This window comes from Leptodactylus fuscus, chromosome 6, assembly GCF_031893055.1.
Source record: "Leptodactylus fuscus isolate aLepFus1 chromosome 6, aLepFus1.hap2, whole genome shotgun sequence".
NCBI classification, from domain to species: domain Eukaryota; kingdom Metazoa; phylum Chordata; class Amphibia; order Anura; family Leptodactylidae; genus Leptodactylus; species Leptodactylus fuscus.
This window is the reverse complement of record NC_134270.1, coordinates 22905122-23193479: the sequence shown is the minus strand read 5'-3', so window position 1 is coordinate 23193479 and position 288358 is coordinate 22905122. Positions and strand designations below refer to the sequence as shown.

The following is a 288358-nucleotide window of genomic DNA, read 5'->3' as shown; positions in this document are numbered from 1 at the left end:
GGTACTAGCGCTGAGGTGAGGCCTAGTCGTGTGGCGGGGAGAGGGTACGGGGAAGATGTAAGGAGAGCTGGGGGGCAGCACTGGCAGGAGGAGAAGGATGGGGGAGGGGGGTCATCGATGTACTGGTTACTGGGCACAAGCATCGGGCCAGCAGTCCTCGGATGTCATTGTAATTCCCGCTGCTGAACTGCTGTCCCGAAAGCTGCTGCTGAACTGCGCTGCTGCTGGCCCGATAACGGAATAGTACCCCAAGCTGTTTTCCAGATGTCCCAAACAATCGAAAAGGGGATTCATTAGAGAAAATGACTTTACCCCAGTCCTCAGCAGTCCACTCCCTGTACCTTTTGCAGAATATCAGTCTGTCCCTGATGTTTTTTTCTAGAGAGAAGTGGCTTCTTTGCCGCCCTCCTTGAGACCAGGCCTTGCTCCAAGAGTCTCCGCCTCACAGTGTGTGCAGATGTATTCACACCTGCCTGCTGCCATTTCTGAGCAAGCTCTGCACTGCTGGTAGCCCGATCCCACAGCTGAAACACTTTTAAGAGACGGTCCTGGCGCTTGCTGGTCTTTCTTGGGCGCCCTGGAGCCTTTTTGCCAACAATGGAACCTCTCTCCTTGAAGTTCTTGATGATGCGATAGATTGTTGACTGAGGTGCAATCTTTCTAGCCGCGATACTCTTCCCTGTTAGACCATTTTTGTGCAGTGCAATGATGACTGCACGTGTTTCTTTAGAGATAACCATGGTTAACAGAAGAGAAACAATGATGCTAAGCACAAGCCTCCTTTTAAAGTGTCCAGTGGTGTCATTCTTACTTAATCATAACAGATTGATCTCCAGCCCTGTCCTCATCAACACCCACACCTGTGTTAATGGAGCAATCACTGAAACAATGTTAGCTGGTCCTTTTAATGCAGGGCTGCAATGATGTTGAAATGTGTTTGGGGGGATAAAGTTCATTTTCTAGGCAAATATTGACTTTGTAAGTAATTGCTGTTAAGCTGATCACTCTTTATAACATTTTGGAGTATATGCAAATTGCCATTAGAACAACTGAAGCAGTAGACTTTGTAAAAATTATTATTTGTATCATTCTCAAAACTTTTGGCCATGACTGTACAGGGCCCCCTGGGGTGGCATTACAATAGCATCCAGTAGATTTGCTGGTCAGGGCAGGTTCTTGTCTGGAATAGGCAGGGTCGTACTGGACCTTTACCACCATTCACCCCCGCTGAGCGCGTCGCCATCTCCGGTCTTGTTGTATCGCAGCCACTTGTCACTTTGAGAGCGTCTCCTTGTTAAAGTAGGTGACATCTTAGGGGCTTCTGCAGCAGTGGCGGCTTTTATCAGCGCTTGCAGCTTTTATCACATTAGCTTTCCGGCAGCGGCTGTAATGGAATACATTACGTGTGGCTGGGAGGAAGATTCTCATTTCTATGTGTTATACAATGCAGCGAGACGCAGCAGCGGCGTAATAAGTGGATGGCGCTCCGTCCTCACTTCTCATCCCACAAAGCCTTGATCTTTACCACAAACTTATTGAAAATACAATGTCTGGAACATCAGCGGGGGAGGGCAAACGCTGAATACATTACCCTGTATAATCCAGAGCACCCAGACGTACCGTAATAACCTCCACAGGGGGCAATTTCAAGCTAAAACCGGGAGGGGGAACCAGAACCTAGTGCGGGCGAAAAGGAGTGATCCCAGAGCCGCAGGACATGGAAGGGTAAAGAGAAGGTATCAGCTCACTAAGGGTTAATGCCTCATGATAGACTTGGAGGACAAGGGGGATCAGGAGGCAAAAGGCTGAAAATACCATCATCCCTGACCCCAGGAGCTGACAATCTAATCTCCCTATTTCACACAATATATCACTCCCATCATCCTGACCCCAGGAGCTGACAATCTAATCTCCCTATTTCACACAATATATCACTCCCATCATCCTGATCCCAGGAGCTGACAATCCTTATGCAACACTCACCTATTGATGAAAATATAGTCCAATTTTTTCCACTCCTGTTGGTTTGTTACAATGTATCAACCTGAGTGACCAGATGGAAATTAGAGTATTATCTAGATTGGATACATTGTAGCAAACTCTCAGCTGTGGCCAGTGTCCTTGAGCACCAAAGTTTATTAGAAGCTGCAGAACTTCTAAGGGGTCACAGGATCAGTAGCAGTGAGCGCGGGGGGCGGAGCTGTGGATGGCTCTGGAATTGCGCTGGTTAATAATTCATGCTGCCGTAATATCATCTGCTCCAGGAGCTGCACAAAGACTTTTAGCATTGATTGAGATCAAAGTCCCAGAGAACGGCGTCCCGCTGCTGTGCTGAATGAATCCTCCGGAGCGCCGTTCCCGCTGTAATAATATCATCTTTATGTCATTAATAAACTGTTCAGTACAGTCCGGATGTATTATTACCAGAGACACCGCAACAGCATCAATTACTGCACACTGCGCTCCGTCACAAGAAAGGGCCAACACCTGGACTAGACCCCAACCTAGTATGACTGATAACAGAGAGCAATAGATTGTATTCCCCTGTCCTACAGTCAGCCTCTCCCCTCCTGACATGGCTGATAACAGATAGTAATAGATTGTATTCACCTGTCCTACAATCAGCCTCTCCTCTCCTGACATGGCTGATAACAGATAGTAATAGATTGTATTCACCTGTCCTACAGTCAGCCTCTCCCCTCCTGACATGGCTGATAACAGATAGTAATAGATTGTATTCACCTGTCCTACAATCAGCCTCTCCTCTCCTGACATGGCTGATAACAGATAGTAATAGATTGTATTCACCTGTCCTACAGTCAGCCTCTCCTCTCCTGACATGGCTGATAACAGATAGTAATAGATTGTATTCCCCTGTCCTACAGTCAGCCTCTCCCCTCCTGACATGGCTGATAACAGATAGTAATAGATTGTATTCACCTGTCCTACAGTCGGCCTCTCCTCTCCTGACATGGCTGATAACAGATAGTAATAGATTGTATTCACCTGTCCTACAGTCAGCCTCTCCTCTCCTGACATGGCTGATAACAGATAGTAATAGATTGTATTCCCCTGTCCTACAGTCAGCCTCTCCCCTCCTGACATGGCTGATAACAGATAGTAATAGATTGTATTCACCTGTCCTACAGTCGGCCTCTCCTCTCCTGACATGGCTGATAACAGATAGTAATAGATTGTATTCACCTGTCCTACAATCAGCCTCTCCTCTCCTGACATGGCTGATAACAGATAGTAATAGACTGTATTCACCTGTCCTACAGTCGGCCTCTCCCCTCCTGACATGGCTGATAACAGAGAGCAATAGATTGTATTCACCTGTCCTACAGTCGGCCTCTCCCCTCCTGACATGGCTGATAACAGATAGTAATAGATTGTATTCCCCTGTCCTACAGTCGGCCTCTCCTCTCCTGACATGGCTGATAACAGATAGTAATAGATTGTATTCCCCTGTCCTACAGTCGGCCTCTCCCCTCCTGACATGGCTGATAACAGATAGTAATAGATTGTATTCCCCTGTCCTACAGTCGGCCTCTCCTCTCCTGACATGGCTGATAACAGATAGTAATAGATTGTATTCCCCTGTCCTACAGTCAGCCTCTCCCCTCCTGACATGGCTGATAACAGAGAGCAATAGACTGTAAATCAATGCCAGAACTACAGTGAACACTGACACAGACACATAATAGCAATTGTAAATTCAGTATAGTTTTGCTCATCCTGAGTTTCCAGGTGCATGAGCAGAATGCTACAACTACAGAGATGTAATAGACAGAGTGAGTTAAACAGGAATGAATTATTACAATGCCGTTCAGGGTGTGTAGAAAGTTGGGTGACAACCCTGGTTGGCACAGTAATGGTGAGTGTTGTCGGCATGTAGGCAAGTGGGACAATGTGCAGGGCAGTTTCCTTTAATGCTCTGCGTGTAATTGCCTCTATGATCAGACAATCGGATGACGCGGCGGTTCCGCTCCTCTTCCATGTAAATGAGGCCTGCGTCTTCCCGTCGGCTTCGCTTCTTTTATTCGCCATTAAAGCTCCTGGATCCTTTAACTTCCCCCACTTGTCCGGTCATACATTCGGCGCCTTCGCTCGCCCTGATCTTCTGTGCCGACGCTTGTTAATGGCCGCCTTCAAAGCACTGATATGCAGGCGCTGATTTAAAGGCTCCTTTCATTTGCGCAGTCGGAGCTCGCTATTCACTACGCCTGGATGAAACGATTTTCATGTTCTCCCCGATTTTCATCCTGATTAGTTAACGAGATGGAGCAGTCGATGTCAGCGCTGAGGATGGGGGCGCAGAGACAAAGAGACAGGGAGGGGAATCTGCAAGACCCACTCTGTACAGCCGGTGTGCAAATACAAGTGCGAGGTGGCGGTGTCCCAAATGTAACTGTCTAGTGGAAACGGGAAGTCCAGGATACAATGAAATCCCAACATCAATCTAAACACCCCCCCCCCTCCCCCCGCTACTTTCTAAATAACATAATTTAATAAAAATGTATATTTACCCAAAAAACCTGGGACAGTCATGTGACCGCCTCGGGGACATTTTCTGGTCATCCAGTGACAATCCGTTTCCCCATTTCTGGAAATTGAACGTTACTACTGCCCCACATTCTACTCCATCATACTCACCTCTCTTCCTTCCAGGCTTCTTCCTGTGGGACAGCTCGTCTCTGTTTTCTGACTGCTGGTGCGCTATAGACCCAGCGCTGCTCTGTAGCTGGTCATCCACCTGTACTGCGCAGGTGACCGACCGACACCGACGACCTCGACCGACCCCCTCCTACGCATTCCTGCGCACTCTATTATGCCCCATAGTGGCCCCTTCACACAGTATTATCCCCCATAGTGGCCCCTGCACACAGTATTATCCCCCATAGTGGCCCCTGCACACAGTATTATGTCCCATAGTGGCCCCTGCACACAGTATTATGTCCCACTGTGGACACCAATAAACAATTATCATACTCTGGGGTCTTTTCAGACTCCAGAGTATAATAATCGGAGACCAGGGGGAATAAAAACATAAAAAACTACTGTTACTTATCTGTCCCCCGACTCCTACGATGTAGGCCTCCGCTGCCGTCCTTCTTCAATGACGTCGGACGTCTCATGACCCGGAACGCAGGTTGGGTTCATGTGACGTCAGACAACTAGGAAGGAGGCCTGCCAGGATCGTGGAGAGGTAAGTAACAGTGTTTTTTATGTTCCCTTACCTCTCCCGGATCGCCAATCATTATACTCGGGGGTCCGAAAAGACCCCCGAGTATAATGATAGCAGCGGTAGCGGCTATCACCAGGCCCCTAATGTCCCGGGCCCTGTGGCATCTGCCTCTGCTGCTATGGCGGTAGTTACGACACTGGCTGAGAATCCCCAATTTACATGCTACAGGACCAAGAGTCAGCTTGCAATAAACTAAATTTTAGGTCCGTGTTTACATATGGAGGTAACAGACTCTCTGTCTCAGCCCTTATCAGCAAAATTCAATTAGCAGACTGATAACTGGATGAGGGAGATAAACAGCTCAGAAGTACAAGCTGCTCCCAAGTCTTGAGCACTCAGCTCCCCCTCCCTCCTGAGAGCACAGAGCTACGTCACTTGTCCTGGGCGGAGAGATAAGATCATCCCCAGGTCCGTGGTTATGGCGACGCAGTGTAAACAATGAAGTGAATAATCTCAGATAGGAGCCAAAAAAAGCAGTTTTGCTGAAGCAATGTATTTAGGAAACGTCTTAAATGGATTCTACCATTGAAATGAATTTTTTTGGTGATCAGATGTCCGGAATAGCCTTTAGAAAGGCTATTCGTCTCTTACCTTTAGACGTGGTCTCTGCTGCGCCGTTCCTTAGAAATACCGGTTTTTACCGGTATGCAAATTAGTTCTCTGGCAACGATGGGGGCGGGCCCCAGCACTGAAAATGCGATGGGGGCGTCCCCACTGCTGCTCGAAAACACGCTCCAGCGACGCTTCTATCTTCGGCTGGATCCTCCCCTTCTTTCATCGTCTTCCTTTGTGTCACCTCTGACACCTGCGCAGTTGGCTCTGCCAGTGAGACACTAGTAGAGCCGAGTGCGCATGCCGACCGGCTGTATTGCTCTTGTAGTTCAATACAGAAGTGGCCTCCCTCCTTGGAGATTAATAAACCTCTACACTGTTTTCATAACAAGCGGACTCTTCCTATCATGTTAAGGCCTCTCAACACGTGATCACAAGTTTCACCGAATACTGGATATTTTACATACTGAGTGTGCTTTGTGCCAAATCTCCAATGTACCCTATGTAATGTGGATTCATTTCCTCTCCTCTGATTCCACTGACCAATCTATGTCATCTATGTGTATTGTGTGCAGCATATCCTGTGTATCTGATAAGATTCAGCTTCACACTATTTACCCTGACTCACATTGCGTATACCATCTTTGTGTGTTGGGTGCAGAATCACCAGGGAAGTAGTTTCACACTGTTCTCCCCTAACCCACACTGTCTTTCTGTACTATCAGTGTGTGCTGTGTGCAGAATCTCCTGTGTATCCTATGAGATGCAGCTTCACACTTCTCCTTTTCCCTCCTGCTTCTAAGAGTTGATAGGGAACAGCTTTGCATACTCAAGAGGCAGGGGAGACAGGCCTCTGTGCAGTGGCGTAACTAGGAATGGGGGGGCCCCGTGGCCAACTTTTGACATGGGCCCTCTCCTCCCTCCAAAGGCCCTGACCGGCCCCCTCCCCTCTGCATTCCTGCACACAGTATTATTTCCCATAGTGGCCCCTGCACACAGTATTATGTCCCATAGTGGCCCCTGCACACAGTATTATTTCCCATAGTGGCCCCTGCACACAGTATTATGTCCCATAGTGGCCCCTGCACACAGTATTATTTCCCATAGTGGCCCCTGCACACAGTATTATGTCCCATAGTGTCCCCTGCACACAATATTATGTCCCATAGTGGCCCCTGCACACAGTATAATATCCCATAGTGACCCCTGCACACAGTATTATGTCCCATAGTGGCCCCTGCACACAGTATTATTTCCCATAGTGGCCTCTGCACACAGTATTATGTCCCATAGTGTCCCCTGCACACAGTATTATACCCCATAGTGGCCCCTGCACACAGTATTATACCCCATAGTGGCCCCTGCACACAGTATTATGCCCCATTGTGGACACCCCTGAACATATATTATTATTATACTCTGGGGTCTTTTCACGCGTCCGTGAGCAGGAGCCAGGATTGGTAAGTAAATAGTGCCCGTTATCTACTGGAGTTACTCCAAAAGGTAACGGACTATTAGAAGAAAAAATAAAATCTGCAGTGGTAATGGTTGCCGCCGGGCCCCCTTATGTCCCGGGCCCTGTAGCAGCTACCCCGGTGCTTACTCCCCTGCCTCTGGAATTTGCCCCCTCCCTGTGACCTCCAGTATTCGTATAATGCTATTATGTTAAAATGGCTGCCTGACCCTAAACAAGAAAACGCCACCATACTGGTATAGCCCAAACATGATGAGACTTTCTGCTCCAATTTGCCAGACAAATTCCCCCCTTAGTAATAAGTAATAGCTCCCCCCCCCTCCGATATAATGGATCCTTCTCCTTTTCGTGTCGCCTCTGTGAAGTGTTTCGTATTGAATTGTTCTTTTCTTCAGAATTTGCATGGAAAAAAAAGTGTCTCCATCTGCAGTTTCTGTGTAGACCAAAGAAGCGCCGGGTGTCTGAGCAGCGTCGGATCTGACCTCCAGGTGTTCTTTGTACCACGCTCCAACATCCGATTTATCTTATCTACTATTAATAATGCTTTACTGACAAGAGAAGGCAAAGGCAGCGGTGACTGAAGAGTTAATGAGAATTTCAGAAGGAGGATGGACCTAATGGGAACATCCAGGTCAATAAGGGGCAATGGTCAGGGTGAAGTGCCCCTATGATAACACTGATCTGTCCATCTACAGGTGGCTGACCTCTAGTCGTACAGTAGTAGTACACTGGCCAACAACACTAGCAGCACAAAGTATTTCAGGAAATGCGATTTTATAGTTAGTTAGACACCAAAAGAAAAACATAGCACACATGAAGGGATAGCAAGGAGAATCCGAATGCAAATTTACCAGTGTATTCCCTTACAACACATGAAACGGCCTTATCATAGTAATGGAGGATCATGTAGTTGTTTCCCATAGTCCAAACAGCAGCACAACGGATGGGGTATTCCTGCCCACCACCCGTGTTAGTTATAAAGTACTGGTTTCCGAAAATAATATTCAGAAAAAGGGAGGGAGCCTTGTGCTGCTGTTTGGACTATGGGAAAACAGATTATATACATAGTCCTCCATTCCCCATACGTCAAACAGCAGCACAACCAGTGGCGTAAATACCACCATAGCAGCAAAGGCAGCTGCCACAGGGCCCGGGACATTAGGGGGCCCGGTGAAAGCCGCTACCGCTGCAGTTTTGTTTTTTTTAAATAGGCCGTTACGGGCCCTATTTACTTGCCGATCCTGGCTGGGCCGGGATGGGTAAGTGACACCGCGGGGCCCACAAACACTATCATTATACTCGGGGACCACCAAGTATAATCAGGGTCGGACTGGGGTGCCTAGGGCCCACCAGTGGGATTATTTCCAGGGGCCCACCCTACTGCCATATTAAATATCGCCCGTCCAGTTTTTGCCATTATGCACGTTTAAAGTGCATTTTCACACACAATACAGTGTGCAAAACAGAACTGTATTGTCATTTGTACTAAATTAATCACTTTTAGCTGCGCCTTGGTTTACTGTCTTTCAATAGAAAAAAATATTTTATTTTATATATGGGTATGCATGGTGAATATCATGGTGAATATTGACAGGAGTAACAATCACACAGGGACTCATCTATAGCTTATGCGTCCCTTCAAAGCTCATTCAGATGTGACAGAATTCTGCACCAGAATAGAAGCCAATTTCTACTTGCCTCAACTCCCCTAGGCAGTAGGGGAGCAAACCGAGCAAACCTCAGCAAACCGAGGTCAAACCAGAGAGGCAAAACAGTATCAAATCACAATCCAAAAGAGTAGTCAATAAGCCAAGAAGCAGAGATCAGTAAATACAAAACAAGAGCAAGGACAAAGCAAAGTCAGAGACAATATCCAGCAAACATTTAAGGAAGCCCAGAACCCGTCTCAGGCTTGATTGGCAGATAAGCTTTCAAACACAATGCAAACACCCCTTAGGGTGCATTCACACGGTGGAAAATGGCTGAATTTGGTGTGGAATCCATGACAGATTCAGCGCTGAAAAAAAAGCCTCCCATTGACTTCAATGGGTTCCTTTTTCTGCAAAGCAACCCATTGAAGTCAATGGGAGGCTTTTTTTTAGCGCTGAATCTAATGCAGATTCCACACCAAATTCAACGGTATTTTCCTCTGTGTGAATGCACCCTAACAATAACAACACAATAACAAGAGACCAGGAGCAGGAATCATAAGCAGACAGGCCTCCTGCACTGTACAATGCAGCAAGAGAATGGTGCAGGAGTTCGAACGGGTGAGCACGTAACATGAGTATAATTTTTCTTTATAAGGGGTCATTCACATGGAGTAACGCCTCACGTGTATCAGAGGCGTACACGCCGGCGTTACGGCAGGGCTGCCGAACACTTCCCATTCACTTCAATGGGAGCGCTCGTAGCACCGCCGTTACGGCGGCGTTATGAGTGCTCCCATTGAAGTGAATGGGAAGTGCTCAGCAGCCCTGCCGTAACGCCGGCGTGTACGCCTCTGATACACGCGAGGCGTTACTCCATGTGAATGGCCCCTTATGCTGTGTTTTTTTCTCTTTCAGGTTATGATGATCCATTGGATTATGTTGGATTCCATCGATGATCATCATTTTTGTTTTATTTTTTTAAAATTCTTTAATAAAATGGTCAACGATTTGTCTATTTCAATAAAAACACATTTCTTTCACGTCTTGAGTTTTTATAAATACTTTCTTACCCCTTAGTAATGGTGACTGATAGACGGCATCCATTACTAAGGTGTGGCTTAGCATTAGTGGTGAATATTCTAGCACTAACCCTACAATTATTACCCCGCTACCTAACGCTGAGAAGAATTGGTTATCATCCAATACCCGGCTATTTAATAGAGACTGATGAGGATTGGGGCAGTCGCAGGCTGGAATTATTAGGGTCAGTGCACACTGAATTTTTTTGGTGCTTATTTTGACGCTAAATCCGCCTCAAAATCAGCCTCCAAAAAAAGCCTCCCAATAGAACTCAAAATGAGCACCAAAAAACTCAGTGTGCACTGACCCTTAGGCTGGAAAAGGCCGAAAACAACAGGCTGGTATTATGGCTGAGAAGGGCCAAAAACCATGCCATTTCCACCCTTGTAATGTCAGGATACTGCTTGTTATATCTGTCTGGCTCAGAAATATTGGGGGGATCCTATGTTGCTTCATAATTAGAAAAAAAAATGACATAGGGTCCCCCCAATTTTTCATAACCAGCCAGATATAACAAGCAGCAGCAGCCTGACATTACAAGGGTGGCAAGAGCCATGGTTTTTGGCCCTTCCCAGCCTTATAATACCAGCCTGCGACCACCCCAATCCCCAGCAGTCTCTTTAGACAGCTGGGTATTGGACGATACCCAGCTCTTCCCGGCACCCCTGATGGTGTTGGGTACCGGGGTAATAATTGGAGGGTTAGTGCTAGAATATTCACCAGCTAACACTAAGCCACACCTTAGTAATGGATGCTGTCTATCAGACAGTCGCCATTACTAAGGGGGTAAGAAAGTATTTAAAAAAAAAAAAAAAAATCAAGAGACATGAGAGATTTTTTTTACTGAAATAAAAACGCCCTCAGACAACCCTCGTTGACCATTTTATTAAAAAAAAAAAAAAGATGATCATCGATGGAGTCCAACGAATCCGATGTAATCCAAGCGATCCATCATAACCTGAAAGATAAAAAAAAACCTGTATGACGGAGAGATTGCCGCTGTTGTGAACATAGCATAAGGCTATGGCTACACTACTACTTCCATCATGCAACCAGTGTCGCTTTGGGACTCTTTCACATTAGTGAATGGAGTCGCATTGGGTCCCTCAGGTTGCAATGTGACTCCATTCACTAACATGAGTGAAAGAATCACAGGGCGACACATCTTTGGTTGCATGATGGAAGTTATAGTGTAGCCATAGCCTAATGCTAGGTTCACAACAGCGGCAAGCTCTCTGTCATACAGGTCCGCCATGGGACCAGAATGACGGAGAGGTGGGCTGCCAAAATGGCGGTTACACCCAGACAGTGGCAGACCTCATTAACATAATGAGGTCTGCCAGGTGTCAGCCATTTTCAAAGTGAAAGGCAGATACCCAAGTCCTCAGTAATTTCTGAAACTTGGGTATTGTTATGCTGGAGCCCTAGAAAAGGACACCAGCATAACAATAGTGTGGGACATTATCTATGGGGTGGGTGGACTACAACTCTCAGCAGCTCCAGGGCATCTGAAGCTGCTGGGAGTTGTAGTGCACCCACTCCATAGGTAATGTCTCACTGTATTGTTATGCTGGAGCCCTAGAAAAGGGCACCAGCATAACAATAGAGTGGGACATTATCGATAGGGTGGGTGCACTACAACTCCCAGCAGCTCCAGATGTCCTGGAGCTGCTGAGAGTTGTAGTCCACCCACCCCATAATGTCCCACTCTATTGTTATGCTGGTGCCCTTTTCTAGGGCTCCAGCATAACAATACAGTGAGACATTACCTATGGGGTGGGTGCACTACAACTCCCAGCAGCTCCAGGACATCTGGAGCTGCTGGGAGTTGTAGTAATTGAAAGATTGGGGGGGCAAAATAGGGGACAATAAAAGCAGGGAATTTGTAAAATTCCCACTTACCTTGTCACTGTCTGCAGGTATGGCCTCCGCTTCTTCAATCCAGCCGCCGCGCTCTGCTCTGACGCATCAGGAAAAGCGCTGCGGCTGGATTGGCCAATTTGTTTCCAGGATACATGGGGCGGGCCCAACTACGGACATTCTCCCGCCCGCCACTGCGCTACACCGGCAGCCGTAGCTCTGCTTTAGGTAGGCGACACGGCTAAACCTCCTCTTGGGCAGCAGGGCAGGGGCCCGATTTGCAAAATGTCAGGGCCCCGATCGGTCCCCTAAGCTTCCCGATCGGCCCTTAATCATGCAGATCGGGCCCCTGCCTATACTTTTTCTTAAATAAAACGCTCAAAAATATAGTCGGGGCCTGGGGCCCACCGGGGGATCCCCCGGTGCTCCGGCAGGCCAGTCCGACCCTGAGTATAATGATCGCAGGCCCGAGAGAGGTAAGAAACATAAAAAACCACTGTTACTTACCTCTCCATGATCCTGCCAGGCCTCCTTGCTAGTTGTCTGATGTCTCTGATGTCACATGAACGCGGCCTGCGTCCCAGGTCATGTGACATTCGACGTCATTGAAGAAGGACGGCAGCGGAGGCCGACAGCGTAGGAGCCTGGGACAGGTAAGAAACAGTAGATTTTTAGGTTTTTATTCCCCCGGGTCTCCGATTATTATACTCTGGGGTCTGAAAAGACTCCAGAGTATAATAATTGTTTATGGGTGTCCACTATGGGCTATAATACTGTGTGCAGGGGCCACTATTTGGGATAATACTGTGTGCAGGGGCGACTATGGGGGATAATACTATGTGCAGGGGTCACTATGGGGCATAATACTGTGTGCAGGGGCCACTATGGGGGATAATACTGTGTGCAGGGGCTACTATGGGGCATAATACTGTGTGCAGGGGCCACTATGGGGGATAATACTGTGTGCAGGGGCCACTATGGGGGATAATACTGTGTGCAGGGGCCACTATGGGGGATAATAGTGTGCGCAGGGGTCACTATGGGGGATAATACTGTGTGCAGGGGACACTATGGGGATAATACTGTGTGCAGGGGACACTATGGGGGATAATACTGTGTGCAGGGGCCACTATGGGGGGATAATACTGTGTGCAGGGGCCACTATGGGGGATAATAGTCTGTGCAGGAGCCACTAAGGGATATAATAGAGCGTGCAGGAATGTGGAGGATCGGTCGAGGTCGTCGGTGTCAGTTGGGGGGTGGGGGGGCCCCCATGTCAAAAGTTTGCCACGGGGCCCCGCCCTTCCTAGTTACGCCACTGAGCACAACGGATGGGGAGATAGCAAGAAACCCCCTTAGGGCGGGACTTCCTGGCATACAGATGACAACACTAAGCGCCCAAAGGCAACCGCCTCTGAATTGCGCCAATCTAGCCTGTAATGCCTAACAAATGTAAGATGTGAGCTCCAAGTTTGCAGCTGAGCAAATTGGGTCCGGGGCAACTGCTCTGGTGGAATGAGCACATACAAACTCAGGAGGAGATAACCCGTGAGAGTGAAAGGAAAGAAAAATGGCTGCTTTGATCCATCTGCATAGAGTTATCTTGGATGCTTTAGTACCCTTGTACCTACCAGATATGTGTACTTTTAAAGTTGCAGGTGTAAGGCCCTTATCCAGGCCACTCTGCAAAAAACTCCAGTATAGACTGTATGGAAGAGCTGGTACTTTGTTTCTCAGTACACCACTGCTGGTAGATCTCACTGATCCATAGGTAGCTCCTGTTAGTGGAGTCTGCTCTGCCTCGTCCAGACGGCCCGGGATAATCTCTATGTCCGTATAGGGTGCGGTCAACCTCCAGGCTGTCAGGTTGAACCTCTTCAGGTCCTGGCAGAGCCGCTTGTTTTGGGTTACCAGGTTGTGAAGAAGTGGACGCCTCCAGTATGTCCCTCTACTCATCTGCATGAGGTGAGTAAACCATGCCCCTTTCGGCCAGAACGGTATAATGGCAATCACCGATACCTGGTCCTGTTTGATTTTTGTCAATACCTTTGATACCATAGGAAGTAGAGGGAAGATGTACGCCAGCCTGAACCTCCAGCTAATGACAGGGCATCTACTGCCAAGGGGTTGTCCTCCTGGTAGAAGGAGCTGAACCTCTACATCTTGGCATTGTATTGGGCGGCCATCAGATCCACCTCGGGGAGACCCCACATCCGAGTTATTTGGAGAAATATGTCCTGGTTGAGAGACCACTCGCCTGATACTGTCAGGCCTCTGCTGAGCTGATCCATTTATTATATGGCTGTTGTTCATTTTTGTACATTGTTCTTGGTGTTTTTATTTATATTTTGGATATAAATAACTATCTTGCTAATTATTCAGTTGATCTTGGGTATATACTTACCTGACCCTCTGTGGGTCCAAGTTTTTCTTTATAGTTAGCTAATAGAAGACGTAGGGTCTCCAGCAGCACAGAGTATTTCAGGAGAGGACTATGCTGATCTTATAGGGGAGATCACAGGCTGCCAGTATCTCCAGCAGCACAGAGTATTTCAGTAAAGGAATGTGCTGTGACACCTGGGACTCATTCCCTCCATGCACTGATGAGTGGCGCCCCCTCCATATTGGTGTGCTGTGTCTTCTCATCCTGCTCTTATACACATGTGATGATAAGTCTCAGTTATTCTCTTCTTCTCCATTATCTGATGATCGGACATCACTCTGGCTTTGTACTTGGGGAATGCAGCGGAGGGCGGACAGTGGCGTAGTGTGCACACCTGGCCTCCATTACTGCCCCACATTCCTGCCTCTCAGGCTTTGTGCATTGTTTGATGACACCCCCCCCAAATATCAATATCAACATGAACAACTCCATGATAGTGTAACCACCTCCACCCCTATGATACTGTCTGCTGACCTATGTATCTAATCCTATCATGTGTGATACTGACTGCTGAGCTGTGTATCTAATCCTATCATGTGTGATACTGTCTGCTGACCTATGTATCTAATCCTATCATGTGTGATACTGTCTGCTGAGCTGTGTATCTAATCCTATCATGTGTGATACTGCCTGCTGAGCTGTGTATCTAATCCTATCATGTATGATACTGTCTGCTGAGCTGTGTATCTAATCCTACCATGTGTGATACTGCCTGCTGAGCTGTGTATCTAATCCTACCATGTGTGATACTGTCTGCTGAGCTGTGTATCTAATTCTATCATGTGTGATACTGTCTGCTGAGCTGTGTATCTAATCCCATAATGTGTGATACTGTCTGCTGAGCTGTGTATCTAATCCTATCCTGTGTGATACTGTCTGCTGAGCTGTGTATCTAATCCTACCATGTGTGATACTGCCTGCTGAGCTGTGTATCTAATCCTACCATGTGTGATACTGTCTGCTGAGCTGTGTATCTAATCCTATCATGTGTGATACTGTCTGCTGAACTATGTATCTAATCCCGTCATGTGTGATACTGTCTGCTGAGCTGTGTATCTAATCCCGTCATGTGTGATACTGTCTGCTGAGCTGTGTATCTAATCCCGTCATGTGTGATACTGTCTGCTGAGCTGTGTATCTAATCCCGTCATGTGTGATACTGTCTGCTGAGCTGTGTATCTAATCCCGTCATGTGTGATACTGTCTGCTGAGCTGTGTATCTAATCCCGTCATGTGTGATACTGTCTGCTGAGCTGTGTATCTAATCCTGTCATGTGTGATACTGTCTGCTGAGCTGTGTATCTAATCCTGTCATGTGTGATACTGTCTGCTGAGCTGTGTATCTAATCCTGTCATGTGTGATACTGTCTGCTGAGCTGTGTATCTAATCCTGTCATGTGTGATACTGTCTGCTGAGCTGTGTATCTAATCCCGTCATGTGTGATACTGTCTTCTGAGCTGTGTATCTAATCCCGTCATGTGTGATACTGTCTGCTGAGCTGTGTATCTAATCCTATCATGTGTGATACTGTCTGCTGAGCTGTGTATCTAATCCTATCATGTGTGATACTGTCTGCTGAGCTGTGTATCTAATCCTATCATGTGTGATACTGTCTGCTGAGCTGTGTATCTAATCCTATCATGTGTGATACTGTCTGCTGAGCTGTGTATCTAATCCTATCATGTGTGATACTGTCTGCTGTGCTGTGTATCTAATCCTATCCTGTGTGATACTGTCTGCTGAGCTGTGTATCTAATCCTATCCTGTGTGATACTGTCTGCTGAGCTGTGTATCTAATCCCATCATGTGTGATACTGTCTGCTGAGCTGTGTATCTAATCCTATCATGTGTGATACTGTCTGCTGAGCTGTGTATCTAATCCTATCATGTGTGATACTGTCTGCTGAGCTGTGTATCTAATCCTATCATGTGTGATACTGTCTGCTGTGCTGTGTATCTAATCCTATCCTGTGTGATACTGTCTGCTGAGCTGTGTATCTAATCCCATCCTGTGTGATACTGTCTGCTGAGCTGTGTATCTAATCCCATCATGTGTGATACTGTCTGCTGAGCTGTGTATCTAATCCCATCATGTGTGATACTGTCTGCTGAGCTGTGTATCTAATCCCGTCATGTGTGATACTGTCTGCTGAGCTGTGTATCTAATCCTATCATGTGTGATACCGTCTGCTGAGCTGTGTATCTAATCCTATCATGTGTGATACTGTCTGCTGAGCTGTGTATCTAATCCTATCATGTGTGATACTGTCTGCTGAGCGGATGTATCTAATCCTACCATGTGTGATACTGTCTGCTGAGCTGTGTATCTAATCCTATCATGTGTGATACTGTCTGCTGAGCTGTGTATCTAATCCTATCATGTGTGATACTGTCTGCTGAGCTGTGTATCTAATCCTATCATGTGTGATACTGCCTGCTGAGCTGTGTATCTAATCCTATCATGTATGATACTGTCTGCTGAGCGGGTGTATCTAATCCTACCATGTGTGATACTGTCTGCTGAGCTGTGTATCTAATCCTATCATGTGTGATACTGTCTGCTGAGCTGTGTATCTAATCCTATCATGTGTGATACTGTCTGCTGAGCTGTGTATCTAATCCTATCATGTGTGATACTGTCTGCTGAGCGGGTGTATCTAATCCTACCATGTGTGATACTGTCTGCTGAGCTGTGTATCTAATCCTATCATGTGTGATACTGTCTGCTGAGCTGTGTATCTAATCCTGTCATGTGTGATACTGTCTGCTGAGCTGTGTATCTAATCCTATCATGTGTGATACTGTCTGCTGAGCTGTGTATCTAATCCTGTCATGTGTGATACTGTCTGCTGAGCTGTGTATCTAATCCTGTCATGTGTGATACTGTCTGCTGAGCTGTGTATCTAATCCTATCATGTGTGATACTGCCTGCTCACTTATGGATCATAGGCCCAGTTCACATCTGTGTTCAGGTATTCTGTTCCCCTCTGCCCATGAAAAATGTGGAGAAAAGCACTGCAAGCAGCACTTTTCTCTGCCTATTTTTTGTGTGGAAACCACGCAGACCCCATTATAGTCTATTAGTCCCATAGTGGCCCCTGCACACAATATTGTGCCCCATAGTGATCCCTGAACACAGTATTATCCCCCATAGTGGCTCCTGCACACAGTATTATGTCCCATAGTGCCCCCTGCACACAGTATTATGCCCCATAGTGGCCCCTGCACACAGTATTATGCCCCATAGTGGCCCCTGCACACAGTATGATACTCGGTGGTCTTTACAGACCCATGAGTCTAATGATCGGAGGAAGGTGACAAACATAAAAAACAATGTTACTCACCTCTCCTTCACACTCCCTGTTGCTTTCGTGCCTCTCCAATTTTGGCCCAGACATCACTTGGGCCATTCCAGCCTTGCCTATGTGACGCCTGTGATGTCATTATAGATTACAAGGAGTTGCACTGGAGAGGCATCACTGGTCTTTATGTTCGGTTATCTCCCCTGGGCCTCTGATCATTATACTCCTGGGTCTGGAAGGACCCCAGAGGATGATAATAATAATAGAATTTGTTGAGGTCCATCCAACAAGTACTCTTGCTGCGTGTCCACGGCCTCACTTACCGATCTCCGCTCCTGCTCACAGCTGCCTCTCCTTTCCAAATGTCCTGGATTCTGCAGGACAGTCCTGGATTGTGGGTCCAGCTCCTGCCTCACCAAGGTGATCGCCGCGTGTTCGGGCGCTGGGAGCTGTAGGTGCGTCTTGATGATGTAACTCCCACTCCGTTATTAAGACTGGAGACAGAGCGGCAGGGAAGCGAGGAGAGGTGAGTATCAGTGTTTTTTATGATAAACTCTGAAGGCTAATTGAGGGGCACATGAAACTAGGGGCAGATGGGGGAGGACATTAAACTGGTGACAGATGAAGGGGGGACATGAAACTGTGGTCAGAGATGGAACGGGGAAATTAAACTGTGTTGACTGGATTCATTGTAACAAACCTTCAGCTGTGACAAGTAAAATCATGCCTGTGTCCATTCACTAACATCAAGCTGAGACCTTGACTAATTCCCCTTATATAATAGCTGGTCCTAGAATGGGATCATGTGACCAAGGTGGAGCCCTTGGGTCACGTATGGCTGTGATTTAGTCAGATTAATCCCCCCATTTCCTGCAGCACATGTGATAAGTGGCCGCCGTATTGTTGTGTATACAGGCCTTGTGCAGAGGGATAGATGCCAGTAATTCGCAGCCTCCGAGTCGACAGAACGAAGTTTTTGCAATCCAACCTCCCCTGCAGTTATCCTGCAGCATCAAAAGGCCTGGCGCTTCCTGGTGGAGCGGCATTCAGAAGTGGCGAGCGCCTCGCGTCTGATCGCTGCTCATTAGGAGACTTTAAAGATTCCTTTATTGTTTCAAAGGCAGCATGTAAATTTTTAATCACTTGTCAGTGCAAAGCGGACACGGCGCAGCCTCAGTCACTGACAGCAACCACTGGATTCTTTCCGAACGGAGATGTTAGCGCCGTAAACTGACACCACAAGAAGTTCTGTCTGTGTTTCCTTGGTGGGAAGAGACTGTATACTACATGGATATATCTACATCAGTGTCAGGAGGGACTGTCCAACTGCTGGCCCCAAGTGGAGAGAAATTACCTATATTGAATGTGTGTTTCCTAGTATTGCTGCTTTTACTGTGAAGAATTTTCTCTTATACATGAGGACATTCAGTGCTATTCTTGGAAACGTATCCTGCTGCCCTTACTATGAAGAATTCATTATAACCTCCACTATTGCTGGTTATTGTGGATGTTTATTTCCCAATATTACTTCTCTTACTGTGAAGAATACTTTCTTATATACTATATGAGGGCAGACAATGTTGGTCTTCTAAACGTGTCCTGCTGCCATTACTATGAAGAATATATTATAACATCCACCAATGTTGGTTAGTGTGGATATGTATTTCCTAATATTACTGCTTTTACTGTAAAGAATACTTTCTTATATTTGAGGACAGACAGTCCTGGCATTGTAAACATGCCCTGCTGTCTGTATTCTAGTAATTCACTACAACATTCACCATTGCTGATTCTTATGAATATGTGCTAACCAGTATTACTGCCTTTTCTGTGAAGAATCCTTTATATATATAATGGCCTACAGTGCTGGTCTTATATCCAGGACTGTTGTCCTTAGTATGAATATTTTTTTTTACAATATCTATCATTGCTGGGTCTTGTGTATAAGTATTTCACAGTATTGCTGCTTTAACTGTAAAGAATCCTTCTTGAATCATTGCTGTTTTTATCGTATGTTTCCTACCCTAGTGTTACTACTCCTAATATTAAAAATTCTTTCTTATTTTTCTATATTAGTCACTGATAGTTCTCCTGGGAATTTATTCTACTTTATTACTACTCTTACTGTAGAGAACTCTTACTGAATATCATAAGATCTGTTTCTCTGGCCACTACTGACATCACAATGTCTTATGTAGGAGGTGATTAAACATATTACTCTATATTATGTGTGAACTGGATAATTTTGTATTTATAACATAAAACAAGATTCTCTGTAGTGAGAGCAGTACATGGGTACATGGGTACATAGTACTGGCAAAAATAATTGCTTAAAAGATGACAGAATATCCTTTGGAGCAAATAGATTTCTATTTCACAGTGACATTGCTTTAACTAAGAAGAATCCTTTCTTTGTACTTGTACACTTTCTACTATTTCTTGCATTTCTCTGCATTCCTACTTTTATTATGAATAATCTTTTCTTTGTTTCTCCACAGTTTCTACAATTTTTAGCATTTCTTCAGGTTCCTGCTTTTACTGTGAAGAATCATTTCTTTTCTCTACAGTTTCTACAATTACTTACATATTCCGTTGTCCTGGTCTTACTATGAAGAATCCTTACTTTGTTTCTACAATTTCTTGTATTCCTTACTGTGAAGAATCATTCACTGTATGCACTTTCTTGCATATTTCTGCACTCGTGCTGTTACTGTGAAGAATCCTTTCTTATTTTCAGATGATAACTGTTATTGCTAGTCCTTGTGGACATGTAAGGAATCCTTTCATTGTTTGTGCTAGTTTTTTTGCAATTTTTCGCACTTCTGCTCTTACCGTGAAGAATCCTTACTTATTTTCAGGTGATAACTGGTTCTTGTGGGCACAATGTTGCGCTGTATTACTGCTCTTACTGTAAAGAAGTCTTACCAGTATCAGAAAGCCTCTGTTATTCTGGCTACAGTTGTCAGTGTGTTTCCTTTGGTAGGGGTAGTGACATATTCCACAGTATCCACCTGCGTTGTTTGCGTAGGTCACGTGGGACGGTCACGGTGGATACGGACCTAATGAGTTAAGTAAGTTAATAATGGTGGCCGTGTTTTCTCCCCCACACAGACGGAATGCAGCGGCGTCTCCTGACGGCTGATACATCTGTGAGAACGCAGCTCGACAGCAGACTAACAAGCGGCGCGGCGCTCTCATCCCGCGGCCTTTCATCCTGCTCCGGGATGTAATGATGTTAGGATATAATCAGCCTTCAATGTCGGCCCCTCCCTGTGCGCGCAGCGGCCGCCGGACCGCGGGGAACCTTTCACGTTTACTTATAAACAAACTCTGCAAAGGTCTGAAGCAGCCGAATAATAAGATCCCGGCCCAGGAATCCGTGAATGACGGCGGCCGCGTCCATCAGCAGCACAAACAGACTCCGTTATCACTGCTATTAACCCTTCTGCTGCTGTCTGTAAAAACCAAAAAAAATCATCATAAAAAGAATTGACTGCGGTTTTCCCGGAACTCGCGCTGCGTTCTGACCCACTATGCGAGGATTGTTGATTTTTATTTTTGATGGGTCAGCCGATCACCCCCCAATAAAGCAAGGATGCAGTTCATGCCCCGGAGGCTGGACATGCTGCGCCACTTTTAATCGGATTTAGGCAGGACCTGGGCTCCGGCTTAATTGGATCTGGGAGATTAAACTTCAAAACAAAGATAACCTTCACCGCCATGAGATGGGGGGGTGACGGCAGGGACGGCGGAGTAGGGGTTAAGAGCTAAGCTATCGCCGCGGTGAAAATCTTTTAAAGATGAAAATTGTCCCCAAGCAAAAAAATCTTAGCACAGAAGGGGGAGCGGCCCCCAGGAAAACTGCAGCTTTGATGTGGGACCCCCAGTCGTGGCAGTTCTTTTGAAGGGATCTGCTGTCTCCTTAACGCTGGCTCTTTGATGTGCACGAGACGAGCGGACTGTAATTACCAACAGTGCGGAAACACAGATATATACTTATAATGGGGGGAGCATCAGTCTCATCATCTATCATCATGTATCATCACTCCCATCATCTATCATCATGTATCATCACTCCCATCATCTATCATCATGTATCATCACTCCCATCATCTATCATCATGTATCATCACGCCCATCATCTATCATCATGTATCATCACGCCCATCATCTATCACCATGTATCATCACTCCCATCATCTATCACCATGTATCATCACTCCCATCATCTATCACCATGTATCATCACTCCCATCATCTAATATCATGTATCATCACTCCCATCATCTATCACCATGTATTATCACTCCCATCATCTATCACCATGTATCATCACTCCCATCATCTAATATCATGTATCATCACTCCCATCATCTAATATCATGTATCATCACTCCCATCATCTATCACCATGTATTATCACTCCCATCATCTATCACCATGTATCATCACTCCCATCATCTAATATCATGTATCATCACTCCCATCATCTAATATCATGTATCATCACTCCCATCATCTATCACCATGTATTATCACTCCCATCATCTATCACCATGTATCATCACTCCCATCATCTATCACCATGTATCATCACTCCCATCATCTATCACCATGTATCATCACTCCCATCATCTAATATCATGTATCATCACTCCCATCATCTATCATCAAGTATCATCACTCCCATCATCTATCATCATGTATCATCACTCCCATCATCTATCATCAAGTATCATCACTCCCATCATCTAATATCATGTATCATCACTCCCATCATCTAATATCATGTATCATCACTCCCATCATCTATCACCATGTATCATCACTCCCATCATCTATCACCATGTATCATCACTCCCATCATCTATCACCATGTATCATCACTCCCATCATCTATCACCATGTATCATCACTCCCATCATCTATCACCATGTATCATCACTCCCATCATCTATCACCATGTATCATCACTCCCATCATCTATCACCATGTATCATCACTCCCATCATCTAATATCATGTATCATCACTCCCATCATCTAATATCATGTATCATCACTCCCATCATCTATCACCATGTATCATCACTCCCATCATCTAATATCATGTATCATCACTCCCATCATCTATCACCATGTATCATCACTCCCATCATCTATCACCATGTATCATCACTCCCATCATCTATCACCATGTATCATCACTCCCATCATCTATCACCATGTATTATCACTCCCACATCTCTCCTACACCAACCACTTATAGGTTAATGATCATGCTAAACCCCATAATAATACACAGCCCCCCAGAGAGATGAAGATCTTCATATAGAGATTGATAGTCTACACGATTTTACTATAGGAGCTTTATTGTTGACTATGTATGGCAGTATGCGGGCACTGTATGGTGATAGATGGACACTATATGGTGGTATTATTGGGACACTCTATGGCACGGATACTGATTGATGTTTTATTCTGTATGGCTCAGTATTACTCTCCATCTTCTCACTATACACCTAATGACCTCACTACCTTATTATCTATATACAGTAGATGTTGATTATCACAGGATCCTATGGTGGCAGCATTATATGACCCTTATGGATTAGATATGGCTTATGTGTTGTGGGGTCCTGGGCAGTAGTGGAGTTATATATCTATACACATACCCCTGAAGTATCATACTCCTTGCCCAGGGCAGTGACACCTTCCACCCTCTTATGAGCCCCCATCCCTCGGATTGTTCTACTCTGCCCCTTTAAGGCTCTGCCTCTGGATTCCTATCTGGGTGAAGTTGCAGAAGAACGTTATCCTGTAAAATACGAGAAAAATTTTCTGTAATGTAATGTCAGCGCCCGGCAGGAGCCTGTAAAGTCTACGGAGCGAAGAGCGATGATTGATGCGCTACTGACACATGAGCTGCTGGGGGTGCTGAGCCAGTGACAAACAAAAACCGGTGCCCCTCCCATGAGGACATGAAAGCAAGACGTCCTATTAACATACTGAATGAGGCGCTGCTCAGACCACATCCCCTGCAGACTGCACCACTGCGTCCAGGACCAGGGAGGAGAGTCTGGGACCCCAATGTGTTTTCTACTGTCCCATAATCCACCTGAGAAAGGACAAAAAATGACTCTTTCTGTAGAGGTTGGAGGTATCTCCTATGAATCTCCTGACAAGTCTCATGTCTGACAACAGTAACAGCTCACAAGTATTCAGAAATCTGCGTACGGATCAGTCATGTGAAAAGAATGGAACCAACTGTCAAAGGAAGTGTAAAAGTTACTTATACAACCCCCCAAAATCACCTAATAAATGAATTAATAATAGAAATCGCCATATGTGACCAACATTATTATATACTCATATATCAGCAGTCACTGTGTACATACATTACATTACTTATCCTGTACTGATCCTGAGTTACATCCTGTATTATACTCCAGAGCTGCGCTCACTATTCTGCTGGTGGAGTCACTGTGTACATACATTACATTACTTATCCTGTACTGATCCTGAGTTACATCCTGTATTATACTCCAGAGCTGCGCTCACTATTCTGCTGGTGCAGTCACTGTGTACATACATTACATTACTTATCCTGTACTGATCCTGAGTTACATCCTGTATTATACTCCAGAGCTGCGCTCACTATTCTGCTGGTGCAGTCACTGTGTACATACATTACATTACTTATCCTGTATTATACTCCAGAGCTGCACTCACTATTCTGCTGGTGCAGTCACTGTGTATATACATTACATTACTTATCCTGTACTGATCCTGAGTTACATCCTGTATTATACTCCAGAGCTGCACTCACTATTCTGCGGGTGCAGTCACTGTGTACATACATTACATTACTTATCCTGTACTGATCCTGAGTTACATCCTGTATTATACTCCAGAGCTGCGCTCACTATTCTGCTGGTGGAGTCACTGTGTACATACATTACATTACTTACCCTGTACTGATCCTGAGTTACATCCTGTATTATACTCCAGAGCTGCGCTCACTATTCTGCTGGTGCAGTCACTGTGTACATACATTACATTACTTATCCTGTACTGATCCTGAGTTACATCCTGTATTATACTCCAGAGCTGCGCTCACTATTCTGCTGGTGGAGTAACTGTGTACATACATTACATTACTTATCCTGTACTGATCCTGAGTTACATCCTGTATTATACTCCAGAGCTGCGCTCACTATTCTGCTGGTACAGTCACTGTGTACATACATTACATTACTTATCCTGTACTGATCCTGAGTTACATCCTGTATTATACTCCAGAGCTGCACTCACTATTCTGCTGGTACAGTCACTGTGTACATACATTACTTGTCCTGTATTATACTCCAGAGCTGCGCTCACTATTCTGCTGGTACAGTCACTGTGTACATACATTACATTACTTATCCTGTACTGATCCTGAGTTACATCCTGTATTATACTCCAGAGCTGCACTCACTATTCTGCTGCTACAGTCACTGTGTACATACATTACATTACTTATCCTGTACTGATCCTGAGTTACATCCTGTATTATACTCCAGAGCTGCGCTCACTATTCTGCTGGTACAGTCACTGTGTACATACCTTACATTACTTATCCTGTACTGATCCTGAGTTACATCCTGTATTATACTCCAGAGCTGCACTCACTATTCTGCTGGTACAGTCACTGTGTACATACATTACTTATCCTATACTGATCCTGAGTTACATCCTGTATTATACTGCAGAGCTGCACTCACTATTCTGCTGGTACAGTCACTGTGTACATACATTACTTATCCTGTACTGATCCTGAGTTACATCCTGTATTATACTCCAGAGCTGCGCTCACTATTCTGCTGGTACAGTCACTGTGTACATACATTACATTACTTACCCTGTACTGACCCCGAGTTACATCCTGTATTATACTCCAGAGCTGCGCTCACTATTCTGCTGGTGCAGTCACTGTGTACATACATTACATTACTTATCCTGTACTGATCCTGAGTTACATCCTGTATTATACTCGAGAGCTGCGCTCACTATTCTGCTGGTACAGTCACTGTGTACATACATTACATTACTTATCCTGTACTGATCCTGAGTTACATCCTGTATTATACTCCAGAGCTGCGCTCACTATTCTGCTGGTACAGTCACTGTGTACATACATTACATTACTTATCCTGTACTGATCCTGAGTTACATCCTGTATTATACTCGAGAGCTGCGCTCACTATTCTGCTGGTACAGTCACTGTGTACATACATTACATTACTTATCCTGTACTGATCCTGAGTTACATCCTGTATTATACTCCAGAGCTGCGCTCACTATTCTGCTGGTACAGTCACTGTGTACATACATTACATTACTTACCCTGTACTGACCCTGAGTTACATAGTTACACCCTGTATTATGCTCCAGAGCTGCGCTCACTTATCTCTTCTTTAACCCTTTGCACCCCCTCTCTGTCTCCCTGGTGGTATGGGGTATTGTTCTGCAGGATGATTTTGCTGCGGTAATTCAGCTTTGCATATATGAGGTGATTAGGATGTATCGCTGGCGTCCCGCGGAGTTGTGACCCGTCTTATCCGCTATATGGAAACGTATACATTAGAATATTTGAGCGGCGGATCACACAGACATCTGAGGTTCCTGGCCGCCTTTCTTCCCTCCGCTTGTGGCCCTCAGATCCCTCGCACATATGTTCCTCATTTCTCAGTGTCATTTCAAAGAAGAGAATATATTCCATTCATCACCAGACCCCGCTGAGGGACGAGGCACAATGGAAGTTCAGCCTCAAACCTGAAGATTTACATTTCTGCCTCTTCCATCTTCTCATTTTCCAATTGTAAATTTGTCAACTTTTTCTTTCTCTCTGAAGTTGATACTGAAAATGAAACAAGACAAGGACTCAGGGTACAGGACAACTCTGACACTCAGGGTACAGGACAATAAAACTCTGACACTCAGGGTACAGGACAATAAAACTCTGACACTCAGGGTACAGGACAATGAAACTCTGACACTCAGGGTACAGGACAACTCTGACACTCGGGGTACAGGACAACTCTGACACTCGGGGTACAGGACAACTCTGACACTCGGGGTACAGGACAACTCTGACACTCGGTACAGGACAAAGACAGGCTGACACTCAGGGTGCAGGACAATGACACTTTGAAACTCAGGTTACAGGACAATGACAGGCTGACACTCAGGGTACAGGACAACTCTGATCTGACACTTGGGGTACAGGACAATGACACTCTGGGTACAGGACAATGTCAGGCTGACACTCAAGGTACAGGACAACTCTGACACTTGGAATACAAGATAATGACTCACTGAAACTTGGGGTACAGAACAACGAGACACTGACACTTAAGGGTACAGGACAATGACAGGCTGATTCTTGGGGTATATGTTAATGACACACTGACAATTTGGGTACAGGATAATGACACACTGATACTTGGGGTATAGGACAACAACACACTGACACTTGGTGGTACAGGACAATGACAGGCTGATACTCAGGGTACAGGTTAATGATTCACTGACACTTGGGGTACAAGATAAGGACACACTGACACTTGGGGTACAAGATAAGGACACTGACACTTGGGGTTCAGGATATGGACACACTGACATTTGGGGTTCAGGATAAGTACACACTGACACTTGGGGTACAGGGCAATTACACACTGACACTTGGGGTACAGGATAAGGACACACTGACATTTGGGGTACAGAACAGTAACATGTGGACACTTAGACTACAGGACATTAAGACAAGGACAAGGCAGCAAAATTACATTCTTAATATAGACTTTATAATCCATAACAGTATAATGTCCCTTTTAATATGGCCAGTATACAGTATATATACTACATAGTGGCCCCCACAAAAAATAATATGCTCCATGGTGACCCCCACACAGTATAATATGATCCACAGTGGCCCTAAACAGTATAATATGCTCCACAGAGGCCCCCCACAAAAATAATATGCTCCACACAGTATAATATGCCCCACAATGACCATAATACAGTATAATATGCTCCACAGTGGCTCTCGCACAGTATAATATGCTTCACAATGATCCCCATATAGTATAATATGCTCCATGGTAGCCTCACACAGTATAATAAGCACCACAGTGATCACTACACAGTATAGTATGCTCCACAGTGGCTGCACACAGTATAATATGCTTCACAGTAGCCCCCACATAGTATAATTAACTCCACAATGGCCCCACATATAAAAAGCTCAACAGTGGCCCACACACAGTATAATATGCTCCACAATGGGCCCCCATACAGTATAATATGCTCCATGGTGGCCTCACACGGTATAATAAGCTCCACAGTGGCCCCACACAATATAATATGCTCCACAATGCCCCCCCCCAAAGTAAAGTAAAATATGCTCCACAGTGGCCACTACATAGTACAATATGCTCCACAGTGAACCCATACAGTGTAATAAGCTCTACCGTCGCCCCACCTAGTATATAATCCTCAATACAGTGACTTCAAACAGAATAAAATGCCCTCCCTTGAGCCACTTCAGCACGAAATTCGATGAATATTTGAGAGGTTCGGCACTCTGGTTAGTGTAATTGCTATTATTATACTCTGGGGTCGCCACTTACCTCATCTCTCATGGACATCCTCGCTCCATCTGGTTCTCTGCAGCCATCCTCCTTGGAACTCTTCTGCCTGAGATTGTGGTCATGTGACCAAGAGGCCACTGCTGGGGCCTGTGATTGGGCCTCAGGAGTCATGTGGGGCGCACTGACATCACTGCATCAGTGCACCTCACGTGACTGCTGGGGCCCAATCACAGGTCCCAGCAGTGACCCCTGGGGCGCATGACCACAGTCACAATTCAGAAGACCTCCGCTTTGCAGGCTACTAATGGGATGGGGCCCGTGGTATAGCGGTCAGGAACTAGGCTTTCCCTGTACGCTATCATGTTGCTGCGGGTCGTTACACCTCAACTAGAAGAGTGCTTTCCAAACTGTGGGTTATGACCCCCTGGGATGTCATGTGATGACTGACGGGGAGGGGGTCACGAGGCCTCACTGGTAATTATTCTGTGCTACAGGCCCAATATGGCTGCCGTATCAGCAGCAGAGCATTGCACAGCCTTTAGGGGTTGGACCCCGGGGGGTGAGAAAATACCACAAACATTTCTACTCACCTCCTTAGGTGTCCTATTCGGGCTCTGACTGACATCACTCGCCCTGAGACCTGTGATTTAGAGGAACCTAAACCGGGCTCCTCAACCCACCTGCCAGGCCGGACACCACTCGCAGGCGGCCCGTGTGGTACCTGATGGTGGTGATAGTGTTCCTCACATGACTCTTGACATGGCTACTTACTCAGCTCCTCTGCCCCCGTCAGGGCTGTAGCTGAACTGCTGGCCAAGTTGCTGGTTTATTTCCCTCAGGGGCTTTAATGGGCTCACTCGTGTTCGCTGCTTGGACGCTGGCACATAACCCAGATGACAACTGTTTGCAGGAAGATTTTGAGGTGGAATCTGCCGCATAACCAGTGCCATAAGTACCGCGGTAGCAGCTGCCACAGGGCACGGGACCTTAGGAAGTCTCCTTCTCATGTCGCAGGAGCCCCCTGGAGGGCAGAAAGGAAAGCGTGTGTGAGCGGATCAGGGATCGGTAAGTGAGGCCACGGGCCTATGGCAACAGTATTAGTTGGACAAACCCCAACAAATATTATTATTATACTCTGAGGTCTTTTCAGTCAATGATCGGAGGCCCAGGGGAGATGATAAACATAAAAAATAGAGATGAGCGAACAGTGTTCTATCGAACTCATGTTCGATCGGATATTAGGCTGTTCGGCATGTTCGAATCGAATCGAACACCGCGTGGTAAAGTGCGCCATTACTCGATTCCCCTCCCACCTTCCCTGGCGCCTTTTTTGCTCCAATAACAGCGCAGGGTAGGTGGGACAGGAACTACGACACCGGTGACGTTGAAAAAAGTAGGCAAAACCCATTGGCTGCCGAATACATGTGACCTCTAATTTAAAAGAACAGCGCCGCCCAGGTTCGCGTCATTCTGAGCTTGCAATTCACCGAGGACGGAGGTTTCCGTCCAGCTAGCTAGGGCTTAGATTCTGGGTAGGCAGGGACAGGCTAGGATAGGAAGGAGAAGACAACCAACAGCTCTTGTAAGAGCTAAATTCCAGGGAGAAGCTTGTCAGTGTAACGTGGCACTGACGGGCTCAATCGCCGCAACCCAGCTTTCCCAGGATCCTGAATGGAATACACTGTCAGTGTATTCCCGTATACCCGATATATACCCCGATACCCGTTCCAACGGTGTGCCCCCCCCACCTTCACCCCAGAAATACCCTGCAAGTCCCCTAGCAATAGAATTGGGGCTATATACACCCACAATTTTTACTACTGGTATACAGTGCCATTGTCTGACTGGGAATTCAAAGAATATATTGGGAATACAAATACCCTCATTTCTTGCTACTGCCATATAGTGCCAGTGTCTGACTGGGAATTCAAAGAATATATTGGGGTTACGTGCACCCACAATTTTTACTACTGGTATACAGTGCCATTGTCTGACTGGGAATTCAAAGAATATATTGGGGTTATAAATACCCTCATTTCTTGCTACTGCCATATAGTGCCAGTGTCTGACTGGGAATTCAAAGAATATATTGGGGTTACGTGCACCCACAATTTTTACTACTGGTATACAGTGCCATTGTCTGACTGGGAATTCAAAGAATATATTGGGAATACAAATACCCTCATTTCTTGCTACTGCCATATAGTGCCAGTTTCTGACTGGTAATTCAAAGAATATATTGGGGTTACGTGCACCCACAATTTTTACTACTGGTATACAGTGCCATTGTCTGACTGGGAATTCAAAGAATATATTGGGGTTATAAATACCCTCATTTCTTGCTACTGCCATATAGTGCCAGTTTCTGACTGGTAATTCAAAGAATATATTGGGGTTACGTGCACCCACAATTTTTACTACTGGTATACAGTGCCATTGTCTGACTGGGAATTCAAAGAATATATTGGGGTTATAAATACCCTCATTTCTTGCTACTGCCATATAGTGCCAGTTTCTGACTGGTAATTCAAAGAATATATTGGGGTTACGTGCACCCACAATTTTTACTACTGGTATACAGTGCCATTGTCTGACTGGGAATTCAAAGAGTATATTGGGAATACAAATACCCTCATTTCTTGCTACTGCCATATAGTGCCAGTTTCTGACTGGGAATTCAAAGAATATATTGGGGTTACGTGCACCCACAATTTTTACTACTGGTATACAGTGCCATTGTCTGACTGGGAATTCAAAGAATATATTGGGGTTATAAATACCCTCATTTCTTGCTACTGCCATATAGTGCCAGTTTCTGACTGGGAATTCAAAGAATATATTGGGGTTACGTGCACCCACAATTTTTACTACTGGTATACAGTGCCATTGTCTGACTGGGAATTCAAAGAATATATTGGGAATACAAATACCCTCATTTCTTGCTACTGCCATATAGTGCCAGTGTCTGACTGGGAATTCAAAGAATATATTGGGGTTACGTGCACCCACAATTTTTACTACTGGTATACAGTGCCATTGTCTGACTGGGAATTCAAAGAGTATATTGGGAATACAAATACCCTCATTTCTTGCTACTGCCATATAGTGCCAGTTTCTGACTGGGAATTCAAAGAATATATTGGGGTTACGTGCACCCACAATTTTTACTACTGGTATACAGTGCCATTGTCTGACTGGGAATTCAAAGAATATATTGGGGTTATAAATACCCTCATTTCTTGCTACTGCCATATAGTGCCAGTTTCTGACTGGTAATTCAAAGAATATATTGGGGTTACGTGCACCCACAATTTTTACTACTGGTATACAGTGCCATTGTCTGACTGGGAATTCAAAGAGTATATTGGGAATACAAATACCCTCATTTCTTGCTACTGCCATATAGTGCCAGTTTCTGACTGGTAATTCAAAGAATATATTGGGGTTACGTGCACCCACAATTTTTACTACTGGTATACAGTGCCATTGTCTGACTGGGAATTCAAAGAATATATTGGGGTTATAAATACCCTCATTTCTTGCTACTGCCATATAGTGCCAGTTTCTGACTGGTAATTCAAAGAATATATTGGGGTTACGTGCACCCACAATTTTTACTACTGGTATACAGTGCCATTGTCTGACTGGGAATTCAAAGAATATATTGGGGTTATAAATACCCTCATTTCTTGCTACTGCCATATAGTGCCAGTTTCTGACTGGTAATTCAAAGAATATATTGGGGTTACGTGCACCCACAATTTTTACTACTGGTATACAGTGCCATTGTCTGACTGGGAATTCAAAGAGTATATTGGGAATACAAATACCCTCATTTCTTGCTACTGCCATATAGTGCCAGTTTCTGACTGGGAATTCAAAGAATATATTGGGGTTACGTGCACCCACAATTTTTACTACTGGTATACAGTGCCATTGTCTGACTGGGAATTTAAAGAGTATATTGGGAATACAAATACCCTCATTTCTTGCTACTGCCATATAGTGCCAGTGTCTGACTGGGAATTCAAAGAATATATTGGGGTTACGTGCACCCACAATTTTTACTACTGGTATACAGTGCCAATTTCTAACTAGGAATTCAAAATGCGCAAGGCTCCCGGAAAGGGACGTGGACGAGGCCGTGGGCGAGGTCGGGGGAATGGTTCTGGGGAGCAAGGTAGCAGTGAAGCCACAGGGCGTCCCGTGCCTACTCCTGTGGGGCAGCAAGCATTGCGCCACTCCACAGTGCCAGGGTTGCTTGCCACATTAACTAAACTGCAGGGTACAAACCTTAGTAGGCCCGAGAACCAGGAACAGGTCTTGCAATGGCTGTCAGAGAACGCTTACAGCACATTGTCCAGCAGCCAGTCAGACTCTGCCTCCTCTCCTCCTATTACCCAACAGTCTTGTCTTCCTTCCTCCCAAAATTCCGAAGCTTTACAGAACAATAACCCAAACTGTCCCTGCTCCCCAGAGCTGTTCTCCGCTCCTTTCATTGTCCCTCAACCTGCCTCTCCACGTCACGATTCCACGAACCTAACAGAGGAGCATCTGTGTCCAGATGCTCAAACACTAGAGTCTCCTCCATCTCCGTTCGATTTGGTGGTGGATGACCAGCAACCCACCCTCATCGACGATGATGTGACGCAGTTGCCGTCAGGGCATCCAGTTGACCGGCGCATTGTGCGGGAGGAGGAGATGAGACAGGAGTTGGAAGAGGAAGTGGTGGATGATGAGGACACTGACCCGACCTGGACAGGGGGGATGTCAAGCGGGGAAAGTAGTGTGGATGTTGAGGCAGGTGCAGCACCAAAAAGGGTAGCTAGAGGCAGAGGCAGAGGTCAGCAGCTTAGGCGAAGCCAGGCCACACCCGGAATCTCCCAAGATGTTCCAGTTCGTACCCAGCCCCGAAAAACTCCCACCTCGAGGGCACGTTTCTCGAAGGTGTGGAGTTTTTTCAAGGAATGCGCCGAGGACAGATATAGTGTTGTCTGCACAATTTGCCTCTCGAAATTGATTAGGGGCTCTGAGAAGAGCAACCTGTCCACCACTTCAATGCGCCGTCATTTGGAATCCAAGCACTGGAATCAGTGGCAGGCAGCAACGGCAGGACAAAGGCCGCCTGCCGTTCACGCCACTGCCACTGCCTCTGCCACTGCCTCTGCCACTGCCACTGCTGACTGTGCTGGCGATGCACTCCAGAGGACGAGCCAGGACACCACTTCATCTGCCTCCGCCACTTTGTTGACTTCTACCTCATCCTCCCCTGGTCCTGTCTTATCTCCTTCTCCTGCACCATCAAAGGCACCATCAGGCGTTTCTTTACAACAACCCACCATCTCTCAGACATTGGAGCGGCGGCAGAAATACACTGCTAACCACCCACACGCGCAAGCCTTGAACGCCAACATCGCTAAACTGCTGGCCCAGGAGATGTTGGCGTTCCGGCTTGTTGAAACTCCCGCCTTCCTGGACCTGATGGCAACTGCGGCACCTCGCTATGCCGTCCCTAGCCGTCACTACTTCTCCCGGTGTGCCGTCCCCGCCTTGCACCAGCACGTGTCACTCAACATCAGGCGGGCCCTTAGTTCCGCGCTTTGCACAAAGGTCCACTTGACCACCGACGCGTGGACAAGTGCATGCGGACAGGGACGCTACATTTCACTGACGGCACACTGGGTGAATGTAGTTGAGGCTGGGACTGCTTCCCAAACTGGCCCGGTGTACCTCGTCTCCCCGCCTAACATTCCTGGCAGGGACACGAGAAGAACACCCCCCTCCTCCTCCTCCTCTACCGCCTCCTCCTCCGCCACCGCCTCCTCCTCCGCCACCGCCTCCTCCTCCGCTGTTAGATTGACCCCAGCTACGAGTTGGAAACGTTGCAGCACTGGCGTTGGTAGACGTCAGCAGGCTGTGCTGAAGCTGATCAGCTTGGGGGACAGACAGCACACTGCCTCCGAGGTGAGGGATGCCCTCCTCGATGAGACGGCAATATGGTTTGAGCCGCTGCACCTGGGCCCAGGCATGGTCGTTTGTGATAACGGCCGGAACCTGGTAGCAGCTCTGGAGCTTGCCGGACTCCAACATGTTCCATGCCTGGCCCACGTCTTCAACCTAGTGGTGCAACGTTTCCTAAAGAGCTACCCCAATGTTCCAGAGCTACTGGTGAAAGTGCGGCGCATGTGCGCCCACTTTCGCAAGTCGACAGTAGCCGCTGCTAGCTTAAAATCTCTCCAGCAACGCCTGCATGTGCCACAACACCGGCTTTTGTGCGACGTCCCCACACGCTGGAACTCAACGTTTCAGATGTTGAATAGAGTGGTTGAGCAGCAGAGACCTTTGATGGAATACCAGCTACAAAACCCTAGGGTGCCACAAAGTCAGCTGCCTCAGTTTCACATCCATGAGTGGCCATGGATGAGAGACCTTTGTGACATCCTACGGGTCTTTGAGGAGTCCACAAGGAGGGTGAGCTCTGAGGATGCGATGGTGAGCCTTACAATCCCGCTCTTGTGTGTTCTGAGAGAATCCCTGATTGACATCAGGGATAACTCAGATCACACAGAGGAGTTAGGGATAGCATCCGATCCGTCACAGCTGGAGAGTAGGTCCACACATCTGTCCGCTTCACTGCGTTTAATGGAGGAGGAGGAGGAGGAGGAGGAGGAAGAAGAGTTGTCCGATGATGTGATGGTGATACAGGAGGCTTCCGGGCAACTTCGAATCGTCCCATTGTTGCAGCGCGGATGGGTAGACATGGAGGATGAGGAGGAAATGGAGATTGAACTTTCCGGTGGGGCCAGAGGAGTCATGCCAACTAACACTGTGGCAGACATGGCTGAGTTCATGTTGGGGTGCTTTACAACCGACAAGCGTATTGTCAAAATCATGGAGGACAACCAGTACTGGATCTTTGCTATCCTTGACCCCCGGTATAAAAACAACATCTCGTCTTTTATTCCGGTAGAGGGGAGGGCCAATCGCATCAATGCTTGCCACAGGCAATTGGTGCAGAATATGATGGAGATGTTTCCAGCATGTGACGTTGGCGGCAGGGAGGGCAGTTCCTCCAGTAGGCAACCAAGTTCTCACCGGTCCACACAAACGAGGGGCACACTGTCTAAGGTCTGGGACACCTTGATGGCACCCCCTCGCCAAAGTGCCGCCACGGAGGGTCCTAGTGTCACCAGGCGTGAGAAGTATAGGCGCATGTTGCGGGAATACCTTTCCGACCACAGCCCTGTCCTCTCCGACCCCTCTGCGCCCTACACGTATTGGGTGTCGAAGTTGGACCTGTGGCTTGAACTTGCCCTATATGCCTTGGAGGTGCTGTCCTGTCCTGCCGCCAGCGTCCTATCTGAGAGGGTGTTCAGTGCAGCCGGTGGCATCATCACTGACAAGCGCACCCGTCTGTCAGCTGAGAGTGCCGACCGGCTCACTTTGATAAAAATGAACCACCACTGGATAGAGCCTTCATTTTTGTGCCCACCTGTGTAAAGCACCCCAACATGAAACTCCATGTCTGTACTCAACCTCTCCAATTCCTCCGCATCCTCATACTCATCCACCATAAGCGTTGCACAATTCTGCTAATACTAGGCTCCCTCCAACATGATTTCCCCCAACTCTGCTGGTTAGAGGCTCCCTCCACCCTGATTTCCACCAACTCTGCTGGTTAGAGGCTCCCTCCACCCTGCTTTCCCACAACTCTGCTGGTTAGAGGCTCCTTCCACCATGAATTTGCCAAAACTGGGCTGTTTAGAGGCTCCCTCCACCATGAATTGGTCCAAACTGGGCTGGTTAGAGGCTCCCTCCACCATGAATTTGCCCAAACTGGGCTGTTTAGAGGCTCCCTCCACCATGAATTTGCCCAAACTGGGCTGTTTAGAGGCTCCCTCCACCATTAATTGGTCCAAACTGGGCTGGTTAGAGGCTCCCTCCACCATGAATTTGCCCAAACTGGGCTGTTTAGAGGCTCCCTCCACCATGAATTTGCCCAAACTGGGCTGTTTAGAGGCTCCCTCCACCATGAATTGGTCCAAACTGGGTTTTTTAGAGGCTCCCTCCACCATGAATTGGTCCAAACTGGGCTGGTTAGAGGCTCCCTCCACCATGAATTGATCCAAACTGGGGTGGTTAGAGGCTCCCTCCACCATTAATTGGTCCAAACTGGGCTGGTTAGAGGCTCCCTCCACCATTAATTGGTCCAAACTGGGCTGGTTAGAGGCTCCCTCCACCATTAATTGGTCCAAACTGGGCTGGTTAGAGGCTCCCTCCACCATGAATTTGCCCAAACTGGGCTGTTTAGAGGCTCCCTCCACCATGAATTTGCCCAAACTGGGCTGGTTAGAGGCTCCCTCCACCATGAATTGGTCCAAACTGGGGTTTTTAGAGGCTCCCTCCACCATGAATTGGTCCAAACTTGGCTGTTTAGAGGCTCCCTCCACCATTAATTGGTCCAAACTGGGCTGGTTAGAGGCTCCCTCCACCATGAATTGGTCCAAACTGGGTTTTTTAGAGGCTCCCTCCACCATGAATTTGCCCAAACTGGGCTGTTTAGAGGCTCCCTCCACCATGAATTGGTCCAAACTGGGCTGGTTAGAGGCTCCCTCCACCATGAATTTCCCAAAACTTGGCTGTTTAGAGGCTCCCTCCACCATTAATTGGTCCAAACTGGGCTGGTTAGAGGCTCCCTCCACCATGAATTGGTCCAAACTGGGGTTTTTAGAGGCTCCCTCCACCATGAATTGGTCCAAACTTGGCTGTTTAGAGGCTCCCTCCACCATGAATTGGTCCAAACTGGGGTGGTTAGAGGCTCCCTCCACCATTAATTGGTCCAAACTGGGCTGGTTAGAGGCTCCCTCCACCATTAATTGGTCCAAACTGGGCTGGTTAGAGGCTCCCTCCACCATGAATTTGCCCAAACTGGGCTGTTTAGAGGCTCCCTCCACCATGAATTTGCCCAAACTGGGCTGGTTAGAGGCTCCCTCCACCATGAATTGGTCCAAACGGGTTTTTAGAGGCTCCCTTCACCATGAATTGGTCCAAACTTGGCTGTTTAGAGGCTCCCTCCACCATGAATTGGTCCAAACTGGGGTGGTTAGAGGCTCCCTCCACCATTAATTGGTCCAAACTGGGCTGGTTAGAGGCTCCCTCCACCATTAATTGGTCCAAACTGGGCTGGTTAGAGGCTCCCTCCACCATGAATTGGTCCAAACTGGGGTTTTTAGAGGCTCCCTCCACCATGAATTGGTCCAAACTTGGCTGTTTAGAGGCTCCCTCCACCATTAATTGGTCCAAACTGGGCTGGTTAGAGGCTCCCTCCACCATGAATTGGTCCAAACTGGGTTTTTTAGAGGCTCCCTCCACCATGAATTTGCCCAAACTGGGCTGTTTAGAGGCTCCCTCCACCATGAATTGGTCCAAACTGGGTTTTTTAGAGGCTCCCTCCACCATGAATTGGTCCAAACTGGGCTGGTTAGAGGCTCCCTCCACCATGAATTGGTCCAAACTGGGGTGGTTAGAGGCTCCCTCCACCATTAATTGGTCCAAACTGGGCTGGTTAGAGGCTCCCTCCACCATGAATTGGTCCAAACTGGGCTGGTTAGAGGCTCCCTCCACCATTAATTGGTCCAAACTGGGCTGGTTAGAGGCTCCCTCCACCATGAATTTGCCCAAACTGGGCTGTTTAGAGGCTCCCTCCACCATGAATTTGCCCAAACTGGGCTGGTTAGAGGCTCCCTCCACCATGAATTGGTCCAAACTGGGGTTTTTAGAGTCTCCCTCCACCATGAATTGGTCCAAACTTGGCTGTTTAGAGGCTCCCTCCACCATTAATTGGTCCAAACTGGGCTGGTTAGAGGCTCCCTCCACCATGAATTGGTCCAAACTGGGTTTTTTAGAGGCTCCATCCACCATGAATTTGCCCAAACTGGGCTGTTTAGAGGCTCCCTCCACCATGAATTGGTCCAAACTGGGGTGGTTAGAGGCTCCCTCCACCATTAATTGGTCCAAACTGGGCTGGTTAGAGGCTCCCTCCACCATTAATTGGTCCAAACTGGGCTGGTTAGAGGCTCCCTCCACCATGAATTGGTCCAAACTGGGGTTTTTAGAGGCTCCCTCCACCATGAATTGGTCCAAACTTGGCTGTTTAGAGGCTCCCTCCACCATTAATTGGTCCAAACTGGGCTGGTTAGAGGCTCCCTCCACCATGAATTGGTCCAAACTGGGTTTTTTAGAGGCTCCCTCCACCATGAATTTGCCCAAACTGGGCTGTTTAGAGGCTCCCTCCACCATGAATTGGTCCAAACTGGGGTGGTTAGAGGCTCCCTCCACCATTAATTGGTCCAAACTGGGCTGGTTAGAGGCTCCCTCCACCATTAATTGGTCCAAACTGGGCTGGTTAGAGGCTCCCTCCACCATGAATTGGTCCAAACTGGGGTTTTTAGAGGCTCCCTCCACCATGAATTGGTCCAAACTTGGCTGTTTAGAGGCTCCCTCCACCATTAATTGGTCCAAACTGGGCTGGTTAGAGGCTCCCTCCACCATGAATTGGTCCAAACTGGGTTTTTTAGAGGCTCCCTCCACCATGAATTTGCCCAAACTGGGCTGTTTAGAGGCTCCCTCCACCATGAATTGGTCCAAACTGGGTTTTTTAGAGGCTCCCTCCACCATGAATTGGTCCAAACTGGGCTGGTTAGAGGCTCCCTCCACCATGAATTGGTCCAAACTGGGGTGGTTAGAGGCTCCCTCCACCATTAATTGGTCCAAACTGGGCTGGTTAGAGGCTCCCTCCACCATGAATTGGTCCAAACTTGGCTGTTTAGAGGCTCCCTCCACCATTAATTGGTCCAAACTGGGCTGGTTAGAGGCTCCCTCCACCATGAATTGGTCCAAACTGGGTTTTTTAGAGGCTCCCTCCACCATGAATTTGCCCAAACTGGGCTGGTTAGAGGCTCCCTCCACCATGAATTGGTCCAAACTGGGGTTTTTAGAGGCTCCCTCCACCATGAATTTGCCCAAACTGGGCTGTTTAGAGGCTCCCTCCACCATGAATTGGTCCAAACTGGGTTTTTTAGAGGCTCCCTCCACCATGAATTGGTCCAAACTGGGCTGGTTAGAGGCTCCCTCCACCATGAATTGGTCCAAACTGGGGTGGTTAGAGGCTCCCTCCACCATTAATTGGTCCAAACTGGGCTGGTTAGAGGCTCCCTCCACCATTAATTGGTCCAAACTGGGCTGGTTAGAGGCTCCCTCCACCATGAATTTGCCCAAACTGGGCTGTTTAGAGGCTCCCTCCACCATGAATTTGCCCAAACTGGGCTGGTTAGAGGCTCCCTCCACCATGAATTGGTCCAAACTGGGGTTTTTAGAGGCTCCCTCCACCATGAATTGGTCCAAACTTGGCTGTTTAGAGGCTCCCTCCACCATTAATTGGTCCAAACTGGGCTGGTTAGAGGCTCCCTCCACCATGAATTTGCCCAAACTGGGCTGTTTAGAGGCTCCCTCCACCATGAATTTGCCCAAACTGGGCTGGTTAGAGGCTCCCTCCACCATGAATTGGTCCAAACTGGGGTTTTTAGAGTCTCCCTCCACCATGAATTGGTCCAAACTTGGCTGTTTAGAGGCTCCCTCCACCATTAATTGGTCCAAACTGGGCTGGTTAGAGGCTCCCTCCACCATGAATTGGTCCAAACTGGGTTTTTTAGAGGCTCCATCCACCATGAATTTGCCCAAACTGGGCTGTTTAGAGGCTCCCTCCACCATGAATTGGTCCAAACTGGGGTGGTTAGAGGCTCCCTCCACCATTAATTGGTCCAAACTGGGCTGGTTAGAGGCTCCCTCCACCATTAATTGGTCCAAACTGGGCTGGTTAGAGGCTCCCTCCACCATGAATTGGTCCAAACTGGGGTTTTTAGAGGCTCCCTCCACCATGAATTGGTCCAAACTTGGCTGTTTAGAGGCTCCCTCCACCATTAATTGGTCCAAACTGGGCTGGTTAGAGGCTCCCTCCACCATGAATTGGTCCAAACTGGGTTTTTTAGAGGCTCCCTCCACCATGAATTTGCCCAAACTGGGCTGTTTAGAGGCTCCCTCCACCATGAATTGGTCCAAACTGGGCTGGTTAGAGGCTCCCTCCACCATGAATTGGTCCAAACTGGGGTTTTTAGAGGCTCCCTCCACCATGAATTGGTCCAAACTTGGCTGTTTAGAGGCTCCCTCCACCATGAATTGGTCCAAACTGGGCTGGTTAGAGGCTCCCTCCACCATGAATTGGTCCAAACTGGGGTTTTTAGAGGCTCCCTCCACCATGAATTTGCCCAAACTCTGCTGGTTAGAGGCTCAATCCACCCTGATTTTCAAAACAAATGTTGGTGCCAACCTCAACTTACTACAAGGGCCAAATTCACTGCTGGTGACAAGCTCTCCTCACTGCAAGTGCCAAATACACATGTTTCAAGGTGTTTTCCTACTGTCAGAGAGGTGGTATTGAGTGTGTAAAGTGTGTAGTTGTTAGGCTGTGATGTTGGGGTAATAGAGGGTCTTTGGTGTGTTAGATGCCCCCAGACATGCTTCCCCTGCTGTCCCAGTGTCATTCCAGAGGTGTTGGCATCATTTCCTGGGGTGTCATAGTGGACTTGGTGACCCTCCAGACACGGATTTGGGTTTCCCCCTTAACGAGTATCTGTTCCCCATAGACTATAATGGGGTTCGAAACCCGTTCGAACACACGAACATTGAGCGGCTGTTCGAATCGAATTTCGAACCTCGAACATTTTAGTGTTCGCTCATCTCTAATAAAAAACAATGTTACTCACCTCTTCTTGAATCCGACGTCACTCCCTGCAATTATCGGGTCTCTCTAGTGATGTCCTAGATGTCATGTGGGCCAGGTCCAAGTCATGTCTGCGCCGACATTGAAAAGGGCCAAAAGAAGCAGGGAGTGTGCTGGAGCCCAGGAGAGGTGAGTAACATTGGTTTTTATGTTTGTCACCTCCCCTGGGCCTCTGGTCATTATACTCTGGGGTCTGAAAAGATAATAATAGTTTGTTGGTTGTTCACTATGGGATATTATACTGTGTGCAGGGGTCACTATGGGATATAATACAGTGTGGAGGAGCCACTATGGGATATAATACTGTGTGCAGCAGCAACTATGGGATATAATACTGTGTGCAGGGGCCACTGTGTAGTAGTATACCATGTGTAAATGGGGCGTTATATTGTGTGGGGGCCAGGAAAGGAGATGCTATGCTGTGGAAGGAGGCCAAGACAAAAGTTTGCTGGTGGGGCCCAGTCTTTGCTAGTTATATCTCCGCTCATAACACAACTAACAACTATTTGCAGGTAGATTTTGAGGTGGAATCTGCCTCATAAAACGTCTCCCATTTATTTCTATAGGAGTTAGAAGCAGGTTTATTTTGCCTTCCACTGTTTTCAGCTTCAGGCTACAGTGGAGGGGGGCCCCCTGTGGAGTATTACGTTATGTGAGGCCACTGTGGAGCATATTATACTGTGGGCGGCCACTGCGGAACATTATACTGTGTGGGGGGGGGGCCTCTGTGGAGCATATAATACTGTGGGGGCCACTGCGGAACATTATACTGTGGGGGGCCACTGTGGAGCATATTGTACCGTAGGGGGCCACTGTAGAGCATATTATACCGTGGGGGGCCACTGTGGATCATATAATACTGTGGGGGCCACTGTGGAACATTATACTGCGAGAAGACGCTGTGGGGAGCATTATGCTGTGTGAGGCCACTTTGGAGCATTATACTATGTGGAGACACCGGAGCATTATACTGTGCGAGGGTCACTATGGAGCATATTATACTGTGTAAGGAGCTCTTGGGAACATTTTATATACTGTGTGGGTGCCACTTAACAGGAAACTGTAAGATACATTAGGGAGAAGGGGGGGCACTCAAATTTTGTCGAGGGGAGCCTCAAAATTCCTAATGGTAGAATAGAATAAAAGGCAGAGTACAGTATTACAAGAATACAGGTAGGGACATTTATTCTTCACAAGCACCTAAGTACGGTAATGGTGGGTCCCCGGCAAAATTCTGATCCAAAAGTGGGTCTCATTTTTAGAAAGTTTGGGAACCACCGCTTTAGAGGATTATTTGTAATGTAATGTACGTAACAAAGGTTAAGCAGGCGCACACTGCTTGACCAGCAGCTGATCATTTATTGAGCGGTCGCATTGTGTGGCCGACGGTCTTCATGTGACCATGGATTTTGTCCACTATTTGGCTTTGTTGCTGATTCCAGATATCCACATCTGATCCGCTCAGTATGTGAGCACAGATGTCCACCATGTCATCTCACTTAAAGGAGAACTCCACAATATTGCTGCTCGCTGCCAGAAATAATGTAGAACTGTATGGAATAAATGGCGAATACGAGAATCGGAGGGAAGGCCGTGGTGAATACACAACTGTACGGCTTACCATCTCTTCACATAGGAGTCACTGACCGACTCATTAGTCCATCAGCATACAGTGAGATTGTGTCAGTACGCAGATCTCCCCTCTGCTCTACTGACAACTTGTCCCGTATTTGTGGCGGTTTGTGGGCGTTGTTTAATGATGGCGCTGCGGAGCTTGTTATAAGTGGAGAGGAAATATTTGCTTTTTATTTTTCCCGTTCACTTTTAAGAGAAGATCCAAAAGCGGCTTTCATGTGGCGTTAAAGAAGCGTCTGTCACACTCTCCAAGATACAACAGACGGCGGGACGGAGGTGGGAGGGATCTAGCGACTGATAACGATGCAAAGAAGCGCCGAGCAGGCGACGGCCTCAAGCTGCCTGGGAAACCTTCATCTTTGCAGGAGGAGATCCTGCGCTCAGTGTGATTCATTTTAATAGCTGGAATATAATATGCAATATCACGTCAGGGCCCGAGCCTTTGATGGCGCAACTTCAAAACCGCCTTTTATACCGCCGCGCCGTTCATGTCCGTTTACTGACCCATTACAATCCGACCTCATCAAACTCAATTAAAAAAACCCTCCGCATCAGACGAGGACGATCGCCGCTAAAACTCTAAATGAATCTATCGATTTTAACTCTTCCTTTGAGCAGTGCCGACGCCTGCGGCTTCCTGGGCTCTGGGACGCGGCGCAGGGGTTTATGAACTCTGCGTGACGTCGATGCCTTCAGTGGAAAGTGAAAGTTTTACTGATCGACTTATGAAACCGGCGGAGAAAGTCTCCACAATACTGCAAATCAATTGAGGTGCAGAGGTGGAAAGCAGCCAGGTTGGAAAGTCCAGTGATCACATGACACTTCCTGTATTTGCTCGGTCATACTCATTATAGCATCAAAGTGACCCGGCCTCAGTGGTGGCCATTACTACGTTACTGTCCATGTCCAGTGCTCCTAAACCTCCAATGTATGGCTGATGTCATAGTCGTAGGCAGCGGTTTATTGCAGGAGGTGAAGCTTAAATTCTAAAACAGTCTCCAGTGGATGAGGACGCTATATACAGAGGTCGCTATATGGACACTGCACAGTACCACTTCCATAGCTCCCAACCATCCCGCATTCAGCGGGACTTTCCCGATTTTAAGCTCTTGTCTTGCGGTCCCACACGGCTTCCCCCATGTCCCGCTCTGTGCCTGAGGTGTTTTACTTACTAACAAACTTTCCCCCGATCACCCCCCACTCTTATAACAGATAAAATGTTGTAACTGGGATAAGAGCAGGGGGTGATTGGGGGAAAGCTTGTACTACTCAGGAGGACCTGTGTGATGTCAGATGTCACATGACTAGGGAGGCGTGTCTTACTATGCCAGCAGGAAGATGGAGAGATGTGTAGTCTAAGGTACTGAGAGGGGAGGGGGTATGTGAGATGCAGGGTGGACTGTGTGTGTATCTGGTGTACTGTGTGTGTGTGGTGCATACATCCCAACCGTCCCGAATTCTGCGGGACATTCCCGGATTCAGGGTCAAGTCCCACAGTCCCGCTCGGCAGGATGTATGTCCCAGTCTCAACTCATCTGCGTCCACAGTACACAGATGAGTTGAATACAGCGTCGGAGGAAACAGGACCTGTCTGCATAGCCCCTACTTCACTTCTGTTCTGCGGCTCCAGACGTGATGTGATGACGTCACTCACATTGCGCCCACAGCTTTCCAGAACAGACTGAGACTGCAGACAGAGGTTCGAGGAAAGGTGAGTATCAGTGTTTTTATGTTAAATTTTGACGACAAATTGAGGAGGAACAGTAACCTGGGGCAGAGATAGAAAGGGAACGTTATACTGGGGGCAGAGATGGAGGGGGACATGAAACTGGGGGAGAGATGGAGGGGTAAATGAAACTGGGGGCAGAGATGGAGGGAGGCATTAAACTGGGGGTAGATGAATGGGGAACAATAAACTGGGGACAACTGGAGGAGGCATTAAACCGTGGCGGTAGCTGGAGGGGGACCTGTCTGCTTCTAGTTGCCCCCAGTTTAATGTCTGCTTCTAGCTTCTTGAGTTTAATGTCCCCCTCTAGTTGCCCCCAGTTTAATGTCCCACTTCAGCTGCTATTAATTTATTGCCCCCCTCCAACTACCCCCACTGTTATTGTCCCCCTCCAGCTGCTCCAGTTTCATGTCCCCTCTAGTTTCCCTCAGTTTAAACTGGGGCACCAGGAGAGGGACCTAATACTGTGGGGCAGTTGGAAGGGAATATTATGTGGGGGCATATATTGTACGGGTGACTGTAGGAGGATTATACTCAGGGGTGAACCTACCTTTTTTTGCCGCCCGAGGCGGATGACAGAAAACCCCCCGGGAGGAGGGAGCAGGCAGAGAAGAGGGGGCGGGGCGAAGGGGCGGGGCAGAGCGGCGTTAGCAGGCAGGGAGAGGACCTGCTCTCTGCCTGAGTGTGAGGGGAGGCCGCTGGAGCAGCGCTGCATCCACAGGTCCTCCCCAATCCAGTCCAGGACGGCTTGTCCTGGACTGGCTTAGGTAAGCAAAAATGCCGCCCGGGAGCGGTCACTTCAGGTCGCCTCATGGGAGGTGCGGCGCTGATTATACTGTGTGGGGGCACATGAAAAATGAATGAGAATGGGCGGCGTCAACATAAAAGTGGGCGGAGCTAAATTTGCCGCAACGAGCTATGCACGCCGCACATTTTGTCCCTCTTTCTGTTCTTCAAAAGTTGGGAGGTATGCACTTCTCATGTCCTGTGTACTGGGTGTAATGCTCAGTAACTGCTGTTATTCTGTATATAAGGACACTGCACAGTACCACTTCTCTTGTTATATATATATATATATATATATATATATATATATATATATATATATATAACATTACATACACACACACACATGTATACTGCTCTTGTCCTGTATATATGGATATATATGGATGCAATATACTATCTCTTCTTCTGGTCTCTATATATAAGCAATGCACAGTACCCCGTCCTGGGTGTAGTTTGAACGTATGGACTCTGCACAGTACAACTTCCCACCCCTCATTTACACACAGACACATATAAATTTGAAAAATATAAAACTTTTAATAAATGCGCCATTTCTTTATTACAATCCTTCTGGTCGTTATTTTGCTCTACTCTTTATATAATTTACAGGGGGAGGAGCTCCGAGGGACGGGGAGGGCGGGGACATGATACGTAGGTGACCCTACACATGAGGGTGATATCTGCTGATGGGTCGGTCACACTAGAATTAGTGCAATCACTTCCGGTATGTACACACTATACAGCTGCTATCTAGACTGGGTCACGTAACATGGACTGGCCGCCTCCTACTGGCGGAGAGCGTCACAGCTTCTGGTCCGCCATCTTACATCTATCAGAGCAGGGTATGGAAGACGTAATTCAACCCAATCCCGCTGGGCAGGGACGGGGTGTTACACAATAGAATATGAATGAGGGCGGCTGAGGCTTATTTGCATATTTGCATGGCGCCGGTCAGATGACGTTGATTTCTTTATGATACGATCACCTGACGCTTCCTAGAAGCAGGGCCGCCATTAATCGTAACCTCCAGCCCAGATCTATTATGATAGATGAGTAGGAATGGTGGAAGGCTGTGAACGCGTCTACAGCAGCGGTCAGGCATCTGAATGAATAAATTAGAATATTTCATGTTAAATCTGATGCAGGTGATAGGGATGGGAGGGGGGGGCAGAAACTTTATTAAAATAAATAGAAGGGGGGTCTGTACAAAGGGCGAACAACATAAAGGCACCAAACGACACCATGGCAAATGCGCAAAACATTTTGCCAAAGTTGTACAAGCAGCATCAAAATGGCCGCGGAGCGCGCATGAACGGCCGGAGCGCTCCTCGAGTCCTGGGAAAGTCCATTCGGTCTGCAGAAGCGAGGGGGCACGGTTCTAGCTTGATTCCAGACTTGTCGTTGTCCTCCTGGTCATGTGACAGTCTATAGTGGTGACGCTCCCCTCAGTAATAAATAATCCAACTCACAGACTGGTAGAGTGGCGGCTCCTCCCACTGCGACAACTCCATGTCCCATCTCCTAGGTTTTGGAGTGACAGACTTGGCTCCTCAGGCCGGGACACACATGGAGTGCTATTTGGGGCGGAGACGTGACCTGTTGTGCGGCAGGTAACTACGCCATACGGTGAGAAGAGGCCTTGGGCCTTTAATAGAGTGATCTATGCCAGTCAGCGCTGTTCAGTCAATGCGCTCCACTTTACCAAGGACCCGTCCCTCGTACAGCGGGAGAATGGCGTTGTCGTCGCAGATCTCCTCAAACACCGCGCCGCAGTCAAACTCCTGGCTGGCTTTCTTAAAATAATACCTGAAATGTGGAGATCAGACAGTGAGAGAAAAATATGGACAAAACATCTCCAAAATAATAGGAAAGTGACTGACACGTGTGATACCTGCCTTAAAGGGGCTCTCCAGAAGCAAACAGAGCTAAGCTTTACAATCATGGGTGGGGCCTGGATAGGTTTATATTGGCAACTTTAAGGATTGATTGGTCATATCTGCTCTGTATGGATGGGATCAACAAATAGATTGATTGGTCCTTTCTAGTCTGCATGAGTAGGACTGAGGAATGTGAGTGAATGGATTGGTCATGTCTGGTCTGTATGGGTGGGATCAGAGAATGGATGGGTCATGTCTGGTCTGTATGAGTGGGATCAGAGAATGGATTGGTTAAGTCTTCTCAGTATGGGTGGGATCAGAGAATGGATGGGTCATGTCTTCTCACTATGGGTGAGATCAATGAATGGATTGGTGAAGTCTTCTCAGTATAGGTGGGATCAGTGAATGGATGGGTCATGTTTACTCAGTAAGGGTGGGATCAGTGAATGGATGGGTCATATCTTGTCACTATGGGTGAGATCAATGAATGGATGCGTCATGTCTTCTCACTATGGGTGAGATCATGCCTGTGTATGGGTAAAATCGATGAATGAGTTGGTCATGTCTGCACAGTATACGTGGAATTAGTGAGTGGATTCATTGGTTATGATTGGTCATGACTGTGAGATCAGTGAATAGATTGATTGGTCATGTCTACACTGCATTCATGAGATAGGTAAATGGTTTGATTGGTCATGTCGGCTCTGTACTTGTGGGACTGGTAAATGGATTATGACTGATCATGTCTGTACTGACATTGTGCTGCCGGAAGCCATCTCCATACAGAGTAGACATAACTACATGGTCTCTGCTCCTGTTCATACAGATCAGACATGCCTAGTCAATGTCGCAGGGAGGTCGTACATATGAGCGGCCCTGAACAAACCCGACATCTCTGTCAGGTTCTGTACATTATGAGATTATATCGCTTAATGTCGAGGTATCTTTTAGTTAATGTAGGTCCTAACAAATGGGGCTGATGGTGACTTGTATCACGCAGAGTCATGTGACTAGAACAGTGCTGTGTGATTTTTGCGTTACTGCTCCACTTCTGTCAAAAGACAATGTACAAATCCTGCTTAAGGTCACCATAGACGCTAAGGAGATCAACAGACAGTGAACCCAAAAACACCCCCCAACCTCAGCAGATGATGGACATGGAGGGTGGAGTCAGTGATAGCGGGTGACGTACAGCCCCAGGTGAAGGTTGGACTCACGCGGTCAGGGCGGTAGCGTCCTTACACGGGGATAGTTCGGGCTTCGTACCTATAATTGCCTTTTTTGCTGAGTTGATCTTTGAAGTGCCCCAAGGTCAGGCTGTGCGCCCGCAACATGCGCCGGTACGGGATCTCCTCCCCACAGAAGAAGTACGTAACCGTCAGCTCACCGGCGGCCGCTAGAGGGGGGGCGCTCTGCAGTCTCTTTGGTTCTTTGTGTCTGCAACAGAAATAAACATTACTATGAAATATCCATGACTGACAACAGAGAACAGCAGCATTGCATGAAATGTCCATCTACGTGGCTGATAACAGAGAGCAAGCGCATGATATGAATTGGAGCTGCCTCGTATAGGCAGTAAGAAAACATCCGCTCTGGAGGGGCATTTCATATAAACAACATGTCTGCCCTTTATAAGGACAAGGAGTGGTTGGGGGCTACAGGGTGACGGAGCTGCGGCTTTATTGCTTTCCCTGCCGCCTACACCAACGCTGCGCACAAAGCAGAACATTTACTGACAGCAAGCAGAGATCCTGGAAACCTGAAAGTCTATACAGTCTACAGGGGACGGCACTGGCCCTTAAAGGGGTGTAGATCAGGTGACATCAGTTCTTTATCAGTATGGCTGTCGGTACATCTGCCCATAATATCTGGTACGATTGCAGAATCCGGTATGGTCCGGACACAGCATAACATGGCAGAAAGCGGTGGTGGTGGCGGCCATTATGAGTGGCTGCTTCAATGGGATATTATTTGCGCCATTCATGCTGATGCTACTTACTCCTGTGATGCGGCGCCCCCGCCTGGACATGGCACTGAGTGACTGCGCTGGTGACTGGATGCTGGACACCTGGAAAAGACAATGATCAGAAAATTACAAAAACGCGCAGCTCCGAAGTGTTATGGGTGGCGGTGCCTAGTTATATATACACCGCTGCCGCCATCTTCATGTTGCTAAAACTCAGAGTAAAAACAGAAATGAATAAAACAAAGAAAAAGTTGCTGAGCAGATGGGAAAAAACCGACAAGTCGGAGGCGCTTGCTCCAGCTGCGCGTTTCATGTCTAGAATTTCTGGAGCAGCAGGTAGTGCAGACAGCGGGAGAGCGAGCAAGCGGCGGCCTGATGAAGAGGAAGAAGACATGGGGGGTCCGGCACGATGCTGGGTAAACAGGCGGGGGAGGGGCAGCTTTGAAGTGGCCTCCAGTGTTACCTACACTCTCCGCCCCGCCCACGGAAGTGACATCCAACTGAGTGAGCCTCTGGCTGCGTCCGATAACTTGACAGCAACCATGATCTACTAAGATCGGACGTGACAGATGTTGGAACCACCGATCCGCACCCATGGGGCTCATTCACATGCATCGTGTCAACACTTGTGGTTATGACAGCCACAGGTAGCATGTTGGCACTGGAGCGAGCTTGCCCATAATGCATCAGACTGGCAGGTCTGGTAGGAATGAGGCATCAGCACCTTGCACCTCTTTTTCAAAGTTATTGGATTCACGACTAACATTTACAATAGAGTTTTGGGGGGGAAGTCAGCATTGTATAATGGGCCACACAGTATCCAAGAGGGCAGAGGGTCATCTGATTATAAAGGGGGTCCTCACCTTTGTTTTGCTTTGGACACCTCTGCCAGCCTCCTGCATGCCTCCTCCAGCTGAGCAAGTGTGTTGACTGACACTACTGTTGTGTCCTGGACCTGTGGGGACTGCTGGCTTCTAGGGTGGCCACTAGGGGTGCTCCACTGGTGATGGCGCGGCGGGCGCTCTGCTGATGAGGCTCGGGTGGTCTCACAGGGTGCGCTCCTCTTAATGTTCTGTGCACTGCAAATATGATGAACAGGTCAGTGTCATATAGAGGACGGACAGAAGGTGGCATGGAGACCGGGCATAAACTCGCCCCGTCCAAACATTACCATACACCAGCCAATCTAAGCCGTTACCCCTTGGACACTGTGCATAAACCTTCCCCAGCCAGCTATAAGTATACATCCGATCTAAGCCATTACCCCATGGAGACTGCACACAAATCTGCCCCCAACAGCCACAAATATACACCGGAACTACACTGTTACCCCATGGAGATTGTACATAAACCTGTCCCAGCTCGCCACCCACAGTCCACGTCCCAGTCCGGTACCTGTGAGATCTGTGCTTGCTCGGACGCTCGTTCTCGCACTCCACCACCCTTTGCCACGGTAAGTGCTCTTCCACAGGAAGCTGGTATATAATGGTGGTGCCATCTACTCCACCCTCCCCCGAGTGGTCAGATATAACCTTCCTCTTGGACAAGGCGCCAGAGCGACACCTGCAGACAAAAGGGAAATGTCAGGATCTAATTCAGCGGTAGTCAGAGATGGCAGCACATGCTATGGAACCAGTTCTTACCCTGCGGTGTCCATGTGCAGGAGTGGCGGGTCCAAACCTCTGCAGTGCGTCCTGCTCTTCAAGTAGCAGCAGTAGTCGGCAGGACTGGAGCAGAGACACTGCACCCTGCGTGCCGCCTCCGCCTCGATCTCCTCTTTCGTCTTGGGCACAGTGTGGTGATGGATGTAGTGGTGGTGGACATGTTTGGTTGTCTGTTTGGTGATAAAGCTCTTGGTGAGCATAGGGCAGGGCACTGACTGTACCACAGCTGTAGGCCTCAGGATTCGAGAACGGTCAGGGGAGCGGGATCGCCCCGCACCAGGTGGAGACTGACAGCCAGGCGTCTTTAAGACTCGCGATAAGTGGTCGTCTAGGATGGCCTGTGGGTCGTCATCACAGGATATCAGGGTGAGGGGCTGGTGGCTAGAGGTGGCAGGATCATGGGGTGTCTGGAAGCAGATTGGGGTCTCACACTCCTCTCGTTCTTCTTCCTGGAACCAAAAATGTGAAACGATGAGTGGCAACGTTCTACCGAACAACGAATGGTTAATATATATTGGTGCTTGACAGGAGCTGTTTCGGGGCCACATAACCTTATCACTATTCCGTATAGAAAACCTTGATGACGGGTCTGGAGGATCAAGACTGTCCGCTAACAAAACACGGTACTGACTATTCTGCAGAGAAGATGAAACACGAGACCCTGCAGCACAAGAAAAGACCCGCCGAGCCGGCAGATCGGCAGCGGCGCCTCGTACCTCTTTGATCTGCTGTAGCCTTTCCTCTAGCGTGTGCATCGTCTCCTGCTCCTGTTTAACCTTCTCCAGCCGGGCGATGAGCTCAGCCGCAAACACTGCCGGTTCTACCGGGGTCATCTCTCTGGGCAGCCGGTGCGTCCTCTATGGAGAGCGGAAAGAAGAAGAGACAGGCATGGTTTAGAGGGAGCTGCTGCCGCCGCCGTTCCGTTGCATCTCTGACAGAGGTAGAGAGAAGCGAAGCGGCTGTGTGACTGCTCTGGATATTTATCAGCCGGAGCGATGGCTTCACGGAGAGGCATCCTGCCCAGCAGCCCTCGCCTACGGCACTAGCAGTTGGTTACACTCTGTGGAACCCCGCTTGTTCCTTCTGTACTACAACCAGCCTATCAGGAGCCGCGCCGCAGCGGCAAATCTTCAAAGACACTTGTCAGACATCAAAAAAAGCTGCAAGAGGGGAGGGGACCACGCAGAAGAGAGAGAGAGGGGCTGCCGAGACAGGCAAGAGACAGAGAGAGAGCAGGCTGAAGAGGCCAGAGGAAGAGACAGACGGGAGAGAGAGAGTAATAGGCTGAGAGAGCCACAGGAAGAGATCGGTGGGAGCGAGAGAGGAGACTGAGGAAGAGACAGTGTCAGGAAAGAAGAGAGGGAGATAGAGAGAGAGATGGGGGCAGCGGAGACATCCAGAAGAAGAGACATACAGGAGTCACATAGAGAAAGAGGTGGCAGAGACAGTCAGAGGAAGAGATCGGTTAGAGACAGAAAGAGAGAGAGTGGTGAATGAGACAGCCAGAGGAAGACACAGACAGGAGATATAGAGACAGATGGCTGAGACAAGTCAGAAGAAGAGACAGGTGAGAGACAAAGAGAGGATGGTGAGACAGTCAGAGGAAGAGACAGACAGGAGACAGAAAGAGAGACAGTCAAGAGAGAAGAGACGGGTGGGAGATAGAGTGAAGCAAGCAGAGAGAAAGACAAGTGGCTGAGACATCAAGAGAAGGGACAGGAGAGAGGAGACTGAGACAGCTAGAGGAAGTGACAGGCACGAGACATATACATATAGAGAAAAGGTTGTGACAGGCAGAAGAAGAAACAGGTGGAAGACAGAAGCGGTCCAGGAAGAGAGAGAGAGGGATGGCATGGAAAGCCTAAGGAAGAGACAAGCACAAGGCAGGCAGAAAGAGAGAGGTGGTTGAGACAGCCAGAGGAAGAGGACGGTGAGAAAGAGACAGACAGTAGAGTCAGGAAGAGAGAGAAAACCGGCTGAGACAGTCAGACGAAGAGACAGACGAGATACAGGCAGGAAGAGTCAAAGAAATAGAGAGTCACATACAGTAGATATAAGAAAAAGCCAGAGAGACAGTCAAGAGAGAATATGAGACAGGATTAGAGGGTTACAAAGAAGACAAAAGAGAGAGGCAGAGACATGGAGAGAGACAGCCAAAGGCATAGAGTTTAGAGGATCACACAGATGATCAAAGAGACAGAGGATTAGAGAGTAACCATAAAGATGAAAGAGAGAGTGTATCAGATATGAGATAGAAAGAGACAGCGGCTTCGACTTAGTTCACATTTATGATAAGAGCCTCAGTCCGATAAACCATAAAAAATCCTGGACAAGCAAAATGATAGACAAGAAATCTGACAGAGCCCAAAACAGTCATTGGAGGTGTGAACCTAGCCTTAGAGAGTGAAAGGTGACACAATGGCATAGAGAGACAACCCAAAGACAAGGAAGAGACTGAGGATTAGAAGGCCATATGGAAAACAGGAGAAACAGTCATTGAGACAGCCAAGAGAAAGGAAGAGACAGAGCCGGTCACATTGAGGACGAGAAAGACAGAGTCATGGAGAGAGACAAACGAGGAAGAGACAGAGGATTAGAGAGTGACATGATAGATGAGAAAGAGATCCATGGAGAATGAGAATTAGAGGGACACATGGAAGACATGAGAGGAAAGGCATGGGAAGAAACAGCCAAGAAGCAGGAAGAATCAGAGAGTTACAGGGTCACATTGCAGAGGAGAGTCTAGAAGAGAGAGAGACAGCAAGAAGGGAGGAAAAGACAAAGGATGAGTGGTTCACATGGAAGAAAAAAGAGACATAGAGAGAGACTGTCAAGAGAGAAGAAGAGAAAAAGGATTAGAGGGTCACCTGGAAGAAAAGATAGAGAGTCATACCAAGAGACAGCCAAGAGAGAGGAAGAGACAGAGGAGTAGAGCGTTATAAGGAGGGTAAGAGAGTCATAGAGAGAGAGATAGTCAAGAAGCAGGAAGAGACAGGACAGTAATGGTCTGCAGCAGTGGAAGAAAAGAGACAGATAAAGCAGGAAAGAGACAACCAAACAGGCATCAGCAGATTCCATCACAGCTCTGGCTCTTATTACAGACTGTTCCCCACTACACTGTGGCCCCTAGCAGCCATCTCTGGGGTCCCTGCTTTCATCTCATACATGACCCAATGATACAAGGAAACCATTGAAACCAACTGACGACCGCCCATCGCACAGCCTCGGGTCATATACACCACCTTATAGCCATGCAGGTACAGTGTCAAGGTAAACCAAGGAGCCCACCATAAAGACAACAGCCACCCACTGAGCAGCCGCCATATTGCCTGCATACTGATCACTGCTCATCAATTCTTCACAGCTCACACGGCCTCCTAAGGGTCAGATAAGAGGAAATAACAAGAACTGTCCCGCAGCCGCACTTACTGGGAAATGAGGTAGAACCACCTGCCCATTGGCTTTGACGCTGCGATGCATCTCTCTCTGCAGCTGCTTCTTGTTGCTGGAACGGTATGGAGGAATGCCATCCCTGCCAGAGAGAAACCAGAGGGAAGGGTCAGAGCAGCAGCAGGATGTAGTCCCACCAAAGCACCAGAGGGATGTGGTACTGCTGGGGCAATGGGGTAGTGGTCCTGTTGGGACAGCAAAGGGATGTGGTACTGCCGGGGCCATAGGGGTAGTGGTACTGCCGGGGCAACAGAGGGAAGTAGCCCTGCGTGGTGTGGCAGAAGGATGTGTTCCTGCTAGGCCGGCCATGGAAGGAAGTGGTCCAGAGCAGCAGCAGAGGGATGTAGTCCTGTCGGGTCAGTAGAGGGATGTGGTTTTGCTGAGGATGGCAGAGGTATGTGGCCCTGCCAGGTCGTCAGAGGGATGGGCTCCTGTTAGGGCGGCCATGGAGGGAAGTGGTCCTGCCAGGGTGGTAGAAGGATGTGCTCCTGCCAGAGCAGCAATAGAGGGATGTGGTCCTGCCGGGTCAGTAGAGGGAAGTGGTCCTGCCGGGTCAGTAGAGGTATAACTATGTGGTTCTGCTGGGTTGGTAGAAGGATGTGATCCAGTCTGAGTGGTAAAGGGATGTAGTCCCGCCAGGACAGCCCTGTAGAATGTAGTACAATCCCAGGGATCAGAACCAGGAGATGGTGAAGGTTGTCAGCCTGCAATCTTTGCTGCTGCCACAAGAGGGCACCACGGTACCACTTTTCTACATACACTGGAGGATGATGGGTAGACTGCTTTTTTGCTATGTGATTTTTGCAGCCCTGGCCACAGATTGTGTGTGTATATATTTGTATACAGCTGAAGGCAGGTTGGCAGGACGTTTAACCCTTGGCGTTGGGTGGCAGGCACACAGCTGGGTAGTCGTGCTTTGGCAGGACACTCTGACTGCAGACGCTCTCCAGTCCGTGACCCAAACCAAAAATAGTTTAGCAGCACCTCTGAAATCAGATTGAATTGCGGGTGTATCAGGCGGCTCTGGCCACTACCTCTCATCCCGCTAACATCAAAGCCTGGAAGATAAGGGTCAGTGCGCCTCGCCCCCCGTGGTCCTGTGGCCCCCAGATATAAAGGTTGTAGAGCAGTGTATACAGGGAGAAGGTGATCTTTACATTTAGGGTGTTGTGATGTCACAGCCCTCATGACCTGTGCTCTATACAAGATAAGAGCGCTACTTACATGCTGCTGTCTGTCATCGACATGGAGTCATCCGTCATAGCGTCACTGGAGATCTCGCTTTCGTTGGCGCTGGTGGCTGGAGCAAACACATATCCTGAATTGACATGGTAAGGATTAATGGGGTCGTTCCTCTTGTATGACCTTAAAGAGACAGAACAATTTTAACACTAAATAACCAAGAAATCCAGAATAGTATACATATCTATATGTATTATATATGTGCCGTATCAAGGGAACAAGGCTCTTCCTGGTGTGATATCAGAATTGGGCTGTGTGCTTTGAGCAAATAGATGTCCCTCCAGAGCGCCCCCTCTCCTCTCACAGCATGAAGCCTCACAGACAGATAAATAAAACTGCAGCTCCATACCCTCCTCCATCCTTGTTATACCCATCTGAATCTTCTTATCTCCATTTAGTACATACGGTCTGTAGATACATTGGGCTGTATCCTCTGATCGCCATATATTACATACAGTCTGTAGATATACCAGTCTGTATCCTCTGATTTTTCTATATTGCAAACAGTCTGGAGATACACTGGTCTGTAGGGATGTAGCAATAGTAGGTGCAGAGGAAGCATTCAGGGGGCCAGGAATGTGATGGGGCCCCACTATTCTAAATGATGCATAGTGTTTAGGGACTCCTTTAGAGATTTTGCCCTAGGGCCCATGAGCTTCAAGTTATGCCTATGTCAGTCAGTATCCTGTGATCACCATATATTGCATACAGTCTGCAGATACATCGGTCTGTATCCTCTGATCGCCATATTTTATGTATAGTCTGTAGTTATACCGGTCTGTATCCTCTGATCTCCACATATTACATAACATTCTGCAGATACACCGGTCTATATCCTCTGATGGCAATATATTCCATAGAGTCTGTAGTTATAGCAGTCTGTATCCTCTGATCTCCATGTATTCCATACAGTCTGCAGATACACCAGTCTGTATACCCTGATGGTCAGATAGTACATAAAGTCTGTAGTTATACTGGTCTGTATCCTCTGATTGCCATATATTACATACAGTCTGCAGATACACCAGTCTGTATCCTCTGATGACAATATATTCTATAAAGTCTGTAGTTATATTGGTCTGTATCCTCTGATCGCCATATATTACATATAGTCTGCAGTTATACCGGTCTGTATCCTCTGATCTGGATATATTACATACAGTCTGCAGATATACCAGTCTGTATCATCTGATCGCCATATATTACATATAGTCTGCAGTTATACCAGTCTGTATCCTCTGATCGCCACCCTATATAACATGCTGTCTGCAGTTATACTGATCTGTATACTCTGCTCCCCATATATTACATACAATCTGTAGTTATACCAGTTTGTATCCTCTGATCTGGATATATTACATACAGTCTGCAGATATAGCAGTCGGTATCCTCTGATCTCCATATATTACATACAATCTGTAGTTATACTACAGATCAGAGGAGGCAGACTTCCCGTCATCCCACTTCAAAGACAAGACATTCCTTTGAGTCTTCTTGCACTTTGAAGCATTAACCCCTTCACGTGTAGACAAGTCATTTTCTCTGGCCATGGAGTTAGATGCTGCTCTTATGATGAGTCACCCGGGTAAATAAGGGGGAGAGGGGCAAATATGAAATGAGGTGGAGAAGGGTTTATATGGATTATATGGAGGACTATAAGTATCACTGCATATCTCTATAATGTTGTCCATGAATGATGCCATCACATCTAGGAATAACAGGATCCCAAGGGCCTGCCTCTACATAACTCCCATCATTGCAGGGGGCAGGGCGGCTGCTGGGACTCCTTGTACATCACACTAATTTAGATATGTATTTAGTATGTATTTTATCAGCATGTATGTCTGATCCACTGCCTAAATAGCGACAGCATATTGCACAGCGCAGTAAACAGATGCGCACTTCTCAGACCAGGGGCCCCATAACAAAGTATAAAATGGGCCCACAGTGTATGTGTAGGCCACCTAGTCACAGGAGACTCTGTAATGTTAGACACTACTGCAGGACTAACATCCCTGTCTCCGAAGGGTCCCTCAGTCTCTGGGCCCCATACCAGCTGTCAGGAGTATGTATACGATAGTGAAGGATTCGCTGCTGGTGTAGGTTTGGTTTTTCCCAGCAGAGGGCGCCCTGCTACATTCAGTCTGCATGTCCAGCTGAGTTCATGTGGGGTCATGAGGGTAACAGCTGTGCGCACCTTCAGTTTTGAGGTTACCCAACTCTCATGGTGGTCATCCTTGGCCTCACTACTTACAATGCAAAAGATCAACCAAAACCAATCACCTGGAGCCTAAAACAACAGTTCTGGAGATACTGGGGAGAATATATGTACACAGAGCCAAGTACATGACCTACTGGATCCAATCGATGATGAGGCCTCAGCATGACAACTACTAAAATGTCCCCCACCTGTCCTGCTGACGCTAAGGAGACCCCAACATATTAGATGAAACAATCAAAAAAATGGGGTAACATGGACCCTAAAGACTGTATTGGTCGGCACATTGTAACCAATGGACGGTTGCAGGCCATACATTGACATGATGTCCTACCTGTAGCAACTGTCTATGGTTTCCTTGGCTCGCGAACTTGCAGTTGCCCTCAATGATTTGCTGGACAGCCCCACCACAGATGGCGAGCCTTTGGGTTTGAGGTCTACACAGTTGAGTTCCTCCTCCTCGTTCAGGGTGGGCAGATAGCCACTGACCAGCTTTAAGCTCCCGGGGCCCATGGCATTGACATAAGCAGCATTCTCCCCCCCAGTTCTGACATATTCAAGGTAAATATCAGAGGTCAGGAACATCTGGTAAGCATTGTCCTCCATCAAGCCTTGGATCTCAGCCTGAGCTTGGTCAAACATGGTGGAGTCAATCTGCTGTTTCTTAATACAATCCCTTATGAAGACTTTGGTTGCAGGCTTGAGCTGTTTGGCCACCACGCTATAGTTCTCGATGTACCTCTTGTGGATAGCTTTGGCCACCCTAACAGTTTTGGCATCCTTGAGGTCCATCTGCCTGAATCCATTGCAGGCAAACCAGAAGTCTAACGTATCCACACATTTCTCCCTCTCCAAGAAGGTCCGGAAGAGATGGGCACCATCCTGGTCCCCCAGTAAGGAATGCAGGGACTTGGTCCATCTGACCAGAGGAGAATCCGGGGATGCACTCCCTTCCGGCTCCCCCAAACCATCCTCATTCCTCCTGGGGTTGGCGGAAAGTGACACAGACTTTGATCTTTGGCTTTTGGTGGGAAGTGGGCACGGCGTCTGGCCTTCCTCCCCTGGCACAGGCGGCCGTGGGGCGTCTTCCCTGAAGCTGCTGCTCTGGTCGGTGAGATGAGTCACCAGCGCGGCTCCGGCGCTCATGGCTCTTTAATTTGTATTGTATGTTCTGAATTCCTGTGTAATCTGCTCTCCCTCTCTCAAGTCAGCAGGGGATCCTGCGAGTCGTCTTCTCTCTGGAAATGAAAGAAAGTATTGATCTAATCAAAACCAGATCCGCCCAACATCAAAAGGCAAAGTAAACAGGCTTTTCAAGTCCTCGCAGCAGCCGCAGAGAGCAAAGAAGAGACAATGCAAATCACAGGGCGCCTTCAAAAGAGGCCACCGAATGGGAGGCAGCCCCCCACTGTCCATGGAGCCCCCTGCCACCTCCTCACCATAGATCTCCCAGCTCTTCTCTGTCCATATTGCTCCCTGCTCCCCAGAGTTCCCAGTCCCCCACCACCTGCTGTCCATACAGCCCCTGCCCCCCACTATCCACATAGCCTTCAGTACCCCAGTATTCATAGACGCCCCCTATTGTCCATGCCCCTGTCCCCCTGCACCTAGACCTGGTCACATACTGAAAATAGATACCTCATGGGTAGGGTGCCCTGAACATGGTGCCATGGCTACTGGAAATATTGCCAGAAAAAGGGAACACGTGTACCCCATCATTAGCCCCTGTGCTCACTTACTGGGAGGCTTGTGCCCATCTTGTTCTCATAGAACATGTGTCAGTAGTGGCATGAAAGGAACCAGGATCTGAGGAGGATTTTGGATGCACTGGAGACGTCCGCAGGTGAAACTCATTTTGGAGAGTTCTCCTCCCCGCAGCGGCAGCGCCCCCTCCCCGGCATCTGGTTCTGATTCTTAGATTAATATCAGAGGCGGTCTCCCCCTCCAGCATAAAACACTGTGCTCACCAGCAAATTGTCAAATATTCAGTGAGGGAGCACATGAAAATCGGAGTAAACCTGCAGCCCCTGCACCCGCTGCACCCCAACATACCTAATCCATATAAACTACTCCATAAAAGCAGCAGAATCATGGCTTTTCCTGTCATACACCCCCATACATCATAAAAAATGCCCTGCTTGCCAACCATACAACCCAACACGTCATATAGGATGTCTGGTTCACCTGCCTTACAACCCAGCACATGATATGGGATGCCTAGCTCACCTGCCATCCACCCCAGTACATCATATAGGATGCCCGGCATGCAAACATACACCCCAGCATGTCATATAAGATAACCAGTTTGCCTGCCGTACAACCCAGCCTGTCATATAGGATGTCTGTCTTGCCTGCCATATGCCCCAGTACATCATATAGGATTCCCTGGGTCATCTGTAATACATTCCAGCATGTCATATATAAAGCCCGGCTCACTTGCCATACAACTCATCATGCCATATAGGATGCTCAGCTTGCCAAGCATATGCCTCAGCACATCATATAGGATGCCACGCTCGTCAACCATATACTCCAGCACATCATGTAGGATACCTGGCTTACCTGCCATACACCCTAGTATATTGTATACAATAGCCAGCTCTTCTGCCATACACTTCCAGCACATTAGATTCGGTGCCAGGCTCACCAGCCATATATCCCATCACATCATGTAGGATGCCGGCTCTCTAGCTATACACCTCAGCACATCATATAGCATTGCTTGGTTATCCTGCCATACAATATACCACAGCACATCATATAGGATGCCTGGTTCTCTTGCCATACAGTATACACCAGCACATTGTATAGGATGGCAGGAGGCAGCACAGACAAGTCACAAAATACTCATAATAAATAGATCCATTAATGGTAACAGCACAGCAGATACATTGTATCAGGCCACTCAGCAGATACATTGTATGAGGTCCACACAGCAAATACAATGTATCAGGTTGACACCTGCAACATCCGGATCAGAAGCAGCAAAACAACACAATGCACCGACATCCCAATAATCCTGGCTTGGGGGTTGTAGGCTTCTATACATCATCTGGGATTGGAGAAGTTCCAGCCTTGGAAGCCATAAATCCAATGAGAGGCGGCGGAAGCTCTGGCACCATTACCTTAGTGCAGCCATCCTGGCATCGGGCAGCTCCTCACCAGTCCCCATGTAGCAGTGAAACCATCCTGGCACAGATCCGTCCCAGCCCTGTGCAACAACTGACCCCTGGTGCAGCATGCAGAGCTCCTTACACATCACAGGGGCTGGGGAGGGAGGGAGAGGAGGAGGCTGCGGGAGGAGGAGGAGGCTGCAGGATGGGAGGAGGGAGCAGCAGTGATATACAGCTGTCACACTGTGCCACCTTGCACTAGGACACACACACTGCTGCTGACATCAAAGGCCCAGCAACATCAAAGAGGCCTGCTGCTGGGGGGCTCGCTAGGCCTGGAGGAGGGTATTGGGGGGCCCTAAGAGTAGAATACAGCACAACCCACCATTAGAGAATAGACACTGCAGCTAGAAGAGAAGGCTGGCACCGAGCTGTGTGATAAGACTGGCACTATGAGATCTAGCAGGGACTGTGTGTGTATTGAGACTGGTGCTGTGCTGTAAGATGAGGCTGGCACTATGTTGTGTGGTGCTATATGTGTGCTGTATGATGAGGCTGGCACTGTGTTTTGTGGTACTATATGTGTGATGAGGCTGGCACAGTGTTGTGTGGTGCTATATATGTGCTATGTGATGAGGCTGGCACTATGTTATGTGGTACTGTGTGTGTGTGTGCTATGTGATGAGGCTGGCACTATGTTATGTGGTACTGTGTGTGTGTGCTATGTGATGAGGCTGGCACTATGTTATGTGGTACTGTGTGTGTGTGCTATGTGATGAGGCTGGCACTATGTTGTGCAGTACTATAGTGTGCTGTGTGATGAGGCTGGCTGGCACTATGTTGTGTGGTGCTATATGTATGGTATGTTATGAGGCTGGCACAGTGTTGTGTGTGTGTGTGCTATGTGATGAGGTTGGCACTATGTTGCGTGGTACTATGTGTGTGTGCTATGTTATGAGGCTGGCACTATGTTGTGTGGTACTATGTGTGTGCTATGTGTTGAGGCTGGCAGTGTTGTGTGTGTGTGCTATGTGATGAGGCTGGCACTATGTTGTGTGGTACTATGTGTGTGTGCTATGTGATGAGGCTGGCACAGTGTTGTGTGGTGCTATATGTGTGCTGTGTCTTGAGGTTTGCACAGTGTTGTGTGGTGCTATGTGTGTGTGCTGTGAGATGAAACTGATCCTAAAACTGACAATCTGCAGGTCGATTAATCTGACCCCAAATAATTAATAAGTAATTTAACAAAACTCTTCCTTCTTGACTGCAGTTTCACTTACTGATCCATGTTGTTGTACCTACATTTAAGTTTGTGCCCCTCTCCACATCTCTAGAAGTTTCACAACCTGTAAAAAATCTGTCCTGCTTATCTTTAAAACATAAACCAACAGCCAGGTCCTGAATGTGCGCAACTCTTCAAAGCAGAGGCCACATGTCTGTGATTATGTCTCCTCACAGCAGGACTTGATTTAGGGGCCTGGAGGAAATGCTGTGAGAGTATATAGCGATGAGATCATAGATCTATATATACATCCTACTGGTCTCCCTGTGACTTGTATTATACTCCAGAGCTGCGCTCACTATTCTGCTGGTACAGTCACTGTGTACATACATTACATTACTTATCCTGTACTGATCCTGAGTTACATCCTGTATTATATTCCAGAGCTGCGCTCACTATTCTGCTGGTACAGTCACTGTGTACATACATTACATTACTTATCCTGTACTGATCCTGAGTTACATCCTGTATTATACTCCAGAGCTGCACTCACTATTCTGCTGGTGCAGTCACTGTGTACATACATTACATTACTTATCCTGTATTATACTCCAGAGCTGCGCTCACTATTCTGCTGGTGCAGTCACTGTGTACATACATTACATTACTTATCCTGTATTATACTCCAGAGCTGCGCTCACTATTCTGCTGGTACTATCACTGTGTACATACATTACTTATCCTGTACTGATCCTGAGTTACATCCTGTATTATACTCCAGAGCTGCACTAACTATTCTGCTGGTGCAGTCACTGTGTACATACATTACATTACTTATCCTGTACTGATCCTGAGTTACATCCTGTATTATACTCCAGAGCTGCACTAACTATTCTGCTGGTGCAGTCACTGTGTACATACATTACATTACTTATCCTGTACTGATCCTGAGTTACATCCTGTATTATACTCCAGAGCTGCGCTCACTATTCTGCTGGTACTATCACTGTGTACATACATTACATTACTTATCCTGTACTGATCCTGAGTTACATCCTGTATTATACTCCAGAGCTGCACTCACTATTCTGCTGGTACAGTCACTGTGTACATACATTACATTACTTATCCTGTACTGATCCTGAGTTACATCCTGTATTATACTCCAGAGCTGCGCTCACTATTCTGCTGGTGCAGTCACTGTGTACATACATTACATTACTTATCCTGTACTGATCCTGAGTTACATCCTTTATTATACTCCAGAGCTGCGCTCACTATTCTGCTGGTACAGTCATTGTGTACATACATTACATTACTTATCCTGTACTGATCCTGAGTTATATCCTGTATTATACTCCAGAGCTGCGCTCACTATTCTGCTGGTACAGTCACTGTGTACATACATTACTTAATCTGTACTGATCCTGAGTTACATCCTGTATTATACTCCAAAGCTGCACTCACTATTCTGCTGGTACAGTCACTGTGTACATACATTACTTAATCTGTACTGATCCTGAGTTACATCCTGTATTATACTCCAGAGCTGCACTCACTATTCTGCTGGTACAGTTGTGTATATACATTACATTACTTATCCTGTATTATACTCCAGAGCTGCGCTCACTATTCTGCTGGTGCAGTCACTGTGTACATACATTACATTACTTATCCTGTACTGATCCTGAGTTACATCCTGTATTATACTCCAGAGCTGCACTCACAATTCTGCTGGTACAGTTGTGTATATACATTACATTACTTATCCTGTACTGATCCTGAGTTACATCCTGTATTATACTCCAGAGCTGCGCTCACTATTCTGCTGGTGCAGTCACTGTGTACATACATTACATTACTTATCCTGTACTGATCCTGAGTTACATCCTGTATTATACTCCAGAGCTGCACTCACTATTCTGCTGGTACAGTCACTGTGTACATACATTACTTAATCTGTACTGATCCTGAGTTACATCCTGTATTATACTCCAGAGCTGCGCTCACTATTCTGCTGGTGCAATCACTGTGTACATACATTACATTACTTATCCTGTATTATACTCCAGAGCTGCGCTCACTATTCTGCTGGTGCAGTCACTGTGTACATACATTACATTACTTATCCTGTACTGATCCTGAGTTACATCCTGTGTTATACTCCAGAGCTGCGCTCACTATTCTGCTGGTGCAGTCACTGTGTACATACATTACATTACTTATCCTGTATTATACTCCAGAGCTGCACTCACTATTCTGCTGGTACAGTCACTGTGTACATACATTACATTACTTATCCTGTACTGATCCTGAGTTACATCCTGTATTATACTCCAGAGCTGCGCTCACTATTCTGCTGGTACAGTCACTGTGTACATACATTACATTACTTATCCTGTACTGATCCTGAGTTACATCCTGTATTATACTCCAGAGCTGCGCTCACTATTCTGCTGGTGCAGTCACTGTGTACATACATTACATTACTTATCCTGTATTATACTCCAGAGCTGCACTCACTATTCTGCTGGTACAGTCACTGTGTACATACATTACATTACTTATCCTGTACTGATCCTGAGTTACATCCTGTATTATACTCCAGAGCTGCGCTCACTATTCTGCTGGTACAGTCACTGTGTACATACATTACATTACTTATCCTGTACTGATCCTGAGTTACATCCTGTATTATACTCCAGAGCTGCGCTCACTATTCTGCTGGTGCAGTCACTGTGTACATACATTACATTACTTATCCTGTATTATACTCCAGAGCTGCACTCACTATTCTGCTGGTACAGTCACTGTGTACATACATTACATTACTTATCCTGTACTGATACTGAGTTAAATCCTGTACTATACTTCAGAGCTGCACTCTGGTGCAGTTACTATGTACATACATTACTTACCCTGTACTGATACTGAGTTACATCCTGTATAGGGGCGTAAATATCGGGATAGCAGCGGTAGCCACGGTCACAGGGCCCAGGATATTAGGGGGCCTGGCGGGCCCTTGATCTTTTTTTTTTTAATAGGCCGTTACCTGCTGGAGTAACACCAGCAGGTAATGGGCCCTATTTACTCTCTCCTGCTCACGGCCACCTGCACTTCACCTTCTGCGGAAGTAGCTCTGATCAGAAGCGGAGATCGGTACATAAGGCTGCAGGCCCGCAAACCCAGCTATTATTATATTTTGTGACCTTTTCAGACCCTAGAGTATAACGATTGGAGGCCCAGGGGAGGTGAGGGAATATAAAAAACATTGTTACTTACCTCTCCTGCGCTCCGGCAGGCTTTGGGCCTATTTGGTGACGTTCCAGACGTCACGCAGGCCTAGCTTGCGTCTTTATGTGTCGTGATGCCGACCTGACTCAGGTGACGTCTGGTTCAACGTTGAAGAGATCTGCGAGGAGTGCATTGGAGCCAGCGAGAGGTAAGTAACTTTTTTTTTTTGTTTGTATCCTCCCCTGGGTCTCCCATCATTATACTCTGAGGTCTGAAAAGGCCCCAGAGTATAATAATTGTTCATGAGTGATCCACAATGGGGCATAATAGTGTGTGCAGGAGCCACTTTGGGGCATAATAGTGTGTGCAGGGGCCACTATGGGGCATAATACTGTGTGCAGGGGCCACTATGGGGCATAATACTGTGTGCAGGGGCCACTATGGGGCATAATACTGGGTGCAGGGGCCACTATGGGGCATAATACTGTGTGCAGGGGCCACTATGGGGCATAATACTGGGTGAAGGGGCCACTATGGGGCATAATACTGGGTGAAGGGGCCACTATGGGGCATAATACTGGGTGAAGGGGCCACTATGGGGCATAATACTGGGTGAAGGGGCCACTATGGGGCATAATACTGGGTGAAGGGGCCACTATGGGGCATAATACTGTGTGCAGGGGCCACTATGGGGCATAATGCTGGGTGAAGGGGCCACTATGGGGCATAATGCTGTGTGCAGGGGCCACTATGGGGCATAAAGCTGTGTGCAGGGGCCACTATGGGGCATAATAGTGTGTGCAGGGGCCACTATGGGGCATAATACTGTGTGTAGGGGCCACTATGGGGCATAATATTGTGTGCAGGGGCCACTATGGGGCATAATACTGTGTGCAGGGGCCACTATGGGGCATAATAGTGTGTGCAGGGGCCACTATGGGGCATAATAGTGTGTGCAGGGGCCACTATGGGGCATAATATTGTGTGCAGGGGCCACTATGGGGCATAATAGTGTGTGCAGGGGCCACTATGGGGGATAGTACTGTGTGCAGGGGCCACTATGGGGACATAATACTGTGTGCAGGGGCCACTATGGGGCATAATAGTGTGTGCAGGAATGCAGTTTGTGCAGGGGGAATCAGGAGGCTGTGGGAGCCCCATGTCAAATGTTCGCCTTGGAGCCCCGCCATTCCTAGTTATGCCACTGATCCTGTATTATACTCCAGAGCTGCGCTCATTATTCTGCTGGTGCAGTCACTGTGTACATACATTACATTACTTGTCCTGTATTATACTCCAGAGCTGCACTCACTGTTCTGCTGGTACAGTTACTGTGTACATACATTACATTACTGATCCTATGCTGCTAGTTGTTAGTGGAAACAGTCAGCAAGCTTGTGGACAGACATCCCCTACTAGTTTAGCTTCTATAATGCAGGGGAGGAATGCTGGGAGATTTCAGCTCTGAAGGTTTGGTGCTGTTGTTGTGCTTTGCCTTCCTTTCGTGCACACTGGATGCTACACAAGTGGTTACAGTCACATTGTCCTGATAGATCGGGTGTTTGGACTTCTCGCTTGTTATCAGTCGGATTTTGCTATTTCTGCGGTTACAGTACAATATGGAGATGTCCAGTACACAGAGATGATGATGAGAACCTGTCACCTGCGTTTCCGCCTTTTCTTCGTTTTTTGTTTTTCTTGTGTTCCCTTTCTCTTTTCTCCTGTGACGTAATATCATCCCTTAGGGGACAAGTAGATTATAATCATGGGCGTGGCCACCAGACGCAGAGTCAGCCTGGGGCAAGGCGGAAATGGCGCATCAGAGCAATGCTGTATCCAGGAGTGCGGCCTGGATCACACGTCACCTGTCAGTGTTGCAGAATGATCTGTGTGCATTGTGTAATCGACGCCTCCGGCCGCGGGCGTAGTCAGGTCACCGGGGGCCACCGGTTAATGAGATGAAACTACTTTCATGAAGCCTTTCATTTCGCCATAAGGTGGTGACCTCAGTAAGACGTGAGGTAATGTGCGTCTCGTCATACACAAGTTATGGCTCCACAGTCCCGGAAAATTTTGGAAGTTTCCAACAGACTATTTCAAAATCTCTGCTTGCTGTCAGTGGACGAGAGCTTTCCTCTGGACAGCCCGACCTATCTCTGTTCTCACAGATGAAAGTTTCGTAGCAGTTGCATCAAGTCTCGACAATCCTCAATGGGCTCAGACGAGCAGGACAAGAACCCTAAGAACATTCCTGACCGTCCACTACGTCCATCCACCAAACGCAGGTGACCGCCTGTTCAGGGCTATCTGTCCGAGCTTTCATACAATTTTCTCTGACTCTCCTTTCCAATATGGCGGCGGTGTATTGGTTTCTGTGGAGATGGCTGCTCGGTTCCTCAGTGTCCACGTCGGGATTTTCTCTCCCGCTGGCGGCTGAACTCGTCACGCGGCTCTTTGAAGTGTTTAATCCTTTTATCCGTCACTGGACGAGGAATTTCTAGACAATGAGATGTGGAGAGCAGCGGCCAGAGATGAAAAGGAAGGATGATGGGGGGGATAGTGCTAACATCAAATACTCCGGGGGGGGGGGGGGGGGGGGGGGGGGGTCATAAAAAACCTCCTCCCAAAAGAACAAGGGGGGCAGTGAGGACAAGGTCCAATAATCAGAACAGAGATTTACAATTCTTTCAAGTCCTCGCTAGGCATGCTGGGAGTTGTAGTTGCACAAGCACCAGGACGCAGTCCCGGCCTCTGGATATGAAGCGCCATCTGTCTGAACTTCCAAATAGTTTTTATTTTTCTCCTCCATCATTTATAAAATCTCTGCTTGCTTTAAGCAAATGGAACAATTGAGCTGCTGAGATCCTGTCCTGACCTAACACTTCTCACAGCTGGGTGTTTGTTACTGTTATGTCTTGTCTCCGTAATCCATTCTGGACTCCAGAGAGATGGTTTGCTACAATGTAGCAGTGAAGATAAAATGTTGTTGTTCACTTACAGCAAGCAGAGGTTACATCCGGTAATGGCTCCGCAGCTTTTCTATTTGACATTAGTCTTTCACCCAGATGACACATACTGGTCATAGAGCACAGGTATCCCGACTGAGACATCTCCACCGCCATCCCCTGGCCCAGTCCTTGTCCATACATGGTTCACCCCACCCCCGCCTCTTCTCATTTACATGGCTGAAAAGCTCAGCAGGGAGAATCCTGAAGGGATGAGATCGGCCTCCATGGAGATCACAGACTTGAAGGAGCCGCAGCCAAAGATGAGAAAAACCACTTAGAGCTCATATTCTCTGTTGTATATAACATTCCCTATTGTATATATTCGACACCATAGCTGATATTCCCCACTATATTTCAAATTTCCCTTGGTATATGATATTCCTCTCCATATCTGAAATTCTTGACATATCTGATATCCCTACAGTTTCTCATATTCTCGACATATTTGATATCCTTATTGTATCTCATAATCTCCACCATATCTGAGGATCCCTACAGTATCTAATATTCTCCAAATTTTTGGATATCCTTATTGCATCTCATATTATCCACAAATCTGATATCCATATGGTATCTCATATTCTCCACATATCTCATATTTCTACTGTATATTATATTTTCCACCATATAAGATATCCCTACCGTATCTCAGTCTCCACGTATCTGATATTCCTACAGTATCTCATATTCTTCAGGTATCTGATATCCCTATAGTATCTAATATTTTCCACCATATCAGATATCCCTACAGTATTTCATATTCTCCACCATATCTGACACCCCTACTGTATCTTATTCTCTACCATATCTGATATCCCTACTATATCTCATATTCTCCACCATATATGATATCCCTACTGTATCTCACTCTCCACCATAACTGATATCCTTACTGTAACTCATATTCTCCACCATATCTGATATCCCTGCTGTAACTCATATTCTCCACCATATCTGATATCCCTACTATATCTCATATTCTCCACGTATCTGATATTCCTACTACATCTCATTCTCTACCATATCAAATGTCCCTACTCTACTGTATCTCAAATTCTCCACCATATCTGATATCCCTACTGTATCTCATATTTTCTATATATTGGATATCTCTACTGTCTCATATTTACCACATATCTGATATTCCTACTGTATCTCATATTCTCCACCATATCTGAAATCCCTACTGTATCTCATTTTCTGCACCTTATCTAATATCCCTACGGTATTTAATACTAGCTGTTACCCGCGACTTCGTCTGCGGTGATTGTAGCAGTGGGTATATACAGGCGCGGGTAAGGTTTTCGTACTGTGTATAAGGTATGGGATATGAAATGTAACTTTGTATCTTGTTGTTGCTATAATTCAGAGAATACGTGAGACTTTTTTGTTGAAGTTTTTTTGTATTTGAGCTGCTATATATACGGTGTTGTGAGAAACTTTACATAGTGACTTTGGGACAGAAGTATTTGAAGTTAACCCTTTCCCGCCGAGGGCATTTTTTGATTTTCGTTTTTGACTCCCCTCCTTCTAAACCCCATAACTTTTTTATTTCTCCGCTCCCAGAGCCATATGAAGTCTTAATTTTTCCTGGGACAAATTTTTCTTCATGATGCCACCATTATTTATTCTATATAATGTACTGGGAAGCAGGGAAAAAATTCTGAATGGGGTGGATTTGAAGAAAAAATGCAGTTCTGCTACTTTCTTACGGGCTTTGGTTTTACGGCGTTCACTGTGCAACCAAAATGACATGTCCCCTGTATTCTGTGTTTCGTTACGACTCCGGGGATACCAAATTTATATGGTTTTATTTACATTTTGACCCCTTAAAAAAATCCAAAACTGTGTTAAAAAATTATTTTTTAAAAAGTCGCCATATTCTGACAGCCGTAACTTTTTTATACGTCTGTGTACGGTGATGTATAGGGCGTCTTTTTTTGCAGGACCGGGTGTACTTTGTAATTCTACCATTTTTGGGAAATGTTATTGCTTTGATCACTTTTTATTCAATTTTTTATCAGAATCAAAACAGTGAAAAAATGGCGGTTTGGCACTTTTGACCATTTTTCCCGCTACGGCGTTTACCGAACAGGAAAAATATTTGTATAGCTTTGTAGAGCGGGCAATTTCGGACGTGGGGATACCTAACATGTATGTGTTTCACAGTATTTAACTACTTTTATATGTGTTCTAGGGAAACGGGGGTGATTTGAATTTTTAATCCTTTTTATTTATTTATTTTATATTTTTTTTACTTTTTGTAAACTTTTTTTTTTGCATTTATTAGACCGCCTAGGGGTATTGACATGGGTGGGCGGTGTCGCGGATTGTCAGAGCGGTGGGGGTTGGCAAACATGGCTGCTCCGGAGCGTTAAAGAGAGCCTCCTGGAGTATCGTTAAGGTGAGGGGCAAAGTGGTAAAGTATATGTATATGAGATTGTGCGGGGTTAGAGGCGAGGCTGTAGAGGGCAATATGAATTTTGTGGCTTGCTATGGTCCAAAGTGTGTGAGATTGCAGAGATGGTGGTGTGAGTTTGGGTTTTGTGGGGGTCCTGGCACAAACGTATGTGTGCTATTGTGACAAAAAGTAGCCTATTGCGCAATCGGGTGTATTAACTATGTTTGTGGAAAATTTCAGCCAAATCGGTGGAGCGGGTTTTCCGTGATTGAGGAACAAACATCCGAACATCCAAACTCACAAACCCACAAACTTTCACATTTATAATATTAATAGGCTTTTCCACCTTATTGGAAATCCCTATTGTATCTAATATTCTCCACGTACCTGATATTTCTACTGTATCTCATATTCTCCACCATAACTGACATCCTTACTGCATCTCATATTCTCCGAAATATCTGATCTCTACTGTATCTCATATTCTCTTACATATCTGATATTCCTACTGAATCTCGTATCTTCCGTGTAGATGATACCACCACTGAACTAATATTCTCTACCATATCTGACATCCCTATGGTATCTAATATTCTCCACCTTATTGGATATCCCTATTGTATCCAATATTCTCCACATACCTGATATTTCTACTGCATCTCATATTATCCAAAATATCTGATCTCTACTGTATCTCATATACTCTTACTTATCTGATATTCCAACTGTATCTCATATTCTCCACCATATCTGATATTCCTTAGCCACCCCAGATCCAGTAGGAAAGTCTCGCCTTTCGGGTGCAATCCCACTGTTCTGGAGGGCAGACATTGATTTTAACTGATTGTTTGTTCCTAGGACACAGATAGAGGTTGAATACAATAGTAGAACATGGGGCTATCAGCTCTGTGCTCCATTCAGTGGCGTAACTAGGAATGGCGGGGCCCCGTGGTGAACCTTTGACATGGCCCCGACCCCGACCAACCGTATTATGCCCCATAGTGGCCCCATCACCCAGTATTATGCCCCATAGTGGCCCCATCACCCAGTATTATGCCCCGTAGTGGCCCCATCACCCAGTATTATGTCCCATAGTGGCCCCTGCAGACAGTATTATGCCCCATAGTGGCCCCATCACCCAGTATTATGCCCCATAGTGGCCCCATCACCCAGTATTATGTCCCATAGTGGCCCCTGCAGACAGTATTATGTCCCATAGTGGCCCCTGCACACAGTATTATGCCCCATAGTGGCCCCATCACCCAGTATTATGTCCCATAGTGGCCCCTGCAGACAGTATTATGCCCCATAGTGGCCCCATCACCCAGTATTATGCCCCATAGTGGCCCCATCACCCAGTATTATGTCCCATAGTGGCTACTGCACACAGCATTATACCCCATAGTGGCCCCATCACTCAGTATTATGCCCCATAGTGGCCCCATCACCCAGTATTATGCCCCATAGTGGCCCCATCACCCAGTATTATGCCCCATAGTGGCCCCATCACCCAGTATTATGTCCCATAGTGGCCCCTGCACACAGTATTATACCCCATAGTGGCCCCTTCACTCAGTATTATGCCCCATAGTGGCCCCATCACCAAGTATTATGCTCCATTGTGGACACCCATTAACAATTATTATACTCTGAGGTCTTTTCAGACCCCAGAGTATAATAATCGGAGACCGAGAGGGGGATACAAACATAAACACTACTGTATTTGGCATTTATGCTTACCTAAGCCAGTCCAGGACAAGCTGTCCTGGACTGGCTTAGCGCCACCGTCACCGAGTGGTGGATTGGGGAGGCCCTGTGGACGCAGCGCAGCTCCACTGGCCTCCCCTGACGCTCAGGCAGAGAGCAGGTCCTCTCCCTGTCTACTCTCTGCCTGCTAACGCCGCTCCGCCACACCCCCTTAGCTCCGCTCCACCCCCTCTTTCTGTTGTCCGCCTCAGGCGGCAAAAAAGGTAGGTTCACCCCTGACTGTATGTGATATTCTCTCATATTTTTCACTGTAATTGATATTTTCCAAGTTATTTGATATTCACTGTTTTATCCAATATTTCTTTCTTAAGTTGATATTCTCCATTATATATAATATACCCTTCGAATCCACAGTAATAACGTAATAACAAAGTTGATAAAGTTGGATAAAGACATGTCAATCCAGTGCAACCTAAAAACCTACCAAGTTAATATGGCCCCCCCAAAAAAAACAACGAAAAAACCCCCATGTGGATGATGCTCATTGCCCCATCAGAATAAAAAATTCCTTCCCTACTCCAAATATGGCAACTGGATTGGATCCCTGGATACACATCCAGGCCTTCTTGGACTTGTAGAAGTTCAGCCATCATCACCAGGCTTGGACAGGGCCACAGGTAACCATGGGAATTTACCGAGGCCCCCTGCTCAGCCTGGCGCTGTCCACTCAATGCCCCTCATACAGATACTCATTGTAAACATCTCAGGCATGGTGTGGGTTGGTATAATATATGGGGTAGATTATTTTATACCCTTTAGACACACTGGGCAGCTGAGATGACATCTAGGTGCAGAGTCAGGCCAACCAGTATTCTAACCCCATGGGCCCATCTTCTCAATCACAATGCAGGAGCCACAATCACCAATTATTCTGCAGCATCTTGAGGCGGCCTGAGTCCTGCTGCTGTGCGGGCCCACAGAGATAAGAAGGCCCTAGCTCAAGGTAAGAGCCAAGCAGCAGCCTACTGATATGGCCGTTGGGGTAGAAACAATCAGAGGCAAGGGCTGGGGGGAAGCTACTACTGGAAATACATTTATGTTAGCGACATTTTATAACCTTTGCATGTAGCTGTAGAATGGGAGCTAGACAACCTAGTCCGACAGTGATAACCACATGCTGTGGCAATGGGTGATGTCAGTGCAGTGTGAGGGTTAATTCGCAGGTAGGAGATGGTAGGGGTTTATGTAACAAGAGCAGCGCTCCCAGCCTGCAGGCCCGCCCCCAGTGCACCAACTACTTCATTTGCATAATACATCAAAATTGTTTTTCTTTAAATCTACAAAAGCGACATACATAACAGAGGGATATTGTAAATCTGTAAAGTGATGTTAGTCTACCACCAATATCCCCGTATTTTCAGCTGTCTTACCCAGTGTTTTATTATTTAATACATAATTATATAACTTGTTTCTTTGGCCCAGGTGCAGAACTTAGCATTTCTCTGCCCAAGCTTCCACCTTCCCTAAATCCTTGGGTAATATTACACTATATCCCCCTCTATGATATTACACTTATATCCTCCTCTGCGGTATTACACTATATCCCCCTCTATGATATTACACTTATATACTCATCTGTGATAATACACTATATCCCCCTCTATGATATTACACTTATACTCATCTGTGATATTACACTATATCCCCTCTATGATATTACACTTATATCCTCTTCTGCGGTATTACACTATATCACCCTCTATGATATTACACTTATATACTCATCTGTGATATTACACTATATCCCCCTCTATATTACACTTATATACTCATCTGTGATATTACACTATATCCCCTCTATGATATTACACTTATATCCTCCTCTGCGGTATTACACTAGATCACCCTCTATGATATTACACTTATATACTCATCTGTGATATTACACTATATCCCCTCTATGATATTACACTTATATTCTCCTCTACAGTATTACACTATATCCCCCTCTATGATATTACACTTATATCCTGCTCTGCGATATTACACTAACCACCTCTGCGGTGACTACTTTACAGAGTTTAGAATCATGTGCAAACATTGACATTATAGTCTCTATAGCCTTTACAAGGTCAATAAGAATAATATTAAATATAATTTCCATATTATTCAGTAAATTCTTTGCTGTATTCAATATTATTGCTATATCTTAATATTCTCTCTGTATTTTCTTCATTGTATCTCTAATTTATTGCTATGTTGTGTTTATCTGATATTCTTCATGGTGTATTTTCCTTGCTGTCTGCCATATTCTCTGGTTTAACTTGATATTTTCAATTGTATCTGATATTCCTCACTGTGTCTGAAAATCATAACTCAGTCTCTGCTGTATCTAATATTTCCAGCTCCCATTCTCTAATCTCATTTTCTGCTGTAACTGATATTGATCACCGTAGGGTATAATCTCTGTCATATGTAATAATTTCTGCCACAACTGATAATTCATCACCGTATGTTATAAAGTCTACCATATCTGATGTTCCGCAACATATTTAATATTCTTTCTTGTATTACATATTCCTTGCTGTCTGCTGATATTCTACATTGTATTTATTCCTCATTGTACATGATATTTGAAATTATATACGGTATCGGATACTCCCTGATATATCTGATACGTTTCTTTACATCTGATATTCTCTTATAATGATATTATCTGCTGTATCTGCTATTTTATTCCCTGTCATATCTTATATTTTTTTCATTTCTTGCCATATATTATAATTCTTTTGATATTCTTTATTATATTTGATATTCCCTGTTGTATCATCTATTCTTGGGTACATTATCTAATATTCCTTGCCATATTTTTATATTTTCTTCTGTATCTCATGTTCTCAACAATATCTCATATTCCTCAACATATCTGATATTCCTAATTTTTTTTTCTGAAATTCCCTATGGAATCGTATATTCTTCTCTCTCTTGGTTATTTCTCACTGTATCCGAAAATCTCTTCAGTATTTCATATTATCTGTTGTATATGATATTGCCTTCCATATCTTATATCCCTCACCTTATCTCATATTCCTTACTGCACTCTGTTGAATTTCATACTGTCTGCTGTATTTGATATTTTCCTCCATATTTGATATTGCTCGCCATATACAATCTCTGCAGTATGTAATATTCCCTGTTGTATATTATATTCTCTATAGTATTTGATAACGTCTTATGTATTGGTATTCTCTGCTATATATGATGTTCTTTATTGTGGTGTATATTCTTAGCTCTGATTGTATTTGATAATCTCTACAGTTTCCAATTTTCTTTCAGAGCTATCAGACTTTACCCTTTGTACCTGATATTCACTGAAGAATTTCATATTCTCAGTTATATCTGATATTACAATGTGTCTGATATTCTCTACAGTATTTGATATTGTCTGCTGTATCTAATATTCTCCATTGTATTTTATACTTCATATTATATCTGATATGCTCTTCATCGTATCTGACATTCTATTTTTTATCATATATTCTGTGCTGTCTTATTTTTCATTATATCTATTTTTTTCAATATCTGACACTTTTGTTGTTTTGGATTTTACTCTTTGTATTGTAAACTCACTGTTGTAGCTCATATCTCTCTTGTATCCAATATTTTCTGCGCCATCTGATATTCTCTGGTGTATTTTGTAATATCTGCACTCGTATTTAATATTCTTTGGTATATCAAATATTTCTGGCTGTATCTGACATTCCCTGGAATACAGCATATATTCTCCACTGTATCTTTCATTGTACCAGTTATTCTTCACCCCATCTGATTTATTCCTTATGGTTTCTGATATTCCTTGCCATATTTTATAACCCCTATTGTGATACAATGGATAATATATATAATAATTTTTGTATCCCCATACGATATTCTCCTTCGTATCTGATATGCTCTTTTTATATCCACTATGACATCATCTTTTCACCTATGTATTTGAATTCCTGCCATATCTCACATCCCCCACTGTATCAGATATTATCAGTGGTATGATATATTTTCAAATTTATGGAATATTTTTTATGTATAATATTGCCCCTGGTGTCTGATACTGTCTCTGCTGCATTTGATACTATCCACTTTATCACTTACCATCCTTTGGATCTAATATTCCATATTGTACCTGAAATTCATTGCATCTGACGTTCTCTGCTCGCTCTTATATTCTTCACTGTATTTCATATCCTTTGCTATATCTGACATTCCTCGCTACATCTGGTTTTCCCTGTTGTATCAAATGTTTACCACCATATCAGACATTCCTTACTGCATATACAATTCTGCAGCTCATCCGCTGTTTTTCACCATATCTGATAACCTTTGCAGTATCTAATATTCCCTGCTATGTCTGATATTCACCTTCTCTATATGATACCCCCTGCTTCATCTCATTATAACTGTAATATCTGAGATTTTCATTTTTATCTGATATTCTCCACTGTATTTCATATTCTCTGCTACATCTGGTACTCCCTGCTGTATCAGATGTTAACCATTGTATCAAATAATTCTTACTGCACATGAAATTCAACAGTTTATCTGATATTCACCTTCTCTATATGATATTCCCTGCTTTATCTAATTTTATCTGTAGTATCTGACATTCCCTACTATATTTCATACACCCCACAGTATCTCATTGCTGCATTTGATAATCTCCACAGCATCTGATGTTCCCCAATGAATCGATATTCTCTGCTGTATCTGACATGTTTAAATATAATATATTACCAGTTGCGTATGATATTCTCCTCGGCTTCTATAGTCTTCATTCTATCAGATTTCTCCCACTGTCTTGGATATTCTCCACTGTTATGATATCACTGCTTGGATATTCTCTACCGTAGCTGATATTCTTTGCTATGGCTTATGTTGTCTGCCATATCCGACATTCTCTTCTCCGTCACCGTATCTAATATTCTCTTTGCTATGAGATTTTCCCACTGTATATGATATCTTGTGCTATACTTATATTGTATCATATACTATATTATCTACTTTTGGTGTCTTCCATTCCTGACAATCTCTTCTCAGTCCCATATTACAAGCTGTATCTGATAGTCTCTATCAGATTTTCTCTACTGTAGATATCTCTGCACAGATGTTCTGTTATGGTTATATCGCTTGCCATATCTTCTCTTTATGACCCTTGTATTTAATAGTCTGTTCTGTATCTGATATTCTCCATTCTATTGGATTTTCCCACTATGTTGGATATTCTCCCTTTTACATAGCTTTGCTTGGATATGCTTTGGTATGGCTTATATTGTCTGATTTATCCGACACTGTTCTCTCCCATATTATCCACGGTATCTGATATCCTTCATTCTATTATGTATTGATAACCTCTGCTATTGCTTATAATGTATGCCGTATCTGACATTCTCTTCTCTCTCATAATACTCGCTGTGTTTAGTATTCTCTGCTCTATGTGATATTTCTTGCTATATCTCGTATCTGCCATTATAGGTCTGGGTTGGGAGAAGTATGAGTGCAGGACAGCAGATGTATGAGAGGGAGGGGGTGATATTCTTGGTGTCACTGCCTTTAATTTACCATCTTAAACTCTTCTTAAGCAGCAATTGCCCCAAGAATTTCTCTTTTCTGAACTTCAAAAGAAATGTGTGCCGCTAAGTGCTGCTGCTTCCAGGGCTCGGGGCTACAGATAAAATCCACTTTAATTGTCCACAGTTGCGGTAAGATGAGTGCATGATGGCTGAGAGGTCACTGATCTCCCCCTTCCTCCCCCATTATGTTTATCATGCCTCTGGCCTCCATATTGTCTGGTTGAAGAATCAAGACCAATGTGAGGCTCAGATCCTGGTACCATTAGGTTACTACTAGAGCAATAAGGTTGAGAAAGGACAGATGTTGGGTACCATGCATCTAGATGACAGCCTGCAGCAGGAGGCAGGTGAATCTGAGCACCATGTACCTAGAGGATGAACCTCCCCCTTCATATTGTCTGATTGTAGAATCAACAGCAATGAGAGACTCAGGCCTTTTGACCATCAAGTTACTCCTAGATAATTGGTAAAGGATGCGAAAGGAAGAATGATGGTCACCAAGTCCCTAGGTCACAGCCTGGAAAAAGAAGCAAAATATGGGCACCATGTCCTTAGGTCACAGCCTAGAGAAGGAAACAGATTATGGGCAGCATGCAGACAGATTACAGTCTGGAGGAGGAAGCAAGAGGAGATGGGCACCGTGTACTTGGGCCACCATCTGGAGGATGAAACAGAAGTTGATAGGCATCATGCACCCAGGTCACAGTCTGGAAGTAGAAGCAGAAGATGATGGGTAACATGGTCACAATCTGAAAGAAGGGATTAGGCAGGAGATGATGGGCACCATGTACTTAGGTAACCTTCTGAAGGAGGATACGATGGAAGTCATGGACTTGGCTGAGAGCCTGGAGAAAGAGGCAGGATATGAGTGGCACCATCCACCTAGGTCACAGCCTGAAGATAGTTTCAGGAGACGATGGGCACCGTGTACCTAAAGCATAGACCAGAGAAGGAGGCAGCATGCACCTAGGACACAGTCTGAAGGAGGAGGAGAAAGGAGATGATTGGCACTATGCATTGGATTACATCCAGGGGGAGGATACAATGGGTACCATGTACTTGGCTTACATCCTGGAGAAGGAGGCAGGATATGATGAGCACCATTCACTGAGGTCACAGCCTGGAGGAAGCTGCAGGAGTTGATGGACATCATGCACTGAGGTCACAGCCTGGAGGAGCAGAAGCTGCAGTGACAATCATGGTGTATAATGTAAACACAACATCAAGGCTTGCACGGGGCAGTGATGGAGAAGGCAATCAGCTACACCTAGTCCATGCCTTTCATGTGATGAGTAGGGGTTGAGCCCAAGGTCACCCATTGTGACCCCAGAGAGCCCTGGCCGCTCAGCACTGACATGTGGACGGCTGCAATTATCAGCAACCTAACACTTAAATTGCCAGCTTGGCCTCTTGTGTTACTTCTTTCAAGGGGCTTTTCCTTTACCCCCCTGGGGGACCAGACACTATGTAACATTTAGCTTAAAACTAACTGTGTCTCTATTCTAGTCTCCACTAGTAATAAAGGTGTGGGGAAGTGCACCTGCTGCAAAGCTCCAAAATATCCACTGCTCCCAGCTATTCCTATACTCATCTTTTATCCTAAAGGCCCCAACATGGTCGTCACAAGCCCCTTAAATATTACAAAGGGATCCTCAATCAAAGTGGCTCAAGGCAATGGTTCTACCAGCAGAATAGTGAGCGCAGCTCTGGAGTATAATACAGGATGTAACTCAGGATCAGTACAGGATAAGTAATGTAATGTATGTACACAGTGACTGTACCAGCAGAATAGTGAGCGCAGCTCTGGAGTATAATACAGGATGTAACTCAGGATCAGTACAGGATAAGTAATGTAATGTATGTACACAGTGACTGCACCAGCAGAATAGTGAGCGCAGCTCTGGAGTATAATACAGGATGTAACTCAGGATCAGTACAGGATAAGTAATGTAATGTATGTGCACAGTGACTGTACCAGTAGAATAGTGAGTGCAGCTCTGGGGTATAATACAGGATGTAACTCAGGATCAGTACAGGATAAGTAATGTAATGTATGTACACAGTGACTGCACCAGCAGAATAGTGAGCGCAGCTCTGGAGTATAATACAGGATGTAACTCAGGATCAGTACAGGATAAGTAATGTAATGTATGTACACAGTGACTGCACCAGCAGAATAGTGAGTGCAGCTCTGGAGTATAATACAGGATAAGTAATGTAATGTATGTACCCAGTGACTGTACCGGCAGAATAGTGAGTGCAGCTCTGGAGTATAATACAGGATGTAACTCAGGATCAGTACAGGATAAGTAATGTATGTACACAGTGACTGCACCAACAGAATAGTGAGTGCAGCTCTGGGGTATAATACAGGATGTAACTCAGGATCAGTACAGGATAAGTAATGTAATGTATGTACACAGTGACTGCACCAGCAGAATAGTGAGCGCAGCTCTGGAGTATAATATAGGAAAAGTAATGTAATGTATGTACACGGTGACAGAATGTAATTGCCTAATTTGAAGGTGTAGACATTGGGGGAGTGGGGTCCATATGTGTTGGGTGCCTTATCTATACAGTACTCCCCTATAGATCTTCACCTATGTGACAATACCTATGATCAGCAGAGGGAGATAGCACTGGGGAATGTTACACCCATTCTCAAGTTTTGGCATATAGCCCACTATTTTATACACATTTATGACCCTCTTCTCATAGGACCCCCGGGGTGTATATATGGCTGCTAGGCCCAGCTTAGGTTAAACACTTATTAACCAGTGAGATCCTGGAGCTGGAAGCCATTGTCTGAGGGATTATAGGGAATAGAAGACACCGCTGAGGGATTTATTCACAGGACATAAGCACTGAGGTCGGCAGCCGCACAAAGCCTGAGAACGCTGCGACACGACGCTCCATGAAAACTTCACGTATACATTCCAGGGCTTAGAAAGACACCAGTGAAGGGGATTTCTCGTACCCCGCTGGTGCTGGATCTGACGGAAACCACTGAATCCCACGCTCTGAGCAGCAGGCTACATCCCCCCTCGCTTTTCATGAGATGATGGCGGAGACTTCACCGAGACAATCATTTATTGGATCAGGCTGCTGGGGAGATTTCATCCACATTCGCCTCCAGCTGTATAACAGGTTTAGTAACTGCAGATGCATTGCATAGTGGAGGAAGTAGGGCTAACAGAGCATGCTTGGTGTAACAACATCTCCTCCCACAGCGCACTGACTCAGGATCAGTGATGTGCATACACCAGCTTACTGTAGAATTGTGGCTGCAGCTTTGGATGGTAGTGGAGTATAACACACAAAGATAAAGTATAGGATTTACAAACGTAGTGTTATATGGGGTGTAAGTAAGTGGCTGGAGCTAAATTTTAAGGATATTTTGTAGTATGAAGAGCTAAGCATCATCTGACCACCAGGGGTGCACTTCCATTTCTACGGATTTGGCACAGGGGATGAGCTTTTACTAAAGTATAGAAGGGTCTCATGTTATTCTATGGAACAGAGCAAAGAAGCAATATCACCAGCAGCCAGCAGAGGGCTGTGTGTCTATTGGGACTATTCTAGGGCAGGACTGGAATATACAGATGTTGAGATATATAGAGATTGTGATTGGGGTCCTTAATACTGATAACTATGGCATGATGTACATGATTCTTGTCTACAGCATCCTTAAAATAAATGATGTTCTGACCCCCCCAATTCAATAGACATCGGGACATGCACATCTTTGCACTTCCTTGCAGTAACTCCAGTACAACAGCGCCTCCCTCTAGTAGCTGAGTGACACCATATTATATATATATGGCGGACAGCTATCTCAGGCAGAAAATATTCCGTGCCTAATTGATGAGCCCAACATTCGCCGACCCCGCCCACTTCGCCGGAGGCGTCTGTATTGTTCTAGGCTTTTAATTCCACATGTAAGAAGGTTATCTCATTAGATCTTGCTCCACCGAGCTCTGAATGGCGCGATCTGTCTTCAGCTGATATTATCAAAGAACCCGCTGCCACAAAAGCGTCTGATTCGCGGGAACTTCTTGCGGGCGACGTACAATTCAACCCACTTTCTGCAACTTGCAATTTTGTTTAAAAAAAAAAAAAGTGTAGAAATCCCTTTGATCGGAAGCTTTAAAGCACCGGCGCTCCCTAATGGCGAGATTTAAAAGAAGTGACCTTTCTGCGGGAAATATCAAAGTGTAGAGAAGAGTCGTCTTTAGAGCTGGTGACCTTGCGGCTCCCCCCCTCCCCCCCTGTAAGATCTAATGGTTTCTTCCTGTCTGATTAGTGCCGGATCTGCTGCCGTCTGCACAATTGGAGCCGTTACCTGCGCTTCATCAGTAATGGGCAAAATCCATCAGTGCAAAGAATTTCTACTTGAGACAGTTTATAGAAGGATGAAGAGAACTACAAGTGCCAGCATGCAAGATAGCTGTCTGGTGTCAGCAGAGTGTATAACATCCAGTATCTGTCACACTATGTAAGGCAACAAAGTGGGTAAGTGTACAGTGTCAGCTATATACTACAACCCCCAACATGAACAGCTCGTATCATAACACCCCAAAACCTGACACCTCTCTGTGAAGCTGCTGGAGGAAGTGACAAAGCTATAAGGAAACTGGAGAAATTGTCATACACAGAAGACAGGGTATATACACGTGCACAATATACTCAGGAGACAGGGTATATACACGCGCAAAGTATACTCAGGAGACAGGGTATATACATGCGCACAATATACTCAGGAGACAGGGTATATACACGCGCAAAGTATAGTCAGGAGACAGGGTATATACATGTGCACAATATAGTCAGGAGACACCGTATATACACGTGCAAAGAGTAGTCAGGAGACAGGGTATATACACGCGCAAAGTATAGTCAGGAGACAGGTTATATACATGCGCACAATATACTCAGGAGACGGTATATACATGCGCACAGTATACTCAGGAGACGGTATATACATGCGCAAAGTATAGTCAGGAGACAGGGTATATACATGCGCACAGTATAGTCAGGAGACAGGGTATATACACGCGCAAAGTATACTCAGGAGACAGGGTATATACACGCGCAAAGTATAGTCAGGAGACAGGGTATATACACGCGCAAAGTATACTCAGGAGACAGGGTATATACATGCGCACAATATACTCAGGAGACAGGGTATATACACGCGCAAAGTATAGTCAGGAGACAGGGTATATACATGCGCACAATATACTCAGGAGACAGGGTATATACACGCGCAAAGTATAGTCAGGAGACAGGGTATATACACGCGCAAAGTATACTCAGGAGACAGGGTATATACATGCGCACAATATACTCAGGAGACGGTATATACACGCGCAAAGTATAGTCAGGAGACAAGGTATATACACGCACAAAGTATAGTCAGGAGACAGGGTATATACACGCGCAAAGTATAGTCAGGAGACAGGGTATATACACACGCAAAGTATAGTCAGGAGACAGGGTATATACATGAGCAAAGTATACTCAGGAGACAGGGTATATACATGCGCACAATATACCGAGGAGACAGGGTATATACACGAGCACAATATACTCAGGAGACAGGGTATATACACGCACAAAGTATAGTCAGGAGACAGAGTATATACACACGCACAGTATACTCAGGAAACAGGGTGTATACAAGTGCTCAATAAACCCAGGAGACATGGTATATACAGGTGTATATATCCAGGAGATACTGTATATACAGGTGTACAGTATATCCAGGAAACACAGTATTTGCAGGTGTGCAGTATACCCAAGAGACAAAGTATATACAAGTGCACAATATACCCAGGAGATGTGGTATATACAAATGCCCACTGTACACAGGAGAAGAAGTATACACAGGTTTCCGCAGTATACCCAGGAGATGCGGTATATACAGGTGCATAATATACATAGGAGATTTATTATATACAGTTGTGCAATTTACACAGGAGCCACAGTATATACAGGTGCTCAGTGTATACAGGAGCCACGGCAGGAGCCTTGACGGTAAGTGTTGATTCCCTTGAAAAATTTCCAGAAAATGCAATAATTTTCTGTAAGAAATACTTCATTACACATGTTTTGTCATACACGTTTAATTCCTTTGAGTGTTTTGGAACAACACAGAGGAAAAAAATGGCAAATTGGACATAATTTCACACCAAACTCAAAAAATAAGCTGCACAAAATTGTTGGCACCTTTTCAAAATTGTGGGTAAATAACTTGCTTTCAAGCACGTGATATTTTGTTCAAACTCACTTGTGGCAAGTAACAGGTGTGGGCAATATAAAAATCACACCTGAAACCAGATAAAAAGGAGAGAAGTTAACTCAATGTTTCCATTGTGTGTGCCACACTAAGCATGGAGACAGAAAGGGAAGAGAAATGTTTGAGGGCTTAAGAACCAAAATTGTGGAAAAATATCAACAATCTCAAGGTTACTTGAGATTGTTGATATTCATGAAGTCCATCTCCAGAGATCTTGATGTTCCTTTGGCCATGGTGCGCAATATAATCAAGAAGTTTCCAACCACCCATGGCACTGGCTAATCTCCCTGGATGTGGACGGAAGAGAAAAATTGGTGAAAGGTTGTAATACAGGATAGTCCGGATGGTGGATAAACAGCCCCAGTCAAGGGCCCAGGAAATTCAAGAAATGCCCTGCAGGCTCAGGGGGCATCAATGTCAGCGCCAACTATCCGTCAGGAGACCCCAGAGGACCCCACTGCTGACACAGATACAGAGAAAAACTAGACTGCAGCCAAAACGTATGTGAGAAAGTCAAATGCCTTCCGGGAAAGCGTCTTGTGGACAGAGACCAAGAGAGAGCTTATTGGTAAAAACACATCATTCTACTATTTACCGAAAATGAAATGAGGCCTACAAAGGAAATAACACAACAACAACAGTCACAAATGGTGGAGGGTCAAAGATGTTTTGGGGCTCTTTTGCTGCCTCTGCCACTGGGTGCCTTGACTGTGTGCCAGATATCATGAAATCTTAAGATTACCAAAGGATTTTGGGTCTCAATGTAGGGCTCAGTGTCAGAAAGCTGGGTTTGTGTCCTGGGTCATGGGTCTTCCAGCAGGACAAAGATCCCAAACATAATTTAAAGAGCACCTAGAAATGGATGGAAACAAAGCGCTGGAGAGCTCTGAAGTGGCCGGCAACGAGTCGAATGTAAATCCCACTGAGCACGTGTGGAGAGGACCAGTTTGCAAAGAAAGAGGGGTCTAAAATTCCAGTTGAGAGGTGTTAGAAGCTTGGTGATGGTTATAGGATGTACAAATAAATATTAAGATGAGGGTTATTTTATCCAGTTATTTTGTCCGGCCCATTTTTAGATTTTTACATGAAATTATAGAATTATTGTCTTTTTGTGATGTTCCAATACACACAAAGGAAGTAAAGATGTGGGGTGGGCATAAGTATGGATACACCCAGATAAAATGGAACTGGTGACTCAGCTGATATCACCTTACTTTTTGTGGAATATTAGTACATGGGAGGGGGGAAACATTTGAGGCTGGGTGACGCCCACGGCGGCCATCTGCACGGCGGCTTTGGAGATGGGCATCACCTGGCCTCAAATGTTTCCCCCCTCCCATGTACTAAAATACCACAAACGGTAAGTTGATATCAGCAACCACTTCCATTTTATCTGGGTGTATCCATACTTATGACCCACCCTGTACAATAAAACACATGATATTGCAATAATTTTAAAATTTTATTTTTTGGAAAAATTTCAGGGGTCACCAAATGGAATAGAAATATTAATAATAAAACATAACCTTTAATAGATATATTATTATTCCTATAGGGTGGCCATATACTTAGGGAAAGGTTCCAGTCAGGCCATTTACCAATAGGTGAATGGATCTGAGTTAGGTTTAAAGGGTTAAATAGCAATCCCTACCCCTTCCTAGTGTGCGTCTGTCACTTTATCTGTTACCTATATACCCTGGGTCACTCTTATCTTGGAATTATCTGATTATGTACCAGTGTATTACTATTAGCAACCTCCCACTTAGAATGGCACTACACGCAACATCATCTGATTGGTGAGTGTTACTGGTTTCATTTTCTGGAGCCGGCCGTGCCTGTGTGATTTCTATTTGATTGTTTGCACAGCATACATTGGTACAATTTTCCTTCCCCTGCCTTTTAGGATTGTTATTAAAGTATATCTATTAAAGGTTATGTTTTATTATTAATATTTCTATTCCATTTGGTGGCTTGTGATAAATTGAATAGATTAATAACATATTATTGGGAATTTTTGAAAAATTTCAGGGGTGCCAACACTTACGGCCATAACGTTATACAGGTGCATAGTATACGAAGGGGATTTATTAAATACAGATATGCAGTATATAGAGGAGTCACTGTATATACACGTGTGTAGTATTAAAAGGCGCCTCAGTACATACAGGTGCACAGTATACCATAGAAACATGGTATATACAGGAGGTGCGGTATACACAGAGGATGCAGTATACACAGGAGAAGTAGTATATACAGGAGGCATGGTATACACAGGAGTAGTATATACAGGATAGGCAGTATACACAGGATAGGCTGTATATACAGATGTGTAGCATTAAAAGGCGCCTCAGTACTTACAGGTGCACAGTATACCATAGAAACATAGTATATACAGGAGGTGCGGTATATACAGGGGGCGTGTTATACACAGGAGACGCAGGATCTATAGACAGGATAGTCTGTATATACAGATGTGCAATATACATAGGAGACGCGTTTTTCATTGTTACAGTCCTCAGCCATTGTATGATAAATCCACATTACATATCAACATCATGTAATATGCCCAGAGGTCACAAGTAGGGGCAGAAAGGTGGAGTCTGTGTAATGAGGGAGGAGCTTGAATATGGTCAGGAATGGGAGATGTCTGGCCAGGGAGGAGAATGAACAAATGGACGGATATGTATGATCGCGGCAAATTCGTAGTCAGGCTTATGTGATGGGGAGGGGTCTGTTCGGTGTGATGAGCCATGATGGGGCAGGGACTTGTACTGAGAGTTGGGTGAAAGGCATGTGCTGAGTAATAGGGGAGAGGCATAAGGTGAGTAATGGGCGAGGGGCATGTGCTGAGTAATGGGGAGGAGCATGTGCTGAGTAATGGGGAGGAGCATGTGCTGAGTAATGGGCGAGGGGCATGTGCTGAGTAATGGGCGAGGGGCATGTGCTGAGTAATGGGCGAGGGGCATGTGCTGAGTAATGGGGAGGAGCATGTGCTGAGTAATGGGCGAGGGGCATGTGCTGAGTAATGGGCGAGGGGCATGTGCTGAGTAATGGGCGAGGGGCATGTGCTGAGTAATGGGGAGGAGCATGTGCTGAGTAATGGGCGAGGGGCATGTGCTGAGTAATGGGCGAGGGGCATGTGCTGAGTAATGGGCGAGGGGTATGTGCTGAGTAATGGGCGAGGGGCATGTGCTGAGTAATGGGCGAGGGGCATGTGCTGAGTAATGGGCGAGGGGCATGTGCTGAGTAATGGGCGAGGGGCATGTGCTGAGTAATGGGCGAGGAGCATGTGCTGAGTAATGGGCGAGGGGCATGTGCTGAGTAATGGGCGAGGGGCATGTGCTGAGTAATGGGGAGGAGCATGTGCTGAGTAATGGGCGAGGGGCATGTGCTGAGTAATGGGCGAGGGGCATGTGCTGAGTAATGGGCGAGGGGCATGTACTGAGTAATGGGCGAGGGGCATGTGCTGAGTAATGGGCGAGGAGCATGTGCTGAGTAATGGGCGAGGGGCATGTGCTGAGTAATGGGCGAGGGGCATGTGCTGAGTAATGGGCGAGGGGCATGTGCTGAGTAATGGGCGAGGGGCATGTGCTGAGTAATGGGCGAGGGGCATGTGCTGAGTAATGGGCGAGGGGCATGTACTGAGTAATGGGCAAGGGGCATGTGCTGAGTAATGGGCGAGGGGCATGTACTGAGTAATGGGCGAGGGGCCTATGAATGAAGAAATGAGAAACACAACAATTATAAAATAAAAGTTTAATATACGATAAATATAAAATATCTGACATGATGTGGTAGGAGGTGGTGATGGGGGTGGGCACAGCCCGTTACCAATAATGTAACTCATCATTGCACATACATTTTATTGATACATCTGTATAGCGCTCACTGTGTTCCGGGAGGAGTCCGCATCCTGCACCGTCGCCTCCAGTACAATTCATAACCTGCAAAAGGCACAACCACTGTGGCCATTACTACGCCGCCATCATGTGACTAAACTGCGGTGGGCGGGGCTTACAATGGGCATGCTTACCGTTTACTCTGATAGAAGGAGAGGTCGTCCTGCAGCACCTGCGCTCTCTTCTGGAGGAAGTTCACCTGTAGTAGGTCAGGATCGCATTAATAAGGGCAAAACATCTGACCAAAAGGGGGGTCCACAAAGTAGAGATGCCCCCCAACTACCTCCTGAAGGGTCCATCTGGTTAAAGGAGGGGGGGCTCCAATAGACAACTGGGTGGAGTCTGGACACACAAGACATGTCACAGGTTATTTTCCCCTGCTTATTCAGTATCTGCTCTGGGCAGTGTCTCAACAACTGACCCAGCTAGTAGAGGGGAACTGTCCATGCACAAGCTTGCTGACTGTTTCTAATAACAACCAGCAGAGTAGTCAGTGTGGTGACCGCAGCTACTTCATAGGCAGGCACTTATGACTTATGTCACATGGAGTGAGGGGTGTAACCTTCCTGGCCAAATGATCTATTACCTGGGATTTCAGAGACGTTATGGTGTCCTCCAACTCATGGCGCAGGGCGGCTGGCATTAGTCCGCGAATCTTCAGCTCGTATTCCTGCCGGATGTGAGTGATCTGTGTGGGAAGATGGTGGAGAGATGAATCCAGGTACTGGGTGGCAAATAACATAGTCATCATTGCAGCCCCAAATACAAGGGCAATCCACGGAATAGTGAATTGAGCGCAGATGACCCCTAGAAAAGGGGAAGAAGATTCTCAGGATGATGGCAGCGGTTTGCGGTTGAGACAATGGAGCCTCAGTACAAAGATCACGGTGACATCTGCAGAGGTGACAGGTGTCCTGACATACAGACCATGAGCATGGCTCCTGGAATCTGTGCTGTGGTGTCTGGGAGTCTGGGGCAATGCAACGGCAGGACTATTGGTACAGCTTTGGATGTGACTGAAGTACAAGATGTGATATAATAGCAGGACTGTGGGTGCAGCTCTAGATGTGACTAATAGGTGTGTATAATTCCTCAGCACTCTGGTACATGCCTAGCACACAGTCCTGATCCAGTCGCAGAGGTCTGAGCATCTTCTCTCTCCAGTAATTACAAGTAAAATCCGATATTTGCGGTTATTGTCACCGTCTATCTCAGGGCAGCAGGACCTAATCTGAAGACTTAGTGAAATTGCTCTCCTGCCGGAGCGTTCATGTGTCAGACGCCTGCGGGCAAATCATTACAAATAGACAGAATTGAGGCATCCTGTTACCGGAGCTATGGATGAGGCGGCAGGGTTGATAAAGGAGGGTGCATTTATCAAAAATGGCAAAAATATGATAGAAAATGATGGCTGTATTTATGTTCTGCACTATTTTATATGTGATGATCCACTGTCCATACCAGACCTAGCCACAAGCTTAGCCCCTCCACTCATTTGTTACAGTATGTAGTGTAGATACAGGGGTCCTCAAGCTACGGCCCACGGGCCACATGCGCCCAGCCGAGGACATTTTTCCTGCCTGCCATATGTCGCCTGCGCGCCGTCACCCGGATCGCTCACTAACGGGGAATCCGGTACAGGATTCCCCGTTAGAGAGCGATCGCTACTTTCAGTTGTATGTGCAAATACAGAGTGTGACCTCTGCCCTGACACAGGCGCAATGACGTAAGTCATCAGCGCCTGTAGTCAGAAGAAGGAGGGGACGCGGCGGCTGTGCATGGGTAAGTATAATACTGTGTGTGTGTGGAGAGCGGGTGTACTGAGGAGCGTATAATACAGTGTATGAGGGGCGTATTGAGGAGCATATAATACGGTGGGGGGGTGTACTGAGGAGCATATATTACAGTGGGGGGGCGTGCTGAGGAGCATATAATACTGTGTGTGTGGGGGGGGGTATACTGAGGAGCATACAATACAGTGTGTGAGGGGTGTATTGAAGAGCATATAATACGGTGGGGGTGTACTGAGGAGCATATATTACAGTGGGGGGCGTAGTGATGACTCTGAGGTACTCTGTGTGTGTGTGTGTGGGGCATACTGAGGAGCATATAATACTGTGTGGGGGAGGAGTACTGAGGAGCATATAATACTGTGTGTATAAGAAACCCTCAGCTTCATGAGTAACAGATCAGGTCCGGTTGTAAACAAGAACAACATTCCCTGAAAGCAAACAGAGCTAGGAAATACAGAGGAATACTCTGGGATGGTATATATGACCTCAGGGTTGTCATATTGGCCGTTGTTCACACTGCAAGGGAAGTGCGGCATAGGAAACAATATGGCATCAGTCAGGGGTGTAGTGGGAGCAGTAGCTACTGGACCCTGACGGTGCCCCAAAAGTCCTCCTGCCACATAAAATACATCAATACTCTAAATAGCAAAATTGGGGCCAAAAAGCTTTAAGTTACACCTCTTGGCAACAGCCACAGCTCTCCCCATTGTCTTATCAGCGAGGAGATGGCGCCATGACCGGTTGCACGTATAATAATGAGGCTCAGACGTTGTGTCTCCGGCTCCCTGACCTTCACTCCCATCTTATCTGTTGCGCAAGGGGAAGCGGCTCTTTTATCTGGGGACTATAAAAGTGCGTCCAGGTAGTTGGAGTTTGGGCGGTGCATGACGTTGATCCACCGCAGACCCAATGGTCAAGCAGATCATGTGACAATTAAAGGGACAAGTACATTTTCCATGCTGGTGACCCCCGAAGACTGGGGTGGGGGAGAACAGTGCTCCACAGTCAGGCTGACTTGTTGGGGTCGGGGCTTACAGTCCAGACACCTGATCTTCTGGATTGGACAAATATGTGGCGGTGACATGAAGGGATGGAGTCACACACGAATTTTAATTTCACTAACAAAAAAAATTCATCCGACTGAGAAGATGAAGCAACTGATGTAACAGACAACAATTGAGAGAAGGGCCAGCAGGTCACTAGGTGAGAATACGAATTGGCAGAGGCCCAATATTGGCAAAGCCCCTGCCCTTGTGAAGGCTTTGGAGGGGAGGGGCTATGACAACCAAAACAAACACTGGAGACTGACCCCTGATGTGTGCTCCTCTGTAGGCAGCATACATAGTCATACCCCCAACCTTCCCGAATTCATCGGGACAGTCCGTATTCCCAGAAATAGCAGAGAACAACAAAAGGGGAAGAGGGCGAGGTGAGTATTAGGTTTTTATGTTTGTTTGGTACCAGAAGAGGGACATAGAGACATTGCTGGGGCAGCTGGAGGGGGACATTATACAAGGGGGAGGAGCTGGAGGGGGACTTTATACTCAGGGGAGTAGCTGGAGAGGAACATTATACTGTGGGAAAAGCTGGAGGGGGTCATTACACTGTGGGGGAAGTTGAAAGGGGACATTATACTGTGGGTGCACCAGGAGAGAGACTTTATACTGTGCCTGTATATTATGTTAGGGTAGCTGTAGGGGGCGTTATACTGTGAGGGGTAAAACGAGAAATGGAGAGGAATGGGCAGAGCTAAAGTGGAGGTGGGTGAGGCTTTCTGTACTATGAAAGTTGGAAGGTATGTACATATTGATTGTATTGGTAGAAGGTGGTGCCCTGGAACAAGCAGACCTCTGGTTATCTGCCATCATCTGACATAGTGTCAGATTATATGATGCCATGTCAAAGTGTAGTATGTGTGAATGAGCTCTTAGAGGAGTCCAGCCGCTGCAGCCATAATTACCTGCTCCTGCATCTCCAGCTCCTTGTCCTTAAGCCTCCTCTCTGATAAGCGCAACTGAGAACAATATCCGCTCGCCTCGTCCTTCAGGAGCTGCAAAATCACAAAGCAAAACTGGTCACATGACTGGGGATAAGCCCCTATATACAAAACACTGGTCACATGACATATGATAACCAGGAGCTGCCCAGGGGCTCTGCTGACTGGTGTAGGACCTACAATCCCTTGCAGCACTGCCATCCGATATAAACATGACATGCAGAACTCCTCATCATATTCAGCATGGGCCCAAGTCTGAAGAGCTGACACTCTGCCCTCCCCCGGCCCACTGTGACTAATATGTCAGGGCATCCGTCTTGCAGTTGTCGTGTAAACAAGGCAGCTTGGGTTTACAGCCGGCAGAACACCTGACCTTGGCAGCGGCGCGGCTGGCAGCAGAACAAAGTGCTGGAAATAGTTTGCAGATATGACGGACTCCGAAAACCTCTTAAAGATGTAAATGAGCTCAGCGCCAGCGATGCAGGAAATGATTCAACTCATCGTAAGCACATTATATATATATATATATATATATATATATATATATATACACACACACGTGGTACACTGCCGCCATTAACAGTTCACTGACACTAAGCCCACGCTGAGCAGCGGCATCTTCAAGATTATTAAATCGTTAATTAGAATCTCAAGAGACAACATGGCGTCATTAAGATATTGGCATAGTAGATTAAAACTTATGACTTCTTGGACTGGCCCCCCTGTGTACCCTCCATCTGGGTATATAAGACAATCAGGATGAGGCAGTCAGAACTGGAGACCTGGGGTGTGAACGCTACAGTATAGCACAAGTCAAAGAAATCAAAGGCATTGTATAGCTCCATCTGACTGTGGCATTAAGTACCACCAGGGAGTAGTAACAGTATACAAGGACTATGCCCGGGTAGACACAGCTACGTGGGGACTCTGATTGGGGAGGCAAAGTGACCATGACCAGGCAGCCACAGCGTCGTGGAGAGCATGACGGCACAGCATCGTGGGCACCGTGACCGGGCAGCCATAGTGACATGGGGACTGTGACCAGCTAAACTAACAAGAGACCCAGGGATCGTGTCCAGATAGACAAGAGAGACACAGGGACCGCCACCAGGTTAACACAAGAGACTCAGGGACCGTGAACAGGCGGACTCAAGAAATGCAGACACCACGACCAGGTAGACTCAAGAGATGTAGGAACCGCAAACAGGTAGACACAAGAGACTCAGAGACTATGACCAGGCAGGTAGAAGAGACACAGGGACCTCGACCAGGTGGTAGACATAAAAGACCTATAGAAGCCGCAATCAGGTAGACCTCACAGCGCTCATGGAGGCTGACTCCTCTGACTACTGTCCTTTAGTCATGACATCTGACAACCAGTTACCACTGAGTGGGGACACCTGGGGTGAGGGGGTACACAAGGATTCTACCTGCATGACTTCAAACCTGACACCCACTACTCAGTCACAGTAAAGATAGAACGTATACCCCCTGGCTGTGATGCCACAATATACGAGCCATATATAACTGGTCCCTGGGGCCCCTCCTGGGGAAGGCTGAGCAGTGGATTCACTGGGGGGGCAGGGTGCAGTGTGAGCGCATCCTCCGCCTCCGGGTTTTAACCTGATCCATATGTCGCCCCCGTCACATATGGCGCATTCCTTTCTGGTGGGAATTTTCTGTTTCCTCTAAATTTGTTGTTGCAGCCCTGTATATATCCCAGCAGTGAGGCTTTGATGTCAGCGCAGAGGGAGGGGGCCAGATATCTGTGATTTGTGTATGTGGGGGAGACAACAAATGTGTCAGGGGTCTCATTGCCAGGAATTAGGGTAACATTCTCAGAATGAGAAACGTATCAGAAACAATGTATGTGAGACCCATGTGAGATCCCTCTCTAGACCACACTACCAGCCCTAGACACAGATCTGACAATCCCAGAACCTGAGGAAGAACCGCTCATGAGGTCCACTCATTTCAGACCTTCACTAACAATTCTGAGTACAATCTTAGTTCCCTCATGGAGTTCCTCTATGCGGCATGGGTATCGGTCCCATTTCAATTCCCTCATGGAAGGAGGGAGAATACAACGTCTGTATGAGCTAAGGGTATTCCCTCCGTCGTGGAAAAAGAGTGAGTGTGTCTTCCCTATAGTGTAAGCGTATTGGCTCCCTCATGGAAAGAGGGTGAATGGGACTCCTCTATAAGGTATGGGTACCAGCTTCCTCATGGAAGGAAGGTGAATGTGGTTCCTGTATGAGGTATGGGTTCTTATGGAAGCAGGGTGAATGTGGCTTCTCTATAGGGTTATAGGTATTGGCTCCCTCAAGGAAGGAGGATGCATGGTTCCTTTATGAATGACTTATCAGCTCTCTTACTGATTTATGTTTATCTGGATGCTATAAATAAAGTTGATTGCACAGGAAGCGGGACATGACTCAGGTTAGTAATGCACATCGGCACCAATATTAGATGGATCATGAACTTAACTCCTTCACATCACTAAGGTGTAACTGCATCTGAAGTGCTCTAAAGCCAGAGAGGCACAGGTAGCCGACCGTTATAATCCAGAGACAGTATGGAGTCTAGTCAGGATGAAGAACTGGGGTTTCCACCCAGCTTTTCACAGTTCCTGAGATGCAAGAAAATAGAAATTGTTAGAACAGGTTGCATCTCCTGCTCTTTCCTCTATAGCTGTGAGCATGAACCAGGAGCCTTGGAATGAGCTGTGGGCCCCTCCGAGTCCAGGGATTGTGGAAGGACACTGTGACTATGCAGCCTGTAGTTAGCGTCAGTATGTGTGCGACCCGATGTAGACACAACATTCAGAGTCACCAGCTCCCACCACAGACACTGACACCCTCTAATCTCCACTTCCACAACTTCTGCTAGAATAAGATGAGCAGCTGGGATACAGCAGGCAGCGCCTCCTACCCTGGACATTTGTGAATGGAGGCTCGGTGCCCCGGCTGTGGTCACTAAGGCAGCCTGAAGGTGGGATGACAATTATAACCTACGGGGAAAATGTCTCCGTAATTGTAGAGCGCCACCGGCCAGTTGTGTCTCCGGGACTCCTGAAAACACAAACAGGGGAAACCTCAGTGGCGGGTCAGGCGAGGACGAGTGTCCTCCGATGTCCAGTGCGGCCTCTACGATCTGCTCCTATAGTTCTGGAGGGATGGGAGTCTAGTAGATAAGAGATGGCTAAGGGGGCACAAACTTATCCTGATGGTGCCCCCTTGATGTTATTGTCGTTACAATATCTGCACTGCACCGCCAGACTGTGGTAACATCATAAGACCCTCCTCAAATATAAGGAGTAGAAGGCTCCTGAACACAGGATTGTACAGATTTTAGTCTGCACAATCTGTGTCTCCAGGCTCCCTCGGAGGTGCTGGACAGTGGACATGGCTCAGGAATGTCAGAAGACGCCTCCTCTACAGTGCCCGTGAGAGTGAGGGAAGGGTCGGCTGCACTGGACAAGGGGGCATGTAATCCCTGCCATCAGATGGGGGCGCTGCAGTCTGCCCCAGGAGCTTACAATCTAACTGAGCTAATCCAGAAACAGTATTAATGTGACAATTAACACCTAGAAGGCGCCGGATGTCTCACACCTCATTCTGCTTTATCCCTATCATGCTCTCAGGAAGTCACACTCTGTTGCTCACTGTTATCAGCCATTTCTGGCTGTGGAGATCCTGCTCCACTAGTCCAGGAGTCCTGCAGACTATTACCAAGGACTGAGGAGGAGTACTGCAGACTATTACCTAAGACTGAGCAGGTGCCTTGCAAATTATTACCTACGACTGAGGAAGCGTCCTTAAGACTATTTTCTAGGACTGAGAAGGGGTCCTGCAGACTATTACCAAGGACTGAGGAGGGGTCCTGCAGACTATTACCAAGGACTGAGGAGGGGTCCTGCAGACTATTACCAAGGACTGAGGAGGGGTCCTGCAGACTATTACCAAGGACTGAGGAGGGGTCCTGCAGACTATTACCAAGGACTGAGGAGAAGTCCTGCACTATTACCAAGGACTGAGAAGGGGTCCTGCAGACTATTACCAAGGACTGAGGAGGGGTCCTGCAGACTATTACCAAGGACTGAGGAGAAGTCCTGCACTATTACCAAGGACTGAGAAGGGGTCCTGCAGACTATTACCAAGGACTGAGGAGGGGTCCTGCAGACTATTACCAAGGACTGAGGAGGGGTCTTGCAGACTATTACCAAGGACTGAGGAGGGGTCCTGCAGACTATTACCAAGGACTGAGGAGGAGTCCTGCAAACTATTACCAAGGACTGAGGAGAAGTCCTGCAAACTATTGCCAAGGACTGAGGAGGGGTCCTGCAGACTATTACCTAGCACTGAGGTGGCATCCTGAAGACCATTACCAAGCACTAAGGAGATGTCCTGCTGACTATTACCCAGCACTGAAGGGGCGTCTTGCATTCTATTAACAGCGATGAGTAGATGTTGTGCAGACTATTACCAAACACTGAGGAGGCATCATGCAGACTATTACCCATCACTAACAAGGTGTCCTGCAGAATATTACCCCTAGCTCTGAGACTACATCCTGCAGACTATTACACCCATGGCATCCATTTTACCTTTATCGCCTTCTCATGTTCTCTCAACAGATGCCTCTTGTCGTCTTCGTATTTTTGTGCAGCGTCTTGGAGTCTTCTTTCTGCGGTGAGCTGATGACGTCCACTTTCTTCTCGCATGGAACTGATGGTCGCTTGGAGGTCACAAATCACCTGTAAGAAGAGGAGAAAGTTATGAGTGATACAGAATCAGGTGATAGATGCCGGGACGGTAGTAAGAGAGCCACCAGTATAGGCCACCACTAGAGTCACCATAAGGGTTACTAGATCTACAGATCCCGAGAAACAGATCTATATATACTGCAATGTAGTTACCTCACACATGCTCCCCCTATGTGTCAGTCTTCACTGTAGGTTTAGCATGCTATTCATGAACTTGGAAGCAAATCATATAAGATAAGATAATCCTTTAATAGTCCCACAGTGGGGCAGTTTCAGTATGTTACAGCAGCTTAGTAATACAGATACAGGATAATACACAGTAATATAATACAGACGTAGACACATATGCTGAGAAGAGAAGATATACTAGGAGTCCATAGCAGATAAGGAACAGAGGAAGAAAGAAGGAAGACGTCATAGTCATAATCATTAGTTCTCTGTGCAGAGTGTCTTTGCTTGGTCTGATGTAGATTATACAGCCTGGTCGCGGTTGGAAGGAAGGACTTGCGATAGCTCCTTCTCACACTTGGGGTGAAGCAGACGGTCACTTACAGTGCTGCCAAGTCCCATCAAGGTCTCATACATGGGGTGGGATTTGTTCTCCCGCATGGAGGTCACCACGGACAGTCTCCTTCTGTCACCCACCACCTGTACTGGGTCCAAGGGGCTCCCCAGGACAGAGCTGGCCCTCCTGATCAGCCTGTCAAGTCTATTTCTGTCCCTGGTTGATATACTGCTCCCCAGCAGGCCACACCGAAAAAGATGGCTGAAGCAACTAGAGTTGAAGAAGGCCCTAAGAAGTGGCCCCTGGACTCCGAAGGCCCTCAGCCTCCTGAGCAGGTAGAGTCTGCTGTGGCCCTTTCTGTGCAGCGCCTCCAGGTGATCGGCCCAGTCTAGTTTATTATTGAGGAGCACGCCCAGGTACTTATAGGTCCTGACTATCTCAATACATGTCCCCTGGATCTCCACCAGGGTCGGAGCACTTCTCCGTTTACTAAAGTCCACCACCATCTCCTTGGTCTTCCCAGCATTAATCCTGAGGTGGTCCCGTTGCCCCATTCCACAAAATCCTGTTTAAGTCTCTGTATTCCCTATTGTCACCATCAGTGATAAGGCCGACTATAGCAGAGTCATCGGAGTACTTCTGTAAGTAACAGCTGGATGAGTTGTGCCTAAAGTCAGCAGTGTACAGTGTGAAAAGGAATGAGGCGAGAACTGGACCTTGTGGTGCCCCCGTACTACAGATCACAGTGTCAGACACACAGTCCCGGGCTCTCACATACTGAGGGCGGTTTGTCAGGTAGTCTAGGACCCAGTTGGACTGGTGATGGTCCACTCCACCAAGGTTCAGCTTCTCCCTCAGTAGTCCTGGCTGAATGGTGTTGAACGCACTGGAGAAATCAAAGAACATTATTCTCACAGTGTTTCTCCAGGTGAGAGAGAGCTCTGTGAAGAAGGTGGATGATGGCATCATCTACCCCAATGCCTGGCCGATAGGCAAACTGGAGGGGGTCCAGAGCGGGGCTCACTAGGGGGCGTAGGTGTGTTACATATAAGAGATACCCAGATTATACCAGCATGGTCTATATGCAGAGCGCAGAATTGTGGGAAGAAAGGGTGTTGGGCATCAATATTTCCCAGGACCTCACAATGTCGGCTCCCATTTAGTCTCCTCTATGTGGTAGAAGGGTCTGAAGGGTCCACAGTGGCCAGAACATTGTGACTGCAGCTCTGGGTGTAACAGGAGTGGTAGATGTGATGTAACAGTAGAATTGTGACTGCAGCTCTGGAGTGGCTGGAGTATAAGCATCAGTAGAACAGATATAAATCACCGGAGCTCATGTTGTGAGGTCTGAGGTTCTGCGTGTCTCCCTTATAAAGGGCTGAGAACATTTCTAGTGTGCGGCAGCGTGCCTGCACTCGGATACATCATGTATTACACAGGAAAGGGTTAATGGGGCACAGCAGGAGCCGGAGCCCATATGGGCCTGTTTAGGGGCCGTCACTAATGTGTGCAGCTGGAGGCAGCAAGGGATGATGGGAGGCGCTGGAGACAGGAATGTGCCCCTTTTATGTGGAAAACAAAAATGTGTAAACCCTCGTACAACACGGCTCGCCGTTACCAGGGAAACAGAATGGCGTGGGGGAGGGGCTGCACCCACAAACTGGTCTCTCGATACAGGATGATGTCATAATGTGCCAAGGACCCCAAAACCTTCAGCCATGCAGTATAGCCCTCCTCTGCCTCCACTATGGTCCTCCATCATCCCTCACTCCTATCCCCATCAGGGTGGCCCTTTTCTGCTCTGTGACCCCAGTATCTCAAAGAAAATCCTCCTAGTCGCATCCAAACTGTATTTTCAATTTCAATGTTATAAGTGTGATACTCCAGTCACATCCAGAGCTGCAGTCACAATTCTCCTGGCTGCTTTATTCCTCCATGCTATTCTCTCCAGTGTCTGGACCTGTAGAGCACTGCGGGGACACAGCATGGGAGGTGCGCAGTGTAGACGCTGCAGATCTGAATGTGATTACAGTCCTGACAATGGTGCAGATAGTCTGGATTTCACTGGAGCTGCATGATGCAACAACAATACTGTGACTGCAGCTTTGGTTGTAGACACTGCCTTCCTTGGCAGGCCTGTATCAGACTGGAACGTCACATTTTGTTTGGATTGCATTACAATAAAAATCTCTAAATGGCAAACTACCTCCACTTTAAGTGCCAGAATCTTTGCTGTATCTATGCAGCTTTGGATGTGACTAGAGCACGAGACACAATATATAAGGAGAATTGTGATGGCAGCTCTGGATATCACTAGAGTATGAGAAATGATGTACCGACAGAATTGTGGCTAACAGCTGGACTACCACAGCGGCTTTGGATGTGACAGAAATAAAAAACGTAATGTAACAGAAGACCTGTGGCTGCAGCTCTGGGTGTAACTAGACACAATATAGTTGTCACCTAACTGTTTACACACCCTGAATGGCATGAACATCTGAACTGTTCTATTCATTATTTTACTCTTCTCAGCTTGTGTGTCAGTGTTAACTGCTGTTCTGGAATTCTATTCAAGAACCAGGAAATCAAGATCATCTGAACTATTGTGTGAAGCAAAGTAGAGGGCAGAAGCAGACTTTGCGCTTCAATGTTCCTCACAAAGTCTCTGCTTGCTGTCAGTGAATGAAAACAATCTGTATACTTAGAGGCCAGAGCCTTCCTCTATTTCTCCACTCAAAGCTGAAATTTTGTTACAGTGTATCACGCCACACAATCCTCTGTGGAATGTTATGTTAACTGAGTTGGTACACTGTAACAAACCCTCAGCTGTGTATCAGGACTATAAACACAGAGAAGCTTTATTGACATATGTCTGCCGCGTGGGTGGAGCCACCTTGATGTCACTGGAGTTGTATGTTTGCCACCAATGGCGCAGTACCTGTGCCGATTTCGCCAGCTTCTCGCCGTATTCCTTCTCGATTTGCAAGAATCTGCTCCCGGCCTATGAGAGAAAGAAAAAAAACCTGAGATTAGTGAAGCTGAGGAGCAGCGAGAGACGCCGTGTAACTGACCTCTGTGCTTGGCACCTCATCTGAACACCGAAGTCACCGGGCACCGCGCCAAATCCAACGCCCTTTTATGGCAGGCAGAATAGCAGAACGCGTCTCCTTTGATCTGCTTACAACTATTCATTACTTGTGAGCAGGGGGGAGGGGAGGGAAGATCTGCTCCTGCTGCCAATTATTACACAGGGCCCAGGGAGGGGGGAGCAGACTGATCATCTGCTGCAACAGCACCCTCTAGTGTCTAGGGCATCACTCCTCCACAATGAGAGAACTGCACAGGAGCTCAATGTCACCAATTCTGATATATCCCGGGCATCGTCTAGATTATAATTATACACAAAGACACCATATGTAACTATATATAGTATATACCCAGGTTATACCAGCATGGTCCATATCACTATATACAAGGAGATGCATAACTTATACCAGCTGTACATATATAAGTATATACAGTATATACCCAGGTTATACCAGCATGGTCCATATCACTATATACAAGATGTATAACTTATACCGGCTGTACATGTATAATTATATACAGGAGATACCCAGGTTATGCCAGCTGTACGTATATAATTATATACCCAGGTTATACCAGTGTGGTCCATATCACTATATACAAGATGATGTATAACATAGCAGCTGTACATATATAATTATATACAGGAGATACCCAGGTTATACCAGCATTGTCCATATCACTATATACAAGATGTATAACATATACCAGCTGTACATATAGAATTATGTACAGTATATACCCAGGTTATACCAGCTACACGTATATAATTATATACAGTATATACCCAGGTTATACCAGTGTGGTCCATATCATTATATACAAGATGATGTATAACTTATACCAGCTGTACATATATAATTATATACAGGAGACACCCAGGTTATACCAGCATGGTCCATATCACTATATACAAGATGTATAACTTATACCGGCTGTACATGTATAATTATATACAGGAGATACCCAGGTTATGCCAGCTGTACGTATATAATTATATACCCAGCTTATACCAGTGTGGTCCATATCACTATATACAAGATGTATAACATATACCAGCTGTACATATATAATTATATACAGTATATACCCAGGTTATACCAGTGTGGTCCATATCATTATATACAAGATGATGTATAACTTATACCAGCTGTACATATATAATTATATACAGGAGATACCCAGGTTATACCAGCATGCCAGCATATCTATATATCTATGCACAGGTTACACCAGCTATATATTCCAGCTCATATACATAAGCTCAGGTTATACCGGATGTATATTTATAGATACCCAGGTTATACCAGCTGCATTTAAGCCCAGGTTATACCAGCTCTATATTTATATATACCCAGGTTATACCAGCTCTATTATGTACAAGTACCCTGGTTTTACCAGTATGGTCTGGTGTAGGGACAGGAGGGATCAGACAGTTTCCATCACATTTTGGGAATTACTCTGATGCTCACTTTGTTTTCAGGCCCTTTGTTGTGTCAGATGTATATACAGGAGCCAGAAGGTAGGACAGATATCAGGGGTGTTGTTAGTAACTGGGTTCAGCAAGGACACCCCACTACTCTACACAGAGGGAGGAATCCTCTATAGTGTGGTACAACTACAAGTCCCAGTATGAAGTCAATAAAATGAAGTGCTTTAGGGACTTCCTGATAATAAAGAGCAGATGCTGAGCATCCTCTACAGGGAGTACAAAACTGTATCCCCATGGTTGTAACTGTGTCAGTTACAACTGAAATTCTGGAATTGTATTCATGAATCATGAAACACATGAGTTACAGACCCATAGGCCCCTCCCAGAGGAAGGAGGAGTTAAAGAGTACTGGGTTGGGGGTGGAGCTACAGGAAAGAATATGGAAATGATAAGTGAACCAGTAAGATCACTGCGTTGTGATTGACTGAGATCAGGGGCTGCCCCCCCCACCTCCTCTCATAGAAAGTATTCGCTCCTGGATGGCGTCTGCGTGCGGTAAATCTGGACTCGTTTAGAACACGGAGATTTGGATGGAGAACAAGGCAGCGAAAAAATACAAGTAATCCATTAAAATCGCAACCTATTAAAAAAACATCTGCGGTAAGGAGAGGACGTGAGTGCGCCGCCCCATGTGCCGACCGCTGCGAGCTCCACAGCTGGAGCAAAGATGTTTACTGCTTGTATAATGGGCCATACGTCACCGTCAGCAGCCAGTATACAGGCTTAAAGTGCTACCCGCCATTCTCTAGTTACTGCCAGAGCTGCAGTCAATATTCTGATGTCACCTCATGGCTAACACTTCAGTCACATCCAGAGCTGTAATAACAATTCTGCTCTTGCATCATGGTTAGCTTTCCAGTCACAATTATCTTATAGTACAGGTACACTCAGTCATCAGATTACGTTTTCTACTCCAGTCAGATCCAGAGCTGCAGTAGCATCAACTCTCATACTCTATTCACACTGAGAGCTGCGCATAGAGCTCTCACAGGGATCTGCTAGACACCTCTGTAAGGTGGTTTGAATGGTAGATCCATTCACCTGTGAACGACGTAAAACATCAGATCCAACATGGCCGCAGCCTGGGAAAACTGCAAGTCTCAGTAACAATAGTGGAGGACTGGTGTGTGCCAGGCAGGGCAGCTGTGTACGGATAACGGATCGCACGGTGTCAGGCTGGAATGTGCGGCGTTCTGAGTCGGATTCCTGGGACGATTGCTTTTCTGTGCTCTGATCGCTGTGGCTTATATATCCGAATACCAGAGAGGAGAGCGAGCCAGCCACCACATCTGCAGCCACTTACCCCGCACACTACACCTGGCGCAGCCTGACGCCCACATCTGGCCCCAATCACTGGAGGGAACAAGATGGCCACCGCCCAGAGAAGATGCAGCCTGGAGGGTGAGAATGGCACAGCCCATACATGATCCTCACATCACCAGAGGGAACAAGATGGCGGCCACCTAGATATAATATATACTGGAGGATGAGAATGGGGCAGCGGACGGGTACATTACTACATCACATCACATCACTACAAGGAACAAGATGGTGACTGCCTAGCTATAGTACATACTGGAGGATGAAAATGGGGCAACTGGTGGGATAAATACATGGCCCTCCCATCACCAGAGGGAACAAGATGGCGGCCGCAGACCTATAATACAAACTACAGAATGATAATTGCATAGCAGGCAGATACATCACACGTCCCTCATATCACATCCTTTATAAATTTGACACAGTTTGTGGAACCTCTTAATACCGCTCCTTTTCTAGAAACAAACGGTGCAGACTTCAAGATATGTCGCCCATAGAGAAATGAAAGCCGCAATGTCATTGGCTGCCATGGGCAACAGTTCCAGGCGCCTCCCTAATAGTACAAGGCCCCACAATGTCAATGCTGAGTGTAGTAGTGCAAAGCCTAGCAGTGTCAATACCAGGTGTAGTAGCCATAGGCCCAGCAGTGTCAATACTACAGTAGATGTATTAATGCTAGGCCTGGCAGTGTAGATACTGGGTGTAGTAGTGTGAGGCCCGGCAGTGTAGATACTGGGTGTAGTAGTGTGAGGCCTGGCAGTGTAGATACTGGGTGTAGTAGTGTGAGGCCCAGCAGTGTAGGTACTGGGTGTAGTAGTGTGAGGCCCGGCAGTGTAGATACTGGGTGTAATAGTATGAGGCCTGGCAGTGTAGATACTGGGTGTAGTAGTGTGAGGCCCAGCAGTGCAGATACTGGGTGTAGTAGTGTGAGGCCCAGCAGTGTAGATACTGGGTGTAATAGTATGAGGCCCAGCAGTGTAGATACTGGGTGTAGTAGTGTGAGGCCCGGCAGTACAGATAATAGGGGTAGTAGTGTGAGGCCCGGCAGTGTAGATACTGGGTGTAGTAGTGTGAGGCCCAGCAGTGTAGATACTGGGTGTAATAGTATGAGGCCCAGCAGTGTAGATACTGGGTGTAGTAGTGTGAGGCCCAGCAGTGTAGATACTGGGTGTAATAGTATGAGGCCTGGCAGTGTAGATACTGGGTGTAATAGTATGAGGCCCAGCAGTGTAGATAATGGGTGTAGTAGTGTGAGGCCCGGCAGTGTAGATACTGGGTGTAGTAGTGTGAGGCCCAGCAGTGTAGATACTGGGTGTAATAGTATGAGGCCTGGCAGTGTAGATACTGGGTGTAGTAGTGTGAGGCCCAGCAGTGTAGATACTGGGTGTAATAGTATGAGGCCTGGCAGTGTAGATACTGGGTGTAGTAGTGTGAGGCCCAGCAGTGTAGATACTGGGTGTAGTAGTGTGAGGCCCAGCAGTGCAGATACTGGGTGTAGTAGTGTGAGGCCCAGCAGTGTAGATACTGGGTGTAGTAGTGTGAGGCCCAGCAGTGTAGATACTGGGTGTAATAGTATGAGGCCTGGCAGTGTAGATACTGGGTGTAATAGTATGAGGCCCAGCAGTGTAGATAATGGGTGTAGTAGTGTGAGGCCCGGCAGTGTAGATACTGGGTGTAGTAGTGTGAGGCCCAGCAGTGTAGATACTGGGTGTAATAGTATGAGGCCTGGCAGTGTAGATACTGGGTGTAGTAGTGTGAGGCCCAGCAGTGTAGATACTGGGTGTAATAGTATGAGGCCTGGCAGTGTAGATAATGGGTGTAGTAGTGTGAGGCCCGGCAGTGTAGATACTGGGTGTAGTAGTGTGAGGCCCAGCAGTGTAGATACTGGGTGTAGTAGTGTGAGGCCCAGCAGTGTAGATAATGGGTGTAGTAGTGTGAGGCCCAGCAGTGTAGATACTGGGTGTAGTAGTGTGAGGCCCGGCAGTGTAGATACTGGGTGTAGTAGTGTGAGGCCCAGCAGTGTAGATACTGGGTGTAGTAGTGTGAGGCCCAGCAGTGTAGATACTGGGTGTAGTAGTGTGAGGCCTGGCAGTGTAGATACTGGGTGTAGTAGTGTGAGGCCCAGCAGTGTAGATACTGGGTGTAATAGTATGAGGCCTGGCAGTGTAGATAATGGGTGTAGTAGTGTGAGGCCCGGCAGTGTAGATACTGGGTGTAGTAGTGTGAGGCCCGGCAGTGTAGATAATGGGTGTAGTAGTGTGAGGCCCGGCAGTGTAGATACTGGGTGTAGTAGTGTGAGGCCCGGCAGTGTAGATACTGGGTGTAGTAGTGTGAGGCCCGGCAGTACAGATAATAGGGGTAGTAGTGTGAGGCCCGGCAGTGTAGATACTGGGTGTAGTAGTATGAGGCCCAGCAGTGTAGATAATGGGTGTAGTAGTGTGAGGCACAGCAGTGTAGATAATGGGTGTAGTAGTGTGAGGCCCAGCAGTGTAGATACTGGGTGTAGTAGTGTGAGGCCCGGCAGTGTAGATAATGGGTGTAGTAGTGTGAGGCCCAGCAGTGTAGATAATGGGTGTAGTAGTGTGAGGCCCAGCAGTGTAGATACTGGGTGTAGTATAGTACGAGGTCCAGCAGTGTAGATACTGGGTGTAGTAGTGTGAGGCCCAGCAGTGTAGATAATGGGTGTAGTAGTGTGAAGCCCGTCAGTGTAGATACTGGGTGTAGTAGTGTGAGGCCCAGCAGTGTAGATACTGGGTGTAGTAGTGTGAGGCCCAGCAGTGTAGATACTGGGTGTAATAGTATGAGGCCTGGCAGTGTAGATAATGGGTGTAGTAGTGTGAGGCCCGGCAGTGTAGATACTGGGTGTAGTAGTGTGAGGCCCAGCAGTGTAGATAATGGGTGTAGTAGTGTGAGGCCCGGCAGTGTAGATACTGGGTGTAGTAGTGTGAGGCCCAGCAGTGTAGATACTGGGTGTAGTAGTGTGAGGCCCAGCAGTGTAGATACTGGGTGTAATAGTATGAGGCCCAGCAGTGTAGATACTGGGTGTAATAGTATGAGGCCCGGCAGTGTAGATAATGGGTGTAGTAGCGTGAGGCCCGGCAGTGTAGATACTGGGTGTAGTAGTGTGAGGCCCGGCAGTGTAGATAATGGGTGTAGTAGTGTGAGGCCCGGCAGTGTAGATACTGGGTGTAGTAGTGTGAGGCCCAGCAGTGTAGATACTGGGTGTAGTAGTGTGAGGCCCAGCAGTGTAGATACTGGGTGTAATAGTATGAGGCCTGGCAGTGTAGATACTGGGTGTAGTAGTGTGAGGCCCAGTAGTGTAGATACTGGGTGTAATAGTATGAGGCCTGGCAGTGTAGATAATGGGTGTAGTAGTGTGAGGCCCGGCAGTGTAGATACTGGGTGTAGTAGTGTGAGGCCCGGCAGTGTAGATACTGGGTGTAGTAGTGTGAGGCCCGGCAGTACAGATAATAGGGGTAGTAGTGTGAGGCCCGGCAGTGTAGATAATGGGGGTAGTAGTGTGAGGCCCGGCAGTGTAGATAATGGGTGTAGTAGTGTGAGGCCCGGCAGTGTAGATACTGGGTGTAGTAGTGTGAGGCCCGGCAGTACAGATAATAGGGGTAGTAGTGTGAGGCCCGGCAGTGTAGATAATGGGTGTAGTAGTGTGAGGCCCGGCAGTGTAGATAATGGGTGCAGTAGTGTGAGGCCTGGCAGTGTAGATAATGGGTGTAGTAGTGTGAGGCCCGGCAGTGTAGGTACTGGGTGTAGTAGTGTGAGGCCCGGCAGTGTAGATAATGGGTGTAGTAGTGTGAGGCCCGGCAGTACAGATAATGGGTGTAGTAGTGTGAGGCCCGGCAGTGTAGGTACTGGGTGTAGTAGTGTGAGGCCCGGCAGTGTAGATAATGGGTGTAGTAGTGTGAGGCCCGGCAGTGTAGATAATGGGTGTAGTAGTGTGAGGCTCAGCAGTGTAGGTACAGGGTGTAGTAGTGTGAGGCCCGGCAGTGTAGATAATGGGTGTAGTAGTGTGAGGCTCAGCAGTGTAGATAATGGGTGTAGTAGTGTGAGGCCCGGCAGTGTAGATAATGGGTGTAGTAGTGTGAGGCTCAGCAGTGTAGGTACAGGGTGTAGTAGTGTGAGGCCCGGCAGTGTAGATAATGGGTGTAGTAGTGTGAGGCTCAGCAGTGTAGATACTGGGTGTAGTAGTGTGAGGCCCAGCAGTGCAGATAATGGGTGTAGTAGTGTGAGGCCCGGCAGTGTAGATACTGGGTGTAGTAGTGTGAGGCCCGGCAGTGTAGATAATGGGTATAGTAGTGTGAGGTCCAGCAGTGTAGATAATGGGTGTAGTAGTGTGAGGTCCAGCAGTGTAGGTACTGGGTGTAGTAGTGTGAGGCCCGGCAGTGTAGATAATGGGTGTAGTAGTGTGAGGCTCAGCAGTACAGATACTGTGTGTTATACTTCAAGGCCCAGCAGTGTACTTCATGGCCCCATTCATTCTTTCATATACACGGATCAGTTGTCCTGGTCCCTTTGCAGAGAAACAGCCCCAAAGCATGATGTTTCCACCCCCATGCTTTACAGTAGGTATGGTGTTTGATGGATGCAACTCAGTATTCTTTTTCCTCCAAAAACGAAAAGTTGTGTTTCTACCAAACAGTTCCCGTTTGGTTTCATCAGACCATAGGACATTCTCCCAATACTCTTCTGGATCATCCAAATGCTCTCTAGCAAACTTCAGACGGGCCCGGACATGTACTGGCTTAAGCAGTGGGACACGTCTGGCACTGCAGGATCTGAGTCCCTGGCGGCGTAGTGTGTTACTGATGGTAGGCTTTGTTACATTGGTCCCAGCTCTCTGCAGTTCATTCACTAGGTCCCCCCCGCGTTGTTCTTGGATTTTTGCTCACCGTTCTTGTGATCATTTTGACCCCACGGGGTGAGATCTTGCGTGGAGCCCCAGAGCGAGGGAGATTATCAGTGGTCTTGTATGTCTTCCATTTTCTAATTATTGCTCCCACAGTTGATTCCATCACACCAAGCTGCTTGCCTATTGCAGATTCAGTCTTCCCAGCCTGGTGCAGGGCTACAATTTTGTTTCTGGTGTCCTCCTGCTCTTTGGTCTTCATCATAGTAGAGTTTGGACTGTGACTGTTTGAGGTTGTGGACAGGTGTCTTTTATACTGATAACAAGTTCAAACAGGTGCCATTACTACAGGTAATGAGAGGAGGACAGAGGAGGCTCTAAGGATCCATTCACACGGAGGAAGTTGGTGCTGATTCTGGCACGGACCCCGCGTCAGAATCAGTGCTGAAAAAAAAAAAAGACTCCCATTGACTTCAATGGGTTCCATTTTCCGCATGGAACCCACTGAAATCAATGGGAGTCTTTTTTTCATCGCTGATTCTGACACGGGGTCCGAGCCAGAATCAGCGCCAACTTCCTCCGTGTGAATGGACCCTTAAAGAAGATGTTACAGGTCTGTGAGAGCCAGGAATCTTGCATGTTTGTAGATGACCAACTACTTATTTTCCACCAAAATTTCCAAATAAATTCTTTCCAAATCAGACAATGTGATTTTCTGAATTTGTTTTCTCATTTTGTCTCTCATTGTTGAGGTCTACATATGATGTCAATTACAGGCCGACCTCATCTTTTTAAGTGGGAGAACGTGCACAATTGGTGGCTGACTAAATTTTTTTTTTTTTTTCACCACTGTACTAGGTGTAGAGTAAGTACGAGGCCCAGCAGCGTAGATAAGTCATGGCCAAAAGTTTTGAGAATGACACAAATCTTATATTGTCACATGATCTCCTGCCCTCTGGTTTTTGTGTGTTTGTCAGATGTTTTTATCACATACAGAAATAGAATTGCAATCATATTATGAGTAACAAAAGCTTATATTGACAGTTAGAATGAGTTAATGCAGCGTTGCAATATTTGCAGTGTTGACCCTTCTTCTTCAGGACCTCTGCAATTCTCCCTGGCATGCTCTCAATCCACTTCTGGACCAAATCCTGACTGATAGCAGTCCATTCTTGCACAATCAATGTTTGCATTTTGTCAGAATTTGTAGGTTTTTGTTTGTCCACCCGTCTCTTGATGACTGACCACAAGTTCTCAATAGGATTAAGATCTGGGGAGTTTCCAGGCCATGGACCCAAAATCTCTATGTTTTGTTCCCTGAGCCATTTAGTTCTCACCTTTGCTTTATGGCAAGGTGCTCCATCATGCTGGAAAAGGCATTGTTGATCGCCAAACTGCTCTTGGATGGTTGGGAGAAGTTGATCTTGGAGGACATTCTGGTACCATTCTTTATTCATGGCTGTGTTTTTAGGCAAGACTGTGAGAGAGCCGATTCCCTTGGCTAAGAAGCAACCCCACACAAGAATGGTTTCAGAATGCTTTACAGTTGGCATGAGACAAGACTGGTGGTAGCGCTCACCTCGTCTTCTCCGAATAAGCTGTTTTCCAGATGTCCCAAACAATCGAAAAGGGGATTCATCAGAGAAAATGACTTTACCCCAGTCCTCAGCAGTCCACTCCCTGTACCTTTTGCAGAATATCAGTCTGTCCCTGATATTGATTCTGGAGAGAAGTGGCTTCTTTGCTGCCCTCCTTGAGACCAGGCCTTGCTCCAAGAGTCTCTGCCTCACAGTGCGTGCAGATGCACTCACACCTGCCTGCTGCCATTCCTGAGCAAGCTCTGCACTGCTGGTAGCCCGATCCCACAGCTGAAACACTTTTAAGAGACGGTCCTGGCACTTGCTGGTCTTTCTTGGGCGCCCTGGAGCCTTTTTGCCAACAATGGAACCTCTCTCCTTGAAGTTCTTGATGATGCGATAGATTGTTGACTGAGGTGCAATCTTTCTAGCTGCAAAACTCTTCCCTGTTAGGCCATTTTTGTGCAGTGCAATGATGACTGCATGTGTTTCTTTAGAGATAACCATGGTTAACAGAAGAGGCCCAGCAGTGTAGATACTGGGTGTAGTAGTACAGGGTACAGCAGTGTAGATACTCGGTGTAGTAATACAGGGTACAGCAGTGTAGATACTGGATGTAGTATAGTACGAGGCCCAGCAGTGTAGATACTGGGTGTAGTGTAGTACAGGGTACAGCAGTGTAGATACTGGGTGTAGAGTAGTACGAGGCCCATCAGTGTAGATACTGGGTGTAGTAGTACAGGGTACAGCAGTGTAGATACTGGGTGTAGTAATACAGGGTACAGCAGTGTAGATACTCGGTGTAGTAATACAGGGTACAGCAGTGCTCCTGGCTACTGCTTACCGTAGTTTATGGTGGCAGCATCTGGCTAGTGTTTGATAATGTGGAGAAAGCACAAGACACCTCTTTTATATGGAAATCTGATATAACAATAAAAGCAATGACAGGTGCTGGGTACATAATATGCGGGTCACTGGCACCATGACCAGTCCCACAGGAGAGGAGAATGACATCTACAGGTAACAGAGCAGGCTAACCCCTAACATTCCCTAATATCAAACTGCAGGTACCGTTCTCTGACACCCCATACACACAAGAGTATTCCCCGACACAACATCGCAAGCGGCAGGACAATAGAGGGAATTGAGTTTATGGCAACCTGACCAGGGGCAGAGGATAGTCGGGTGTGTCCAAGAAGAGAAGACATGGAGAACATGACCAAGGTTAGCAGACAGTCAGGGTTATCCAATAGAACAGGAAATACAGATCTTGAACAGGGACATTGGCTAGCCACAGGGTGTCCAAGAGGTAAAGACCAAGAGCACCTGACCAGGGACGGAGGATAGTCAGGTGTCCAAGAGGAGAAGACACAGGGAACCTGATCAAGGATGGAGGAAAGTCAGGTGTTTCCATGAGGAGAGGACATGGAGAACCTGACCAGGGACAGGATAATCAGGGGGTGTCCAGGAAGAACCTGACCAGGGATAGAGGATAGTACGAAAGAGGTGGATACCAGTCTTAGAGAACCAGGTAGCAAGCCAAACTAAGAATATAAGCAGTAAGAGAACCAATGGAGGCAACAAGGAAGAAGCAGGAATGTAAACTGTCAGAAAGGTGGCGCAGGAAGAGAGTAGTAACAAAATGCCATAAATATAGATAATCCTGAAATCTCCAGAGGAGTACGGAGCCCTGACCTTCTCTAGAGCCTCCTGAGTCTGTGCAGCGTGTGTCCTCTGCAGTTCCAGCCTCATGGCCTCCATCTCTGCCCGCAGTTTGCTCATGGCCTTCTGATGCTCCTGCACCGTCTTGTGCTTCTCGTCGTCCCTCAGATGGCCGAGTTCCAGCAGCTGCTGCTTGTGCTGAGCGTTGACCTGGATGAGTTCCTCCTTCATCTTGTACACCTGGTTCTCCAGGTTTGAGATGGTCTGTGGAGAAGGAGACAGGTCTGGTTATGAGCAGTGGCACATATGCCCCCTGCAGGCGACGATTATGTGAGGACTGGGTAAGCATCCTGCCACCAGGCCCATAGGACTCTCCAGGGAGCAAGAGATTATGGGAGGGCAAGTGACGTGATTAGGCTGCACCTCTGAGATATGGCACTACATGATGCCTGGAGTCTCCTACAGATGAGGGCGGTATACATATATCCAGTCTGTACATACATGTCCCACATATGACCTCACAGGACTGTGCATCTGCTGGCTCCTCCCTACTAATCAAAGAGGATCCCGGGATCACAAAGTCTCCACTACTCCGCACCGCCCAGCTCACCTGCATTCATAGCTATCCCAGAGGAGGCGCCACATAAAACACACAACTGTCCAGCCATATATACACCAACACATAACGGTCTAGTCATGATACACAACACCAATACACAACTGTACAGCTATGATACACACCAGCAATACACAACTGTACAAAGTACCAAAATTGTATAACTATGATACACTCCACCAACAACTGTACACCTATAATATACAACGCAAAAAACACCAAAATTGTATAACTATAATACACGTCACCAATACACAGCTGTACAGTCATGGCCAAAAGTTTTGAGAATGATACAAATATTAATTTTTACAAAGTCTACTGCTTCAGTTGTTCTAATGGCAATTTGCATAAACTCCAGAATGTTATAAAGAGTGATCAGCTTAACAGCAATTACTTGCAAAGTCAATATTTGCCTAGAAAATGAACTTTAACCCCAAAACACATTTCAACATCATTGCAGCCCTGCCTTAAAAGGACCAGCTAACATCGTTTCAGTGATTTCTCCATTAACACAGGTGTGGGTGTTGATGAGGACAGGGCTGCAGATCAATCTGTCATGATTAAGTAAGAATGACACCACTGGACACTTTAAAAGGAGGCTGGTGCTTGGCATCATTGTTTCTCTTCTGTTAACCATGATTATCTCTAAAGAAACACATGCAGTCATCATTGCACTGCACAAAAATGGCCTAACATGGAAGAGTATCTCAGCTAGAAAGATTGCACCTCAGTCAACAATCTATCGCATCATCAAGAACTTCAAGGAGAGAGGTTTCATTGTTGGCAAAAAGGCTCCAGGGTGCCCAAGAAAGACCAGCAAGCGCCAGGACCGTCTCTTAAAAGTGTTTCAGCTGTGGGATCGGGCTACCAGCAGTGCAGAGCTTGCTCAGGAATGGCAGCAGGCAGGTGTGAGTGCATCTGCACGCACTGTGAGGCGGAGACTCTTGGAGCAAGGCCTGGTCTCAAGGAGGGCAGCAAAGAAGCCACTTCTCTCCAGAAAAAACATCAGGGACAGACTGATATTCTGCAAAAGGTACAGGGAGTGGACTGCAGAGGACTGGGGTAAAGTCATTTTCTCTGATGAATCCCCTTTTCGATTGTTTGGGACATCTGGAAAACAGCTTATTCGGAGAAGACGAGGTGAGCGCTACCACCAGTCTTGTCTCATGCCAACTGTAAAGCATCCTGAAACCATTCATGTATGTGGTTGCTTCTCAGCCAAGGGAATCGGCTCTCTCACAGTCTTGCCTAAAAACACAGCCATGAATAAAGAATGGTACCAGAATGTCCTCCAAGATCAACTTCTCCCAACTGTCCAAGAGCAGTTTGGCCATCAACAATGCCTTTTCCAGCATGATGGAGCACCTTGCCATAAAGCAAAGGTGAGAACTAAATGGCTCAGGGAACAAAACATAGAGATTTTGGGTCCATGGCCTGGAAACTCCCCAGATCTTAATCCCATTGAGAACTTGTGGTCAATCATCAAGAGACGGGTGGACAAACAAAAACCTACAAATTCTGACAAAATGCAAGCATTGATTGTGCAAGAATGGACTGCTATCAGTCAGGATTTGGTCCAGAAGTGGATTGAGAGCATGCAAATATTGCAACGCTGCATTAACTCATTCTGTCAATATAAGCTTTTATTACTCATAATATGATTGCAATTCTATTTCTGCATGTGATAAAAACATCTGACAAACACACATAAAAACCAGAGGGCAGCAGATCATGTGAAAATATAAGATTTGTGTCATTCTCAAAACTTTTGGCCATGACTGTACAGCTATGATATATAACACACACAATTGTACAACAATGATACACGCCACCAATACACAACTGTATTGGATTTTGCATTGGGCTCCAGAAGTCTGCAGAAAACAACACTGCTACACAGGACTAAGGGGCCACAACAGCACTAACTACACAACTTATTCAGCCAATGAGTGTAGGAGGGAGAGGTCACATGACATTGCCCTGCCTGTCAAACAGTATATACTTGTGTGTGTCTTGTGTATACAGCGCCTATGTAGAGATTTCTGGAGGGAATGTACAGAAGAGAGGAACAGATGACGGCATGACTGGGCTACCTGAAGGGTCTGCACTCCACCCAAGGTGCCAATGTAACAAACCCTCAGCTGAGATTTCAGGACAAGAATACAGCCACTCAAGGACTATAAGCAGAGATCCTGACAAGTTTAATTTACATAAAACTCCAAAATGGCTACAGCATGTGAAGAGCCGTCCCTAGAAAGTGAGGATGAAAGTATGTGCACCCATAACGATTTTGTTAGTTCAGGTCACATGACCACAGACTGGCCAGAGATAGAGCTGCCATTTTTATGTGGGCCATAAAATTTTCAGAGAAAGCAAATATTCCCCAGTGTGCAGGATGGCAAGCAGCGGCGCACTATTCTCAGACCAAGTCTTAGTATTTTAAGTCACAAAAGTCTCCTTAAGAAAGCAAAAGATCAAAGAGGATTCATAAAGGCGGGAACAGTGTCCCGGGAATGTGGGCCAGCAGGCCAAGCAAAAAGCTAGATCACCAGCGCACCAACATTACCACTTCATACCAGGACTACTACACACATCATTCATATAACCAGCACCAAACAGGCGGGCAGGACATGCAGGCTATTCTCAGGAACTGTTATCCTCCAGTCACACATAAAGCAGCAGTCGCAACTCCTTCCCTTGGAAACATATAGAAGGTCATCTCCAACCAATATCACTAGCGTGACAATGTAGCTCAGTCTGCCACCTCTCCTCCCAAAATGAACTCCTCTCCGGTAATAGGAGATAAGAAGAGTCTTGTGTACAGCTCTATATGTGACTAGAGCGTATGTATATATACACCTTTTAGTGCTACACACCATGGCATAGAGAAGTGATGTCATTGTATATACATCACTGGTGATAGGACAACTAAAGTATAGTGATTAATACTACACGAGGTCATAGAGCAGTAACATCACAGTACACATATCACTATCGAGAGGACACCTAGAGTACAGTGATCAGTACTACACCTAGATCACCAGGTCATAGAGAATTGATATCACTGTATATACATCACTGGTGGTAGGACAACTAAAGTATAGTGATTAATACTACAGACCAGATCACGAGGTCATAGAGCAGTGACATCACAGTATACATAACACAATCGAGAGAACACCTTGAATACAGTGATCAGTACTACACCTAGATCACCAGGACATAGAGAACTGATATCACTGTATATACATCACTGGTGAGAGGACACCGAAAGTACAGCGATTAGTACTACACACCAGATCGCCAGGACATAGAGCAGTGACATCACAGTATACATATCACTATCGAGAGGACACCTAGAGTAAAGTAATCAGTACTACACCTAGATCACCAGGACATAGAGAATTGATATCACTGTATATACATCACTGGTGAGAGGACAGCGATTAGTACTACATACCAGATAATCAGGACATAGAACTGTGATATCACTGTATACATATAATCACTGGTGCGAGGACACCTAGAGAACAGAGATCTATGCTACACACCCTATCACCAGCATACAGAGCAGAGATATCACCATATACATATATTACTGGTGACAGGACACCCAGAGTACAGTGATTTGTGCTACAAACCAGATCACCATCATATAGAGCAGAGATATCACCGTATACATATCACTATTGAGAGGTCATCTACAGTATATTGATCAGTACTACACCTAGATCACTAGGACAATGAGCAGTGATAGCACTGTATATACAGCACCAGTGAAAGGTGAGATCACCAGTACAAAGAGGACAGTAATATTCTGTATTGTTGATAATGAGAGTTGCCCTTCCTACGATGCTCTGGATAATATAGTATATTCGGTGTGCACACTTTGACTGCGGTGTTGTATGGGCATGTTAGGTGAGATGCTTGCACAGGCTATTTTATAGCAGTGGGTACCTGCATATAGGATTAACCCCTTTGAGGAGAGGCGTCTAGTGTCTGTGCACATTAGTCTCGGTTTTCATCTGTTTTGCGTCGGCTCCATCAAACCTTTTTTCCCTCTCTTTATAGTTTGCTCTTTGATTTTGGCTCGGGTCTGTGCGAAGCGCAGCTGGGTGGCAGAGGACGACGCGCGCGTTTAGAGCAAACATGTTTCCGACTTGAAAGGAATGCTATAATTAAAAAAATGGGCAGAGGAAAACGGCAAAGGGATAAGATGTATTAATGGTTCTTCAAAGGGCCCAGATGTCAGCCGCTTTGAAGAAATTAGAAGTCTGGGTAAGACTGTACCATGAAAGCGTCCGCTCCAGAGGTGCTGCCGCCACTAATGACCACCACAAGGCAAACGCTGATCTCCTCCTATCGTGCACATGGTTCTACAAGGTTAATGGGGTGGGGGATGTATTGCTTTTGGGACTTTCTAACCTCTTTGAGAGTGGGAGACGTTCATCTTCTTGCCATTACCTGACCAATATAGGCCACAGCCAAAATGCTCCAGAAATGGTGATATTCCCTATATAATTATACTGCGTAACCCGCCGCCTTTCAACTTTTGCACTGAGGAGCAGCAGGGCAGGTCATTTTGCTTTGTGGGTTTGCAGTATCGGCATGAGATTTTGTCATGGTGCTGTACATTATAGAGGGGTTGGTGCCAGTGAGGTGGTGGTACCTGACCCAACGCAAATACATCCGCACCAGCCCTTAGATACAGTGAACGGTACAGGCCGCCATCTATCTATGATCTGACAGTATGATCTGACACCACAACCACTGGGCAGACCAAAACCATAGAGATGACAATCTCCTAACCAGGCTCAGATCAGGGAGCTGACAATCTATTGGTCACAATGAGACCACAGAGTTGACAATCCACCGGCCAGGCCAAGCTCGCGGAGCTGACAATCCACCGGCCAGGCCAAGCTCGCGGAGCTGACAATCCACCGGCCAGGCCAAGCTCGCGGAGCTGACAATCCACCGGCCAGGCCAAGCTCGCGGAGCTGACAATCCACCGGCCAGGCCAAGCTCGCGGAGCTGACAATCCACCGGCCAGGCCAAGCTCGCGGAGCTGACAATCTACTGACCAGACCAATACAAGTAAGATGACCCGAGACACCGACCTTCTAGACCAACACAAGTCTGTGCGTCTTACCCTGTGGCTCCCCACCTAACACATAATTCACACACAGCTCTTATGGGGTGAAAACCCACAGGAATTCTGGTTACCAAGAACAAAGTGGCACATTGATGCAGAGGTGGTGAAAGGAAAGCTCAGGGGAAAAAAAAAAAAAAAAATTCACCATTAAAACGAGCGTGAAACGCTCCAGCGGAGATGCAGATCTGGGTGACAGGTCACATGACAGGCAGCGAGGCTCAGACGCTTTGAAAAAGACAAGTTTTGATCTTAAAAGTTACGGGCTCGGCTGTGATGTTGCAGTTTCCATGGTAACCAGAGATTCGGGCAGCGCGGTGACAGCATCCTGGCTTTACACATGAGAAACGGCTTGTTTGGTTTGGTAAACACATTTCAGCCCAGATTTCCAAGCTCTGAACAGGAGGCGATCGCAAGAGCTGACCCCCAAACCTGCACTAGTCACATCAAAAGCTGCAAGAAAGACACCTCTAGTACAAATGTGGTCCCTGTACTACCCAGCATCACACCCATCACTGCCCGTCCTGCTCGGTATCACTGCCCATCTTACCCGGTACCCACACCCATCACTACCCAGCATCACACCCATCACTGCCCGGCATCACTGCCTATCTTACCCGGTACCCACACCCATCACTGCCCAGTATCACGCCCATCTCATTGTCCCCTCAGCACAGGGTATCACTGCATGAACAGAAGCCCAGGCCTATTTATATTCTGTGCCGCACGCTGACAGCACCGCAACTCCCAGCGACATCAAAGCCTTCTGTGTTCTGTAATAAGGCCAAGAGGTGGAAAGTGAAGGATTGATGTTAAACTACAGAATTCACAGCCATTTACAGCTCATGTGCGGGAAATGCCTGCAAGGGGAGCCAAGACAGGGGGTCACACACCTCATAGCAGAGGATGGTGCAGAGACAATAAAAGGGGTGTCACATCAAACACATGGTGGGGCGATCATAACCCCCCCACACACACACACACATAATATAACTAATATCTGGAGACAAGTGAGGTCTCCTCCTCTATAATATCACTGATATCTGGAGAGCGGTGATGTCACTGCTCCTGTATAATATCCCTGATATCTAGAGATGCCACTACTATATATTATCACTAATATTGGGAGAGTGGTGATGTCATCTCCTGTACAATATCTGGCGATGCCACTGCTCCTGTATAAGATCAGTGATATTGGGAGATCAGTGATGTCACCTCCTGTATAATATAACTAATAGCTGGAGACCAGTGATGTCACCTCCTGTATAATATAACTAATAGCTGCAGATCAGTGATGTCACTTCCTGTATAATATAACTAATAGCTGTAGATCAGTGATGTCACTTCCTGTATAATATCACCACTTCTAGCTGAAGATCAGTGATGTCACCTCCTGTATAATATCACCACTTATAGCTGGAGATCAGTGATGTCACCTCCTGTATAATATAACTAATAGCTGTAGATCAGTGATGTCACTTCCTGTATAATACCACCACTTATAGCTGAATATCAGTGATGTCACCTCCTGTATAATATAACTAATAGCTGGAGATCAGTGATGTCACTTCCTGTATAATATAACTAATAGCTGTAGATCACCGATGTCACTTCCTGTATAATACCACCACTTATAGCTGAAGATCAGTGATGTCACTTCCTGCATAATATAACTAATAGCTGTAGATCACCGATGTCACTTCCTGTATAATACCACCACTTATAGCTGAAGATCAGTGATGTCACCTCCTATATAATATAACTAATAGCTGCAGATCAGTGATGTCACTTCCTGTATAATATAACTAATAGCTGTAGATCACCGATGTCACTTCCTGTATAATACCACCACTTCTAGCTGAAGATCAGTGATGTCACCTCCTGTATAATATCACCACTTATAGCTGAAGATCAGTGATGTCATTTCCTGTATAATATAACTTATAGCTGTAGATCAGTGATGTCACCTCCTGTATAATACCACCACTTATAGCTGTAGATCAATTATGTCACTTCTTGTATAATATAACTAATAGCTGTAGATCAGTGATGTCACTTCCTGTATAATACCACCACTTATAGCTGAAGATCAGTGATGTCACCTCCTGTATAATATCACCACTTATAGCTGTAGATCAATGATGTCACTTCTTGTATAATATAACTAATAGCTGTAGATCAATGATGTCACTTCCTGTAAAATATAACTAATAGCTGTAGATCAGTGATGTCACTTCCTGTATAATATAACTAATATCTCCAGATCAGTGATGTCACTTCCTTTATAATACCACCACTTATAGCTGGAGTACAATGTCACTTCCTGTGTGTATAAGTCTTTATATGGAGTTGAACATTGGAAATAATGTTACAGTACAGAACCTTGACTCAATAAATAAATCTTTTCATAAAGTGAAAGCAGTTCCTGTATCATCTTGTGTCATGTGATTATCAGAAGATGACAGAGACCTTTAGGATTCTGCAATGCTACCTGGATTGCAACCACTAGGATAGACTGGGCTCTGTGGTTAAATGGCTATTGAGGATCTAGAGATGGACTGTCAGTCAGTTATAATGACCACATCATCACATGAGACATGGCATCTACTAGACATGTGCTCAGTGCTATGGTCTACGTCAGCTGTGCTGTAAACCTGCTGTAGACCTGCAGGTGGAGCAATCTGTACCGTATCCATTATTTATAGTAAGTGCTGCTGACTCCTCAGATTAATGTGCATCACCCTGACAGGACGATAGGAGATTATTACAACCATTTACTCAGTTATCAACTGGAGGATGGAACAATAATGAAATGTCTCTCACCTTCTCGGGAGCTGAACTGTCTGATGCTTCCATATGAGCAGTGGCCAAAACATAGGCTACAAGTGCACTGGAGAAATCGACAACCTAGAGACCGCAAAACAAGAACCCTACCAGTCAAGAGAAACCAACACAAGGCCAGCAGCAGCCTACTGATATGCCAGTCAAGAGATGCCAAGACACGGCCAACCACCAGCCTAGAAACACCAAGACAAGACCACAACCAGCCTTGAGGCACCAAGACAAGACCACCACCATCCGAGGGACATCAACACAATGCCATCACCATCGGTCTAGTGGTATCAAGATAAGACCACCACCAGCCTAGAGACACCAAATAAGTTATCACTAGCCAAGTGGCAAGACAAGACCACAACCAGCCTTGAGGCACCAAGACAAGGCCTGGAAACACCAAGGTCACCACCATACAGTTTTATATTGAGAACTTTCATAGGCCAAGGGTGAATGCCGATGTCTTTGGCAGAGTAACCACATGGATAACAACCCCCTCCCCATCAGCACTGTGACACCGGTCAATCCTTCACTAATTATTATTATTTTTTTTTTTTAACTTCACTCATTCATAAACTTTTCTCAACTTCCAGACGCACCTCTTCTCTCTGCAGTCAGGATGGAAGGACCTTCCAATTACCGCACAGCCTAATTTACTCCACTCTTCAGCAATTTTACAACCGTAAAAGATTTTTAAATCTCTATTTGATATTGCTCAGTTAAGGCAAATTAGAAGCTGGTTGTGGAGAGGAGGAGGGTAGAGAAGAGCGCTGTCTATCAGTTTAATAGGTAAAACCAGAAATGATGAAACACATTCTGCAAAGTCTTCACGACCAAAAGGATGATGAAAGACGGAAGCTCATTAGTGAGGAAGCGGCACTTACAAGTAACACCCCCCGAGGAGGCGGCACAGACCCCAACAATGCACTTCTGAGAGATTCTCTCACCAGCCTGTCATCTACCAATGGCCTTCATGTGTGGATTGAAGACTGCAAAGTGTGCAACAACCAATAATCTTACCAAGATGTATGGCCACTGGATCCAGCGTACCAAAGCTCCACGACCAACATTCAATGACAGGAAACTTCAGTATTTTGGGGCTTATCCTCCATTTATTATGTCTGGTTTGGAGAGATGGCCATCTTTCTGGCACTTGAGCCTCAAACTATACGGACCTGCTTCTGAATGTCGCTGATCTAAGATGCAGGCAAATTATGGAGAGAGTCTCAGTCCAATGCAAGTGAAGTATAGAGAGGGCTATAGATTCCTATTGAGGTGATGGTCAAGTATGACCAGGTCCCTGTTGGAGTGTGACGTGGTGAGTTTCTAGCTGGATATGGGCAGGCTGCTAGTGTGAGATATGGTGAGGCCCTTGCTGGAGAAGACATCCAGTGTGGACAGGTTCATGGTTGATTGTGTTGTACGGTGAGGTTCATGTTGAAGAGCACATCCAGTATGGGCACGTGGGTTACTGGTGAATTGTGGCAAGAAGACACCCAGTATGGACAGGCTCCTGGTGGATTAACCTTCCCGCATAGATCACCTACTCATATATTGGACGTGTAGTGAACAGAAAAAAAAAACAGAGCTGGCCGTAGAGAAGCTGAAATAATAGGAGGTTCTCTGACGTAGTACAGGACCTAATGAGGCCATCAATCAGAAACAGCACCATTCCAGTTCACAGGCCGTGATCATCTCAGTTTCACTTATTTTAATGGCGCTAGGCCGTAATATCAGGCACAAGCCATTGGCAGAGGTTGTGCTGTTTCCAGATGCTCTAGAGCAGTTATGATTTTCTAGAATCATGCTAGGACAGTATCCTCCTTGGATGCCTTTTGATGCCCCCATGGACATCTTTATCCGCAATGGTGATAGAAAAAGGGTCTAATGGGGAATAGGGAGGGTCATACAGATATCTGTGCTGTAGTGTGAAGACCGACTGGTATCTGGGAGCGAATTAAAAGGCAAGTCCAGGGTGGGTGGTCCAGGGAAATACACCGCCAGCAGGAAGAGGCCCCATGTATTAGGGAAACCAGTAAACTATACTGATATCACAGGATGACTTTCCGCTTAATGCTGCCATCTTATCCTGCAGCAGAACCATCTCCTTCTACTACAACTTGAGACCCAGACTCAAAACCAGAGCCACACCCGGATCACATGTACACGATAGCACAGACCCACTCAATCAATGGAGATCAATGCACCCTCACACCAGGACAAAAGAAAAAAAAGAGTCAGCAGTGACAAGTATCAGGCCTCGCAGCAGAACACATAGGGCGATATCATAGAGGGGATCATTGTCCTTGCTGACAGCATGCTGAAGCATCAAATAAGCCCACAGCCGGGGGTATGCGTGAAGAGCGGCTTCCAACAGGGCGGGCACAGATGGATATTTTGGGGAAGGGGGGTCTGACTGGTACAATCCATATAATATTCTCATAATACAAGGACAATGATCCCTGCGCAGATGGTGTACTGCACTCCTATACCTGCAGGTAGAGAACCGTAGAGGGAAGCAGCGCCGCGGCATAACACCGAGGCCGAGCTGCTGGCTCTTCATGTGGATACCTGTGGTGCGACAGAAGATAACACAGGGGCTTTGCAGCAGATGAAGGGGGTTGCCTAAACTTCACAGGCCAATTAATATCAACATAATGGAGTACTGAGCCGCACCCCAGGAAGCCAGACATGGCGTTGGAGCGGCACTCCCGCAGTGTGATTACCTGCGAGTCTCGCTCCCTCCATGCTTGCGTTTTCTTTTCGTGCTCCGCCATGGTGTTCTGCAGCTGTCGCTCCAGCCGCTCGATCTCCTGCTCGTGCTCCTTCATCAGGCTGTCCCTCTCGGCGCTATGCTGCTGGTATAGGTGCGCTTTCTCCTGCTCGTGCTCCAGCTTCACTTCCACCATCTGATTGGACAATAGAGCGTACAGTTCATCACTGGCACATCCTTGTCACCATGACAACTTATCTCTGCCAACCCCCACCCCCCCACGCTGCCCCCCTCCAGACACCACCACTTCCCACATGCCCCTCAAAAAATAAGTCCATGTCTGACACGGGTGCACGAGGAACAGCACAGGACCCCACAATATCGCTCTACGGAAAAAGCTATGACAGCCGAGAGGGAAGATGGAGGCTCGGCGCTGGGACCAGGCACAATATAAGAACTTTTTACAGTTGTCATTTTTGTAGGGGCAGATAATGACTTGATATAAAGGGTCTTTGTCATTGCCCCCCCCAACACATAATGGGATGATGAGGTTGTGGGGGACAGCTGCCGTGTTGCTGCGTCTTCTCAGAATTGCTGTGACCTCAGCCGGTGGCAGCCTCTCCCCAGCTGGGTGTGAATGGCAGCGCTGAGCTGGTGGCCCGGACGGCTCACTTCTTTGATACTAATCCTCCCAGACGGGGTATAAAGGCACCCTACCTGGCCAGTGCCTCACTAACATGCAGGCTGCCTTTGAAGCAGAGTCTTCAGGAAGCCGCGCTCCCTTCCAGTCTCCGGGCCGCACAGCTGCCGCCACCAGTCACATGTACTTCTCTTCAGATTTGGTGGATTTTGGGACAGACAAATATAGAAAGAGAAATGGGGGGTGTTGGGACGGGGGCGTGGAGGATGTTGGGACAGGGGAATATGTTGTCAGCTCTGCATCTTCCCTCAATCTCCGGCATCAGAATCAGACCAGACGCCGGTGGAAAAGACCCCGAACCTGAAAGAGGACGCAGCTGCCTGCTCTGGAGGCCACTATGATGGAAGAGTCTGAAGCAGATAGTGCGCCATTTCATCAACAGCAGCAACACTGGAACGGAAACGCGACAAAGATATGGAAATGATGTGGGCTGCTCTGAGCTACTATTCCCATGGCTCCATATGAAAGAAGGATGTACTAGAAGGATTTACATGGGACTGCACAGATAACACACAACATGAGGGAGGGGCTTCTACTGGAACCGGAACAGCTGCACTAATGGATCTGGAAGTTGAATGTATGAGACAGATAGATGACACGACGCGGATACATCTGGGTGTCTGATATCAGCTGTAGAGCAGCCTCATGGCAGCCGGCAATATAAATCTGTAGGAAACGCTCCTGTGCAGTTTGATAACTCAGCAGATTATTAAAATGGTGGAAAACTCGGAATGTTCCAGAATGTGATAAAAATGCCAAAAAGTCGCTAGAAAGCGCAAAAGATTAATGGACAGTGACTAATAATAATCCTGCAATGACGTCACAGGAAAGCGTAAAGTCAATGACCATGACATCATAAATAAACAACTCAAATCCTATGAACAATGTGAAAAAGCCAAGTGTAACAACCCCCTCCCCCAACAGTGTGACCCCTTCTCTGAAACACAACTATGAACAATTAGATATAAGCAATAAAGACATGATCAAGTGCTTAAGAAATATTCTGCAGACCTGTTAGTGTCTATTATAATAGACACTAACAGGTGTAATAATCTGCAGGTAATATCACTATGTATCTGTCAGGAGGTGGACAGAGCAATGTTCTGCAGATCTGTACAAAGGCCCCCAATATATTACATTGTATTATATTATACAGCGCCCCCCATATATTATATTATATTATACAGCGCCCCCAATATATTATATTGTATTATATTATACAGTGCCCCCATATATTACATTGTATTATATTATACAGCATCCCCATATATTACATTGTATTATATTATACAGCGCCCCCATATATTATATTGTATTATATTATACAGTCACCCCATATATTATATTGTATTATATTATACAGCCCCCCATATATTACATTGTATTATATTATACAGCGCCCCCATTTATTACATTGTATTATATTATACAGCGCCCCCATTTATTACATTGTATTATATTATACAGTGCCCCCATATATTATATTGTATTATATTATACAGTACCCCCCCCCCATATATTATATTGTATTATATTATACAGCGCCCTCCCATATATTATATTGTATTATATTATACAGCGCCCCCCATATATTATATTGTATTATATTGTACAGTACTCCCACAATATATTATATAGCGCGCCCCATATATATTGTATTATATTATATAGCGCCCCCATATATTATATTGTATTATATTATACAGTGCTCCCTAATATATTGTATAGTCCCCCCATATATTATATTGTATTATATAGCGCCCCCGTATATTATATTGTATTATATTATATAGTGCTCCCCCATATATATTATATAGCGCCCCCATATATTATATTATACAGTGCTTCCCTATATATTATATTGTATTATATTATACAGCGCCCCCCATATATTAATTGTATTATATTAGACAGTGCCCCCCATATATTAATTGTATTATATTATACAGCCTCCCATATATTATATTGTATTTATTATATAGCGCCCCCATATATTATATTGTATTATTGTATTATATTATACAGTGCTCCCCCATATATTATAATGTATTATATTATACAGCGCCCCCCATATATTACATTGTATTATATTATACAGCCCCCCCATATATTATATTGTATTATATTAAATAGCGCCCCCATATATTATATTGTATTATATTATACAGTGCCACCCCATATATTATATTGTATTATATTATACAGCGCCCCCATATATTATATTATACAGCGCCCCCATATATTGTATAGTCCCCCCATATATTATATTGTATTATATTATATAGCGCCCCCGTATATTATATTGTATTATATTATATAGTGCTCCCCCATATATTATATTATATAGCGCCCCCATATATTATATTATACAGTGCTTCCCTATATATTATATTGTATTATATTATACAGCGCCCCCATATATTAATTGTATTATATTATACAGCGCCCCCCATAGATTAATTGTATTATATTATACAGCCTCCCATATATTATATTGTATTTATTATATAGCGCCCCCATATATTATATTGTATTATTGTATTATATTATACAGTGCTCCCCCATATATTATAATGTATTATATTATACAGCGCCCCCCATATATTACATTGTATTATATTATACAGCGCCCCCCATATATTATATAGTGCCCCCCCATATATTATATTGTATTATATTAAATAGCGCCCCCATATATTATATTGTATTATATTATACAGTGCCCCCCCATATATTATATTTTATTATATTATACAGCGCCCCCATATATTATATTATACAGCGCCCCCATATATTATATTGTATTATATTATACAGCGCCCCCATATATTATATTATACAGCGCCCCCCATATATTATATTGTATTATATTATACAGCGCCCTCATATATTATATTATACAGCGCCCCCATATATTATTTTGAGTCATTACATACAGAGGAAACCCAAGTGTTTCTTTCTGTTAATGTTGATGATTACGTTTTACAGCCAAAGAAAACCCAAAAGTCATTATCTCAGAAAATTAGAATAATAGACCCAAAACAGCTGCAAAGGCTTCCTAAGCGTTTACAAAGGTCCCTTAGTCTGGTTCAGTAGGTGGCACAATCATGGGGAAGACTGCTGACAGATTTCTAGAAAGCAGCCACTGACACTCCACAAGGAGGATAAGCCACAAAAGGTCATTGCTAAAGAAGCGGCTGTTCACACAGCACTGTATCAAAGCATATTAATGGAAAGCTGAGTGGAAGGAAAAAGTGTGGTAGAAAAAGCAACCGAGATAAGGCCATTCCAAAATTTGGGGGAGATTCACAAGGAGTGGGCTGCTGCTGGAGTCAGTGCTACAAGAGCCACCACACACAGACGTATCCGGGACATGAGCTACAAGTGTCACCTCCATGTGTCCACCCACTCATGACTAATAGACAACGCCAGAAGCATCTTACCTAGGCCAAGGAGAGAAAGAACTGGACTGTTACTCAGTGGTCATTAGTTTGGTCCCAGAGTCTGGAGGGAGAGCGGAGAGGCCGCTGTACACAATCCAAGCTGCTTGAGGTCTAGTGTGAGGTTTCCACTATCACTGATGGTTTGGGGAGCCATGTCATCTGCTGGTGTCGGCCCACTGTGCTTTATCAAGACCAAAGTCAGCGCAGCCTCTACCAGGAGATTCTAGAGCACTTCAGGCTTCCCTCTGCCCACAAGCTTTTTGGAGATGGAATTTTTATTTTCCAACAGGACTTGGCCCCTGTCCACACTGCCAAAAGTACCAAGTACCACAGTATCACTGTGTGAGATTGTCCAGCAAACTGGCCCGACCTTAACCCCATAGAGAATCTATGAGAGACCCCAGACCCAACAATGCAGACGAGCTGAAGGCTGCTATCATACAAGCTGGGCTTCCATAACACGAGCTCTGCAGGGCCACAGGCCGATCCCTCCAGGCCACATTGATGCCGTCATTCATGTACTAGGAGCCCCCACCAAGGACTGAGGGGAGTTACTGGACAGACGTTTCATTTGACCGTTTTCTATGTTAAAACATTATTTTACAGTTGGTCTTATATAATATTCTAATTTTTTGAGATAATGACTTTTGGGTTTTCCTTGGCTGTAATCCATAAGCATCAACATTACCAGAAAGAAACACTTGGAAAAGTTCCCTCTGTTTGTAATGACTCAATACAATATATAGGGGGCGCTCTATAATATAATATATGGGGGGGGCAATGTATAATATAATATATAGGGGGCGCTGTATAATATAATATATGGGGGACACTGTATAATATAATCCTATCCTACTAATCCTACTAATATGTGAAAGTTTGTGTGTTTAGATGTTTGAGTTTGGATGTTTGTTCCTCAATCATGCAAAAACGGCTGAATGGGTTTGCATGAAATTTGCCACATACATAGATAGGAACCCCCACTAAAACATAGGCTACTTTTTATCCCAGTAAATGACGTCACTACATGACCGAAGTGAAGGAATTTAGGTTCACACTACACTAAAGGACCTGAAGTGGGCGGAGCTACACACTATTTTGTGGGCAGAGCTATATAGGATGAAGCTGGATGGTGAGAAAGCTGAAGAAAATGGAGTCTCATAGAAGATCAGGAGACTACAGAACATGCAGGCTGTGTGAGGGCAAGAGGAGTATATCGGAAGTAGAGTTTCAGTGAGTACTACAGGAAATGTGTTGTTATGCTTCTGATGGGGGAGGAGGGAGAACTTTGGCACATTTCAGCGACATCCGTTCATCCCTTTGTAACACAGAAGCTGCTCAGACAGTCACATAACAAAACCCCTGTAATCACAATTGCCCGATGTAGCAGAGTTTAGGCAGCGCTGTAGCACACCTCTATAGGCTCTCCATATGCAAACATGTACATACAGCTGGGTATCCTATGCACATGCAGCAATGTAACAGAACCGATACGTGGGAGCAGGCTGATCAAACTGTGGCAAATTTCTGCAACATCCGTTCAGCCGTTTCCAACACAGAAGCTGCTCAAACACTGACATAAGAACACCCCTCTAATCCAAATGGCCAGATGTAGCAGAGCTTAGCACAGCTCAGTACGCTCTCCATATGCAGAGATGTACATACAACTGAGTATGCTGCGCATATGCAGCAATGTAGCAGAGCCAAGACGCGGGAGCAGGCGGATCATCCACAACAGCAATTGGCTAAATATAAGCGGCTCAGTGCCAACACCAACCCGCAGACGAAGTCGCGGGCGGATGCTAGTTCAATATAATATATGGGGGGTGCTGTATAATATAATACAATATAGTATATGGGGGGCACTGTATAAAATAATACAATATAATATATGGGGGGCACTGTATAACATAATACAATATAATATATGGGGGGCGCTGTATAACATAATATAATATATGGGGGGTACTGTATAATATAATACAATTTAATATATGGGGGGCACTTTTTCATTTGAATTACTAAAAAAACCTAACTTTTTGATGTTCTTGATGTTTTTGATATTCTAATTTATTTTGATGCACTATTATATCAGTCATGAGGCAGAGGGAGAAATGTTCTGCAGAGCGATAGAGTGTGGTGTAACCATCTGCAGGATGATGCTCAGGATATAATGAGTAACTGTATAGAGGGGGGGATTGAAGTCTTGTGTCTGGAGCAGATATATGAGAGTGTATACAGGGGGTGGTCTGGCGCTGTTGTGGGGTTGCCTGGGTGTTGGATGAGTACATGTACAGGGGTTCAAAGGTAACCGAGCTCTGGAGGTTCTCATGACCTGATTGCTTATATGGCAGCCATATTCCGTGTACAACTTTCAGAAAATGAGAAATAACTCTACTTTTCTGTACTTGTTATACCAGATATTCTTCAGTTGCACCCAGAGCTGCGCTCTCTACTCTGATCACTTGGCAGATGTTCAGGTGACCTAACCAATATAACTGAGCACCTGTTGTTATCTACCACTAATAACAGAAAGCTCTGGATGTGATCGGAGTAGAATCCTCTACACACTACATAGTGCTGCCACTCCTGCTACACCCCCTTAAACTATCAGTGTCCCAGGTAGTCACTGACCTGCTGCTCGTACCGCTCAGTAACTTCCCGCAGCTGGCGGCTGAACTCCTGACTCTGCTTCTCTCGGAGGCTCTTGGAGCAGTTCAGGTCGGCTTCCACTTTCTCCATCTTTGAGGGTGGGAACAGAAAGAACATGGCGGTTCATTAATAACAGGAAAGATCTGAGAGGCAGTTATGGCCAGTACAGAGGTTGTCAACCCGGTAAGTGAAGGTCACACTCACCCTGGGATAGAAGATGGTCCACTCCATGCTACTGCTGATCTCTCCTGCAGGCGCTCCTTATCACCTTGATGATGGAACCTATCCCTGGTGATGTCAGCAGTATTCCATCATAGCCCCTCCCCCACTGGGTCACATGACTACCAAGTAATACATCTTTGACAAATCAACCCCAACTGTACTAAACCTAAAAAATGGTGCAATCATCCCCATCATCCGAACCACCACAGCTCACAATGTAAGCGCCGCCCTAAGGTCTCTGTGATCCTACTATTTTACCTGTTCTTTCATCTCACTGTACACCTTCTCCGTATTCCGCTCCACCTGGCGCTTAAACTCCTCTGTGGCCTCCGCCTGAAGTCTCTGCATTTCTGTCAGCCGATCCAGCGTCTCCTCTCGCTCCCTGCAAAACACAATGATAGCGGACGCATCCTGGGTGTTATAATAGGTCAAGGGTCAGAGAAACACAGAGTATATAAGATATTCCTTTAATAGTCCCACAATGGGGAAGGAGTGTGCTGATCTTATAGAGGAGGTCACAAACAGTTAAATAGTGGAAGGAGCAGGGTCTCCAGCAGCACAGAGTATTTTAACAGGGGAGGTCACCGACTAAGAATTGCATAGTGGATGGACCCGGGCCCCAGAAGCACAGAGTATTTTCCATCATAAAGGGTTAATGCTGCAGGTTTTCTGACTGTCACTGACATTTTCCCTGCCGAGGAGACGTCTATACTTGGGATTCTCTTTGATCAGTCACAGGGGGTGATGGAGGCCGTTCTGCTCGGGTCTCCCACTTTGCCATGTATTGAGGGATGGTGTGAACACGGGGTTAGTGTGGATTGTCATGTGTCAGTGCTTGTCTTCAATTGGGAGAGGCCTGTAATGTCGTAAGAAACACGCTGCCCCCCATGGGCCAGGAGGATGGACTGATGGTAATAAATATTTCAGTCGCTCCTTCCAGGATTTCTTCGCTCTTTGATCTTCTCCATTCTTTATTCTTCAGCTCCAGTTGAAAAGACAAGAGCCTTCTATGAGCCGAACCTAGGCAGAAGTCTTCTAAGAGCAGCCTGCCGATGGCGACCACGCTGAGATCCAGGTGAAGAGGCTCGGATTTTCAATTTTTAACTTTATTTTGCAGAACTTGAATATATCTAGGTGACTGATAACAGGGGGAAATAGATTGTATTCACCTCTCCTACAGTCAGCCTCTCCTCTCCTGACATGGCTGATAACAGATAGTAATAGATTGTATTCACCTGTCCTACAGTCAGCCTCTCCCCTCCTGACATGGCTGATAACAGATAGTAGTGGATTGTATTCACCTGTCCTACAGTCGGCCTCTCCCCCCCTGACATGGCTGATAACAGATAGTAATAGATTGTATTCACCTCTCCTACAGTCAGCCTCTCCCCTCCTGACATGGCTGATAACAGATAGTAATAGATTGTATTCACCTGTCCTACAGTCAGCCTCTTCCCTCCTGACATGGCTGATAACAGATAGTAGTGGATTGTATTCACCTCTCCTACAGTCGGCCTCTCCCCTCCTGACATGGCTGATAACAGATAGTAATAGATTGTATTCACCTCTCCTACAGTCGGCCTCTCCTCTCCGGACATGGCTGATAACAGATAGTAATAGATTGTATTCACCTGTCCTACAGTCGGCCTCTCCTCTCCTGACATGGCTGATAACAGATAGTAATAGATTGTATTCACCTCTCCTACAGTCGGCCTCTCCTCTCCGGACATGGCTGATAACAGATAGTAATAGATTGTATTCACCTGTCCTACAGTCGGCCTCTCCTCTCCTGACATGGCTGATAACAGATAGTAATAGATTGTATTCACCTGTCCTACAGTCAGCCTCTCCTCTCCTGACATGGCTGATAACAGATAGTAATAGATTGTATTCACCTGTCCTACAGTCGGCCTCTCCTCTCCGGACATGGCTGATAACAGATAGTAATAGATTGTATTCACCTGTCCTACAGTCGGCCTCTCCTCTCCGGACATGGCTGATAACAGATAGTAATAGATTGTATTCACCTGTCCTACAGTCAGCCTCTCCCCTCCTGACATGGCTGATAACAGATAGTAATAGATTGTATTCACCTGTCCTACAGTCAGCCTCTCCCCTCCTGACATGGCTGATAACAGATAGTAATAGATTGTATTCCCCTGTCCTACAGTCGGCCTCTCCTCTCCTGACATGGCTGATAACAGATAGTAATAGATTGTATTCACCTGTCCTACAGTCAGCCTCTCCCCTCCTGACATGGCTGATAACAGATAGTAATAGATTGTATTCACCTGTCCTACAGTCGGCCTCTCCTCTCCTGACATGGCAGATAACAGATAGTAATAGATTGTATTCCCCTGTCCTACAGTCGGCCTCTCCTCTCCGGACATGGCTGATAACAGATAGTAATAGATTGTATTCACCTGTCCTACAGTCAGCCTCTCCCCTCCTGACATGGCTGATAACAGATAGTAATAGATTGTATTCCCCTGTCCTACAGTCGGTCTCTCCTCTCCTGACATGGCTGATAACAGATAGTAATAGATTGTATTCACCTCTCTTACAGTCAGCCTCTCCCTGGTCTGAAATGACTGATAACAGATAGTAATAGATTGTATTCACCTGTCCTACAGTCGGCCTCTCCTGACATGGCTGATAACAGATAGTAATAGATTGTATTCACCTCTCTTACAGTCAGCCTCTCCCTGGTCTGAAATGACTGATAACAGAGACCGTATTCATGCTCATGTATGAACTTGATGCCTGAGAACATAGCTGCAGACCTGGAAATGTGACAGAAAGGGGGCAGCAGCGAGCCTCACAGTGGACACTCTGTGCTCTGATTGGTGGAGGACTCTTGTGGTCCATCAGAAAAGAGTAAAGGGAGAGAATATAAACTTACTTTAACAGATCGGCCATTTTGGCAACTTTCTTGGCACCACTGTCCCTTTCATCTTCCAGTTTCTTTTGAAGATCGTGAACCTGCAGGATAAAGAAAGACAAGTCAATAGACGGAGAGGCAACCCTTCAACCACTGAACACAGCTCTGGCTGTAACTAGAGCAGAAGAAAAAATGAACACGGCACTGGATAGAATTGTAATGTAAGACCTGAATTATCGATACTGCTCTGGATGTTACTGGAGCAGAAGACATGACACTGCAGTAGAAAACAGCTCTGGATGTGAATGGAGTAAACTGGATGGCAGTCAATAAATCCTTATACACAGGTGATGGATCGTTGACCATGGAGTTAAAGGGTCCCTGAGTTTTCATGAAAAGTTGAAATATTGCCAGGGTCTTTCTCCTCTTCTTGACATCTGACGAGCCGACATTTTGGCTTTACTACATAGGCAGACGTAAAGAGGAGGAGGATTCGGCCTCGCAGAAGGACGTGATCTCCCGTACCCAGAAGATCCGGACCGGAAGACAGGTAAGTATGATGGGGTGGGGGTGGGTTAGTTAATTAGGAAGGGCTAGTAATGGTGAGCTAGCTAGGGAAACGAGGAGGGGGTGTGAGGGAGGGATTGAGAGAGGGAGGGAGTGAGACGCAGATGTAGTCTCAGAGAAGAGCAATGCATTACGGTAGTTGTAGGATAAAAGAACAGGAAGCTACACCTTGTAAACAAATGCAGAGGATGCCAAGAGCTCCCAGAGACACCCAGAAATCACTCAATACACTGCTAAAGGTATTTAGGTGCACTTATTAACCCATTAATAGCACTAATAGACCTTATTTAAAATAAATAAATAAATAAAATGTCCCGCAAAACCCCTTTAAGACACCAGGCCACGTGACTAGAGCATAAGCTAATCCATCTGTGGATGTGACTAGTGCATTAGACACAATACAGCTCCAGATGTGACTAGAGCAGTAGGCACCATACAGCTCTGGATGTGATTAGAGTACTAGACATACTGCAGCTTTGGCTGGGATCACACGCTGTCAACTATAATGCACGTTCTTCTCTTTTCTGGGGCTGGGGATGATTACATGGCAATAACAACATAAAAAGAAGGAAATATGGCGGTTTACGAGCGCGCCGCCCTCCATCAGGTGTCCGATATGAGGCAGTAAATACAGGGCAGTAACAGTTGGTGAGAAACACATGGTGAACACCTGCGAAGGATATGTCCCACACAGGAAGGGGTGTCACCAATGTATAACTGGAAGCAGGAGACCCCTCTGCCCACACCTAAGGCTTCATGCATACAACCGGCTTTGCAATCTGATTGTCTTCTGTACTGTGTCCATTCCGAATATTTTACAGCATGTTTTCACGGATCTGAGCTGTCAATTGAAATCAATGGAACAGAGAAAAAAAAAACAGAGGACACTTGGAAAACTTGCAAAAACGGTTGTGTGCATGAAGCCTATACGCAGGGACTGCGCACAGACCGCCATCTTTATATCTCAGGGCTATACATAATTAGGGTGACAGAGGAGGAAGGAAGAGACAGATCAGGAAGGTGAAGAGTTAACGAAGAGCCTCTGTCCTCGCCCTCTGATCTGAAGCACAGGCACAGGGAGGGTGAGACTGCTCAGGCCGCTTATGGCACTACATTCTACTCCAGTCACTCTCCAAGATGGTAATAGTCTCTGCTCTGCTGTGCCCTGGGAGAGACAGAGCATCCAACATCTACTAGTATACATGACAACAGAGAACATCATGGAACAGCAGCTAAACAACTAAGTGTAACGGAAAACGGATGCAGCTTTGTACATGACTGGAGGATAAGACACCATGCAGCCCTGGAAGTGACTAGAGTATAAGGCATGATGCATCCTAATTGGAAATGGAGAAGGAAAATGATTCAACTCCGGATGCGACTGAAATGCAAGAAAGCGTACAACTTTGAAATTGAATGAAGTGTAGGAAAAGATGCAGCTCTGGAAGTGACTGGAGTACAAGACATCAGAGAAAGTTACAAGGTATACACAAGCACACAGACCACAAGGGTCAGAGATGAAGATGAAGAACTTGAAGCCTGCTGCCATGCCAGATAAATTTACTGTTCCTACAGGGCGAGAGGTGTCACAACGTTGGGGCTGGGAACTGTTCCATGATGTAATCACACAGTCCCATGTAACAGCAGATATAACACATATAGATAATGAGCAGATGCTCCTTCTGGTCACTGGTGGTACTGCCCCAGGTTACTACCCCCATTCTCTCACCTTCCTCTCCCACTGATGCTCCATTTGGAGTTTTTCCTTTTGAAATCTGCTTTCGAGTTCCTATAAAAGATCAAATTTCACATATTGAGGCAATGCTGGGAGTTGTAGTCCATGTTGCGCTATATACAGTGAAGGAGGAGTTACCCGCATGTCCTGCTGCAGCTGATGCTCGCGCTCTTGTCCATGCTGTTTGGTCCGGGACAAGGACTGCTCCAGCTCATCTATCAGCGCCGAGGCCTGGAGTGATGCGACAAGTCAGATGGTCAGTGGCTACATATACATAAAGCACTATGACTCCTCCCCCATCTACATGTGGCCCCAACCACTTTCACACCGCTATAGCCCTGCCCTGCAAGCACCTTAGCCGCAGACAGTGCATTCTGCTGGGTGATGTAGTTCACGTCGGCCTCATACTTGCTGTGCAACTGCTGGAGCTGTTTGTCGCGATCTTGGTTCAGTCGGTCTCCATCCTTCTGAAGAGAGGTCAGCCTGAAAATACAAAAGCCAGTCAGCTACAGGTGGAACAGAGCGGAGTGATACCACAAGCAGAGACTTTACATAGGACTGCTGGAAAAAAATTCACACAATGCAGCTCAAAAAGAAGACACATCCAGCTCTGCTACATCAGTAGGGGCCAGTAACAGATGAGAAATGCCAGATACACACCGGGAGCTCAGCTGCTGGATCTCGCTGCGGGCCGTCTGGTAGGAGGCCTCCACCTCAGCCTTCTCCTGTATTAACTTCTGGCGCTGCAGACTATTACTCTCAGCCTCCACAGTCAGCTGTTGCACCCGAGCCTCCAGTTCCTTTACCGTAAGTGCCTGGAATAGGAGACATCACAATCTAAGGGGCTAAAAGAACGGCCTGGTGGAGGGTGAGCCAGCCAATGATCATCACCATCTTCTATATCCTTGTATATAGGTATCACTTGCCCCCACCAAAGCCCTCAAAGATCACAAGCAGAGCTGAAGTGTAAAGAACTGCTCATCCTAAGTCTCCTGGTTGACACACAGAACTACGGTGAAGACCCAGGGCCAGGGCTGATCACAATAGCTCATCCGCAGACTCCTGCATATTGAGGATATCAGGGTCAGATTTCTTCCAATATTTTGTGCCCCCGGTCCTTATCTTTGGTGGCCGGGCTTTGCTGCAATCAAATGCCCCATACACCCAATGGCATAAGTCTGTGTTTAATTATATATCTGCTTCTATCAGTGTCAGTCTTCACTGCAGTTCAGGCATTCTGTTCATAATCCATGAATTTTAGAATAAACAGAGTTCCAGGCCCTCAACCAGTATTAATGCTGATTTATGATCCATAGGAACTCGCAATAAGTGCAACATGGAGAACAACCCTGAGCATCCAGACCAACCACAACAAGTAATGTGTAATGAGTAATGGTGATGATGCAGAGCAAATATTATTTCTACAGAGAGGTCGCCCCGCAGGACACCAAGGGTCACATCTTACACCGCAGGCACATGACCCTTGCATTGCTAAGTTGTGTGGCCGGGAAACTACACTAGTCTTAAATGTGTTGCCCTGCATCCCTACTATCAAGGGGGGTCACCTCAATTACAGGACCCTGACAACTCTGGCTGTGTAAGTGTCAGTCTTCAGTGTCATTCCTGGCATTTTATTCAATGTGTAAGCAGTTATCTAGTCCCAAAATCATGGGGGGCGCTGAAGAATGCGATGAAAACTTACAGTCGCCTTGGTCTGTGACACGTAGTCGGCCTCCATCTTCAGGAGTCGGGCGTTTGTGTCGTTCAGCAGCTCTTGGATGTTCTCAGTGTGCTTCTTCTGGAGCTCAAACTTCTCCTGCTCCATGTCTGCCACCGCACTGTGGAGCTGTATGGGGATAATTTGTGACAATTCCTCAGCTGCTGCGCAACCTCCTCATACAGACCTCAGCTGCTGCAGAAACTCCTAATACAGACCTCAAGACCTCAGCTGCTGTGAAAGCTGATGCACAATCTAATATACAATTAAGATGCTGCATAAGATTTTAATATAGACCACAACTGCTGCAGAATCTCATATGCCCCTAACAGAACCAGTACATATATACTGCACCTTCTTCTCCCATTGGTTCCTCAGCGTCTCGGCGCTCTCCTCGCACAGCTTCTTCAGCTCCTGGATCTGGGCATCTTTGGTCTCTCGGATGAGCTGAGACTCCCGCAGCAAGGTCTGCACTGTGGGCAGGTGGTCACACAGAGGACAGATCAGCTCTGTGCAATGTCTGATGGGAGGTAATAGTCACAGAGCAGCTCAGAACTGCACTTACCTTTCTTCTCCAGCTTCCTGACTGTTTCCTCAGAATCGTTCTGCTTTGTACGATACAAACTCTTCATCTCTTCTAGCTCATTGTTCTTTCTCTCCAGGATCTGTGGAACAAAATACAAACTCATAAGCAAAAGAAGGGAACACTGGGTGAACCCCACCATGAAAAGCCCTGATCCCTCAAGTCCCTCTGATCGGTACTATAGAAATTATATACACAAGGGATCTAAACAAGCAAGCTGCAGAGCTGAAAACTCCCTGCATGGCCAGAATCTACACAGACTTAAAAGGGTTGTCCCATCTCAAGGATCCCATCTATACTGCTAGCTTATGAAAATTCAAGACTTTTCCTAAATACATTGCTTTACAAATGCTGCTTTGTTTGCCTGCTATGTGATATTATTCCTTCCGTTGTTTACACATCAATTCCTTGGTCCTGTCCTGTGATATCTGCTCTGAGGATAAATCACTGCTCTCTGAAGGGTATGGGGGCTAAGTTCTCTGTATTACTTTCAGAGCTGTTATCTCCTGCTCTTCCATCCATCTATTTGCAATTTGCTGATAAAGGCTCAGACAGTGTTGTCAGTCTCTCTATGTAAACATAAAGGGTGCATTCACATTCATTACTCCGTGTGAATGCACCCAAAGATAACACAAAGTCTGTTCTCTATCAAAGCATAGTAAGGTGTCCTGTACAAACCTGTGTAATGTAATATACGTTTACTGCGAACATTATTTTATCTGTATTTATATTAGATTTCTAGTAACGATAAGAAATTATCTTTCATGGTAAAGGCAATGTCTATTTCTAGTGAGGTACTTCATAGTGTGCTGTCCATCAAATAGTCAAAACCGCCCACCAGCTTGTGGAAGGATACAGGAAGTGAGAAGAACAGACAGCAGACAAACTGGTGAGAAGGGAAAACCCCTTTAAGTAATGTAATGAATATGTAATGTAATGTATGTACACAGTGACTGTACCAGCAGAATAATGAGCACAGCTCTGGAGTATAATACAGGATGTAACTCAGGATCAGTACAGGATAAGTAATGTAATGTATGTACACAGTGACTGTACCAGCAGAATAGTGAGCGCAGCTCTGGAGTATAATACAGGATGTAACTCAGGATCAGTACAGGAGAAGTAATGTAATGTATGTACACAGTGACTGTACCAGCAGAATAGTGAGCGCAGCTCTGGAGTATAATACAGGATGTAACTCAGGATAAGTACAGGATAAGTAATGTACTGTATGTACACAGTGACTGCACCAGCAGAATAGTGAGCGCAGCTCTGGAGTATAATACAGGATAAGTAATGTAATGTATGTACACAGTGACTGTACCAGCAGAATAGTGAGCGCAGCTCTGGAGTATAATACAGGATAAGATAAGATAATCCTTTAATAGTCCCACATTGGGGAAATTTCAGCGTGTTACAGCAGCATAGTAATACAGATACAGGATAATACAGAGTAATATATTACAGACGTAGACACAGATAAGCTGAGAAGAGAAGATATACTAGGAGTCCATGGCAGCTAAGGAAAAACAGAAGAGAAAGAGGAAGACCTCATGGTCATCGTCATAATCATTAGTTCTCTGTGCGGAGTGATCTTCGTTTGGTCTGATGTAGATTGTACAGCCTGGTCGCGGCTGGAAGGAAGGACCTGCGATAGCGCTCCTTCTCACACTTGGGGTGAAGCAGACGGTCGCTTACAGTGCTGCCAAGTCCCATCAGGGTCCCATACATGGGGTGGGATTTGTTCTCCCGCATGGAGGTCACCACAGACAGTATCCTTCTGTCACCCACCACCTGTACATAAGTAATGTAATGTATGTACACAGTGACAGCATCAGCAGAATAGTGAGTGCAGCTCTGGAGTATAATACAGGATGTAACTCAGGATCAGTACAGGATAAGTAATGTAATGTATGTACACAGTGACTGTACCAGCAGAATAGTGAGTGCAGCTCTGGAGTATAATACAGGACAAGTAATGTATGTACACAGTGACTGTACCAGCAGAATAGTGAGCGCAGCTCTGGAGTATAATACAGGATGTAACTCAGGATCAGTACAGGAGAAGTAATGTAATGTATGTACACAGTGACTGTACCAGCAGAATAGTGAGCGCAGCTCTGGAGTATAATACAGGATGTAACTCAGGATCAGTACAGGATAAGTAATGTAATGTATGTACACAGTGACTGTACCAGCAGAATAGTGAGCGCAGCTCTGGAGTATAATACAGGATAAGTAATGTAATGTATGTACACAGTGACTGCACCAGCAGAATAGTGAGTGCAGCTCTGGAGTATAATACAGGATGTAACTCAGGATCAGTACAGGATAAGTAATGTACTGTATGTACACAGTGACTGCACCAGCAGAATAGTGAGTGCAGCTCTGGAGTATAATACAGGATGTAACGTGGGATCAGTACAGGATAAGTAATGTAATGTATGTACACAGTGACTGCACCAGCAGAATAGTGAGCGCAGCTCTGGAGTATAATACAGGATGTAACTCAGGATCAGTACAGGATAAGTAATGTAATGTATGTACACAATGACTGTACCAGCAGAATAGTGAGCGCAGCTCTGGAGTATAATACAGGATGTAACTCAGGATCAGTACAGGATAAGTGACCAGCAGAATTGTGAGTGCAGCTCTAGAACTGAGGATGGGCACAGCTATAATTGGGATAGTAGAATATAAGATTTATCAAAGGCTCACAGCACAGGCACACTGATGTGATTGGGGATGGGGCTTTGACACATGCAGATATTTTAGTCCCCCTGTCACATGACTCTCTGCAGGCAGCAGTCCTGACCACATATTGCCATCTGCTTCCCAGGTCTTTGATGTGTCACGGCGAGTCCTCGCTCTACAATAAGCACAGTCATCTGTTCCTGTGAGATACTGGCAGAGGTGAGAGCGGTATTAATATCTGCAGGTAATACTGGAGATGTGCAGGCAGTGCTGGACGAGAGGCCCCAGGCGATCGCTCACCCAGACAGTAACATTATACTGGGACATCGCAGAAAGCAGTGCTCAGATCTATCTCTTACCCGACTGTAACATCCGCACAGCACTTTCTACAGCTCAGCTGCACTAGTGGCCAAACTTGTGGAAACCTTTTGAAAAGTTTTTTTGGAATTGCATATTATTAGAAAGATAACTTCACATAGAATATAATACTACAAGTTTTATCAAAGTATTATTAGAGGAACAGCAGCTCAGTGAGTCCAGTTATAGACTAACAAGATGTGAAACGTATATAAGCCCAAACATTCAGAACCTACCTAGGCTGCGTTCACTATGGAGACTCCGGCGCAGTTTTAGAGATTTCCTCTATCTTACTGGTGACAGTCAGTTGTCTTAATCAGTTGCTAATGGACACGACCATGAATGTGATGGACACGACCATGAATGTGATGGACACGACCATGAATGTGATGGACACGACCATGAATGTGATGGACACGACCATGAATGTGATGGACACGACCATGAATGTGATGGACACGACCATGAATGTGATGGACACGACCATGAATGTGAAGGACACGACCATGAATGTGATGGACACGACCATGAATGTGATGGACACGACCATGAATGTGATGGACACGACCATGAATGCAGAAACTTTCCATGGTCTGGTATTTGTCAAAAATCCAGCCATGATTTCCTTATTGTAACAGGTTTAAGCTAAGTTTCCATCTATGTCACAGTCAACTCTATCGCGGCGGCCACCTGAAACCGGCAGATGAAATAATAAATCCTGCACGCACAACTTTTTCATCTGCTCATTTCAGTTTAAAAACCCCTATAGAAGCCATTATAGTCATTGGGGTCCGTAGAGCTCCATATGTATCCACTATTGTAGCGGCCATTTTGCCCACTGTTCTGGCCCTCTGATGGACACAAGAACAGACAGCCCGGCGCAGATATGAACTAACGCTAGGTCCACACTAGAGTTTGAGTCTCAGTACAAGACACCGTCCCCCATTTCGCTTAAAATAGGCGGAGAGAAAAGCCCAAACTAAAACCTTCAGCGCCGGATGTTTCCCAAGATCATGAACCTTTACATTTCAATAAGATTCAGCTCCGGGTCATGTTGTGCAATGTGCAAAAAGTGGAATCAGGAAATAATAGAATGCGCTGAGAATGACCTTAACTCCATCGAAAATCTGTGGAGCCAATTAACCAGTTCAGTACCGGGCCAATTTGTTGTTCAGGACCAGACACATTTTTGGGTTTTTTGTATGTTCCATTTTGAGGGCTATAACATTTTTATCATTTCGGTAATGCAACTCATTTTTGCATCTTTTTTCAGGGATACACAGGGCTTTATTTTTATTTTTTCATGTGTTTTAATTGTTTTTTATATCCGGGAAAAAATAAACAAAAGAGGAGGGAAAACTTGTCTGTTATTAAATGTTCATATTTTTTTTATTTTATTTAATAGCACAAAGTTCTACTAAAAAAACTTCATAAAATAGTTTTTCCTCTCCGTTACTGTCATTTATATTTTGTATGGTGTCGGGGGTGGGGCTAGAACCTGTAATAACGGTGTGTTGTTGATGTATTATTTTATTTTCTTAATTATTTTATTTTTTACGTTGTGTCCCCATAACGTCATAAAAGACCTTTGGGGAAATCTGATCACTATTTTTTTTGGTGGGGGGTGCTGAATTCCCCTGTAACTGGGGCTGTACATTTAGCCTCCTGCACGTTACTATAGAGCTGATAGGGGTCCTGTAGGCCCTGCAGCTCTAACAGACTCTGATCCCTACAAAGTGATCGAAAAGGCAGAGACGGTAATAAACCTTCCCTGTCTTCTCTATGGGAGCTCCGGCTGTAGTTACAGGCAGCTCCCTGTTTCAGCATCTGGACGATACCGGTACGTCCGTGAAGAAAAAGGACGCCACTATCCGGATGTAAAAACCCAACGGACGTTCTAAAAGTGGTTGAAGAAACTATTAAAGAAACAAATTTGCACAAGAAATGTGTGACTTGCAAAGCATAAGAAATCTACCCTATTGTGCTGTCTTAGCTTTCATTTTTGATAGAATTCAGATAATTGAACAGAATTTCTTCCATTACGTTCTACAGAATATTATTTTTTCAACAGTGTTGAAGATTTTATAGTCCTACAAAAAATATTCCTGTTCTGAGCCATCAAACATCAAAAACGCTCTTTTTATTCAAAAGGTTTCCAAAAATTTGGCCACTAACACCATCCACAGCTCAGCTACTGTCACAGTGTAACATCATCTACAGTTCAGCCGTGGTCACAGTGTAACGCCATCTAGAACTCAGCTATGGTCACAGTGTAACAGCATCTACAGTTCAGCTGCGGTCACAGTGTAGCGCCATCTACAGCTCAGCTATGGTCACAGTGTAACACCATCTACAGCTCAGCTACAGTCATAGTGTAGCGCCATCTACAGCTCAGCTATGGTCACAGTGTAACACCATCTACAGCTCAGCTATGGTCACAGTGTAACACCATCTACAGCTCAGCTACAGTCATAGTGTAACACCATCTACAGCTCAGCTATGGTCACAGTGTAACACCATCTACAGCTCAGCTATGGTCACAGTGTAACACCATCTACAGCTCAGCTACAGTCATAGTGTAACACCATCTACAGCTCAGCTACAGTCATAGTGTAACACCATCTACAGCTCAGCTATGGTCACAGTGTAACACCATCTAGAGCTCAGCTATGGTCACAGTGTAACACCATCTACAGCTCAGCTACAGTCATAGTGTAACACCATCTACAGCTCAGCTATGGTCACAGTGTAACACCATCTACAGCTCAGCTATGGTCACAGTGTAACACCATCTACAGCTCAGCTATGGTCACAGTGTAACACCATCTACAGCTCAGCTACAGTCACAGTGTAACACCATCTACAGCTCAGCTATGGTCACAGTGTAACACCATCTACAGCTCAGCTACAGTCATAGTGTAGCGCCATCTACAGCTCAGCTACAGTCATAGTGTAACACCATCTACAGCTCAGCTATGGTCACAATGTAACACCATCTACGGCTCAGCTGCGGTCACAGTGTAACACCATCTAGAGCTCAGCTACAGTCATAGTGTAACGCCATCTATGGCTCAGCTATGGTCACAGTGTAGCACCATCTACAGCTCAGCTGTGGTCACAGTATAACACCATCTACAGCTCAGCTGTGGTCACAGTATAACACCATCTACAGCTCAGCTGCCGTCACAGTGTAGCACCATCTACAGCTCAGCTGTGGTCACAGTGTAACACCATCTACAGCTCAGTTATGGTCACAGTGTAGCACCATCTACGGCTCAGCTGATGTCTCAATGTAACACCATCTACAGCTAAGCTGTGGTCACAGTGTAGCGCCATCTATAGTTCAGCTGATGTCAGAGTGTAACACCATCTACAGCTCAGCTGTGGTCACAGTGTAACACAATCTAGAGCTCAGCTATGGTCACAGTGTAGCGCCATCTATAGCTCAGCTGATGTCAGAGTGTAACACCATCTACAGCTCAGCCATAGTGTAGCGCCATCTACAGCTCAGCTGCGGTCACAGTGTAATGGCATGTAAACTCAGCTACAGTCTACACAATAGGAGTTACCCTGAACCACACTGCACTTTCATCAGTCACAATGTTACGATGTCTCCTCCTCTGTATAGCATTATACCCCCATTTCTCACCTTCTGAACATCTGCGTCATGCTTCTGCTGCATCTTCAGCTTCTCCTCGTGATATTTTGCCTCCAGTCCTTTGATCTTCACATCCATCTACAGAACCAGGAGAAAATACTAATCATGAGAGCTGCTAGTCACATCTGATCTTGAGAAAGCTGGGTGACAGCCCCTGCACATGTTGACATCCAGTTTACCTGGAGTTCTAATCAAGTAATAAGAGGCCTCTTGTGCAGCTTGACTGACTGCAGGGGGCGCTGCTAGAGGCCCCATCATCGGATATTGAAAGGCAGGACCTGGTCATTACAATTTACTCCTTTGCTTGCTTTCAGTGACTGGGAACATTATAGTTTAGTATTAGACGCTCACAACTTGTCCAGATTCAAAACATCTCGCAGCTGAAGTTTTGTTACATAAAATTAGACTCTGTACCCAAAGATCCAGCTACGTGGTACAAGAACATCACAGGGCAGGACAGTGAAATACCTTTGGGGTGGGTGGGGGGGACAGAGCAAATGACTGCCCTGAAGATGGATTTTGACTGGTAATACATGGTAGGGTACCAGGTAAGCACTACAAGAGCACTCTCCTAAAAACTGCCAGGAGGATATGGGGTCAAAACAAACCTCTTTCTTATGTAAATGGAAGAGCGACCGTTCATCACAATAATCTGCACTTCTACCAAGGCGCGAGTCCACAGAGATCTGCGGAGACACAAACTTACAATAAGTGTTATTACATAGAAGCAGTGACATCACCGCTGTCCAGATATCAGTGATATTATATAGGAGCAGTGACATCACCGCTCTCCAGATATCAGTGATATTATACAGGAGCAGTGACATCACCGCTGTCCAGATATCAGTGATATTATATAGGAGCAGTGACATCACCGCTCTCCAGATATCAGTGATATTATACAGGAGCAGTGACATCACCGCTGTCCAGATATCAGTGATATTATACAGGAGCAGTGACATCACCGCTCTCCAGATATCAGTGATATTATACAGGAGGTGACATCACCGCTCTCCAGATATCAGTGATATTATACAGGAGCAGTGACATCACCGCTCTCCAGATATCAGTGATATTATACAGGAGGTGACATCACCGCTCTCCAGATATCAGTGATATTATATAGGAGCAGTGACATCACCGCTCTCCAGATATCTGTGATATTATATAGGAGCAGTGACATCACCGCTCTCCAGATATCTGTGATATTATACAGGAGCAGTGACATCACTGCTCTCCAGATATCAGTGATATTATACAGGAGGTGACATCACCACTATCCAGATATCAGTGATATTATATAGGAGCAGTGACATCACCGCTCTCCAGATATCAGTGATATTATACAGGAGCAGTGACATCACCGCTCTCCAGATATCAGTGATATTATACAGGAGGTGACATCACCGCTCTCCAGATATCAGTGATATTATATAGGAGGTGACATCACTGCTCTCCAGATATCAGTGATATTATATAGGAGCAGTGACATCACCGCTCTCCAGATATCAGTGATATTATACAGGAGCAGTGACATCACAGCTCTCCAGATATCAGTGATATTATACAGGAGCAGTGACATCACCGCTGTCCAGATATCAGTGATATTATATAGGAACAGTGACATCACCACTCTCCAGATATCAGTGATATTATATAGGAGCAGTGACATCACCGCTCTCCAGATATCAGTGATATTATATAGGAACAGTGACATCACCGCTCTCCAGATATCAGTGATATTATATAGGAGCAGTGACATCACCGCTCTCCAGATATCAGTGATATTATATAGGAGCAGTGACATCACCGCTGTCCAGATATCAGTGATATTATATAGGAGCAGTGACATCACCGCTCTCCAGATATCAGTGATATTATATAGGAACAGTGACATCACCACTCTCCAGATATCAGTGATATTATATAGGAACAGTGACATCACCGCTCTCCAGATATCAGTGATATTATACAGGAGGTGACATCACCGCTGTACAGATATCAGTGATATTATATAGGAGCAGTGACATCACCGCTGTACAGATATTAGTGATATTATACAGGAGCAGTGACATCACCACTCTCCAGATATCAGTGATATTATACAGGAGGTGACATCACCGCTGTCCAGATATCAGTGATATTATACAGGAGCAGTGACATCACCACTGTACAGATATCAGTGATATTATATAGGAGCAGTGACATCACCGCTGTCCAGATATCAGTGATATTATATAGGAGCAGTGACATCACCGCTCTCCAGATATCAGTGATATTATATAGGAGCAGTGACATCACCACTGTACAGATATCAGTGATATTATATAGGAGCAGTGACATCACCGCTGTCCAGATATCAGTGATATTATATAGGAGCAGTGACATCACCGCTGTCCAGATATCAGTGATATTATATAGGAGCAGTGACATCACCGCTCTCCAGATATCAGTGATATTATATAGGAGCAGTGACATCACCACTGTACAGATATCAGTGATATTATATAGGAGCAGTGACATCACCGCTGTCCAGATATCAGTGATATTATATAGGAGCAGTGACATCACCGCTCTCCAGATATCAGTGATATTATATAGGAACAGTGACATCACCACTCTCCAGATATCAGTGATATTATACAGGAGGTGACATCACCGCTGTACAGATATCAGTGATATTATATAGGAGCAGTAACATCACCGCTGTACAGATATTAGTGATATTATATAGGAACAGTGACATCACCGCTCTCCAGATATCAGAGTGGTGACATAATACAGGAGCAGTGACATCACTGATATAATACAGGAGTAGTGACATCACCGCTCTCCAGATATCAGCGATATCATATAGCAGTCACATCTCCAGTCTGCAGAAATATTTTATACTATGTACATACCGCAGTGAGGGGTGAGGGTCTGTCCCGCAGATACCTTGGATTTTCAATCTGTTGATAAAATATGGGATGTTAGATTTGTCACAGTAATCGTGAGATCAGGACAATTAAGGGGTTAACAAGCAACTCTATCCCTGGATCAGAAAACTGCATGATGAGCAGTGGTGTGACATCATCGGTACAAGAGAACTGCTCACAGTGCAATCCCTTCCATACTGACGCGTATCCTGTTCAGAGCACCAACTGTAGGTGGCGCTATAGGTCACCCCGACACAGGAAGAACTGATATACAGACAATGGAGGAGCATTAATTATTGGGTCTTGAAACAGGTGAATATACCAATCAGTAGTCTGGAAAAGCTGAATCATAACCTGTGTGTGAGCTGTAATGGCATCCATATTGGTTATCGCTCAGCTTTATTGACTCCTGGAAGGTTCTACCACCTGGTTTTATAGATGGTGAATGTTGTACTGTATAATAAAGCCATTCAGGACTCTTGGACAGATGGGTGACCCTCCTCCAGTCTGGACAATGTCCTAATTGTTAGAAAGATCATAGGTTCTCATTGAGGGATTCTAGAGATCAGCTGCTATCTACAGGGACACTCAGAACAAGAGGTTCAATCCCCTACAGCGCTTCCACAGGAAAAATGAAATATTACACAAGACAGGTCCTCCAGAGAAGAAAAGCAGCACTGAAACTTGGGATAAAGCATTTGTTAACTCCCCAAAGTCATATGGTGCAGTGGTGTGTGTGGTGGGTTACACCGCCTGCAGGGGAAGGCACCCATCTTTGCTAAAATCCTGAATGACAAATCTAACCTTGTTCACACAAAGGCTTCACAAAGAATCTTCACTTAGAAAAAACAAAGTGTGAAGGATGAAAAGTGGGAGCGGGGAAGGGGTGCCCAGCCAGTCGGCCTCCGTCTGCTCCCAGATGTTCTTTGAAGCACCATGTTCCCACATTGTAATCCCCTCCCCCCGGCTGGAAACACTTCACATTGTATTCATTTATTCCTCTCCAAATTGTCAAAAAACCCACAAAACTATAAAAATACAGAATGCAGCGTCTGCCAAGCCCTCCGCAGAAGTGACAGCGAGTCTGCTGAAGAAAGCGACACGCAACTGTAATGGCACGACCCAGACGGAGGCAATCAGCAAGCAGATGTGCAAGAAAAGGAGCCAGAGACTGAGATGTGCGGGAACCGGATCTGAACTGTGCAGGGATGGGACAGGACAGGGATGGCTGCCAGTGCTGGGACATTACAGGGACTGGGAGGCTGCGGCTTGGTGATCACAACACTACACAATTCCCAGCAATGTCCACCCACTAGTATGAGGAATAATCTCTGTGCACCTGAACCCATCACTCACATCCAGAGCTGCACTCATAATTCTGCCACAGTCACATCACGTTTTATACTTCAGTTACATCTTGAGCTAGAATCACCAATCTGATGTTAAATTACATCTGACACGCCAGTTACATCCAGAGCTGCACTCATAATTCTGTTACATGACGTCTCCAGTCAGTGGGAAACTCTTACTCACTGCTCCCCAGGCTCCCATAAAGCCCAACCTTGTGAGTGCAGCTCTTGGTGTGATTGGAGGAGATGGCTATAAGTAAAGCTCGGTTCTAGGACCAGCCTGATCTTGACATGACAGAGCAGGGAAATATATGCGTTACCCCAAGATTCCAGCTGTTCATGACAGCGTCCAGGTCACTGTCATTGCGACTGCTGGTGAGACGCTTACCACGATCCACCTATAGCCAAAAGACAAGGGCGTTGTCATTCTAATATATCCATTATATCCCCTCATTTACATACAGCACCAGGAGCCATCATTCTACCAGATCCTCAGCAGCAGAATATGGCCCCTGCCCCTAGTCTCAGAAGATGCAGGGTCTTACAGCGCGGACTGGATCAGGGTCATCCTCCTCGGAGCGCAGTGTGGGGCTCTGGGACTTCATCGCCATTGTCCGGCTGTAGGAGTGCTGGAGCCTAGAAGACAAAGTAACATACAATATGGCGGAGAATCGCACACTGTGATGCCACGGCTGTCACCTCTGCACGCTGGCTGAGCAGACCTGCTGCATATATTCCCAGAGAGAATTCCTTGACTACCAGCTAGTATTTTAGGGTCTGCTAGTTACTTTGGTCATGGAAACACCAGTAAAAACCTTACAAGGAGCCGACTGGTTGATGTTTACCACAGTTATATTTAACCTCTAACATGCCATGTCTGTCATTTATATCAAGGCTTCATGAGCATGGTCCTACTGACTGACCAGCAGAACTAATGCCGCAGAGGTTCTGGGGAGCTCCTTTGTCGCCCCCTCTTCATAGATCCCGATCACCAGGACAATAAAAGCAGAGAGATAAGAGAAAGAAGGCAGAATAATGGAGGAATGGACACAGAAATTAGAATGGGGCTGCTGGCTCATCTCTGGAGGGCAGTGCGCCAGATCAAGAGGAGCGAACAGCTCTAGAGAAGTCCTATAGACAACGGAGGAGCATTATGGCAGTCAAAGAGGGAAGTGACAGAACTAGCAACAAGCCAAGTACACATGGCCAACAGGTGTCACTATGCGGGATGACACGGTCACACTGTGTCAGTCATATCATGTCACCTGTAATGTGCCAATGTGCTGAGTACCCCAAATATTCTTTGACAATGTTGCACGGCGGACTATTACCATAATGAAGCGGACGCCACTATCACTGTGAGCTGGAAATATCTATTGATGTTACACGAGAAGACGCCATGTTACTGTAATCTGTAATATACTTATAATGTCACCTGACCACACACAGATAAACGAAGCGCAGTATAAACTGACACGGAAGGCACTGACATCTCTGCGACACCGAACCCTAACTCCAGGCTATCAATAATAAGATATCCCGCTGCTGGATCGGTACTGTATACTACTGAGCAGTGCACTACTGCCATCTGGTGGTCACAACACTAGTGGACACAGGTAGAAAACCAACTCACATCATCCCAGGAGGTCATAATCTAATCTGTGATCTATGTCCTAGGTAACTGATAATCCCCTTACAAAACCTCTTCCATATTGGAAAGTTGTAGAGTGTCAGTCTTTACTGCAGTTGAATTGTGCAGAGCAGGGAATTGTGGGAGGACACAAATAAGATCAATAACCAGGTGTTCCCTGAGGTGGGGCAGATGAGGGTCTCCAGATTTATGTGAATTCCTGTATAGTTATCTCTCTGAAATGCTCTCCCTCCAGTCCAGATAGTTTGTTACAATGTATCAGTACAAGGAACAGTAGTGGATCAGTCTGGAAATTGCAGATGGTTGTGTAGACTGAACAAACTCTCATGAGAAATATTTTGTCTGCATTTACTGACAGCAAACAGGAAAATGACAACACAATGTGGTATTAGTGCGCTGCAGGATGTCTTCTCACACTGAAGACGCTGTACCGGCCCTTTAAGACTCTCTGTACATAACACTGTATGTCCTGGCAGTGAAACACAGCAAGTGTCAAAACACAAAGTGTCTGAACAAGAAAAGAACATAATAAATATAAGCTGACACGACAGGATGAGTGACGACGGCGGCGGTGCAATTTACCAGACGGTGAGAAATTATTCACTATGAAAAATGTCCACGTGTCACACATTATAGTGCTAGCAACAGCGCAGGGAGCCAAAACATATGTTCTGTTCCTGATACTGTCACCAGGGGGCGCTGCATGGTAGTCACAGCCTAGCAAGGAACGACTCTACTGGGAGACAAAGTACAGACATGTTCTATCCTTGGGCGGACACAGGCAGCGCTGCATGGTGATTACAGCCTCGGAGGGCAACACTGCAGAGAGACAAAGCATGCAGACATATTCCATTCCTGATACTGTCAATAGGGGGCGCTGCATGGTAGTCATAGCCTAGAAGGGGACCCTGCAGGAAGACACAGTGCATAGTCTTGTTCTAGCCGGAGGTGGTCATCAGGGGGCAACACTGCAATGAGTAGTCAAGTTCTATCCTAAGGCGGTCACTAGGGGGCGCTGCATGATAGTCACAGCCTAGAAGGAGACAACACTTCAGGGAGAGGCAGTGTGTAATCACGTTCTATCCTGAGGCGGTCACTAGGGGGAGCTGCATGATAGTCACAGCCTAGAAGGAGACAACACTTCAGGGAGAGGCAGTGTGTAATCACGTTCTATCCTGAGGCGGTCACTAGGGGGCGCTGCATGATAGTCACAGCCTAGAAGGAGACAACACTTCAGGGAGAGGCAGTGTGTAATCACGTTCTATCTTGAGGCGGTCACTAGGGGGTGCTGCATGATAGTCACAGCCTAGAAGGAGACAACACTTCAGGGAGAGGCAGTGTGTAATCACGTTCTATCCTGAGGCGGTCACTGGGGGGCGCTGCATGATAGTCACAGCCTAGAAGGAGACAACACTTCAGGGAGAGGCAGTGTGTAATCACGTTCTATCCTGAGGCAGTCACCAGGGGGAACTGTATATTATTGAAAATTTGGAAGGGGAAGACTACAAAAAGATTCAGTGCGTTGTCATAATCTTTACACGAGCTGCCACCAGAAGGCACTGCATGCTAGACACAGCCTAGGACAGGGGCCAGCAACCTTCAACACTCCAGATGCTGTGAAACTACAACTCCCAGCATGCTCCATTCACTTCCATGGGAGTTCCAACAACAGCAGAGCAAGTATGCATGCTGGGAGTTGTAGTTTTACAACACCTGGAGAGCCAAAGGTTGCCTACCCCTGTCCTAGGAGGTGAATGCAGAGTATAGCCGTATTCTATTGATCTAATGGGGCTGTCACTAGGGGGCACCATCTGTAGCAAGAGCTGTTCAAGTACTGAAAGTCACATGTGGCAAGCAATTTCATTATGTTTTCTGGAGCTCAGGAGTTGCGGCCCGGCTGGCGGCCACACTGTGGTTCAGACGTCTGGCTGTATAGTCTGGGCTATGCTGTTTGTCTGCTGGTGGCTGAGCTGTCTATCCCCCATTCTTTGCACTGCAGCTCTGCTAAGATATGCACAAGCTCAGTCAGTGGATAAACAACAGATCTACAGTGTGGACACCTACCTGTCTGGTGATGTGACAGACATTGACACCTCCCTTGGTGATAACTTAAAGGACTCCTCAGCTTTAGACTCCAGTTCTCCCTGCACCCAGTCCGGTAGACCCCCAGAAGCAGCACTGTGAAACCGCGGAGCATTGGGCTCATCAAAATAGATGGACTGCCAAACAAGAAGGGGTTAAATCAGATCAAGGGAATCATGAGAACCGAAAAGTATACAGGCGCTGTTTTATATATCCTGTGTGAGCTGTACCATACACCGTATACAGGAGCTATTTCATGTATGCTATGTGCACTATATAATACACCGTATACAGGAGCTATTTCATGTATGCTATGTGCACTATATAATACACAGTATACAGGAGCTATTTCATGTATGCTATGTGCACTATATAATACACAGTATACAGGGGCTATTTCATGTATGCTATGTGCACTATATAATACACAGTATACAGGAGCTGTTTCATGTATGCTATGTGCACTATATAATACACAGTATACAGGGGCAGTGTCATGTATGCTATGTGCACTATATAATACACAGTATACAGGAGCTGTTTCATGTATGCTATGTGCACTATATAATACACAGTATACAGGAGCTATTTCATGTATGCTATGTGCACTATATAATACACAGTATACAGGAGCTATTTCATGTATGCTATGTGCACTATATAATACACCGTATACAGGAGCTATTTCATGTATGCTATGTGCACTATATAATACACAGTATACAGGGGCTATTTCATGTATGCTATGTGCACTATATAATACACAGTATACAGGAGCTGTTTCATGTATGCTATGTGCACTATATAATACACAGTATACAGGGGCAGTGTCATGTATGCTATGTGCACTATATAATACACAGTATACAGGAGCTGTTTCATGTATGCTATGTGCACTATATAATACACAGTATACAGGAGCTATTTCATGTATGCTATGTGCACTATATAATACACAGTATACAGGGGCTGTTTCATGTATGCTATGTGCACTATATAATACACCGTATACAGGAGCTATTTCATGTATGCTATGTGCACTATATAATACACAGTATACAGGAGCTATTTCATGTATGCTATGTGCACTATATAATACACAGTATACAGGGGCTATTTCATGTATGCTATGTGCACTATATAATACACAGTATACAGGAGCTGTTTCATGTATGCTATGTGCACTATATAATACACAGTATACAGGGGCAGTGTCATGTATGCTATGTGCACTATATAATACACAGTATACAGGAGCTGTTTCATGTATGCTATGTGCACTATATAATACACAGTATACAGGAGCTATTTCATGTATGCTATGTGCACTATATAATACACAGTATACAGGAGCTATTTCATGTATGCTATGTGCACTATATAATACACAGTATACAGGAGCTATTTCATGTATGCTATGTGCACTATATAATACACAGTATACAGGAGCTGTTTCATGTATGCTATGTGCACTATATAATACACAGTATACAGGGGCAGTGTCATGTATGCTATGTGCACTATATAATACACAGTATACAGGAGCTGTGTCATGTATGCTATGTGCACTATATAATACACAGTATACAGGAGCTATTTCATGTATGCTATGTGCACTATATAATACACAGTATACAGGAGCTATTTCATGTATGCTATGTGCACTATATAATACACAGTATACAGGGGCTGTGTCATGTATGCTATATGCACTATATAATACACAGTATACAGGGGCTATTTCATGTATGCTATGTGCACTATATAATACACAGTATACAGGGGCTATTTCATGTATGCTATGTGCACTATATAATACACAGTATACAGGGGCTATTTCATGTATGCCATGTGCACTATATAATACACAGTATACAGGGGCTATTTCATGTATGCTATGTGCACTATATAATACACAGTATACAGGGGCTACTTCATGTATGATATGTGCACTATATAATACACAGTATACAGGGGCTGTGTCATGTATGCTATGTGCACTATATAATACACAGTATACAGGGGCTATTTCATGTATGCTATGTGCACTATATAATACACAGTATACAGGGGCTGTTTCATGTATGCTATGTGCACTATATAATACACAGTATACAGGGGGCTGCTTCATGTATGCTATGTGCACTATATAATACACAGTATACAGGGGCAGTGTCATGTATGCTATGTGCACTACAGAATACACAGTATACAGGGGCTGTGTCATGTATGCTATGTGCACTATATAATACACCGTATACAGGCGCTGTTTCATGTATGCTATGTGCACTATATAATACACAGTATACAGGGGCTGTGTCATGTATGCTATGTGCACTATATAATACACAGTATACAGGAGCTATTTCATGTATGCTATGTGCACTATATAATACACAGTATACAGGAGCTATTTCATGTATGCTATGTGCACTATATAATACACAGTATACAGGAGCTATTTCATGTATGCTATGTGCACTATATAATACACAGTATACAGGGGCTGTGTCATGTATGCTATGTGCACTATATAATACACAGTATACAGGAGCTATTTCATGTATGCTATGTGCACTATATAATACACAGTATACAGGAGCTATTTCATGTATGCTATGTGCACTATATAATACACAGTATACAGGGGCTATTTCATGTATGCTATGTGCACTATATAATACACAGTATACAGGGGCTGTTTCATGTATGCTATGTGCACTATATAATACACAGTATACAGGGGCTATTTCATGTATGCTATGTGCACTATATAATACACAGTATACAGGAGCTGTTTCATGTATGCTATGTGCACTATATAATACACAGTATACAGGGGCTGTGTCATGTATGCTATGTGCACTATATAATACACAGTAAACAGGAGCTATTTCATGTATGCTATGTGCACTATATAATACACAGTATACAGGGGGCTGCTTCATGTATGCTATGTGCACTATATAATACACAGTATACAGGGGCTGTGTCATGTATGCTATGTGCACTATATAATACACAGTATACAGGAGCTATTTCATGTATGCTATGTGCACTATATAATACACAGTATACAGGAGCTATTTCATGTATGCTATGTGCACTATATAATACACAGTATACAGGGGCTGTGTCATGTATGCTATGTGCACTATATAATACACAGTATACAGGAGCTGTTTCATGTATGCTATGTGCACTATATAATACACAGTATACAGGAGCTATTTCATGTATGCTATGTGCACTATATAATACACAGTATACAGGGGCTATTTCATGTATGCTATGTGCACTATATAATACACAGTATACAGGGGCTGTGTCATGTATGCTATGTGCACTATATAATACACAGTATACAGGGGCTATTTCATGTATGCTATGTGCACTATATAATACACAGTATACAGGGGCTATTTCATGTATGCTATGTGCACTATATAATACACAGTATACAGGGGCTGTTTCATGTATGCTATGTGCACTATATAATACACAGTATACAGGGGCAGTGTCATGTATGCTATGTGAACTATATAATACACAGTATACAGGGGCTGTTTCATGTATGCTATGTGCACTATATAATACACAGTATACAGGAGCTATTTCATGTATGCTATGTGCACTATATAATACACAGTATACAGGGGCTATTTCATGTATGCTATGTGCACTATATAATACACAGTATACAGGGGCTGTTTCATGTATGCTATGTGCACTATATAATACACAGTATACAGGGGCTATTTCATGTATGCTATGTGCACTATATAATACACAGTATACAGGGGCTATTTCATGTATGCTATGTGCACTATATAATACACAGTATACAGGAGCTATTTCATGTATGCTATGTGCACTATATAATACACAGTATACAGGAGCTATTTCATGTATACTATGTGCACTATATAATACACAGTATACAGGGGGCTGCTTCATGTATGCTATGTGCACTATATAATACACAGTATACAGGGGCTGTGTCATGTATGCTATGTGCACTATATAATACACAGTATACAGGGGCTGTGTCATGTATGCTATGTGCACTATATAATACACAGTATACAGGAGCTGTTTCATGTATGCTATGTGCACTACATAATACACAGTATACAGGAGCTATTTCATGTATGCTATGTGCACTATATAATACACAGTATACAGGGGCTATTTCATGTATGCTATGTGCACTATATAATACACAGTATACAGGGGCTATTTCATGTATGCTATGTGCACTATATAATACACAGTATACGGGGGCTATTTCATGTATGCTATGTGCACTATATAATACACAGTATACAGGAGCTATTTCATGTATGCTATGTGCACTATATAATACACAGTATACAGGGGCTATTTCATGTATGCTATGTGCACTATATAATACACAGTATACAGGGGCTGTGTCATGTATGCTATGTGCACTATATAATACACAGTATACAGGGGCTGTTTCATGTATGCTATGTGCACTATATAATACACAGTATACGGGGGCTATTTCATGTATGCTATGTGCACTATATAATACACAGTATACAGGAGCTATTTCATGTATGCTATGTGCACTATATAATACACAGTATACAGGGGCTATTTCATGTATGCTATGTGCACTATATAATACACAGTATACAGGGGCTGTTTCATGTATGCTATGTGCACTATATAATACACAGTATACAGGGGCTGTTTCATGTATGCTATGTGCACTATATAATACACAGTATACAGGGGCTATTTCATGTATGCTATGTGCACTATATAATACACAGTATACAGGAGCTATTTCATGTATGCTATGTGCACTATATAATACACAGTATACAGGAGCTGTTTCATGTATGCTATGTGCACTATATAATACACAGTATACAGGGGCTGTTTCATGTATGCTATGTGCACTATATAATACACAGTATACAGGAGCTATTTCATGTGTGCTATGTGCACTATATAATACACAGTATACAGGGGCTATTTCATGTATGCTATGCGCACTATATAATACACAGTATACAGGGGCTGTTTCATGTATGCTATGTGCACTATATAATACACAGTATACAGGAGCTATTTCATGTATGCTATGTGCACTATATAATACACAGTATACAGGAGCTATTTCATGTATGCTATGTGCACTATATAATACACAGTATACAGGGGCTATTTCATGTATGCTATGTGCACTATATAATACACAGTATACAGGGGCTGCTTCATGTATGCTATGTGCACTATATAATACACAGTATACAGGGGCTGTGTCATGTATGCTATGTGCACTATATAATACACAGTATACAGGGGCTATTTCATGTATGCTATGTGCACTATATAATACACAGTATACAGGGGCTGCTTCATGTATGCTATGTGCACTATATAATACACAGTATACAGGGGCTGTGTCATGTATGCTATGTGCACTATATAATACACAGTATACAGGGGCTATTTCATGTATGCTATGTGCACTATATAATACACAGTATACAGGGGGCTGCTTCATGTATGCTATGTGCACTATATAATACACAGTATACAGGGGCTGTGTCATGTATGCTATGTGCACTATATAATACACAGTATACAGGAGCTATTTCATGTATGCTATGTGCACTATATAATACACAGTATACAGGGGCTGTGTCATGTATGCTATGTGCACTATATAATACACAGTATACAGGGGCTGTTTCATGTATGCTATGTGCACTATATAATACACAGTATACAGGAGCTATTTCATGTATGCTATGTGCACTATATAATACACAGTATACAGGAGCTATTTCATGTATGCTATGTGCACTATATAATACACAGTATACAGGAGCTATTTCATGTATGCTATGTGCACTATATAATACACAGTATACAGGGGCTATTTCATGTATGCTATGTGCACTATATAATACACAGTATACAGGGGCTGCTTCATGTATGCTATGTGCACTATATAATACACAGTATACAGGGGCTGTGTCATGTATGCTATGTGCACTATATAATACACAGTATACAGGGGCTATTTCATGTATGCTATGTGCACTATATAATACACAGTATACAGGGGGCTGCTTCATGTATGCTATGTGCACTATATAATACACAGTATACAGGGGCTGTGTCATGTATGCTATGTGCACTATATAATACACAGTATACAGGAGCTATTTCATGTATGCTATGTGCACTATATAATACACAGTATACAGGGGCTGTGTCATGTATGCTATGTGCACTATATAATACACAGTATACAGGGGCTGTGTCATGTATGCTATGTGCACTATATAATACACAGTATACAGGGGCTGTGTCATGTATGCTATGTGCACTATATAATACACCGTATACAGGCGCTGTTTTATGTATGCTATGTGCACTATATAATACACAGTATACAGGAGCTATTTCATGTATGCTATGTGCACTATATAATACACAGTATACAGGAGCTATTTCATGTATGCTATGTGCACTATATAATACACAGTATACAGGAGCTATTTCATGTATGCTATGTGCACTATATAATACACAGTATACAGGAGCTATTTCATGTATGCTATGTGCACTATATAATACACAGTATAAGATAAGATAAGATAATCCTTTAATAGTCCCACCTTGGGGAAATTTCAGCGTGTTACAGCAGCATAGTAATACAGATACAGGATAATACAGAGTAATATGTTACAGACGTAGACACAGATAACCTGAGAAGAGAAGATATACTAGGAGTCCATGGCAGCTAAGGAAAAACAGAAGAGAAAGAGGAAGACCTCATGATCATCCTCATAATCATTAGTTCTCTGTGCGGAGAGCTCTTCGTTTGGTCTGATGTAGATTATACAGCCTGGTCGCGGTTGGAAGGAAGGACCTGCGATAGCGCTCCTTCTCACACTTGGGGTGAAGCAGACGGTCGCTTACAGTGCTGCCAAGTCCCATCAGGGTCCCATACATGGGGTGGGATTTGTTCCCCCGCATGGAGGTCACCACAGACAGTATCCTTCTGTCACCCACCACCTGTACTGGGTCCAAGGGGCTCCCCAGGACAGAGCTGGCCCTCCTGATCAGCCTGTCAAGTCTATTTCTGTCCCTGGTTGATATACTGCTTCCCCAGCAGGCCACACCGAAAAAGATGGCTGAGGCAACCACAGAGTTGAAGAAGGCCCTAAGAAGTGTCCCCCGGACTCCGAAGGCCCTCAGCCTCCTGAGCAGGTAGAGTCTGCTGTGGCCCTTTCTGTGCAGCGCCTCCAGGTGATCAGCCCAGTCTAGTTTATTATTGAGGAGCACGCCCAGGTACTTATAGGTCCTGACTATCTCAATACATGTTCCTTGGATCTCCACCGGGGATCTGTTTCAGGAGCTGTTTCATGTATGCTATGTGCACTATATAATACACAGTATACAGGGGCTGTGTCATGTATGCTATGTGCACTATATAATACACAGTATACAGGGGCTATTTCATGTATGCTATGTGCACTATATAATACACAGTATACAGGGGCTGTGTCATGTATGCTATGTGCACTATATAATACACAGTATACAGGAGCTGTTTCATGTATGCTATGTGCACTATATAATACACAGTATACAGGAGCTATTTCATGTATGCTATGTGCACTATATAATACACAGTATACAGGGGCTATTTCATGTATGCTATGTGCACTATATAATACACAGTATACAGGAGCTATTTCATGTATGCTATGTGCACTATATAATACACAGTATACAGGGGCTGTGTCATGTATGCTATGTGCACTATATAATACACAGTATACAGGGGCTATTTCATGTATGCTATGTGCACTATATAATACACAGTATACAGGAGCTATTTCATGTATGCTATGTGCACTATATAATACACAGTATACAGGGGCTGTGTCATGTATGCTATGTGCACTATATGATACACAGTATACAGGGGCTGCTTCATGTATGCTATGTGCACTATATAATACACAGTATACAGGGGCTGTGTCATGTATGCTATGTGCACTATATAATACACAGTATACAGGAGCTATTTCATGTATGCTATGTGCACTATATAATACACAGTATACAGGGGCTGTGTCATGTATGCTATGTGCACTATATAATACACAGTATACAGGAGCTATTTCATGTATGCTATGTGCACTATATAATACACAGTATACAGGGGCTGTGTCATGTATGCTATGTGCACTATATAATACACAGTATACAGGAGCTATTTCATGTATGCTATGTGCACTATATAATACACAGTATACAGGGGCTGTGTCATGTATGCTATGTGCACTATATAATACACAGTATACAGGAGCCATTTCATGTATGCTATGTGCACTATATAATACACAGTATACAGGAGCTATTTCATGTATGCTATGTGCACTATATAATACACAGTATACAGGAGCTATTTCATGTATGCTATGTGCACTATATAATACACAGTATACAGGAGCCATTTCATGTATGCTATGTGCACTATATAATACACAGTATACAGGGGCTATTTCATGTATGCTATGTGCACTATATAATACACAGTATACAGGGGCTGTGTCATGTATGCTATGTGCACTATATAATACACAGTATACAGGGGCTATTTCATGTATGCTATGTGCACTATATAATACACAGTATACAGGGGCTGCTTCATGTATGCTATGTGCACTATATAATACACAGTATACAGGGGCTGTGTCATGTATGCTATGTGCACTATATAATACACAGTATACAGGGGCTATTTCATGTATGCTATGTGCACTACATAATACACAGTATACAGGAGCTATTTCATGTATGCTATGTGCACTATATAATACACAGTATACAGGGGCTGTGTCATGTATGCTATGTGCACTATATAATACACAGTATACAGGAGCTATTTCATGTATGCTATGTGCACTATATAATACACAGTATACAGGGGCTGTGTCATGTATGCTATGTGCACTATATAATACACAGTATACAGGAGCTATTTCATGTATGCTATGTGCACTATATAATACACAGTATACAGGGGCTGTGTCATGTATGCTATGTGCACTATATAATACACAGTATACAGGAGCCATTTCATGTATGCTATGTGCACTATATAATACACAGTATACAGGAGCTATTTCATGTATGCTATGTGCACTATATAATACACAGTATACAGGAGCTATTTCATGTATGCTATGTGCACTATATAATACACAGTATACAGGAGCCATTTCATGTATGCTATGTGCACTATATAATACACAGTATACAGGGGCTATTTCATGTATGCTATGTGCACTATATAATACACAGTATACAGGGGCTGTGTCATGTATGCTATGTGCACTATATAATACACAGTATACAGGGGCTATTTCATGTATGCTATGTGCACTATATAATACACAGTATACAGGAGCTATTTCATGTATGCTATGTGCACTATATAATACACAGTATACAGGGGCTGTGTCATGTATGCTATGTGCACTATATAATACACAGTATACAGGGGCTATTTCATGTATGCTATGTGCACTATATAATACACAGTATACAGGGGGCTGCTTCATGTATGCTATGTGCACTATATAATACACAGTATACAGGAGCTATTTCATGTATGCTATGTGCACTATATAATACACAGTATACAGGGGCTGTGTCATGTATGCTATGTGCACTATATAATACACAGTATACAGGGGCTGTGTCATGTATGCTATGTGCACTATATAATACACAGTATACAGGGGCTATTTCATGTATGCTATGTGCACTATATAATACACAGTATACAGGGGCTGTGTCATGTATGCTATGTGCACTATATAATACACAGTATACAGGAGCTGTTTCATGTATGCTATGTGCACTATATAATACACAGTATACAGGGGCTATTTCATGTATGCTATGTGCACTATATAATACACAGTATACAGGGGCTGTTTCATGTATGCTATGTGCACTATATAATACACAGTATACAGGGGCTGTTTCATGTATGCTATGTGCACTATATAATACACAGTATACAGGAGCTGTTTCATGTATGCTATGTGCACTATATAATACACAGTATACAGGGGCTGTGTCATGTATGCTATGTGCACTATATAATACACAGTATACAGGCGCTGTTTTATGTATGCTATGTGCACTATATAATACACAGTATACAGGGGCTGTGTCATGTATGCTATGTGCACTATATAATACACAGTATACAGGAGCTATTTCATGTATGCTATGTGCACTATATAATACACAGTATACAGGAGCTATTTCATGTATGCTATGTGCACTATATAATACACAGTATACAGGAGCTGTTTCATGTATGCTATGTGCACTATATAATACACAGTATACAGGGGCTGTGTCATGTATGCTATGTGCACTATATAATACACAGTATACAGGAGCTGTTTCATGTATGCTATGTGCACTATATAATACACAGTATACAGGAGCTATTTCATGTATGCTATGTGCACTATATAATACACAGTATACAGGAGCTATTTCATGTATGCTATGTGCACTATATAATACACAGTATACAGGGGCTATTTCATGTATGCTATGTGCACTATATAATACACAGTATACAGGAGCTATTTCATGTATGCTATATGCACTATATAATACACAGTATACAGGGGCTATTTCATGTATGCTATGTGCACTATATAATACACAGTATACAGGAGCTATTTCATGTATGCTATGTGCACTATATAATACACAGTATACAGGGGCTGTGTCATGTATGCTATGTGCACTATATAATACACAGTATACAGGAGCTATTTCATGTATGCTATGTGCACTATATAATACACAGTATACAGGAGCTATTTCATGTATGCTATGTGCACTATATAATACACAGTATACAGGAGCCATTTCATGTATGCTATGTGCACTATATAATACACAGTATACAGGAGCTATTTCATGTATGCTATGTGCACTATATAATACACAGTATACAGGGGCTGTGTCATGTATGCTATGTGCACTATATAATACACAGTATACAGGGGCTATTTCATGTATGCTATGTGCACTATATAATACACAGTATACAGGAGCTATTTCATGTATGCTATGTGCACTATATAATACACAGTATACAGGGGCTGTGTCATGTATGCTATGTGCACTATATAATACACAGTATACAGGGGCTGTGTCATGTATGCTATGTGCACTATATAATACACCGTATACAGGCGCTGTTTTATGTATGCTATGTGCACTATATAATACACAGTATACAGGAGCCATTTCATGTATGCTATGTGCACTATATAATACACAGTATACAGGAGCCATTTCATGTATGCTATGTGCACTATATAATACACAGTATACAGGAGCTATTTCATGTATGCTATGTGCACTATATAATACACAGTATACAGGAGCTATTTCATGTATGCTATGTGCACTATATAATACACAGTATACAGGAGCTATTTCATGTATGCTATGTGCACTATATAATACACAGTATACAGGGGCTGCTTCATGTATGCTATGTGCACTATATAATACACAGTATACAGGAGCTATTTCATGTATGCTATGTGCACTATATAATACACAGTATACAGGAGCCATTTCATGTATGCTATGTGCACTATATAATACACAGTATACAGGGGCTGTGTCATGTATGCTATGTGCACTATATAATACACAGTATACAGGGGCTATTTCATGTATGCTATGTGCACTATATAATACACAGTATACAGGGGCTGCTTCATGTTTGCTATGTGCACTATATAATACACAGTATACAGGGGCTGTGTCATGTATGCTATGTGCACTATATAATACACAGTATACAGGAGCTGTGTCATGTATGCTATGTGCACTATATAATACACAGTATACAGGAGCTGTTTCATGTATGCTATGTGCACTATATAATACACAGTATACAGGGGCTGCTTCATGTTTGCTATGTGCACTATATAATACACAGTATACAGGGGCTGTGTCATGTATGCTATGTGCACTATATAATACACAGTATACAGGAGCTGTGTCATGTATGCTATGTGCACTATATAATACACAGTATACAGGGGCTATTTCATGTTTTATGAATAATGTGTGCACTATATAATACACAGTATACAGGGGCTATTTCATGTATGCTATGTGCACTATATAATACACAGTATACAGGGGCTGTTTTATGAATAATGTGTGAACTGCACCATACACCACATACAAGAGCTGTTTTGTGTATCCTGTACCATACACACAAGAGTGTCCATACCATATATGTCGGAAGAGTCTTCAATGTGCCCTCTTCAGGTTTGTGGGTGAAGGGCCCCTCCAGAACGCCCCGTTTAAGCATGTGGAGTAGGAGTTTAGCATATAGGTTTCTATTCTTCCTCCCAGTCACACCAGTACCCGCTCCTGAGGGGTCACACAGCTTTTTGATCCACAGGGCACATCGCTGACGCTCTGAAAAGTTAATAAATAAACAAAAATTAGCAATGGACTACAGAGACTTGTCATAGGACAAAAAACAAACAAACAAGACATCTAGTGTAAAAGCTGCTGCGAGTGATGATATGGTAGGAGTCTGCCCCCTGCTGGCTGTTCTGTGGTACTGCATCACATAGAGAAGATGATAGGCAAACATCAGATACTAGAAGGTGAGATGACGCTGATCGTGTGTCATGTGATCTGCGCTCAGTCTCTTACCCAGTCTCTGTGGAAGCTTCAGGACGTACGGCTTCATGTCCACTAAATAGTGATCAAACTCTGCATCCAGCGACTCCCACGCCTCCTCCTGAGAGCCCATAGCGCCCCTGCAAAACACAGCAAGCCACTTAGAGGACAACAAGAATTACAAGCTCTGCAGAGCATTGCACAGTTCTAAATCCAGCAGAGAATACACCTCTGAAGAGCATTGCACAGCCCCAAACCCAGAAATGTATACAGCTCTACAGAGTATCGCTCAGTCCCAAACCCAGAAATGTATACAGCTCTACAGAGTATCGCACAGCCCCTAACCCAGCAATGTATACATTTCTACAGAGCATTGCACAAATGCTGAATCCAGCAAAGAATACACCTCTGAACAGCATTGCACAGCACCAAACCCAGTAATGCATACAGCTTTACAGAGCATCACACAGTGCTAAATCCAGCAGAGAATACACCTCTGAAGAATATTGCACAGTGCTGAATCTAGCAGAGAATACACCTCTGCAGAGCATCACACAGTACTGAAATCAGCAGAGAATACACTTCTGCAGAGCATCGCACAGTGCCGAATCCAGCAGAGAATACACCTCTGCAGAGCATTGCAGTGTTGAATCCAGCAGAGAATACACCTCTGCAGAACATCGCACAGTGTTGAATCCAGCAGAGAATACACCTCTGCAGAGCATTGCACAGTGTTGAATCCAGCAGAGAATACACCACTGCAGAGCATTGCACAGTGTTGAATCCAGCAGAGAATACACCTCTGCAGAACATCGCACAGTACTGAATCCAGCAGAGAATACACCTCTGCAGAGCATTGCACAGCGTTGAATCCAGCAGAGAATACACCACTGCAGAGCATTGCACAGTACTGAATCCAGCAGAGAATACACCTCTGCAGAGAATCGCACAGCACCAAACCCATCAATGCATACATACATACAGCTCTACAGAGCATCTTATGGTGAAGACCCCACCAATAGAGAACAGCGGATCATACAGAATAATATGTTACACAGGGCACAGACTGCTCCATAGAGAATGTGGGGGGACAATGACTTTTGCTGCCTGATATCATTGGGGGGAGGGGAGGCGACACATTCTCTCAATCTGATATCATGGGGAACACATTCTCTTTCTCTCGGATATCATCATTAGGGACGCGTTCTCTGTCTGATATCATTGGGGGAGGGGAACCATTATCTAAATTATATCATTGGGGAGGAAATATTCTCTAATAACATGGGGAGATATTGTCTCTCTGATATCATTGGAGGCCACATTCTCTCTCTTATATTATTAGTGGGCGACACATTCTCTTTCATATCATTGGGGGCACATTCAGTCTCTGATGTGATTGGGGGACGTATTCGCTCTCTCTCTGAGATCATTTGGGGTCACATTCTCTGCCTCTCTCTGATATCATTAGTGTGGGGGGGGGAACATTCAGTCTCTGATGTGATTGGGGGACACACACTCCCTGCAGTACATCACAGGGGGACATTCTATACATTACACGTGTTGTTAGTACACAGAGTAAGCCGCTAACCTCACACTATTGCAGCATGTCGCGATACGTTACCGCAGCAGATCTCCACTCGCGGCGTTTTGAAGAGCCCACTCTCCGATGACGCGATGACGTACTTCCGAGTAACTGCCGCCCTGTCACCATGGCGACGGATGCTGTAGAGATTCGGCCTCTTCCTGTACGTTCTCTATTGCCCCCCAGTGGCCTCTGCTGTGTACTGACACCGGCTGTATGAACTGCAGCTGGGAATAAGCGTACGGGAGGATGGCGGTGATAATAGTGATAGGACGGCGGTGATAGTGATAATAGTGATAGGATAGTGATAATAGTGATAATAGTGATAGGACAGTGATAGGACAGTGATAGTGATAATAGTGATAGGACGGCGGTGATAGTGATAATAGTGATAATAGTGATAGGACAGTGATAGTGATAGGATAGTGATAATAGTGATAGGACGGCGGTGATAGTGATAATAGTGATAGGACAGTGATAGGATAGTGATAATAGTGATAGGACAGTGATAGGATAGTGATAGTGATAGGATAGTGATAGGATAGTGATAGTGATAGGATAGTGATAGGATAGTGATAATAGTGATAATAGTGATAGGATAGTGATAGGATAGTGATAGTGCTAGGATAGTGATAATAGTGATAGGATAGTGATAGTGATAGGATAGTGATAGGATAGTGATAGTGCTAGGATAGTGATAATAGTGATAGGACAGTGATAGGATAGTGATAGGACAGTGATAGGATAGTGATAGGACAGTGATAGGATAGTGATAATAGTGATAATAGTGATAGGATGGCGGTGAATGTATTATCTAGTGGCATGGAGCTCTTCATATATAATGTGTTCTGTGTGCTGATTATTGGACAGATGTAAGAGCTTGCTCCATATTACAGGATATAGATAAGCACCAGTGCTGAGATCCTCTGTCCATTATCACATGGTTGGTGCTGCCATCTTGTACACATCTGCACTGACCACCCCGGAGCTGCCACCTGTCCCTCTTATCCTGTGCTAGCTCCAGGCTACCCTGCTGACATGTCCTGGGCCACCAGTGGATCCTGCCATACCAGGCTGTGAGGCTCTGTCACTTTGTTCCGACTGACAATCCCCAGACCCAAGTCATCGGTCTATATGCGAGTCTATACGTATGGCCCACTGACAGAGATGAGCAGGATTACAGGAGCTGGGGAGTTTGTCTACAGAGTATCCACAGTTTGAGGAGTCAGCCACCGTTATGTATGCTGGTCAATGGCAGTGGCGTAACTAAAGTCTTGTGGGCCCAAGTGCAATCTTTTGTCCAGGGCCCCCTATCTCATCCCTACCTCTTGATAGTGATGGTTACAGGAGCTAAGGTGTTTAATCAACCTTAGGGTAATCTGAGGGTCTCCTTGGGTTATAGGCCAGATGAAAGCTGCAATCTCAATACTGATGCCAGTGCTTATGGGCTCCCTAAGGCTCCTGGGCCCTGGTGCGACTGCACCCGCTCAAGTTACTGGCCTGTATACAGACAGCTGTACTCCACATCACCAGCTGAGCTCTCCAGGCAGAAGGAGTTGGGGTCACTCACAGTCTCTAACCTAAACCAGGACCTAGCACTAAGGAAAGACAGCCAGTATGAGGGCTTAATGTGAAGATTCTGCCTGGTGTCAGAAGGGCACTAGACACAACTAGGGGGGACCTGAGATTGTCATGTAATATTTACTGCAGCAATGTAAATCTGAAGTAGAAGAAAGCAAAATGCCAAGATTTACGCCACCCTGTGCCTGCCTCAAAATAAGCCTGAGGATGAGGAATTCAAGAGCTGTGGGTGAGGAATAGAGGAGCAAGTAGTACAGGGGCTGAGGGTGAGGAATAGAGGGGCAAGGAGTACAGGGGCTGAGGGTGAGGAATAGAGGGGCAAGGAGTACAGGGGCTGAGGAATAGAGGGTGCAAAAAGGTTTTGAAATACTGCTGCCAAAGCACATTAGAGACATCTCAATTACTACAACAACTTTGTTTTTGAATCTTGAGAGTTTGTGCATGTGTGTGGAATTCATGTATGTAGTGAGGATGTGTTGTGTGGAGTAAATGTATGTGTATATATATAGTCAGGGTCTGGGGTTGCTAGGTGGGGCGGCATAGACACACAAGTCCAGTTTCTTTAATCCAAAACAAAGGTAAAGTTTTATTTTCACTCAAAAAGGTAGTGCAGCAACAAAAGGAAACAATACAAAGATGAATCCCTGCCCGGCTAGGCTCTAACTAAACATAGAATAGGTTACCTCACCTAGAATAACAGAAATCCAAAAGCCAGTAGAATCATTCAGGACACAGCTCCAAAAACCATGCCCTCTCTGTCGGCTCTCCAGCCAAGCTCTGCCCAAAGTCTGCTGCTGCAGCTCACTTCTTAAGCCTCCTTGACGAGGAGACTCTCTGCAGCTGAGTTGCTGCCGGAACATCCCCAAAGTGTGGACTGGAGGGGGCGGAATGACAGGTCCCACTATCAATCCTACCTGCCATTCCTAAAAATCCAGCCCAGTAACCGGAACTTTGAAATAACAATCAGCAGACAGAATTATCTGCTGAGAAACATTCTTACTGGAGTTTTCTCATCTCACCCACCTTAGTAGTCTGGGTGAGATGTACAGCCCCTCCATTACCTGACCAGCCATCGGCTTACAGTATGTACTGAAGGTGTGCAAGTATGTGGAGTATATGTATGTCTATGTAGTGAGGGTCTGCGTGTGTGTATGGGATACATGTATTTAGTAAGGGTTTGCATGTGTGTGAAGTTATGTACTGTATGTATGCAGTGAGGGTATACATTTGTGTAGAGTACATGTATGTACCGTATATATATGTTGAGAGGTTGTGCATGTTTCTGGAATACATGTATGTTTGTGTATGTAATGAGGGCGTGCATGTCTATGGAGTACATGTATGTAGTGAGGTTGTACATGTGTGTGGAGTACATGTATGTATATGTCTGTGGAGTATATGTAAGTAGGCGTTCACACTACCGCCGCTGTCCACCCTGAGGTTTCCCCATGGACAGGGGACGGCTTGCCAGCGGTCAGCTTTAGATTCTATTCATTTGAATGGGTTTTAAAAGGTAACCGCTGGTGTCCGTATGTGGCCTCTCCACCTGGAAACTGATTTTTTTCTTTTCACAGACACAAGGTGGTGCATGTACAACTTTGCCTCCGTGCAAAAAAAAAAAAACACTTTCCAAGCAGAGAGGCCGCATACGGACACCAGCAGTTACCTTTTAAAACCCATTTAAATTAATGGAATCTAAAGCTGACCGCCGGCAACCTGTCCCCTGTCTAGTTTTTACAGGGTTTAGGATGGAAACCCCTGGGTGGACAGTGGCGGTAGTGCCCCCTAAGTAGTGAGGGTGTACATGCATGTATATATATGTAGTGAGCATGTGTGTTGAGTACATATATGTATATTTGTATGTAGAGCGTGTGCATGTGTGTGGGGTGCATGTATGTATAACTACTGTATGTAGCGAGGGTGTACATGCGTGTGATGTCTATATATGTATGTAGTGAGGGTGTACACGTGTGTGGAGTATATGTATGTATAGTGTGTGCATGTGTGTGCAGAACGCGTATGTATATCTAAGTAGTGAGGGTTTGTATGTGTGTGGAGTACATGTATGTATGTAGTGAGGGTGTGCATGTACGTAAAGTATACGTATGTAGTAAGCACTCCAAACCCTCTATGGTTTCACTCAGCTTTTCCAGGATCAGAGAGGAGGGTAAAAGTGTTTCTCCTGCAAACAGTAGAGGCAGCGGTGGGATGGGTTTCCTGTGACCTTGTAAATTAGGGGTTAATGGTCGTTCAGTAATGGCCCAGTGCGGGAAGAACCAGTAAACACCAGTCTGTGCCAGGAAATGGTGAAAATAATCTCAGTTTCCTGTAGGAGCTGCGATTTCTGAGCAGAGGCGGCCCTGGATGCTGGGGGTTATACTCCGCTACAGGCGCGGCAATGTGGGGACGGAAAGTGATCATCTCATCCAACACTGAACTACAGGAAACATATATGGAACATCCAGGAGACTGCATGAATAGAGTGGACTCAGCAGCACAGAGTATTTCAGGAAAGGAGTGTACTGATCGTTTAAGGGAGGTCACAGATTGAGAGAGATACATCCCCAGCAGCACAGAGTATTTCAGGAGACAGTAATAACAGAAACACATGAAGAATCTGCCACACACTTTTATTATTGCGAAAAAAGGTTATTACGACTCAGTGTCAGTGATACTTGGCTGTCGCATTATATTCATTAGTTTCCTGTGGACAGGGCGTCATGTTTGAGGGATCAGTGGAAAATACTGAGAGCATTCCAGGTTCTGTAAGAGATAAAGAAGCAGGTACTGAGGTGGAGGAGCAGTGAGTCTTTTACGGGTGAGATGGGCGTGCAGGGTAATAGGGGCGGCCATTAGCAGCATCTCCGCCATTCATTATTAACATAAGCAAAGAGTAATCTCTTCAGAGCCCCCGCTCATCATGACTAGCACACGATCCACCACCTGTCAGGAGCAGGGAATCTGGGAAAGCCTAGTGACAACCTCTGGCAAATGTATGCGGCCATATTGGTTGTCACCCAGTTTTCCCAGACCCGTGAATGACAGTTCTGCAATTATCTGATACAAAGGCTATACAACTGGCAGAGGAGCCTGGGAAAGCTGGGTGATTATCTCTGTGGCAACTGTAATGTGCCCATGTTCATGTTACCCAGCTTTTCCAGGAGCATGTGCGGAGGGCACTTACTTTTGTAACAGTTGGGTACGGTGAAGTTGCCATTGTGGCACTGGCTGGGCACGGTGTAGGAGCAGCTCTCCTTCTTCTTCTTGCAGTAGTAGGTGATGATGTCTCCATGATGGATCTGCTGCCGGGCGATCTCGTCCACGCGTGTCTTCCGCCCATTGTGTAGGACGTTTGCCTTTGGCGTGGGCACGTGGCATGGGGCTGTAATGAGTGTACTCATATGAGTGTTGGACGTGGGCGTGATGGCACAGTACATAAACAGATCTTACCTTGGCAGAGTGGCTTCTGGGTCCATTGTCCATCTTTATCACAGTAGGAGGTGCGGAGGCCGACCAGCGTATATGGCGGGTTACACCCATACGTCACCATCTCCCGATAGTTGTACTTCCGATAAGGGGCGAAGCTCATGAACCCATTGGGAATTTCCGTTGGGCGCTGACATTTTACATCTACAAAAAAAGTGGAAATTTTCCCCCAAAATTGCATTTAGTAATGATCTGCTCCTGAGAAAGCTGCAGCTCCTACAAGGTTAGCTGTGCATGAGTCTGGGAAAGCTGGGTGACAACCTCAATAACATTTGGTTTGTGGTCATACTGGTTGTCACTCAGCTTTGCCACTCTCCTGAATGTAGCAATTGATAGTGAAGGAGTCTGGGAAAGCTGAGTGACAACCTCTGCAAGAGAAAATGGCATCCATATTGCTTGTCACCCACCTTTGCAAGGAAATCCCAGGCTATGGTGGACCTTACCCCGACATTCAGGGACGTGGCTCCAGGTGCCATTAGCTCTGCATGTGGCATTCTCGTATCCAATCAGGGCATAGTTGTGCTCGCAGCCGTAGCTCACCACGTCCAGGTAGGTGGATATGTTCCCTTCCCGTGGTTTATAGATGTCCAGTCGCCCAAACCGCGGAATCTCAGGAGGAGGACAGGTCACCTCTTAAAGGGGAAGCAAGTATTTTAGGAAATGTCAGTAATTCATGAACCCGTCCCTTGCTGTGTGAGCAGAGTGCCCTATGTGTGCCCTGATATTACACTTACTCTCACAGACTGGGAAAGGGGCGCTCCAGGCTCCACTTAACAAACACTCGCTCTCATTAACCCCACGTAGTCTGTACCTTGAAGAGGAAACAAGGATCTGTCAACAGCAATTCTACCCAACCCAGTCACTAGGGGATTAATCAACAAAAGCAAAGACCATACAGATGGATGCTATCTATGGCGCCCCCAGAAGTTATACCTTTAAAGCGCAAGCACTGTGACTATTGGAGCTTCTCACTCCTCAGCACTTTCCACATCTCTGCTTGCTGTCAGCAAATGGACATTTTGTTGTCATACTGCCCCCTGTGCCAAGACTTGGAATTGATCTAGTTAGTTTTATATCAAGGTGGAAAATGTCACATGACTGCCGTCAGTGTAACATCACCATGGTGGGCAGTGCCAACAATGGCAGTAATGGTGGTACAATACACAGAGTAGAACGCTGCTCTCTTACTAATATCAGTATTATAACAGCAACCATGTGAACAATGGCTAAAATCACCGCTGATCTCAGAAGAGATGACGAGCTGTATCATATATGTATCTAATATATGGCTGAGATACTCCGAGCAACTGCCTGTATAGAGTAGACCTGGCTGTAGTGGTGTCTGATAAAATGATGTATATAGACCAACCATGTTTGATACTGTTTGCTGTATCTGATCCTATCCTGTGCCATATTGTCTGCTGTATCTAATCCTATCAGTGGTGTAACTGCGGGGGTAACAGCTGCCACAGGGTACGGGACATTAGGGGCCCGGCGACAGCCGCTACCGATGCGTTTCTTTTTTTCTTTACAGGCCGTTACCAACTGGAGTTACTCCAATCGGTAACGGGCCCTATTTACTTACCGATCCTGGCAGGGGCCGGGATCGGTAAGTGATGCCACAGGCCCCACAAACACTATTATTATACTTGGGGCCTTTTCAGAGAGGCCTCCATGCGCTCCAGACAGGCTTCAGGCCTAGTTGTATGACGTCCCTGACATCACATGATCGGGGCCTTCGTCCCAGGTCATGTGACATCTGGACATCATTGAAGATGGCCGACACCACTGAGGACCGCAGCAGAGCCGGGGATAGGTATGTAACAGAGTTTTTTATGTTGGTATCTAATTATTATACTCTGGGGTCTGAAGAGACACCGGGGTATAATAATTGTTCATGGGTGTCCAGAGTGGGGCAAAATACTGTGTGTAGGGGCCACTATGGGGCATAATAGAGCGCACAGGAACGTGTGTGTGTGTATGTGGGGGGGAGGGGGTCGGTCGGTTGAGGTCTTCGGTGTCAGTCAGTGTGGGGGGGATGGGGGCCCCATGTCAAAAGTTTGCCACGAGGCCCCGCCATTCCTAGTTACGCCACTGACTCCTATCCTGTGTGATACTGTCTACTGTATCTACTCCTTTCCTTTGTCATGCTGCCTGCTGAGTGGTGTATCTAATCCTATCATGTTTGATACTGACAGCTCTGTATCTAATCTTATCCTGTATGATACTGCTTGCTGAGCTGTGTATCTGTAGGGATTTCCAATAGGCCACTACCAGGGACTAACCGTCTTTATTAATACATTATATGAGAGTAGGAGTTGCTTATGCTCTGGGAGGAGCTTAGTGGTTACTTGTAGCCTCTTGCCAGTCAGTTGCTTCCTATTCTGCGGAGTCTCTAGTTAGTCACAGTTGAGGGTGCTTGGTTATAAGAAAGCTCCTTCAGCTCTTCAGGTTAGTTAGTGGCAGATAAGATTAACAGACAGTCCCATGTCTGGAAGACAGGTAAGAAAACCTGCTAAGCAAATTGAGCCTTCATTCATACCCACCATCAAGAGCACCCCGAAGACACCATCACATGGGGAGACACAGCAGGAGGAGCCTCTGGAGACCCAACACCATCTCCTCGGGGTGGCCCTTCATTACTTGGACTCTAAGGTCCCCTCCACTACCTGTAACCACCCAGGGGGACATTCCCTGTTACCACCATTTGAGGCCCCATAATTAACATCTCCTGGGGAGCACCCTCATCCTGTTTCTGATATCACAGAATATAACCCTCAAAGTTACCTCTGCAGGACCAATGGCAGTATTGCCAAGACAGGAACTTGTTGCTTCCAAAGGGCAAGCAAAGGAGGAGGCAGGAGACGCGCTATTCCAAGTCAATTCTTTTATTCAACACACTACGCGTTTTGGGTAGTGTATACGCTTGAGAAACGGTGTTTAACCTGAAACGCGTATTGTGTTGAATAAAGGGATTGACTTGGACCAGCGCGTCTCCTTCTTTGCTTGCCCTTTGGATGTTCCAGACACCAGTATTGGAGATTCGGCATCACAGAGGTTTGGCTGCTGCTTTTGGGGTCCGTCTACTACACTCTGTCAAGTGTTACTAAGTCCCAGTTTGGCTGAGTTGTTCCCCAGTCCATGTTGGTGTTCCCTTTTTTGGGGCTAATATGCCCTAGACTCCGAGCACTGCACTGTGACCTCCCATAATCCCGTGCAGCACTTTCTCCATAACCTGTGCATTTGGTTTCTCACCCCTCCTGGCAGGAGAAGTAGATGACGCTCTGATATGTGATGTCTGTGTACCGGACTTTTCCATTCTCCAGGGCACCCGGCTTTGGACATTGATGTCCTGTAAGATGGATGGATGTACATATGTTAATGAAGAGGTGGAGCATGCTCAGAATATAAATGAGGGAAGGAGCTTTATAAGTAAATGACTTACGCTTGCACTTTAGGGTGGCGTGCTCCCAGTTTCCCAACATCAGGCACACAGCCCTCTCATTCCCAGAATCCTTCACAAATCCCGGGATACAGGAGTAGGTGACGGTGTCCTGCGGGTTATACACCACTCGGCCTGGTCTGAACACGGCATTCTCCACCTCACGGGGTCTGCCGCACACTGGAGGGAAGAGGGTACATTACACATAGTGAGCTTAGATACATCGCACTGTATTATACACCATAGGCTGACATATACTGGACCGCATCACACAGGACAGAATTAGATACAGCAAGCACCATCACACATGGCAGCATTAGATACACAGCTCACCAGACAGTATTACACATCATAGGATTAGATACACAGCTCACCAGACAGTATTACATATCATAGGATTAGATACACAGCTCACCAGACAGTATTACACATCATAGGATTAGATACACAGCTCAGCAGACAGTATCACCATGAGAAGATGAGATACACAGCTCAACAGACAGTATCAAACATGACAAGATTAGATACAGCAACTCAAGTTAGTATCACACATGAGAGGATTAGATACGCAGCTCAGTGGACAGTATTACACATGATAAGATTAGATACACAGCTCAGCAGACAGTATCACACATGATAGGATTAAATACACTGCTCAAAAGACAGTATCACACATGATAGGATTAGATACACATCTCAGCAGACAGTATCACACATGATAGGATTAGATACACAGCTCAGCAGACAGTATCACACATGATAGGATTAGATACACAGCTTAGCAGACAGTATCACACATGATAGGATTAGATACACAGCTCAGCAGACAGTATCACACATGATAGGATTAGATACACAGCTCAGCAGACAGTATCACACATGATAGGATTAGATACACAGCTCAGCAGGCAGTATCACACATGATAGGATTGGATACACAGCTCAGCAGCCAGTATCACACATCAGAGGATTAGATACACAGCTCAGCAGGCAGTATCACACATGATAGGATTAGATACACAGTTCAGCAGACCGTATCACACATGATAGGATTAGATACACAGTTCAGCAGACAGTATCACACATGATAGGATTAGATACACAGCTCAGCAGACAGTATCACACATGATAGGATTAGATACACAGCTCAACAGACAGTATTACACATGATAGGATTAGATACACAAATCTACAGACAGTATCACACATGATAGATTAGATACACAGCTCAGCAGACAGTATCACACATGACAGGATTAGATACACAGCTCAGCAGACAGTATCACACATGATAGGATTAGATACACAGCTCAGCAGACAGTATCACACATGATAGGATTAGATACACAGCTCAGCAGACAGTATCACACATGATAGGATTAGATACACTGCTCAGCAGACAGTATCACACATGATAGGATTAGATACACAGCTCAGCAGGCAGTATCACACATGATAGGATTAGATACACAGCTCAGCAGGCAGCATCACACATGATAGGATTAGATACACAGCTCAGCAGGCAGTATCACACATGATAGGATTGGATACACAGCTCAGCAGGCAGTATCACACATCAGAGGATTAAATACACAGCTCAGCAGGCAGTATCACACATGATAAGATTAGATACACAGTTCAGCAGACCGTATCACACATGATAGGATTAGATACACAGTTCAGCTGACAGTATCACACATGATAGGATTAGATACACAGCTCAGCAGACAGTATCACACATGATAGGATTAGATACACAGCTCAACAGACAGTATTACACATTATAGGATTAGATACACAAATCTACAGACAGTATCACACATGATAGGATTAGATACACAGCTCAGCAGACAGTATCACACATGACAGGATTAGATACACAGCTCAGCAGACAGTATCACACATGATAGGATTAGATACACAGCTCAGCAGGCAGTATCGCACATGATAGGATTAGATACACAGCTCAGCAGACAGTATCACACATGATAGGATTAGATACACCGCTCAGCAGACAGTATCACACATGATAGGATTAGATACACAGCTCAGCAGGCAGTATCACACATGATAGGATTAGATACACAGCTCAGCAGACAGTATCACACATGATAGGATTAGATACACAGCTCAGCAGACAGTATCACACATGATAGGATTAGATACACAGCTCAGCAGGCAGTATCACACATGATAGGATTGGATACACAGCTCAGCAGGCAGTATCACACATCAGAGGATTAGATACACAGCTCAGCAGGCAGTATCACACATGATAGGATTAGATACACAGTTCAGCAGACCGTATCACACATGATAGGATTAGATACACAGTTCAGCAGACAGTATCACACATGATAGGATTAGATACACAGCTCAGCAGACAGTATCACACATGATAGGATTAGATACACAGCTCAACAGACAGTATTACACATGATAGGATTAGATACACAAATCTACAGACAGTATCACACATGATAGGATTAGATACACAGCTCAGCAGACAGTATCACACGACAGGATTAGATACACAGCTCAGCAGACAGTATCACACATGATAGGATTAGATACACAGCTCAGCAGGCAGTATCGCACATGATAGGATTAGATACACAGCTCAGCAGACAGTATCACACATGATAGGATTAGATACACAGCTCAGCAGACAGTATCACACATGATAGGATTAGATACACAGCTCAGCAGGCAGTATCACACATGATAGGATTAGATACACAGCTCAGCAGACAGTATCATACATGATAGGATTAGATACACCGCTCAGCAGACAGTATCACACACGATAGGATTAGATACATCTCTCTGTTTTGAGATCACATTTAGCCCTGTACTCTGGACTTTCTCCCCAGATGTTGCGATTTGTCATGTGATGGCGCCGTTGCTGTCTGGATTTTTCCATTCTTCTGGATATTTGTCTGGAGTTAAAGATTGTGGATTGTGCAGATGTCGCTCTATCATGGCTGGGCCCCTTCATATTCGGGGTCCCATGTGACGTGATATGATGATCATACAATACATTCGGTGATATGGACGACTCCGCTATGTTGCTAGTTCCGGATAAAACGCTGTACACTTGTATTCACCTTTTCCTGCTGCAGCATATCCAAGAAGACACAACAAAGTGGCCAATAGCACAAACTGCGACATATTCCCAAGAGCTAACAATCAAATGTCCGAACCGCAGCCCGACAACCTTTACTCGATAGAAAGGTCAAATTAAATATTAACCAGGTGTCCTGACGGTCAGTGAGGTGTCCACACACCAGGACGCAACTGTCACGTATCTACAGCAAGGAGAGGAACAGAAGGAAAACAATGTACAACAGGTGGACTATCCCTCTGAAAGGGGAACATCACCTCCCTTATAACAAGTCTCCTCCATGCCGACAACCAGCCTATATATAATGTCACAGCCCCTCCCCCTGTTACTGACATCACTGATATAATATAAAGACATGTGATCAGTACAGCTATTCATCTATTACTACTGACAACCAGCCTGTATACCATGTCTGAGAGGTTGTCACAGCCCCACCCCCTGTTACTGACATCACTGATGTAATGTATATTCTCTTCTGCATTACAGTTATTATTGGTGTCGCTCTGGGGTTCACCTTGTTTTGTTTGGCCCTGGAGCTGACACTCCCTCGTATATTCTGTATACTAGAGTCAGAGTATGATGTCATGAAGCTGCTGCGGTTTTCTCTAATGTTTTGTTTACTGAGGATTTCTCGGAGGATTCTTGCATTTCTAATTGCTGTGGTTAATTGATGTTCACTTTGATCATTTGCCAATGCGGATACTAATGACATCTTAAGGATTGAGGTACAATGTTCCTCATGTCTCAGTGATTCCAATAGCACATATCAGCCTAGACAAACAGTAAACAGTTGTGCTTATTGGTAGTACCTGACTGTCACCAGCAGGGGACCCTCTCCTCCTGTACAGGTAGTAATGTAATATAAAAAAAACAAAAAACTTGATAGTCTTCAGTAGATGATACCTTTTTTAATGGCTAACTCATAATGATGACAGATTATAACGTTTCGAAGCTTCCTCTGAGCTTCTTCTTCAGATATAACTAAAAACACTTTCTGAAGGCTGCATATTTATGTACAACAGGATATATAGGGATAGAATTTTAGGAGGGAGGAGTGATTGAGCGTCAGGTTGATCGTGGGATGGAACTGGTTGAGTTGTTCATGGAAGGTTTTCAGCTGTTGTTCAGACCCAGTCCAAATGATTAGGATATCGTCAATGAAGCGATAGTAGGCCAGAGGCCTGGTAGTGCAGGTGGATAGGAAGTCACTCTCAAGCTTGGCCATGAAGAGATTAGCGTACTGTGGCGCCATTTTACTCCCCATTGCGGTGCCGGTCTGCTGTAAATAGATGCAGTCACCAAAAGAGAAGTAATTGTGGGGGAGGATAAATTTTGTGAGTTTCACCACCGATTCAGCGTTCATACCTCGCTTTTCCATGAAAAACTGTCAGGCGTTTACACCGTCCTGGTGTGGGATGTTGGAGTACAGGGATTCTACATCCATGGTGGCCAGGATGGTTCCATCTGGGAGAGGACCTATAGTGGATAGTTTATTTAATAGGTGTGTGGTGTCCTGAAGGTAGCTGGCTGTATCCAGTAATGTAAAAAGAGCAAAAAAAACTTGATAGTCTTCAGTAGTTGATACTTTTTTAATGGCTAACTCATAATGATGACAAATTACTGACGTTTCAGAACCTCTAGGGTCCTTTATCAAAGTAAATTTAAAACATTGGTAGTACCTGACTGTCACCAGCAGGGGCCCCCCCTCCTCCTGTACAGATAGTAATGTAGTGATTGGTAGTACCTGACTGTCACCAGCAGGGGCCCCCTCTCCTCCTGTACAGGTAGTAATGTAGATTGTGGGGATAACGTCTATCCTTAGGGAGAGACCACCTTCTCAGGTGTGTGGAGACTTATAGCCATAGTTGCTCCACTGCAAAGGAACATGGGAAGAATATGCAAATCTGTCTCCCAAGATGTAAACAGGGAGACAGTGCCTCTGTTTGCTGCCCTCTATAGCAAGCAACCCTGAACAACATGCCCGACTTCCCAGAAACCTTTGCTGCATGATGCGAGGTTATAACCAAATCAGTTTCTCAGCTACGGACGGCACCGTTTCTGACTCTTTGGACGTCATCAGCGCAGCCTAGAGAGAACTAATTTGGAGACAGAAACGGTGCCGTCCGTAGCTGAGAAACTGATTTGGTTATAACCTCGCATCATGCAGCAAAGGCTTCTGGGAAGTCGGGCATGTTGTTCAGGGTTGCTTGCTATAGAGGGCAGCAAACAGAGGCACTGTCTCCCTGTTTACATCTTGGGAGACAGATTTGCATATTCTTCCCAGGTAGTAATGTAGTGATTGGTAGTACCTGACTGTCACCAGCAGGGGCCCCTCTCCTCCTGTACAGGTAGTAATGTAGTGATTGGTAGTACCTGACTGTCACCAGCAGGGGCCCCCTCTCCTCCTGTACAGGTAGTAATGTAGTGATTGGTAGTACCTGACTGTCACCAGCAGGGGCCCCTTCTCCTCCTGTACAGGTAGTAATGTAGTGATTGGTAGTACCTGACTGTCACCAGCAGGGGCCCCTTCTCCTCCTGTACAGGTAGTAATGTAGGGATTGGTAGTACCTGACTGTCACCAGCAGGGGCCTCCTGTCCTCCTGTACAGGTAGTAATGTAGTGATTGGTAGTACCTGACTGTCACCAGCAGGGGCCCCTTCTCCTCCTGTACAGGTAGTAATGTAGTGATTGGTAGTACCTGACTGTCACCAGCAGGGGCCTCCTGTCCTCCTGTACAGGTAGTAATGTAGTGATTGGTAGTAGCTGACTGTCACCAGCAGGGGCCTCCTGTCCTCCTGTACAGGTAGTAATGTAGTGATTGGTAGTACCTGACTGTCACCAGCAGGGGCCTCCTGTCCTCCTGTACAGGTAGTAATGTAATGATTGGTAGTACCTGACTGTCACCAGCAGGGGCCCCCTCTCCTCCTGTACAGGTAGTAATGTAGTGATTGGTAGTACCTGACTGTCACCAGCAGGGGCCCCCTCTCCTCCTGTACAGGTAGTAATGTAGTGATTGGTAGTACCTGACTGTCACCAGCAGGGGCCTCCTGTCCTTCTGTACAGGTAGTAATGTAGTGATTGGTAGTACCTGACTGTCACCAGCAGGGGCCCCTTCTCCTCCTGTACAGGTAGTAATGTAGTGATTGGTAGTACCTGACTGTCACCAGCAGGGGCCCCTTCTCCTCCTGTACAGGTAGTAATGTAGTGATTGGTAGTACCTGACTGTCACCAGCAGGGGCCTCCTCTCCTCCTGTACAGGTAGTGGTGCAGTGATTGGTAGTACCTGACTGTCACCAGCAGGGGCCCCTTCTCCTCCTGTACAGGTAGTAATGTAGTGATTGGTAGTACCTGACTGTCACCAGCAGGGGCCCCTTCTCCTCCTGTACAGGTAGTGGTGCAGTGATTGGTAGTACCTGACTGTCACCAGCAGGGGCCTCCTCTCCTCCTGTACAGGTAGTGGTGTAGTGATTGGTAGTAGCTGACTGTCACCAGCAGGGGCCTCCTCTCCTTCTGTACAGGTAGTGGTGCAGTGAGTAACTTTCACCAGCAGGGGCCCTCCTTTCCCTCTGTACAGTAGGTAGTAGTTACAGTAGGATTCCAGCAGAGGGGCTCCTTTCCTCCCACTTCCAGCCCCGCCCTCTGGTGACGTGTGGCGGGAGGAGGCGGGGGCGTGGCCGGGCTGTCACTGAGGGCAGGAGGCTCCCGGACAGCAGCGGCTCCTCAGCGCTCGCTCTCCGTTCTCCCCGCGCTCTCCCCGGTCATGGCGGACGTCTTCCAGGCGCAGGACTCTATCTCCTCGTCCACTCCTCTAGATGTCGCCAATCGCTTCGCCCGGAAAGGTGCCCTGCGGCAGAAGAACGTGCATGAGGTGAAGAACCACAAATTCATCGCCCGATTCTTCAAGCAGCCGACATTCTGCTCTCACTGCACCGACTTCATCTGGTGAGACTCCCTGTATATATCCTGTATACCCACCTGTATATACTGTACACCTGTATATACCATATACTGCATCGGCTTCATGTGGTGAGACTCCCTGTATATATCCTGTACACCCACCTGTATATACTGTACACCTGTATATACCATACACTGCACCGGCTTCATGTGGTGAGACCCCCTGTATATACTGTACACCTGTATATACTATATACCATACACTGCACCGGCTTCATCTTGGGAGACTCCCTGTATATATCCTGTACACCCACCTGTATATACTGTACACCTGTATATACCATACACTGCACCGGCTTCATGTGGTGAGACCCCCTGTATATACTGTACACCTGTATATACTATATACCATACACTGCACCGGCTTCATCTTGGGAGACTCCCTGTATATATCCTGTACACCCACCTGTATATACTGTACACCTGTATATACCATACACTGCACCGGCTTCATCTGGTGAGACCCCCTGTATATATTCTGTACACCCACCTGTATATGCTGTACACCTGTATATGCTATATACCATAAACTGCACCGGCTTCATCTGGTGAGACCCCCTGTATATACTGTACACCTGTATATGCTATATGTCATACACTGCACCGGCTTCATCTGGTGAGACCTCTGGTATATATACTCTACACCCCCCTATATATACTGTACATCTGTATCTGTATATACCATAAACTGCTCTGACTTCATCTGGTGAGACCCCCTGTATATACTGTATACCTGTATATATTACATAGCGTACATTGCACCAACTTCATCTGGTGAGACCCCCTGTATATACTGTACACCTGTTTATACTATATACCATACAGTACACTGGCTGTGATGAGACCCCCCCCCATGTACTGTATATACTGTAAACCTATATATACCATACACTGCATCGAATTCATCTGGTGAGACCTCCTGTATATATATACTGTACACCCCGCTGTATATACTGTACACCTGAATATACTAAATATCTTACATTGCACCGACTCCATCAGGTGAGATCCCTGGTGTATATACTATACACCTGTGTCTATACCATTCACTGCACCAACTTCATTTGGTGAGATCCCCTTTGTATATACTGTACACTCCCCTCTATACTATACACCTGTGTATATACCATACACAGCATGAAAGTGATCTGGTGAGATATTCCATATATATACCGGTGTGTGTGTGTGTGTATATATATATATATATATATATATATATATATATATATTGTATATTCCCTGTATATACTGTACACCTGCATATACTAAATATCTTACATTGCACCGACTCCATCAGGTGAGATCCCTGGTGTATATACTATACACCTGTGTCTATACCATTCACTGCATCAACTTCATTTGGGGAGACCCCACTGTATATACTATACACCTGTATATACTATATACCATGCACTGCATCAGCTTCATCTGGTGAGATCCCCTGTATATACTGTACACCTTGTATATACTATATATCTTACAATGTACTGACTTCTGTTGAGCCGCGTATATATACTATGCACTCCTCTGTATATACTGTACACTTATGTATAGACCGTACACAGCACTGACTTCATCTGGTGAAACCCACTGTATATGAACTGTATACACCTGTATATACTATATACCATACACTGCACCAACTTCATCTGGTGAGACCGCCTGTATGTATGCTGTATAATCCTTGTATATACTGTAAACTTGTATATACTACATGCTGTATACTACATCCACGTCATCTGGTTAGAGCCCCTGTGTATATACTATAAACCTGTTTATACTAAATAATATGTACTGCACTGACTTCATCTAGTCAGAATCCCCCTATATATACACTGTATAACCCCTTGTATACACTGTATACATCCATATGTAATATATATATATATATGTATAGTGCACTAACTGCATCTGTTGAGACCCCAATATGTAGCCATCTAAATATGCATTCCATATATATATATATATATATATATATACACGCACACACACATTCTGTACACCTGTATATACTGTGTATACACTGTGGTGTCTTCATCTGAACTTCACCATATACACCTGCATATATTGTTAAGTAAACATAGCTCCATAACACACATATATATTTATTTTGCACACCTGTGTACAGCTGCATATACCATACGGTGCTATCATCTGGTGAGACCCTGAAAGTATATACACCACACCCACCTGTATATATTCTCTACTCCTAGATACATGTGTATATATGATATACCATACACTGTACACCCACTGAATTTGTGTCTGTATGTATATATATCTCAAGAATCAAACAAGCTTTATTGGCACGTCCAAGAATCAAAGAATCAAACAAGCTTTATTGGCACGTCCGAATAGCTATTTGGCATTGCCAAAGCTAGTAAAGTGGTGAGGGGTGGAGTTGGGGTTGTGGGGGAGAGTGGTGCGGTGGGTGGTTTGGGGTATAACAGTCCGCGGGGTCTCATCTTCCTCTTATTTGGTGACAGCTGGACACGTATTGGGCAGCGATCTCCACAGTGGTCTCTTCTTCTCCCAGTAGGATGTAGAGTTTCCTCTTCTCGTCTGCAGATATGAAGTCTGGGATGTGGGCAGAGAGTCTTTGGACTTAGAGGGCCCCCAACATGCCCTGAACAAGGCTCAAATAAAAGGAGTCATTGAGAGAGACAAAGAGCGGTACATCGAGGAATGGAGAAGTGCAATAAATAACTCCAAGAAACTCACCGTGTACCAGTCATTGCAAAGGGACTACACCATGGCCACCTACCTAGAGAGAATACGCCACCCCAAACACAGACAGACCCTGAGCCGGTACAGACTGAGCACCCACAACCTGGAGATAGAGACGGGGAGATACAGGCAGACGTACAAGCCACGGGAGAACAGACTGTGCCAGCACTGTGACCAGGGGGCCCTAGAAGACGAGACCCACTTCCTGCTACACTGCACCAAATACTCAGCTGTGAGGGCCGTCTACTACCAAAGACTCTCTGCCCACATCCCAGACTTCATATCTGCAGATGAGAAGAGGAAACTCTACATCCTACTGGGAGAAGAAGAGGCCATTGTGGAGATCGCTGCCCAATACGTGTCCAGCTGTCACCAAACAAGAGGAAGATGAGACCCCACGGACTGTTATACCTCAAACCACCCACCCCACCCCCCCATATAGTGGCCACCAACTAAGAGGAAGATGAGACCCCGCGGACTGTTATACCCCAAATCATCCCCCCACCCCACCCCCCCATACCCTCGACTCCAACCCCCCCCCCCCCTTTTTTACTGGCTTTGGCAATACCAAATATCCAATCGGACGTGCCAATAAAGCCGATTTGATTTGATTTGATTTGGCCCTCACAGCTGAGTATTTGGTGCAGTGTATATGTCTGTTTGTGTGTGTGTGTGTATATATGTATATATAGTGTATGTATATGTGTGTGTAAAATATCTGCGTCACACATTTTCAGGCTTTCCTACCGTCATTTTATATTCTCATCTTCATATTGTATGTCCTCATTTCATGCCAATGTCCTGTTTTGCCCTCCACCTACACTTCTTACCTTCCTATTGACTCCCCACCCCGGCCTCACTATGGCCTCCCTCCTGTGGCCCCCCGCCTCACTATGGCCGCCCTCCTGTGGCCCCCGGCCTCACACTGGCTGCTTTCCTTTCTCCCCATTACCCTCCATGCATTTCTTCACTCACTTCCCATTGAAATCTTTAGATCCCCTCTATTGTGATGTAATTACATATGTTGCAGACAACTGCCCACCTGGCTAATACCAGAGCCCCAGTCGTGGGGGTGTCCAGGCCTTCCTATAGCTCAGAGGTTTGGGGTCTACGTAACCCTGTAATCCCCCCCCGCCCCTCCTGAGGCATTTATTGCTTCCTTATAACTTCCTGCAGGAAGTTGCTGATTTGCTTCGTGAACCCTGTTCTGGGGGTAATTTCACTCCTTAAGGAGGGAGCACCTTTGCAGGCATATGGAGACTTACAAAGCCACTGGGGGATTATGGGATATATGCAAATCTGTTTTCCAGTATGTAATTAGAAAAACAATGCTTGCTGCCCTCTAGGGGCAGCCCCCTTAAACATCAGGCATGACTTTTTCAACAAGCCTTATGCTATGATGCGAGGTTTAGCCAAACCAGTAGATCTATTCCAAAAGGAACAGAATCCCAGCTGTGGACAGCGCTGTTTCTATCTATTGGATCTCATCAGCACAGCGTAGGAAAAACTGTTTTGGCAGAGATGAGAGACTTCTAGACCAGGTTCTGCATCGAAACAGCGCTGTCCATTTACCCATAGATGCAATCTGTTGATCATAGCAACCAATCACAGTGGAGCGTGTAATGGACGGTGTCAAACATTTGGGGGGTACTGGGCAGTGGCACGCCGACACTTGGGGGGTACTGGATGGTGGCACGCAGACACTTGGGGGGTACAGGGCAGCGGCACGCCGACACTTGGGGGGGGGGGGGGGTACCGAACGATGGCACGCAGACACTTGGGGGGTACCGGACGATGGCACGCAGACACTTGGGGGGTACAGGGCAGTGGCACGCCGACACGTGGGGAAGGGGGGTACAGGGCGGTCAAAACAAAGAAGACACCGCTCAAGCACACTAGTATAACTGCTATAGAAAAGTTCAGTGACGGTGAGTATGAGCTAATTCAGATGCAATACCCAGATCTGCAGCTGGGCAATCAAAGCCAAAAATTGATAGTAAAACTTCCAGCAACTATAAAAATTAACTTTTAATCTTCTTATTAAAACATGAAAAAAAACCTTCACATGCAAAGATCCATGACAACAGAAAGTACAAAGGTTAGCTTACGCGTTTCAGGCGATAGCACGAGCCCCTTACTCACAGCATGACCTACAGTACAGGGCGGTGGCATGCCGACACTTGGGGGGGCACAGGGCGGGGGCGCGTCAACACTTAGGGGGTACAGGACGAGGACACGTCAACACTTAGGGGGGAGGGGGTACAGGACGAGGACACCTCAACACTTGGGGGGGGGGGGGGTACAGGTTGGGGGCATGCCGACACTTGGGGGGGGGGGGGGCACAGGGCAGGGGCACGTCAACACTTAGGGGGTACAGGACGAGGGCACGCCAACACCTGGGAAGGGGGGGTACAGGGCGGGGGCACGCCGACATTTGGGGGGGGGGGGTACAGGGCGGGGGCACGCCGACACTTGGGGGGGTACAGGGCGGGGGCACGCCGACACTTGGGGGGGCACACTGACAATTGGGGGGCGGGGGGTGTTACAGGACGGTGACATGCTGACAATTGGGGGGATTGGGGTTCACTTTTGTCAGGTCTTTTCCTCCTCCGGTCAGTCTGGATCCAGGGGATCTGCTCCTAATGCTCAGATTTTGTTGCTGTCTGACTGTGGGACCTGTGAGGGGTAAGATGTGGGGTGAAATTTCACACATTTCTTTGCCCCATCACTATAAATCTTCTTGTCTTTTGTCGTTTTAGGGGTTTCGGAAAGCAGGGATTTCAGTGTCAAGGTAAGACCATGTTCCCACTGTATGACTAACCCCGTAGTTGCTGCAGCAGTGTGACTTAGAAACAGAAAATAAGATTTGTCCATGTTCCTGGCTATTTTGGCCATCACCCCCTCGGCTCATGATTTCTCCATACACTCGAGACTCTGCCCGCATCCTGTCTTTTCCCCATACTCCAGCTTAATGTGGTATTTTGCCCCCTCTTGATCTGTGAGTTTTGTGGATCTTTCGGACACTGGGGCAGATTTGTCAGTACCGTCTATAGGTTACATAGTGCAAACTTAGACGAGACTAAACTGCGCCAGATTTATTAAATTGTGTGTTTGATAAATCTGTTTTACTCTTGCACTGTCTGGTCTTACATTACACCTCATATTAGTTGGTGTATTATTGCACCACACCATTGCAAGGTAGGCCATGCCCCTTTCTGTGAAGCCACACCCCTTTGCCATACAAGTAACAGAGTCTAAAACGCTGCATGCCAGACAGTTTTTTGGCACTACAATTGTTGTGCCTTTTACTAAAATAAATCTCTGGCGCTAAATATCTCTTGTGCTGTTTTTTAGGATAGTTTTGTGTTAGTAGTTTAGTTGTTCCCAGTGTCAGTGGATGTAGAAACTGTGATGTTTGCCCAGTTCTGTCCAGGAGGCATCTCAGAGCCTTGTCAGGGCCCAATATATTGTAAACCTCGCTTGTGACTCGGAGCTTTTCTGTAATCCTCTCATCACTTTGAGCTTTTCTATACCATGTAAACCTCTGCTGTCACACTGAACCTTTCTATACCCTATACACCTCTCCTGTCCCTCTGAGCTTTTCTATACCCTATACACCTTTCCTGTCCCTCTGAGCTTTTCTGTACCCTATTCACCTCTCCTGTCCTTCTGATCTTTTTTATACACCTCTCCTGTCCCTCTGAGCTTTTCTATACCCTATACACCTCTCCTGTCCTTCTGAGCTTTTCTATACCCTATACACCTCTCCTGTCCCTCTGAGCTTTTCTATACCCTATACACCTCTCCTGTCCCTCTGAGCTTTTCTCTACCCTATACACCTCTCCTGTCCTTCTGAGATTTTCTATACCCTATACACCTCGCCTGTCCCTCTGAGCTTTTCTATACCCTATACACCTCTCCTGTCAGTCTGAGCTTTTATATACCCTATACACCTCTCCTGTCCTTCTGAGCTTTTCTATACCCTATACACCTCTCCTGTCCCTCTGAGCTTTTCTCTACCCTATACACCTCTCCTGTCAGTCTGAGCTTTTCTATACCCTATACACCTCTCCTGTCCCTCTGAGCTTTTCTCTACCCTATACACCTCTCCTGTCCCTCTGAGCTTTTCTATACCCTATACACCTCTCCTGTCCTTCTGAGCTTTTCTATACCCTATACACCTCTCCTCTCCCTCTGAGCTTTTCTATACCCTATACACCTCTCCTCTCCCTCTGAGCTTTTCTATACCCTATACACCTCTCCTCTCCCTCTGAGCTTTTCTATACCCTATACACCTCTCCTGTCTCCTGAGATTTTCTATACCCTATACACCTCTCCTGTCCCTCTGAGCTTTTCTATACCCTATACACCTCTCCTGTCCCTCTGAGCTTTTCTATACCCTATACACCTCTCCCTCTGAGCTTTTCTATACCCTATACACCTCTCCTGTCCCTCTGAGCTTTTCTATACCCTGTACACCTCTCCTGTCACACTGAGCTTTTCTATACCCTGTACACCTCTCCTGTCACACTGAGCTTTTCTATACCCTATTCACCTTTCCTCTCACTCTGAGCTTTTCTATACCCTATGCACCTCTCCTGTCTCCTGAGCTTTTCTATACCCTATACACCTCTCCTGTCCCTCTGAGCTTTTCTATACCCTGTACACCTCTCCTGTCACACTGAGCTTTTCTATACCCTATTCACCTTTCCTCTCACTCTGAGCTTTTCTATACCCTATACACCTCTCCTGTCCTTCTGAGCTTTTTTATACCCTATACACCTCTCCTGTCCCTCTGAGCTTTTCTATACCCTATACACCTCTCCTGTCCCTCTGAGCTTTTCTATACCCTATACACCTCTCCTGTCTCCTGAGCTTTTCTATACCCTATACACCTCTCCTGTCCCTCTGAGCTTTTCTATACCCTATACACCTCTCCTGTCCCTCTGAGCTTTTCTATACCCTATACACCTCTCCTGTCCTTCTGAGCTTTTCTATACCCTATACACCTCTCCTGTCCCTCTGAGCTTTTCTATACCCTATACACCTCTCCTCTCCCTCTGAGCTTTTCTATACCCTATACACCTCTCCTCTCCCTCTGAGCTTTTCTATACCCTATACACCTCTCCTGTCCCTCTGAGCTTTTCTATACCCTGTACACCTCTCCTGTCACACTGAGCTTTTGTATACCCTGTACACCTCTCCTGTCACACTGAGCTTTTCTATACCCTATTCACCTTTCCTCTCACTCTGAGCTTTTCTATACCCTATACACCTCTCCTGTCCTTCTGAGCTTTTCTATACCCTATACACCTCTCCTTTCCCTCTGAGCTTTTCTATACCCTATACACCTCTCCTGTCCTTCTGAGCTTTTCTATACCCTATACACCTCTCCTGTCACTCTGAGCTTTTCTATACCCTATCCACCTCTCCTGTCTCCTGAGCTTTTCTATACCCTATACACCTCTCCTGTCCCTCTGAGCTTTTCTATACCCTATTCACCTCTCCTGTCACACTGAGCTTTTTTATACCCTATACACCTCTCCTGTCCCTCTGAGCTTTTTTATACCCTATACACCTCTCCTGTCCCTCTGAGCTTATCTATACCCTATACACCTCTCCTGTCCCTCTGAGCTTTTCTATACCCTATACACCTCTCCTGTCTCCTGAGCTTTTCTATACCCTATACACCTCTCCTGTCTCCTGAGCTTTTCTATACCCTATACACCTCTCCTGACCTTCTGAGCTTTTCTATACCCTATACACCTTTCCTGTCCCTCTGAGCTTTTTTTTATACCCTATACACCTCTCCTGTCACTCTGAGCTTTTCTATACCCTATACACCTCTCCTGTCCCTCTGAGCTTTTTTATACCCTATACACCTCTCCTGTCACACTGAGCTTTTCTATACCCTATACACCTCTCCTGTCACTCTGAGCTTTTCTATACCCTATACACCTCTCCTGTCCCTCTGAGCTTTTTTATACCCTATACACCTCTCCTGTCACACTGAGCTTTTCTATACCCTATACACCTCTCCTGTCACTCTGAGCTTTTCTATACCCTATACACCTCTCCTGTCCTTCTGAGCTTTTCTATACCCTATACACCTCTCCTGTCACTCTGAGCTTTTCTATACCCTATACACCTCTCCTGTCACTCTGAGCTTTTCTATACCCTATACACCTCTCCTGTCCCTCTGAGCTTTTTTATACCCTATACACCTCTCCTGTCACACTGAGCTTTTCTATACCCTATACACCTCTCCTGTCTCCTGAGCTTTTCTATACCCTATACACCTCTCCTGTCTCCTGAGCTTTTCTATACCCTATACACCTCTCCTGTCCCTCTGAGCTTTTTTATACCCTATACACCTCTCCTGTCACACTGAGCTTTTCTATACCCTATACACCTCTCCTGTCCCTCTGAGCTTTTCTATACCCTATACACCTCTCCTGTCCCTCTGAGCTTTTCTATACCCTATACACCTCTCCCGTCCCTCTGAGATGTTCCATAATCGGAGCTTTTTTTTGGCACGGTTTAGTGTTTGTTCACATCAGGTCGCAGTGTTGTGCAGTTTTCCTTGCCGAGTGGCTTTAATTGTAGATCAGAGATGATTAGAGATAAGTGGATCCTAATTAATCCAGTCTTTGATGTCCCTGTAGCCGTCCATTGTTCTATAATCCTGAGACTGTGATCTCTGCTAATGAGAGCAGGTCAGGAGAGTAACGTTATCTGCTTATTCTGAGGCTGCAGGTAGAGCAGGCTTTAGTGTATAACTTGTCTCTGACACGAAGCAGCAGCACATGATACACCCGCTAGAACAATGCTCTGTCTGTCCTCTAGTACTAGAGCCCACGTTCCTAGCAGCCGTGGTGTCGGGGGGGTCTCGAAGTTTGCTGATTTCTGTTCATCTCTCACACTTGAGATATTATAAGATCCAGGGCCTGGGGTAGTTGTGGGAGTTTACCCGGGATGATATAGACAGGGGGTTGGGGTGGTCTGCATCTGATACTGGTTATTTCATAGCACCTATGTGGTGAGGGGGGGCATGTTATACCACATACAGGGTTCAGGGTGCTCCAGTTGAGCGCTCATGTATTTCATTGCATGCTTTAGTCTTTGGGGTGCACCACACCTGACCACAGGTTGTGTAAGGTATTACAGTCCAACCCCTTAACGCTGCTATATAGACCCGTGCCATGGGCAGGGGTGGCGCTGTTCCTCGAAGGAAGCTGCCATGTTTTGCTAATCCTGGAGAAAAGTGATGGGAATTAATGAGGCGATAGAAGATTTTGGAGACTAATGAGCCCCGGCCGCCTCCGCTCCCCTATTTTCTGCTATCTCATTGGAAGATGAATGTTGATGATACGTGACAGCTAATTAGTGCATTTAATTACCAAAAAAAATTAATTGGGCGCGGCGCCAAAGTAAAGCAAATTTCCTGGGAATGTGCCCTGTCAGCGAGAAGCAGGCGATGAGGAATGAATCTGCAGGTCTGGAGGTTTTACAGCTCGGTACAAGATGGCAGCCCTATGGGGGAGGGGCGGGGGTCCTGCTGGCTCCAGTGCTGAATGGGTTACCGCCGTCCGCATCCCACTACATATTCATCTGCTTCCATTTGATCTGGGTTTTCCCCAGTGATTATAAATATGAATGTTTTCTGTTTACCATATCAAACGGCGAGTCATGCGGGAGATCGGCGCCGGCCGCCATTGTCACTGGATGCAACGCTGCTTTTATATATTTTTTTTTAAGATTTGCAAAACCTTTGATTTTGTGTTTGTTCAGAGCGTATAACATGTAGTGCAGACCCCAGGACGTGAAATCTGCAGCGTAGGATCCATACCGATCAGCAGGGGGTGCAGGCCAGTCTCCCCAATATCAGATGCTGTGAACATGGCGTCTTTGGCAAGCCGTAGACTTTCAGCTGTATCCAATGTTTGTATATCAATTATTTTGTTATGGTGTCTCCTGCAGTGTAAAGTATGAGGGAGACAAAACCGTGTTATAATGGAGCAGAGCTGAAGTATGAAGCTGAACAGCAGCTGGCTTTAGTTTTTGGTTTCTTACTGTTGCACTGCATCTAAGTCATAGACATTGGTCATAGCTGTGGCTTAATGGAGTTGTACTGCAGTGTAAAGCATGTGAGACATGGATTTCCCACAGACAGTTTTGGTAGCAGCCAGTGTCTGGTGACCTCTCCATGTCGCTAGTTCAGTCTGTAGTGACCTATAGGGTGGGGTCCCTGAGGTGTCGCTTGGGCCCCTGATTGGAGTCCAGCGCTCTCATTCTCTACATTCCAGCCTCTGTGCTCCCACATGTTTATGAGGAACGTGACTCTTCAGTCCTAGTCCCCCTCCGCTGGCACTGCGCCGTCTCATCCACAGCTCCCTGGGGAGGCGATATGGGAACCAAGAGCATCTCTTCAGTATTAAATGGCCAAAGTCCCCTCCGCCCCCCATGCAAGAGGATATTAAAGGGCCGGCACCCTGTAATCTGCAAAAATCGTTAATGCAGCATGAGGAATCCTGTGATTAGACTGAGATTAGATTGTGAGCTCCTGGGGTCAGGGATGATGGTTGTGATACTCTGTCAGGTGGTTGCTATCTGTCTGATCCTAAGTACAATGTGATTCTGCTTGTCTTTGGTGCTGATGCTCTGCCCAGGAATATACAGGGGTGTATAGGAGTATACAGCAGTATCAGGATGGACAGTCTCAGCTTGGATCTCACCGGATCTGGCTATACAGATTGTGATATTGTGAGTGTGATTGTGAGATTATTCTGTAGTATGTGGTTCTCACCCTGATGGTTTGTTACAATGTATCAGTGCAGGTAAGATGTATGGGTCTGGGGTCCACACAATATAATCTGCTCGTTCTATGTGCACAGGACCATCCATTGATGATGCTCTTGTGGTCTGCAGCATTTACAGCCTCCCCAGTCATTGGGGCCCCAGCCCTGTGTCAGCGTGGCCCCTCTCTGGTCGTACCCGGCTGGGCGCTGTCTCTTCTGTCACAGTCCCACGTGCTGGCGAGCTGCTGGAGTCCTGAATTCACTCTTTCCTGCTTGGCAGCCGTGCAGATTTGTGCAGATTCTGACCTTTAAGAACTATTTGCCTTTCCACTATATTTATATCTAGCCTGGTGCTGAGCAGTGAAGGAACGCTCACCCACACCAGAGCTGGGGGGGAGGCGGGCGTATGTCACCCTGTAAAAGTGAAACCCTCACCCGTCAGCAGTGCTGCAGCCTACATGAAGAGCGTGGCCGCAGGATGTTGTGACTGATCTAGTGTTTTCTCGGTGGTATGAGGGTGGGGGGTGCAGGGAAAGTTTAGTCAGCCCTCTCCCCTATTATACATACAGGTTTGTATGTACCGATGGGGGAAGTCACACGTTCCATGCCCTGGGGATTTCCCACCGCCCAATCACCAAATCTGCTAATCCAGAAATTCTGCACAGACCTGATAGTTTTCTCAGCTGAAGGTTTGTTACAGTGTAGCACTCTAGTCCAGTTGTTCTCATCCTGTGGTATTTGTACCCCACAAAGTACATCCTACGGTTGTTGGGGGTACGTGCCATGGCTGAGAACCCCTGCACTGCCCCCATGTGGGGAAACTCTGGGGACTGTCACTACATGTGGGACACTCGGGGGTAGGGATGAGGAATTCATTGAAAAATAATATCAGCATAAATCGTAATTAAGGTCAAATACCCGAATAATTGTGATTTAGATTTAGGTCATAATTGACCAACCCTACTCAGGGGGTCTTTATACACATGCGGGGCATTTAGGGGGCCATTCTACTACATGTGGGGACTAAAGGGACCGTTACATAACGCCTGATGGAAACAAAGATTTGCCGTGATCACTTCTTTAGGGTTTCTTGATTGGGACTTTTTCTCGCTAAGTAGTACTGCACTAGATTGAGAAACTCTACTATAGACAATTCCTGCAAGATAATCCCTTCACATAACATTGTATTAGAGTGAACACAATGCAACAAAACCTCAGCTGTGCAGTGTTAGGTCAGTCAAGGGTTCCAGCCTCTAGATTGACAGGATTGCGGTTTATTAGAGTCTTGCGTCTTGCCGTAGATCCACCTTTATTTACACAGGATTGACTCCTCTACAAGACATTTATGACCCTGCAGCATGATGTGACCCGGTCATCACCACGACAAACCTAACAAAAGCACAGCGTGACAACGTGTCCAGAAGTGGCGCCCCCTGTGTGTGCTCTGCGCACCTTTTGAAGTTGTCCTCGCTGTCGGTCCAGGGGCGGTTTCCTGCAGTCGATCGCTGACACATGGCACAAAACGTTCCGTTTCCACGTTATTGAGGGCTCGCAGCCATGTTTACCTTACTTGGTTTTCCGTGAGAAAGTGCTCGGCGAGTTCTGACTAATCGCACTTCCTCTTCTATAATCTCGTCTTTGTCTTTCTTTTCAGATTCTTTTCTGTCTGCACCGCTGTAATCTTTAAAGAGGAAGCGCACCCAAAAGTCTAGGAAAAATCATGAATGGATTCACCTAACCTCTACAATGAATCCCCACAATAATGTGTTATGGAAGGGTCAAACAGCAGATTTTTTGTGGCTGAACGTTCCGCCTCCCATTCATTTCAATGAAAAGCAGATGCTCAGTTTTTTCTGTTGGATGAAGCGTCTACCTGATCTTTAGGAATATCCCACCCAAACCTCCTATTGTAGTGAATGGGAGTAGGAAATCTTTCTCCCAACCGCAAGGTGATTTTTGCAGCAGGTTTTGCATGGTGGGACTCACCAAAAGTCTAATGTTTGAATTTACCTTCCCCTACACAGTCACTGTATACATACATTATATTACCTATCCTGTATTATACTCCAGAGCTGCACTCACTATTCTGCTGGTACAGTCACTGTATACATACATTACATTACTTATCCTGAGTTACATCCTGTATTATACTCCAGAGCTGCACTCACTATTCTGCTGGTACAGTCACTGTATACATACAATACATTACTTATCCTGAGTTACATCCTGTATTATACTCCAGAGCTGCACTCACTATTCTGCAGGTACAGTCACTGCGTACATACAATACATATCCTGAGTTACATCCTGTATTATACTCCAGAGCTGCACTCACTATTCTGCTGGTACAGTTACTGTGTACATACATTACATTACTTATCCTGTATTATACTCTAGAGCTGCGCTCACTATTCTGCTGGTACAGTTACTGTGTACATACATTACATTACTTATCCTGTATTATACTCCAGAGCTGCGCTCACTATTCTGCTGGTGCAGTCACTGTGTACATACATTACATTACTTATCCTGTATTATACTCCAGAGCTGCGCTCACTATTCTGCTGGTGCAGTCACTGTGTACATACATTACTTATCCTGTACTGATCCTGAGTTACATCCTGTATTATACTCCAGAGCTGCACTCACTATTCTGCTGGTACAGTTACTGTGTACATACATTACATTACTTATCCTGTATTATACTCTAGAGCTGCGCTCACTATTCTGCTGGTACAGTTACTGTGTACATACATTACATTACTTATCCTGTATTATACTCCAGAGCTGCGCTCACTATTCTGCTGGTGCAGTCACTGTGTACATACATTACATTACTTATCCTGTATTATACTCCAGAGCTGCGCTCACTATTCTGCTGGTACAGTTACTGTGTACATACATTACATTACTTATCCTGTACTGATCCTGAGTTACATCCTGTATTATACTCCAGAGCTGCACTCACTATTCTGCTGGTACAGTCACTGTGCGCATACATTACATTACTTATCCTGTACTGATCCTGAGTTACATCCTGTATTATACTCCAGAGCTGCGCTCACTATTCTGCTGGTACAGTCACTGTGTACATACATTACATTACTTATCCTGTATTATACTCCAGAGCTGTGCTCACTATTCTGCTGGTGCAGTCACTGTGTACATACATTACATTACTTATCCTGTATTATACTCCAGAGCTGCGCTCACTATTCTGCTGGTACAGTCACTGTGTACATACATTACATTATTTATCCTGTATTATACTCCAGAGCTGCACTCACTATTCTGCTGGTACAGTTGTGTATATACATTACATTACTTATCCTGTACTGATCCTGAGTTACATCCTGTATTATACTCCAGAGCTGCGCTCACTATTCTACACCTTCAGAGCTGAAATCTTTTAATAATCTCAGTGCCTTCTCAGAGATCGCTTTGAACTTGTACTGGTCTTGGTGTAGCAGAGCTGTGTTAGTTTCTTTCATATTTGGGATTATGGAGCTATCTGCTCCCACTATACAAGATGGTCCTGTGGGCCGGGTTATGGCCGTATACCAGCACTGCATTATGAGAGCTAAAGTCACTGGCTGAGACTGTAATATCTGCTGTAATATCTTAAAGGGACACTTAAAGTTTCAGAGCCTCCCGGATGGGGTTTAGTGAATTCTGTGCCATGCTCTCCACCTACCCCCTTCCCCTTTTATAGGAACATTGGTCCTTTTCCTGGGGTCTTCAGCCAGATTGTGATTGCAGCTTTAGAAGTGACTGGAGTATGACCCTGATGATGTCATCAGTATGTAGAACAGCTGTTCTCATGAGCTAGGCCTTGGCTTCTGTCCATTGCTTGTTGGTGACCCCATCACTAGTGTGCCCCCTTTCTGACCCCTGCTATTCTTTCTACATGGAAGAGCATTTATTTGGTGATTAACCCTTCACACCCTTGTATGGCTAACACTGTATCACAGGGAGCTGATGTTGCGCAGTCTTATTATCTCATCCATGCCATGCTTGTTATTCTGTTCCCTCTGGTGGGCATCAGGTGTCCCTGGCACAGGGTGGCATTGGAAGAACTCGCTCTTTGTACCGCTGTCTGCCGGGTCTGTGCTAACAATAACATATTGTGGTCACTGTTCTTGTGGGGGCCGGCGAGCTCTCTGCGCCAAGTGCTCCGCGTGAGATGGGCAGCCATCCAGATCCTCAGCAGCATCTTAGCACATCTGTCCTGACGCCCCATGTATGACCCCTCACCGCCCTCAGCAAATCCTTCATTCTTCCTTCATCTTCAACATCTCTGCTGGCTGTCTCTGGCGGGAAGCCGTCTCCTATAGACCTGTTCACAGCTTAGTGTGTTGCATCTGTCTTGGTGTTGTGGGTGATACGTTCTGCGGTGTGATAACTATACATTTGCCATACAGGTGCACGTACTGGCCCTTTAAGAGGCGCTGCTGTGTATATAGTGCTGGTTCTAATCATGGAGGGAGCTGTGATTCCAGAGACTGGTGGCAGGCATGGTGTAGTCGCCACGGTGCAGGAGAGCTGGTTAGGTTGGATTCCTTGGCTCGGTCTGTCAGGTTTACAGGTAGGGAGAAAGGTCGCCGTCCTTATCGCGCTGTAGACAGATCTCTGCTGGTGACAGATTATACCTGGACTTGGATCATCAGGGCGAAATTCCTTCTGCATTGTTGTGCCTGCAGGTGTCAGCGGCTTCCCCAGTGTCATAAAAGGCATAGAGCGCCCCCTACGTCATGTCCAGAAGTACAGCCTTGCACTATGGCCAGCATTACCACCTGTGGGGCAAGTGATCAGGTGATGGGTTTAGGGCTGGACTCTGAGCCCCGTAAGATAGACATACAGAGGAGCAGGTAATGGACTTTGTCTTTCAGGTCTGCTTGTTGTCAGTGAATAGAAAACCCATCCTGACCTCGTCCTGCTCACACAGCTGAAGCTTTCTCCTCTTTGCTGTCTGTTACAATGTATCAGTTCAGGTGACTTGTATCATCTATCCTAGATATACTGTAACCGCGCCTGAGCTGTGTGAGGATCGGCTCAGGATATGGTAATATTTCTACTCCCTGATAGCAAGCAGACGTCTAGATGATGCTGATGTATAGTGGCAACAATCTGTTACATTGTATCAGTGCAGGTAACATGATCTATCCTGGATACATTGTAACAAAGCCTCAGCTGTGAGAGGATTCTCTCAGAACTTCACAGTCGCTGACAGCCAGCAGAGGTTTGGCCTCACATTGATGTATCTGGTAGTCAGAGCTGAGCCCTCCCTTCTGGGATTTCTATCTGGGACCATTAATGGTCTGGACGGGTTCGGCCGCTCTCGTGGGGATGAAGAATTCTCGCGCATGATTTACTCACTAAGGGTGAGGCTGACTACCGAATCAGCGCAGTCATGTGACCCTTACACCAAGCGGCTCTGTCTATAGGAGTCACGCTATAGGTGGTGGGAGGGGGAGGTGGATGATCAGGGGAACACCCCCTATAGAGGAGATCATGTAGGATATTATTCCTTGACCTCTCCCTGTAGTGACTGCCATACTGGTGACACCTGTGGCTGCCCCCATAGCTGAACCTTCCTGGACATCAGGGCTCAGCTATGTTCTCCTCCTTCTGTGCAGGGGGTCTGGTCCTCAGGATAGACCTTCATCCATGGAGGATGTACTTTATGCTGTAAGTCCTGTCCTGGCCCTGCTCTCTGCTTCTGAGCTGCGTTGTCTCCAGGAGTCGCCTGGAATTTCGCCGTCTCGTTGTTTGCCTTCTTCTGCTGGATCAATGTGGTCGATCACTAAATGAGTTCGCTCCAGGGGCCACAGTAACGCTGAGTGTTGCTCAGTGACTCAGCGCCCCCCCATGGTCTGTACCTGGACATGACGTCTTTCATGGTTTATTCACCAGGTTACTACTCCGCACCCTGCTTGCTGTACGGTCAGACACTGACTACAATGGATCAACTGTGCTGTTACTGAGCAGAGCCGAGGGGGCGTCAGACTCTACACAAGTGACTGGTTGTGCCCCTGCCTCCACCTCAACGATCAGCTGATGTCTGGGAGGGTCCCGGGCTGCCTGCTGTGGTACTACAACTCCCAGCTTGCACTGTCTGTGGAAATGGCCCCCAACTCCCCATAATTGTACTCTCCACAGTACTGGGGACTTCATGGTAAAGGCCCCTCCAGTCCCCACTGCGGCTTCCTACTGCTTGCTGTCAGTGAATGGGAATCTGCTTAGTTTTTGTTTGTTACAATGTATCAGTGCAGATAATCCCCTGTGAGCCATGCATATAAGAAGGTCAAAATCCCTGAGGGTTTGTTACAATGTATCAGTGTAGATGTTGATAGATAGGACTAGATCTGTGCGCTGACTCTCTGCCGGCCATCACAGATCCTGTGCGTCCCTTTAAGCGAGGTCTGCCGTGTCAGCTGAGGTAATGGGGAGTCTTGAGGCATGAGGTAAGGCTGAGTTCTCGCCTCCCCCCTTCATAATAGTCTGCATTTAGTCCACAGCTCCAGTTACACCCTGAGCTTGGGATGTAGAAGAGCGGAGCGACGTCTCTGCTTCGCCATCCCAGCAGATACCAGGCCCCAGCTCGCCGGCAGTGGTCGGTCACGAGGGACCCCCAGAGTTTACATCTTCTAAGTGTGTTTTCTCTGTAATCCAAGCAAAGGTTCAGTGTTTTCCCTTTTATGGCGTCGCAGCGTCTCCTCCGACGTTATCTGCAGATTATTTATCCCGTAAACCGCAATAAAGCATCGCCCTGTAACGCAATGTATGGGAGCGATGTGCTGCAGAGGTCGTGGGTGTAGTAATCTGCAGCATAGATCACTCTACATCTGTCAGGAGGTTCTGCAGATCTCTAGAGCGCTCAGTGGTGCAATAATCTGCAGGATATATCATTGTAACTGTCAGGATATAGGAGCAATGTTCTGCAGATAGTGAGGTTCAGGTTTGTAACAGACGATTAGAGAAATGTCCCCAGCAGCACAGAGTGTTTCTAGAGAGGAGTGTGCTGATCTCATATGGAGGTCATAGACGTGAGTGACACGGTGACAGAGGCCGGGTCCCCAGCAGCGCAGAGTATTTTTGTCGGTGGCTGCAGGTCTTAGTTGGAGTGGGGGTCTCAGTCGGTGTATTGGAGGTTGCAGTTTCTGGATCCATTTTCTAGATTTAGGTTTTGGTTCTTAAAGGAGAAGTTTTGTACAGAGACAGAGCCCGTGTCATTGACTCCATAGCAGAGGTGTAGCTATAGAGAGTCACTACCAGGGCCCTGGACCCTGAAGGGGCCCCAAAGCCCCCTCTGCCACCTAAAACAGAGGTAACGTAACAGGAACCAGGAGGAACAGGATGAGCTCTGTTATACCTGTGTGGTATGTCACTTGTGGTGCGATATGGGCAGGGCTGGGCACGTCACCTGGCATCCACCATGCTGATATTTGCTTTTCATTCTGCATGTCTTCTCTTGCCAGGACGTAGTTGTCTGTAGTCGTCTTCCTCGGAGCAGCGCTCATTGTTTTCACACACTGCAAGGAAATTACTGGTTGTAAGTGCTTACACAATGTGTGATAATGAGCGGGCGTGTCTGACTGAGCATGCTGGGAGTTGTAGTATCCTACAGCTGGAGAATCACAGGCTGGTAAGGTTAGGCTACGATTTGGGCGACTACTAATAACCCTGCACCAGGAGAAACGCTTTGAGAACCTAGGAACCGTGGAAGGAACGGACCAGAGAACTCCAATCCTTCAGGTCACCTGGATTATTGGGCAGGTTATTGGGCATCACACTAGTGCAGATGTGATACTGCAGAGCCATGGATGCCATCACCCCAGGGATCTGTCTGACCAAATGAAGGCGCTATATAAGTGAGCATAATAATAATAAAGAGGCGATTTCATGAGCGGCGGAGCGGCCTCAGGGTGACTGCCTGACTGGCAGAGGATGCTTCTGAGGAAGGGGGACCCTGCTCACATGATGGAGCCCGTCTGATCTCCCCCACCTTCCCGCCAGCAGAGACTTGGTGAAAAAGCAATTTCCATGCTGATGAAGCCGAATGTGGAGGAAATGAATCATTGTACCGAGACGCCATGAATGATATGTCCTGTCCCTGCTGGTGGCGAGCGGAGGATCCTGTGTGGACGACGGCTACATCCAGAGAACACTCACTAAGTCTTTATGCGCAATGTGAACAGGGTCTACTCCTCTTATTACTGGTTACACATATGGTCACCAAAATGTCATGTGTGAGGAATCACTAGAGGACTGTCTGTCCCCTGCTGCCCCCTGGACCCCCAGCACTGCCTGCCCCGCCATGTCCTCTTAGGCTAGTTTCACACTAGTCCTTGGTTTCCATCCTTTATTTCCATCCTTTAGTCCGCTTAAAAAGGCGGAAACCTGTGGACCCCCATAGACTATAATGGGGTCTCCCAGTTTCTGCCGATTTCTCTGCCGATATATGCAGAATGGCGGGCGGATACGCCTATACGCTAATGTGACTCTATCGTTAGCACTAATTACTCACATATATCACTGCCACAGGGGGCGCACAACACCCAATCTTCTCCCATTCCCAGAGTTCGTACCACTCTTGTACCCTATGAGATTCGGCGTGTTGTTTTCCTGTACCCCCCTGAGTATTGGTGCATCACTGCCCCCCATTTCCCGCCTGTTGGGTGTAGATGTTGTCGTTTCCTCGGCTCCTGCCTTTATGGATAATATTTTCAGTGTGTGGCATCTGGGCATTTCAGGACACTGCAGCGTTCTGAGGGGATTAAAGGATCGGTGTGCGCAGCTGATGCCCCCGGAATGCCAGGGAACGCCATAATGTGAGCGATTAACCCTTTCAGAGGAATGTTTGATAATCCTAGTCCTTGTCGTCTCAGTGTAGTTACAGGTAAAGCATACATTTTTGGGGGGTGGGGGGTGTTGAACATCTTTCTGTCAGGTTTCAAGACCCCTTCTGCTATATATATCATTTGGTTTGTGCCAACCTAATAACTCCTTACAAGGCTGTGCCAGGCAGCAGGAATACCTTCCTTCTTTACACTGCAGGCTGTATCCAGAGAGCTGTTGTCCAGGTTTGTATGATGGGGGTGTTAGACTGAGTGACATAGACAGAACGCAGGGCGGTGATGGTAGTAGTCCTCTGTAGCTGTGCGGCTACAGGGCTTGTGTTTCTACGGGGCCCATTATGTATGTAAGAGCCCCTGTTGCAGGATTCCAGGCCTCATCGCCTGCTTGCTTTTTGCTGAGTGTGTTTCTTCCTGCTTTACAAGAAAACCCAAAGCTCCTAGAAGACGTCGCCCCCGCCACATAGGAAAGAATGAATTCATCGTCAGGTTGGCATCTGTGAGCCGTCACCAAATGTAAACACTGCGCCAGGCAGGAGCCCAAGATGTGCCAGCCCACGGGGCGCTCACAAACAAGGTGGTACAGGCATAATCTGATTTGGGTGAGGATTCGTGCCTGACTGGGATCTGCCTCTACCGTAAGGGGGCAGCAGAGAGCAAAGCGTTCTGCCTCATAATACTCTGGTATTATATTGAAGTGGCCCCTGCTCGGCTCCCTCCTGTATGCCGTAATAGCACTGAATACCTCTACACAATGTACTGCTGCTGTTGGGCATCTCTATTCACTCTGTAATGACAAGACCCTGGGGGGCCCTAGCAGATGAGCGGTCACACCACCTCCTCGCTGTGCGCCATGTGTCTCCATCATCACTTCTCTGCGAAGAGCAGATACTTCACCGTGTTTATCTTACAGAATCATATGAAGAGCCTGACAAGTGCACACTCACCCTGTACCCGCCATACAAGCGCCCTTGCCAGCAGTACCCAGATATTAGGAGGTGACATCACCGCTGTCCAGATATCAGTGATATTATATAGGAGCAGTGACATCACCGCTCTCCAGATATCAGAGATATTATACAGGAGCAGTGACATCACCGCTCTCCAGATATCTGTGATATTATACAGGAGGTGACATCACTGCTATCCAGATATCATTGATATTATACAGGAGCAATGACATCACCGCTCTCCAGATATCAGCGATATTATACAGGAGGTGACATCACCGCTCACCAGATATCAGAGCTATTATACAGGTGCAGTGACATCACTGCTATCCAGATATCAGTGATATTATACAGGAGGTGACATCACCGCTGTCCAGATATCAGTGATATTATACAGGAGCAGTGACATCACCGCTGGCCAGATATCAGTGATATTATACAGAAGGTGACATCACCGCTCTCCAGATATCAGTGATATTATACAGGAGCAGTGACATCACCGCTCTCCAGATATCAGAGATATTATACAGGAGCAGTGACATCACCGCTCTCCAGATATCTGTGATATTATACAGGAGGTGACATCACTGCTATCCAGATATCATTGATATTATACAGGAGCAATGACATCACCGCTCTCCAGATATCAGCGATATTATACAGGAGGTGACATCACCGCTGTCCAGATATCAGTGATATTATACAGGAGCAGTGACATCACCGCTCTCCAGGTATCAGTGATATTATACAGGAGCAGTGACATCACCGCTCTTCAGATATCAATGATATTATACAGGAGGTGACATCACTGCTCTCCAGATATCAGTGATATTATACAGGAGGTGACATCACTGCTCTCCAGATATCAGTGATATTATACAGGAGCAGTGACATCACCGCTGTACAGATATCAGTGATATTATACAGGAGTGGTGACTTAATTACTGTCCTGGATCTGCTTGTGTAAGGGCTAAAGATAAAACTCCCTCTTGCAGCGCTCCCTAGAGGCTCGGCTGTGTATTACAGTTCTCTTTCTCTGTTTTGTACATCTGCTGCCTCTGTCGTATGTCTTTGCTCCTCTCTCAGATCTTTCGGCTTGTGGCAGGAAGTGATTCCTGTTGTCTGTAGATAATTGTGGCGGCCCCTATATTCCACTCACGCTCACTGCTGCTGTTATCTCTGGCCAGGCCGGGTTCTGGTGTTTTTGTTTAAATATGACTTGTTGGGGCAGCTCCTTCTCCAAGGTGGGTGCAGTCGCTCAGTGCGAACCCTCCTCTGCAGTGGGAGCTGGTGCTTGGGGCGGCTGCATCGCCTCCTTGTGGGCAGTATGGTTCAGGGCAGCTCCTCCCACTTGGGTGTTGTCCCCTGGGGTGGCTCCTCCTCAGGGTGGGTGTTGCACAGGACAGCTCCTCAGGGGCGTTGTCACTCAGACGGCTCCTCCTTGTTTCTTGCGGTGTGTATAGAGGCCTGCTCTCTCCATCTTGCTGTGTTCTTCAGGTCATCTTGACAGGTGAATTTTCTTAGGTATTCAAACTGGTTTCTAGAACCAGAACCAGTGCGACCAGTTCAAGCCCTCACAGATTTCTGTTTTCCTTCCGCTTATGAAGCTGAGAGGATATATTTTTTATTTTTTTTGTAGAAGTCTCTGGAATTCGTACTGTTACTTCAATACTGTACTCTAGTCACATCCAGATCTGCAGTCACCATTCTGCAGAACTCCAGTTACATGTCCCTGCATCATCATAGTCCTAGGTCATGTGTTGCTGTCTTGCATTCTGGTGTATGTGAAGTTTATTTATATGGGCTTTTTAAAGAGCCATCAGAATTACATCCAGAGCTGCAGAGATATGACCGACGTGTAAGAAGAGATAGAATAGGAGAGTTCTGCAACTTTGTATGTGAATGGAGTATAAGATGTGACTGAAGCTCTGGTCGCAGCTAGAGTATAATGTGCAATGTAACAGCAGAACTTTGCCTACAGCATTGGATGTGAACAGAGTATATACAGGATATAAGAGCAGAGTTGTTACTCTTTGAATGTGACTGGAGTATAAGACTTGGCGTTGCCCATTGCAGCTTCTGTTCCTGTCTGTGAGGGCGGGGGTCTCCGGTGGTGGCCCCCATTGTGTGTATTTATAGCCAGGGGGCTGTGAAGTAGTCACCGGGCACGGACTGTACTGATTAATTTTAGCCACACAAAAGCCTCCGGTGAAGTGGATTGTGCTGCCGGATCGGGGGCTGCGTGGGAACCGTGTCCTTTGTGTGGAGAGCGGCAGGAGAGTGTAGAATGGCGGAGACCTTCTCCCCCACACACGGTGGAAAGTCTGGTGCACGGCAGGAGCTGCCATTATTGGAGCAGGTTGGATTTATTCTGGGATCATTTGTTCCAAACCGTTCCTGGAGGATGGAGCGTGACGGAAAGTTCCTGGAGGAGACTGTGAGATGGAACGTGGCTCTGCCCCTGAATGCAATGTCATCACTGCACCAGCCTGCATGTCAGACTGTGATATGGGGCCATCCTGGGTTATAGCATGTCTTGTACTCCAGTCACATCCAAAGCTGTGTCATTTATCATACTCCATTTATATACAGAGCTGTCTTGTCACCTACAGTACGCGTATCTAGAGCTGTATTGTATTTCTTACTGTATTCATGTTGTGAGCTGTGCCTTATCTCATACTCATACTCCAATCATATCCAGAGCTGCATCTTGTTTCATATTCCACTCACATCCAAAGCTGTGCCATGTTTCAGCATTCCAGTTCTGGTCTGTAATGAAACATCTACATAAGGGAGGAACAGTGAGAGAGCTGACCATAGGGAGCATGGCAATAGGCAGGGTTACCTGGCCATGTAACCTGAGGCGACCCCTCTGCCACATAAACTATACCACGATTCTAAATGGCATATATTATCCAGTGGCTCCATCACAGATTTTACACTGGGGCCCAAGAGCTTCATGTTTTACCGACCATTGTCTCCTGTTGCTCAGGTTACTGCCACCAGTGAGGTTGGGGTCACTACCTTGTGTCTTTTATCTCTTCCCTACATTTATAGGTCCTGACAGACCTCAAAGGGTTAATGTTTATAAGTATCCAGTCCCTGATGACTGTTGAGGGGGAATATGTCCAGAAGGGGGAGCCCCGAGGACCTGCACCTGTCTGCACTGTGTAGGGCACCTCAAGTTAGTGATGTCATCTGTCACATGGCCAGTGCACTGCTCTCTGTGATGTCATCATGATCGATGGACTGCATTGTAACTAACACACAGCTGAGCACATATTAGAATAAGATACACGGCTCAGTATACAAGTATCACACATGAGAGGATTAGATACACAGCTCAGTAGACAGTATCACACAGGATAGGATTAGATACACAGCTCAGCAGACAGTATCACACATGATAGGATTAGATACACAGCTCAGCAGGCAGTATCACACATGATAGGATTAGATACACAGCTCAGCAGTCAGTATCACACATGAGAGGATTAGATACACAGCTCAGCAGTCAGTATCACACATGAGAGGATTAGATACACAGCTCAGCAGACAGTATCACACATGATAGGATTAGATACACAGCTCAGCAGACAGTATCACACATGATAGGATTAGATACACAGCTCAGCAGTCAGTATCACACGAGAGGATTAGATGCACAGCTCGGCAGTCAGTATCACACATGATAGGATTAGATACACAGCTCAGCAGTCAGTATCACACATGATAGGATTAGATACACAGATCAGAAGACAGTATCACATATGATAGGATTAGATACACAGCTCAGCAGTCAGTATCACACATGAGAGGATTAGATACACAGCTCAGAAGACAGTATCACATATGATAGGATTAGATACACAGCTCAGCAGACAGTATCACACATGGTAGGATTAGATACACGGCTCAGCAGTCAGTATCACACATGAGAGGATTAGATACACAGCTCGGCAAACAGTATCACACATGATAGGATTAGATACACAGCTCAGCAGACAGTATCACACATGTCAGGATTAGATACACAGCTCAGCAGTCAGTATTACACATGAGAGGATTAGATACACGGCTCAGCAGGCAGGATCACACATGGTAGGATTAGATACACGGCTCAGCAGTCAGTATTACACATGAGAGGATTAGATACACAGCTCAGCAGTCAGTATTACACATGAGAGGATTAGATACACAGCTCAGCAGTCAGTATCACACAGGATAGGATTAGATACACGGCTCAGCAGACAGTATCACACATGAGAGGATTAGATACACGGCTCAGCAGACAGTATTACACATGATAGGATTAGATACACAGCTCAGCAGTCAGTATTACACATGAGAGGATTAGATACACAGCTCAGCAGACAGTATCACACATGATAGGATTAGATACACAGCTCAGCAGTCAGTATTACATATGAGAGGATTAGATACACAGCTCAGCAGGCAGTATTACACATGAGAGGATTAGATACACGGCTCAGCAGGCAGTATCACACATGGTGACAGCACTCAGTATCATAGCGGATGGCATTCTCTGATCCGTGGTTTTTCGTTAATCATTTTCATTAATTTTGTTAAGTCCTTTCAATCCCCGATTTACCAGGGTATTAACCTCTGCCAGCCTGACTTCTCTAGCCATGGAGCTTGCTGGGATAGCGACCTGGTGTTTGGGGTGTCAGTGATTCAGCAGCACCCCCAGGTTTGGTCTAGTTCACCCCCATATCATACTCCCAATTCCCTTAAGGTGTGTGTGTTGGTGCGGGGGTCAGATATAGCAGGGCTCAATGAGATGATAGAAGGTGAGAGGAGGACAAGGCTGCACAGTCATGCTGAGTAGTAGGGGGGTCCTCCAGGTAGGCCAGGACCACTGCTATACAGTAGCAATGTGACGTGTGATTGGTGGCTGCTCGCACAGCTGAGGGATTGTTACAGTGTCAGACCATCTTCTGTGAGCTGCACCTCTTACATGCACTGATACACTGTAACAAACCCTCTTCTGGCAGTCAGCAGGGGCTGAAATGTAAAGTCTGTTAGACCCTTTCTTAACACACCATCTTTGCAGACCCTTTAAGGTGTGGTGTGCGGCGATGTTGCGTTCTGGCTCAGGGAGTCTTTAATTTCCTGTTTTTGGTGGGAGAGATAAGTGATGGCGGCAGAGTCACGTGTGGTGGGCGCCATCTTCCGTTGCGTCATCCCTGCAGCAGCCTCCGGTCAGTGTCCTGTTTCCATAGCTGCAGAAAGGGGGCGCCACTGTCACAGGATACTCTGTAATGGCTGCTCTTCAGTTTGGGGGCCCTTTATTCTATACCCTCCTCCCATGGTAGATGGAGAACCGCCAGTATATCTGTGTCTGGGAAAGCTGGGTGAACTGTAGTGCTAGTCGAATTGGTAACTACTTCCCATTAGCGTCAGGGTTTCATGGTGGTGATATTGTAGTAGTGCGGGTGATGCGGTATAGGGGGAATATGTCATGTCGCAGGATTGCTCGTATTCGGATACCGCTCTCCTCGGATACCATAGCAACTGCGTTCACTGACCTGCACAATCCTGACTGCAGCTTCCCCAGCGGAAATGTGCTAGGAAGGGTTAAGTTCACATGACCTTCTATTCGGTTCCGGCAGCCATCTTGTCAGGCCTCTGGTCATCCCCCACCTCATATATATACAATACCCCACACCAATCACTGTGTGTAGACGTACCCTTTTTCCCTTGACATTACTGTACATAATCTACACCCCCCCACCCCCACCCCGCACATAAATTTCAGGTTCTGGTTGCTTGGTTGTGCATAGAGGATACAATAGAGAGGATATGAATCTGGCGTGTTCTCGCATCTCATATCCTCTGTACATGTATCTGATGAAGCTGCCGCCACATGGACATCTGGTACACACTTCATTACCTGAGGAGCAGGAGGTGGAGGACTATCGGAGAGCTGCCCCATCACCTATAGATTTCTATCAAGGAGTGTTATGGGCATGCTCTGTGAGCTGAGCTGTCCCATCACCTATAGATTTCTATCAAGGAGTGTTATGGGCATGCTTTGTGATCTGAGCTGTCCCAACCACCTCTAGACTTATATGAAGGAGTGTTGTGGGCATGCTCTGTGAGCTGAACTGTCCCATCACCTATAGATTTCTATCAAGGAGTGTTATGGGCATGCTCTGTGAGCTGAGCTGTCCCAACCACCTCTAGACTTATATGAAGGAGTGTTGTGGGCATGCTCTGTGAGCTGAACTGTCCCATCACCTATAGATTTCTATCAAGGAGTGTTATGGGCATGCTCTGTGAGCTGAGCTGTCCCAACCACCTCTAGACTTATATGAAGGAGTGTTGTGGGCATGCTCTGTGAGCTGAGCTGTCCCAACCACCTCTAGACTTATATGAAGGAGTGTTGTGGGCATGCTCTGTGAGCTGAGCTGTCCCATCACCTATAGATTTCTATCAAGGAGTGTTGTGGGCATGCTCTGTGATCTGCCCCAATCCTTACCACCTTATGATACATGTGAGGTTTTTAGTCTGAACAGCATTGCTTCCCTAACGCGACCTCAACTACAGGAGAACTTGAGCGTGAGTCTGTGCTCCTCCAGCTCTGCTACATGTGATGGGACCTGGAAGGTTCTGCATTAGGTATCCATAGTCCTAAAAATTCATATGAGGAGACACAAAGTCTGGAGGCCGGGAAATGTTTATTACATGGTGGGGTTATACAGCGAGATATTGTACAGGCAGATGATTATAACACTGCTCTACCTCTCAGGAGATTATAGTCTGCTGACTACTACGCTATAATCTGCACGGACTACTCCAACTATCAGCATGATATAATATATACACCGTACTACATATGGGACTTGGACAGACTGGTTTTCATTCTTCTCCAAACCAAAGTTCTCCAATCCTCCGAGAGATAAAAAGATCAGAAAACCAGATCCATATATTGAGATTACAGACCGATCGATCTTTCTTACTACTTGGTCTCACCTTTCTTTAGGGTCCGCTTCCTGAAACATTTTGGCACTTGGCAGCTTCTGCCGTGGTCTCTGGTGACCCTTGTGATCTGTGGTGAGGTTACGTGTCTCACAGAGTCCTTGGTGCAGTAATATTGAAGGTTCTCCTTGAGCACATCTTTGGCTTTGCTGCGGATCTTGAAACTCTGTAATGTCATGTAGGATGGTCTTGTCATGGGTCTCATCCTGCACAGGGGGTAGTTGTAGATTCCCAATATTTTATGCTTATCCATTACTTTAGGAATGACTCACTTTTTAGTGTGATCAGGTTTCTGTAGATGTTGCAGATCCTTAAGGTCCATCTTCTTGCTTACACCAGACAATATCATCATTACTGAAGGGAGAAGTGACCCAGATTGTGGCTACTCCAATAAGTGACACTTATCATCTGGGGAGTAACCGGTTATTGATGGCTGATAATGTATTTAATATCTTCATGGCAGGGGACGTGATATTTGTTCAGCGCAGTTTGTGTAACTCTATGTGATCTCCTTACTAAGAATACGTCTTATAATGACCACAAGAAAACAAAACCACGCCTAGGTGAGAACAAATCCTTTGTCTGAAGTCAAGAGGTTGCTGCGCTCCCATGAGTGGAATAAAGGATAGGGATCATTTCCATGGTTCTGGAACATAATACTTAATAGAAGTGTCTAAAAGGTACCAAGGAAGTCTACGGAGAAAAAGTTAGTATAAATCATAGGTGGAAGAGCCTGGAATCACAAGAAGATCTGCGACCACCTGGTCAGTTTTTTACATTATGGAGCTGAAAGAGGAGATCGAACTTCTGTGAGGCTTGGAGGGAAGAACAATCGAGAGGGTGGGGAAGAGGATGATTAAAGGTGGTCTCACACATCAGACTAGTGCTTGCTAAACCTACCTCATTTTGGGAGGTCTGGCTAACTCTTCCAATGTGTATGGTTGAGTCCTGACTATAACCCCAGAAAGAAAAAAAAATGATCCATCTTGTTGGATTTCATCATTCTCACTTAAGTAGGTTGGAGGGGACAGAGGAGTTTGGAGAAGAACATAGGGGACTGGTCAGGAATGAAGGAATCTGGGGAGGACAGTGAGATTTGGTTGGGGGATAGAGCTGGAGAGGACCAAAGGATCTAATGGGAGAGATGGAGGGGTCTAGGGGGGACAGAGGGGGCCTGTCAGCAGCCTTATTCCCCTATACTTATTGAGGACACATTCACACTCTGCAGAGCCCAGGGATGGGAGAAATAGCTGTCTATCTAATATGGCCAGCGGAAGAGAGACATCTGTGTGCTGGTATATGTGAGAGAAGCCCTTGGGGAATAAGTCCAATGATAAGAAATTCCATAGAGAAGAACAGAAAAACAGCAGAAAACATTGGGACGGAGCAGGAGATATTTTTGGCTGTTTTCTCTTGAGATCTCCAGCTATGGACTACACTGCAGGAACATGATCCTCAGTATTGTACCTGTATACTGCAGCTCTCCTCTCTATATCTTTATTGTATAGGATCTTGTGCTCCTAGAATTGTCAGCTTATAGATTGACTGGTCAGTGGTGGCCCCGAGCAAGGGAACCCACGTATGGGGCAGCTGCAAACATTATAGGAGAACCTAAGACGTCTTTGTATTATTTGGGCAATCACATTGATTTCAGGTGGCATTATGTAATGCTTAATTTCCCATGTGGTGGCGCTACGGAGCAATTTTACATATACTACTGCTGGGTTCCCTCACAACTGGTTGTATGGACTCTTGTACAAATCAGAATCCCATATTAACTAAGATGTATCCTGTTATTGATTACCTTTCTGAAGATAATTATCATATTGGGGGGGGGCAGAGGTTTCTTGACATGACCATTAACCAATTATTCAACTTTAAATGACCTCGTGTTTAGGTGAGAACAAATCCATATAAAATCAAGGAGACACAATGCTTCACCACAACAGTCTGGAGATCATGGACTTTTTATGGTAGAGGAGTCTAGAAAATTGTAAGATCTAGGGGGTCCAGATAGTGCTAGCGGCACTGCAGAGGCTGCGGCAGATGATTCCTTATATATTTGTAGATATGGTGTAGGTGTTTGTCACTAATCTGATGTGTGGACTAAAGTTCAGGTTTTACCAGTTCAGCTCTTTATCGAGTGGGCAACCACTTAACCCTGTGTTCAGATGACACATTGTGATGAACTCATAGCATGAGGTGTTTGATGGGGTCACTTAGTTTACAGGAAGTTAGCCGCCTGCACTCTGCATGTATTGTCCTGTTAGGTGGTAGGTTTTCATCCTGGTAGACCTTTAACTTCATCTGTTGGATCAGTTTGGAGACTGGGAGTGACGACTGATCTTCTCTGGAGATGTCCTGTAGCAGATTTTGCCTTGTTCTCATGAGCTGATGCCTAATCATCTCTCTTACTTTAAAAACACTCTTGCAGTTTCTTGAGGAAATCTTTGATTTTCTAATCCAGGCCTTACGTGTTTGGTGAGGTTGCACATCTTAGACAGAATTCTTGGTGCAATAGTGTTGGGTGCTCTGCATGTTTTATTGTCAGATAAGGCTGATACAGACAGAATAATGTACGGGCAGAGACAGATCCGTGCCTCACTATGATTGGATAATGCTGTCATTGCTCTTACAGATCAGTGTCGCCAACTGAGATCCTAACCAGGTACCAGTCTATATTATACCCTTGTGTTCTCCTCAGGACATGACATCTGTATGAACAACCCCTTCTCTCATTACTGTCCAATTAATTGGGATCTTTTTGATTAATTGCCATCTGTAACTCTGAGCCAGATGTTGGCACATGATAGCCCATATAATATACACGGCACAGACTTCAAGTCTGCCCAGAACAATAATGGTTCCTTGCTGCATTTAGTAGTCCAGCACTTCTAAGGAGCAAGGAGTCCAGGTGAATAAGGCTGGCATACTACAGATGAGGCACAGGTACACTGGCACTGGTGAGCTGCACTCTGTGTGTTTTTTAGTTTTTTTTTTAAAGAATCCTTTGAGCCCCAGGACTGTGGTGAAGCCCCTCACTTGTTCCAGTGTTGCAGAATCCCTGGTAGTGCCAGTAGTGTGTGCTGTGCTGGATGAGTTTCTAGTCTCTGTCCCTCAATCTGGTCTAGCCACTGGATGGAGCGCAAGGAGTCGCTGTCTGTGTGATATTTTTACTGTGACTCGGGGCCATGTCTTACCTGTGGTCACAGTTGTCCTCACTATAATTAGACGCTGCGTGAGACGAGTCCTCGAAATGTAATGAGCTCTAATGACGACTCTGAATGAAGACACATTTGCCAAATTGCGTGATTACATTGTGTGCGGGGAGGTCTGGGCGCTTTATAGCCTGGCTTACTGTTAAGTGGGGCAGCTGCAATTAAATTAAGTGCGGTGCTTTAATAGCGCGTCTGTGTCAGCGCCGAGCTCTGCTACATCTGGAGGCTGTCACTGCTGTAATAAGAGCCGTGATCAACAAGCAGCAGATTATTTACCTCCTTTACATAATGCACCGTGTACACAGCAAGGGAGGCGACCACATGCAAAGGGGGCCATTAACTAATAGTGTGAAAGCCCGGCCCACTGCTAATGATCTCACCATTGTCTATAATATATTTGGCGGAATAAACTAAAGCTGATTCCTCAGAACTGTCTAAAACTGCGTCAGAATGAAAATGTCGACAAATAAAGGTTTGCACCTATATTTATACAGAAATGCGCCACTCTCGCCAGTTAGTTAACTCCTCCATTGTGATTAGACGAGATCCGCACACCTTATACTACAGTACAACTATACATCTATTACTACAGACATCCAGCCTGTATACAGTATATCATGTGTGAGAGGTTGTCACAGCCCCGCCCCCTACAGGCTGTATATCTGCATTGCTAATGTACTGGTCCATTAGCAGGGAGCGGTCTGACATGTGATTTTCGCCATTGCTGCTCATTTCTCTGCCTCCATCCTCCTGAGGTTTGCCGTTTTGCGGTCTGCTCTATTCCTGACGTCTTCAGCGTCTTTCCTCCGGACGCCGCTCACTGCTTTTAGCATCCAAACTAATTTCATTTCTCTTAGATCATTTTCCAGGCTTCTGATAATCTGAGGAGGAAAAAGCTTTTTCCTTTTTGCTAAATGGATGAAATATTTACTCTGCCTCTTTGGAGATTGGAAAAAAGGCCCAAAACGCGATTATCCGGGCGCAATGTGCAGCAAGTGATGGACTAAGTGATCATTATACAACACTAAGTGTTAGAGGCCACACGTGATCTAGAAAGAGATGGCAGCCATGATGGGAAGGAGCAGCTGGGCAGGATTGTGAACATCCAGGTATCGATACTCTGCCCCAACCCTGCTAGAACTGTCCTTATCCCTGTTTGGGGATTTTTATTTACCCCTGCACCCCCAGTAATCTACACACAAAGTTTTTGGACCCCCGGAAAATAACGAGCCCTGCTGCTGAGGTGGGAATCATGGTATTCACCTCTCCAACATTGTCACCATTATACTCTAGTTACACCCAGAGCTGCGCTCCCTGCTTGGCCCTCCGTACTAGGTGAGGCGTCTGTCTCCTCTGCATCTCCAGAGCCTGACTCACTACATGGCAGCACTACAGCATGTGCCCAAAGGATGCCCCCTGAGACCTCTCCTGTCACTCAGATGTGTCTGCTGTATGCCCGCTCCTACAGTCACAGACCATTCTGCCACCTGCTCGCTCTGGAGCCAGCCGCCTGTGACAGATTACCAGCCTGGGACTAAACCAGCTGAGCAAGGGTCCAATGATCACCAAAGAGACTGTGACCAGCGCTGCGCCAAATTATGTGTATACCCTATTGTATACAGTCAGGCTCTGATCACCTGGCCTAGTCCTGCTCAGACAACTTGTTACAGTGTGTCAGTGTAGAGAATCTGCTGAAACAAACCGCAATAGTCACCAAAATAACTTGAATAGTTAGAGGGGCACCAGCAATTTTGTCCACGTGTGTATCGGAGAGTGAGTGCAGCTCTGGAGTATAGTATAGAGATGTAACTCAGAATCCATACAGGATAAGTAATGTAATGTATGTACACAGTGACTGTACCAGCAGAATAGTGAGTGCAGCTCTGGAGTATAATACAGGATGTAACTCAGGATCAGTACAGGATAAGTAATGTATGTACACAGTGACTGTACCAGCAGAATAGTGAGCGCAGCTCTGGAGTATAATACAGGATGTAACTCAGGATCAGTACAGGATAAGTAATGTAATGTATGTACACAGTGACTGCACCAGCAGAATAGTGAGCGCAGCTCTGGAGTATAATACAGGATGTAACTCAGGATCAGTACAGGATTAGTAATGTAATGTATGTACACAGTGACTGCACCAGCAGAATAGTGAGTGCAGCTCTGGAGTATAATACAGGATGTAACTCAGGATCAGTACAGGATAAGTAATGTAATGTATGTACACAGTGACTGCACCAGCAGAATAGTGAGCGCAGCTCTGGAGTATAATACAGGATGTAACTCAGGATCAGTACAGGATTAGTAATGTAATGTATGTACACAGTGACTGCACCAGCAGAATAGTGAGCGCAGCTCTGGAGTATAATACAGGATAAGTAATGTAATGTATGTACACAGTGACTGCACCAGCAGAATAGTGAGCGCAGCTCTGGATTGCAGGCTCTTTACTCTAGATATATCTACACACAGTTCACCTGTAAGTGTGGGCTCGTTCTCCGCACATTGAGCAGATCTGCTGGGATATGACTTTTGGCACAGAGACAATTTCGTGAGACTTTTTTTGCAGACTCAGACATCAGTCTTGCTGATCAGGATGGTAATTATCCCAAATAATGGACATCTGCTGCCGGCGCTTTGTGCTATTCCCCGTCTGCGCTCACATCGGAGTCTTCTACAGACAATGGAGCCGGTTGCAGCTGATTTTCTGTTTCTCGTCTATTAATTATTTGATTTTCTCTTTTTTTGTCTGTAATTTCAGATTATTTCTCTTTCCTTCTGTAATTTTAATGAGTTTTGCAAGAATGATGGGTAATTTAGAAACCTCTGTCCAGTAGGTGTCATAGGGGCAGTGTTATGTGCATTACTGAGTGTTATCCAGAGGATTGGCCATAGCAGGGCTACCTACCGGTCCAGGGATTTCTAGCTTGGCAGTCTGAAGTTCGGATACTGGACAGGCAGGACTTTTACTCCCTGTTGTCACGATTTTTGCCCTCTCGCTCGGTAGTCAGCAGTTATACATTCAGTGAAAGACCTACATCTGCGTGACAGGAGGTTATACAGAATGCAGTGTTCTGACATTTCTACTACATGGTCATCTGTAGGCTTCTGCTCTGACCCTCCCTCATGCTTTATACTGCAGCACTGCTTGTTAGTATTAGTGACCTTGTGTAAGTGCAGGGAGGTCACTAGATGGAGAGAGTCATCCTAACTATGACAGATAACCCAGGGGCTACAGTTAATATGGGAACTGCCACATGCAGTGGCGTAACTAGGAATGGCGGGGCCCCATGGCGAACTTTTGACGTGACGACCCCCTCCCCCCCCCCCCCCGACCGACACCGAAGACCTCGACCGACCCCCTACTCCGCATTCCTGCGCGCTCTGTTATGTCCCTTAGTGGCCCCTGCACACAGTATTATCCCCCATAGTCGCCCCTGCACCCAGTATTATGTCCCATAGTGGCCCTTGCACACAGTATTATCCCCCATAGTCGCCCCTGCACCCAGTATTATGTCCCACTGTGGACATCCATAAACAATTATTATACTCTGGGGTCTTTTCAGACTCCATAGTATAATGATCGGAGACCCAGAATAATAAAAACACTGTTACCTGTCCCCTGGCTCCGCTGCAGTCCTCCGCTGTTGGCCTTCTTCAATGACATCGGACGTCACATGACCCGGGACGCAGGCCCTGTGGGGCCGGTGGTGTCACTTACCGATCCCGGCCCAGCCAGGATCGGTAAGTAAATAGGGCCTATTAGCGTCTGGAATAACTCCAGCCGGTAATGGTCTATTAAGAAAAACGAAAAAAAAACGCAGCTGTCGCTGGGCCCCTAATGTCCCGGGCCCTGTGGCAGCTGCTTCCGCGGTAGTTACGCCACTGGCCACATGTACACAGAGGGGTGGGGCTTTATTAAGGGGAGGAGCCTTCTGTAATATAGAGGATGATATTTCTGGAGTGATGGTCTATGCTCTGTAAGTTGATCTACTGACGGTCAGTTGCTCCTCAAAGGCCCGTGGACATTTCTTGATGTTTTGTTCAGAGCGGTTTCTTTATCCCTTGTTAGTCTCATCTGTTTTGTATTTTGTGGTCAGAGTTTTATCTCACAAGCCGGAAAGAAGCGGCAGAAAGTGTCCCCGGGGCCCCTCCATGAATACTGCAGTAGCTGTGCTCTCACATGTGCGCCGGGTTTTATGGTTACTTAAAGAAGTAGAAGTGGGAGTAGCTGAGCCGTCCTAAGGCCTCCACAATGTATCCGGGTGGGCAGGAGCGACCCCTGCAGTTCTGTGTAGTCCTCTGCAGTCAGTCCATCATTGTATGCCATAGATGTGATGACCACTGTAGTATTTGCTATGTATGGTACATTGTCTTATCAAATGACTGAATGACTTCTTTTTTTTTTTTCTCTCATGTATTTACTTATTGGACCCAATTTGTCAATTTGTAGACTCTCTGAGGTGCCGTCACTCTGCGATATTATGGGAGAGTTCCTCAACGATGACACCAAGTAGAAAGATGACAAGGGAACAATATGGAAGCAAGTGGAAGGATTCAGATCTCTCCATTGTATCTGGAAACTACTGCACCATAATGAACCTTCTAGAATCTAGAGGTCCTGCCAAAGTAACCAAGTCTTTTAGTAGGTCATCCAAAGCCACAACTCCTTCTAGTGGGTCCATCCTAAGTATTGGTTCTTTCTAGAGAATGCTAAACCAAGTAGCAGGCCCTTGTAAAGCATCAACCAAAGTAATGGGGGCTTTCTAAAACATTGGCCCAAGTAACAGGGCCTTGTAGAATGTGGACCTAGAAATGACTTGTCGTGTCAACCAAACTAATGGTGCTTTCTAGAGTCACACCCAAACTAAGACTTCTAGAGGGCTGTCCCAAGTAGCGAGATCTTCTAGAGCATAAACCTAAATAACAAGGTCTTGATGCACATTGACCCGAATAATGGTTCTTTCTAGAAAATGTTGACCCAAGTCATGGGTTTTACCCGAATTTGGACCTAAGTAACTGGGCTTTCTCAATTATCAACCCAAGTAATTGAATCCTCTGAAGTGTCAAACCAAGATAGTGGATCCTCTATTGTGATCCAAGTAACGGAACCCTTCTAGTAGGTCGACCCTGTGTGTACTGTAATAGTACTCCATAGTACATAAGTGATTTGTGGGGTTTTATCGGAGGGTATTCACACTGGGATGTATGAAGTCTTTGCATCCACAACCCCAGAGTTTTTTTGGATGTGTGCAGAGGACACTAATTCAAAGGCCATGAGGCGTTCGCTCTCATCATGGAGTGAGGTAGTGTATGCGCCAATGTTTTCTTGCACTATTACAGGTCTGTGTGTCGGCCATTGTACACACTGACAGCACGCAGGTTGCAGCATGTCTGGACCCCGGGATGAGCCCTCGTTGTGTTTCCATTGCCCTGATCCTGGGTGCAGAGTTCTGACGCGCAGCAGAGTGTGTATTCCCTGGTTAATCCACTGGAAACATTGATGTAGGAACAAGTCGTTCTTCTGGAAAACTTCCTAAGCGGCTCTGTAATTCTCCTCATTAGTGCGGCAGATTGGTGGCATCAATAACCGTCCCGGACATCTGCTGCGGCTGGTGGTCCTCGCTTCCTTATCATTACTAGGGGCTCCTCCATATTTCAGTCTCCATTTAGACGCCTGTGCACACTGCTTCGTCCCTATCATGCCCCTGAGAGGTCAATGGCCAAGCTCGCGCTTCCTCTATACGTGTCCTCTCTAGGAATCTATATAGTAAACCACTGGCCATTTCTTACATTTACAGGTCCAGTGACTGGTGTCAGTTGATACGTCAGGTTCTGGCCGAGGCCCAATTTGGTTCTTACACAGCAGATTGGGGATCATCTCGTGTCTGAGTGATTGGGGTCATTTAGGATGATAATGCGCCCGTCCTGCAGATGTTACACGTGAGGATGACATGTGGCGGCCGCGGCTGATTAGTGGCGGACCGCCGCTCACTTCATTCCTCTCCGAGCCCACTTCACATGTCGAGCATTTAGTGCCATCTGTCCCCACCGTCCTCCGTGGCTTTGCGTACAGCCGGGAGATTATCTGCATTTTTGCTGCCAGAACTGGATTTTAGACCCCAGTGTGCTGACCCGGGCATTGTATGTTTATGGGGAGGGGGCGCTGCACCCCTAGTGCTGTCAGATCATAAACCACCTACATCGGTGGATATTTCCATAATAAAGAAATCAGGGCTTTCTGTGAGGTCCGAAACATCTACAGCCATCTTATCACCAGGCGGAAGACCCTGCGCCCCTTGTCACAAGCCTATGTCTCTGCTGGAACGTATGCTCGATCTGACCCCACCCCCTCATTTACATATCAGCTGCCGTATTTTGCGTCCTTAGGAAAAGTTTTATTAGAATTTTGTTATCTTGATATTTTCTGTATTTGGTCATTCCTGTAATAAAATAAGACTGATATATATATATATATATATATATATATATATATATATATATATATGTTGGTTACACCTTCCAGGCTTTGTTGTGTAGACTGGCACAGGAGCAGAAGAGTCATCTCATTATTATTAGTAAGGCACCAAGTTATTTCATCCTTATTAGAGGCTTGGTCAGCAGAGTCATCTCATTATTATTGGAAAGTGGGACCGTCAAAGTCCTCTCATAATTAAAGAGTAAAGTCAATAGAAAAATCTAATTAACAGCAAAAGGTGGAGTCAATATTATTAGATGTCTGAATCGGTAGATTTATCTCATTATCATTAGGATGTGGGACAGGGGTAGCGGCAGTCCCCCTGCGGACATTAGGGGACTGTGTGTGTCTGTGTGTTTGGCAGTTACCTGCTGGAGTAACTCTTATCAGTAGCCGACAGAGTCATCTTATTATGATTAACGCACAGAATCCAATCATGAATAGGGGCGGAGTCCAGTTATGAATAAAGTGTTGTGTCAGAAGAGTCATCGACTTCTCATTCAGCAGGTATCTTCTTTATCGGTAACAGGCAGAGTCGTCAGAGTCTTCTCATCTTATTATCCATAGAGGGCAGAGTCAGTAAAGTCATCGCCTCTTTATATTAGGAAACCCCCCTGGGTAAAGACTTGCAGGAACGGTTGAGTAGAGTCCCTCCATGTAGTCGCCAGCGTTCTTCTCCCGCACAGTGTCGTTTAGAGCGCTGCTGTGTCACGTTTATTAATTACGGAGTATTTGGCAGCAAACACTACAAGGAGATGATGAATCACAGGAAGAAGGAAGATCCTCATTACACTGCGCTACTGCCGCCATCTGCTTCTCTCATGTATTGGGAGGCAGGGATGAAGACGCTTCCTTATAGAGACCTGCTGGCTCAGAGCAAGCAGGAATAGTCCTGTACTCCCCCACACCTAGCGCACAGAGGGGACAAGTTATCAGATCTTCTGGACCATGTGATATAGACGCATATATATTACAGAGAGATACAGGATAAGTAATGTAACATATGTACACAGTGACTGCACCAGCAGAATAGTGAGCGCAGCTCTGCAGTATAATACAGGATAAGTAATGTAATGTATGTACACAGTGACTACACTAGCAGAATAGTGAGCACAGCTCTGGAGTATAATACAGGATAAGTAATGTAATGTATGTACACAGTGACTGTACCAGCAGAATAGTGAGCGCAGCTCTGGAGTATAATACAGGATAAGTAATGTATGTACACAGTGACTGTACCAGCAGAATAGTGAGCGCAGCTCTGCAGTATAATACAGGATAAGTAATGTAATGTATGTACACAGTGACTGCACCAGCAGAATAGTGAGTGCAGCTCTGGAGTATAATACAGGATAAGTAATGTAATGTATGTACACAGTGACTGCACCAGCAGAATAGTGAGCGCAGCTCTGCAGTATAATACAGGATAAGTAATGTAATGTATGTACACAGTGACTACACTAGCAGAATAGTGAGCACAGCTCTGGAGTATAATACAGGATAAGTAATGTAATGTATGTACACAGTGACTGTACCAGCAGAATAGTGAGCGCAGCTCTGGAGTATAATACAGGATAAGTAATGTATGTACACAGTGACTGTACCAGCAGAATAGTGAGTGCAGCTCTGCAGTATAATACAGGATAAGTAATGTAATGTATGTACACAGTGACTGCACCAGCAGAATAGTGAGCGCAGCTCTGCAGTAAAATACAGGATAAGTAATGTAATGTATGTACACAGTGACTGTACCAGCAGAGTAGTGAGTGCAGCTCTGGAGTATAATACAGGACGTAACTCAGGACCAGTACATGATAAGTAATGTAATGTATATACACAGTGACTGTACCAGCAGAATAGTGAGCGCAGCTCTGGAGTATAATACAGGATAAGTAATGTAATGTATGTACACAGTGACTGTACCAGCAGAATAGTGAGTGCAGCTCTGGAGTATAATACTGAATGTAACTCAGGATCAGTACAGGATAAGTAATGTAATGTATGTACACAGTGACTGCACCAGCAGAATAGTGAGCGCAGCTCTGGAGTATAATACAGGACGTAACTCAGGACCAGTACATGATAAGTAATGTAATGTATATACACAGTGAATGTACCAGCAGAATAGTGAGCGCAGCTCTGGAGTATAATACAGGATAAGTAATAGAAATGTATTGTAAAAGTCAAGTAGTCTAAGAAGTCATCGCACTGATCATCTTCGTTGTACTCCTCGTCATCCTCACCTTGTATTTTCTTTTCCTTGCAGTTTGCTGTTTCGTGGTCCACAAGCGCTGCCATGAGTTTGTCACGTTCTCCTGTCCTGGTGCGGATAAAGGGCCGGATACAGATGTGAGTACTGCTCTTCCTTCATAATGTGATTTGTTCATCACTGCACCAATTCATCAAAAATTATATAACAATAATAATTTTTTTTTTTGCTTCTTTAATAAATTTTGCCCCTTGTATTAAACACGCCCCCCTAAATATCATCACTATGGGGGTCGGTGTTACAATGTAACCATCTGTAGTCCATAGAGGATTGTCTAGACTGGATACAATTGTACCAGACCCTCAGCGGTGTGGGTTTTTAGAGTATTAGAAGATGCCAGAACTTCTCCTCCAGCGCCGAAGCTTCATTTCCAAGAGGCAGCTCCGTCTCTTTCAGTGTTAGTTGCTGCAGGCAGAAACTACACGATGTAGCAGAGGCCACCGGGGAGGATCTGTCAGTGAGATCTATTTTAGCTGATGCTGCATTCCTGCAGAGCGGAGACGAGTGATGTGCCGGTTATTATATGCTTCACCTTCCATGAATAATGCACGGTGTATATATATCTGAGGTGACGTGTGAATGTGTCTCTGGGGGGCGCCGCACGCTCTCAGCCTCCGCTGTTATTATAGCCGTAAGTTAGCTGGCCTGTACCATGTTGCTGTTGCTTCGGGGTACTTTAGCAATAAGCGGGGAGCTATTGGTGTTACGGGTCTGGGCTGTGATACTGGGCACACTCATAGCCTGAAATCCTCCCGTGTCACAGTCTGGAGGCGTCTACCTGGATCTCACCTTTTTTACAACGGTTTTCCACACTTAGTAAGTAGTTGTCAGACACCCACCATTGGCATGCCTTTAGGGGATGTCACCCTCATTGTTAGGGGATGTCACCCACATTGTTAGGGGATGTCACCCTCATTGTTAGGGGATGTCACCCTCATTGTTAGGGGATGTCACCCACATTGTTAGGGGATGTCACCCACATTGTTAGGGGATGTCACCCTCATTGTTAGGGGATGTCACCCTCATTGTTAGGGGATGTCACCCTCATTGTTAGGGGATGTCACCCTCATTGTTAGAGGATGTCACCCTCATTGTTAGGGGATGTCACCCTCATTGTTAGGGGATGTCACCCACATTGCTGGGCTCTATCACTGGTTACCTGTTATAGGTAATAGACTTGATCTGTCCCCCCCACCCATGCCCCTGTCACCTCTGATCTAGACCTGGGATGTGGGCGGTTATGCGGTTGTCTCCGTTCGCCTCCCAGTCTCGGTGGTTGTAATTTTCGCGCTGACCTCTGCAGAAACATAATGAGAATGATTAGAGCTCATAAAGACTGTAATAACCTGGAGTCTATAGCTCCGGGAGATCCTGCGCCTCCACGTGCTCATGATTCACCGCCGTGTGTCAGCACCACAGAGGATAATCTAACTCCATATAGTGAGGAGGATGACTGACCCATTGTACCAAAACTCTGCGAGAACAGAGCCTGATCATAAGAATAAAGAGAGACAGATTGTTTGCACTGGTACACTGTAACAAACCCTCAAGTGTGGGAAGAATTAGCTTTATACAGAACCCACTTATAGTCAGTTTGCAGTGATATGGTAAGCAGAAGATACAGGGTTGTCACCCAGCTTTCCGCACACCCTGAGCTTTACATCTCTGACCTCGCTTCTTGCAGTACGTCCATGAGCCTCAGAATCAGCAGAGACGCCCTTCCTCAGTGCACAGGATGATGATGTTTTCTCCTGGTGCTAAAATGGTTAATCTCTGGTGTTTTGGCATGGCTCGCTGAGTGTTTGTTACAGTGTCATCTGCTCACTTGTTACATGTTGTACGCCTTGGGCGCATTGACTGCTGAATTATTAAAGCACATTGTCTGCATCAGCGTGAGAAGTGAGCACCGCAGAGAGCAAGAGAAACCGCTGTGCCAAGTCCTGGCGCCAGTCACCCCTGCTATGCAAGTTTGCGGTGTTAGGGGGCGCTGTAATGTGCAATGTTCTGCATGGATACATCCACTGATGGGAGTCCAGAGAGCGGCCACGGCAACATGGAGCATATATATAATAATTAATCTGGGAATGAGATTGTTCTCCAGGAGGCGCCAGACTCTGAGAGAAGTGTTACTGTGCGCTCTTCTGTATAAGGTGTCAGGGGATAATACAAGAGAAGTGGACACCCTTGCAGGCCTATGGAGACTTACAAAGCCATTTTCGCTTCACTAGAGGATTATAGGGAATATGCAAATCAGTTTCCCAAGATGTAATTAGGAAAACAGTGTATACAGTGTGTGAGAGAAGTGGTACTGTGCACTGGCCATGTATACAGTGTGTGAGAGAAGTGGTATGTGCACTGTCCATGTATACAATGTGTGAGAGAAGTGGTACTGTGCACTGTCCATGTATACAATGTGTGAGAGAAGTGGTACTGTGCTCTACCCATGTATACAATGTGTGAGAGAAGTGGTACTGTGCTCTACCCATGTATACAATGTGTGAGAGAAGTGGTACTGTGCTCTACCCATGTATACAATGTGTGAGAGAAGTGCTACTGTGCACTGCCCATGTATATATTGTACAAGAGAAGTGGTACTGTGCTCTATCCATGTATACATTGTACAAGAGAAGTGGTACTGTGCTCTATCCATGTATACAGTGTGTGAGAGAAGTGGTACTGTGCACTGTCCATGTATATATTGTACAAGAGAAGTGGTACTGTGACTTGAAACAGTCTTCATTCTGGTCCGCTTATGCCGATGTTGGAGTTCACAGGAGATACTGCAGGTATTTCTATTGGTCATAATCTGAATCTATTTCAGGAGATCTTTATTATGCCTGATTGTCTTAATGGTATTTAAGCCTGCTTTCTTGTTCATCTGTTATTGCATTTTGAGGCTTGAGAAAGCGCACACAGTTGCGCGAAACGGCTGTTGCCTACATGCCTATATATGCTCTATTCCCTCCCTGCACTACCTGTTTTTAAAGGAATATGTTACCTCAATAAAAGAAGTATTTTATGAAGATAAGCGTGAACGTGGGTGAGTGCCCTTCCTCATTCTTCTGTATTTGCTCCATTTTTCTATAGTCTTTTTTTGGTTGTCGAGCACCACCACAGCTTTGTATATACAAAGGTTATATTCCTCATACTCACCTCCAGCTTGTAGAGACTTTTGTCTTCGCATTCAGCAGTGCCATCCTACATCTTCTTTCTTGGTACTGTGCGCTACCCATGTATACATTGTACAAGAGAAGTGGTACTGTGCACTGCCCATGTATACATTGTACAAGAGAAGTGGTACTGTGCTCTATCCATGTATACATTGTACAAGAGAAGTGGTACTGTGCACTGTCCATGTATACAGTGTGTGAGAGAAGTGTTACTGTGCGCTGGCCATGTATACAGTGTGTGTGAGAAGTGTTACTGTGCACTGTCCATGTATACAATGTGTGAGAGAAGTGGTACTGTGCACTGGCCATGTATACAATGTGTGAGAGAAGTGGTACTGTGCACTGGCCTTGTATACATTATACAAGAGGAGTGGTACTGTGCACTGGCCATGTATACACTGTGTGAGAGAAGTGGTACTGTGCACTGGCCTTGTATACATTATACAAGAGGAGTGGTACTGTGCACTGGCCATGTATACACTGTGTGAGAGAAGTGGTACTGTGCACTGGCCATGTATACACTGTGTGAGAGAAGTGGTACTGTGCACTGGCCTTGTATACATTATACAAGAGGAGTGGTACTGTGCGCTGTCCATGTATACACTGTGTGAGAGAAGTGGTACTGTGCGCTGTCCATGTATACACTGTGTGAGAGAAGTGGTACTGTGCACTGGCCATGTATACAATGTGTGAGAGAAGTGGTACTGTGCGCTGTCCATGTATACACTGTGTGAGAGAAGTGGTACTGTGCACTGGCCATGTATACAATGTGTGAGAGAAGTGGTACTGTGCACTGTCCATGTATACAATGTGTGAGAGAAGTGGTACTGTGCGCTGTCCATGTATACACTGTGTGAGAGAAGTGGTACTGTGCGCTGTCCATGTATACACTGTGTGAGAGAAGTGGTACTGTGCGCTGTCCATGTATACACTGTGTGAGAGAAGTGGTACTGTGCGCTGTCCATGTATACAATGTGTGAGAGAAGTGGTACTGTGCTCTACCCATGTATACAATGTGTGAGAGAAGTGGTACTGTGCGCTGTCCATGTATACACTGTGTGAGAGAAGTGGTACTGTGCGCTGTCCATGTATACACTGTGTGAGAGAAGTGGTACTGTGCGCTGTCCATGTATACACTGTGTGAGAGAAGTGGTACTGTGCGCTGTCCATGTATACAATGTGTGAGAGAAGTGGTACTGTGCTCTACCCATGTATACACTGTGTGAGAGAAGTGGTACTGTGCGCTGTCCATGTATACACTGTGTGAGAGAAGTGGTACTGTGCGCTGTCCATGTATACACTGTGTGAGAGACGTGGTACTGTGCGCTGTCCATGTATACACTGTGTGAGAGAAGTGGTACTGTGCGCTGTCCATGTATACACTGTGTGAGAGAAGTGGTACTGTGCGCTGTCCATGTATACACTGTGTGAGAGAAGTGGTACTGTGCGCTGGCCATGTATACACTGTGTGAGAGAAGTGGTACTGTGCACTGGCCATGTATACAATGTGTGAGAGAAGTGGTACTGTGCGCTGTCCATGTATACACTGTGTGAGAGAAGTGGTACTGTGCACTGGCCATGTATACACTGTGTGAGAGAAGTGGTACTGTGCGCTGTCCATGTATACACTGTGTGAGAGAAGTGGTACTGTGCACTGGCCATGTATACATTATACAAGAGGAGTGGTACTGTGCACTGGCCATGTATACACTGTGAGAGAGAAGTGGTACTGTGCACTGGCCATGTATACATTATACAAGAGGAGTGGTACTGTGCACTGGCCATGTATACAGTGTAAGTGGCACTATGCATTGATCATTTGTGCGGTATGTTTATGTATATGGGGTAAGTGGTACTGTGCACTGTCTACGTATACTGAATAAGAGAAGTAGCACTGTGCATTCTTTCTTAAGCTGATCTTGTTCTCTTTGCCTCAGCTACTGCAGCTCCTCTTGGTGTGTTCCTAGCAGCAGGTGCAGTCTATGCTGGGCTTAGGATTTTCGCGGCCCCCTCCCCTCTGCCATCAGATCCATTACTGGGATCTCCTTCCATTAGTCTCTATTATAGCTGCTGTAAATCCTTCACAAAGTCCAATCCCTGGGGCCTGACCATGGTAAGTGGGTCACAGTCCTAAACGGCTTCGTTCCCCTGGAGCGCCCGTCTGCATTACTCTAAACGGCATACTGACCATGTACGAGCAGGGCGGGGGGCGGAGGTGAAGGACATGCGATGCCCCCCAGCTCATTCTGCATGATACTGTTATTAATCTGGACATGTGACTTTCTTCTGTACCCAGCCTGGGCACATGGGAGGAATTTGCAGCTGATGTGTCTGTGCCATGTCCACTAAATACTCCCTCCCCTCATTACCTGATATTATAGCTGATCCCCCTCCCCTCCACCGTGTAGGCAGCGGTGGAGGGCTGTGTCCCCTGTACAGTACATAGACCTGGCCCCCAGAAACGGCGGTCGCCCCATCGACCTTTCAAGTCTAGGATCTGTCACCAGGTCGTGTTCTCCTAGTATAGGCAGCCATGTTATTGAGGAATAATGTGAGATATAAAGTCAGAGAATGACGATTTCTTCCACAGTTTACAGTGAGGAATTTAGTAAGAGATCTCCATAATAAATCAATATATCCCACTGCTTTCTCAGGATGAAACTTTGGCTGGAGTATTGTCACATGGAGAGTGCTGTATTACATGTACAGCCCAAACTTTGAGAAGTGATCTTTCCTCCGTGTATTTGAAGAGAAGGTGGATGATGCCACGTGGCTAAAATATAAAGGGTACTACAAGTGTGTGCACAAAAAGTGTATTACGTGCAAGTATGTACAGGGTGCTAGGACGGTTCAGACCTGAAGCAAGGAAGACACAGAAATGAAAAACTGCATTATCTACTGTCATGTGCAGTATATGGCGTGCGCTACGTGTCCCCTGAAAGTGAGGATTAGTAACCCTCCGACCAGTAATCTGTCTGATGGCTATAAACATTTTAGGGAGGTCCTGTACATGGAGGAAGTTTTAAATTGAAATCTATAGACTTGGTGTTTAGACCATTGTGTGGTGTGGGGAACAAGTGTAGGTTACATGAAGGGATCCTATCATTCAAATGGAATGATAGGAAGGCTATTCTTCTCCTACCGTTAGATGTCTTCTCCATGCCGTTCCGTGGAAATCCCAGTTTTCGCCGGTATGCAAATGAGTTCTCTCGCAGCACTGAGGGCGGGCCCCAGCGCTCAAACAGCACTAAGGGCGTCCCCAATGCTGTGAGAGAACTCTCCAGTGACACCTTCATCTTCTTCAGGAACGTCCTCTTCCTGTGTCTTCTTCCGGCGCAGGCGGTGAAACTTGTAGGCCTCAGGCAGAGCCTACTTCGCATGCCCGCGGCCACAAGAAAAATGTCCGCTTACACAGTAAGTTACCCACTGACTACATAAACTATAATGGGGTCTGCCCAGTTTCTGCCTGAAAAATGCAGAGAGAAAAGTCTTGCTTGAAGGACATATCTCTCTGCGTTTTTCAAGCAGATTTGGGGACGGAATCCTTGACTGGAAGCCAAGCACTGGTGTGAACATAGCCTTATCCATGAGATAGCTGCAGGATTCAAATCTTAGAGCAAAAGCTGAATGTTTTGTTGCAGATTTTGCTGCGTTTTTGTTTTTTTTTTTGAGCCAAAGCCTGTAATGAGTTTATCAGAAGGGAGAAGTATAAGAACTTCCTAAGTATGTCCCATTCCTGTTGAAGCCACTTTTGTAAAATTTGCAACAACAGCAAACACTTTTCTGCAATGTGGGGCCTCAGCCTTTACCTGTATTCACACTTTGTCCTGTTATTATCTTTACATTATTCTTTAGTTACTTATGGAGGTCTATATATTGGAGCATATTCGCATTTTGCCCTGGTTTTTGATCGTTTTCTTTTTTTCCCCCCTTCAGGGCCTCTAGATGTCTTTAGGGTATAATATAGGGAAAGATGGTATATTACCATAGGACCATGTTCACATGCCGAATGCGCATTTTCTTGTGGCCACTTGTACCAGGCGGGCATGCGCAGTCAGCTCTGCCCAGGCCCAACGGCAGAGCCGACTTGCGCATACATAGAAGTTTTAAGCCAAGTCTGGAAGAAGACTCGTGAAAAGGCCATTCCAGAAGAAGATGGAGGCGTCGCTGGAGAGTTCTCTCGCAGCATTGGGGACGCCCCCAGTGCTGCGAGAGAACTCATTTGCGTACTGAAGAAAACCGGGATTTCTACCGAATGGTGGCGCGGAAAAGACATCTAAAGGTAGGAGAAGAATAGCCTTTCTTAAGGGTATTCCTTCGTGTTACGCTAGGTTCACACCTGCGTTTTTCTTTCCGTTCTGTGCTTTCCGTCTTCTGCATGCCAGAAGGCGGAAAGCACAGACCGGGTCCGGCCGTGAGCGGCGGTGAGTGTTTTATGCTCTCCGCCGCGAAACCGGATTTTTTTTATCCGGACACAGAGTACTGCATGTCCGACTCTGTGTCCGGATTATAAAACCCGGTTTCGCAGTGGAGAGCATAAAACACTCACGGCTGGACAGCTTTCTCACCCATTCAAATGAATGGGTGAGAGAGACTCCTGCAGGTTTCCGTCTCCTGCTCTGTTTTAGGCAGGAAACGGAAACCTGCAGAACGGAGTTCACAACGCTGATGTGAACGAGCCCTGAGTCACAAAAAATTGCATTTTAATGATAGGATCCCTTTAAAGGGACTCTATCACTGGGAAAAGTCATTTTTAACTAATCACATCCTTGCATAGGCTTTAGAAAGTCTATCCCACACCTACCTTTAGTATGTAGATTGCCTCAGTGGTGTCTGAATAAGTCCTTTTTTATTCATATGCTAATGAGCTTCCAGCCAGCACAGGAAGTTCCCAGCAGCCTCCTCTCTTCTATTATCTCCTATGTGTGTGCAAACAGGAAGCAGGACGTCATCAGCAGCAGCAGCCTGTGCTGTGTACGCCTCATAGGAAACAATAGCAAAGGGGGTGCATGATGCATCGTGCACCAGTCTAATGCACATATGAATAAAAACGGACTTATTCAGAAACCACTGAGGCAATGTACATACTAAAGGTAGGTGTGGAATAGACTTTCGAAAGGCTATGCAAGGATGTGATTAGTTAAAAATGACTTTTCCCAATGATAGAGCCCCTTTAATCACATTGTACAATTCATTTTACTTCGATAGCCTTATATAGGTCAGTAACATTTCTGCTTTTGACCCCAAAGAGACCTAAATGCACCAGGTAAGATGCTACAGGCAGAACTAAGCGTTTGCTCCACTGTCCCATGCAGCCGGCAGGCGTTATCCTGTCAGGCAGTGTACACACTCCAGGCCTCGTTTCCCGGCATTCTCTGTGGTCAGTAATTAAGTTGTTGCTGTTCTGCGTTTCGTGTGTCTAGAAGCCATTAGTCGCCGGATGATGGCAGTTCATACAAAAGTCATGGCTTCCTGCCCGGCCGCCTCCACTGCCGTTCAGACCCCCGGCCATCGTCATGTGACCACCTCAGAAGCCTGAAATCTCTTTCTAATGATTTGAATCATCATTAATCTTGGTCAACGCCTGCGCTTTAATCCAGAGACTCAGATTATAGTCTGGCCTCAAGCAGGGTAATCCCCTCCCCTGTATTGAAACATGTACAAATGATCTATCCTGGTTGTACATGTCATACACGAAGGGAGAAAGCATGTAAAATAATTGGTCAAGTATGCATACCCTTAGTTACCATCCCTTTCAGCACAAACTTATTGCCGGGAGATGCATAGTATCTGTTATCCTACCCAGCAGTCTTCACTGGCATCCATTAGGAGTAGTGTGGTGAGGAACTCATTTACTGTTGCCCCTTTCATAGGTCAAAGGAGTGTCCATACAGCTGGAAGCCTCTGACTCCCGAAAGCTGTACTGGGTGCTTAGGTTCTTTATGCTACAGGGATTAACTGGCCTCACCAGGCTGCAGGGGGTAACTGGCCTCACCAGGCTGCAGGGGGTAACTGGCCTCTCGGGGCTGTAGGGGGTAACTGGCCTCACCGGGCTGCAGGGGGTAACTGGCCTCACCGGGCTACTGGGAGTAACTGGCCTCTCGGGGCTGCAGGGAGTAACTGGCCTCTCGGGGCTGTAGGGGGTAACTGGCCTCTCGGGGCTGCAGGGGGTAACTGGGCCTCACCGGGCTGCAGGGAGTAACTGGCCTCTCGGGGCTGTAGGGGGTAACTGGCCTCTCGGGGCTGTAGGGGGTAACTGGCCTCTCGGGGCTGCAGGGAGTAACTGGCCTCACCGGGCTGCAGGGGGTAACTGGCCTCACCGGGCTACTGGGAGTAACTGGCCTCTCGGGGGCTGCAGGGAGTAACTGGCCTCTCGGGGGCTGCAGGGGGTAACTGGCCTCACCGGGCTACTGGGAGTAACTGGCCTCACGGGGCTGCAGGGGGTAACTGGCCTCACCGGGCTGCAGGGGGTAACTGGCCTCACCGGGCTACTGGGAGTAACTGGCCTCTCGGGGGCTGCAGGGAGTAACTGGCCTCTCGGGGGCTGCAGGGGGTAACTGGCCTCACCGGGCTACTGGGAGTAACTGGCCTCACGGGGCTGCAGGGGGTAACTGGCCTCACGGGGCTTCAGGGGGTAACTGGCCTCACCGGGCTACTGGGAGTAACTGGCCTCACGGGGCTGCAGGGGGTAACTGGCCTCACGGGGCTTCAGGGGGTAACTGGCCTCTCGGGGGCTGCAGGGGGTAACTGGCCTCACCGGGCTACTTGGAGTAACTGGCCTCACGGGGCTGCAGGGGGTAACTGGCCTCACGGGGCTTCAGGGGGTAACTGGGCTCACCGGGCTACTGGGAGTAACTGGCCTCACGGGGCTGCAGGGGGTAACTGGCCTCTCGGGGGCTGCAGGGGGTAACTGGCCTCACCGGGTTACTGGGAGTAACTGGCCTCTCGGGGGCTGCAGGGGGTAACTGGCCTCTCGGGGGCTGCAGGGGGTAACTGGCCTCTTGGGGGCTGCAGGGGGTAACTGGCCTCTCGGGGGCTGCAGGGGGTAACTGGCCTCTCGGGGGCTGCAGGGGGTAACTGGCCTCTCGGGGGCTGCAGGGGGTAACTGGCCTCACCGGGCTACAGGGAGCCATCAACACTAGGCTTGGGGGGCAATAACACACAACTCTCTGGAGGAGAGCTCTTTAATCTCTAGGCTGCCCCACGATCCATGGTGAGACGTGGAAGGAGGTGATGTCTGAAGAAGGGGGGGGGGGCACATACTTTTTGTCATGGGGCAGCAGAGTCCACCCTTAGCAGGTATTTCTTCATGTATGGCCTGCAAATCTGCATTTACCCCCCATTACTTTGTAGGAATGGTCTCTTCCACCTGTCACATTAATGAAGCGCCCGTTGCGATCTGCCCAGCGCTTCCCTAGTATTTCTGGTCACCTGGCCGCCGACGTCTTATACGTAGGAGAAGTTTCTCCAGGAATCGATGAGTGCTTGATGGCAGCCATTCATGCTGACCCCCTCCCTCTATGCCGTGTGATATTCCTGGTGACTGACACTTCGCCTCCCCCCCCCCTTCACCAATGAGGAGAAACCTCCGGAGCGCTCACTCAGAATTACACAGCAAAAATGTCAATTCCGCATAAGCCGTTTCCTTGGTAACTTTGGGGTTTCCATGGTAAACAGGTTTAAATTGTTCTCCTGCCTCGGAGTTAATCCTCCTTCTCGGGACTGCGAGGGTCGGCGTCGCATTACACAGGGGTCGGCGAGCGATGACGGTATAAAACACATGGCACTCACTGATGCTTGTGCAAAGAGGCGCTGCAGCAGCACCGCTGTCTACTCTACATTTGGCTCCATTACTCTTAGACGTGAAAGCCCAGTCCTCTCCAGGGAGTGATTTCTACAAAGGAGATACTTGTTAACCCTCTGTTATCCTAAGTAGTAGATGTCATCTCCCAATGCCCACCATTCAGGCAATGGCCACCTCAAAGCAGCAGCGCCACCTAGAGGCTGATAAACAAAACACTTGTCCTCTGAGCTGGAAGAAGGAGTCTCCAAGCTGCAGATTCTCCAGGCTGCAGGGGGCAGTTGTGTCTTCCAGGGCTCTCCCGGCTGCAGGGGGCAGTTGTGTCTTCCAGGGCTCTCCCGGCTGCAGGGGGCAGTTGTGTCTTCCAGGGCTCTCCCGGCTGCAGGGGGCAGTTGTGTCGTCCAGGGCTCTCCAGGCTGCAGGGGGCAGTTGTGTCTTCCAGGGCTCTCCCGGCTGCAGGGGGCAGTTGTGTCGTCCAGGGCTCTCCAGGCTGCAGGGGGCAGTTGTGTCTTCCAGGGCTCTCCCGGCTGCAGGGGGCAGTTGTGTCTTCCAGGGCTCTCCCGGCTGCAGGGGGCAGTTGTGTCTTCCAGGGCTCTCCCGGCTGCAGGGGGCAGTTGTGTCTTCCAGGGCTCTCCAGGCTGCAGGGGGCAGTTGTGTCTTCCAGGGCTCTCCAGGCTGCAGGGGGCAGTTGTGTCTTCCAGGGCTCTCCCGGCTGCAGGGGGCAGTTGTGTCTTCCAGGGCTCTCCAGGCTGCAGGGGGCAGTTGTGTCGTCCAGGGCTCTCCAGGCTGCAGGGGGCAGTTGTGTCTTCCAGGGCTCTCCAGGCTGCAGGGGGCAGTTGTGTCTTCCAGGGCTCTCCAGGCTGCAGGGGGCAGTTGTGTCTTCCAGGGCTCTCCAGGCTGCAGGGGGCAGTTGTGTCTTCCAGGGCTCTCCAGGCTGCAGGGGGCAGTTGTGTCTTCCAGGGCTCTCCAGGCTGCAGGGGGCAGTTGTGTCTTCCAGGGCTCTCCAGGCTGCAGGGGGCAGTTGTGTCGTCCAGGGCTCTCCAGGCTGCAGGGGGCAGTTGTGTCTTCCAGGGCTCTCCCGGCTGCAGGGGGCAGTTGTGTCTTCCAGGGCTCTCCCGGCTGCAGAGAGTAACTGGAGAGAGTGTCTGAGTTCTCTTGGCTGCGGAGAGTACCGGGGTCATCTTTGCTGCAGATGATCTGTTTCCTCCCCACTGCAGGATGGAACTGCTTTCTCCAGGCTGCAAGGAGTGTCATTGTAGTCAGGAGGCTACTGAGTATCTGTGGGGATGACCAAGGCTGTCTATGCTGCAGCGAGTATCTGACTTCTTGTGGCCGCACAGAAGATCTAAGCTTTCTCCAGTCTCCAGAAATTTCTTGCATTCTTAAGGGCCTCTTTAGATGGTGGAATTGATGTCCTATGGCCTTTCTGCTCCCTCACTCCCTGCTGGGGCTGATCAGCTGTCTTACGCCGTGGACTCTGTGGCTGATCAGGCACAAAATCCATGGCAAGACTGAGCAGGATGCTTATTTTTCAACATACTTCTTTAATCTCTGATGCCTTTTGAAAACAGAAATTGAGTTGTTTTTTTTAATTTTATTTTGGGTTTTTAAGTAGCGGCTAGAAAATGAGAAGCCCAAGTCCATTCATGAACGCTCAGAATACGCCATTGCTTTGTGCGACCAGAATGTGTTTGGATTTAGGTGTGAAGTGTTTCTTATATTTTGCTGCCATTTGTGGATCCAGGGGTCGTGTCTCGTAGATTGCTCTCTTGTCGCTCTTCTTGGAGGTGGGATTATTGCTCAGTCAGGACCTCTTTGTGTTGGTGCCGGCAGTGACCTCTTGACAAGCTCTCGCCTGCTTTCCTCTCCACAGGGCACACTTGTCATCTGCCTCTTACTGCCGCCGAGTGCACTTACCTGCATCTGTAAAGAGCTGATGGCTTCTCTGCTGCGCAGGACACAACTTCATTATACCAAGTGGAGTGCTAGGAGCAGGTGAGAGATCACAGCGGCGGCTCCTCACCGGGTCCTCCCACTATCCAGCCTATAGTTCTCATCATACAGTACTTCCTGGTTCACGAATAGAATGCAAGAACTACTGACCATTATACAAAGAGTATGTGTCATTCATGGCCTGTGCAAAGCTGGGTGAGAACCCCCTGAGCAACTGTGTAAAGAATAATAAGGCAGTATCTGCTTTGTTGCAGCAGAGACAATGTGTTCTGATTCAGCAGAATGCGGTGCAGCGATTCTTCAGTCTGTTTGATCTGGCAGAGTGATCATGGGGTTTCTGCGTCAGTCGGGGAGTTGGCTCGTTCCTCGGATTGGCGGGCCGGGCAGCAGTGCGGGCACCCCCTCGCCAGGGCCGTTATCTCTCCACATGACATTTACACCCCGACTCTCTCATCAAAGCCGTTCTCTAAATAAATTTTTAAAATGCCATCATTAAACCGTTCCCGCGCTGGCGGCGGCCGCAGGATAATTAACTGGAAGGATTTGGCTGCTGTCGGTGGCGGCTTTCATGTTTCTTCTCCCGTCTAATGAAGAAACTTCTTCTGGAGAATATAGTGAGCCCTGATCTCTGGGGACGGACGCTCGACTGCTTCTATTCTGCCTCCTTCACTTATCAGGGATTACGTCATGCAGCTGAACCTGACTACACCTGCCTTAATGGGGGCTAACTTACCCCATCTCACCAGATATTAAGAACCAAAATGTCTGTGCTACAGATGGGGAAAGGTGGAACGCTCCAGTATAGTTGTGTCGAGTAGGGATAAGTGTGTTGTATGGGCGAGGGCTGTGTTGCATGGTTGTGTCAGGTAGGTAGGTGCACTCCGGAATATAGTGCGCTCTGTTGTATGGTGATGTTGGGTAGGGGCGAGTGCTGTGTTGTATAGTTGTCAGTGTGTCTGATAAGGTGAGTGCTCTGTTGTATAGGTGTCTATAGGTGTTCATGCTGATGCAAGGTACATGGAGCTCTGCTATATTTGGAGGGGGGCCGTATTAGGGGTCCTGAGATCAGTGGTATCTCAATTGTTCACCGCTCACACTCTAGAGGACCTATACTAATTATAGAGCCATCAGCTCTGCATTCACCCTGCAGACACTGAGGCCTAATTGCTGCTTAAAATATGTGAACCCCTGCAGGCTGCCCCCGAGCTATAGGAGGAGAGATGTGCCCCTGATCAGGCATGTCACAGAGCTAGGTCTATGGAGATGGCTCCAAGTATGGGGGCTGCTGCCTAGACATCCTGCTACTATTCCAAGAAGCTGACAATCTACAGACACTGGGCCACTGTATACTATAACATACCTGACTGTAGATACACCTGCTGAAATCTCCCCATGGTAGGACTATTAAAGGTTTATCTTATTTTATCTTATTATAATGATAGTTTATAACCTCCAGTACATATCACTGTGTATTATAATGCTCCGGATATTACAATGTCTGTCTGGTTGTATTCCGGAAGGGTTGCAGTCGCTTTAGATGACGTCCCCATATGATACTTAGCAGATGACTTGGTCTATTCCCTGAGCTGGAGTGACAGTGACCTCTGGGAGGCGCTGTGTCTTGTGGATTTTCTGGTAATTGGCAGCCGCTGAATGTCTGAGATTGTTGTGGAGAGTAATTGTGTGTAACGTGGTCGCTGACTACTGTGCAACACATCAGACAGATGGAAGTCATTACACTCTGCTCATGGTGGCTGGTGGGGCTGCTTAGGAGGTTCATCACTAGTGTGTTATGCTGGGATCTGTACGTAGGGGGTGGGAGCTACACAAAAATATGGACCTCTGTGCCGAGACTTTGACTGTACCCCAGTGGAACCTGATACCCCTTGTCCTCCAGACTGTCAGCTTCTGACACTTGGGGATCTGGAACGGTTAAACGCAGACACTTGGGGTCCAACACTGTAACATGCCCTGTGTCTCCTGTTGTAACCCCTCCTTTACCAGAGCAGAGTCCTATACAAGATTAATAATAGTGACCCCCTCCCAACTTACTGATGTGTGGCCAGATTTACCCAAAGAGCAGATGCTGAATCTTCCATGTTCTGGAATTTCCTCCTTTTCACTCCATAATTGTTGCGATTAATGGGTTAATTATCCACTACAAGGACTTGCATGGAGTAGATATATGTTGTCTTCATTGTCCATTACCAGCACCTCAGAGAGGTCTCCAAAGTGGGTCCATATTATGTAATGCAATATAAAGTAGGCTGTTAGAGGTCCACACGTACTGACATAAATGTGGCGCCATCATCACTGTCCCTGGAGCCGCCCACTTTTTATAATGCTATTTGGCACGTGTAGTATAAGCTCCGGCATATCATACTCAGGTTTTTCTCTTCAATTCTGTGTTTAAATGTGAGTAATGTGTGCAATGACTGAGTGACCACGCCCCTGCACTCTGTGCCGCGCCCCTGCACTCTGTGCCGCGCCCCTGCACTCTGTGCCGCGCCCCTGCACTCTGTGCCGCGCCCCTGCACTCTGTGCCGCGCCCCTGCACTCTGTGCCGCGCCCCTGCACTCTGTGCCGCGCCCCTGCACTCTGTGCCGCGCCCCTGCACTCTGTGCCACGCCCCTGCTTGCCAGATAGATGTGATAGGTCTGAGACTAACCACGCCTCCTCTACACCCCTGCTTATTTGCTACATGTGATATAAACCACACCCCTTCACATTCTGTCCCACCTCTGCTTAGCTATATTTTAAGAAGCCCTTTACTCCCATGTTATTCATCCTTGTCAAGCCCCTTCTTTCTGACACCTGAGTAGCGCCCCCTGTGGGCTCTGCCACTCATGATCTGGGATGTCTCCTGCGGTTTCTTCCACCTGCACAGGGTGTCTCTTAGTATTTGCTGAGATGAAGTGTTTTGCAGGCCGCGTCATCTGATTTCTGTCCGCGTCTCTCACGGTTTCCCATTTGTCATTAGCTTTTCATATTGTTATCTGTATCCCGTGTTCCTGGCAGGACTGACAGCTCAGTGCAGAATTCATTGTCTTTGATATTCTTGTATTGATCTTGACATACATTGTGTCTTGTATTTCATGTACACTCAGAGGTGTAGTTACAATTCTGCCTTTACATCAAGTCCTATTCTCTAGTAACAGCCAAAGCTGCATCAGAACTGGCTTGGTTTCCTTTTTTGTTATTGCCCTGCAGCACTCCTTATCTCAGTGCTGCCACCTATCAACACTGATGTGCAATATTGTGGGGGATGTAGAGTAGACACCAGACACATCACAATATAATCTATATGTCCCAGGAGACCTAAACTTCAGAGTAGCGCATTGTGTAATTTAGTGTGTGCAGCCCTGGATATGACTGGAGTATAACATAATGGACTAATAAAATTGCCTGTCTTGTCTTTCTAGGGAAACTGCAAGGTTCTCATAGGGTGGGGTACAATGTGACTCTCCAACATGTCTTCCATTATCTGCAGTCCCCGTGTAGTGGTGATGGACGTTGCCTCTCACATAGTAATAGAATAGATGTCAGGTCCCGCTATGGGGTTTACATCCAGGCCCCATCATGTCCGGCCCAGTCCACAGTGTGATTGGTGTAGACATCCTATGGCTCAGGTCCCATTGCAGGGTTTATATCCCGTTGATTTCAGGCCTAGTCTACAGTGTGACGAGTATAGACATCCTATGGCTCAGGTCCTGCAGTGGGGTTTACACTCAGACCGTGCCATATCAGACCCCAGTCCACAGTGTGATGGAGCTTCTCCCTGGGGTATTTACATCTACCCTCATGGTTGCCTGTCACTAAGAAGCTATATCCCCATTTTCCCCATGTTTGGTTGGCAGGCAGCTATGATCCTTGACCACAGTATTCACTGTGTGGGTAGGAAAAGTGTGTACATAACAAAAGAGCTGCCATAATGTGGCCCGAGGCAAATCTCTGTGACTTGCAAATATAATACAAACTTTCCTGTGTGCAAATGTAGAGCAATGGAAGAACAGGGTCCTTGTGAGTGTTAGGAGCTGCCAATAAGTTCAAGGTATTGTGATGTACAGGGTGTCAGTGAGCGGTACTGTGATGTACAGGGTGTCAGTGAGTGGTACTGTGATGTACAGGGTGTCAGTGAGCGGTACTGTGGTGTACAGGGTGTCAGTGAGTGGTACTGTGATGTACAGGGTGTCAGTGAGTGTTATTGTGATGTACAGGGTGTCAGTGAGCGGTACTATGGTGTACGGGGTGTCAGTGAGTGGTACTGTGATGTACAGGGTGTCAGTGAGTGGTACTGTGATGTATAGGGTGACAGTGAGAGGTACTGTGATGTACAGGGTGGCTATGAGATGTACTGTGATGTACGGGGTGTCAGTGAGTGGTACTGTGATGTATGGGGTGTCAGTGGTACTGTGATGTACGGGGTGTCAGTGAGTGGTACTGTGGTGTACGGGGTGTCAGTGAGTGGTACTGTGGTGTGGGGTGTCAGTGAGTGGTACTGTGGTGTACGGGGTGTCAGTGAGTGGTACTGTGATGTACGGGGTGTCAGTGAGTGGTACTGTGGTGTACGGGGTGTCAGTGAGTGGTACTGTGGTGTACGGGGTGTCAGTGAGTGGTACTGTGATGTACGGGGTGTCAGTGAGTGGTACTGTGGTGTACGGGGTGTCAGTGAGTGGTACTGTGGTGTACGGGGTGTCAGTGAGCGGTACTGTGATGTACGGGGTGTCAGTGAGTGGTACTGTGGTGTACGGGGTGTCAGTGAGCGGTACTGTGATGTACGGGGTGTCAGTGAGTGGTACTGTGGTGTACGGGGTGTCAGTGAGTGGTACTGTGATGTACGGGGTGTCAGTGAGTGGTACTGTGATGTACGGGGTGTCAGTGAGTGGTACTGTGGTGTACGGGGTGTCAGTGAGTGGTACTGTGGTGTACGGGGTGTCAGTGAGTGGTACTGTGATGTACGGGGTGTCAGTGAGTGGTACTGTGGTGTACGGGGTGTCAGTGAGTGGTACTGTGGTGTACGGGGTGTCAGTGAGCGGTACTGTGATGTACGGGGTGTCAGTGAGTGGTACTGTGGTGTACGGGGTGTCAGTGAGCGGTACTGTGATGTATGGGGTGTCAGTGAGCGGTACTGTGATGTATGGGGTGTCAGTGAGTGGTCCTGTGATGTACGAGGTGTCAGTGAGTGGTACTGTGATGTACGGGGTGTCAGTGAGTGGTACTGTGATGTACGGGGTGTCAGTGAGTGGTACTGTGGTGTACGGGGTGTCAGTGAGCGGTACTGTGATGTACGGGGTGTCAGTGAGTGGTACTGTGGTGTACGGGGTGTCAGTGAGTGGTACTGTGATGTACGGGGTGTCAGTGAGTGGTACTGTGATGTATGGGGTGTCAGTGAGTGGTCCTGTGATGTACGAGGTGTCAGTGAGTGGTACTGTGATGTATGGGGTGTCAGTGAGTGGTACTGTGGTGTACGGGGTGTCAGTGAGCGGTACTGTGATGTATGGGGTGTCAGTGAGTGGTACTGTGATGTACGGGGTGTCAGTGAGTGGTACTGTGATGTACGGGGTGTCAGTGAGTGGTACTGTGATGTACGAGGTGTCAGTGAGTGGTACTGTGATGTACGAGGTGTCAGTGAGTGGTACTGTGATGTACGGGGTGTCAGTGAGTGGTACTGTGATGTACGAGGTGTCAGTGAGTGGTACTGTGATATACGGGGTGTCAGTGAGCGGTGGGGGGGAATGAATGAAGGAACAATATAAAATCTGCAGCTTGTGTGTCCCCTTGCCAACGTTTGAAGCCTCGTGTGTGTACTGACACCAGAGAGCCACTTGATGCTACAGGCATGAAAGGGTTACTGACATTTAGCAGCGGCAGACCAGAAAGGTCAGCTGTAAATATATATGTATACCGGTGTGTGAGTGTATACAGGATTGTGCACATATATTAGCACCAGGACGGAGGGAGCGGAGCATGGCTCCTAATACCAAGGACAGGCCCTGCAGTAGTCAGAACAGTTCTCTATAAGACGCCCTCTTGTGCAGGGTTTTCTTTATTAATTAGCCATCCTCTGGGGGGCGCTGCACTCTATTGATCTCTGTATATATTGCTTCCCGCGGGTATATTTGTGGCAGATTCCGCAGTCGCTGCTGTGTCTGCCATATCCTGTATGCTGCTGTGGGAATGAAGGGCTGGGATATGTACGGCACTAGTCACTCCGCAAGCTGCACGCTGTAATTACACCCTTTATTTACAAAACACAATAAACGTTGGATATTTCAGGCGTCTTGTGAACTGGATCCGTGACCCTTAAACAATGCGATTGCGCCAAATCCGTTTATTAACCTATGAATGGACACGGCTTGTGTTATCCTCGGTCACAGAAACAAACAGAACGCCGTGTTTTCTCTTATATTTGCGTCACTTTTACGTCACTTCTTCCACATCTGTATTTCGTCCTTCTTACGCCCAGTCCCGTTGGCCCTGGTAACGGCGGTACGTTATTCTGTTTTCGCCGCCGCCGCCGCCACACGCCTGGCTTCTCTCAGTTTGCTCTTTTTTTCCTGTCTCCCCTGTAATGTACGATATCGAGGAGACGTGACCGCAATAAATAACAAGACGAAGCTCGTATAATGACCCGCTAATAAGCGATCGCTCCCTGACTCTGCTGCCACCTGCTGGCCGTGTCTGTGCACTGCAGCCTCCCGTAATCCCACCTTTCCCTTTCTAATCCTGTAGACTATAGCTGATGGGTTTACATGCAGTGAATCACCGCTCAGGCGTGTGATCATGTGACCGCGCCATTCTTTGCTCGAGTCCTGCTTTATCTGAACGGCGGCTTTTATTATTTTTTGTAGATGTTTTCGGTCTGGCGCTCGGCACTGCGGTTGCCTAGTAACCACACGGCTGTTGTTCCTTCGGAGGCGGCGTCTCTCGTTGGGTCATGTTTTGGTTTCCTTCATTAGTGGAGTTTCTGTGACTTCGGTTTTTGCGCAGGTAGCAGCTTTCTAATCTGTTCATGCCGAGAGGCGGCGCCCCCCCCCCTCCCCGAGACACTGATCTTACGTCCACACAATGATGAGACTGTTGTGTCTGATTCTGCCAGACGACCCGCATAATGTGGGGACTAACGTCTGCTATCACCACATCTCCCGCGATGCCTGGGCTATTTGGGCTGCCATTCGCTTAGTCTGCATTTCTTTCCTTCACCGTCTCTGCTTGCTTTCAGTGACTGGGAGTGTTGAGATGGAGCTCTTGCTGTAGTCCTGCTTTCACCTCCCATGTCTCATGCTGTGGATCCTCGGAGGTGTGTATGTAGTTAGCCCCGCCCCTGAGGATCTTGGTTGTAGTGACTTCCAAGCTGTAGCCGTTTGTTGGGTCTGGAGAAAAGGTGGAGATCCTGACCTGGTCTAGTCCTGCTGATCCCCTGAGATAGGACTGTAGTTTACCCCGCCCCTGAGGATCTGACTTGTGGTGAGCGCCTCAGCTGTATCTGTTTGCTGGACATGGAACACTGGTGGCGCCCGGAGGGGATGGAGGCTGTGAGTGTTAGTAATGTGCAGCCGGACCCTCCCACAGACCACTACCACACCCTCACAAGCTGGACTGTCTTCTTATTCAGCTGCAGAAATGTATACAAGTCCCCCTGCCTGATAATCTTACAAAAATAACAGCAAGGTTTCCCCTCCATCCTCACCCCTCAATCTGATTGTGGGCCTCCTGCCAGTCGGAGTGGCCACTAAGTGTCCAGCTGTCACCAACTCGGAGGAAGATGAGACCCCCAAAGACTGTTATACCCCCTAAACACCAATTCACCCCCGGACATTTCTGCCCCCCCTAATTACCAACCCCCACACGTCCAAACACCCCCCTGCTATACCAACAATTCCCTCTGGCACCAAAAAAGCTCTTGTTTTAATCTGATGGATGATGACGGATGATGAGAAGAGGAAACTCTACATCGTACTGGGAGAAGAGGAGTCGACTGTGGAGATCGCTGCCCAATACGTGTCCAGCTGTCACCAACTAAGAGGAAGATGAGACTCCAAAGACTATTATATACCAAATCACCCCCCCCACACACACACACACACACACACACACTTTACTTACTTTGGCAATACGAAATATCTACTAAAGCTTCTTTGAGTTGATTTGTTAGAGTATCAGTAAGAAATAATGTTGTATTCTGTCCCCCACCCATCCTGAGCTCTGCTCCAGAGTCTGTGAAGACCCCCAAGCCATGATGTACTGCTGTGTCTTATATGTGTCTTGTATGGACACCTGGCCAGTCATAATATTGATCCTGTTGGTGTCTGTTACAATGTATAAGTGTCTCTACTCTAGGCTCAGCAGGTCCTGAAATCCTCTGTGCTGCCAGCATCTGTTCTGCTTGGATCTACACTGGGGAGATCCTGCAGAAGTCACTTTTTGATTTCTAAGATTTGATTCATGGAGTGACTGAGATGATCCAGAACCATGTAGGGGGCAGAGATATAGCCGTAGGTTTTGCAGATTATTACACCACTGGCCTCTAGAGATCTGCAGAACATCAGTCCCTATATCTCCTGCAGATTATTACACCACTGGCCTCTCTGGAGATCTGCTGAACATCCCACCCTATATCTCCTGCAGATTATTACACCACTGGCCTCTCTGGAGATCTGCAGAACATCCCTCCCTGTATCTCCTGCAGATTATTACACCACTGGCCTCTCTGGAGATCTGCAGAACATTGCTCCCTCTTTCTCCTGGCATAGATCTCCTGCAGATTATTACACCACTGGCCTCTCTGGAGGTCTGCAGGACGTTGCGCCGTCTACCTCCAGACAGGTACATAGTGCTAGATTATTCGAGGTTCCCTGTGTGATGTAGCAGAGCTGGCGCGGTGCAGCAGCTGGGGGCTGGTGATAAGCTCTATCAGGACACACAATAATTCCTGATGAGATGTAATTAGTGTTTGCTTTGTGCCGGTTCCTCTCTGTGCCCCGCCCCTGCTGTGTAAACACTGATAACACCCCCTTTCCCCCCCTCATTGTCTGTGTACTGATATAGTCATTGCCCTTTGGTATACACTGCAGCTGGCGGGTGGGGGGTCTGGGTACTTCTGTCTGCTGGCTGTTCTCTATAACTTTTTTGGGGGGACAGTACACAGGAAATATACCAGATATAATAAAGGTGGGGGGGTGCAGAATGTATGAAGGGCACCATCAGCCTCCTTACTGACTATCTCCTTATAGTAATAAAAGCGAGATATTCGCATAATCCAGAGCCTCCTTACTGGCAGTTTCCTCATAGTAAAAATAACGCAATATAGATATAATCAGCCGTCTCCTTGCTGACTGTCTCCTAGTAATAATAATACAAAGATATCAGGATTATGTTGAGCGTCTGTTCTCCCGCAGCTGTTCTCGTCCTCAGAGCGCCCGCCGCGTTGTTCTTTCTAAATGCGATTTTGTTCTCCCTGCGAAAAAGCAAGATTGGATTAAATGGATCCGGCGCGTTCTGTCCTGGAAATTACATTTCTTGCTGCGGCTCCTGAGGGTGGGGAATAAGTGGCAGCCATGACATGACATGAGGCGTGGGGGCGATGGGACATACATGGGGTCATGGGTCTGTCCCCTCGCTGTATCCAGTCTAGACTGTTCTCCAGACTAATACATTGGAACGAATTATAATCACAGAACAAAAGTGCGGCTATATTACAGATCATTGTGATCACTGATACACTGTAACAAGCCCACAGCTGTGCGCAGCATCATTGTGTGGAGTCCAGACTGATACTTGTTACCAGCATTGATACCACTGAGTGCTTGTTACAGTGTGTCGGTGCAGGTTACAAGTATCTGTACTGAAACAGTTTAACAAACCCTCAGCTGTAAAAGTTTCCTTGCAGATTATCGCTATCATTTTTTAGTCCAAAAGCACGGTCTGTATGACTGTTCCACAGCTGGGTGTTTGCTACAATGAATCAGTGCATGTTATGGATCTGTCTTGAGTCCTCAGAAGGTTGCCTACACTGAGACTTTTCACCACTGAGGGATCGTTGCAATGTACCCAGTATGGACAGTTTGGATTTTACCAGTGTTCTTCCTTCTCCGACCTGATCTCCTTTACGGTCCTGGGGACAGTTTATTGGCACCATTAGCCTGGCGTGTGTTAAGGAATCCCAGCGGTGTCGTCAGAGGAGAGCCCGCCGCCATGAATGATGTATCCTCCTCGTTCTGCATTTCATTATGTAAATCCCCGCTCGCTCGCTCGCTCGCTCACCGACGAACAATTGGATTTCGTTCAAGAACAATCGACTGTAGATTAATTGCCCGGAGATCTCAGCGCTGCCGGCTATGCAGGAGTTAACTAACCAGAACCCATCAACACCCACAACTGGGAAAGCTGGGTGACATTGATTTCTCCTATTTATATAGCGCCATCCTATTCCGTAACACTTTCCAGACAATCACTGTCCTGTACAGGGATCACTATATATATATATATATATATATATATATATATATATATATATATATATACATATATACATATATTCCCTCTCAGCAAGTCTTTGGAGTGTGAGAGGAAACCCACCGAACAAAGGAAGGACATACAAACTCCTTACAGATGTCGTCTTTGCTCTGCAACAGTTTTGGGCAGTTTTACCTTATATAGCACCAACATATTCCAAAGCCCTGTACAGTTTGTCACAGCCGGGCAGAAGATGGTCACCTACCCGGTACTATGCCCCGCTACATGTCACATAGCCAGCATTACAGTACTGGTGTGCATGTGTATCAGTATCTGAGGTAGAGTGACACCTGGTGAATAGCAGAGGTACTGCACTGTACTAGCCCACACATGGATAGTCCGGCCTACCATGTGGAGTAGCCACAGCATAGTACAGCACTCCACCTACAGTAGTCATTGGCATACAATGTATATGAGAGGAGTGAAAATAGCAACATATCCAAGACAAACTCTGAAGCCGAGACTTGCATGTGTGCACACAGACTTACAGGGACTGATAGATGAGCCTGTGACCTCCTGACCTCATGTGAAAGAGTTAATACTCGTGTGTGTAGAGGGCAGGGATCTCGGGGTGCATCCTTTGGACATAATCCGCATTGATCTGCTGTGTATACATCCAGGCCCATCATTCATCCCAGCGGGCAGCATGCGAGGGGTTAAGCGGTTAGGTATGTGTAAATATTATTTCTGATCTTACCCCGGACCGCTGCCGCCTCTCAGCGCAGAAAGTGTGAACACAAGCAGCAGGCACCATGACTTTATAAGGATCGCAATGACTGCAGAGACTAACACACATAAATCTGCGGAGGATGAAGGACGACTACTGCCATCATCTTGTGCTGCTCCATCACTGCAGACTTCACTGGACGGAAGCTAGAATGTGTCCTCTAGTCGCTGTATCTAATCTCATCTGAACTGTGTATCTAATCTAGTGTGATAGTGTGTGCTCTCATATTAGAGATCACTAATCCATGCAGATTGGGAGTAGTATTCACAGTGTATAGAGAGGATGATGGGTGACCAGACAGTCCACTCCATAGACTCCGGCATGTCCTCCCCGCCTGTCACAGGTAGAAGCTTCATTATGTTCTGTCCCCCTCCTCCAGGTCAGTGAAGTGACACTTCCAGGCTGGTGTCATGTGGCTCTGGCTAGTAGGACCCTCATCCATGCAGCTCCATTCAGCCTTGGGGGAGGGATGACAGGTGTATGAGAATTATGGGAAGTTTCATTCATCACCCTGTTTGAGTGGCGAAAGCTGAACCAAGTTGGCAGGACACCACTCACCACCAGAGCTGCAATGAGATAAATATATATAGAAACCCAGAAAATGAGAAAACCAGAGCACAGGAACAACCACTTAGGGGCAGGAGACTGACACTTCAGATACAGGACAATAACAGGCTGACACTTGGGGTACACTATAATGATACTTAGGCTAAAAGATAGTGACACATTGACACTTAGGGTACAGGATAATGACACACTGATACTTGGGGTACAGGACAATGACAGGCTGACACTTGGGGTACAGGACAATGACAGGCTGATACTTGGGGTACAGGACAATGACAGGCTGACACTTGGGGTACAGGACAATGACACACTGATACTTGGGGTACAGGACAATGACAGGCTGATACTTGGGGTACAGGACAATGACAGGCTGATACTTGGGGTACAGGATAATGACAGGCTGATACTTGGGGTACAGGATAATGACAGGCTGATATTTGGGGTACAGGATAATGACAGGCTGATACTTGGGGTACAGGACAATGACAGGCTGACACTTGGGGTACAGGACAATGACAGGCTGATACTTGGGGTACAGGACAATGACAGGCTGATACTTGGGGTACAGGATAATGACAGGCTGATACTTGGGGTACAGGATAATGACAGGCTGATACTTGGGGTACAGGATAATGACAGGCTGATACTTGGGGTACAGGACAATGACAGGCTGATACTTGGGGTACAGGACAATGACAGGCTGATACTTGGGGTACAGGATAATGACAGGCTGACACTTGGGGTACAGGACAATGACATGTTGATACTTGGGGTACAGGACAATGACAGGCTGATACTTGGGGTACAGGATAATGACAGGCTGATACTTGGGGTACAGGATAATGACAGGCTGATACTTGGGGTACAGGACAATGACAGGCTGATACTTGGGGTACAGGATAATGACAGGCTGATACTTGGGGTACAGGACAATGACAGGCTGATACTTGGGGTACAGGATAATGACAGGCTGACACTTGGGGTACAGGACAATGACAGGCTGATACTTGGGGTACAGGACAATGACAGGCTGATACTTGGGGTACAGGACAATGACAGGCTGATACTTGGGGTACAGGACAATGACCTGCTGACACTTTGGGCACAGGACAGTGACTCTTTTCTACTGGTTATTGCTGTCACCTGCATGCAGGTACAAATGTTTTATGCACTGGGTGTCTAAAGGGTTAATGGTTTGTGGTTGCAGCCGCCTGGTCTCGTCCATCGGTCACGGTGCGGCGTCTATATTTGGAGTGCGGCATTTTCTAGGAGATTAATTTCCATGAAATGTCGCCTTGATGAGCGGCTCGTTAATGTCGCCACCTGATGAGCGTTCCGCATGGATTGGTTTCGGTTGAGCGCTGTCATCTCTCTGCGGCGGATGTTCTCCAGCCTTGGGGTACCTCAGGGTCACCCCACCATTTATAGTGATGATCTAAGCGAATTGTTATCTGGTCTTGGAAAAGCTGGTTGAGCACCAATATGGCTGACATGTGAGGGTTTGTCAGCCTGCTTTCCATGACTCCTCATGCTAGTTATGAAGGGTTTAATCCTCCGCATTTATGTACATAGCTGATTGATTGCAGTGGTTTTATGCTTGCTGACAGCACCCACTGACTGTCTCCAGTATACATATGTACTGCCTGTATGACGCCTCACACACTTGTTCTATGTTTGCAGGACCCCCGGAGTAAGCACAAATTTAAGATCCACACATATGGGAGTCCGACGTTCTGTGATCACTGTGGCTCTCTGCTCTACGGGTTAATTCACCAGGGGATGAAGTGTGAGAGTAAGTACTGGCTGCGCTCCTCAGGGGCGGAGTCACTGAAACTCATTACCCAATAGTCAGAAGGTCACACAGTTTGTTTTCCCTGAGCATAGGAATTAATGTGTGCTGCCTGCAGGTGGTGTCTGTATGAGATGTAAATAGTGCATGATGGGATATTGGGACATTGTAACAAACCCTCTGCTGTAGCAAGTGTTAAGTCTGGATCTCAACTGACAATGATGAAGAGACAAATCCCAAGCAAATATTAAGCAGTTTCCTTCACCATTTCCCATGCGGCTGTAGGGTAGCCCCGCGCTGGCCTTCTGCCATATTCCGGCCTCTCTGCTCATTTTATTTGAACAAGGTCTTAATTGAGTCATTACCTTTTATCTCCTGATTCCATTCTATACTTCAGAGGTATGGTCATAAACATACCGCCACTTACCTGGTCAACTCCTCACTTCCATACCATGTTGGTCACCATCATTCCTATGTAATAGAGCAGAATGTCCGCAGACTCCGACCCCTCCCCTCATTACCATATATAGATATAAATATAGATTGTCTTCAGCATTGCTAGAGTCACAGGATAAACTACAGACTACCACTATCTACCACTAGGAGGAGCTCACCTAATACAGATTATACAGCCACCACTATGGGAGCTCACTATGTACAGATTATACAGCCACCACTATGGGAGCTCACTATGTACAGATTATACAGCCACCACTAGGAGGAGCTCACTATATACAGATTATACAGCCACCACTAGGAGGAGCTCACTATATACAGATTATACAACCACCACTAGGAGGAGCTCACTATATACAGATTATACAGTCACCACTAGTAGGAGCTCACTACATAAAGATTATACAGTCACCACTAGAGGGAGCTCACTATATACAGATTATACAGTCACCGCTAGGAGGAGCTCACTATATACAGATTATACAGTCACCACTAGAGGGAGCTCACTATATACAGATTATACAGTCACCGCTAGGAGGAGCTCACTATATACAGATTATACAGTCACTACTAGGAGGAGCTCACTATATACAGATTATACAGCCACCACTAGGAGGAGGTCACTATATACAGATTATACAGTCACCACTAGGAGGAGCTCACTATATACAGATTATACAATCACCACTAGGGGGGAGCTCACTGTATACAGATTATACAGCCGCCACTAGGAGGAGCTCACTATATACAGATTGTACCTCCACCACTGGGGGGCTCTACATACCGATTACAAAGTCACCACTAGGGGGAGCGCACTACACCAAGATGATCATAATACCATAGGATGCAGACAGACCGTTATCATATGACTCTTGGTCTGTGCAGGAAGGCTGGAGCTGTGCATGAGAGTAGTTAGGGTGCTGTAATACATCGGAGAGGCTGTGTATATATGTATAATGTGTGTATGTATGTATGTATATGCCTGTGGAAGGGATCTCAGAAAATTCCTTAAAGCTTGCAATCTGTCATCATTTTTAGTTAGCCATTAAAAAAGGTATCAGCTACTGAAGACTCTCAATTTTTTATATTGTATACATTCACACACTATTTTGTTATGTTATGTTCCTCCCAGCCTGCGACATGAATGTACATAAAGTCTGTGTGGTGAATGTGCCGAGCCTCTGTGGGATGGACCACACTGAGAAGAGGGGGAGGATCCTGCTGAAGGCCGAGGTCATCAGAGACGAGCTGAATGTCACAGGTGAGTCCCCCAGGCTCTATGGGTGAGTGTCATCTTTTGCTCCCTGTTATCAGCCAGTCTTCATAGTCCGGGGGGAGTTCTTCTTGCTCTGATCAGTACATGATTCTGACTATTTGCCGGATGCTCATTCCCATTTTGCTGTGTTTATCCTCTGGGTTGTTTATTGCTGTAAATGCTGATATTCGCAGATTGGCGCCCCCTGTAGGGTCCATAGGACGTTGCCATGTAGTCTATCCCTCCCCTGGCCCCGCTGTGAGCGTGTAATCACATTCTGCCAGGATGAATTAATATGCTAATCCTCAGACGTGGCGGCATCTCTGTCAGGATATTAGGCTCCTCCACAGGGTCCTGTCAGGTAGGGGGTGAATACTGCATTACACCCAGCGGTGGCGCTCTGATCACACTGCTGCTCTCTGATGAATCCTCTGATCCCCCCGAGCCATTCACATTCCAGGCACTGGCTCTTCTAATGAGTCTATGAGAATCTGTAGAAGAGTCTGTACTTTAAGAATGGGAATGAAACCCCTGCATTGTCATTCTTACCTCTACCACTAGGGGAACTCTTCTATACATAAACTCTTATCAGAACAGTCTGGACTGTAAAAATGTACAGGATTCCCCTACAGAGTGTCACTACTACCTCTCCCACTAGGGGGCTGCTCTGTACAATGCTCTGTCCGGTCTCTTTTTCCTATATATGGTTATTGTGTTGTATTCCCTGCCTTGACCACTAGGAGAGCTGTGACTGGTAATAATCTACATAACTTCACCTATCATTATCTCCATGTCTTACGCAAAATGACAGGCGGTGAATGTAAACCCCACAGGGCGTTCCTATATGTACCTGAGATAATCTGCGGTAGGATGGTGGTAATAGCCTGCAGGGTGCATAATCAATAGTGCATATTTGCTGAGGGTGGTGACACCCAGAGATGTCCGCGCCGCCGCCTGCTGCGGCTTCACCTTTGCTCTTTATCAGATATGATCTCATAACATTCAGCAAACTTTTCTTTGTTGTGATCTCATGTTGTCTCATGCTCTAGTTACATCCAGAGCTGCATTCACTGTTGTACCACGTGTCTGCTTTCACATACCAGTGCGTTTTTTGTTCAGTTAACTCTTAGTTTTATGTCTGGCAGCATAGCGCCTATATCAAGGCTGGGGCTGCCATGTCACCCTGTGACTAGGTGAGATGTCAATGCAGCTCTGGAGATGACTGGAGCATAATATAGGGTAAAACAAGATAAAGCATTTACATTTTATTATTTTGACTGGGAAAGATGTGATGCAGTCCAATAATCTGGATCTACCTGCTCGGCCCCTGCTATCCGTACCCCCTACTGCCACCCAAGTATGATTATCCTGGTAGCCACAGCCCTCTCCGTACCCGCCAGTGCTGATATAGTCATCATTTCTTCTCCTCATCATAGGGCCACACTGCCATCTGCTGGTTATATCCTGGTACTGACATCACATGGCTATAGCACAAGTTGGTCTCTATAAAGAATTTCAATGTGGGGGCTTTGAGTGCCCAAAGTGCTGGTAATCCATGACCCTCAATACACCCCTCCCCTCCCACAATGGCGAGCTTATATCAGTTAGGATTTTTATAATATATTTTATTTATATAGCACCAACATATTCCGCAGCACTGTACAAATTGTAGGGTTCAAGTACAGACAAAATGAGACATTACAGAGTAATAGTCACTTTACACAATGGGACTGAGGGCCCTGCTCACAAGAGCTTACACTCTATGAGGTAGAGAGGGCGACACCAGAGGTAGCAGGGGTGACTTAGGAGGTAACATTGCTTATACAGAGGTCCAGATGTTTTTGTGATAGAGGTTATTTTTAGAGATGAGCGAGTACTATTCAATACAGCCGTTTCGAATAGCACACACCCATAGGAATACAGTTAGTCTGATACAACATCATATTCGGTCGGGTATTGCGGGAGCGTGAACAGAGGAGGGTTCATTTTAGGGATTCTAACTGCAGAAGGGTTTACATTAGGTATTGTGATCGGCCTGTCTGATAAGATGCATTTTGAAGCCGTAGACATTGGGAGTTAATCTGATTGTCCGGGGTAGAGCATTCCAGAGAAGTGGTGCAGCTTGGGAGAAGTCTTAGATACGGGAGTGGAAGGTTCTGATAATAGGGGAGGTTAGTCTTGGGGCAATGACTGAACAGAGGGCACAGGTTTGGTGATAGAGATGAGGGAGGAAATGTAGGCATTAGAAGAGCCTTGTAGACGAGGGGGATACGTTTATATTGTATTCTGTATTGAATAGACAGCCAGTGTAGTGACTGACGCAGATCTAAGCTTATCAGCTGAAATGAATGATTGCACGGACCAATAGATTGTATTTCTCAGTCTGTAGGATTTGCTGCTCCTTTCCTTTATGTTGTTTTTTTTTTTTTTTGCCCTGCCCGATACCACTTCTCCTTTCCTGTATGTACCATGCCCAGTACTATTTTCTTGTCCTGTATACAGAGGGTTAATTGCTTCCTCTCACTATCTCATGAAATCTTCGGGTCGCTTGTCAGCTTCTTAATTGCTCCTAATTGCAGTTTCGCCATTTGAGCATGAAATTAATTGCTGTGAAATGAGATGCAGATCTGCGGCCATCAGTCCAGGGCGACACGTCTGCTGCCATCAGGAGGTCACCTGAGCTGATCCCCTCACCCCATCCTCTTTATTCAAAGTTTTTGTGCCCTTGGAACTTTACCACAAGTAGAGAAGGGGAGAAGTTGAATACTAGTAATCTGGAGCTCCTTACCAAGACACATAAGACTGACCCCCACCATCACAGGCTTCAACAAGGCCCTGAAGACTCCCCTATTCAGGAAGGCCTACAACCCCCAATAACACTATCACCGCACCGCCATCTGTACAGTCTCCCCCCTCTCCTTCTATCCCTCTTCCCTCATAGATTGTAAGCACTCGCGGGCAGGGCCCTCTACCCCACTGTGCCAGTCGGTCATTGTTAGTATTATATTTGTTTGTATATGTTGTGTACTGTATGTAAACCCTCAAATGTGCATTAATATAATAATGTACAGCACCATGGGATTAATATAATGTCCAGCACCATGGAATTAATATAAGAATGTCCAGCACCATGGAATTAATATAATAATGTCCAGCACCATGGGATTAATATAATAATATACAGCACCATGGAATTAATATAATAATGTCCAGCACCATGGGATTACTATAATAATGTACAGCACCATGGGATTAATATAATAATGTCCAGCACCATGGAATTAATATAATAATGTACAGCACCATGGAATTAATATAATAATATACAGCACCATGGAATTAATATAATAATATACAGCACCATGGGATTAATATAATAATATATAGCACCATGGAATTAATATAATAATGTCCAGCACCATGGAATTAATATAATAATATACAGCACCATGGAATTAATATAATAATATACAGCACCATGGAATTAATATAATAATATACAGCACCATGGGATTAATATAATAATATATAGCACCATGGAATTAATATAATAATGTCCAGCACCATGGAATTAATATAATAATATACAGCACCATGGAATTAATATAATAATATACAGCACCATGGGATTAATATAATAATATACAGCACCATGGAATTAATATAATAATGTCCAGCACCATGGGATTACTATAATAATGTACAGCACCATGGGATTAATATAATAATGTCCAGCACCATGGAATTAATATAATAATGTACAGCACCATGGGATTAATATAATAATGTACAGCACCATGGAATTAATATAATAATGTACAGCGCCATGGGATTAATATAATAATGTACAGTACCATGGGATTAATATAATAATGTACAGCACCATGGGATTAATATAATAATGTCCAGCACCATGGAATTAATATAATAATGTACAGCACCATGGAATTAATATAATGTACAGGACCATGGAATTAATATAATATACAGCACCATGGAATTAATATAATAATGTACAGCACCATGGGATTAATATAATAATGTACAGCACCATGGAATTAATATAATAATGTACAGCACCATGGGATTAATATAATAATGTACAGCACCATGGGATTAATATAATATTGTACAGCATCATGGGATTAATATAATAATGTACAGCACCATGGGATTAATATAATATTGTACAGCATCATGGGATTAATAGTGCTATATAGATAAACAATAATAATAGTCCTACAGTACCGCCCTCCACCACCAGTCTGTGCTCTCACACAGTAGGTTCCTAGGTTCTCCTGCAGTACCGCCCTCCACCACCAGTCTGTGCCCTCAGACAGCACACTCCAGTACTGCCCTCCACCACCTGTCAAATCAAAAAAAGCTTTATTGGCTTTATCAGAGATGCACTCCTCTGCAGGGGGCGCTAATAACTGTGCTCCATAGACGCATTTGACAGGTAGTATTCCTGATAAAATGAATGACCTCTAGATCCTGCTCCTACTCTCTGTTATCAGCAAGTCTAGAGGTTGGGACATTATATTGCAGTGTCATGTGATTTTCTTTTTTTTTTTCTTTACAGTCCGAGAAGCCAAGAACCTGATCCCTATGGATCCCAACGGGCTGTCTGATCCCTACGTGAAGCTCAAGCTCATTCCCGACCCCAAGAATGAAAGTAAAAAGAAGACCAAAACCATCCGCTCCACGCTGAACCCACACTGGAACGAGACCTTCACCTTGTAGGTGCTCTGACACTGGGGTAGGGGCTGGTGGAGCAGGATGTGGTGCAGCGTTCCAGGGGGGAGGGGTCACACTGGTGGCCCATGTTACAAGGAAAGACCATGCTGGTAGTCCGCCATCTTTGCTCACTCTCTGCCTGCTTATGTTGCAGTAAATTGAAGCCGTCAGACAAGGACCGACGCTTGTCCATTGAGATCTGGGACTGGGACCGCACCACCAGGAACGACTTCATGGGATCCTTCTCATTCGGGGTCTCTGAGCTGATGAAAATGCCGGCGTGTGGCTGGTGAGTGACCTAAAGGGCAACTCTACTGTGACAACCACCGACCGTCACGTGAGATCTGGTCCACTGAGGCTGCTTGTCTTCTATGTTGGTCTTTGGCATCTCACGTTGCACTCCATCCTTCCAGGTACAAGCTGCTGAACCAGGAGGAGGGCGAGTATTACAATGTGCCCATCCCAGAGGCTGATGACGGGAATCTCGAATTGCGCCAGAAATTTGAGGTGAGCCTCCCGAGCGCCCCTGTGGCAGAGGACATAACTCCAGTGTGACCATTATAACTTCTTATTTATATAAAACACAGGAGGACAGTGACCCGGGTATGAGGTAGCAAGGAGGGTGGTAAGCTCATGGTCATGTATGACAGTGCCCCCTCCTGGCCCACAGCCTCCTACAGGTTCCAGTTCAGTTTGGTGATTGACTGATGCTCGTAAGGACTTGTACATGAACACCTGTATGGAAGTACACTCATTGTCCACTAGATGGCACATGTCCAGTGATACAAGAGGCAGTACACGCTGTGTCTACTAGGTGGAGCATGTACAGTATCATGAAACAGAAGTGCACGCTGTGTCCACTAGATGGTGTGTGTGTGCAGTGAAACAGAAATACACTCAGTGTCCACTAGATGGCATATGTGCAGTGAAACAGATGGCAGTATGCTCAGTGTCCACTAGGTGGCATGTGTGCAGGAAAAAAGCTAACCAGAAGACTGAGTGAGCACACGATGGCCTGTATGTTGTAGACTAATGTCCTGTGTATTATTCTTTATTATTGTGTAGCTGAGTCTGCTGTGTACACAGTTGTGCGCACCTGGGTGATGTAGTGTTGTCAGTGGCAGCCCTCTTATATAACTCTCTGTACAGCCTATATGTGTTCTGTCGCTACCTATCACTGCACTGTCCCACTGCGACCCTCGGTGGGCATCCGCAGGCTGCTGATGACCATGTACAGGCTACTGGCTACGGGCTGTTGGCTACTGACTACAATCCATTGTTTCCCCTTCCCCCTTGGACCTATTGTGTACCCCCCACCCTCCCCATTTCCCAGCAGTCAGTGTTATACAGGGCCTGGGGCGTGTAGAGGAGAGGATACGCTAATAGCATGATATCAGTGCAGACCCCTAGGGGGCGGCCTCCCCGCTGTGTGTGTACAGATGTCTGTCTGGCTAATGTCTGTCTCTGTCGCTGACTAACCATTTATTTATTTTCGCAGTCTTTTCTGTCTTCCAGGGCTGTCATTTAAAAAATATCCACTTCTTAAAGGTAGCCCCGCTCCTCTCTTCACACCGCTACCATTCCTTGTACTTGTAGTTCTTCCTGTCACTGTGATTGAGGTTCATTACAACAGAATTAAGTACGCACCATGTCCTGACTGATAGCAGAGACAGCGCAGGCGGCAATCTGTAGGAAGGCACGTTTATAGGAGTATTACTGGGCTGCTAGCTGAAATACTCTGTGCTGATGGGGACCCTACTCCTCCTTCTATGTCTCAGCCCACTCCTCTCTTGAAATACTCTGTGCTTCTGGGAATCCTGCTCCTTCCATTATGCAATTCTGTCTCTGACCTTCTCGATAAGATCAGCAAACTCCTCTCATCTCCTAAAATACTCTGTGCTGCTGTGAACCCTTCTCCTTCCACTATGTAATACTTTCTCTGCCCTCTCCTATAAGATTAGCACACTCCTCTCCTCTAATACTCTGTGCTGCTGTTATGCTACCTTTTTCTGACCTGTGAACCTGCCTGCCTACAGATTCCTCTGATAGAACTGTTTTTCTTGCTGAGCTTTGTGTAACTAGCTGTTTCCAGCCGCTGTCATGGCTGCCGGGGTGGTGGGCATAATCTGCGGTTATCTTACAAGGTGCCTCCTTAAATCCTCTCCGTCTTCTCTCTCCTCTGACTTCTTCTGTCACTTTCTTTCAGCCTCGGGTGACTCACCCACATGATGTATCCGCTGTGATACATCCACCCGGCATATATACTGTCAGGCTTGTGCGGTTCTTGTAGCAGAGTATATATGGTCTCCAGAATCCGCATGCCGCACGGATCTCCACCCCGATGATTTAGACGTGGGGGCTGTGATGTAGAGGACACAGTATGCTGCATGCCTCGCTGTGTGGATGAGCATGACCATATCTAGTGTATGTGACAGATGATGGGAGTTGTAGGTTGTGTCCTCATAAATATGACACTGACTGTACATGTCTGTGTTACTATGTGCAGCCTGCAGGTGGCGCTCTGCAGATCAGTGCTCTCTGGATATATATTAGTATATACATCCTGATGACCAAAGCATTGTGTCATACAACCAGTGTGACATCATACACCCTTCATACATCCCCAGTGACATCATACACCCTTCATAAACCCGGTGTGACATCATACACTCCTCACACACCCGGTGTGACATCATACACCCTTCATACATCCCCAGTGACATCATACACTCCTCACACACCCGGTGTGACATCATACACCCTTCATACATCCACAATGACATCATACACCCCTCACACACCTGGTGTGACATCATACACCCTTCATACATCCCCAGTGACATCATACACTCCTCACACACCCGGTGTGACATCATACACCCTTCATACATCCCCAGTGACATCATACACTCCTCACACACCCGGTGTGACATCATACACCCTTCATACATCCACAGTGACATCATACACCCCTCACACACCTGGTGTGACATCATACACCCTTCATACATCCACAGTGACATCATACACCCCTCACACACCTGGTGTGACATCATACACCCCTCACACACCTGGTGTGACATCATACACCCCTCACACACCTGGTGTGACATCATACACCCCTCACACACCTGGTGTGACATCATACACCCCTCACACACCCGGTGTCGCATCATATACCCCTCACACACCTGGTGTGACATCATACACCCTTCATACATCCACAGTGACATCATACACCCCTCACACACCTGGTGTGACATCATACACCCCTCACACACCCAGTGTCACATCATATACCCCTCACTCACCTGGTGTGACATCATACACTCCTCACACACCCGGTGTGACATCATACACCCTTCATACATCCCCAGTGACATCATACACCCCTCACACACCCGGTGTCGCATCATATACCCCTCACTCACCTGCTGTGACATCATACACCCTTTACACACCCGGTGTCACATCATAGACCCCTCACACACCCGGTGTCACATCATATACCCCTAACTCACCTGGTGTGACAGCATACACCCCTCACACACTTAATGTCACATCATATACCCCTCAGTGTCACATAATACACCTCTAATCCACCCGGTGTCACATCAAACACTTCTAATACACACATCATACACTATTCATGCACCCGGTGTCACATCATACATGCAGACTGTTGTATTGATGTTGTATTTCCTGTTGCTGTTTTTTGTCAGTGTTGTTTGATGCTGCAGTTTTTGTATTGACCACCAGAGGGCAGCAGACACCAGGTTCTAGAATTCATTGTTTTCAGGTGGTTTTCTATTGCTCTCTTTATGGAGGTGCTCCGTCCAATCACAGGCAGTTATTATTCACCCGCCATCCACTCCCACAAATTGCAGCAAGTGTACAGAATCTTCCACCTTCAGACAACTTTGTCAACCTGTTTAGACTTCTGTTCATGGACTTTTATGTAATCTGCAGATGGGGACTGACACCGGAGTTGTCTGTAGGTGCTGCAGTCTCCTTTATAATCTGTAATGGAAGCTTTACATTGGGGAGGGCCTGCAGAGTGCTCACATAGTCAGGACTAAACCATCATAATGGGTGGGAGGGAGGGGATGGCACTGCAGGAAGTACAAGGTAAGCTTTGCTGTGTGCACAGTATCTTGCGGAGTTCTCCTTTAAGTCAAGGCCTGAGGGCTAAAATGTAGATTCTCTCCCTATGGTTACAGGGCACCCGGCCGGCCCCGGATCAGGTGCGTCCGTAGCGATGGAAGTAAGATGGTTTGCATGCCTTCCAAATAACACTTCTGCTGGGGGAGTTTGTTGTGCTGTGACACCCCCACCCCCATCTCAGCTCTCTTACTGCCCACTAGTCCTATAGTTTTCACCTAGGAGTCTGGTGGATCTTAAAGGGATCCTTCCACAAGAATGTCTTATGGGGTGCCGCTTTAAATGCTAAACCAATGAGGGCGAGAAGAAAAAAGCACCGCTCCCCCCTCCTTCCCCAGTGGTTGGGGTGGAGGGCCGGAATTTCACAGTGTAGTCCTCAGTGTCATCTGCAGATTGCTCATGGCTTCCTCTGACAACAAACAGCCTTCTGCCAGGTAATAATGAGTTGTCAGACAGTACCGTCACTATAGAACTATCCTGATCCCGTCCCACTCACATCTGAAGGTTTGTAACAGTCGTATCCAATGTATCAATCTGGAGTGTTGTGTGCACCTGATCCAATTGTAACAATCCCTCAGCTGTGTGATAGATCAGGACTTGGGCCAGGCACAGAGGGTTTTCATGTTCTATTCCTGTTATTTCTATCCTTCTGTACTACTACAGGCGGCAGATAACAGAAAGCAGTAGACTGGGCCATTATATGTTGTTAGTCTACGTCTCTTCCACTAGGGGGTAGCTTGGGTTTTACTTGATATTTCACCACCAGGGAGCAGTGGAGAGCTTGCAGGTGTCATAAAGGTGAGGTCTGACCAGGAAGTGGAGCTGTAGAGTCTTGGGGGGGGGTGTAGTGCACTCCACAGTGCCCCCTACTGACTGCTGTATGTACATAGATCTAGGGTTTAACTGCCTGTCTAATCAGCCACAGTGATGTTCTGTCTCCCAGAGCGTTAATTATGGCATCCTCTAATGTAATTAGTGAGCCCTCCGTTATTACTCCTGTCATTGAGTCGCTGCTCGCATCTCCTGGGGGCAGCATTAAGTAACCCTCAGTGCTGCGCTCCTGCTCTGCCCTACTTTCCTGCTGTAATGAAGGATTTCCATGGCGAGGTTCCCTCCAGCTGCCTTTAACCCTATCACTCCTGGCCTGCAGGCCCAGCACTAGGGGAAGCCTAAACTTACAGGAAATCTCTAGACATCTTTGCTGCTCTGGCTTCAGTAGGGTTAAATGCAAGATGGCTGACATGTGTAGGCAGTTATAGGAGGAAGGTACCAGGTAACCAACTACTAAACTGCATGGGGAGCACAGTGCATGGGGGAGGGGTCCCGGGCTGTGTTATCTCTGATGGGCAACACTTTGCGGTGGTGTTAACTGCACCAGATACCACTCCGTGTGACACCAGAGCTGACACTTAGTCCCTTTTGTGTTTTTCTTTATTGCAGAAAGCCAAATTGGGACCAGCGGGTAACAAGGTGATCAGCCCGGCCGAGGAACGCCGACCCTATGTACCCTCCAACAACATTGACAGCGTCCGACTCACCGACTTCACCTTCATCATGGTGCTAGGCAAAGGAAGCTTCGGGAAGGTACGAGGGAGGGGCGGGGGGCACAATGACAGCTGAATGTCAGGGGCAGTAGACTATCGGACACTGGCTCGGTGTGTAGAGGCGGTCTCTGGGTGTTGACAACCTTAATCCTTGCAGGTGATGTTAGCGGAGAGGAAAGGATCGGACGAGCTTTACGCCATCAAGATCCTGAAGAAGGATGTGGTGATCCAAGATGATGATGTGGAATGCACCATGGTGGAGAAGCGGGTCCTGGCCCTATCCGACAAGCCGCCTTTTTTGACTCAGTTGCACTCCTGCTTCCAGACTGTGGTAAGGGGTGGGGTATCTGAGTGGTGTGGTAGAAGAGGCCATAGGAACCAGGGACTCATGTCTCCCCTCTGTTCTAGGACCGGCTTTACTTTGTCATGGAGTATGTGAACGGAGGAGACCTGATGTATCACATCCAGCAAGTGGGCAAATTCAAGGAGCCGCAGGCCGTGTAAGTTCAGGGTCACTTAACCGGTTGAGGCGTAAGTTATAACCTTAAATCTCCATGCGCTGGATATTATAGATCGGCAGTGCAGCAGTTAAACTTACAGCCGTGATTTCAGAATGTTTCAATGGATTTGTAGGGAAGCGCAGATACTCTGCGGGAGGCGGTGCGGCGCAGTACAGATGGCCGGGTTGTAATCTGCCCTTGTACAAGACCAGCACGTATGTCATTAGCAGTGAGAATGTCTCTTCTGCCGTCATCTTGCTGACGCTTTCAGGAACGTTCACTCATTTAATTACATGTAGTCTGAATTTGAGCCAGACAGGGTCATGTGACTGCCCTGCAGAGCGCCATCACTGGGCATCCGCCGCTAATGAATGGTCTTTTCTGGATGCCATGTTTCATTTATTAAAAGGGTAACTGGTTTGATTCAATTTTTTTATGTATAAAAACCCCTCCAATGATATTCCCGCATTACAGGCTGAGTGGGGGTTAATACTGTAGTGAAGTGCAGTCATGCGGAGTTCTTCCTTTTGATCATGTGACATCTCTCTGCAGGTTCTACGCCGCTGAGATCTCAGTGGGCCTCTTCTTCTTGCACAAGAAAGGAATTGTGTACAGGTGAGAGCACCCCCAGCTGACACTGTTGTCTAGTCAGAGTGCCCCCTGCTGACTGTGCTGTGTAGTCAGAGTGCCTCCTGCTGACTGTGCTGTGTAGTCAGAGTGCCCCCTGCTGACTGTGCTGTGTAGTCAGAGTGCCTCCTGCTGACTGTGCTGTATAGTCAGAGTGCCCCCTGCTGACTGTGCTGTGTAGTCAGAGTGCCCCCTGCTGACTGTGCTGTGTAGTCAGAGTGCCCCCTGCTGACTGTGCTGTGTAGTCAGAGTGCCCCCTGCTGACTGTGCTGTGTAGTCAGAGTGCCCCCTGCTGACTGTGCTGTGTAGTCAGAGTGCCCCCTGCTGACTGTGCTGTGTACAATGAGTGCCTCCTGCTGACAGTGATGTGTACAATGAGTGCGCCACCTACTGGTGGTGATGTGTAAGGTGAGTGCACCCCTTCTGGAGCTGCTTTGTGGTGAGAGCCGCTATTGCTGAAACTGAGTAATAAGAGCGCCTCCTGCTTATATTGCTGTGTAGTGAGAGCGCCTCCTGCTTATATTGCTGTGTAGTGAGAGTGCCTCCTGCTTATATTGCTGTGTAGTGAGAGTGCCTCCTGCTTATATTGCTGTGTAGTGAGAGCGCCTCCTGCTTATATTGCTGAGAAGTGAGAGCGCCTCCTGCTTATATTGCTGTGTAGTGAGAGCGCCTCCTGCTTATATTGCTGTGTAGTGAGAGCGCCTCCTGCTATTATTCGAGACATCAAAAACATAGCATGAGTCCAAAAATAACTAAGGTATAGTCGGGTATATCACCCTCAGACAGTAGTATAAATTCCCATAAATAGTTGTACCATCACCACAGTACTATCGGGATAACCAACTGAGAAAGTGATAACCAACACAAAGTAACCGATATTGTGAAGTGGAAGGAAAACGATGAATGGTTTTCAGAATTTTAATCAATTACAAATCTGAAAAGTGTGATGTGCAAAAGTCTTCAGCCCCCTGTACTCTGATACTCCTAAATAAAATCCAGTGCACACAACTGCCTTCAGAAGTCACTTAATGAGTTAATAGTCTGGCTGAGTATAATTTAGTCTCAGTATAAATACATCTGTTCTGTGAAGGCCTCAGTGGTTTGTTAGAGAACACTAGTGAACAAACAGCATCAGGAAGACCAAGGAACTCACCAGACAGGTCAGAGATAAAGTTGTGGAGAAGTTTAAAGCAGAGTTAGGCTATAAAAAAACATATCATAAGCTTTGAGCATCCCAAGGAGCCCTGTTCAATCCATCATCCAAAAATGGAAAAAGTATTCTACAACGGCAACCCTACCAAGACATGGCTGCCCACCTACACTGAGAGATCAAGCAAGGAGAGGACTGGTCAGAGAAGCAACCCCTGGTCAATCTGGAGAAGCTGCAGAAATCCACAGCTCAGGTACAGGGAGAATCTCTCCACAGGACAACTACAAGTCGTGCCCTCCGCAAATCTGGCCTTTGTGGAAGTGGCAAGAAGAAAACCATTGTTGAAAGAAAGACATAAGAAATGCCATTTGCAGTCATAGAGGAGACACCGCAAACGTGTAAGAAGCGGCTCTGGTCAGATGAGTCCAAAGTGGACTATGTGTGGTGGAAAAGTAACACTGCCCATCACAGCGAACACCCTATCCCCAGTGTGACACATAGGGGGCAGCATCATGCTGGGGGTGAGGCAGCAGTGACAGGGAAGCTATTCAGAGTTGATGGGAAGATGGATGGAGCTAAATACAGGGCAATCCTGGTAGAAGACCTGTTGGAGGCTGCAAAAAACTTAAGACTGGGAAGGAAATTCATCTGCCAGCAAGACAATGACCCTAAACCTACAGTCAGAGCTGCAGTGGAAGGGTCAGACCAAAGTATAGTCATGTGTTAGACTGGCCTAAATCCCACTGAGCATCTGTGACATGACAATTGCTGTTCACAGACGTCTCCATCCAGAATGTGCAAAGGTGGTAGAGACCGACCCCGAAAGACGTGCAGCCAAATGTGGCCCTACAAAGTATTACTATAAGGGGGCTGAAGACTTTTGCACGTCACACTTTTCAGATTTTTATTAGATTAAAGCCTTGTATCACTTTCCTTCCACTTCACAATATCGGCTACTTAGTCTCAATAAAATACATTTAAGTTTGTGGTTGGAAGGTGACAAAATGTGAACCAGTTTAGGGGTGTGAATACTTTTACAAGCCACTGCCATTTCCTGGAAAAACCCTGCAAAACAAGCCTGTAGATCTATCACTGGATTTAATAACCTATAATGATGGCGCTAAGCAGAGCGTCTATCCAAAAACTTGTTAGTGGTAAAGCAAGCAGATGCTGCATCCAGGTTCTATGCATAGGCCAGGTAACATGTATACCTAGTAGGTCCTAGACTTACATATATCACATATACCAAATAATATTCAAGGCACACACATGCCATCCATTATCCATACTGTGCCAAGTGAGAGCGCCTCCTGCTGACACTGCTGTGTAGTGAGAGCACCACATGGACCTTCTTACCTTGCTCTCCTCTCTGCTTTCCTCACATAGAGACCTGAAGTTGGACAATGTGATGCTGGACTCGGAGGGACACATAAAGATAGCAGATTTCGGCATGTGTAAAGAGCATATGGTGGATGGGGTGACCACCCGGACGTTCTGCGGGACCCCTGACTACATCGCTCCAGAGGTAATGCCATGTGACCTGCCAGGCCACACCCACTGTATGAACGACAGCCGTTTATTTACACTTCAGTTTAGATGAGGTGACCTGTAACTATAGCAGCACAGAGTATTTCAGGAGTATTTCAGTATTTGCTGATCTTATAGAGGAGGTAGCATTAGTTAGCCCGTCGCTGATATGGGCTGCACCTAAACATCTCTGGTAGAAGCCGTGTGACTAGTACAGCATGTCTCCCATTTGTGGATGCAGCCTGTAATGTAAAGCATAGGGGACTTGTGGCCATCATGGCTGCCATGCTCCTGTGTACGTATCGCTGTATATACAAGTGTATGTACAGACCAGGTTATGGGATGATGAGAAGAACCGCCTTCCATTATTCTTTATCATGAGCGGCTCGATCACTGCGGAAATAATATCTCAGAGCATGAAATAATCCCCAGCGTAAGATGGATATTGCAAAATCTACAAATTATATAATATGAGGGAGGGTAAACGATCGGAGTATGTGCAGTTGACCGTAGAAACCAGAGCAAAACTCCAGCTCTGCATATGAGAAACCTACAGCTCTGAATATGATGCTAGAGCAGCAGTGAGGACTGACACAGCGCAGGTGTTTGTACTACACAGGGTCTGCCTAAGGCTGGAGACCTCCCCTCTGGGTGCTGATTATACACCCCAGGGTATCACCGCCCGCTCCTCTAATGACTGTAGTGCTGTGTGTGAGGAGCAGTGCTGTTACTGTGTGTAATGAGGAGGTTGAGGATCACCAGACACAGTGGGGGACTCCGCAACACTGCTGACCTTTCTGTGGTGGCTCCCCGGTGACCGTCTCATCCACCTCTAGCGCCAATTACTGGGCAGAGGGCGAGCGCGGAGGTTATATATCACCTGAACCCCCCTCTAGGTTGTTGTGGGCAAACAGTGGCCACTACACCCCCCGAAAATACAAAAAATCTTTTCTTAATAACTGAGATGTTTATCTCTCTCTATTTTTGCTGGTTCCTTCACCTTGGCGCTCTCTGAATTTCTCTGTCCTGGGGGTGCAGGGGTGGGTGACGGGCAGCGCAGGGCATATGACAATTCCTGCTTCTATATTGAGGGGTAATTATCGTCCTCACACATCCGTCTCACCTGACACTTCCTCTGAATGAAGGGCAGAGAACAGAGAGAGGGCGGCGGAGAGGGTGAGAGGAGAATAGCGGGGAGAGGGAGGGGGAGGAGGGGTCTGCAGGAGATAAAGAATCACGATGACGGCGGCGCAGTAACCAATGGAGAACAAGGGAATACAATCTATTACTATCTGTTATCAGCCATGTCAGGAGAGGAGAGGCCGACTGTAGGACAGGTGAATACAATCTATTACTATCTGTTATCAGCCATGTCAGGAGGGGAGAGGCCGACTGTAGGACAGGAGAATACAATCTATTACTATCTGTTATCAGCCATGTCAGGGGGGGAGAGGCCGACTGTAGGACAGGTGAATACAATCTATTACTATCTGTTATCAGCCATGTCAGGAGGGGAGAGGCTGACTGTAGGACAGGTGAGTACAATCTATTACTATCTGTTATCAGCCATGTCAGGAGGGGAGAGGCCGACTGTAGGACAGGTGAGTACAATCTATTACTATCTGTTATCAGCCATGTCAGGAGGGGAGAGGCCGACTGTAGGACAGGAGAGTACAATCTATTACTATCTGTTATCAGCCATGTCAGGAGGGGAGAGGCCGACTGTAGGACAGGTGACTACAATCTATTACTATCTGTTATCAGCCATGTCAGGAGAGGAGAGGCCGACTGTAGGACAGGGGAATACAATCTATTACTCTCTGTTATCAGCCATGTCAGGAGGGGAGAGGCTGACTGTAGGACAGGTGAATACAGTCTATTACTATCTGTTATCAGCCATGTCAGGAGAGGAGAGGCTGACTGTAGGACAGGTGAATACAATCTATTACCATCTGTTATCAGCCATGTCAGGAGAGGAGAGGCCGACTGTAGGACAGGTGAATACAATCTATTACTATCTGTTATCAGCCATGTCAGGAGAGGAGAGGCCGACTGTAGGACAAGTGAATACAATCTATTACTATCTGTTATCAGCCATGTCAGGAGAGGAGAGGCCGACTGTAGGACAAGTGAATACAATCTATTACTATCTGTTATCAGCCATGTCAGGAGAGGAGAGGCTGACTGTAGGACAGGTGAATACAATCTATTACTATCTGTTATCAGCCATGTCAGGAGGGGAGAGGCCGACTGTAGGACAGGTGAATACAGTCTATTACTATCTGTTATCAGCCATGTCAGGAGGGGAGAGGCCGACTGTAGGACAGGTGAATACAGTCTATTACTATCTGTTATCAGCCATGTCAGGAGAGGAGAGGCTGACTGTAGGACAGGTGAATACAATCTATTACTATCTGTTATCAGCCATGTCAGGAGAGGAGAGGCCGACTGTAGGACAAGTGAATACAATCTATTACTATCTGTTATCAGCCATGTCAGGAGGGGAGAGGCCGACTATAGGACAGGGGAATACAATCTATTACTATCTGTTATCAGCCATGTCAGGAGAGGAGAGGCCGACTGTAGGACAAGTGAATACAATCTATTACTATCTGTTATCAGCCATGTCAGGAGGGGAGAGGCCGACTATAGGACAGGGGAATACAATCTATTACTATCTGTTATCAGCCATGTCAGGAGAGGAGAGGCCGACTGTAGGACAAGTGAATACAATCTATTGTTGTCACTGTGTATATCTCTTGTAGTCAGGTTGTCAGCTCCTCCTCTTCCTCTTCTCCCCTCTACAGATTATCGCCTATCAGCCATATGGGAAGTCTGTGGATTGGTGGGCCTACGGCGTGCTGCTGTACGAGATGTTGGCAGGTCAGGTGAGTGCAGTTTGATGATGATGGTGTCACTGCACCCCTCTCTACCTCTGAATTTACCTGTAACAACCCCTCACCCACATTATTAACCTTACAGCCCCCGTTTGATGGTGAGGATGAAGATGAGCTCTTCCAGTCGATCATGGAACATAACGTTTCGTATCCAAAATCAATGTCCAAGGAGGCTGTGTCCATCTGTAAAGGGGTAAGATATGTTTTGGGGCCTTACTGGCTTAACACTGATCACAGCTGAGGCTCTGTTGCAATGCGTCAGTGTAAACAATCCTCCCTGTGGTACAGCAGCATGTTTGTTGTAGTGTATCAGTCTGCCATCGAGGCTGCCTAGCTCACAGAGTTAATCTACAGGAGTGTGAAAGCAAGCAGCGGACAGGGGAGGTGACCTGTAATCACACTGTGTGTAGATCCTAGTGTCCTCCGTCCGCACTAAATCCGGTGTCCTTGCTTCCTATTAATTTGTGCTCTTATGCGGTCCTGAATCTCCGCAGGACGGCGCTGAATTTCGTTGGCGCGTTCCCATAGAAACTATCAAATGTGCAGACTGAAAGCTAACCGTGTCTACACATTGCCTACGCTCATTTTCTCCATGCAACCATTAAGCAAAGGGTTACACTCTCTGGGCGCCCGCGATGTTGCTGTGACCCCGTCAACCACGTGTTAATTATTCGCTGTCTCAGAGATGAAGATGTGCACGTTCTGCTCCAGGCGGGAGATGAAGGCGACACAGATACCTGCACGGCCATCAATATCTTATTATATTGTATATGTATTATACATGGAGGGGAGAGTGGCCGGGGATGCAGCGTGTGAGCGGTCATCTCTAGTCATTGAATGGGAGGGGCCCTGCTCAGTCAGAGCTTCCTGTTTCATCAATAAATTTCTTGACTGACAATGAGGACCAATACGGAGTGGGGGTTAATTATTAGTTTGTGTTAGTTACTTGCTTTATGAATAGAATTTCCCACTAACAGTGAGGACTGACACAGGGGTTGCATCATGTCAGTTACCTGCTTCTTTGTGTCTTCAATCACAGCTGATGACTAAACACCCGGTGAAACGTTTAGGCTGCGGCCCAGAGGGCGAAAGAGACATAAGAGAACACGGCTTTTTCAGGAGGATCGACTGGGAGAAGCTGGAAAACAGGGAGATTCAGCCCCCCTTCAAGCCAAAAGTGGTGAGTAGTCCGAGGCCCTAAATTGGAATGATGAGGGCCCCACTTTCAGTACGATACTGCACAATTCCTAGTTACATCTGTCTCACAGCCCAGTCACTTTCAGAGCTGCAGCCACACTTCTAGTATTAGTTCATGTCTGAATTCTCCATTCACATCCAGAAGTGTCTATAGTCTCCTCGCATCTGGCTATAAGTATAAGCCATAATTACAAAATAATGAGCAAACTGGATGTGATTGGAGCATAAGGCATGACATGTTGGGATCAGATCAGTGATACAGGGAGCATTATATAGAAATCTCATCTGTATAGAATACTCTACTCACACCCAGAGTTGTACGTATGAAGCGTGTATCTGTCTGCAGTGATAGCGGGGGGCTCAGCTGACACTGCACACTGTTCCGGCTGAAGCGGTGGCTGCGATCATACTTCTATATAAAGCTGAGGTGTGATCACAACCCATGCTGCCTCTGCGCCGTCACTCCCCGCGTGATCTGCCGCCACTGATGTCAGCAGCTCTGGGGCCCGGAGAAGCTCAGTTACAGACTCCTGTCACCGCTCTCTGGCAGAGGGGGCTGTAAAAGAAATGGCACAGCTGGCCTCTATACCAGATCCCCGCATCATCAGGTCACATGACCTCATCCTAATGTGAACTATGACGGCCTATACAGTAAGATAGACTGGCTCCAGGATGGGCCTAGGTATATTATGGCTGTGGGGCGCTGTTCCCATTTCACTTCTTGGTCAGCCTCCTGGTTCCATATAGTTACACACACTGAGAGGGCCATTTAAGGACACTTTGGGCAGAATTGATTAGTGCAGGATCTGAGGGGGTGGAGCCAGGAAACAACAAGAGGCTCCTTGTGTCATGCTCCACCCCTGCAGATCCTACAATGTATCAGTTTTGCTTGTCTCCTCCATTTGCGTAGGTTCTTGCCCTCTTGGTTCATTTTCACGTTCCAGCGGATCTTTGCGCCTGCCCTTCGTTTTTGGCGGCAGTGGATGACATTGTTTACTGGAATGTCTCATCCACAGTCACAATGTAACTGTCAGAATCTCCCCGACTGCAGGCGTCATGGAAATTGTCGCAAGTATCACAGTCCCTTCCTTAAAGGGATTCTACCATTAAAAATCTTTTTTCTGTGGCTAACACGTCGGAATAGCCTTTAGAAAGGCTATTCGTCTGTTAACCTTTAGATGGGATCTCCGCCGCGCCGTTCCTTAGTAATACCGGTTTTTACCGGTATGTAAATTAGTTCTCTGGCAGCGACGGGGGTGCGCCCCAGCGCTGAAAATGCGATGAAGGCGTCCCCACCGCTGCCCGAGAACAGGATCCTGCGCTGTCTCTACCTTTTGCTGGATCCTCCCCTTCTTTCTTCGGCGGCTTCACCTCTGTCGGCTCTGACACTAGTAGAGCTGACTGCGCATGCGCGGCCATAGTTCCGAGGCCGTAATTGTGCGCATGCGCAGTCGGCTCTACTAGTGTCTCAGTGGCAGAGCCAACTGCGCAGGCGTCAGAAGAAAGACGAAGAAAGAAGGGGAGGATCCAGCAGAAGATAGAGGCGGCGCAGGATCGTGTTCTCAGGCAGCGGTGGGGACGCCCTCATCGCATTTTCAGCGCTGGGGCCCACCCCCATCGTTGCCAGAGAATTAATTTACATACCAGTAAAAACCGGTATTACTAAGGAACGGCGCGGCGGAGATCCCATCTAAAGGTAACAGACGAATAGCCTTTCTAAAGGCTATTCCGACGTGTTAGCCACAGAAAAAAAAGATTTTTAATGGTAGAATCCCTTTAATGATTGATAGCAGAGCAACAACAATGTATCCAAGACGTTCCACGCCATATCTGCCTGCTGTTGTTTGTTACAATGTGTCATTTTACACCATGGCCGTTGACTGTTTGTTGCAATGTGTCATGTGGCATCCCTTCTAAATAAACCACTCTTGTTATTCTCCCTTCCAGTGCGGCAAAGGAGCAGAAAACTTTGATAAGTTTTTCACGCGAGGCCAACCCGTACTGACGCCCCCCGACCAGCTGGTCATCTCCAACATCGACCAAGCCGACTTCGAGGGCTTCTCCTACATTAACCTGCAGTTTGTACATCCCAGCCTGCAGAGCGTGGCGTGACCCCAGAGACTGCCAGACGGGTCACAACCAGGAGAGAACACGTTAACCCTGCGGTTTCTATGGTTGCCATGTAAAAAAAAAATAAAATAACAAAAACGTAAAAATATTTAACAAAAAAATCTGAGAAACACAAAATCGAATGTTCTGGAGAAGAAATGTCCGAGCGGCCGCATCCGCCGTGCCAGGGGAAACGCCAAGAAACACTAGATTAGAACTTCAAGTCTTCGAGAAGGGACAGGCTGAGTGCGTCCGGTGACCGGTCGTAACCGCTGTTGTCTTTCTGTTCTCCCCGCGGTGCGGCAGACGGTACAGATGATGATCTTCAGTACGATACTAGAGGCCAAATTCTGCGCTGCCATTCGGGGGGAAAGAGATCCCACCCCCAATATCTAATAACTCTTTTAAATGCGCAGGAAACATGGTGGCTGGCAGTGGGCGTGTCTTATTTACTACATGAAGGTACTCAGTGGAGCGTCTACCAGAGAGAAATTCAATATTTACATTTTTTTTTTTAATTTTTGGGTACATTTTTTTTCGTATATTTTGTTCTGGGGGGGCGGGGCCATGATTTCTCGTTCTGCATGTTCCCGTATTCATGATGATCCCGATCGACACAGTGAGAATTACCTGGAAATTTTCTTTCCTCTGATCTTCATGTGAATTTTTATTTTCCTGTTGTTTGTGTTGGTTTTATGTTTTTTTTCTGTTCTTCAGTTCTTGTTACTGCGTCGGCGTCTTCTCCATCATGGCGGCAGCGGCGGTTCTCTTATCCTGTAACTCAGAATGTATTAGATCTTCTATATTTCTATACAGATATCTACTTTCTCCCAGAGGCGCCAATTTTTAAAATTTTTTATTACTTTTCTTTCCGCCATTTTGTGCGGTTGCATGTCAGCGGCGTACATGCATGCGGGGAGGCGATGCATGCCGGAGAGATTGCGCTTTGCATGTCCAATGATAAATCATTCTGCTCTGAGATTTTTTTTTTTTTTTATTAATTTGCAGTAAAATAATAATAATAATAATTAAAAAAAAAAAAGTTTGAGATTTGTGCCAAAAACTGAGATTTTACCGGTCATTTTGCGACTGTGCAGTTTTCGGCTCTTCCCCCTTTTCTCTGAAATGCCAAATAAAATACCGCCATTACGTAACTTTGTTCCAAAGCCATAAATCAGCGGCAGCCTGTCTGCTGTGCAACTACAACCCCCAGCAATGCCCAGATGGTCTAGGAGGGTGGGCTGCATTGGTCAGTGTTAGATTTGCCATGATGTCTCCCACCACCAGGCGGACGGCGCCGCGGTATATTTAGTATTACAGACCCTTGCAGGATCTTACTCACTGCCTCTCTGGGTTGCACAGACTTGTCTTAAGCCCCCCGTAGTCGTAGTCAGGGCACTGGTGGCAGGATACATCTGTATTAAGATGTAATATTGGGGTAGGCAACCTACAAGACGAGGGTGTGAGTCTGGCCAGTGACTATCCCATCATCTGGGCTCTGGCCTGAGGTGAAATACTACCGTAGCACTATAACTCATAACATCATGAAGAGTGTGAACAGTGGCATAAATGATCTTTTTACTCTGTGCGGTGCAGAAAACATTCGTGAAATCCTGCACGCCGCCATCATGCTGCTGGGGACAGATGTTATTGGTTATGTTACCACCTCTCTGCAGAGCGCACGGCTTCTTATATCTGCAGCGGGGATCGATGTGTTAATAAGCGGAGTCACAGGGAGACTATTACAGTGTACATGGCCCCCAGAGCCCGTCCCTAGCAGGACACTTCTGTATACACTAGAGCCAATAATAATATCAGGTCAGTCATCAGCATCTTATTGGTGGCCTCCAAGATGATATTAAGATGCCAGAGTTTGAGCTTCGTGTTTAGTTGGCGGGGGCCTGGGGTGGCCCCTGCTGTCCTGCTTACCTAGATCTTACTTCTGTCTTACTGTAACTTTCTGACTCCTCAGATTGTGGACTAATGATGTCATTGATGTGTCACCCCCTGGGCAGGGCTGGTGGTGTCGGCCATGGTACCTAACTGGTGACATCACACAAGCCTTGGTGATGTCATCTGCATATATGGGGGTGAAGCGGTATCATTTGATGTCTGGAGCACAATACACTTGCTGTGGACAGTGAGGCGGACTGTTGCCCGGAGGGGGGGGGGGGTTTATAATTGTTACTCACACCCCCATTAGCTTCCAATACATGTAACCCAAGCAATGTCTTTTCAATAAATTCCTCTTGTTGGTATCTGTGTGATGCGTCTTTGGTGTGCGGCGGAGGATGGGAGTCGCCTGATCACCTACCCCTACATTAGATTGTGAGCTCCTTAAGCGAGAGAAGGATCCTGTCTCTGCTCTGAGGAATTGGTCGCTGCCCATAGCGTCCAGATGTACAAGAGGAGGAGCCCCTGCCAGGAATATTTAATAGTCGAGGGGGCTGGGAGAGCCATCCAAAAGAAGAAGCCTGAAATACCGTCCAGTGACAGATGCGGATCTAGCAGCGGGGACACGTCTGTCCTGATAGATGGATATGAGAGAGACAGATAGATATGACATTGCTAGATATGAGATACAAATAGATCCATAGACAGGAGAGATGGGTGTGAGATCAGACAATGGATAATAAGTACATAGAAAGGAGAGATAGATATGATAATAGAGCCCTAGATATGAGATATAGATGGTCCATAGATAAGAAATTGATAGATATGAGTGAGAGGTCTCATAGATATAGGAGAGAGATCACCATAGAAAACCCCTAGAGACTGACAGCTGAGCCAGTACAGACTGAGCACACACAAGCTGGCATCAAGGGTGGCACAGACCTACATGCCCAGGGAGATCAGACTGTGCCAGCAGTACAACCAGGAGGCCCCTATCTATCTATCTATCTATCTATCTCCTATCTATCTATCTATCTATCTATCTCCTATCTATCTATCTATCTATTTATCTCCTATCCTATCTATATATCTATCTCCTATCTATCTATCCCCTATCTATCTATCTCCTATCTATCTATCTATTTATCTATCTATTTATCTCCTATCCTATCTATCTATCTATCTCCTATCTATCTATCTCCTATCTATCTATCTATCTATCTATCTATCTATCTATCTATCTATCCATCATCTATCTCCTATCTATCTATCTCCTATCTATCTATCTATCTATCTATCTCCTATCTATCTATTTATCTCCTATCCTATCTATCTATCTATCTATCTATCTCCTATCTATCTATCTCCTATCTATCTATCTATCTATCTATCTATCTATCTATCTATCTCCTATCTATCTATCTCCTATCTATCTATCTCCTATCTATCTATCTCCTATCTATCTATCTCCTATCTATCTATCTATCTATCTATCTATCTATCTCCTATCTATCTATCTATCTATCTATCTCCTATCTATCTATTTATCTCCTATCCTATCTATCTATCTATCTCCTATCTATCTATCTCCTATCTATCTATCTATCTATCTATCTATCTATCTATCTATCTATCTATCTATCTATCTATCTCCTATCTATCTATCTATTTATCTCCTATCTATCTATCTATCTCCTATCTATCTATCTATCCATCATCTATCTCCTATCTATCTATCTATCTATCATCTATCTCCTATCTATCTATCTCCTATCTATCTATCTCCTATCTATCTATCTCCTATCTATCTATCTCCTATCTATCTATCTCCTATCTATCTATCTATCTATCTATCATCTATCTCCTATCTATCTATCTATCATCTATCTATCCATCATCTATCTCTCTATCTATCTATCTATCTCCTATCTATCTATGTCATATATCTCCCGATCTATCTATCTCCTATCTATCTATCTATCTATCTATCTATCTATCTATCTATCTATCTCCTATCTATCTATCTCCTATCTATCTATCTATCTCCTATCTATCTATCTATCTATCATCTATCTCCTATCTATCTATCTCCTATCTATCTATCTCCTATCTATCTATCTCCTATCTATCTATCTCCTATCTATCTATCTCCTATCTATCTATCTATCTATCTATCTATCTATCATCTATCTCCTATCTATCTATCTATCATCTATCTATCCATCATCTATCTCTCTATCTATCTATCTATCTCCTATCTATCTATGTCATATATCTCCCGATCTATCTATCTCCTATCTATCTATCTATCTATCTATCTATCTATCTATCTATCTATCTATCTATCTATCTCCTATCTATCTATCTCCTATCTATCTATCTATCTCCTATCTATCTATCTATCTATCTATCTATCTCCTATCTATCTATCTCCTATCTATCTATCTCCTATCTATCATCTATCTATCTATGTCATATATCTCCCGATCTGGGGGCGGAGCCTGACCGCAGACCGAGATGGAAGCCTAGACCCACAGCTCCCTCTCAGTGACCGGGTACTATACCTCACACACGGACCCTCTTTAGCCAGAGATGGTTAAAATAGGTAGGGGAAACGGTAGTGACCACCCCGACCGCTCCTCAGCTCACTCCTCCGGAGATATCTCCAAAAAACCAGCGCTTAAAGACAAGCCGGGCCTGCGACCTGCACAACCTAAGATGGCGCCGTCGGAGGGAGAGGGAGCCCGCGCTCCGGAGCCAGAGAACTCCAAGATAGAACAGCTCTCAGAGGTCTCCAAGGACTTTTTCAAAAAAGCTCTTTCGGATGCACTTGCCCCGGTAATGATGGAATTTGCCGAACTGAAAGCTGGAATGGCTAAGATTGGAACGAGAGTGGAGGCTCTGGAGGACTCGCATAAAGAACAGAAGGTGAGGCAAGATGGCTTCTCAAGAGACCTAGCGTCTCATAATGAACATATTAACCGCACATACTTAATGATTGAGGACTTAGAAAACAGAAATCGCAGGCGCAACATACGCATTAAAGGGCTCCCAGAGTCTTGCGGACAAGACACCCTGCGGAAAACAATTAACTCTATCTTTAAGTCTTTGCTGGGTGATAGTGATGGAAATGATATCCCTATGGAGAGGGTCCACAAAGCACTGAGACCGAAGCCGCCTGAAAACGATCCCCCAAGGGATGTCATATGCGGCCCTCTCTCCTCTATTGATACCACTAGAATTTTAAAAGCAGCAAGGGAAAAAATTGGTTTGAACTATGACGGTGTAGAAATACAACTTTTTCAAGACCTTGCGCCTTCAACTTTGCAAAAGCGCAGACTCCTGCGACCCCTATTGGATTCACTAAGAGCCCACCACTTACCATACGCCTGGATGTTTCCCTTTGGTATAGCAATACAAAAGAATGGAAGAAGAATACAGATCCACACGCCACAAGACCTGGAAGCGGCGTGGCCCCTATTGGATATTCCTCCAGTACATGTTCCATCGTGGCTACCAGTAACCGCTGAATCTCTTCCGACCTCTCCGTCTGCACGATTCCCATCACCGAGACGTCTTAACCGCTATAGGTCACCGCGTAACAGACGCCCGATGAGGCAGTTGGAATACACCCCGAAAGCTCGTCGAGAATACTGACACTACCTATGCTTTTCAGGTTTTCTAGTTCATGTTATAATTATTTGGTGCCCTGATACTTGAACACACTCTCTCACTATTTTCTTTAGCTGCTCTTACAGCAATACCTTGCAACATTTTATCTGTGTAAGCAGTCTGCTGTCCTTACAGCTGAATAATTCGATTTCCTACGCCTTGGGATGCAAATACCACGCGTATGATACGTATGATACGCGTCGTTTTTGTCAACTAGGGGATACGAAATCCGGTATGCACTAAGGGGAGATACCCCTGTTGTTTCCCCCCCCCCCCCCCCCCCGTCCCCCATTTTTTTTTTTTTTTTTTTTTAACTACTTTCTTCCCCTTCCCAAAACTCTCCTCCTCAACTTCCCTATCCCCTTCCTACCGATCCCCCCCCCCACCCACCCCCATTCTATCCCATTTTCGCTGACCAGTAAGCATACTATATGCCATGACTTAGTTGGTAACGTTATTATCTCGTTTGCAAACTATTCGCTGTTATACTATTCTCTCTGAGACTTTGTGTGTTTATCTAAAACTAGATTATATTACCTTAACCATTACGTCAGGGAGACACAGTTGATCTCTTCCCTTCCCTCTCCTCCTTCCCTCCCCCCCCCCACCCCTAAAACCTGCCACCCCGCCCACCTCCTCCCCCCCTCTGTTGCTACACCCTTCCCCCTCTCCTCCCCCCCTCCCCGTGATGTACTCTATGACAAAACACTATGAGAACATGACACATATAGTTTATTTTCTTTATTGTTTATCCTGCCTATGTAAGATCACTCTTGTCTCTAGCCATATTAAGCATGGGTTCCATATTATGAGCTACTTACTTACTTAGATTTATTTAAGTTCTATGTTAATAGAGGTATTTACCTGTGTCTTTTTCTGATCGGGACTTCCTCCGTTCCCCGTTACTCGTGTTAACAGGCTCTTGTTGATATCGTGGGTCAATTACCTGAGCCTTATTTCCTGTCAAACACTCGATTTGATATTACGAGTTATTGTTTAATTTTTGAATTGTTTTAGTGTCTGTCCGTCCTTGTGCAAAACTCCTCCCCTTTTGTTGTGGCTTTTCTGGATTTTGTTCTACCCGCTTGTCCAGTCGTCCCCAGTCTTTACTTCATTCCATTGTCTTCTTCTACCTTCATCTTTCATCTCTTTTTACCATGTCCGAATTGAATTGTACATCCTTTAACATTAAAGGATTAAACTCGCCCAATAAGCGTCACCATATGCTACACTTACTCCAAAAAATCAAAACAGGTATAGCATTCCTTCAAGAAACTCATTTTAAATCCTCAAAAATCCCAAAATTACCAACTAGACAATTCGACCAGTGGTACCACTCGACAGGGCCCCTCCTCCGCATCCTGCGGTGTTTCCATTGCAATACATAAGTCGATTCCTTTTGAGTTTATGGGAGACTACAGAGACCCAGGGGGACGTGCCCTTTTTGTAAAAGGGACTATTGCAACTACAAAATATACTTTGGCATGCATTTATGCCCCAAACAAGGGACAGATTACCTGGCTCATTGAAATCTTACAGCTACTTAGGTCCTTTGCAACTGGTCACATTATTGTTGGGGGAGACCTCAACTTAGCTCTCAATCCCTTGTTAGACTCTACCTCAGCTAAAAACCCCCACTCCCAGAGGGCACTAAACAAACTCAATTTAGAACTAAGAGAACTGGCACTATTAGACACATGGAGAACCCTTTACCCTAATGTAAAGGATTACTCGTTCTTCTCCAAAACTGGTAATTCTTTCCACAGAATAGATTATGTCCTATGCTCTACCTCACTGCTAGACAACTTACTTGCCTCTAAAATAGATGCTATCTCAATATCAGACCATGCCCCGATAACATCTACTTTTGCCTTAACACAAGTCCCCCCCAAAGCATGGAACTGGAGACTTAACGAGTCTCTACTAGACTCAGACACAAACAAGGAGCTATTACAAAAACACCTTACTGAATACTTTGATTTCAATGCTACTCCAGATGTATGCCCCACAATTGTTTGGGAAGCACATAAATGCTTTATCAGAGGGCACCTTGTCGCACTAGGAACTAAGATGAAAAAGGAGAGACAAAAGAAATTAGATGACATTCTTCATAGAATATCTGTTTTGGAAAGACAACATAAACGCTCACTGGCTATCAAAGTACAAAATGAACTTTTAGCTCTAAGAGACTCTCTTCTTTCTCTACTAAATGCGAAAGCGGCAAAAAAGTACACTAGATACCAACATCTACTATATATGCATGGAGATAAGGGGAGTAGACTCATGACTAACATGATTAAAAAAGCTAAAGCAAAATCTTACATAGCTAAAATATCCTCTGCTGAGGGTCACACACTGACAGAAACAAAGGATATAGCGGATGCCTTTGTAGAATTCTATAAAAAACTCTACAATCTACCACAAGATTCCAATGCCTCCAGTGAAGCAGTCCAACAATTCTTAGATAGCCTGCATCTTCCTTCGATAAAGCCAAATGCGGCAAATTCACTGATTGCTCCAATCTCTCTGTCTGAAGTGAAGGACACAATCCAAAGTTTCCCTCCAGGCAAAAGCCCAGGACCTGACGGTCTATCCCTCATCTACTATAAAAAATTCATAGACACCCTAGCACCGCGCTTGATGGAGACTTGTAATGCCCTTTTACAAGGCGCCCAGCTCCCCAGGCAAGCGCAAGAAGCACACATCTCTATTATACCCAAAGAGGGAAAAAATCCGTTACTCTGCTCCAGCTATCGCCCAATATCACTATTGAATGTAGACATCAAGATATGGGCCAAAATCCTAGCTAAACGCCTGGGCACTCTCCTTCCCTCTTTATTAAACACTGAACAGGCAGGATTTGTTCCAGAACGTGAAGGAAGGGACAATACCGCCAGGTTGCTCCCGATTCTATCTCATGTAAAACGCACGAAACAAAAGATGATATTCCTAGGAATCGACGCTGAAAAAGCGTTTGATCGCCTTAGTTGGAATTTTCTACAAGAGACGCTGCTCAAATTTAATTTCCCTAAACCCTTTGTAACGGCAATATTCACACTATATGCCTCTCCTCATGCTTCGATTAAAGTAAATGGTACATTCTCACCCTCTTTCGAGATACGAAATGGAACTCGTCAGGGATGCCCATTATCGCCAGCATTATTTGTCCTAGCCTTAGAACCCCTTTTTGCAAGCAGTGAGACTTGACCCGCTAATAAAAGGGATTTCTATAAATGACTCTACCACCTATGCCACAGCTTTTGCTGACGATATCCTCTTTACCTTAACCTCCCCAAAAGAAAGCCTACCAGCCTTGCTGTCCTTGACAGAAAAATATAGTACACTGTCGAATTATAAAATAAATTGTGACAAATCCGAAATTCTACCAATTAACCTACCTGTTAAGGACATAGACCAATTAAAAAAGACCACACCATTTGCTTGGGCCGACTCTTATGTTAAATACCTGGGTATACTCTTACCCAATGACATATCGAAAGTATATAGTCTCAATTTCCCTCCTCTACTTAAAGACATAAAGTCCCTGTTAACATCATATTCCAATTTACCAATCTCTTGGTTTGGGAGAAAAAACCTGATTTCGACATACGTTCTGCCCAAAATATTATATAAAATGACCATGCTTCCTATACACTTACCATCATCATTCTTCACGAGCATTAGATCTCTCTTTACACGGTTCGTTTGGAGAAATGGAAGACCACGCATTGCCTGGTCACACTTGACTAAACATAAGCATCTTGGTGGCATTGGACTCCCAGACATCAAAAAATATTATAAAGCTATACAATTGGCGTGGTGGATCAAGCTGGCAGTCACATTTGCTCCCCCCAGCAGATTAATCCCCCCGACTACTAGACTCGCATTGTGGTTACCCCACATACAACAATTTCGGAAACTATTACAAGACCCGATTTTGAAAGGCTGTAGCGAGACATGGAGAGAACTGGCGGAAGAATTAGCTCCCTTCCCCTCTCCACTATTGCCAGTAAGTCTAATTCCATATCTCTTGGATTTCAAACGGCCCCCACCCAGATATATTTGGGAATCGCTTGATGATATTAAACTGAAGAATATTTCCCTGGTAAACTCCCCCATGCCCGTGGCTGACATATTTCAGATTGTTCCGACTTTGAACCTCAATTTCCTTCACTCGAACCATATAGATTTCTGTCTAAAGAAATTCTGGAAAGCTACAATAGTTCGTCACAATATGACAGAATTCGAAAAGCATTGCACTTTACCCTCGACCAAAAAGATGTGTAGAACCTCAGAAATTCCTTTCGTATGCAGAGGTTGAAAAAACGAAAGCATTAACAGACTGGGAATCGGAATTACAGATCTCTTTATCAGACACTGAAGTATCACATATACTTCGATACTCACATGGCACTTCAACGTGCATCAAGATACAAGAAAACCATTACAAGTTAGTTTCGAGATGGTATCATACGCCTGATTGGCTGTTCAATAGAAATCTAGCCACCAATAATCTCTGCTGGAGATGTAAGCAGGAAGCAGGTACTTTGAGCCACGTATGGTGGACGTGTCCAGTGCTGTCACCATTCTGGTCACATGTAGAGCAGCGAATTAAACAAGTAGCGACACAGGACTTTACACTCTCTCCAGAGATCGTATTTCTAGCACTGAACTCCCCCCAATATAGGACCCAAAAAGATATTCTCATAAATCATCTAATAGCCTCAGCAAAACTCTTGATTCCCAAACACTGGCTTCAAACTACCCCTCCATCAAACGAAGAATGGGAAAATAAAGTACGACAAATTCTACACTTCGAAGAATTGTTGAGTTGGTCCAATAGGACACACTCGCGCTTCTTGAAAATATGGGCCCCCTGGATTGCCTTGCCGCAGGATTAGCAGTAAAATTCGGACGATTGACTTCTTTCTCTACCTGGACTTCTTTGCTTTGCTATCTTCTGACCTTTTCTTCTTCTTCCCACCCCATCCCCTCGTCTTTCCCTTATGTATGTTCAATGTTAAATGTTGAATGTTTAATGGGTTATGATCGCAGTATCCCTCGAAGCAATAAGAACGTATACTTAACTTGAGACGGTCTTAAGCTTCCATATTCGATTCTTCATTACCTTCTACATGGACTACCCCAAGAGACTTTTGCCTTAACATCTTACTGATACTGTCTATCGACTCTGATCTCCCATGTATGGACAATGTTAATTCTATCACTACTGCTAGAAATTTTTGGAATCACTGCGATATTTCTTTATATTCTGTATACCGCATTTGTTTGTTACTCCTATAAAAAATGTCTCAATAAAAATATATCTCCCGATCTATCTATCTATCTATCTATCTATCTATCTATCTATCTATCTCCTATCTATCTATCTCCTATCTATCTATCTCCTATCTATCTATCTATCTATCTATCTATCTATCTATCTATCTATCTATCTATCTATCTCCTATCTATCTATCTATCTATCTATCTATCTATCTATCTATCTCCTATCTATCTATCTCCTATCTATCTATCTCCTATCTATCTATCTATCTATCTATCTCCTATCTATCTATCTATCTATCTATCTATCTATCTATCTATCTCTCTATCTCCTATCTATCTATCTATCTATCTATCTATCTCCTATCTATCTATCTATCTCCTATCTATCTATGTCATATATCTCCCGATCTATCTATCTCCTATCTATCTCCTATCTATCTATCTATCTATCTATCTATCTATCTATCTATCTATCTCCTATCTATCTATCTATCTATCTATCTATCTATCTATCTATCTCCTATCTATCTATCTCCTATCTATCTATCTCCTATCTATCTATCTATCTATCTCCTATCTATCTATCTATCTATCTCCTATCTATCTATCTCCTATCTATCTATCTCCTATCTATCTATCTCCTATCTATCTATCTATCTATCTCCTATCTATCTATCTATCTATCTCCTATCTATCTATCTCCTATCTATCTATCTATCTATCTATCTATCTATCTATCTCCTATCTATCTATCTATCTCCTATCTATCTATCTCCTATCTATCTATCTCCTATCTATCTATCTCCTATCTATCTATCTCCTATCTATCTATCTATCTATCTATCTATCTATCTATCTATCTCCTATCTATCTATCTATCTATCTATCTATCTATCTATCTCTCTATCTCCTATCTATCTATCTATCTATCTCCTATCTATCTATCTATCTCCTATCTATCTATGTCATATATCTCCCGATCTATCTATCTCCTATCTATCTCCTATCTATCTATCTATCTATCTATCTATCTATCTATCTCCTATCTATCTATCTATCTATCTATCTATCTATCTATCTCCTATCTATCTATCTCCTATCTATCTATCTCCTATCTATCTATCTATCTATCTATCTCCTATCTATCTATCTATCTATCTCCTATCTATCTATCTCCTATCTATCTATCTATCTATCTATCTATCTATCTCCTATCTATCTATCTCCTATCTATCTATCTCCTATCTATCTATCTCCTATCTATCTATCTCCTATCTATCTATCTCCTATCTATCTATCTCCTATCTATCTATCTCCTATCTATCTATCTCCTATCTATCTATCTATCTATCTATCTCTCTATCTCCTATCTATCTATCTATCTATCTATCTCCTATCTATCTATCTATCTATCTATCTATCTCCTATCTATCTATCTCCTATCTATCTATCTCCTATCTATCTATCTCCTATCTATCTATCTCCTATCTATCTATCTCCTATCTATCTATCTATCTATCTATCTCCTATCTATCTATCTATCTCCTATCTATCTATCTATGTCATATATCTCCCGATCTATCTATCTCCTATCTATCTCCTATCTATCTATCTATCTATCTATCTATCTATCTATCTATCTCCTATCTATCTATCTCCTATCTATCTATCTCCTATCTATCTATCTCCTATCTATCTATCTCCTATCTATCTATCTCCTATCTATCTATCTCCTATCTATCTATCTCCTATCTATCTATCTCCTATCTATCTATCTCCTATCTATCTATCTCCTATCTATCTATCTCCTATCTATCTATCTCCTATCTATCTATCTATCTCCTATCTATCTATCTCCTATCTATCTATCTCCTATCTATCTATCTATCTATCTATCTATCTATCTATCTATCTCTCTATCTCCTATCTATCTATCTATCTATCTATCTATCTATCTATCTATCTCCTATCTATCTATCTATCTATCTCCTATCTATCTATCTCCTATCTATCTATCTCCTATCTATCTATCTCCTATCTATCTATCTCCTATCTATCTATCTCCTATCTATCTATCTCCTATCTATCTATCTATCTATCTATCTCCTATCTATCTATCTATCTCCTATCTATCTATCTATGTCATATATCTCCCGATCTATCTATCTCCTATCTATCTCCTATCTATCTATCTATCTATCTATCTATCTATCTATCTATCTCCTATCTATCTATCTATCTCCTATCTATCTATCTCCTATCTATCTATCTCCTATCTATCTATCTCCTATCTATCTATCTCCTATCTATCTATCTCCTATCTATCTATCTATCTCCTATCTATCTATCTATCTATCTATCTATCTATCTCCTATCTATCTATCTATCTATCTATCTCCTATCTATCTATCTATCTATCTATCTATCTATCTCCTATCTATCTATCTATCTATCTATCTATCTCTCTATCTCCTATCTATCTATCTATCTATCTCCTATCTATCTATCTATCTCCTATCTATCTATCTATCTATCTATCTATCTATCTCCTATCTATCTATCTCCTATCTATCTATCTCCTATCTATCTATCTCCTATCTATCTATCTCCTATCTATCTATCTATCTATCTATCTATCTCCTATCTATCTATCTATCTCCTATCTATCTATCTATGTCATATATCTCCCGATCTATCTATCTCCTATCTATCTCCTATCTATCTATCTATCTATCTATCTATCTCCTATCTATCTATCTATCTCCTATCTATCTATCTCCTATCTATCTATCTCCTATCTATCTATCTCCTATCTATCTATCTCCTATCTATCTATCTCCTATCTATCTATCTCCTATCTATCTATCTCCTATCTATCTATCTATCTATCTATCTATCTATCTATCTCCTATCTATCTATCTATCTATCTATCTATCTCTCTATCTCCTATCTATCTATCTATCTATCTCCTATCTATCTATCTATCTCCTATCTATCTATGTCATATATCTCCCGATCTATCTATCTCCTATCTATCTCCTATCTATCTATCTATCTATCTATCTATCTATCTATCTATCTATCTCCTATCTATCTATCTATCTATCTATCTATCTCCTATCTATCTATCTCCTATCTATCTATCTCCTATCTATCTATCTATCTATCTATCTCCTATCTATCTATCTATCTATCTCCTATCTATCTATCTCCTATCTATCTATCTATCTATCTATCTATCTATCTCCTATCTATCTATCTCCTATCTATCTATCTCCTATCTATCTATCTCCTATCTATCTATCTCCTATCTATCTATCTCCTATCTATCTATCTCCTATCTATCTATCTCCTATCTATCTATCTCCTATCTATCTATCTCCTATCTATCTATCTATCTCCTATCTATCTATCTCCTATCTATCTATCTATCTATCTATCTATCTATCTATCTATCTCCTATCTATCTATCTCCTATCTATCTATCTCCTATCTATCTATCTCCTATCTATCTATCTCCTATCTATCTATCTCCTATCTATCTATCTATCTATCTATCTATCTCCTATCTATCTATCTATCTCCTATCTATCTATCTATGTCATATATCTCCCGATCTATCTATCTCCTATCTATCTCCTATCTATCTATCTATCTATCTATCTCCTATCTATCTATCTCCTATCTATCTATCTCCTATCTATCTATCTCCTATCTATCTATCTCCTATCTATCTATCTCCTATCTATCTATCTCCTATCTATCTATCTCCTATCTATCTATCTCCTATCTATCTATCTCCTATCTATCTATCTCCTATCTATCTATCTCCTATCTATCTATCTATCTCCTATCTATCTATCTCCTATCTATCTATCTCCTATCTATCTATCTATTTATCTCCTATCTATCTATCTATCTATCTATCTCCTATCTATCTATCTATCTATCTCCTATCTATCTATCTCCTATCTATCTATCTCCTATCTATCTATCTCCTATCTATCTATCTCCTATCTATCTATCTCCTATCTATCTATCTCCTATCTATCTATCTATCTATCTATCTCCTATCTATCTATCTATCTCCTATCTATCTATCTATGTCATATATCTCCCGATCTATCTATCTCCTATCTATCTCCTATCTATCTATCTATCTATCTATCTATCTATCTCCTATCTATCTATCTATCTCCTATCTATCTATCTCCTATCTATCTATCTCCTATCTATCTATCTCCTATCTATCTATCTCCTATCTATCTATCTCCTATCTATCTATCTCCTATCTATCTATCTATCTCCTATCTATCTATCTATCTATCTATCTATCTATCTATCTATCTCCTATCTATCTATCTATCTATCTATCTCCTATCTATCTATCTATCTATCTATCTATCTCCTATCTATCTATCTATCTATCTATCTATCTATCTATCTATCTATCTCCTATCTATCTATCTATCTATCTATCTATCTCCTATCTATCTATCTCCTATCTATCTATCTATCTCCTATCTATCTATCTATCTATCTATCTATCTATCTATCTATCTCCTATCTATCTATCTATCTATCTATCTATCTCCTATCTATCTATCTCCTATCTATCTATCTATCTATCTATCTATCTATCTATCTATCTCCTATCTATCTATCTATCTCCTATCTATCTATCTATCTATCTATCTATCTATCTCCTATCTATCTATGTCATATATCTCCCGATCTATCTATCTCCTATCTATCTCCTATCTATCTATCTATCTATCTATCTATCTATCTATCTATCTATCTATCTATCTGTGTCTCGGCAGTAATGAGCTGTGCTGTGACTGATGGAGGGGATGTATTGCTGCTCCCCACTGAGGCTGACAATGAAACAGCCAATATTTTAGCAAGTGGAGATGGGAGGGGGCATTTCTTTACTTTGTTACCAGGGGCAACAGAGACTAACCCCCTTCCCCCGAACTTTTATTTGTAGTGTAGAGGTGACTGGACAAGCTGCAGGTAAAAATAGCTGCAGAACATTGCTTCCTCTGGTGCAGTCTGGGCCCTGGCACATGGATATTGCACATCATATAACCAGCACATCATATTCTCCTGATCCTTGCAGGCGAAGTCACGTAGACTATTTAACCCTAAATCTCCTGCAGTACTGAACAAGCTGAAGTATAAAGGTAACATTGTGAGATGGAAAAGTCTAAGAAAGAAGAGAGTAACCCCTATAACATTACAAGAGGAAGCCAAGGAAAAATACAAATAGGAGGCCAAAGATAAGATAAGATGCAGCAGACCCAAGATAGGAGATAAGACTAGAGATAGGAGGCTAAAGACTGAGAGAACAGGCCACAGACCTAAGACTTGGGGCTAGATAGCAGGATGAAGACTAAGATAAGTGCAGACCTGAGAGAAGAGGCTGAAGACTGAGATAAGACTCGAGATAGGAGATTGAAGGTTGAGATAAGAACCTGCAGTCTGGAGGTAGAAAGCTGAAGACTAAGATAAGATTCAAGATAGGAGACTGAAGGCTAAGATAAGAAGCTGCAGACCTGAGATAAGAGACTGAGATAAGAAGTAACTGAGATAGGAGGCTGAGATAAGGTCCGAGATAGGAAGGCTGAGAAAAGAAACTACTGACTTGAGATAAGAGGCTGAAGACTGAGATAAGAAGCCATAGTCCCAAGGTAGGATGCTGATGATTGAGATAAGAAGCCACAGACCTGAGATAGGACCCTGAGGGTTGAGATTAAAAGACTCAGACGGGAGATAAGGAGCTGTAGACCTGAGATAGCATGCTGAAGACTGACATATGACCCGAGATAGGTGTCTGAGATAAGAGGCTTCCCCTCCACAGCCGCTGTTCTTTGCTTTACAGTAATGCTAGTGGTCTGTGACCCGGGGTAATAGAGGTCTGCCCCCCATAAGGAATATTCTCTGTGCACACTAAGGGGAAAGGAAAGGGTTAAATCAGTGCATGGCGCGCCCTCGCTTTAAGACCTGCCCACATCTTTAGTTGGGGGAGGGACATTGGTAGAAGATCATGAATATTTATCAGCTTGATCCATCAGATCCAATCCAAACCGGACAGAGGATCAATCCCTGCCTCCGGCACTTCCTGTTAACCTTCTCACTGCCAAGAGGTGAAGAGTTGGAGCAGGGTCCTAAATAGTAGCACAACTTGATGGGGGTGTGGTACACAGTATTAAAGGTAATAGGATTAGATACAGGGTTCCTCAGACAGTGCTTGGGTTAGATACAACAGATGATATTACATGATAGAATAGAGCAGACAGTATCACACGTGCTAGGATTAGATACAGAAGACGGTATCACATGTTCTAGGATTAGATACAGAAGACGGTATCACGTGCTAGGATTAGATACAGAAGACGGTATCACGTGCTAGGATTAGATACAGAAGACGGTATCACGTGCTAGGATTAGATACAGAAGACGGTATCACATGTTCTAGGATTACATACAGAAGACGGTATCACATGTTCTAGGATTAGATACAGAAGACGGTATCACGTGCTAGGATTAGATACAGAAGACGGTATCACGTGCTAGGATTAGATACAGAAGACGGTATCACATGTTCTAGGATTAGATACAGAAGACGGTATCACATGTTCTAGGATTAGATACAGAAGACGGTATCACATGTTCTAGGATTAGATACAGAAGACGGTATCACATGTTCTAGGATTAGATACAGAAGACGGTATAACGTGCTAGGATTAGATACAGAAGACGGTATCACATGTTCTAGGATTAGATACAGAAGACGGTATCACGTGCTAGGATTAGATACAGAAGACGGTATCACATGTTCTAGGATTACATACA

The 288358-nt window shown here is 45.8% G+C and overlaps 4 protein-coding genes across 5 annotated transcripts; 1 reads left to right on the top strand and 3 right to left on the bottom strand.

Annotated features, from left to right (window-relative positions):
* Nucleotides 1-45807: 45807 nt before the first annotated feature.
* On the bottom strand, nucleotides 45808-60872 carry AXIN2 (axin 2). The gene is made up of 11 exons (XM_075279537.1): nucleotides 60775-60872; nucleotides 57984-58887; nucleotides 55414-55554; nucleotides 54169-54271; nucleotides 51456-51596; nucleotides 50719-51188; nucleotides 50471-50638; nucleotides 49939-50154; nucleotides 49109-49177; nucleotides 48376-48546; nucleotides 45808-47038 (listed from the first exon to the last, which is right to left on the bottom strand). The coding sequence occupies exons 2-11, from the start codon at nucleotides 58793-58795 to the stop codon at nucleotides 46912-46914; spliced, it is 2418 nt and encodes an 805-aa protein (XP_075135638.1). The 5' UTR covers nucleotides 58796-58887; nucleotides 60775-60872; the 3' UTR covers nucleotides 45808-46911.
* A 27172-nt stretch (nucleotides 60873-88044) lies between these two features.
* On the bottom strand, nucleotides 88045-166145 carry CEP112 (centrosomal protein 112). The gene is made up of 27 exons (XM_075279571.1): nucleotides 166077-166145; nucleotides 164522-164628; nucleotides 164088-164278; nucleotides 151715-151869; nucleotides 148545-148635; nucleotides 148320-148397; nucleotides 146636-146683; nucleotides 144341-144418; nucleotides 143724-143810; nucleotides 137006-137105; nucleotides 136795-136913; nucleotides 136426-136569; nucleotides 135384-135538; nucleotides 135077-135206; nucleotides 134862-134954; nucleotides 134718-134777; nucleotides 132443-132522; nucleotides 129799-129922; nucleotides 129301-129408; nucleotides 122537-122719; nucleotides 111247-111477; nucleotides 100153-100215; nucleotides 96551-96700; nucleotides 91909-91998; nucleotides 88742-88843; nucleotides 88290-88354; nucleotides 88045-88200 (listed from the first exon to the last, which is right to left on the bottom strand). Exons 2-27 carry the CDS (start codon nucleotides 164619-164621, stop codon nucleotides 88194-88196), a joined length of 2832 nt encoding a protein of 943 aa, XP_075135672.1. The 5' UTR covers nucleotides 164622-164628; nucleotides 166077-166145; the 3' UTR covers nucleotides 88045-88193.
* Nucleotides 166146-170316: 4171 nt separating this feature from the next.
* Nucleotides 170317-177750, bottom strand: APOH (apolipoprotein H). Its single transcript, XM_075278424.1, has 8 exons — nucleotides 177687-177750; nucleotides 174583-174759; nucleotides 174393-174489; nucleotides 171872-171948; nucleotides 171581-171769; nucleotides 171102-171281; nucleotides 170836-171033; nucleotides 170317-170414 (listed from the first exon to the last, which is right to left on the bottom strand). The coding sequence occupies exons 1-8, from the start codon at nucleotides 177748-177750 to the stop codon at nucleotides 170317-170319; spliced, it is 1080 nt and encodes a 359-aa protein (XP_075134525.1).
* Nucleotides 177751-181394: 3644 nt separating this feature from the next.
* Nucleotides 181395-272903, top strand: PRKCA (protein kinase C alpha). 2 transcript variants are annotated; one of them, XM_075279574.1, is made up of 18 exons: nucleotides 181395-181645; nucleotides 187147-187178; nucleotides 221961-222043; nucleotides 248377-248488; nucleotides 250074-250202; nucleotides 254779-254935; nucleotides 255088-255222; nucleotides 255347-255440; nucleotides 259154-259177; nucleotides 260535-260678; nucleotides 260796-260969; nucleotides 261047-261138; nucleotides 261691-261753; nucleotides 264302-264440; nucleotides 267250-267330; nucleotides 267425-267532; nucleotides 268379-268519; nucleotides 270484-272903. In XM_075279574.1, the coding sequence occupies exons 1-18, from the start codon at nucleotides 181464-181466 to the stop codon at nucleotides 270646-270648; spliced, it is 2055 nt and encodes a 684-aa protein (XP_075135675.1). In that variant the 5' UTR covers nucleotides 181395-181463; the 3' UTR covers nucleotides 270649-272903. The 2 variants fall into 2 exon arrangements, with proteins under 2 accessions (XP_075135675.1, XP_075135676.1); XM_075279575.1 differs by lacking the exon at nucleotides 259154-259177.
* The last annotated feature ends 15455 nt before the right edge of the window (nucleotides 272904-288358 follow it).

Bases quoted from the DNA above. Each gene is read 5' to 3' on its own strand.
- AXIN2 (XM_075279537.1), bottom strand. From the start codon at position 58,795: ATGAGCGCCGGAGCCGCGCTGGTGACTCATCTCACCGACCAGAGCAGC. The intron at 55,555-57,983 runs GTAGGACATCAT...TGTCTCTTTAAG, and splicing joins ACCATAGACAGTTGCTACAG to GTCATACAAGAGGAACGACC. The intron at 54,272-55,413 runs GTAAGTAGCGCT...TCTCTCTGGCAG, and splicing joins TCGATGACAGACAGCAGCAT to GGATGGCATTCCTCCATACC.
- CEP112 (XM_075279571.1), bottom strand. From the start codon at position 164,621: ATGGGCTCTCAGGAGGAGGCGTGGGAGTCGCTGGATGCAGAGTTTGAT. The intron at 143,811-144,340 runs GTTTGTTTTGAC...CTGGTTCTGTAG, and splicing joins TCCATTTACATAAGAAAGAG to ATGGATGTGAAGATCAAAGG. The intron at 136,570-136,794 runs GTGCAGTATATA...ATCCCCATACAG, and splicing joins GGAACCAATGGGAGAAGAAG to CTCCACAGTGCGGTGGCAGA.
- APOH (XM_075278424.1), bottom strand. From the start codon at position 177,750: ATGTCGCAGTTTGTGCTATTGGCCACTTTGTTGTGTCTTCTTGGATAT. The intron at 171,949-174,392 runs GTGAGAAACCAA...TTCCTCTTCAAG, and splicing joins TACTTCTCCTGCCAGGAGGG to GTACAGACTACGTGGGGTTA. The intron at 171,034-171,101 runs GTAAGATCTGTT...CACTCATTACAG, and splicing joins CCAGAAGCCACTCTGCCAAG to CCCCATGCCACGTGCCCACG.
- PRKCA (XM_075279574.1), top strand. From the start codon at position 181,464: ATGGCGGACGTCTTCCAGGCGCAGGACTCTATCTCCTCGTCCACTCCT. The intron at 259,178-260,534 runs GTGCGTCCGTAG...TCTTTATTGCAG, and splicing joins CCCGGCCGGCCCCGGATCAG to AAAGCCAAATTGGGACCAGC. The intron at 261,139-261,690 runs GTAAGTTCAGGG...ATCTCTCTGCAG, and splicing joins TTCAAGGAGCCGCAGGCCGT to GTTCTACGCCGCTGAGATCT.